At 42.3% G+C, this 288358-nt stretch overlaps 4 protein-coding genes across 19 annotated transcripts; 3 read left to right on the top strand and 1 right to left on the bottom strand.

Annotated features, from left to right (window-relative positions):
* The first annotated feature begins 6721 nt into the window (after nt 1-6721).
* On the top strand, nt 6722-17686 carry FLVCR1 (FLVCR choline and heme transporter 1). The gene is made up of 10 exons (XM_075707388.1): nt 6722-7372; nt 10528-10672; nt 11208-11348; nt 11655-11722; nt 11972-12075; nt 13248-13358; nt 14417-14522; nt 14742-14853; nt 15522-15589; nt 16993-17686. Exons 1-10 carry the CDS (start codon nt 6722-6724, stop codon nt 17053-17055), a joined length of 1569 nt encoding a protein of 522 aa, XP_075563503.1. The 3' UTR covers nt 17056-17686.
* Nucleotides 17687-29134: 11448 nt separating this feature from the next.
* Nucleotides 29135-61954, top strand: VASH2 (vasohibin 2). Of its 3 annotated transcripts, XM_075708060.1 has the most exons (8): nt 29135-29215; nt 30090-30251; nt 35312-35400; nt 37792-37848; nt 46124-46198; nt 53969-54350; nt 56259-56374; nt 61885-61954. In XM_075708060.1, exons 2-8 carry the CDS (start codon nt 30147-30149, stop codon nt 61952-61954), a joined length of 894 nt encoding a protein of 297 aa, XP_075564175.1. In that variant the 5' UTR covers nt 29135-29215; nt 30090-30146. The 3 variants fall into 3 exon arrangements, with proteins under 3 accessions (XP_075564175.1, XP_075564174.1, XP_075564176.1); XM_075708059.1 differs by lacking the exon at nt 29135-29215 and having other exon boundaries at nt 29949-30251; XM_075708061.1 differs by lacking the exons at nt 29135-29215; nt 37792-37848; nt 46124-46198 and having other exon boundaries at nt 30075-30251.
* Nucleotides 61955-66606: 4652 nt separating this feature from the next.
* On the bottom strand, nt 66607-84136 carry ANGEL2 (angel homolog 2). 3 transcript variants are annotated; one of them, XM_075707227.1, is made up of 9 exons: nt 84117-84136; nt 80927-81360; nt 78524-78777; nt 75987-76056; nt 73838-74259; nt 72719-72845; nt 72002-72062; nt 69921-70084; nt 66607-67048 (listed from the first exon to the last, which is right to left on the bottom strand). In XM_075707227.1, the coding sequence occupies exons 1-9, from the start codon at nt 84134-84136 to the stop codon at nt 66894-66896; spliced, it is 1707 nt and encodes a 568-aa protein (XP_075563342.1). In that variant the 3' UTR covers nt 66607-66893. The 3 variants fall into 3 exon arrangements, with proteins under 3 accessions (XP_075563342.1, XP_075563343.1, XP_075563344.1); XM_075707228.1 differs by lacking the exon at nt 84117-84136 and having other exon boundaries at nt 72776-72845; nt 80927-81353; XM_075707229.1 differs by lacking the exon at nt 84117-84136 and having other exon boundaries at nt 80920-81001.
* A 4650-nt stretch (nt 84137-88786) lies between these two features.
* RPS6KC1 (ribosomal protein S6 kinase C1) lies at nt 88787-180653 on the top strand. 12 transcript variants are annotated; one of them, XM_075707256.1, is made up of 16 exons: nt 88787-88891; nt 93712-93747; nt 98211-98331; nt 107664-107779; nt 109813-109906; nt 114312-114371; nt 115161-115523; nt 130622-130740; nt 138283-138375; nt 150336-150383; nt 151983-152115; nt 161013-162590; nt 162862-162951; nt 174758-174840; nt 175565-175660; nt 178855-180653. In XM_075707256.1, exons 1-16 carry the CDS (start codon nt 88787-88789, stop codon nt 178963-178965), a joined length of 3246 nt encoding a protein of 1081 aa, XP_075563371.1. In that variant the 3' UTR covers nt 178966-180653. The 12 variants fall into 12 exon arrangements, with proteins under 12 accessions (XP_075563371.1, XP_075563372.1, XP_075563375.1 ...); XM_075707259.1 differs by lacking the exon at nt 88787-88891 and adding an exon at nt 94943-95058 and having other exon boundaries at nt 93711-93747; XM_075707257.1 differs by lacking the exon at nt 114312-114371.
* Nucleotides 180654-288358: the final 107705 nt, after the last annotated feature.

Here is a 288358-nt window from a genome sequence, read left to right as displayed (position 1 = left end):
AGGGTAGACAAGCATTGGAACAGGCTGCCCAGGGAAGTGGTTGAGTCGCCATCCCTGGAGGTATTTAAAAGACATGTAGATGTGGCACTTAGGGACATAGTTTAGTGGTGGACTTGGCAGTGTTAGGTTAACAGTCGGACTCGACGATCTTAAAGGTCTTTTCCAACCTAAATGATTCTATGATTCTGTATATATGTTAGAGCCACAGGGATCTCACAAGATAGAGAAACAATTTGTAAGTCAACACTTCAGTTGCTGGGCTGACATTATATGACTGCTGCTTCTGTAAAACACACAGATGAATGTATTTGTGGACATCTCAGGGATATCAGGTGCTGGGTGAGTGCCGGAGGTGCCGAGTGCCCTCCATTCCCAGCGGTGCCGTCAGGAGCTGGGTGTAGTGTTGAGTGGGTCAGTGTGCAGGCAGGAGGTGGAAGCAGAAGGCCAGGCTCTCCCCTACTCTCTAAAGATCTGGATGAAGTAGATGTTGTCACTCACATGCAAAAAGCTCTAGGTGCTCTGGGGTTGTCCTAGCAGAGGAGCTGCCCACTGGCTGGCACCTGTGGCAGTAACAGCATGGCTGATAGGGGCACTAGGCTTGTCTCCCCTGATAATAAAAGGGAGGGAATTTTCTGTGAGAGATTCTGGGTTTGCAGCTAATCTGAAATAGTTTGTATCTTGCTAGGTGTGCTGCAAAAGACAACTGTTTGAAAGGGTCTTTGGAGGATGCTTTGAGTGCTTTCCCAACACAGGAGCTCCAAAAAGGAGAGTCCCTCTTGGTGTCTGTCTGTCTGACTTCCTCTTAAAATGATTAACTCTGCTGGAATGTTAATGCATTTTCCATAACGTACTGTCACAGCCAGGGTCTTGGGCAGGCATCTTTTATTGTTATTCAGTCTAAACAAAAAAATTCCTGTTCATTTTTAGTTAAGCTGAGGTCAGCCAGCATCTTCCCCATTGAATGGATGTGGACCTTTAAAGAACATGGCTCCTTCCTGCTGATAACCTCTTCAGAGAGAAATTGGGAACGTCAAGCTGCTACTAAATATTTGGTTTTCCTCAATAGTAAAAGCAGCAACGTTTCTCAAGCTTGGGTGAGCAAGCTGTCCCTAAAATACAAGCACGTTTCTGTACTAAGCTCTTAATGGCTCCAAATTCACACTTCCCTTCCATTTAATTTTCAAAGGATGCGTGTGCATGGACCAGGCAGGTAAGTTGCAATGAATCAGGTAGTGAAAGAGAGTTGGAAAATCTAAGTTACGTTATGGTGTTTTTTCATGAGTATAGTGCTTTAAATTGTTGTCACCCTTAAGTTATCTGAGACCTCCTAAAAGTGGAGAGGACATTTCATCCTTGTTGCTCTGGATGGTGGTTTCACCAGCTAATTGCTTCAACATTGCTGTATGTTCCTACGTAGATGAGGCAGGGAGTGGGAGCTCTCGGTCGACATTCTGCATCCACAGAAGGCTACATCTGAGTTAGTCATTTGGGATCCTGCTATAGCCAGTAGAGAAAACTCTTAGGGGGCAATTCCTCTCACGTTACTGAATTCTTATACGCTGAATTGATAAATGGGTTGTGTCAGTGGAAACCTGCAATATCTCCCCTGTGCACTATTTAGGGTAGGATGAACTGCAGCCTAGGAGTTCCTTGGGCTATAGGTGGACCAAGCTAACCCGCTCAGGTGCAGCTGGCTGCATCTGCGTGGCTTCTCTAATCACTTCTGTCCCATGGTCAGGTTGATGTCACTTGCTCTCTCTCACAAAAGAGCTTTGTTGATTACCTTTTAGGAAAGAAATGAACCTGAGATGATCAGGATTGTCTGCCAGAACATTGCTGTGGTGAAAGGCATATCAGTGGAAGGAGTTTGTGAAGTAACAACGAAAATGCCTCAAAGCTTTTCCCCAAAGTTTACCAACCTTTGAGTGAATGAGTGCTTGTCAAAAATGAGAATGTTCATCCAAGATGACCCTTCTGCAGATCATGCTTTTTATCAATTTTTGTGGGCATATACACTTTTCTTACTGTGTATAAAGGATTCAGATGGAAGTTACATTTTTTGTAATATATGAAGATCCTGTTAATCTTGGCGAATAAGACCCAATAAATTTTACCTGCTGTACTTGTTCACATGATTATTTTTTTGTACACAAAATTTATTTTCCCCACTTGCTTTGGTAAGAAACTCGGGGGTAAAATTCCATTATGTATATGAAATTTATAGCTAACTACAAAAGGAAAACCAGATGGCAGCCTGGCAGAAGTACCAGATGTACATTTCTGCATCTTTTATATGGATTGAGACACCCAGAAACACAAATTTCTATTGTTTACGGTAGCGGCGTTCATTACCCATATTTTAAACTTCAGAACCTTTCTCTGATGCTTAAGAGTATACTTCTGTATTCCTGTTAGTACACCAAAATCCTGGTCATTGGCAAACATGCCTACTGTGGGCAGTCATATTCCAAAATTGAGGTGGCCAGGCAAACACCTGGAGCTATAAACAAATTTCAGTTAAGTGCCTTGTGTTGCAAGCACTTATTCTCCAGGTGGGATTATGGCTTTATCTTGTGGGGAGAGTGGGCAAATGTTGCTGGAATGAGGACTGCATACGAGGAAGAGGATGTTTACATTTTCCCCGTATTCTCTAACAGCTTTCAATCAAGAAATTCAAACATGTGACTCTCTGACTACTTTCTTTCAAGTCCAGCTTATTGAGGTTTGTTTAATCTCCTGCTAAAATAGTTCATTTCTAGCTCGGTTGGAACTTCAGGTCTTTTGTTCTGAAATCCCTTTCTTAAGCTGCTGTAGTTTTCTTGTTTAAACAACTCATCTGGAAGACAAATACCTTGTGCACTCCTGCCATGTAGGTTTTCTCTGCATTGAGAGATCAACTTTTTCATTGAAAATCATAACCAAGACTTAAATGCATTATAAAATAACGTTTAATTTTTTTTTTTTTCCTTTAGAGACTGGAACACATGGTTTGAAACATTAAAAAAAGAAAATCTGGAAGTCTTAACTGTGTGCCTGCTGTACATAAAAATTCTAGTTTTATTTTAGAAGTGTTGATATATTGGCAACATTCTACATTGTTCATTTCAGACTCCTAACCTTGGGCTGAAGTTTTACAAAGATGGATTGACTTGTGGGTTTTTTGGGGCGTGACTTAGACATCATTTCTGATATGATGCAATAATCTAGCTAGAAGTGTCGGAAAGCTAATTGCACCCTGAGAGCAGCCCTCTGTAGCTGGGTTTCCTTTATTTTGTGAAATGCGCTGGACTGAAACACAAAGGCACCTTCTGAGCCATTTTTTGTATGAAGATGGCATTATCTGCAAGATAAAATTCAAGTTTGGAAATAGTTATGAAAATACATTGTTCTTTCAATGGAACATATGCTACCACTACAAATAAGGATACTGCATTTCTAATTCCTTTTTAACTTTCTCCAGCCTGAAAATTTGAATGCTTGGCCTCTGCCTGACTTCTGGAATTTGGGCACAAGAAAATAATTGCTGTGGAGTAAATTAGTATCAGCTACTTCCCAGTGACTGCCTGATACGTAAGACGTATTTTAGCCTTTTCACAGCATTCAGGAAAACAACTTTGTTAACGTTTGCATATACATGAGCAATTTATGGCTCTATCACTAATAGCTGGGTTCAGGAAAGCCTAAATTTTCAGTTAGAGGGTAGACTGAAAAAGGATAGCAGCAGTTTTAAGCTAAACTTGTGCTGGAAACCTTGACATCAGTGTTCTGTTTTTAGCTTAATAAATTGTCCATGAAATGTAGAAATCCAAGGACGTGCATTTTAAATGAATTCCTGCAATGGATGTTTCTCATGGGATAACTTTCTCTTTCTAGGCAGCTACGTCCTTGGCCCTGCTTCTCATGCAAATGGGTGTAAATCAGTAGTAATGGTTGTGAAGCCTATGAAATACAGCGGTGTAAAAAGTCAGGGGCTTTGCCTTGATGCTGTCAATTTGGTTTGCCTTTTTCTTTCTTGTTTATGAAGGTACTTCTGGACATAAATGTCCGCAGAGTTGGAATTGTGTTGACTATAACTCATCAAAATCAACCTAGTTTTATTTCACCAAGATCAGTGCAGCTGTAGCAAAGGTGGATTTGGCTTTGCGGTGATCTGTTGTAAACAAACTTCTTTCTGGAAAAAGTCTCCTCTCCTTATGGGAGGTAGCTTTCATCCATGTACTCCTTCCACTACGAGGCTTAGCCTCTTTTTCTCTACACTTGCCTGACGTCTAGTTATTTCTTCCACACAGGATCGCTGTGCAGGAAGCAGATGACGCTCTTGTGTGCTGAACCATCAGGCGGATAGAGGAGATGATGGGTGGCAGTGAAACCCAAAGCGTGCCGCCCATTCTAGAACAGGCTGAATTTGAACCTTTCGCTGAGGGTATTAGCTGGCAGCAGCTCTGCCTTCTGTACGGAGCCAAGGGTGTAACAGTAGGAAAAGGAAGAATGAGAGAAGAACAAAGCCTATTTTCCTCTGTCTTTAAAAAGTAAATGTTATCTTTGGATGGACTTTGAGGTCATCCAAAATTCAGTGGGAAAAAATGTAAATGAAATCAGCTGTAGATCAATGTTTACACCTTCTTCCAAAAGAACAAGTGTTGTTTAGGACGCTGAAGTGTCCTAAACCCAACCAAAGTGCCGCAGTCTTTTCCCTGGCCCCAAGGCCAACCCACAGCCTGTGCCAGGGATCACTGGCGGTGTGGATGACTGGGTCCCAGTGACCACGAACAGGCACTGCTGGAAGTACTAGTGTACACGTCGTCTCAGGTATGTTTTCAGCGTATTTCCACCAATGTGTAACACAGACGTATGTTTGTAAAGTGAAAGACAGCTATTCTGTTGCTTTGATAATGTTTGTTTCAGGTCCCACTATACTTCTTCCTCTTGAATTCCTGTTTTAAAAAATGCTTTGTTGCTACAGCACATAGCACCTGAACTGTGAAGTCAGGCAGAGTAATACAGAAGAATTTATCCAGCATCTGATCTTACACAGGAAAAGTAAAAATAAATCAGGCTTTTTCTTGCTATGAATGAAAGAGGAACGAAGGGCCTGAATCTGACATAGGTAGCTTTATTTTTAAAAAGCAGGTTTCTAACACACACTTGTGATCTGCAAATTCAGGATTCACTTCCAGTAGTCTCTAAAAATCCATGGTCCCTGCAATCATCATGACCGTTGCTCAGCTAAGTGCTCAGGGAAAGCAAACATAGCCAAATTAATATTTTGAAGCATGTGTTCATATTATTATTCATGCTGTAAATAAGATCAGGCACTGCGGCTTACATAGATCACCTGATCCTGAGCAAAATACCAGCTCATAATTAGTGAGGGAACTAAAGACTGGTGGCTAAGTGTATCTACCACGTAGACACAGATCTGATTAGGCTCTGACATACCTGCGAACAACATGCAGTGCGTTATTTGCCGAACACACGCCTAATGATTTCCCACAGAACCCAGTAAAATACTTCTAACGTTAACAGACTTGATATTTCTGTGTTTTCTTAATGCTCTTTGGAGAACAACCTTTCTTTTTATTAGGGCACGGCGTCTGCAGAATTACAAACTGTGACAGGGGCTGCCAGACACCGCTCCTGCGCAGACACGTACCGAGCAGGGTTTGAGGGAAGATCGCTTGCTGAAGTGGTATCTAGCAGCCGCCACACATGAGCCAGACGTACAGTTTTCTGGGGCATGTGCCAAATCAAATTTCAGAGGTTAAGTGGAAACAAGGAATGTTCTGCCTGGGGCTCTGGAGGCAATGAAGGGCTGGGGTGGATGCATACGCCCTCATGATGCACCCGTCCTGGCCACCCTCCGCCGCAATTTGGGCCTCTGTCTCTGCCCATCTGCCTCTTATCACCTCCGTACATTTCTGTGCGCTGCCACTGCCAAGAGATGTATCTTATTATCGCAGGGGAAGGCCGGTGATTTTCCCTGAACATGCCGGGAGCGGCACGGCCTGTGTGTTGGTGGCACAGACTGCAGGGCAGCCGAGGCAGCCGGCGCCATGCCCGGCGGGAGGTAGGCGAGGGACGAGGTGCCAAGCGCGGGTGTGCGACCGCTCAGCCTTGCCTGGGCAGGACACGCCGGCCATGAACGCGACTACAGGAATGAGATTATGCTGCTGCTTCCTCGGGGATGCCGTGGGGATTATTTACATCATTCTTGTCTCCAGGTGGGTCTCAGTCACCCGCACAGACAGTCTTTATAGGTTAAGAGACTGTAAGAAGTGTGTATGTGTATACGTGTGTGTGTATACATATACATACACATACATACATATATATATATATGCACATAGCAACACACACACTCGCCCAACAGCTTCCCAGGAACCAGGGCTGCAGCAACAGCTTTTTAAATGCACCCCCGGCCATTTCGGTGCCGCCTCGCCCGGCGAGTCCCGCCCCCGCTCCCCGGAGGCCCCCTCCCGCTCCGCCCCGCCCCGCCCCGCCCCGCCCCGCCGGGTCGGGCCGCCCGGGCCCGGCCGGGCTGGGCGAGGGCGAGGGCGGGGGCGGGGGCGGCGGCGGCGGCGTGGTCTCGGCCTCGGCGGCGGAGAGAGAGCCGGAGCCGAAGCCGGAGGAGCCGGAGCGGGAGCGGGTGACCTTGGCAGGCAGAGGCGGGCTGCGCCAGCTGCCGCTACCACCGGGGAAGCTGGGTGGGGAGAGGGCCGAGATGGTGGAGGACGGCGGCGAGGAGGAGGAGGCGGAGGAGGAGAGCGGGGAGATGCCGGCGGCCGCCGCTGTGCCCGCCGTGCAGCGCTGCAACGGCTTCCTCCCCGGCAAGGAGGCGGAGGACGGCGAGCGGGCGGCCGCGCCGGGCGGCGGCGAGCGGGCGGCGGAGGCCGAGGCCGAGGCCATGCTGTCGGCGAGGAGCGGGCGGGTGGAGACGCGCCTGTCGCGGCGGCGGCTGGCGGTGCTGGCCGTCTTCAGCTGCTACTCGCTGGTGAACGCTTTCCAGTGGATCCAGTACAGCATCCTCAGCAACGTCTTCGCCGGCTTCTACGGCGTCTCCTTCGCGCAGATAGACTGGCTCTCCATGGTCTACATGGTGGCCTACGTGCCGCTGATCCTGCCCGCCACCTGGCTGCTGGACACCCGTGGCCTGCGCCTCACCGCCCTGCTGGGCGCCGGCCTCAACGGCCTGGGCGCCTGGCTCAAGTGCGCCAGCCTGGCCCCCCACCGGTACCCCCTCACCCTGGCAGCCCAGGCCGTCTGCGCCGTCGCCCAGGTCTTCATCCTGGGGCTGCCCTCGCGCATCGCCTCCGTCTGGTTCGGCCCCACCGAGGTCTCCACCGCCTGCGCCGTGGCCGTGCTGGGCAACCAGGTAGGGGCGGTGGGCGGAGGGGTCAGGGGAGGCTTTGGGGACCCGAGCTCCCTCAGAGCCTGGCGTGGCGTTGATTTAAAAGTAAGTCGTCGAGGTGGGGAAAGCCGTACTCCAAGAGACGGTTGCGGAGCGGCACGGGAGAGAGGAAGAGTGAGGGAGCGGGGGCAAGCGCGGAGGTGATGTTGCGTCCCACCGCCCCCGTCCAGCCTTGCTGCGCGGGCCCTGCTGTGTGGCAGCGCGCGGCAGCGTGTAGCAGCTCGCGTGCTGCTGTCAGCTGCCTGGCATACGTCGGTCGAGACCCTTTTTAGAAGGTGTCCTGCACCACTTTCTCTTCCTCTTGCGTTTGGCATCTCGTCTCCTGCGTTCGGCATCGTTTATCTGACTGAATCCGCACCCAGCTGGAGGGGGGTGAAGTACGTGAACTTTCATGGAGAGCCCCAGTGCCAACGTATATTAGTTCCTGCTCCTAAAATATGGCCTCGGATCACAAAGTGCCGGTAGTCAATGCCTTGGTGACTCATGGAGTTTTCTGTAACACTGATAGTTCACCTCACTCTGGGGAGCTGATAACTGAGTCATGGATTTCCTTGAGCTCCCTGGTCCTGGCCGGGTTTAGAGAGCTGTACAGGCGTATCTGAAAGCATGGGTGAAGATACAATGCTGATGGGTTTTTTTCCCCTCCCGTAGCCTTGTTCTCACCCCCTGCCACTGTCCCTGCTTTTTTTTGTGGCAACAAAACATTAAGATTCTCTTCAACATCACTGGTGCAGGCTGAGGTCGTAGGTACGGTTTGATTAAGGTAACAGCCAATTTGTTTTTCCTCATGTGAGTCTTAATGGGTTTATGCATGTGCACTTTGGATTATTACAGTGGTAATATTAGCGTTACATATTTACAGTTAGGGTTGCTCATTATCTCATACCTGTCTGTTTACAGTTTTCCCAGTGCTTTTCCAAAGCAATTTTTGTTTTTTTTGCACTGAAGTCTTCCAGTGGACAAGTTGTCTGTCCCTTTTGGACTGAAGATTTGGGGGTGGGTTGGTTGGTTGTTTTAGCAGTTGAGCAAAAATTTTGTGTCTGCTTCCTGGAATCAGGTTAAAGGTTTCTTTGGCGGCTAAATTTTCTCTCTTCCTGACATGCAGCAGTCCTCCCAGTAGCAAGGAGTTACTGGGGTCTCAGTTCTGCAGTGCGGTGCCAAGGACTCACCTGGGAGTGTGAAACTGGTGCTTCGTTGGGATGCTGAGATGTGGGGGTTGAAGTAGGGAAGGACAGGAGCTGGGATTTTGTGGCTAGGAACTATGAGAAGGATGGACAAGGAAAGCAGAAGCAGAGGTGTGAACAAGAGAACTTAGTTATTTCTGGAGCATTCTCCCCTGCAGAAGCTAGAACTGATCTTAGCGTGCTGATGTGCTTGATGGTCCTCTGCTGCCTGGGAAATACCTGTGAAACGCACAAAGCGTGTGTCGTCTCCCTCTGGCAGTCCTGTGCAGAGGATGATGGCTTGTTCTGCAGCTACGCCGTACCCGGCTGGCTCCGAGCTGTGTGCTGCTGCCTTAGGATCCCAGTCCTGCTTGTGACCCACGAAGACGGATATGGTGTCAAACAATAGAATTTCTCTGTTCTCAATTTTTGCTTTCTTAAAAAGAAAAAAAAAAAAAAAAACCCAAACTCTCTGAAAAGCTAGACTGGAAGAGTAGTAAGATGCCAAATTAGGCACTTGGAAGTTAGAAGTAACGTGGTCTGTATATCCCAAGGCAGTTCACTTCTGCATATCCATTATGGTACAGTCTCACTGTACTTGCTTAATTGCACGAGGTGAACTGTGTGAGTGAATTGGGTTGCTATAACTAGCTGGGCTGTTGGTCATCTGATTTTGCATCAGATATTTTGCATAACTTTAGAGCTACAGCAAACAGGGCTGGGGACCGCAGGCAGGGGAGGGACAGAGTGGTTATCAAAAATCAGATCACAGCCGTTATCTCTTGAGATGCTGATCATTTGCAGTTGAAACACAAATGACTGGGAATGCAGCTATGTACCTGTCAAGGGTTGTTAGGAGTGCCAGATTTCCACAAGTATTTAGCATCTTAAACTGGGCACACCAGACTCATTGGAACTGTTGATCCTTCTGGCCTTAACCTCTGTAGATGTAAAAGGTGAAAAATGGGATCACTTGACTTGCTTGGAATCTTGTGGGTACTGTATTGGCTCACATTGTGGGAGGAAAAAACACACCTTGAGAAAAAGAGTAATTGTGTACTCAGTGCAAGTTTGTAGGGTTCATATATTGGGTGAGGATAAAAAGAAACATATTCTTCAGGTGAGCACTGGATACTGTGTAAATCTGATGGTCTCTGGGTGGAAAAGCAGGAAAACCCGCATCAGGCATATGCACATTGACACACCTTAAATTTGAGTGCTTTCTGAGTGTTGGACTGGCTACTCTAACAGTCTTTGGTGCTCTATTTTATTTTTCTACCTGAAGTAGATGCAGGGTTTTTTAGTTGGAAAAAAAGAAAATGTTCCAAGACTTTAAAATGCAGTTGAGTTTTGGAGGAGCAGCAGAGAGAAATTAGAGAGTAGTCCAAGACTGTTGTTCCTTCATGTTTTAAAATGTCTTTTTTATATATATATATACACACCCAAAACTTCAGTCCTTGTTTTTTGTCTGTTTTTAATACCAAATCAGTTGCTACATTGGAATTGACTCCAGATACAAACCCACTACTACTTTATTTTGTGATTTTTTTCTGTATTTCCTTAGCAATAAGTGCAGATATATGTTTTGGTTTTGTGTTTATTAATAAGGATGCTCCTTTTCTCTTGCCTTTCTCTGCTCTATCAGTTCTGCAATGAACCTTGCATGTCAGTCTTCGTTACTGTAGTGGCAGGATCGTTACATCACGTGGAGCGTTTTGATCAAGAAAAAGAGAGAAGAGTGTTTCTACAAGAGTAGCTGGAGTTTTCTGTCATCTCTAGGTCTTCAGTTGCAGGATGACCGAGACAAATTTATGTGCAAGCACAGTATTTTCCTGTGAAAAATTCTTCTGCAAAAAACCTTCCTTAATGCTTAATTGTTAAATGTGCTATATGCTAGGTGTAGTATTGTAGTTTAATTTAGAAATGAATTTTTGGTTTTCTCTTCTTGCTTTACAGCTTGGCACTGCAGTTGGCTTTTTGTTGCCACCCGTTTTGGTTCCAAATACACCTAATGATATTGATCTAATGGCACATAACATCAGCATCATGTTCTATGGAACAGCGATGGTGTCCACGCTTTTGTTCTTCTTGACAGGAGTTGGTAAGTGTTCCTCTCTTGTAATTGAAAGGGTGGCTATAGGGAGCGTTTACAACATCTCACTTAAAGCGTCTGACTTTGTGCAGAGTAGTTGAGGTTACGTTTTCTCCAGTTTACTTGTGTTCACTTACCTGTTATGCCAGGGTTAAGCGACAACCAGTGTACTGTATGTTGTGCTTCACATGGGGTGACCTCTCTCAGAATCTTTAGTTCACTTAGGCTTTTTGCTACAAGGGCATTATGATATAATGTGAATTCTCTCTGTGAATCTTACAATTCAGATACAAAGTTCTGGAGACATTACAGATGAAGTCTGTCTGACCATATGTTGGTAGCAATCAGATGTGACCAAAAAATTATCACATCCTTTGTGGCTGTGACTTGATTCTTCCATGAGAAAATCTAGAATATTTTTTTCATGGAAGTGTTAAAAACCACAAGTTAATCTTCTGAAATTCATCAAACTGAAACACTTCAAAAAGAAAAAGCATTAGTCTGGTAAGACAAATCAAAATTGTTCCTTCTTCTTTTTCCCCAGTGTTTGAAGAAAAGCCCAAATACCCTCCTAGTCACTCTCAAGCAGTCCTGCAAACTGTGCCTCCCGAGGATTACTCCTACAAGCAGTCCATTATTAACTTGTTCAAAAATATTCCATTTGTACTTTTGCTGATCAGTTATGGTAAGCGATGCTGTCTGGCTGTAGTCTGACAGAATAGTTCAAACGTGTGCTGAAAGCACATTGAGTTTTAGTTGTGGTGTTTTTTTCTGCGGGAGGGAGTGTGAAACTTCTACTTACTCAGCAGCCAGTGCTGTAAGATCCGGCAGGATTGAAAATACTGTTTGTAGGTCTGGTGAAGAGATTTTACCTGGCAGACAAAAGGTTTTGCCTCTGATGTGAGTCTTAAATATCAGAAGGTTAACTTCAGGGTAGCAGACCTGCCTGGCTACACCTGGACTGACTGAAGCTTTTCTTTTGGTACTGCAGGTATTATGACTGGGGCATTTTATTCTGTCTCCACATTATTAAACCAGATGATAGTAACTCACTATGAGGTAAGTTTCTGGGATCTTCTTTGTCTTATTTTTTTACTGTACATTTGCAGAGGTGATGTTTATTATTATGTAGGTGCTATGTGTGTTCAGACATTTGGTTTCCTTTATACCGCCCTACAGTTTCTTGCACCATAGAGCTGTGGGAGTCATAGGAATGTTTGTTTGCGCTTATGACTGTCAAGAGGTCTGAACTTGACTCTTGAGTGGAAGCAAGTTATTAATGAGCACCATATAAATATTTGTTGAAAGGGAGAAGAAGTGAACGCTGGGAGAATTGGCTTGACACTGGTGGTGGCAGGAATGGTGGGTTCGATTATTTGTGGTTTGTGGCTGGATTACACTAAAACATACAAGTAAGTGTGGGTAGGCACGTCTGGGGTTAGGGGTAGGAGAGCAGTGCAATCGCATTAGAAAAATACTGCAATGCAAGGGCTGAAGTGAACTGATGATAAAATGCAGTTCATGCCTGATCTTTTAGTGGCCTTGATGAAGACTGGTTTCTGAGGCTACAGCAAAAGCTTGAGACTCTTACTGGTTCTTGGCCAAAAGAAGTGAGAGAGGAGAATGCAAAGATGCGAAGGGGTTTTCCATCTACTCCTGTCTCTTCAGGAGCGTGAGGCTAACAAGGAAAGCACTGTATGGCCTGCATACAGTGGCCAGGTGGCCCAGTGGGCTCCTTCTAGGAAAGCATAAAGGCTCAAAATGCACTCTGCATTCTTTTGTAAAATGTACAGTTGATGGGTTCTCTTTTTTGTTTGTTTTTTTAATACTACCCCTGGTCCTATTAGTAAGCATAACATTTGCTTTAAATCAGGGGATGACCATGGAGCAGAACTCTGTTGTGGGGTAGGAGCTCCCAGGTCCATCACCCATGGTGTGGTGCCCCCCAGGAGAGAGCAGTGTCCTGGTGCGCTGCTTGCAGTGGAGCAGTTCTCCCCTGTGACTCTTAGTACCTTAAGTGCAAGAGCTCGAGAAACCTAATGGATGTTAATGCTGTAGATTGGCTTTGTTTCTGCATGTGTTTTGGCTTATAAATAAGTGATAGGTGCTTAAATATTTTGGATGACATCCATTATTCCAGATTTAAAATGAATAGAATGTTGTAATGAGATTTGTTTGACTTGCCTCTTAGGCTGACTTCTGTTGCTAATAGTGTTCGATTTGGCTGCTCATGTGTTGATGCATTGTATCATGGGCAGCACTGCACAATGGCTAAGAGGTACAACATAGCGGAGAGCTAAAATAGTCTTAAGGTAATAGTATCTGCTGTGATTGTCCACTCTTTGAGTAAGTCTCTTTAGCCTTGAGTGAAGCAGCCATATAAGCAAGGCAATAAAGAGTTCGGGAAGGGATACATTCTCATTGCATGATATGTTTGAGTCAGAATTACATGTAGCAAATTTTATAAGTGTAGAATATCAGTTGTTAGAGAGTAAGTAATGTTCATGTTACTTTTCCATGCTTCAGCAATGTGCTGTGACCTTATGTTAACAATGTTAATTTTATTTTTTTGGTTGGGTTGCAGGCAAACTACTTTGGTTGTTTACATCCTCTCTTTCATTGGGTTGCTGGTATTTACTTTCACCCTGGACCTCGGATACCTTTTAGTAGTGTTCGTGACTGGAGGAGTACTTGGGTGAGCAATTAAAGAGGACTAGAAGACTTCATTGCAGTTCTGTTCAGAAACAATATTTAGCTGTTTTAACAAAAAGCTTCTACTGTATATTCTGTCACCATGCTCTCAACCTATGCCTATAGCTCACAGTACAGATAGGCTTTACTTTCACCTTCTGTTACATCTGAATAAATCTAAAGTAACTCACTTTCTGGTGAATTTCATTTAATGTTTTTATGGACCTAACAGAACTCTATTTGTTTGATTCCAGTGATCAATTTGTTGGGTTCCAATGCAAAAAGCTGTCTGTAGTAAAGTTTAATCTTTCTGTTCACCAGTGGATAAGTGGTTAGGGTTTAACTGAGCAAATCTAGGAAGACCGGATTCTGTGCATTTTGATTAAGCTGTGTTTTGATAGCCCAAGCAACGTGCTGGGTGCTTTGTTTGCTCCGAAGAGCATGAGCACTTACCGTAGATACATAATCTAAAAGCCCTAAAACGTGCTGAGGGAATACTGCTGTATCCAGACACGGCAGTCAAGGTAGAGCCAGAAATGTCTCGTGAGTTTCAGTTTAAAAACCGATGGACCGACCTCAGTGTCATTAAGCCCCTGCTCTTCCTGTCACCGGTCGGTCCCCTCAGCAGCCATTCCAGTGTCCAGCCTCACTCCCTGCTGATGGTCTCTTTTTGTCCTCGAGCATGGGTGTTTGGGCTGATCAAATGGTGATGTTCGTGTATGTCTTTCATTTGAAAGTAATTGGCTTCAATAATGGAGTGGCTTGTGGACTGGTCAGAGAAGGTTGTTTCATATGTATGGAGTGGAGTGCAGGTGGTTATGAGAAACAGGGCAAGTATGTTAAAACATCTTTGTCCTAAAAGGAGAGATGTATGGCTAAAATTGTTGGATGAGGTTGGGGGAATGAAGCAGGCAAAGCAAGTGTTGAATGATGTTAGGTCTTGAAAACAGACAGTTCAGAATACCAGCTAATCTGTAATACCTTGTGTTTATGTTTGATTTTCTTAGCTGTAGTAATAGGTGAAGGCAACATCTGCCATCCTCTTACTGTCCTCTTCAACAGGTTCTTCATGACTGGCTATCTCCCACTTGGGTTTGAATTTGCTGTGGAAATTACGTACCCAGAGTCTGAAGGCACTTCTTCAGGTCTCCTTAATGCATCGGCACAGGTTATATTATTTTATTTCTTCAAGTGAAGTAATGTTCAGGAAGGCCACTCTGCTCAAATCTAAGGTGGCTTTCTTAGACTTGGCTGCTAAGTCTCTATTGTGTTGCTGTAGTGTTAATTTTTTAAATTTGGTTTCTATAAGATGTGACCTGAAACTTTGCAAGGTAAAGTGATGACTCTCTTCTATGTGATCCTGATGAAGTGACTTGTTTATTTGTAGATATTTGGAATTGTCTTTACACTTGTTCAAGGAAAACTCACAACGGACTACAGTCCTCGTGCAGGAAACCTCTTTCTTTGTGCTTGGATTTTTGTGGGCATTGTCTTAACAGGTAATTAATCAGAAAAGTAAGTAATGGTTTCTCTTTAATGTAAAAATGTGGAGGGTTTTTTTAATTGATAGTGAATTTCTGGGTAGTTTTTAGATGTCTCAGTCACCTAGGATTTAAATATGTGGCTTCCTATCTGGGCTGGCAGAAGTTGTAAGTGCAGGGTTTGGGGTTTTTTTTTTTCTTTTTCACTTTGAATCCTTGCTGTGTGCACGCCCTTTGTTTTAAGGATGATGTTGCTAATATATGGACAGCCATCTGTCACCCATTTCTTGAGTCATGTCTTGAATTTGAGGCAGATGTCTGTCTCCAGACTAGGATAGTAAATGGAAACAAATACATAAATGGAGGCAGTTTGCAGTTTTCCGAATGCAAAAAAACTGCTGATGCATTCCTGAACGGTACCAGTGCCTTCCACATGCTGATACGTACATGTACTGAAAGTGCTAAAACCATCAAGCTTTGCTAAGCTTTTATTGTATTTTTCTGTGTGTGTTTTGTGAGTAGCAAGTTCAAATTGTCAATAATTTCAAATTGCAGAAGAGTGAATACAGATATTTTGAATATGTGCTCAAAGCAGCTTCTGTGTGCTTGCACTGTACAAACATTTCCCTTGTAATGTGTGTAACTGCAAAGTTGTGAACCAGCTTTCTCTTTATTTTTTGTTTCAGCCTTAATAAAATCAGATTTGCGAAGACACAATGTGAATTCAGGGATTATGAACTTGGATGTTAAAGCTGTAAGTGGTGACTGTTTTACCGTGATTGTATTACTGTACTTGAATGCTTGGCTTCTATTGGCATAATAATATTAACAGCAAAAGAGTAGCTGACAAAAACTTATGACTGTTTCTGTGGTGTTTTGGAACAACAGGGCCGCATGGGATGCTGCTCTCAGATACCTATTTCTCCCCTTAGCTCCTGTGAGAAAAATAAAAGACTTTCTGCTCTCAGATTTTCCTGACTTTTAAGTGGCTAATATAAATCTCTGATTTTATTGCTTGAACCTTTTTCATATTTGCAGGTAGCACTGTAAATTGTGAAGCCTTTTTGTGTATTAGGTTAGGAGGCTGTGCTATAGACTGCATATTTTCTTTAAAATACATGCGGTCCCTTTAAGCGAAGTCAGTGTCTGATGGACAGAAGTCTTGGTGCAGTTTCTGTACTGTGCTGCATGAAGAGCTGGGTGCATTCCTCTGCTGAGCACCCTCTCCATTTAAATGAAGAAAAATGTTATTTAAATAGCACTTTCTGCTGTTCAGGAGGTCCCAAGACCATGTTTCAGCAGCTTTTCCAAATTATCCCAGTTGCTAGTAGAGATAAAGCTGGCATTGGAAACCTTTTTCAGTATTGTGGCTTTTTGATCACTTGGATCAAGCTAATGAAACAGCTTTTTGGAGTCAGGTCTTGCAAGATCCCCTGTCACGCCGCTTTTTACGTGTAGGTGTCTTGCATATATAGCAGCTTTTGATCATCTGTCATCAGGTGCACACTATTAGTGTCTGTGTAAGGTTCAGAAACTTCCAAGCTGGTGCTATATGAGCTAATGTGAACCTGAAACCTGTGCAGCTGTGTGTGCACAGTACGGCATCCTGTGGGTTTACCAGCCTGGGTCAGGGCTAGCTCGGGGGTATATGCTGACTATAGGCAGTGGTCCATGACTGTTCTGTTTTCTGTTATCACCTTGTTAATTAGCCTAGATTGTCGAGCAGCTTCCTTTATATTAGCCAGGATATAACAAAAGCCTGGAGTCCTTGCCCTGATATTAGCATAAATAATGGAGAGCTGCCTGTGATTAATAAGGTACAATAGGACTTTGATTCCAAACCTTGATCATCAGGATTCTACTGTATTTAAACATAATGGAGAAAAAAACCCTGAGAGTTAATCTCCATGTGATAGATATCTATATGCAGTAAATATATACTTCAGAGTTATACTAAGGAACTCAAATCTATGGTTTTTTTTGTTGTTTTTAATTACAGCAAGAAGGGAGAATAGGGCTTTCTACAATTTTCTAATTTGGGTAATTAACTAGATAGACTACTGGAGTCTAACCTCATAATTACCCAAGAATACTGAGGTTAGGAATAGCTTCTGCTGTATAAGAGCTTAATTTCTGCTTTTTTCTCCCCCTCACCAGGTACCAGTTGACAGTCCTGTAGAACCTGAAAGCAGTACAATAAAAATTCAGTCGGCTTTATAAAACTGAAAGAAGGTGACTTAGAAACGCACAAGTTTGGTTGGATACTGAACAATATTAATTAGTGTAATCACTGGATTTGCGTGTATGAGTAGTAAAATGTGTTTTGTGATGTTGGTGATAGTTGTGCGGTGGAAACGATGAAGATGCTGAGTTCACTTTGCCCAAGATGCAAACAATTCACCTTTGTACGGAATATTTATTTTAACAGTTTTCAAGTTTTGCAGTTGCATTAGTAAAGAACTGTGTGAATACTCTCCACGCTGCGGAGACATGTAGATTCAGGATGCATACTTGAAAAAAATCTGGAATCCTGAAGTACAGTCGTCATGATCAGAAGTATATAATCTTCTTTTCCCCAAAGAATGGAGAGGTAGTTAATTTCTTTCTTGTTCAGTCTTTGCTAGTGCATTTGAAAAGTCAGAGAGTAGGTAGCTGCACAGCTGGAGGATGTTCACAAGTTCCTTTTTTAAAAATGTATCTGTATTTTTAATATAAGCCATCAGTTCCTTCTGGGAAACTGTCTATAGCACAATACTGAAAACAAGAGATGACTGCAAACGTGTGTGCTTCATACTGGCATCTGACATTTCTTTTGCCTTGAAACTTGATAGATATGAGAAGGCAGATAAGAGAAAACCCTGTCTTACAGATCCATTGTAATGTTTCTGGGGAGATTTAAAGAGTTTCCCACTAGATAAATTGAAGAAAAACCATTTCTTCTGAAATAGAGTAAAAAGGAGGAGAAAGGCCTTTGGTGTCTCTACTGTGAAGTATTTATAGGCAATGGAACACCACCAGAGAGGTTGCCTCCACGGAATATTTTGAGTGCTTTCTCAGTTAAAGTGAGAGGAGTACGTGTTTACAAAGAGCTGGTGCCTTTACTTTGTAAAGAAGATCCTTGCCTCATCTTGGGTTTAATCAGTGCTGCTGCAGAAATTCCATTTTGTGTGCTAAACCTCCTCTGAATATTTGTGGAGTATCAGAAAATGTGTTCTGTCCTTTTTTGCATTTATTTCTCTGTGTTACGAATTGTATCGTTTGTCTCGTGAAATGTTTGTGCTCGTATCACTTAAATTGTGTCTTTTGCAGTTTGTTAAAAGCTGTAAGGGTGACTGAAAGGCAAGTCATGATGTTTTACCTTGAAACATTTGCTGTTTATATCATGCATCTTAGCTACAAAAGGAAAGGACTTCATTAACATTCACCTTGTGTTACTACATTTATCTAAATTTGGGGTGTGGGTTTCCCACTGCAGTGCTTCTGAAAATGTTCTCCTTTACCTTGTGCTCTATCTACGCACCTGCAGAATGGATAGCACTATGACAATACCGAGGCCCTACTATTACTGAAGAAGTCAGACCTGAGTTAGCAGACTTTTTGCAAACACTTAAACTTGAGCAGCCTTTTAGTTGAGTCTGCAGGTTCAGTACCATCAACGATGCCATCTCTTTGAGTTCCCACGGAGGTAGTGTCATCCAGAAGGTGGGATCCTACTTGAAGTATTCCACAGATTGTTACAGTTGGGTATGGGGAACTCTTTAACTCCAACTGTTGGGTCTCTCAGTATGACAAGTGTTGTTAAATGCTTTTCTTTTTCTTGTTTCACTGTAGATTTAGGGAAACCTTTTGTATAAAAAGGATTCTAAACTTAGCCTTTCTAAGCTTTCTAAAGTTAGCCTTTAAACTTGATGATCTTGATTTCACATTTTGTATGATAAATGCTTCAGAGGTGGGAAGACTGAACGGCAGTATACCTGCCAGAATAAGCTGGGCATGCTTGGAACACTCGCCTTTCCAAAAAGGGTCCATGTCTCTTTGCCAGGTGCAGTGCTAGAGCGAAAATGGGCGCATCTTGCTGCTCCTGGAGAGGTGAGCTCTACGAGAGAGTCCTCTGGTGAGGTGGCTGAATGTGGGAAAAGTAACTCATAGATACTCAAATGTCAGGCAAGAGTATAGGAGTGGAAGTAGAGATGCTTTCATTATGCCAGTTCTTTACATTGAATGACTTGCTGTGGTACAAGCTGCCCCATCAAGGGATGTACATGTTTTCAGCCTGAGTGAACAAAGTGAAAGTTCCTGCCTTTTGATGTCTGTGGGTGGCTTTTCCCTTTGGAAAAATGGTAATAGTGTGTGCCAAAATATATACGTTCTTCTGCAAGGTGCAGATTCAGTAAATAATTGTGTTCGTGGCCCATGGTTGCTTTGTACTTCTGCTGTTGCAAAATCTTAACAAGATAATATCTTTGCAGTTTTGGGGAAGTGTTTTCAAATGTCCACTAGAACGTCTTTGGCAGTACCTGGAATGCTTTCTGAAATGTCCATACACACTGATCAAATTCAAAGATTGAGCTTTTTTTTTCTTCCTTTTTAAAATTTATTTTTTTATTTGTTTCCTCACTACTGGTTTCTTTAGTTCTGTTCAGCTGATGATTGAAAAAATATTCTAGCCCTTCTGGCTCCTTGTGTTTTTTATCTTGGCTACCCTCTGAAAAGGTCCAAACAAGATTTTTGCATGCTGGAAACACTCCTGTGTCCCTGAAAAGAGAATATTCCTAATAATGAAGGCTTAATTACATCCTGGATTTAATACTCCCCCTCTAAAAGGAGCCTGAAAGTTGGAAACCTGTGAACTATTTCCAGGCAACGATAAAGTATTTCAATAAAAGGCTCAGTAGCAAAATAAAGAGCAAGTAAGGAACAAACCAGTATTTTATGCAGTAATCGTACCACCTCTCTGTCAAGAAACTGAGGTTCTAGCTCATGGCAGAAATAAGTTTGGGGTAGTTGGGGCTTTGGCCTTTTTGCTTTTAATTTTTGTTTTTTAACAAACAACACCTACCGAAGCAAACATCCACCTGGAATTGGAAATAGGGTTTCTCACTCTCTTAGCCTTGAGATTGTGGCTCAGCCTTCCAGTAAGGGTAGAGGTGGGGGCTGGAAATCGTAGCTGCTTAAAGATGTAATTGTTTAATGAATGGAATGATGTCAGCTATGAGAGGATGGAAGGGGGAAACCAAGAAACCAAGCGAGGAGAGGCATCCCAATCCCACGCATCAGCTTTTTTTTTTTTTTTTTTCCTGTAGATGGGTGCTTGTCTTTAATAACATCTCTTTCTATTGCTGAATGCTCATGTTTTAGAAGGAAGAAGGAACAAGGGAAAAAGTGGGAAGAATATGTGCGAATCATGTCAGGTTAATAGGGCTTTCCTAACTTCGTCCTCTTGGTCATCTCTTTGTTCAAGACAGTCTGTTGTTTCAGAGACAATCACTGGAGTGTCTAATTAGGGCTGCTAGCCCATGTTGCCTAATGAAAAATAGGCTTTTTGAGAAATCTTTGGACTATCTTGTGCATCTACAAGCAAGTGAAATTGGGTTAAGCTGTAAGCATTTATGGCTTTCATTTTCCATTCTGTGAACTTGTGAGTTTTACTGTGTGAATGGGAACGTGTGACCTTTTCCGTTGCTGTCTTTCAATATGTGTATGTCCCACTTTCTTAAGTGTTACAGGCTACTAATGATTCATAGACCACAAGCAAAGTTATTGTATCCCATGTGACTTCCCCGCCCCCACCACCATTTGGTCTGAAGCCTGTGAAGGGGGAGAAGTGATGTTAATGCATGAACTAGAATGAATGAAGCAAAACATATTCCTAAGAGAAAGATATTTCCATGTAAGACCCATGTTATTTTCTGCTTGTGTCTTTGTTCTTCTCATGAACATAGCAGAGATTTTTGCTGTACTATTTTGGTTTTGTTAGTGTCCCATTCTTTGTTTCAAGAGAAAATTAAAAATTCCTGTTGAATATTCTCTGATTGCAATATTGTACATATGTGTATGTGTGGGTGGCATCATTCCTTACCACTATATGTTAGTAATAAAGTGTATAACGTGTAACTTGATTGGAGCCAAGATTACCATTTTTGATAGCTGCTGATACAGCTAATGCTCTAAAAAGGATTCTTTGTTTTTTCCTTAAAAGATGCCATTTAATGTAGGAAAAATTTGTAAGTGAACGATATGCTGTGTCATTAATAAACGTGCATGCACACGTACATTCAGAGCGCACATATGCAGGATATATAAATGTATTACACATAAGAGTATTGGCTTACAGAGACATTTTCTCAGGGCATGGAATTAAAGTATTAGCGTCAGTAGTTGAGTTGCACTGCTCTAGCACTGCGATTTCTCCTCCTTTGCTTTGGAAGAGGTCTGTGAGGAAAAGCCAGTGCAGTTAACAGCTAAAGCAGAGCAATCCAGTGTCATCTCCTTAAGGGCAGTGCAAATATTCTTTTAATGAAGCACACAGCTGTAGAGAGATTATCTGGGGAGAGAGGGTAGAGTAACTTCTTGGAGAGGATAGAGTGAGACATTACATTCAGTTATGGCCCAACTTTTGTTTCTAAAACCAGAGTTGTCTTCAGTGGGAGCACAGTAGGACCCTTGTGAACACTCTGGAAGGGTTCTGTCACTTATGCTCAGGTGTTTAGTGTTGATCCCCAGCACATCAGCTGTCAGCCAGGTAAGGTTGAGGAACCTGCTTCAAAGAAAGTAGAGTCACTGTAAGAAAATGTTTTGTGTTTAGTGTGGTTTTTTTTTTTTTTAATCTCTCTTCTCCACAAAACTGGAATTACCTCAGCTCTTCTTATACAGGAGATTCTTCACGGGAGGAGGCTGCAGGTGCTGCAGAGCACAGGAAACACAAAGCCTTTTGTCGTAAAGCAATGCTAGCATCCAGTACAACAGCGGGATGAACTTTCAGATGGGCTCTCCATTTTACAGCCAGGACTGTAGGGTCGTATTCCTCTTACAGTATCTCTGAAAGCTGCAGACTACATCCCCATTTAGCATTGCAATGTAAACATTCCTACAGCTGGGAAGGAACAATCACAGCAAAATATTATTGCCTTGAAATTCATTCTTTGGCAGACACTCAGTCTTCTCTGACCATGTTCTAAATCAATATTTATATCTTCAATTAAACAACATCTTTCAGAAGACAAAACAACAATATCCTGAACTTTGTAGAAAGGACTCCAGCAGGTATGTCGCAGGGGAAAGAAAAAAAAAAAAAGCAAAAAAAAAAGCTAAGTACTGGCAGTGGTTAGGCATAGTTCCTGATCTGTGAGACTGGGCAATACCTGCTTAATATCAGGTGTGGTCAAACTTCAGCCTCTAGGATGCTGATTTCCAGTGTTTTCTCAATAAACTGCTTCTGCCTGTATCAATGCTTAGGCCATTGAAAGAGGCTGTAAATAATATGTAAGGGGAATTGTCAGATTTGTGGCCTTGCGTTACGAGGTCTAGAAATGAAGACAAGAGCCTACAGAAGCTATACAGTCCATGCAGGTAGAAAACTATCATGAAAGCAATTGGGTTTTAAAAAAACTGGTTAAAGATGCCTCTTGTGAGCCCTGAAGTGCTGTCACTGCGGCTGCAGCTGCACAGGTCGGAGTTTGTCAGCTTTGTAGATGAGGCAGTGAATGTGCATCCTAGTGAGCTGAAAAAACGGAAAGGTGTAACTAAAAGCCACCTTTTTCCATGCCTAGGTGACTTTGGTTTATGATGTCTGTTTCACCACTGTAATAGCAGTTTCTTACTGGTTTAACTCTCTCTCTGTTCTACCTGTACTTGTGTGTGCTTCAGAACTGAGGTAGCATGTACTCAACCCAGCTTCTTGGTGAGCATTATGACTTAGGGATGTCAGGGATTAACCCTGGTCCTTAGAGCATGGGGTTGCTTTGCTGGGAAGAATCCCAGGGAAGTATTCAAGGCTTTAGAAGTTTTCCCAGCCTGTGCTGGGCTGAACCAGAGGCTTCCCAATTTTTTTTTTTTTTTTTTTTCCAAATGGAGCAGTCCTAAGGTTGCTGAGATGCTGATCACTAGTTTGGCTAAGGTAGAAGAGGGAGTGCAGATGACTGCAAAGTTACTTACTCTTTCAGAAATTAAATTGTCTAGCTGCTGCCAAAGGAAAAAGAAAGTAAAATATAACGGTGCAGTTTCTAAGCCTGTACATACTGTTTTCTCCCTTAATTCCTGGAAGGTAACTCAATTTCTTCAGAATAATTCATCAGGTAATTCTGAACGGCCCTACAGGTGTTAGATAAAACGTACATCCTGTGCTGAATGAAGAGGCATTGTCCTGCTAGGGTGAGAATGACTCACCCTTGGATGATTAACTGGCTCCACAGGACTTGAATTTGTGTCTCTTCTGCTCCCAGAGAACAACCGAAATTCACCTCGGGGCCTAATGCTAAAAGCCTAAAATACACTTAGAGGCTAATGCCTAAAGCCTAGAAATCCCATGATTTCTGATCTTGTCACTGCTCCACTGAAGCTTCAAAAGGGTAAAGGAGCCCTCAGAGGCTCAGAAGCTTGACAAAGTTACCCAAACCAGACTGTTGCCAGTGGAGATGTGGAGGTCCATTGGCTTTTGGGAGCAAAGAGCCCCGTGCTCGATGTCATTTTCCTCTGACGTACTGCGCCTGCTCAGGCTTGAGCTGTGAGAATCTCACGAGGGTTGAAATGTCGTCTGCATGAAGAGGATGTAGAGTATTACGGAGCCTCCTTGAAGTCTGCAGCTTGTGTCATCGCACTTAGGATGTTCCTGGTTTTGATTCCAAAGTCAGAAAATGCTCTGTACGCTTCTTCAGTTTGCTAGTTACCTCTGAAAATTAATATCATTCATGTGATGACAAACAATGAAGATGACTGAAAACAATCATTCTGCTCCAGATGACTGTAATTCCTTTAAGAGCTTTAAGTTTTTTAATTGACCACAATATTTGAACTTTACTCTCACCTTCAGGGGCTCCTGCAGTGTTTTGACTACTGTTCGGTCATTCTCTAGAGAGAGGGAATCTTAATCTGCAGAGTGCTGCCTTCCAGGGATGCTTGAAGTGATGCTTCAGGTCAAAAACCGTTTGATGAAATCATCAGTGTCGTGATGGTATGTTGTTGTACCACGACACTGAGAAAAATGTGTTGTGCATTTGTCTCTTTGCAGGTGTCACACAGCACCTAAATTCAAGGGCTTGTGCTGTCTGGGCTTGTGACATATTCTATTGCTAAATTTAATCACTGTTTCAGTCTGCTTTCAAGTACTGCCTGGAGAGACGATGCATTTGAGGAACCTTAATACATAAGGACAATGTTTGTTCGGAATGTTTCCTAGCCAGCATCATACCATTCCCAGAGGGCACAGGGTATCCCATAATAGGACTACGTTGCTTAATCAGCGTCTAAACAGCACCAACAATCGTGCTTCTCATCTTAAGCAGGCGGGGGTTTTGTTGCGGTACACTCCTCTCTGTGCAGGCGGGGATGACTCAGGCGCTCACTTGGCAGTGGAGGTTAAGTCCTGCCTCTCACCTTGGATGCCACCACCAGCAGCTCCCCTGTGACAAGGGCTGCAGGTGCTGACGATTGCTGAAAAGAGATCTTGTTTCTGAGTAGCAGATTTTTTTTTTAGCCGCTGCCTTTCTTTACTACTGGTACTTTTATTATGCAGTTCCCCTGAAGAGATGTGATTGTGCTGGGTAGTTTACCCTCTGACTAGAAGTTAAAGAAGAAGTAATTGGCCCAAAAAAGATGGCTTGCCGAGATTTATGGAAGGTTACGTTAGTGTTTCCTTGCTTCTATAAGCAGAGCTTGCTGCGGAGACCAAATCATGTGATATGCTGGCAAGTAAGACCTTCACAGCAAACTGTATTGACGTAAGTATTTTCCCAAGCTACAGCAATATTTGGGACTGAAACCTTGGAACAAGACAGAAAGAGTAAGGCAGGCTAATAGGGATGCTGATGCTGTACCAGCAAGAACCAACAATTTCATCTGCATCTGGTGCTATCAGTCACAGATCACTCTCAGTAAAGGCTCAGGCCAAGAGAAAGCTTGCAAAACCGTTCTGGGAAGGCCTGATTTATAGGCTTGTCCTGCCACTTTGATTTTTTTTTTTTTTTTTTTTTTGTGCTGGAAATCTTGCCTGTTGGATTAGCCTGAGATCAGCTGGAGCCCAGTTAAACAAACCTATCTAAAATAAATGCTGTAATAATTTGCTTCAGTGGAATTGCTGCAGGAGGTCCTCCTCCTTGCTCAGGCAGAAATCAAAAGGTATTGCTGAGATTCTTCATTGCTAAAACCAGAGCAACTGATGGCTTTTTGTTCTGCTAGACCATTGCAAAAGAAATAGTGTGTTGAGTTTCCAGAAAGGGCTACCTTGGGGAAAGCTCCAAAGCAGCACACCCTCAAGCATTCCTTTTATAGCTTGGGGTTTTTTGGTTTTTTTTTTTTTGTCTCCTTTACATATTTATTTTCCCAATGATCACATTGATTAATACATAATCATTCTTAGGGGTTACGCAAATCACTCCTGCAAACTTGCACCGACAGCCATTCCCATATTACCGTGGTTACATCCTGATCACAGTTTAACCTTGCATTTCATTACTCACCCAATCCAATTCCAACATAACTTCCATTTTGAGAAAAAGCCCCAAACAAGCGAGTTATATTTTCCTTTTCAAGGACCAGATGAGGTCACTGTGGTCTTTTCAGGAAACGGGCTAATGTTTGCATAGCAATAATGCAATTCACTTACAGCAGGCAAGCTTTTTTGACCTGTGTTTTCCTCCTTCCCTTGTGCAAAGCTGGAGCACCTGTGTAGGATTAACCATTTTGGACTGCTGCTGCTGCTTTTCTGGACATACAGTGGTTCCTAAATTCAGAAAAGGCCATGCAGATCGCTTGGCTTGGCTTTAGCAGAAGAGCGCACCCAAGCTGGGGATATTGTAAGGTACCCAGGCTTCAGGCTTTTGCACTGGCTGCTGCCATCTGGAGGTACTGGACATATTTTCTGCTCCACCAGTAGCCCACCTGCCTCTCATATGCTCAGTGCTGGTACAGGAACCTTCACTGTGTGCGGAGCACTTAGCATCCACTTTTGCCTGCCTGGGTACCAGCACAGGTCCAGATCTAGCATGCTGCCGCTGATTTGCACCTATCTGATGGAAGGAAAGAGCACGAGACCTCACAGGTACTCATCACGCCAGTGGTCCATTCGCCAGCAAAGCCAGTGGGTCGGGCTGGAGCTGCAGGCCAGGGAAGCCTTCTCCTGCTCGCTCCCAGTGCCTGCACTGAGCCAGCAAGAAGGGCTGCTTGGAAACAATGGTTACTAGAGGAAGTATTTTCCCAAAGAAGCCCGAATAAATAAACCGCCTCTGTGCGTATGGAATGCCACAGGGCAGCGAGGGTTCGCTATGCAGCAGGGCTGAACTCGTCGCTGTGTGCAGGAAGATGCTTGCTGGGGAAGGGGCTAGTGGGACTCCTTGGCGGGGTGCGGAGGTGACACTTCTGGAGAAAAAGTCTTCTTGGAAAAATGTGCCGATGCTGTATCAACTTGCTGCCGCGGTACAATTAAGAGGCATTAATTTTCCTGCAGTCGGTTGTGTAATTGCGCTGCAGGGCCTGTTGAATACTGCATTTAAACTAGTCTGCAATTGGAAATAATGAAGGTTAAAACCCTCTTACGTGTTGTTATGATCAAATTAGTTCCTTTGACCCAGAAAGCAGCTGTGGTAGCAACAAGCTCTGTGTTAGGAACAAGGCCGTAGGTTAGGAGCTAGCTTTAGAAAGGTACCTTCATGAGAAGTGAAGGGATTTCAAAATCAAAGGGCTCTGGCACTCTGGAGCAGGGGCCGGGCAGCAGCCTGGGGGCAAGGGGAAGGGCAGCATGGGCAGGGTGGAGGAAGAGCTGCAAACAGAGTGGGGAACAAGGCAGCTCTGCTGAGAGTTACGATATTAAAATTAGGCGGTCCCGCGAGGTGAAAGCCATGGTATGCTGGGGGACACGCCGGGGGACACGCTGCACATCCTGCCCTGCTCTTACTCATCTTGAATGTCTGTTCATGACTGGTACTGGGGAGGGCTTGAGCTAAACCAAGGCAGCACTCTTCTATTTTGACTCTGATTTGTAGCTAGGAAGAGTGTAATTAAAGCTTTCCCTTAATTGTAGGGACAAGGGGACTCTGCTTTTATCCCCTCAGGTTGTTGTTTCAAAGTTGCCATTAGCTTCAGGACCTCAGTGAACTTCTGCCCTGCCTGTCCAGCCCACAGCTGGCCTTGGACACACTGCTGGCCTCCGGGCATTCAACCTTTCCCTCTTCAGCCTGAGCATCAAGGAGGAGCTGGTAAGATTTTTTTTTCTTTCCTTTCAGTCCTGATCGGAAGGGGTCTGGGTGCTGCAAAGGGCTGCTATGGACAGGGCTGTGGTGTCCCAACCTTGCCGTGCTCCTTACCTGCCTGGCCAGGGAGAGTCCTTCTCTCTGGCACAGAGCCTGCCCTGGCATGGTGGATGCAGAAGGCTTTGAACTGCAAAGCACATAGCATTGCTCTGGTCTTCACACTTTCAGGGTGGCTAAGAAGCGGGTGGGCGTAGGAAAGCGTGATCTGAGGGTTCCTGGCTGCTCTGGGCAGCGGAGCAGCACTGAGCAAGGCTGTGGCAGCCTCACCACAGTTGCCTGTTCCAACAGCAAACAAGGCTCTGGGATTTAGGTGACTGCCAGTTTGTGTATCAGCATCCTTGATGATGACTTTCTGCTGCGCAATCCCAGTGCTCCAGGCTCAGGGCACACGCGGCGTGCCCCTGGGCTGCTCACACATGGCTGCCACCACCCGCACACTCCCATTAGTCCTAAGATACAGGCCTGAGTGATTTTCAAGCTTTCCCTTGGCTCTGCTGCAGTGAACTTGCAGACTTTCTCAGCCTCCCTTTCGTCGTTCTGCCTTGCCTGAGCCTCCCTCTGCTCCTCAAGAGCCTTCTCCTCCATGGCTGCAGCCATCTGCAGCCTCTCCGGGTCTCTGTGCTTCATCAGCTCCCATCTGGAGCTCATCTTGGTGCTCTCACATCTCGCTGATGTGCAGCCTTGGCTGTGCTCCAGAAGGAGAGAGGGACTGCACTTCCCCTGGGTTCCTGCTCCAAAACCTAGTGGAGCGGTGCAGATCGCCTTTGGCAGGCACGGGAGCACATTTGCCCTCCGGTTGTGACGTTTGCCTGATCATCAGGGAAATGCAGGCCATAGCGGTGAGGGTGAAGACTTCACAGCAGCTTGAAACCCACTCTGATCATTCCTCCTCTCCCCCAAATTGCGTTGCCTTTTACACACTGAGCCCCCACGTTCAGCTAGGAGGGCTCCCTAGAGCAAAGTCTCCTGGGCTGAAACCTAACCCTGGGCAAGCTGTGTAAGCTGAAACCCTTGGTTTGCTTTAGCTGATGGAAGAGCTTGCTCCAGCCGCCCTTATGTTAAAACTCCTGGTGAGATTCAGGCATGCCGTGAGGCCAGGATGCTGGGGGGGGAAGGCAGCTGGTAGGACTCACAGAGACGTCAACTCCTGTAGAGAGCGATGAGCAGCTCAACATACACCCGTGGCTCCCGAGAGCCTTCAGGAAGCCGATTAGGGCACTGGAGAGATTTATTTTTGGCGAGAGACGAAAATCAGTAGTTGCAGCTGCCGAGGAGATGCACAGGTACGCGCCCAGCCTGGCTGGGAGCAGGGGAGATGGGAGCAGCGGCAGTGTCTGAGTGCGTGGGCAGGAGATGGGAACAACATTTTCCAAACTACTATTTATTTCTGATGGGAAGTCACCTCTAGCTTTAGGAGTTGTATCAGGCAGACATTGTTGTGCTTGATAGAAAGAGCCAAAAAACTCCCCTCGGAACATGAAAATAAGCATCAGGGAGCTGAGCCGAGCGGTGGAGATGGCAGCGGCAGCCAGGGAGTTGTCTGCCCGGGGGTGCTGCAAGGCCACCACCACAGCTGGGCGAAGCCCCGGGGGAAGAGACCGGTTCCCCGTTGCTCCGGGGCACAGCTCCATCCCACTGGGCGCGGGCAGAGGGGGATCGCTTCTGTGGTGTTGGCAGCGTGTGAGGATGCGTGAGGCAGGTACCTCTGACCGCTGCCGGGGACCAAGGCAGGACATCGGACCCCCCGAGCAATGGGCTGCGCTCTGGGTCGGGGGCCGCTCGCCCGGCCCTCCGGCAGCCCGTGTGGGAGCAAAGCACTCAGAGCGAGGCCGCGCTGTGCCCACCCTCCCTCGACTCAGGGGTCGGGCAGCCAGCGCGCCTACGCTAGAGCGGGAAAAAGGAGCAGCACCCCGGGAGCCGCCCGTGGCCAAGGGAGGCTGCGGGCTGCAGTGAGGCCACAGCCACTCGTCCCTGCTGTCACCGTAACACTCGACGCTTAACAATGAACTTTCCAGCTCCGTTAGGAAGAACGGGGCGGCCCAGCTCTCTTCAGTGACGAAGAGTGCGATTTTCGAGGGCCCCTCACGCAGCGGCCGGCACGGCACGGCACGGCACGGCACGGCACGGCACGGCACGGCACGGCACGGCACGGCACGGCGGGCCGGGAGCCGCAGCCTGAGACCGGCCAGCTGCAGGAGAAGGGGCTCCAGCTGCGCCGCCGGGCCCCGGTGAGCCGGGCCGCCCGGCAGGGGGCGCCTCCAGCCAGCGTCTCCGCCAGTCACGGCTCGTCCCGCCCCCCGGGCCCCGCCCCTCTTTGTTGCGGCCGCCAATAGGAGCGCGCCGAGGGCGGGCGGCCGGCCGGCAGTGTGGTAGCGCGGCGGCATGGATCGCGGCGCGGGGCGCGTCCCCAGCGCGGCCGGGGCCGGGGCGAGCGGGGCCGGGCCGGGGCGCCCCGGCCGAGCGGGCGTCTGCCGCTAGGGAGGGGCAGTCCCCGCGCTCAGCCTCCTCCGCACGCCCGTAATACGCACACACACACACACGTATATTTTTACATTATCTCTACAGACAGTGCCCGGGTGGCGGCGAGGCCGCGGGGCGACTCCCGGCAGCGGTCCCCGCGGCGCGCCCGGGCTCGGGCATGGCTGCGGGGCCATGACAGGCGCGGCGGCGGGCAGCGGCGGCCCCGGGAGCAGCCGCCGTGCGGCGGCCGGCAAGGCGGGGGGCCGGTCGCGGAGCGCCCAGCCGCGGGCGGCGGGCGGCGGCGGGAGCGGGAGCAGCGGCGGCGGCTCGGAGGAGGAGGAGCAGCGGGACGGCGGGTCGCTCTTCCTGGTGAACAAGAGCGGCTTCCCCATGGACGGGCAGACCTGGGAGCGGATGTGGGAGCACGTGGAGCGGGTGCACCCCGACGGCAGCGCCGTGGCGGCGGCCATCCGGAGCGCCGCCCGCCTGTCTCCGGTAAGGCGAGGCCCCCGTCCGCCCCGTCGGAGAAGAGGGGGTGCCGCGGAGCCCGACCCCAGGCGCCCCGCGGCTGCCGAGTGTCGTGGGAGTCGAGGGGCCGGGGGGGCGCGGGGGGCGCCGGGCCTCGGCCCCTGCCAGGGGCGAGCTGGAGCGTCCGGCCCTGGGCAACGCGCAAAGCGGGCACAGGGGTGCGTGCCGCGGGGTGCCGAGGAGCTGGAGTCGGTGCCTGGGGAAACGAGTAGAGCGAAAACGATTGTTCCGTCTTGGGGAGGAGAAAGCGGGAAGACAAGACTTGAAGGAATCTTCAGGGACCGAGCAAGGCGCTTTGTGCGAGCACGTTTTGCTCAGCTGTCTGGGACACAGGCGTTTCCTAAAACATAGCCTCGCTCCTGAAAACGTAATAAGGGATTTCAGACTCCGACGTTTCATTTCTAGCACACAGAAGGCTTCCAGAGGCTTTTGTCTTGCACGTTCCTCGGTAGAAGCTCCAAGCAGCTCTGCCTGACCCAAGTCTTTTTTTTTCTCCAGCCAGCAAATAAAATGTTGCTGCCTGCTGATGCTCCAAGGCTTCTCACCGCTGCGCTTGCATTACTGATCACAATGTCTTTAACGCTGTCGGCTGTGGCAGACTTCGAGCTTGATTCGCTCCTCCCTCCAGGCAGCGTTAATCTGAGCTGACCGCTGAAGCCGGCGTTGATTCATACCCCTCTGCACGCTGGGGTGAGATGGTTGGGCTGGCGTTGTTGCCGTCCTGGCTGTTGGTGATATGTACGCTTGTTCTTTACGTGCGGTGGAAAGGAAAAATTCTGCGCACGGAGAAGTTGAAAGCGTACTGAGTAGGGCTGTCTTGCGAAGGCGCTTGTCAACTAAGATGCAGGCTTTTCAGGCTTTTCATCTCTCTTCTGCAATGTTTAGTTTGGCGTAAGTGCAAAAGGGGCAATTTCTTTCTCTCCCTTCTCCTGTTTACCTCGTGCTGCTGCCAGGCTTTGTTTGGATGGGGGAGCAGATCGAGCTACAGAATAATCTGGTTATGCTGGGTTTGTCTGCGGTTCCTTGGTGTGGTTCATCTCGTACTTGCACAAGCGCTTGAGGTAGAAATGAAGGGGCAGGGAGAGGGCAGAACTTCTTGTTACAGCAGCATGACCAGCTTACATTAGTCTAAACAGCCTGCAGATCTCTTTGGTGTTAAGAGGTGGCAAAGCACACGCTGGACTTGATTTCCTTCCCTGTCTTCCCAGGTCCAAAGCATGTTACTTTTACTGGTGATACCCACAGTGAGTGACAAAGCATCGGGTGAGAGGCATGCCAGGGCTCCAGTGTGCCAGCGTGCTGCCTGTCGGAGCACCCTGGAGAGCATCACCCACAGCTTCTTCATCCGTGCCGAAGCACGAAGCTGACTTGGTGTGGCATGTGCTGAAGCTGGGTAGGAGGACAAATGCTTTGAAATCTGCTTGGCTGAATCATTTGATGTTAGTTCCTAGGTGCTGATGGGCAGAGGGTGCTGTAAGAGTTGTACCGCATTCCTCCAGCGCTGCCTGGCAGCAAACTCCCTGTCGCAGTGATTAACTTCTTCAAGGGCAGAAGGGCCTGGTGTCCCCTGTGACTGAGTATCTCTTGCTGGCTATGCCTGGGACGTCTGGGTCAGAGGGCAGTTTGAGGACCACCCTGTCCTTCTTAAGGCCAAGATAACTCAGGTGGGCAAATGAAGGTCAGGAGCAGGTTTGTTTGCTACAAAGTGGTTGTGGGTTGCTAAGGTTCTGATGGTAATTTCCGGGTCAGAGTAGGAATGTGAGGGGAGAGTTGTTCCTTAAATGATGGTACAGCTTTTTGAATTGGCTTGTGCTGTTGGGTGTGTGGCACCCTGCAAAAGACCAGGTAGTGCTGATCAGGAGTGAGGAGAGAAACTTGTGCCTGTGAGAAGATGGTTTGTAATCTGCTTGCATTGGTAGTTGGTGGAGGCTGAGCAAGTGGTGTGTGCAACTGCTCCATTTTTGCATCTGATCTGTTCTTAATGCCTAGTGATGGGAGAGAGTTTTTATCCCCTCCCCAAGAAGCTCCACTTGATTGCTTTAATCATCTTGGTATTAGTCTCAGCAATCATACATGCAGGGCGGTGAGTAGCTTCTTAATGTATTGATGAGGTTGCCCTTACTGGAACGAATGCAAACTGCAGGGGTGCCGGGCTGCACTTCTCCTGGGAGGAAGAGTCCTGATAGAAAGCTGGCTTGTCTACAAGGGGGGCAGTTTTGGAACCTGAGGGGTCCCTTGTTTGCATGCCCTGCCTCTGACTTTTGGCTTGAGCTCTGAGAAGGGTGCAGGCTCGTGGTTTGGAAGGGCTGTGCAATCCTTTTTGTGGCCTGTGATCTTGGAGATACTTGTAGATCTTAATGAATTAAGCCTCTCACCTGCTTTGAGGACCCTACCCTGCCAGCTTCATCCCTGCTAAGTAACAGTATACTTGCAGGGCGAGCTTGCAGAAAATTACTTTCTGGTCATGAAATGAGATGCAGTGGAGTCGGGCAAGCTGAGTTTCACACAGGATGTCTGCAGTGAACCGAGACTATAGTGTTTCCAGCCACAGGATGATGGTCAATGGCTCTGCCACAAGGTCTTGCACTGCAGCAGCTCTGCTGTTTCTGGAGCTGCCACTGCTTGGAAATACTGATACTGGGTCAAGGCCCTTTCATCCGCTTGGTGTCTGAATTTCACTGGCTTTATAAATTCATGGTCTGTAGTGCTGTGTCTGCATTTCCTCTCGGTGGCTCTGGCCTACTGCTACAACCCCTTGCTGGCTCCTGGCTGCTGCGCTGGGATGTGCACCGGTAGCTGGAGGGCTGCAGCCTCAACCACAACAACGTTGGTGCTTTCCTTCGTTTGTGGTATCATGCAGCCCTGGCTTCTGCTCTGTGCTGGCTGGGTGCCCCGAATCGGTGCTCCTGCAGCCGGGGCAGGAATTTGGGGGGGGAAAAAATGGGTTTTGGAGGGAGTGGCAGGTGGCTCTCTGCCACCTGGCCTGGCTGGCAGCATGGTGCCACGTACTGCCTACCCGGCACTCCAAAGAGGAGAGCAGCGCGCTGTCCTGTGCGGGGAAAGACCGACGGCCGCTTCTCCCTCGTTGCCCGAGATCTGGAGGGACTTGTGCCTCCTGGCTCAGCAGGCCTGCCTTGGGTTACAGCAAGGGCTGCGTGTCTCCGCACTGGTGCGGTCCCTATGGGATGCTGTCCTGTCCCACAGCTGGGTGAGGGCAGGGGCCTCCATTTTATGAAGGGCTGGAAAAGGGGTGTTATCCCCCCCGGCAGCTCCGCAGCAGCCAGGCCTCTTGCTGGCTGGGACTCCCATTACCTTGGCCTGTTGTGTCGTCTAGGTGCAACGCGTGCACCTAGAGTTTTTTATCCTTGAAGAAAAGGAGTGTTTGTATTGGAGCAGGAATGACTAGCCCTGGAAGTTGTTAATTCCCTCTTTCAGCCGCTTGCTGCTTCTGAAACTCGAGGCCCGTCTGGTGCGTTGAGTCCAGGCCTGCCTTAGTGTGAGAGGGACAGGTGAATAATTTGTCCAGACCGAAGGGGCCGGAAGGGACTTGTGGAACTGAAAAATTGCCTCTAATGAAGAGGTTAGGTGTGGAAATCGTGATTAAGCAGCGTTAATGAACCTTGCTCGTAATTCCTGCTTGTTCGGAGAGAAAACCCCTGTGTGCACGGTTGTCTCCTGTGTGGCGCTGGGAATGGTGGCAGCGTGCTGGAGGCCTGGCCATCTGTCTCCTTGCCACTTAAAATATGTTTCTGTGTGCCAGTAATGTAGGAGTCTCTATTTCAGGATTCTTTCCCTTCTCTGAAGTGTATTTACTATTTGACTGTAGTAACTAGCTATATGTAGTAAATGCTGGGGTTTGGTTGTCTTGGGATTATCGGTGCTCACTCTGAAAGCAAACACACAGTCTTTCCATCTTAGTGGAGGTGGGACCGGGAGAGGAAAGTCTGTGTGGCAGAGAAAGCCTCATATCACCCGAACTTGCTTTTCTTATCTGTAATTGCTGACTTGAAGTGTATTTAGAACAGTGATATATCGCTTTATGATCTTCAAACTATTGTAAGAACATCATGAGCCCACGGATGCCACACGCTTTCCTTTGCACCTTGCGTCATGGCTGCCCAAGCTGCTGGTTCCTGAATTTGGGTCTGCATTAATATTTAAATAAACTGTTTCCTCCACTACATTTGTGGGAATTGTACTAACTTCTTTTAGCCACTCTGCCCACTTTAACATCTGCTGACCCCGTATTTTGCAGTCTTGCCCCTAAAATGAGGGGACTTGGGACAAGGCCCTGCCCCTTTCCTGTGTGGTTACGGGCTCAGGAGCCACATAGCTGTGGGGATTAAATATGGATTGAGGGCCCAGCTTCTTAAAGTGCTTAGGCACAAGCAGATGTCTTATGGGATTTTTGAAAAATCCCATTACGGTGCCAGTCTATATCTTTATGTGTCTTAATATCATTAAATATCTGGGTCCCAGGTGGTCTTCTAGGTATCACGCACTCCCTGTCCAGCAAGCGTGCTGCTGACATGTGGCAGATGGGGAATTATGCAGCCTGGGATCCTTGTCTCCTTTTATCTTTCTCTCATGGAAGAGGAAACCAACAGTTAGACTTGAAATGGCTTCTGGTGGGAGGGAGGGCAGCAGAGCCAGTGCTGGGACTCTGCTCATCCAAACTGCCCTGTGCCAGAAGGGAAAAATGGGAAGTGTTTGCCTTCTGTGCGGGACTGCCTGCCCGCTTAGGGTGGTGTTTGAGGGACTTTGGTGGCTGGGACAAGCGGCCTGCCATGGTAGGGGCCTGCCCTGGCCTCTCCACTCTGGCAGGGATGGGGCTGGCCCTGGTGCGCAGGCAGTTCCCCTTGTCAGCGGGATGACTTTGCCCAATGCTTGAGTTCACGTGGGGTTCGAGCCATCTGTGCTGCCGTGTTGCGTTGTGCTAAGCGCATGCCGCTGCCTGAGTAAATCACTTATCCGCTCTGCAGGGAGCAGTAACTGTCTAACCTCTTTATCTTTTTTTGTGTGTCCAGCCCCCAATGCCACCAGTGCCAAACTACAAGCTCTCCATGTCGATCCCAGAGTGGCTCCAGGCAATACAGACCTACATGAAGATGCTGCAGTATCCTTCCCCAGTGTGCCGTCTCCAGAGAGAAGGCTGGCTTGTGCCTGGCATAAATTAACAGGGGCTTTACTGAAGCACTAGCTGGTCACGAGTGCTTGGGATCATTCAGGGGTGAAAGGATGCCTCTACAGATTTGTGATAGCACCTGCAGCACTGAGCTTGTCATAGCAATCCTCTGGGAGATGTAATTAACTTTAAATGATACTGAATAATTTAACTGATGTGACATTGGTGGGAGTAGAAATGCTTGTTTTTGAAGTTGGTTTATGAGGATACTATGATCGGATCGTGATGCCTGGAGAAATAATATGGCATCTCATCATAAAGTGACTAAGGGAGAGCCGGTGTTGTGGCAAACCCTGTCTCCCTCTGCCCTGGCAGCCCCTGCAAGCTCCCTGAGGACTGGCTACGTGCTCAGCTTGCAGGGGGTGCTTGTCGTTGGGGTGGGGGGCACAAGCAGCTGTCCTGACTCCTGGGTGGGCAGGCTTGCCCGTAGCACAGGAACTGACCACAGGAATCCTCCCTTCCCCATGTCCCACCTTGCTTGGGGGGCTCATGAGAGATGTACACATCTATCCAGCCTGCCAGTTGTTGCCCCATGCCTAATACTTGACCATTTTGATTACTGACAGATGATGTCAGAGGAGACTGTTGCTGGCCCAGATGCTGCTCTTCTCTCTGTTTTCCTTTTATCTCAACTCTCCCTTTTTGTGTGTGTGGGGGGGGAGGCAGTGGGGATGAGGAATGAATGTAAAGTCCTGGTGAGGATTAAGAAAGGATATGGGTGGCAGCTGGAAGAGCATCCAAAAATAGCAGGCGTGATTAGCCTGCTGGGGAGTGGTGGCTGGGATCAAGGTGGCAGCAGGGGTTGGAGCCGCGGCAGCTGCCTGGGGAGGGAGGCTGGGGCCAGCCTGCTCTGCGGGGGGATGGCACTTTTCTCTTCTGCATGTCGGCCACTTGAGCAGACGAGAGGCTCGCTGCTCAGTACGGTTGTGCCAGAGAGGAGACCATGTTGCACAGAGCTCCAAAAACTGTATTCTGCCCCCTACCCCCCTCCCCAGCAGTCGTGAAATCCTGTACTCTGCTATGTAGCAAGAGCAGGCCTTAAGCACGGGGTTTGGATCTGTGTTCAGAAAAGCTTCAACGTGAGCTGGGGAACAGGGTCTGGGCTTCCTTTGTGGGCTAAAAGGGGCTGTGTGCTTTGTTCAGAGCACTCTGAAAGGGCCTCATGAATTAGTTTTTGAAGGCATGAGAGAAGTAAAGCCTTGTTTCTGGAGAACTCTGAACTCTAATTGAAGTCAGTTCAGAGCATCCTGGTGCGAGCTGGAGTTTTTATTTAGACCATGGCTATACAGCCAGCAGCTGTGCCATTTATGCCTTGCAAGGTACCCTTTGCCTCCGTGGGGTCACCTGTTTCTGCCCTGGTATCATCAGCCCAGTTTTGCTGGTGTGAACGATCTCGTGGCCACATTGGGAACTAGGCGGGGAAACAGAGTCAACTGGAAAAATAACCTAGCAAAAGTATGGTGTGATTTTTTTTTTTAATTTTTTTTTTTTGTTGAGGTTTTATTTTTGTTTTTACTGGACAGATTGGTTTCCTGATCTGATTTACTGCATTGCTGCTTGAAGAGCTATGCTCAAGGAGCAGGGAAGAAGCTGCTTTTGGCGATGCTACTGCTGCATGGTAGCTTGCACTTCCTAGGCAAGTGGTGCTGAGATTTGACTGATGGGTGACTGTCTGCTGGCATCCTTTGTGATGAACTTTTCTCCTATGCTACATGCATATGCTAGTTACTACTTTTCTCTCTATGCTATGTGAACTAATGTTCCTGAGTCGCACTTAACTGGTTATTTCCATTTCAAGTGCATTGTATTTTTTAGAGACTGTTTTGTATTTCCTAGATGTAAATGGATGCACCTGCACTGCTTTTGGTTTACAGGTCATATGTGAGCTATGTGGCTGACAGTTAAAACCTTACAAAGGAAATAAGTTCTTTCAAACCATGAATGACGTTGATTGGTTTGGCTAGAGTATAAAAGCTTTTTCTTGCCCAAATGGGAGACTTTTTTCAAACTTGTAACCTAATAGTGAGTGGGACCTGGAGAAAAAGTGAATTCATAACCCTCAAATGCCAAATTTAAGTGTTGTTTTAGACAAACAACCTTTTTGCTTGGCTCTCTGCCTAATGATGGTTAAGATGTTATATAAAAAGACAAGTGAAGAAATTGCTTTATTTCACATACGAGGGTTTAATCTCTGAGAGTCAATGGCTTTTACTGCTTGTTTTATGTTTCAACAGGAAATTGGAACCGAAATTCACCTTTTGAGCATTGTTATTTTATTGTTTGACTGTTCAAGTTACTTTCCTTTTAACAGACAAAGTTCAGATACAATCACACAGGAACACAGTTCTTCGAGATTCGAAAAAACAGACCTCTAAGTGGGTAAGTGGATCTGGAAGTGGCCTACATCATGCCAGCTGATCACCTGGGGCATTTAAGCACTGTAGCACTGTGGCATGGGAGGGCTGTCTCCTCTGTGCCACGGCTCCTCTGGCAGGGGCAAAACTGTGTATGTTGCTGCCTTTGCAAGGAGGGTGCCAGCTTGCTGCCAGGTGGCAAATGGACCTATCGAGAGCCAATGAGTGGAAGGGCTGGTCTTGCTCAGCAGCTGTGTGGGAGCTGCATAGCTGCAGGCCAAAGCTGAATGCACAGGGCTGGGAAAACTCTCAGTTCTCACTTGTTGGGTTGGGAGGGCTGGGCTGATTTTATGGAAACTGTGTAAGTCCTGATATTCTGGTTGCACTGTAATGCCCTTTGCTGATGGTAGGAAGACTTCAACTGTGCAAAATGCTGCAGGAACTTTGACATTGTCACAGGTGCAGTCCTTTCCCCTGGAGGTTCACAACAGATGGCCTTGCTTCTCCCATTGTTGCTTATCTTGCCGTTCCTTCCACGTGGTGGACTCATGCACTGGTTGGCGATGAGTTGTGAAATACAAGTGTGAACATGTGCCCAGGGAGCCTGGCAACAGAGAGCTGGGATGCCTTGCGCGGAGAAACTGCGTCATACTTAGGATGGTTCTTTAATAGGACCCAGTGAATTAGCAGCTTAGGGCGGGAAGTGGTGTTGACAACATTATGCTTTTATTTAAGGGTGAAATTTAGATAAGCAGAATATATATTACTCCTGTAGACTGGCCTGTCTCTAGCTCTCCCCGGCAGTCTGTCATTAATCTAATGGTCTGTCCCTGTAAATTCCAGTTCCCATCCCAGCTGGGTGCTTCAGGTTTTCATCTTGCTGGCAGCAATCTTTCCCACTCCCTTTCTCTAGGTAATGTTCGCTGCGCTGGTGGAACTAGTTTAGAAGAAATCTTGTGCCTTGAATGATAGATGGGTTTACAGAAGCTTAAACCAATTTTCAGGCTGGTCACTCATTTTTAAATTTGTCCCATTACTTTTTTCAAAGGAAGTGGAGGATGAAAATGAATTGTGCTCAGCACTCACCACTTGAAAGGTAGGTGTCCTCCTGGGCTGAATGAAAGCCTGGCTTATGAGGATGGTACTCTTTCCTAGAAGGGAAAAAATATAGTGCTCACAGTTGGAGATGCACTGGTGGCTTTGGATCCTCTCGCAAGTGGTGCTGTTTCCTCTATTTACCTGCCTTAGTGTTTGCCTGGGGACTCGTGTCTAACTTCTCTCCTGTTGCTGTTAGGACTTCTGTGAGTGACTTGGTATGTGGTAGCAGGACTTCTGCAGAGTTAAGGAGAGTTAAGGAGAGACCTGGAAATGGTCCAAGCCCTCAGGGCAGCTGCTGCCATCTTGCCAGGCACAGTTGCCTGCACCTGGTGTACGCTGGACTTGCGCAGTGATAAGTCCTAAGACTTGTGCCGCTTTGCTCCTTGACCTGATAGACAGGAGTACTGTGAGTAGCAGAGCTGTTAGGAGCATGCTTAGCTGCCCAGATCCTGTCATACTGCAGCAGCGCTCGAGCGCCTGCCCTGTCTTGGTTTCTCCAACTTTGAGAAGGGGAATAATGCATTGATTGCCCTGTAATGTTGAGGTATCCCTAAAGGCTTTCCTTTGCTTCATCTGGGGTGCGTGGCTGTTCATACCAGTGGAGGATATCTTCTCTTGCAGTTGTCCTTGATGATTTGTTTTCCTGGTGCCAGGCCAGTTTTCATCAGAGCTGAAAAATCAGCCACACCTGTAAGTTTTTTCCTGGGAGGTGTGTTCCACTTCGCAAGAAATCTGCTTCCAGCGTGGCGACAACAGGCGTCTTGTGCTGAGGCAACAAGCGCTGCCTTGAGCGAGTTTCTGTGGTGTGAAAGGCCTCACTTGCTGCAAGACAAAGTTTGTCTTTGCAAGTTTATCGGGCAAGATGCTGAGCAACTCCTATTGCCACCGGCTCTTGGAAGTTGAGGCTGTTCCCAGAGCTGTGATTTATTGATATTAAACGTTGCTTGTTTCATAATATGAGGGCTCAAAGCTAATGAAAGTGTTATGAGATCTTTGGCAGCCTCTCTTCAAGAGAGCAGTGGCCAGACACAAAGAAGCTGAACACTAGTTGGAAATTGAATATTCATAAATTCATGTGAAAGTGTCCTAAAGCAGCTGGGGCATATTAATGAGTTTTTCTATTATGGAGGGAGGACTAGATATTATAGAGATTTACTGTCAGCATTGGTGTGATACATGAGAAAATAAAAATGCCTGGCTGCGCTTAGGAAGAAGAGCATAAATTATCTATAGGAACTCATAACATTAAGGGACACAGGCTTGCTGTGATTCAGTATTTGCAATCTCTCTTAAGAAAAAGTCACTGTTAGCTATGAACTTGCTTCTAGACTGGCAGACGCCCTGTGGATTTGTCTAGACTACAGATAACACTTCTGAAAATGTTAGATTTCTGTTGGCGTAGCTGTGTGAGTTGGGGTGGTAGAGACGTGATCCTGCAAGCTGTGTGTGGTGTTCCTGTTGTACTGGCAAACTGTGTCTGAAAATGCATCTTACCTGCCTGAGTTTGCTGTATTTGCGCAAAATGCAGATTTACAGGTGTACCTATATCCACCGCAGGAGTGCTTTGCTAGTAGAGTAGACAAGGTATCCACCAACCTGGGATGGTGTCCTTTACATAGGCTTCATGATGTACCCTTTCGTACTACGTAGGTAAAGGGCACCCAATGGAGTTCAGCTCTACTGATCCGTGGTGTGTGTGATGTGTGTATGCATGCGGTACAAGTATTTCAGACACCGATGGAGCTGGGTTTTCTTTTCCCATACAGGATTATGCTGGCAAAACCTACTTTAAAGCTTTTGTTGGTACAACCATTCTGATAAAAAATGGCGCTGTTAATTGAAATAGTCATTCTTTAAAACTTCCAAGTGTATTTCGTGTAAGAGCTTTAGGAAAAAAAATGTGTTTCTGGCTATCTAGTAATCTGCAGCTGTGCATTCAATGCCAACAAACTTTTATTACTGGCTTTACAAGGAGCAATAAGCCCTCTGCAAGCTTCTGTTCTAGGATGCAGGCACGAGCCACAATGAGGAATGAATAGCTTTATCCTCCACAGAGCATCTGGTGGGGTTGTAGGTAGGTGCGGTATTGTGCTGTTCCCTCCAGTTAAGTGCCAGCTGCTCAGTGGGACCTATGACTGAAGCGAAAAGTGATGTTTGGGTAGGTTCTGGGGACTTTGAGAAATTACAGCTCAGAAGCTGCTTTGTGAAGATGGAGAGTCATTCAGTGACTGCAGATATAATGGGTAATCAATTGCAATAAAAGAGTGTGATAGAAGCAGTCACGTGGGAACGATGCAACCAAGTAACAGTGGGGCGGGGGAAAATAATACTGTTTCAACACACCATGTTATTAAGGAACCCTGATGGGGCTGTAAAGAAAAATGGGCTCATACCATTTCCAGACAATAGAGACAATGCAGAAGGCATCTGAACATCTGCTTCTCTCTCGCACAGAGATAGAATGTTACAGATACGGTGCTATGTTCAGCATGTGGTAGAAGTGCTTTTGCTGTTGAAACAAACTGGTTTTGAGAAGATTCACGAGAGCAGTAGCTGCTCCGCTGTTTTATCTCCTTTTACTCCTGTTGGTGTCTTTCACTTGTCTCTTTACGTCTATAGGAAGAATAAAACTGTCAGAATCCTTAGAAAAACTTGGGAGAGGGAGATTTTAGGGATGGCATGTGAGTACTGAGGCCTAGGGAAGGAGAACTTAGTGGAAAATGTGCTGGAGGATCTCACTAATTCGAAGTTTACTGAAGTCTGTAGGAGTCTTTCTGGTGAAGGTTATGGGCAACCCCTCCTCCTAAGCATGGTCATCTCTGAAGTGACTCTAGTGTGATGGGTGCCAGCTGGTGAGATCCTCCAGTTTTGAGCATGCTAAAAGGTTTGAACTTTTTTCTAACCTGTAGATGAGATCGGATGCCCTAGTGAAAAATCTGGGAGCGAAAGGAATTCATGGTTCCCCTGAGATGACTGCAGGCACTGGTATTTTAAACAGAAAGCATCCAAAAGATGCAAAGCCATGTCCTCTATGGGCCTTCTCTTAAGTGCAGAAAGCAAGGGAGATAATCCAGGTGGGCTTCTGAAAACACTGAAAGACATTTGAGTCAATTTACTACAAGGAAATATCACCATCTGCCAAGGACTAGATCTCAAGGGAGGAGCGTGCAGCATGTTTGTTAGAGGCAGAAATGTTCACTGTGGTCTGGAATAGAGATTTGCCTGGCAGACTTCAGGCAGTGGTGTAAATGCTTCCACAAGAGGGAAGCTGCATGATGCTTAGTTTTGACTGTAGCAGTCTCCCCGAAGTTACTGGAAGAGATGGGCTGTCCCTGTGCTCACTGGGGTCTGTGGAGAGGGTGGCTTAGGGCTAGTTCCCAGCTAACCGTGATCTGAGATGGAAAAGTACTGTGTTAAAGTATGATATATGTGGAGTCTGTTCAGATAACTGGAAAGATTTAAAGAAAATCCCGTAAACAAACCCTGCTCAGGCAGGGAACTGAAATGCTTAATGCTGTTTTTTAATTCTTTCCTTCCTTCCTTAAATATTCGTTCACAAGCTCAATGGTGCAGCCTTTCTGGTCACGATTAACATCTGAGACAGTGTGGTAAGTACTCGGGAGTGAAAGAAAATAGGGAAAGGACAAGTCAAAGAGCACTTGTAATTAGTTGTTTTCAAGTGAGCTGGATGCTGTCTTAGAGAACTTAGAGACAACCAACCCCCAAACCACTAATACTTCTGTTAGAGGGTGTGGGGAGGATGGGTGCTTTTGTTGGAAACTAGGGAAGGCGAAGATACCAGCCTTTAAAAAAAATAAAGGAAAAGATAAGTTTAGGAAGTATTTGAGTATCTGCAGTTTCAGGAAAAATGCTAGGGCAAATAATCAAGTGTCTGGAACATAACAAGGTGGTATGTTATAGGCACCATGGATTTAGTTTGGCATGGTTTGGTTCTGATAATTTCCTTCTCTGAGAGTTTAAGAGCTTTTGTCAATCGGGGAGAAGTTGTGGTTGTGATAATTCTTTGTTTTAGTATGGCTTCTGGCAGCCTCCAGATAAGGCAGGGACCTTGAGTCTAAATGAAACTATTTTGACTAAGGACCCAACCTGGTGAAAAGCTGTACTTAACCAACAGCTTGCTCTTGCCCAGCAGAGTTTGTCAGTCGAGGTGTGCAATCCCTGTCCCAGGTCAATGTTTTTTCATTAGTGGTACGGATAAGACAAATTGTTTGCTAATAGATATGCTTTGTGGTCCAGGCTGGACAAGGTGACAAGGCTTTGCAAAGTGGAACTGGGATCGAGAGTGATCTTGAGGGGTAAGGGAGAGCGGGGCTGAAACAAACAGGAGGTATATGAGTAAGGGCAAATACAGAGAAAGGATTTGGGAATAGCCAGCTGTGGGAATAGGCAATGGAGAAGGAAAGGCTAGTTTTTGCACAGATGGAGGTGACCTTAAAAAAAACACTGGGTTGGTAGCAAAAATATACTGAAAGTTGGATTCAGAAGGAAATTGGTCTGTTTGTACTGGTGTGGTGGGCTCAGCTGAAGGGCCATGAGATGCGAGTCAGTTGAAGAGAATCCAAAAGGAAAGCAACAAACATTGCCCAAGGTCTAGAAAACATGACCTAAGGGAAGATTTGGGGTGAGAGAAAGGAGGGGATTAAAAAGAAAAGAAAATAAAAAAATGTATCTGTCTCCTTTCTCATGTTTACAGAGGAGAGGGTAGATTACAGCCTGTCGTGTAGACAAATGTCGGTTGCAAGAGGAGAGAGAATAAATGGTCTCCATGCCCACTGTGGATAGCAGAAATAGCTTCTGGTTTAAATTGCAAAAAAGGAAAGATTAGGGGACCTTCTTAGATGAGAGCTTAAGTATAGGATAGATTAACTGTTGGGTTCCCAAGCCTTTGAGAACCCAGTTAAAAGTAGGTTGGAAAATTATCTGTGAGGAGTGGTTTAGATTTGGCTTATGCTACCTTGGGCAGAGTGGTGGCTTGGGGATTCTCAGAAGGCTTTGCTTCCAACGCAAACACGGAGTTTAAGGCCATGCTTCATCTCAAGCTTGTTAAAAGCAGAAGAAAGACTCTCTCGGTGGTTATTGAACTGGGTCATCCACATAAAGCCTGTGGTCTGTGTTGCAAACGCAGAGGAAAAAGCAACTGTTTGCGGAGTATTTCCCGGGACTCGTGGGAATCCTGCCCCGTGAGTGCCGATGGATGCCCGTTTGCTGATCGTTGGTGATGCTTCTTGGCCGATGCTCCCCTTGCACAGATCCTCACCACTGTCGCAGTCCGGAGGCCGTGGCTGTCTCTGAGCTGCCAGGTCCCGGGTGGCTGCTGAGCACCTGCTGCAGCTCCTGGACCCGGGTGCTTTGAGCAGGAGGTGGGACAGGAGGGCTTCCCGGGGTCCCTTCTGAGCCCAGCTATCTGATGATGCTATGTAAAAGGAAGGGAGGGCTACTGCTAGCCTCAGAAGGGACAGCCGAGGTACCCATGCACTAGCAGGCAGCGTGTTTTTAAGCAAGCAAAATGCCTCTCCTGTTCGATTTAAATCTGTCTTAATAGCCATATAGTGTCCTGGAGAGGTGTGCTTCAGAACAAGCACATATGTGGCTTGCAAATAGAGTGCATGTTAAATACAACTTAGTGTTTAAATAGTGTGAGTGGTGCTGCGACAGATAAGTCGGTAGTAATTTGACTGCTCATTTAGGCCAATTACTTTGAAGACTCCCTCCCTGGCTGTGGAGTCATTAATGTTATCTCCATGCTTGACAATACCTTGAAATCACGACAGCAGTGAGCTTATGAAAGCAGGTGTTAGGAGACCTGATGCTGCCCATGGTGATGAGGCAGCTCCAGTGCGGTTGCTGTGTTTGCCTGCTGGCAGCGGCGTCACTGTAGGTGTGGACCTGAGGAGGAGATGCTGGCCCTGTCCCTTGGACCACATTAACCAGGCATACACCGCACTAAATGGCTTGAAGCTAAATAGCTTTACAACTTGAGCTTTTTCTTGCCTCTGATACACATTCATAATCAGCTATGACCTTCCCCCCCTACCCTGTGGAGTTAGAAGATAGGAAATTCAGTGGATTGTCATGTTCATGGGTACCTCCCATGCATCGTCTGCATGTAATGCTTCTCCGGACGGAGACAGGGCTTTGCAGCGGCAACTGCTGCAACCAGCACTGAGGAGCCACTGTGGGGGATGAAGGGGCCCCATTGTGTGCCCTTGCCAGAGCTGCTCCCTGCTTCCAGCAGTGGGGTTTCTGTGGCCGATTGTGAGAGTGTAGGAGGCAGGCTAACTCTAATTTGTCTTCTGTACTGCAGGCAGAGTGTAAAGGGCGGTTGTTTACAAATGAAAAGATAATTTCTAACTTGGATAAATGGGACAGGGAATGGCTGTGACAGGCTGTAATAGCAGTGGAAGCTGTATTGCCATTTGCAGTCAATACAAGGTTTAAAATGCGTGATGTGGGTGAATTAGAAAGTGGGACAACCAAACTCTAATGGTTTCAGACGCATATTTTCATCATCTTCTCCAATACAAATATTTTATCATTTAATGTGGTGTTTCCTTAGAGTAGGGATCTGTTTACAAAGCTCTTCTCAGGGAAAGGATAGGGATGGAGAAGACTTCAAAATAGAAGCCAACCTTTGGTTTGGTTTTTAGCTTTTTTTTTTTTCGTGTGTGTGTCACTGAATATGACTCTTCTGGCATGTTTTTATCTCCTTCCAGGTTTTTTTTTTTCTTTTGTTTTGTTTTTTAACTCTGCAGGATTTCAGGATCTGCTTGTGGAAGGGGGTGGGCTACCTATTTGGTTGATGGTGTGGTGTCAGCCTGGCATGACAGCTTTCTCAGCTGCTGTGGGAGCTTGCATGATTGCCCGCTTGTGCAGCTCAGCAGGGTTTTGTGTTACAAAGTGATGCTCATGGAGTTGCCGGAGAAGTGGAGAGAACTGCATTCCTCCAACCCATCTTCAGAGGCTGGAAGGCACTGGGATGCCAAAAGCCTTCCCTCCCCGCCCCATTCATCCTCCAGGAGTCAACAGGGCTCTGGCAAGTCGCTGAAGAGGAGAATCAAGTTCACCAGCACTTGCTGAGATAAGAACCAGAGGCGCCTGGCTCTCAGTGTATGAGAGGACCCTTTGATTCCTGTCAACTGCTCCAACTGAAGGGACTGAAAACCTTTCTGTTTCTGTCCTAGGTTAATGGAGACAGCAAAAGAAATGACCAGGGAGGCCTTGCCTATCAAATGCCTTGAAGCAGTTATCCTGGGGATGTATCCTTTCACGTGCCTGTGGCTTTTTCCACTGCAGCTCTGTTTAATATATTGCCCTTCCCGGATGGTGTTTGAGATGGTCACAGGCAAAGGTGAGTGCCAGCAGCTCGGGGAGCTGCTGTGGTACTGATCAACAAGTCTCGGAAAAAAACTGCAAGAATGTTTTCATTGAGAGGCTAACTCGCTTCTTGACCCTCTTGTGCTGTCACTGATAAATCAACCTGTGTCATCCTAAAACAGCAGAGGAGGGCAAGGCAGGGTTACAGGAATAATTGCATGCTGGGTACGTCTTACCACAACTGACCAAGTTTGATTTAAGCCTAAACAAAAACGCAACCCAAAGTAAACCCCGAAGCAAGTCAACTTCTGGCATGTCTCTGCAGCGTTTTGCTTGCTGCTGCTGCCCCCTCTCGTGGGAGAAGGCGCTGGCAGAGCCTGGCAGGTAGTGCCCACTGTTGGCTCATGACAACTATTTGGGGACCAAAGGGATGGGGACGATAATCCCCAGGTGGAGCTGATGCTGCTCTGCAGTACTGATAAGTGTCCATGTGGCTTCTAGTGCTGTATTTCTAGCACTGAACCGATTATTCCACGTACCACACAAGCAGAGGGTGATTGGTAGTGTACAGATGACCACGATAACCTGAAAGTATTCTTGCTGATCTGAAAGTTTTGACCATTTTCTTTTCATTTGGAAAGAGGGTTTTTTCTGTTTGCCTCAAATGTGACTTTTGTTCAAGTTTGGTGTGTTTTTTTTTTTTTTTTTTTTTTTGAGCGGTGGGGGAAGCAAAATAGTTGAAAGCTCTGTTTTATACTATTTGGTGTCATGTGAAGTTTCTTTGGACTTGTAAGATCTGGATGAATCTTTCTGTCTCTAGATACTACTTTAAAAAAGTTTTCCATAAACATTTTTTTAATTGAGATTACCTTGTGAGAAGGCTTAGGCAGGGGAGGGTACGGGAGAGGCCTGTCTTCCTATGACTTCTACTTGCTGTCTTGGAAGTCTCCTGTGTGAGAACAGGTGCTGTCTGCTGGGGTGTTGGTGCACTAAGAGCTGCGTTAAAGTTTAAATGATCCATGCAATATAAAACCTAAGTATTTTGCTTGAGTGGATGGGCCGTCTGAATATATGTGCCTTGAAAGTGGCCAGTACGAAGCCTGTGTCTGTGCAGAACCTCATGGTGCTGTGCTGCATGTGCACCGTGTGGGTTTTTGGGAGGCATCTTTGTAACAGCACGTGGGGAAGCTCACTGATTTTTCTCAGCCACGAGATTTTGATCTTCAGCATGACCCTCTGGATGAGGCCAGCAGCTGCGACTTGCTTTCCAAGGTTGGGCGGTTACCAGATAAGAGATGTGCTTACCCTCTCCTGAGTGTCAAACCAATGTCTTCACATATGCCTGAGCTGAGCATCCCTGCGTGTGTGTGTTAACCTCTGGTTCCCTTCTCTGTCTCTGGAAATAAGGTACTGCTTGTAATTTGTGTGCTGGCAGGCTTTGCCATGTTGCTTGGATACTGAAAAGAGCACAGGCCGCTACGGCGGACCCTCGGCGTGAGCCTTCATTCAAAGGCTGACTGACGCAGAGCAGCTTAGCAAGATGTCATTTTAATTGAGCTGCTTGCTGGCTCGTGCAATTGCCTTTTACTATGCCACTTCTTATAAAATGCTTCTGTAATCCCTCTTGGTGCAGAATTAAGTTTTGCATAATTGCCTTTGCACTAGATCTTGAAGTATTTTTATAGGGCAATGAGTTAAAAAACTGAGCTACCCCGTCTGCATGCACCAAGGGAGCAGCTGCTGAGAGATGACTGAAAGCTCATATGGATCCTTCAATATTATTTTGCAGCAATCTGCACGTTGGCTCTTCTCTGTGTAGCTGTCTGAACTGGCTTCGTACCTCTCTGCTTACACGGTCTGCTTGTCAGTGCCTTACCAGAGGCATTCCTCCTCCTGTCTCCCCCAGGGCATTTCTCAGTTCAGTTGTAAATCAGCTGAGTAATGGTGCTTCAGCCCATTCTTTCTGAGCAAGGATGGAAAGGACTTGTGCTCGGGAAAGGGACTAGTAAACCAAGAAGTGCCAAGGGACTTTTATCTGTGCTGCATTCACTTCATTAAAATAGGGAGAGCAAAATACCAGAGGGAGAGGGGAAGCAGCACAGTGCATCTATCCTCAGGGAGTCTCACAGAGTGTGTCTGTCAGGTGAACATAACTCACTGCCTTCAGTGTGCCTCTCCCACTTCATGCGAGGGGACGGTCAGACCCATGCAGTGTATTAGACCTCCCTGTGTCTATAATACCATTAAACAAGGAAGAGAAGTGCCTTAGTAGGGAGAAATGATTGAATGGCTTCTGCACTATGCATTCCGCACATTTAGTCAGCGGATGATGTTTCTCACCACTGGAGACGGGGGCCCATCTTGCTCTTTCTGCGTAGCAGGTACATCCCTGGGCTGGGAGCGAGTGTTTTCAGTGGGGGCAGAGTTTCTTCTCGCAGTCATTGCAAGATATTGATGTCCCTGCAGTGCCCCTCTTTGCTTCCTGCATGTTTGTCCACAGCTTTATCCGCTCACTAACTGAAATATGGGCAAGGAGAGTCCTGCTGAATATCTGCAGCCCCTCTGGTAGCCAGGAAGAGCTGGGAGGGAGCTTTTAATCACTACCATTGTCACGGTCTAATCTTAAGCTAGTCGCCTCAGACTGCAGCTGGGCACTGGAGAAGAAAATGAGCGATGCTGGCCTGGCAGTCCCACTTTGGGAGGCTGAGCCAGCTGCTCAAGCTGTTCCTTCATGGGCATCCCAGCTGCCAGGGGGAACCTGGGCTCTCTGTGCAAGTGATATCCAGATGTGGGCTCTGTAGTACTCTGCCTCACAGTAAGCAATCCCAAACTGGGATCTTGGCACTCCTGGGAGCCTATGGGAAATGCTGTCTGACTCCAGGCTGTGGTTGGAAACTTCTCCGAGTGTTTAGTGCTGGTGGTTGGAGGCCCTCTGACATTGCGAGCAGTTGCTTGGAAAAATAGCTCTTCTGTTTTTACTGAAGCCTCATCTGATGGTTTTGAAGTGTCAGGTTTGTTTTCCTCCTGCTCTGCCTCCTCACTCTGAGCTAGCAGCTTCAGCATTGCTAGGGTAAAGCAAGCTGCCTCCTTGCTCCTCTCAGTCTGCTCTCATCCCCTCCAGCTTGTGCCCTGTGGCACAGCCTGCCATGCTGGCTTGGGGTGCCTGCTTGCGCTTCTCCAGCCCTTGCGAGTGGCAGGAGAGGAGGGGAGCGGACACGCCGTGGCTTTCTGTGCTTGTCTCGACCAGACTTCAGCAAAGAACACCCTTGACAGGCTCTAAGACATGAAGCACTGCAATGTCATGTTGTTGGAGTTAAATAAGGGGGAATTTCAAACAAATAACAAATTGATTAGCACAAGTGGTGCAGTGGGTGCTCATTTGCTCAATCTCAGGTTCACCTGGCTTTCCCTTTTTTGTCTTTGGTTTGCAAGGCAGAGTGGGACTTGTAGTGGAGACACCAGAAGGTGTCAGGCGTGATGCTGTCTTCCTGCAGCTGGAGGAGAAGCACTTGTGAGTCTGGGCACTGGGACAGATGGGTGCTTAGACCTGCTCGGGCATCCATGTTGGTGGGCTGTGCTCATCAAACGATTGATGCTGGCACTTATCTCTGAAACCTGAGAATGTCTTGTTTTGTTTCAAGCTGCTCTGGGCTCTGCAGGCCCTGCTGCACTGACTGACTTTCAGGCTTTTTTCCTTTGGGGCTCTAAGGAGGGGAGTCTCCCTATGTCCCCTGACCCTGGGGGTGTCTGTGGGTCTGGGTCCCTGTTGGTGCTGCAGGGAGGGGGCATGGCGCAGGGATGGCAGTCGTCTCCTCACTTGTTGCTAGCAGGCCCCTTGCACACTCACTGCCTGTCAGCTTGGCAAAGGCGCCAGGTTTTTTTTCCCCCAGCTAAGCTCCTGCTGAAGCTGGTCTAGACACAGGTGGGCTGAGGTCCTTGCAGTGTGGCCCCTTGCCTTGTGTTCAGCTGGCTGCGGTTCCTAGCTGTGGTGGGAAGACTACTTGTGGCAAGTAACCAGAGCTCACGTCACCCTGGGGAGCCGCTGCTGTCTGGCAGGTCTTACCAGCTGCTAAAACCTACTTCCAGAGATATTTGAAGACCGGAGCCACAGTGCTGGCACATGGAAAGATCCTGCTCCAATTATTTATTAATAATAATAAAAAAAGGGATAAGAGAATTTTTTCTTTTCTCAAAGTGGCTGCTGGCAAATAAACAAGGTGAAGGGCTTCAAGTCTCTCTTGTGGCTGGGAACTGCTCTGTGCTCTGCAGTGGGGGCACCTGTGTCGGGAAGGGTCTGTACTGGGGGGGAAGATGCTGGGACTTCTTTGTGGGACTTTTTTGATATTAGAGTTCAGTAGGAGGTGGAAGAAAACAACCAACCAAACAAACCACAGAAGGCACTGGTTGAGTTATTGTGTGAGTGTGCACATTTAAAAAAAACCCATCCAGATGTGCCACGCCAACCCATTCTTGTGAGACCCTGGTGGAGCTCCAGGTATCATCCTTGTGCTTTTCCTGGGTGTGGGGGAAGAGGAGGGATACTGGGGCAAGAGGTGGCCAGCCAGAAGATTAGTGTCCATCTTGTGTCATCTCCAAGGAGATTAACATCCCTCAGTGCTGTTTTTCTGCTGCTTTGATTTACATGAAGACCCGGGATTGAGAGGCCACCGAGCTTTCGTTACAGCTGCTTTTGCCCTCTCCTGCTCTGCGCTGCTTCTCTATTGTGGCACATAATTTACTCCCTGACTCTCTATCCTGCAGTTACAGTCCCAGCTCAAAAGTGTGATTACAGCTGTGGCATTGCTGTGTCATTGCCTTTTGTTTGCCACAATACAGCTCTACTTGGGCAGAGCAGAAAGGAAAAGAAATAATAATGATGCATGGATGGAGGGGAAGATCTGACAGGCCTTTCCAGCCCATTTGCTGTGTATTTCATCTCGGGTGGGGACTCTCATTAACTAGTCACTTAGCAGAAGCAACCTGTACCTAAAGGTTAATTTCCACAGCGGTTGTTGCTGGGTTATTTGATGGTGGGTAATTTCTGTCATCAAAAGATTCTTTTACTCCTACCTAGTATTTAATGAGATTAAATTGCAACTTCTCTGAGACCTCGTGGCAGAAGTGTGTATGTGTGGCAGGTGGCCACCAAAGCTTTGTGTGGACTTAATAGAAAGGCACTTGGGGAGCAGAGAGAAAACCCTTTCATAATGAGGGGGAAAAATAGTGGCGATGTTTGAAAGCTTCATAGGTGTTAATAAAAGATACTGCTTTTTCAGTTACACAGAATGATAAATACAATGGGCTTCTGCAAGAATCTGTCTGTAGGACAAAAATTATTGTAACGTGACTTTGATGTACGCAGGATGCTCCTTTTAAGGCCTGGAGCAAGGTGACCTTTTAAATGAGGTGACTATGGGCTGAGTGTTCCAGTTGATAGAATATCACAGGGCCCCATTCTGACCTTGCAGTGTATTTACAATCTTTAATTCTACCGACAGTGTGGGGTTTTTCTTGGAGAAGCTAGTCCTAATGCAACAGCAATCCAGCGAGACCACCGAAGGCAACAGAGCTATTTCTGTTCTGTGACAGTGTAGTTGGTATCGGGGTGAGCTTTGACAGTTGCTGCAGGGTGCTCATGTTTGATGTAGGTGTAGGGCAGCAGTGGGTGCACGTAGCCATGGCTGGGCGAGGGGTTGTGTAGGGAGGTCTGTGCTCTGCTTTGCATGCTCGTTCAGACTTACTGTCGTGCAGATACTGAAGTGCACCAGGAGCTGAGCCCATAGTGTTGTCTGTTCCTATACCCTCTAATATGCTTTCTCTAGACTGCTAAAGCTGATGACATCTAGCACTGAACACAATTAAATATGTTTGACATTGAACCAAAAAGCTTCCCTGTGGCTGTTCTGAAAGATTTTTGTCAATGTGTTTTTCTTGCATTTTTTTGTACGAAGATTTAACTCCTTACTCTTGACCTCAGAGTCTGGGCAGTTCATGAATCTCCTACTAGTTGGTTTCTGCGTTCACCTGGAGGGCAGAAGTGTGAATATGTGAAATTCAACAAGCATCAGGTGGGTGAAATACCCCCTTGAGAAAATGCTTTAGAGACAGATGAGAGCCCCTGGCTGCTTTTCCTGCATCTCTGTAGAGAGAAGAGGTGAAATGCAGAGTGCGGGCAGGGGGTCAGTATCCCAGGGAGTTGCACTGGTGGTGAGGTGGGGTGTTGGGCTGGACAGAACCAGAATCAAGCCCCAGTTGTGTTTTACAGTATTGGTACAAAGGCTTTTCGTGTTCTCGGTTTGCCAGCAGCTGTCAGGCAGCTGTGCTATGCAGACAGGGGAGGAAGGCCGGCCTCAGTAACATCCCAGGGCATCTCAGCTGTGCAGTGGCTCTTGTTTCACTGCTGTTGAAGACTTCCTTTTTGGGCACGGGGTAGGGGGAGGAGGGGATGCTGGAGATCTCCAGAACAGGACCCTGGTCTGAGATGGTTCCCTCAGCTCTAGCGGAGACCAACCCCAGTTCTCTGTTCTTCAGGCTGCCCTGACACTATCCTGGCAATGCTGCCCCTTGGGCTGGTGTATTTTGTAGTTGCAGCACCCTGACTGACCGCCTTGACTGCACCTGCCTCTGGGGATGGCTCTGGGGTTACAGCAGGTGCCTCTGGCTGGAGTAACCCCAGGCTGGAGTGTCTTGCTGCAGCCTTTTCTGGTCATCCCTCTTCCATTCCCCAGGCGTGGGTGGGGGTCTTGGCTGCAGAGGGGAAGAGCGCCTGCTGTTCCACAGGCCGGGTGTCAGCACGTGGAGCCAGGGTGGGTGTCAGCTGTCCAGGGATTAACAGCAGGGAGCCGCGTGCCACGTAGGTGCTGACGCAAACCCGCTTGCCTGAGGGAATCTCGGTCTCTCCTCCCCCTGGCACAGGCCAGCAGCCTCCGGAGATGACCCGGGACCTGTGCGTAGTTCCCCTCTGAGATCACCTACTACGCTGTTACGAAGCTTGGCCCTGGCTTCTGCATGTGGTGTATTTGAAACTGCCAGCTGGTGATTCAGGGGACGTGTTTTGCTTTTTAAAAGTGTTTGTTCCTGACCATGTCTCTGTGCTTATCTAGTTAATTGTCTGCCTGGGAGCTTTACTTTGTTCATCTCAGCAATGTGTTACAAGGGTAACATGCAAAAACATTCTTGTATGAGGAGTGGCCATGCTGAGGGCCAGTTTACAGATGGAAAGGCAGACTGTCCCCTGGAGAGGAGTAAGTTCGATTTTTTTTTTTTTTTTGTACTGTTTGAAGATGTGGGAAAATGAGGATTGATAACCCAAGTCGTACTGAGCTCCAGCATGAAACGGAGGGAAACACTGTTCCCTTTTAGGAGCATGGGAGTTTGATGTTGGTATCAAATGGGGCAGTTCCCACAGATCTGGGGAGGGTGGTCTCTGTTTTGGCATGCTGACCCAAACACTGTTGTATTTTTTTTTCCTTCCCCCTAAGCGTGGTTAAGAGTCAGGCCCCTCCGTGCCTGAACTGTTGCATCCTATTCTCCAAGCATTGAAATGGGCTTTGGCAGCATTGACTGTTTCTGGGGCACAGCGAGAATAAATTCGCGTTTGCAAGAAAGCACTTGTCCTGGCAGTTAAAAAAACCTGCTAAAGATATCTTACAGGTGTAATTGTGCGTGCTCCCTTCCCAGTGCCATTGTTGCCTTGACACGGTGCACACCAGATACTTAACAAACGGGCAGCGCTCTGTGGAACGATTCCCCATCAGCTTTAAAACCCACTTCTCGGGGAACTATTTTCATCATGTGGTGCTCGGGATTTACTGCAACGGCCGGTATGGCTCGCTGGGCATGAGCAGACGATCAGATCTGATGGACAAACCTCTAACTTACCGAACTCTGAGCGACCTCATCTTTGAATTTGAAGACTCCTATAAAAAGTACTTGCATTCAGTCAAAAAAGTAAAAATCGGATTATACGTCCCACATGAGCCGCACAGCTTTCAGCCCATTGAGTGGAAACATCTGGTCCTCAATGTATCCAAAATGATGCGTGCAGAAGTCAGGAAGGAGCTGGAGAAGTTTTCCAGGGATATGAGGATGAAGGTAGGTCCATGCGCCTGGGTGGTGGACTTGGAGGTGAGTGTGCCTAGTCCCATCCTGCAGAGGCTGGTCTTGCTTCATGTCAGCAGACTGATCCCGGCCTGAGAAATAAGGTGGTATCAGGTGGGTTAGGGGTGTGCTTACATCTGTCTCAGTGGTTCTCCCACAGGGTTTGGTGTATTTTCAAGCACTTACAGCTATTTTTTTAGTTCAAAGTTCTCCCCTTCACCCTGGGAAATGCTTGAACCCATACTCGTCCCTGGCTATCAAGGAGCTATTGCCCAGTTTGCTTTTCTCACTGACTCTGGAAGAAGGTGGCTGGGAAGAACCAGTGTGCCTGGGACTGAGGCTGGAGCTGGTGGGGTGGGTGGCCTGGTTGCAGGTAGGGATCTCTACTCTTTGCACCCGAGCTGCCAGGGGTGCCAGTGGGACAGCTGTGGCAGTGGTTCCTTCTCCATGCAGGGCATGCCAGTGGGCTTGCCCTGCGCCACCTGATGCCCACCTCCCTCAGCTAAATCACAAAGTAGATTACATGGGAAGGGTGAGGAAAGCGAGTCCCTGACAGGCTGGTACTTCCCCGCTGGCTGGTTGGACTGAAGAGCCCGGAGGGAAACAACGGGAAGACAGGGCAGGCTGCCAGGGTGCTGGAGGCTTTGGCTGCCCTTGGGGATGAGGGGTGTCCCTGACCGTGCCTCTGGGGCAAGGCAAGGAGCTGGTCATGGTGGAAGGGGATTTGGTGCCTTTCCAGCCTGCTCCTGGCAGCAGGAGCAGAGCAGGTGTGTTGCTAAGTATGGGGCTGGCTCTTATGGAGAGGCATGCGGCATCGCGTCCAAGTTATTCTGAGCTCCCGTCCCCTGCCCTGCTGAGGAATGGCTCCTACGTAGCAGCCGTGTGCCTTTTTGGCTGAGGCACCTGCCCCCTCACCCTGACCTCGAGGTGAGTGTTGCCAGTGGCATCGTAGCCCCTATGTCCTGCTGCCACCTCTCCTGCCCTGCCAAGGAGTCTCGAGGGCCAACTTGTACCATACTGTCACCTTAAGCACATGTGCTTGATTACAGATGTAATGAAGCTTTTTTTCCCCCATCTTCTCTATTCATGCACTTTTAGTACTATCTAGAGAGCAAACAGCTGAAGCAGGCTCTCGTTGAAGAAGTCCATATGGGCAGATGACTTACTGACCTTAGTACTTGCTTTTGATGGAGGGACCAGCTCTGTGTGTGTGCTGAGCTGTGACGTTGGGTCCAGTCCTTGTGAGTGCCTCAAGGCCAGGACCACAGCCCCTGAACCCTTGAAGAAGGCCCTGCATCTGACTCTTCCCTTGAGTTTATTCAGAATTTGAGCTACTTGATTCAGAGGGCTCCTGTTGTGAGGGTGCTGACTTTGGAGGATCAGGTCTTAAAAACAGCCCGGTCTGCGAGTGTCATGCTGAGGATGGAGGGCCTGGGGGATGCAGGCAAGTGTGCGAATGGACAGGAGACCTCCTGAAAAGTCCCACTGTCACAGAGAGTTCAGCTGCTAGCCTGGGAGGTGATTGCCTCTGCACAGAGGAAAGCTGGAGAGGGCGATTTGGCTGCGTGAGTTTCCTTCAGCTGAGGCTCAAAGCCGTTTTTCTGATCCCTTGCTGTTGCCAGCTCTGAAGAAAGCTGTGGATGAGACCTTTTTTTCAGTATTTAGCTGGGAACTGAATTGGTGACACCAACTGATTTTTGCAGGGGGCCCCTGAACAGCAATCACATGGTAAAAGCTTGGGTTCCGCTTAACCTGGGCAGGGTTTGAATAAGCCGTGAGGGACTGAAGGCTCTTTGTGTGCCATCCCTGCTACTGTATGAGGCCTTTTATTTTTATTTTTTGTTTTCAGTGAATCATTGCCTTTATGGAATGCCTTTTCCTTCCCTCCCCCATCTCTCGCAGATTCTGAAACCCTCAAGTGCCCATTTTCCAATGAAGGAGAGATCACGGGGTAAGTCGTTGTCCCCTCGCCGAAGGCAAGCCAGCCCTCAGAGACGTGCGTGCGGAAGAGACAAATCGTGAGTATTCCTGCTGCCATCACTGACGGGTCAGAAGTTGAGGGTGATGATGTATTATTTTGCTGTACCGGCGTATATAGGAAAACTGTGCCAGGTATCTTGGTTGCCTGAGAGGCTCCAGAAGCCACCAGTACTGCTGATGTCCTGGCATTGCTGTGCTTACTGCTGCCCGATGGCCCCTCCATGTGGTATCCTTGGAGGCCCTGATGGCCTTTGTTTGGTTAAATTCTACAGGGTGTCAGATGACGGTGAAAGTGGAAGTGTGCGTTTTGCCTTTTCTTTTTTCAGTTTTTACACAGTCCACTTTCTGGAGAAATGACTCTAGCCTGATGTGCAGGGGACCTGTACAGGAGGGAAAGTAGTTTGATCACATTTAAGGGTGTTCAGAAGTTTGATCACATTTAAGGGTGTTCAGACATTGGTATTAAAAGCAGGAGGATGTACCTGCTAGCAGTGGTGGGGTGCCCTGCTGTCATGGTCACTGAGACAGAAATTGGATTCTCTGTGATGAGCGTTATTATGGAGCTATTCTGATGGAGTGGTTTTTCGCTGAGGACTGTCCGACTTACAGGGATGGTGAAAAGGTAAACCTTTTCTCTTCTTACCAAAGTGGAAACACCACTTGCATTGTATTCTTTGATTTTAATTGGCTTAAAAAAAACTCAGACCACTTCCCTCATGCATCATAGCTAAATGTTTTTCTTTAACTACGGGGAGGAAAGATGGACTAACTGCATGCAATACCTCTAAATGGATAAAATTGAGCTTCCAGATCATGGGCCTTTTACAGCCACTGGCAATTCAGACTCCCATACCTTAGATATGGAAGAGTTGAGTTCTAGCTGTACTGCTTCATGCCAGGAAGCTGACAACTGTGAAAGCCTATACGGAACCCAGATTAGTCACATATTTATGATCATTGCTTTTTAAATAGGCTCCCAGACTACTGTCTCAGCAGTTATTTATTTATTTTAAAGCAGCTAACAAAGACATTAGACTAACCTTCTAAAGATAACTTCAAGATACTTTAGTAGCAGATGATTTCACAGCAGGCTTTTATTTTTACGTGTGAATTCACACTCAGTCCATGATGCTGTACTTTGGGCTTCATCACCGAGAGCTCCTTGTTTAGTGCATGGATAATTATAGTTGTAATGGGCTCAGCTGCTACTCCAGGCTTCTTCACCTCTTAGATTCACTTTGAGGGGTGGTTTCATCTTTGGGTTTCTGATAGTGCTTCTGCAGTTGCTGGAGTGGATCACATATGTCTGGAGAGAAGAGTGATTCTCGCTGGGCTTACTGACTTGCCAGTTGGGCTGGTTTCCTGACAAAGCTGCTGGGCACATGGCTGCTCTGCAGTGACTGGTTCCTCCTTGGCAGCTTTGCTTTTCCAGGACAGATAGTGAAGATAAGTGAAGTACCGGTGGCCTTGCAGCGGCTTCAGCACCTGTTACCTGCTCAGTGGTTCTGCTGTGTTGCTCTGTATCTAGAGTGAATTATATGTTATTCTAAAATAAAACCTGGGTCACCACGTTACAAGATCCAGGACACAGCTATAGCGTGATGCGGCAGCAGGAGACCGAGAACAGACTCCACACGAGACCTTCATCTCTGCTTTGGCGGAAGGCATTGAAGTGTCTCAGAGTGGGTGGGAGCTCTTGTGGCTGTGTGACAGCCCTGCGGGGTCATGCACAGCCCCCTCGCAAGCCTGCCCAGTATGCTTGGAAGGAAAAGGGGAGTGAAGGAGCTTTTGGCAGGTCCAGGGCCCTTGACCAGACCCAGGAGGCTGCTCTCTGTTAGAAAAGTGATGCCAGGGAGAAGAACTGGGTTCCTGATGTTATAATGATGCTTCTGTACAGTGGCACTGGTGGCTCAAAGGCTGACTGTGCCTTTTGCCCCAAAGGGAGTGATGCTGCAGAGGAGCGTGCTGCTCTAGGGAGTTCCCTGCTGGTGATAAAACCCTTTCATTTCCAAAATTGAGATCTGCTGGTTTCCACAATGGGAGGTCTCCGAGACCTGAAAGGGGAATGGCATCCCCTCATCAGGGATGAGCTGAATGACACATACCAGCATGTACAGCGGTTGACACAGGGTGAGAAATACAAGAGAGGAAATTGGGTATTTTCTTCTGCATATTGATGGATCTCTGAGAACTTAGTTGCGGTGAGAGGCCTTTGTGTTACACACAGAAGACGACTTTCAGGCTTGCTAGGCTTTAGGCTGAAATCCTAGCTGAAGAATGGCCGTGCTTATCACCACTGTGTTTTGTTTCTTTGTGGATCTCTTACTCACATGCTGTAATTACAGCTTTTTAGAGCTTGCAGGGGAGGGGGAGAGAAGTGTTTTGCTCTAGTGTGAGCTGGCAGGGGCTGAATAACACATTCGTTTGAGAGGCTTCACCTGCTGATGACAAGCTGTTATTACAGCCTGATTTTTGTCAACTATAAAATTATATGGGCCTGCTGGGAGAAATCTCCCAGTGAAAAATACGTGAACTGGAATGGTGAACGGGAATGTCTTTGGATTGTTTCTGAAGCATAAAGGCTGAAGCAGTGCTTAAGGACAGAAGTGGATTTTACAGCCTCAACCCTTCAACTTCTCACCCTGGTTCCTTACTAGTTTGTTAGGTAAATGCTGGTGGTGGCTGCTAGCAAGCCCATGATAGCGTTTTAGCCTGGAAATACAGCTACAAGGCAGACAGAGTACATTGCAGGACACGGGTGGCAGTGCAATAAGCGGTACTAGGAGACTGGTGTGTAGTCAAACTGCAGCTCGTTAACTGAGCTGTGTAACAGGCCATGTGCTCTTAGCCCCCAGCTGGTGTGATCCTGCTAAGGGTGGCCAGCAGACAGGATGAATAAAGAGGATACAGAGTGGTCTGAATCTGTCTGGTAAGTCTGAAGCTTTACTGTGTCCGCTTGTCCATCCTCTGAAGTCCCAAACCAGGAGGGTGCAGTAAATTGCAAGCCACTGTGCTGGAACAGGCAGCGCAGTGCTTCAGCCTCAATAGAAGTGCTTGGAGCCAGAGGGGTTTGGGAGTGTTGATATGAGTTTGGAAGGGAGCATCGTGCGGCAGCCTGAAGCAATCTCTGCTCCTAAATGTCAGTTCACCAGATCTATTTCCTTTTAATTTCATACCGAGGCTTAACACATGCATGCTCTGTGAGTGTCATAGCAACACTGGCCTTGTGTGCTTCTGGCCTAATTTAGCTGTTGAAAGGAAAATTCTGTTAGTCCATTATATTAGGGTGTTCAAGGGGGCAGGATTATATTAGGATTATATTAGGATGTGCAAAATCAGGCAGATCCAATGCAGACAGCTCACAAATACTGTGTACCCAGCAGCTATGCACAGCTTATTCACATGCTCATCGTCACAGCACTTTGGACAGGAGGTGGGATCTGATGGGCCAGTGCAGCAGAGGTCCCTGGCTTCAGAGGGGATGTTTGACGTCAGGTCATTTGCCAGCCAAGGAGAATAGGGGCTGTGGTGCCTCTGCTCCAATAAATCCTTGCCTTTTCCTAAAACCCTGAAGAGAAACCTTATGGAGGACAGTCTGTTCGTAGCTACAAGCTAGAGAATTGTCATGGAGTTGAAATGGGCATGTTGCCATGGGTGTGCAGTGACTCCCCATCTCTCTTGAATAATAAGAGAAGGCAGAACCATCCAGGTGTGCTTTAATTAAAACCATATTCTGGCTTTAATTAAAGGGAGGGAGGGAAGGGGAAAAGGGTGGGAAGGGAATAGGATCCCTAAATTTGAGAGAGGGAGGAAGGAAGTACACTCTGGAACATACAGCGCATCTCTTGCTTGTCTCTGATTCCTATGCAAGCTCTGAGGGATGCAGCTTGTAACTTATTTTCTGGCCAGTCAAGCCCCATCTGCTCTGAAGGAATAAAGTGGAAAAATCCAAACTATCTTACAGTGACTTCTTCAGGTGTGATCCCTTCCTGCAAGTGACACAGACCAGTGAGGACTCCTTCACTTCTGTGAAGTACTTACAAACGGAGACAAACACAAGGCAGGGAGCAGGGCAATACTGCAGAGATGATGATGGGGTTATTAGTGGCACAAAACCAGCTTGCATTCAATGTGTGACTAGGCAGAAGAGCATTAGTTGTCCGTAGCTATGTCCCCAGCTCTCAAATCCTGTGCAAATTCTCAGCAGAGATCTGGTGTTAGCAGCTCTGCTCTTAACAAAAACAAAAAAACAAACAAACAAAAAAATGACTTACTGAATCAAAGAATTCAAAAATATTTCTGAGGCTCTGCCACACATGTGCGTGTGTGTATATATATGTAAGCTATACATCCCCACCTCTCAGGGCTGCAGCAGTACAGCTTTTAGATTGGTGCGTGCACCCAGCAGCGTGCCACAGGCTGGGCAAGGGTTTCCCCGGCCTGACAGCCCCCCTGCTGCACGCTGCCTCTCCTGTGGCCGCGCTGGCTGCCCAGAGCGGCTTTGGCAGAAACAGGCAGGCAGCGTGCAGTAAGGAGGTAAGCATCAGCCTTGTGCGTGCAAACTCACGGGTCACATCTGCTGCCCAGTGAGAAAAGAGTAAGTGCAAGAGCTGGAAACCAGGTCTGAGGAGCTGTAGGAAAGCACTGGAGCCATTACCAGCTTCACATTGTACTACTCGGGCTTTAGCTGAGTTTTTGCGGTGAAGTGGATGCGCTGTAGAGTCTACTAGGAGAAAGGTGTATTTTAGACAAAGTTTTTCTTTAGAAAAGCAGAGAGATGGCTTAGTGTGAAAATAGGTAAGAGCCTGGAATAAGCTCTCAGATTAGACACTGCCGTACACTATAAATCACCAGGATTGTTTCGGTTTGACAACTTTGTTGCAGGAGCTTTTCCATTGCTTGCTAAATAGGGAGACACTGGTTGCTGAATCTCAAGGTTTCATTTGGTTCAGGTTGTCGGTATACTTAAATGACCTAACAGCGTATGTGTATATGTGATTACTCAAGTGAATGGCTGAACTGTATCAGAACATAAGATGCCTGGAGACTGAAGGGAGTTCAGCTTGTGTTTTCTGTTTGGGGGGCTCTAGCCCTTCACACAGACCTAGCCAAGAGGAAGGGGCAGGTTCAGAGAGACAGCACGCTGTGGCCATGTGAGAGGCCTTGCCTGGTTGCTCTTAGCAGTTTCCACTTTATTCTGAAAGCTCGAGTCCTGCTCTGGGGTAGATCACGGGTGGGATGTGTCTTAGCTGCTCTTTTAGGCCCTCCCTCAAGTCAGAGGGAGAGGGGTGCTCCCAGGCTCAGATCATGGACCCCAGGATGGGACGACTTGTTCTTCGCTGGCACTTGGTTTCAGAGGCAACCCATATGAATAGCTCGACCACACTAGTTCATGTGACAAATTCAGCAGGATCGTGCTTCTGATGAGAAAATTAATCTGTCCTATTTTGAAGTACACCGTTCCTGATTTGACAACTGCTCTCTCCGCTCCCGCACGGCAGTGTGGGATCGCCGGTGAGCAGCGCCCTCTTCCCTCCTCTGCTCGCAGGCCTGCGGTGGTGGACAAGAAAGGAGACCTAGCTACGCTCAACGAGGTAGGCTACCAGCTCCGCATCTGACAAAGCCATACGCAGGACAGAGGGCTTCCCCGGTGCTTCCCGCTGCACTTTACCTGCACTCTGTTGGAAGGAAAAAGGAATGGGACTCTTATAATAAAAGTTTTACCTAGAAAATAGAAGGGGGATTTTTTTTTTTTTGTGGCAGTATTTATTTTCTTTCAATTCACAGAAAAGGCATCAGAGAAGAGAACCTTATGTCTATCAGGATATAAGACTTCCCCCCCCCCCCCCCCATCATGTAGCAGGTGACTCCAGTGGTGTGAGAGTTTCTTCAAATATAACTTCCCCGTACAAGTATTAATTGAATTTTGGCATTGTGCTGGGTAGTAGCATTGGGATAACTAAGAAATCATATTCTTAGTGTTAAGATGTGCTGGGGTGCAGTGTAGTTAAAAAAAAAAAAACATATTCATTATTAATTCAGCAATAAAAACAAGCAGTGCAGAAGTGGCATAAGTTTTTAAAGTATCAACATTACCTCACTAAACTTAACAGATATGCAAAAACTGTCAGTATTATTGTTTTGTAACTAATTTGTACTGTTTCCCAGCAGTTCTGGTAGTATTAAAACAGCACTGGATGTTTTACTGCCACCTGTATTATTATTTTGTGCATGTTGCTGAAAGATGTTAAGTAATAGTAATATGCAAGTGTATTCTTAAAAACTGGCATCTTATTAAGCAAAATACGAGGTTTTGTTTTTTTAAATGATAATTGATGAATAATGAATTTTTAAACTTTCAGAATTTTTTTATACTTTGTCACAAGCTTTTAGACTTTCTGGACTACACTGCTGAAGCACAAAACATAGAGATTGCTGTTTTGTAGAGACAAGTGTTCACCTACTAGTCAGTTTGTTTTTTTGTCTGTGTTCCTGGAGTAATGGAAACATGTCAGAATTACTAATCTGAGTCTATATAATTTTCTTTCAACATTTGTGTGTAACTTTGAACCTTGTCTTTGAAAGGCTGAGCAGTCTCAGATGGTGATGCCTTGACATTTTATATTAAGATCAGACATCGCAGGCTGAAGCCGACCTTCTGCCATGCTGCTGTAGGGAGTCTTTCCTATATGCGTTGTAGTAACAACGGCTTAGTCAGACCTGAATAAGGAAGCTTGTGTTGGAACAACTTCAGCAATAAATTAAATTGTATATCTGAAATAGCTGAAAATCAAGCTTGTCTGCTTCCTCCCTACTCAGTCCTTTTGTTCTAAGACTTAACTAAGGACCTGTGATGGATGGCAGCGTTCTCAAGTGACACAGTAAGACCTTCATTGGGGCCTGCCGTTCACATTAGTGATGTTCTCTGGAAGCATTTGAGTGCTGCATTCCTGAAAATGTTTCATTAGGTGCCTAAATAGAAACTGGATTATTGTACAAGTCCAGCCTTCTACCCTTTGTGCTGTGCTTATAGATGATACTGCCACGGGCCTTGTGTGCCTCCCTTCCTGGGCACTTGCTTTTTTGCGATCTTGATGAAGACAGGACATCGTAACACAGTGATGATAATGCTTACTCAAATTGAATTATTTAAGCTCCTAGAACACTTATATTAGCCAGCAATTGAATGGATACAGGAGGAGATGAGATGATTGCTTGTTTACAGACCTCACTGCTCAAAAAAGTCAATGAATCTCACCTACCTAGGACGGGAAGACAACATCGAGATCCAGCAACCTTCTACAAACAGTAAAAGGCTTTCTACTAATTAGACTTCAGAAGGTCTAAAAAGGAGACTTTTCAAATGTCTTACACTTTATACAAGATTACCATATCAATTACAGGGAGGCCTTTCCCATTCCTCTTTATGCAAACTTTTCCACTGCTCTGTTCACAATAGGAATTTTTTTTTGTTCAGGAGTGAAATTGAAGAGAGGGAAATACTCTTTTGGTAGAAATTCTTGTGTAATTTGACATCAGCTGCAGCGTTTCAGTTTTAAACTTTGTGCTGCTCTGTGTCTTACGAGCTAAACAATTTTTTTCATGTATCCCTTAGATTTCTCATGGGTAAAATGATGTGAAAAACTTACTTTGATCAGCTGTATCCTATAGCACAAGGTTATCTCGTATGTTGCAAGTTTTCTTCTATGAAACCATGGTTTCCTTCAGCTCAAGTAATGGTGGTTGGTGTATAGGTTTTACCATTGTCCAGCACAATTTGAGTTATTTTCTCTTAACCTCTAACTTACACTGAAACTTTTTAATGCTGTAGAGGTATGTAACAAATTGCTTTTGGTTCTTGTTTTGAAGTTCAGCTGAAATATTCTCTTGAAACTTGCTTATGATGGCATTTGTCTTAAGTGTGGTTCTAGTGACTGTTCTTCTAACTTACTGCAAAGTGTTCAAATAGTGTAGCAAACATGCATGACTCCTCTTTTTTTTTTAATCACTTGTATATTTATGCACAGCATGAAGCTTCAATAAAATATCATGGTAGCTTTTTTTTTTAAAAAAAAAATGCCTTAGGGTTATTTTTTTTGTCCTATCCAGGTTTCTGTTCCAGAAAAGATCTAAGTTGTTTCTAAAATCAAGATGGGACAAATAGGAATGAACTAAAGCAGATTTTTTTTAAGATTGTAGAATAATAAATGAGGTAGGTATTTACCAAATAAATCACTGAATATAAAGCCCTTAAACCCACCCTACAGCTAACTGTTAATGGGGTTATACAAAGACAGATGGAAACTAGTCTCTAAACCTTGAAAATACATGTTACAGAACAATAAATACCCCTAAACTATCAGTACTAATGACTGCATCATGTCAAGCAGCTTCTGCTTTTTTCTTTCCATAGTAGCTTGGCCCTTTCCCCATGTTATTGTCATCAAAATGGGGGAAAACACTGGAGGTGACAGTTTCCTCTTTTGTAAAGAAAAGCAAATTATTATAGTCCTATAATAATAACATACACTACTGAAGTAGAACAAATACATCTTACTGCCTTAATGGTTTATGTGGTTACCAGGGGAGTGGGGTATTTTTTTTCCAGACATAAAGACAGGCTGTCTTCATCACCCTGAGGAATTTGGCCATTTCAAAATGTCACAGCAACACATGATATCTGAATACAAGCCAAATATGGAAACCATTGATCAGCAAGTCTAAAGCATTTGCTTTTAAATGAGCATAAAACTTAAAGATTCAAACCAGCATTGTAAATAGCTAGGTGTTTGGCCTGGCCTTACTAAGTGCAGCTCTGTGTAAAAGAGACTGGAACTGATGCAAATCCTCTGCTTTGGAGGAGCTGAGCCTTTCGACGAGCCTGAAGAGTGATGCTCAAGTTAAGGCAGAACTTCTCTATTTCCTCCCTGCAGAGCCCACACACAGTCCTCTGGGGTAGTACACCTCATTGCTCTTAACACAGGCTACACAGGTTGCTAGAGCTGAACCATGTTTTTAGCTGTAACCACTATCTACCAGAAATTTGTTGCAGCTGGTTAAGTATGTTTGCATCTATCAGTTCCAGCTCTGAGAATGTCTGCTCTTTAAGTATCTGAATAGAGTCAAGTACTGAACAGGTAGTCATCTACAGCATTAACTTGACTGTTAAGAAGCAGAGGAAAGCTCAGTCACAATTACTTACAAGAAAAATAGCCCCCTTCCAAATTCCAAGCAATTTAAAAGCCCAATGTTTTGGTAGTTAGTCATACATTTCAATGTAACACTGAAGTACTTTTGCAGTTCAACTGGTTTTGTGATTACTACCACTGTACTCTTCCTGCATTATTCTCAAAGCATGAAGTGATCACAGTTGTAATTCTGCAGTCAGAAAAAGGAAACCCATATGAAAATTCCAGAAATTAGGTTGGAAAAAGACTACAAACAACAAGTGTTTCTCAGAGACAAATGTATCTGAATGTGATTTCAGGAACATGGGTGCAGGTTTTCCAGCACTACACAGAGACAATTCTTCAAGTGTTACTTTTAAGTCAGTTTTACATAAATATCCGTATGTAGTTTGACTCTTACAAGACTTGTTTCCAGCCCCCCTGGCTCCCTGCAAGTTTCCTGTTCAGGCAGTCTTTGTGTTTTATTTTGTGAATCATATTTTGCACAGAATGTTTATCAGTGCATTATGAGAGTAAATATAAAGTCTTGATCATTTAATACCTCAGGATCTGTCATTTCAATATATAACTTGACATTTTTAATAACTAAATGGAAAAAAAAAACCCTTCCAGTTGTTCAATATATATGAAGCCTCATGATGTCAAGGACTGGTTTCTTTTTCCTATAGTAGATCAATTAAATTTCCTATAAATTTTCATGCTCATTAAACTTGGTTTATTTCAGATACTTTTAAAAAGATTCCAGTGAATGCTGCCTGTATTTAAGCTTTTAGAAGTTAAAGAAGTAACTCTTTAGAACATAAATATTTGTCTTACTGCAAAGCTATCTTCTTCCTTTGGAAGTCCAATCTTGCAGCCTCTGCACTGACTACACTCTAGGTAACCGAGGAAATTCTTTTCTAGAAGTATTTAGATAGAAGTGGCTCCAGAGCACCTTTGTAGTAAACCAGTACTTTCAGCTCATTATAAAGTGTGGCATGCACACAAACTCAATCCCCTTTACTTGAAGAAGCACACAGTTCTCAGAGAATAATGTTTTACTACGATTTATAATAAAAACCATTTACAGCATCTCTGTGAAAAATAATGCCATTTTGAGACTGGCACAGATGTTCTCCTTTATCAAAGAGGAAGCTAATGTAAAATCTTTTCTTTTTTCCTTGAAGACTTCATAAAGCAATTTAAACATTTAAAAAAAAAGGTCTCTTTAAAAAGTCTACTTTACACAACACTGACAAATCAGCATGCATGCAAACTTATTTAAACCGGACCAGCAGTGCTTGAATTAACCTTTAAAAAAATAATAATCATCATCACATGAAGAGAGAAGGTGAAGGTAACTTTGCCTACACAAGAAGTCCTTTGGATATTACCATTCAATAAGCCTGAACTCTGCTAGCAATGGTAGGTGGTCAGAAGAGTTATTTTCATTGGGAAGACCATTAACAGTCCAAAGATCTTGCTCTGTTAGAAGCGCCAGCCTGCCAAGAAGTTTCAGACCTCCATGAAAAGAATCCTCTGCTCCTGGTTTAAAAAAAAAAAAAAAGTGGAAATGTTCATCAGTGTGGGCTAGAAATCACATATTCATACATATGCAGAAGGAAGAAAACAGTATGGCAGAAATAATCTGAAGTCATTATTGTTCCAGGCAAAATCACCAATAAGGTCGTTCAGAAATTCTTCGTGTTCACTATTACTGTCACAGTAGAACTTATAATCCGTAGAGCTCACAGTACTCAGAAAGACACTACCCCTCCATTTTGTGGAGGGATAAATTGAGGTAGAAAGGGATTTACAATATTCATTGTAACTCCCCTGAAAAACCCTCACACAATTCAGTCCTATACTACAGCACAACAGCATTGCTCAACAGAGCTGACACTTGCAAAATTAAGCATCTTTTTAGAGTTCCTGGTTCACATAACATTTTATTTCTGTATCCTCAAGCACAGCTTCTCTAGCAGGCAAGTCACACAGGAACTCTTGCTCATGAGGATGGAAGCCTTCTGGCATTTCCCTTACTAACTGTTCATCGTAAGAAAGGGATCTTCCTCCATTATTTCCCGCTACCTATTCCTATAATCGCCTAAAACAAACAAAAAAAACCCCAAGGACAAAAAAATCCCCCACAACACACACACAAGAAACACCATATTGTTCATGGAAGACAGGAAGATGACTCACAGCCTTGCTATTATTAAACCTTATTATTACACTATACTTAAAATATTTGTGTCCTCCTTAAAAAAAAAAAAAAACAACAAACCTGAGAAAACCATCAGCAGCAGAGTAACAAGTAAAGAAATTCTATTGAGAACAAGATCCTTCCATGATGTGTCAAACTTTTAGAGTTCTTGAGCTATCTACTTGAGCGAGACGACTATTCAGCAACCTTAGCTATTGCCTTCAGAGCACAGAAATTATTTTGAGCAGGTCAAGTGCTTTCAGGACCAGCACAAATGGCAGCTGTAACTTTGACAAAAATATTTTCTGTATGAAAGTGATGAGCAATTTCAGAACTTCCTGGCTGAACCTGGTACCAGCTTACCAGTAGGTATATTTTAAAGGATTATCAAGCAACTGTTGAACTCGGATAGTTCAACAGCTTCACTTCTTTGCCATCTGCCAGCTTTCCAGTTCTCTAACAATGTAGCAGCTCGTTACTGCTGCTCTGAAGAAAAGCTTTTTTACTGCAAAGATGTCTCGGTAGCTCTAGAGCACAGGTCCGCCCAGCTCTTGAGCCAAATTTATCATTTGGCACAGCACCTGCATGTCTACAAAGGAGCAGTTTGTTGTTACAGAGGGCTTGGTCTGCATGCAGTGATTAATGTCAGCTCAGAGCACTCTGGAACCAGCAAAACTGAGTCCTGCAGAACCCTGCTTTCAAAGCAAATCCTGAATACCACACCAAATACTGGGCCAAGCATGACACAGACTAAAGCACGAAAACTTTTAAGAAAACCCAAACCTTTTAAATAGAAAAAAAAAAGCAATCAGTCAGCCTAGACCACATTTAATACTCACTTGTTCAGACTTTGACAACTTTTAATACAGAGGCCCAGGTCAGCAGAAAACTGAAAATCCAGACTATTACTTAGTTTCTAAGAACTAATGAATAAAAACTACACCAGTTTAAACTACTTGCAGAATTCAAGTTTGGTCCCATTCTGTACTCTGATGTGGGGTGAAGAATCTATTTGAAAAACAAGTGCAAAAAGAAAACAGTACTACAGCTCTGCTGGGGCAATGATGGTGCAACAAAAATATATAAGCAGATGCGTTAGGATTAAATTTTGCACAAGGATGTGCTCTGAAATCACACAGCACTCTTAAATCACACAGCATTCAGAAGTCATTTAGATATTTCTCATCCTAGTTTTTTCAGTCAAAGCTTTTATGTCTGTATTGTGAAGCTTTTGTATTTTATATTTTACACTAAGATAGCATTTACTGTGCATGTTATGACAAATGAGACTTTCACTCAATGAATTTTAACAATCTAGTCTCAAGGAATGAGAGATGAAGGTGGTATTTTCATTTCACATACTGAAAACAATGTTAATTGATAAAAATCAGTTGCAATCTACAGTGGGAGCAGGAATGGAATCCAGGTTTCTTTGTTCCAGGTTCTGCAGAGCCATTTATCTGATAACACTGCACTGTGCAATGACCTTTGACGATGGCATAAAACACAGAACTACTGATGACACGGAAAGTGCACTGCTCAGAAGTATCCATGGTAAGAGCACAAATGCAGTAAAGGACAGCACTGTGCTAGCCATCAAGAAATACACCCGCAGAGGTACCATGTCTTTCTTGCACCATCTGGTGAGTTTTAGCTGCAACTGCAATCAAGAGAGTGACAACTGGGCATGTGCAAGTGACTGCTCTCAGAGCAAAAGCCACAGAGGTCATTTACTTGACAGACATTACATCAGGACTATCTGAAAAGTAACTTTCTAAGAAACAGTTCATTTATAAGTTTTAATGCACATCATAAATTGCCATTCACCATTTTGTTGATTAGATGATTACAAATACTGCTTTCTTGTCGGTCCAGCTGCTAAGGTCCTGCATGAGTTCCTGACACCAGTATTTCTCAGGTGCTACTCACATTGCTCTTTTCTGTAGCCTCAGCTCTTTTCTCCCTGCTGAGATGGCAACTACAGGAATGTTCAGTTAGGTGAAAGTTTGCCCTGTGTGGCACTACAAGTCCAACTGTGGTGAGTCGACAAGGCCAGCCACGTTTCTCAGATGACAGCTGACATTCAGAGCAGCACCACGAACCTCTGAGGTGCTTCATACGGATTAAATTATCACTACATTTCCCTTAGAACAGCATCCGAATATTCCCATTTAGCGTTTATGAAAAATAATTAAAAGTTGGTTTCTTTACCTGGCTGGGCAGCAGTATCATCATTTGCTGCAGAATAGAAAATATAATCCACAGTGACAGCACTTCGGGAGTGACAAGTTGTTACTTCTGGTATCCCAGTTTCAGAAAAGTAATGAGAATAGACTGAAGACAATTTAAAATGGTGCTGCAATTTTGAAGACAACCTAAACAGGAATCAAAGAAAATAATTTTATTTTCTTGTCTTTCCTGGAAAGAAAAAGCAATGAATAAATACCAAATAGTTCCTGGTTACAAACAAAATGAGTTATCTGGATATGCAAACTAGCATTGCTCTCATGCAATCAATCCCACAGCCTTTTGTGTTAGTGGTCTAAACCTCTGAAGGGAAAATGCAGGCAGCTTTTTCAAGTAAAAGGCAGATACCTAAAAGCCTATGAAAACTGGCTTAACTGACACTTCAAATATGCATAGCTTTCACCTCCATCTACACTTTGTAAGATTTCACATGCATCCTCATTCAGCAACCTCTCCCTGACACATCGGTAGAAGTGTCTGTGAGAGCAGCTTACATGAAAGCAACAAACTATGAACTCATCTAACCAGGCCCTTCAGCATATAGAGAAATTAAGATTTTTAGGGTTTTTTCTCCCCTAAACTAAAGCAATCAAGTGTTTTCAAGTTAGGCTATGCCTAATCTTCTTTCTTCCAGTCAGGTTCCCATTTTGTCTCTCCCCATCATCTGTCAGTCTGTTCCTCTTCAGTTCAGCCCATCTTGTCTCACCTGGTTTTTCAATCTTGAAAGCAAACTGCAAAACCGCACCTTTCAGCAAAAGAACTCTTCTCTCCCTCCCAGCCATTTGCTCCCATCAGCTCTGCAAATCATCCATCCCTCAGCTGTACCTGCCTCACGTTGCATGGTTGCATGTTAAACCTGAGCTGCAACGTGTTCTGGTTAAAAACCAAGCAATTAAAAAAAAAAATTTCAGCATGTCACCTGCCTGATTTAGAGAAGACTGACAAACATGCCAGTTGGCACAACACAGAAGGGCAGTCATTTCTGCTCTTGTTACATGACATCCTTTTTAAGATGAGACAAAAAACCCTGTAAGCCATGTTCACTATGTGGCATGCTATGGATTTACACAGTAGAATAGGGCTTCCTGTCTTGTTATCTACTACTTTTCTCAGAAACCCCATTACTTAGCTTTTTGATCACCAAGCATTTTAATGTAACTATCTGCAGTGATACCAAGATCTCATTTCTGATAAGAAATGGCTGACTTGCAGCCTGACATCACACGTACACAGTTAGGGCAATTTCCTTCTATGCCTTACTTTATATGCCTTTACCAGTTTGGTAAATGCAAGTATGTTCTTTCAAAAAGCAGCTACATTCTTCTTCTCAGCAGTCTAGTGGTGGCTTCCTCCTTCAGTTTAATAAGCAAATGTTTTGATCCGAGTAAGAGTTGTACTACCAAATCCCTAATACTCCAAGTTTCTGGGACTGAAAGAACTTAAATTCTCCCACAGAACTCTTGACAAGGAAGATTTTATGATCTTTCCAGTTCCCTTCCCTCCTTTATCCCAATTTCACATTGTATTATAGGATTTTACTAGCATCCATAAACTAGCATCTCAAAAAACAGTAGAGAGAAGTGCCAACACTTAAGCAGCTGGACAACACTGGGGTTTTTTTGTGGATCCGCCCTCCCCCCCCCCAGCATGGTTTCTGCAAGTTCACAGCTTTCCTACAATGTCACTACACAGCAGAATATTCTGTTTATGTAACAAAAAAAAAATGTGAGAAGCATTCTTTTAATATGCAGACAGAAAGTACCCTCTAAACAGTACTGACACCTTGCCTCTGCATTCTGAAATAACATCTGCAAGTTCCCACAAGAACACACATTCCTCCATTACTTCCAGTTCTAGTCTTTTGCAGTCTGATCAGCCTTTTCATGTTTAAATGGAAGATGACTTTTTGCCAGATGGGCAGACTGAGTTGGGTGAGCATCTTGTATCGATGTCTGGAATCACATACAAGTTTGGTCTAAAAACAAAACAAACCCCCAAAACTAGGAACCAGTCAAGGGCTTCCATTTTTCCCCCCCAATGCATACTTTTCAGATGCTATTACAATCTCCTGAGTGTTGTCCAGTTTTGCTGCTTCCAATTTTTCTCCTGTAAAATAAAAATGCATTCAATTTACATTTAAAAATAGGATGTAGGTGAGACCAGTATTGAAGAGCTACAGAAAAGAAAATATCTTTAAGTACACTGATTTTTTGCAGCAAGCAAGATACAATTCACAAAGCTAGATTAAATTCTGCTGTTCCATTAGTAAGAATCCTTCCAAAGACTCTTTCAAATTATGTCCCATTCATTTAAAATTGTTTTTTTCTGTCAAAGAAAAAATGGTGGATGAAAGATGTAGTAATATTCAGCAAGGAATCACTTGCTTTTCCCACTTGTTCCATAAAGTGCTTGCACTAGACTACATAAACACTGAAGCAGAATGTAGGTTCATGCTACATGTGTGCTGCATTCCTCCATCTCTCCTTTCCCAGTCACAGCACAACTGGCTTTCATGATGCACACAAAGTAGTTTAAATATTACACACCAGCTCTTGAATGGCAATTTCTAACTATTATCTTCTAAGATTCAAATTTGCAAATGCTTATGTGAACAAATAACTTTACACTCTAATGAGCCCAACAAGGAAGTTTTGCAAGCTCGACTCACTGGTTTTCCCCCACTAGAATAGATCATCTGTTTTTCAGTGCTACCTGAATGGTATTTTCAAAGGACCACAAAATTCATCAACCTAGAAACTGACCTGCATTTTCTTCTTTTCGTTGCTGTTTTATTTCATATACACAGTTTTGCGAAATACCTAATTTTTTTGGCCAAATTGGAATAGATAAGATTCTTTGTCCCCTTGGAAACTGTTCTTGTCCAGAGACCTAGAGAAGACAACATGAGCTTTTTTCAGACAGAAATATGATTAAAAAAAAAAACTGAAATGTAATTTTTGTAGTTTAACAGTTTTAAGCAAAAAACAACCCCACCCCCCTAGAATAAAGCTTTTATAATGGCTTGTCAAATGTCTGTAAAAATAATAACACCCCTTATGTACACACCCTTTGTTTACTCTTACCAAGTTTTTTGCAGCTACCCAATTTTTCAAGATAGTTCTTTTGTCACTAAGCTGAGAGACTACCAAGAACAGTTTTAGCAACATAACAGGACTGAGTATATACAGCTCCCTAGGAAACACTTGCTTTATCTTCACGATGCTTATTCTCCTGGGAGCAAGTCAAGTCAAAGCAGCGCTTGAAACAACCACCCACTAGGAACAAATACCAGTGGGGCTATTTTTTCATGTTTTCTCATTGTATGTACTCCAGTTACGTTCTATTAAATAGCATTTGACACGTCCAACAACTACATACTAGTGCTTACAACAAAAAATATCTAACCTGGAACAGTTTCGGTTCAGCATCTAATTGCATTTTTGCGTTTGCAATTATTCTAGCCACTGTAATTCAAAGTTTATCTAAAATAAAGAGTCATCTTCCCATGGAGTACACAGTAGGTATTTGATTAAGTAGTTATTTTATCCTACTTAAACACTGGGACACTTAAACACAGTGATACAATCATCCTGTGGATAACTACCTTTCAAGAACAGTTAATTTGTTTGTAAGTTTTTAATTTGAGAATGCTAGAAGCGGATACAGTATTCTGTAAGACACAGCTAACATACCCAAGCTTATTTTAGTAACTCCACAGTAACTTTCGCTTTGCAGACTGCATAAAGGACACTAAGATTGGTACTTCAATGGAAATAATCACAAGCCCAGCTATGGCATGTTAGCATCACTCAAATATTTCTCTTTAATCAGTATTAACCTTTTTTGGGTTTTTTTGGTGAGAAGTGAAAAGCATAGCCTACCTTCCCTATAGCAAGTCCTTCATAATTTAACTTTCCTTCCTTTACAAATCTGTACAACGGAGAACCAGGAACAGAATTGAAGTCACCACAGATGATAATTGGACAGAAGGTACCATCCTTCTGAGGGGCAACACTAGCAATCTCTGCCAGGAGCATTGCAAGTTGGGTCAGTTTGATGTCCCCTCGCCTTGGGTTATACAGCAGATGTGTATTGGCTATACAGATTGGAGCATTAGTTTTAGAGTCAAATCTAGGCTGCAAAAGCAACACCAGTCCAACGTTGTCCCTGTCCAAAAGGGGAATATCATGGCGAAAAAATTCCACAGGGTTTGATGAGATCAGGCTAAATTTGGAAGTTTTGAAGCAGATAGCACAGCCATCAGGTTTTCTCCCTGTCCTCATTTTATACTCACAGTGATACCCTGCAAGAAAGGCAATTAAAAACATAAAATACCATTGTATAAATAGATTTTTTTTTTTTTAATTAGAAAAGCCTCACACTACTTCTCTCACATGGCAGTCAACACCCAGTCTGAAGTACCAAAGACTATGTAAAGTTCACATAGAAAAGTGAAGACAAGAGACTTTCCATCCTGTCTAGCTTCAGTTTAGATACTACAGGAAACCTGGTCTAGTACCTTTTGTGACGTGTAAGCATCTACATAGTTTAAGATACCAGGCAAGTTCTTCTCTCCTTGTGTGGAAAGAAACCCAAACCAAAACAAACAAACCTCACAAGACACATAAAAGTGGACTTGTGTATTGAAGTTTTTCTTCTGGATGTTACCACAATGGTTTAGGAATAATACCAGTGAAGCATTCCAATCAAAAGCAATAATCACTATAAGTCATAAATCACTGTCTAAAATGATTCACAGAACAAAGGTCTCAAACATATTTACAACAGTTATGTAATTAACCAGTTAGCAGCAAGAGGCAAGCTTTCAACATGGGAAACTGAGACAGTTATCAAATGATAATATCGGAGTTCAAACAAGCCCACCCGAAAATAGTAATTTGCCAAGTTCTTCAAAATCGGCGTTTCACTCTACATAAAATAATGAGACCTCACCCATGTAAGAAAAAACTAATGATCTTGAAACAGTATCTAGTTTTTGCCATTTTAAAATGCTTCTCTGCCCAGCCCATGCCATATGAATTCAAGAAGTACAGCCCCATGAAGTGGAGCGAGTCGACCTCCGAGCTCACACCAGTGCTGGAACAGAGGATTCCCACTCCTCTCTCCCAGCTCCAGGCCATGTGTTCCTGCCACTTTTTGTGGCACTTACTCTTAACTCAGTAAACCAACAGAAAACTAATCCAGGAAAATAAAATTAGTCTGGAGAGCACTCTGCTGGACTGGTGGGTTTCAGCAGGGTAAAGGTCTAGTGAGTGCCAGAACTAGCCCAGGAGAAGGGGCAGGACATGCACCTGGGAGTAGGGAGGGGAAAAGGAAGAGCTACAGTGAGCTCCAGATCCTCATGTATAGCAGCAGGAAGCTCAGTTGCCCACATGAGCCTGGCCTTACAGTGTTGTTTCACATTTCAAGTGGAAATAAATCAGTACTGCTGTTACCCTATCTTCTTGACAAACACTCAATTCTGGGAGCTAGACTGTCACCAACTAACCAAGAAAGAAAAAAAAGTATGAGCCCACTCGTGCTCCTTGAACTGCCTCCTCCTGGCATCAGACAAGTACCAGTGCCAGGAAGAGAGCGGGGCCTTGGGACTGGCAGGAGGTGTAGGGCACAAAAGATTTAGATCAGTTTAAACCACCATGGAATCACACCCCCAGCAGCATGTTCCTTACCATAAATTCACATGGGAGAGTGATAAGACAGTGCTATTCAGGCTGACTGACAGTACTAGTATAAAAACTAACGAATACAAACTGACCATGGTTAGTGCTGATATTTGGAAGGTTTCAAGCCAGAAAAAACATACCCTAGAAAAGCTATCCAACAGAATACTGGTAGAAAACACTAACGTAGTTTCAAGAGAGCACTTGATGGATTTGCAAAAGAGGGTACACAACTTTGTTGCATGTGATGGCAGGAGACTTGATTCTATAATCTAAGAGGTTTTTTTGAGGAAAATAGCGCTGGGGCAGGGGAGAAGACAATGTATTGGTCATAAGAGTTTCATCATACCCAGGGATTCCAAACTTGACTTGATCTCTGTTCTATAGTGGTCTTCTTGGACTTCTTGTAAACAGAGTACCTAAGGCAAAAGTTTACAATTAAAAAGTATTAGTAAGTAAGTCAAAATATTACTGTATTAGGTATTAAGAAAAAAAAAATTCAGAGGCTTTTTGCCTCCATAATCCCATGAAAGGATTCACTCTCATATAAAAAATGCTCCTTAGGATTGTGAAGAAGGCCCCAATTCCTCCCACCCTTTCTCAGACAGACATACATTTTCAGATGTGAAATTAAATTTAATCAAAATAGTGACCTGCTAATACATTCTCAGCAGTTTAGGAGAGGGCTAAATGCCAGAGCAGTGGGATGAAGAGGCCAAGGGCATGCTTTTCATTGACTACAGCGTGAACAAGTTTCCGTATTATGACAACCTGAACCAAAGATCAACCTCAAAAGACTCCATTAAGAGTGTTCTGAGCATCTTGTAGCCTTCTCCCTGCACACTGCAGTAACACACAAACACCCTGGGACTCTGACAAAGGACTGAGTTCCTGAAGGGTGATGCGTTAGCACTGCATGCTGAACTGCAGCAACAGGCTTCACTTACCCAGCTGACACTAGCTTATTCAAGGTCTCAAAGGAGAGCCAAATCTCAAGCAATATTCTGAAGTCTCTGCTTCACTTTAAGGTTACAGTTCAAAACAATGAATCAGTTAAAAGCTCGTGTCCTTTAGCAAGAACTTCCTCTGCACAAGGGGCACCTGCATCTACTAGGGTCTGTGAGCAGCTGCTCGTCATGACTCGATGCACGCAATACAAGGCGTCGCCTCTTTACCCCAGTGCTGCAGTTGTGTGGCTCTGCAGACCTCAGCAAGTACCCTGAACTGAATTGCTCTTTGCTACAGGGGATGGCTTTGGCTCCAGCCCTTCCACGCTGGAGAACTGTCTGTTACCACTGGTAGCACCAGGCATACCCTCACCAGAGTCCCTCTGCCCAATTCTACTCCCAGAAAGCCCACCAATGTATCTCACTGTAAAGATACATATATACAGTATGTATAAATTTATGAGGAAGAAAGGAAGAGCTTGAAGGGGACTCTAATTTCCAGCTTCCTGGCTATGTACTAACATAACTGCATTTTTCAAATGGTACAAGGCAGTTTTTCTGTGGCTTCCCTACTACAACTACTTTGATTTTTTCAATACTGTTTTCTGACACAAACAGGTTGGATTCTATCACCAAACTTTTATTGGCCTGAACAATGACCGAAGCAAAAAGTTTACTGACTTGACTTCCTGATTAAGATTAACAATAAGTGATGTGCCCTCAGAAACAAAAAACCCAACAACCAGCCAAGAACAGTGAAGTATTTTTTCACACCCCAACATAAACAGAAGTTCAGAGTTATGTCTTAGTAAAGAACAGCACACTTGTTCACAAGCCAAATGGTGCAGAATACCAGATGAAGAGAGAAATGAACACCTCAGAGGAATACTTTTGGATCAGAGTCTCACATGAGTGCTACTAATGCCTGCATCATTCTCTCAACCTTGAACATTAATCTCAAGAAAACTGATATCCACATAGTAGTCTCATCACTCCAGTCCTCATACAATCAAAAAAATAAAACATTTGAGTCTGCCTTCCAAATAAAGGATTCAGACATAAGTTCTCCATTACCTGGTCTAACAAATGGCTCTGAAGGATTAGCAGCCAGATTTTAGAAACGGTCTTTTGATTCACCGAGTATACAGACACTTGGTGTAACTACTACTGAAAACAAATATGAAGTCAAAAGTCACACACGGGGAAGTTAGAAAGTGCCAGTCCTGGAGGTTGCCTTAATTTGACTCTCCTGTGTGCATGCATACTATTTTTCCTCCACAAAAACCTGGAGTGCAAGATTAAGTGTTTGCGAATAACGACCAAGTATTCAACCTTGCACGGCCTTTGTGCTAAGTAACTTATGCCACAATTAAAGAGAGAGCCTCCAGCTCCGGAGCTTCCTAAGCTGTACAGTCCCAGAAGCTGAGACTATCCTGGAGAAAGGTGCCCTGTTCTCCTACTCTAAGCCTTTACCATTAGCTACTGTTACAAACATGACATTAGACTAGGTAGACCTTTGGTCTATGCAAGTGTAGCTGTTCTTATGTTCAATGCCTTATTTACAGCACTCAAGTGTGCTCTAAGCACAGACTGAGAAAGATTATGTGAAGAAAGAAGATTTTGGAATGATAAAAAAAAGTTGCAGTGTATCAGCAGAACATCAAAGGCATGTCAAAAAAGACCATTCCGGGAAGTTATGGATCAAAAAAAGGCAACTAGGAGTGATACATGCTGTAGAGTTTGCCTTTGCTGTAAGTTCAGATCGCACAGAATACACTAATTGCATAAGCATAAATCAAAACTACTGTTAAGCATGACATAACTAAAAGCTCAGTTGGATTCACTAGACAGCCCACCTATCAAAATGAAGAACAGCAAGAATTTGCTATTCCAGTTTATCAGTTCTTAAGAAATATCCACACAGTCATTTTCTACTCACATCTGCATCCAGCTGTTTGATTTCTTGTAGAATGTTGGGAAATCTGTATGTCCAGATTAACAATCGTTTCCTGCAGTGTTTGTACAGGTGAGAGTTATCTTCTAACAAATTCTGTGAGAGGATATTGTAGGACATGACTGTAAAATCAAATTTTGCCTCACTTTCTGTATTGCTTTGGTCAGTTTCTTTATTTTCAAAGATTTTCATTGTTCTACTGTGCTGACAGAAATATTCCCAGTGTCTTTTGATGGTTCCTGTTCAAAGCACATGAAGCAGAGAAAGTTATGTAATACACCATGAAACTTCTTACTGCTCTTAGAAATCATTCTACTGACAATGAGTTGTCTTTCAAATGGCTTAAACAATTCTAAAAGCTCATTTGATTAGCAGTGATTTACACCCTCTGTTTCAGATGAGCTTTATATAAGCATCAGTAAAAAACCAAAACCATTATATGCCCTGGATTTCAAACTGCTTTGAAATTAGGAAACTGTTCTAAGGAGATCATTGCAGTCAGATTACATCACTCTGCTCCCTGTAGAAAGGCTGTCAAACTGGTAAGCCAAATCCAATCTGTTGACATAGACTTACACCACCTTCTGCCACTACCTCCTCAGTGAAGATGGGGTATGTCAGTCTGGGATACACCCTTCAGAGCAACATATGGGCATCCTGCTGATCTCTCTATCCCTGACTGACAAAGGGGTCTAAATCAAACAAAGGATTCACCTCTAGCCTGCGTGCAGTCTGACAAACTCAGCCATAAGCTGCAATAGGGTCCATTACAGGGGTCCCAAAACAGATAATGAACCTGATTTCCCTCAGTGAGGCTGAGAAATTAAAAAATTAATAAGCCTCAGAATTACCAAGAACTTCTGAAAAGGCTTACTTTGCCTTTCTGCCGTTCCCAGTTTCATACTTACTATTAGTATCATTATATGAAGGTTTGTAAGAATATAGCTGCCCATCATTAAGCATCCAATTATTTTTCAGATACATATTTCTCCACTTACAAAACTCATGAACAAAGATGCTTTTCAGCTATGTCCCAACTCATCTGGGAGCGTGCCGAGGTCCAGTTATCTGTGCTATCAACTAGTGGCAGACTGTACATAGCTCTTAGCATCTGCCCTATTTGGATAGTAAATTTCATCACTGTGCTTACATTATTCAGGATTTTATCTAGTATTCGTAATGAATACAGCAAGGCTTTAAGTACTGTTTCTATAGGGGCAGAGAGGCCACATTGCTCCTCAGCAGGTATCTTTAACTACTGTCACCTTACAATACGCAAACAAAAGATAACTAGGAAGGACCACAATGCTAACTACTCTCTGAGATAAAGGTATGTCAAAATGTACTTGCTAAGGGGGTTAAGAGAGGACTCGGCAACAAAGGCACACAGCAAACTCCCTTTCTTCAGCTCCTGAAGATGGATATGATGTTTCTAAGCCTTATGGATATTTGTGTCCAAAAAACCCCTTGGGATGCTGACGGCATCCATCACCCTTTTCAGCCATAATACAACTTCCAGTTTATTTTGTTAAGGAGCAATTTATGCAAGTGGGGGCCAATTTTGACTGTGCCCCTCTATCTGTTTCACAGTAGACAAAAACTGTAAATATCCACAATACTCAGTAAAACATTTGGATGCTATGTAGAAGATTACATCTGTAATAAGCTGAATCAGACACTTCCAAGTTTCATGAAAGTCTGTTACTGAGTTGGGTAGACATCTCTGCACTTCTTACTGTATTTATCTGGATAAGCACATTTGCTGTTTGCTTTGCCAGTCATGGTCTGACACAAAGCTTGCTAACATGCCAGTGGCAGAATACAGTTGTAAAAACAAAACCACACAGTCACACTGGAAGCAAACATCATTAAATCTCAGTCCATTAATTCTCAGTTATCTAGGTCACAGATAACTCAACTGCCTTGGAAAGAAGCCAGTTCAGGTCCAGTAGGGCTTATGAGCTCAGGTACAACACAGGGAACAAAGCTATACAACTGCCAGCCCAGCTCAGCCCTATAGCAAGTTGGCAAAATCTTTTTGCTTTAAAAGAGTCCTCAAGTTAACAGATCTGATCTGGCAACAGATACCCGAGAGAGAGATGTCTGAACCAAGCTCAGGACCCCCCAGCTGGGCAATCCCTTGCATAATTGACCGTGTTCTACCACCAAGCGCAGTGAACCCAATTCTGGCACACTGTTTGACAGCACAAAATACATGTTTATGGACTAAACAGCACTACACTGTAATATGTTTAAGACCGATGTTTTCTTGAGAGAGTTATCAAGAAAAAGAGTAACTCAAGAGGTACAGGCAATATTGCTTATACCTTCTTAGATGTGTTTAGCATTACAAATAAATAAGGAAAACGAGCAAAGAGCACCTTTTACCTTTCTTGCTGCTATGTTTTTCTTCATTCTGTGCTACAGAAAGACACAATGCTTCCTTCTGATTTAAGAAGTTTGTTTCTTCTTCAGGAGTTGAAGCATCATGCTGGCCACTGAGTCTTCTCTTCTTTGTCAATGGTTCTTCTCCCTCAGATTTCATACTGCGGTTAGGTAGGTGAAAGCAAGAACTTGGTGTGAAGTTATCAAGCTGCCAGTTAGAGTTCTGAAATTGCCTCCAAGGTCCAAAAAACGGAGGGAGCCTCCAGTTTGCTGAGAAGTCAACTGGAACAGGAAGTGGAAACGAGGCCCAGGGATACTGTCCAGCCCATCTCATACAGCTGGAAACTCGGCTGTTCAAGGTGAGCATCTGAGAACCATTCCAGTGGGCGATCCAGTCTCTGCCCAGCCTCTGCACATGACGGGGCAGCATGGAGTGTCTACCAAACAAAGTGCAGATTTCATTACTTACACACAACTACATCCACCTGTAGAAGACTGTAGATGCAAGTCATCCTGGTCATGACTTATACAAGATATTCTTTCTCTACAAGTTAACACATACAAGATATTCAAACCTTTTTAGATACATACAACATATTTAAACCTTTATCTAAATGATATGCAAAGTGGGACTTTACAAAGCAATCTTGTATCTTTTTTCCCCCCTCAGATTTACAAATGCCATTTAATTTCCAAACTCTATCCATCTGAATAACTACGTATAATTTATTTTCTGCCTTGTTGAATTCAACTATCAGATCTTTCAAGTGCTCAGTGGAATGACCTTTACAAAAGGCCAATTTTGCATGCTGCATTAACTTTGTAATAAGCCTATCTGAACGGGATCAGAAAACCACTTTCCTTCATGCAGTCAGAAATTTGTTTAAAAAGCCACTGACTTGGCTCAAACCGCAAAGCCATCAAGACAGGGAAACAGAAGTATTAACACTTGTGCCATCTCTGGCACCAGCTCATAGAGTAAATTTGTACTCTTATTTGTTTTCCAGTTGGGAAAACCGCATCTTAGTGATTAAAGCCATGAAAACAAAGTGTTTTTTTTTCCTTTTTTCCAGAAAAAACATCAATAAAACCCGAGTCTCAACAAAAATGCAGTAAGGAAGGCTGAGTGACATCAATCTGTCTCAGCTTCCTCATTGTTTAAATAAGAAGGCATATTTTGAGCTTACAAGCAAAAAGACATCAATGCTTGGTATGCATGAAGTTCAACTAGAGTGAGAACCTCCTAGCTGCTATACAGCCTAGCGAATAAGTCTAAATACAACTTTCAGCAAAACCAGCTTGTCCTGAAACAGCAGTTTCCACCACGACGCACCAGAAGTAGCTTGAGAGCCACACAAGCAAAACACACGCCAGGGCATCACGGTGCAGCCGAGAGGAAGGGGCGCTTCTCCTTTGCAAAGGCCTCCCGAAACACCCGCTTTACGGAGAAGCGCTGAAAAAAGGCTCCCTTCCTAAACAGCCCGCCCCAGGCGAGCGCTTCCCCACAACCACCTACAGCCGGCAATGAAAAACCCCAAGCCCGCGCTGTGTTTTGTTTACCGCGGCCCTGCTCTGGCTAATGGCGGCTACTGAAAACAAGTGACTGTCAATCACCCCCCGCCCGGGCCGGGGGCTCAGCTCCCGCGGCAGCGGCCAGGCCGCTCCCCGGCCCCCCACACCCAGCCGGGACGCGGGGCTCGCCATCAGCGGGCTCTTCCAACGCCGCCGGGGCCGCGCCAGCCGCGGGGAGCCCCCGCACAGCCCGCCTCGGCCTGCGCTGCCGCCGGGCAGCCGCCGGGACGCGGAGGGGCGCAGGGCCGGCTGCCGCCGCACAGCCCCCGGCAGCTGCCCCGCGGCTCCGCGCACGACGGCGCCCAGGCGGCTGCCGGGCCGGGCTGGGCCGACCCCGGCCGGGACCCCGCGGCCCCCCGACCCCGGCGCGGGCGTTTACCTGCCGGCGGGCCCGGGTGCGGGCCCGGCCCAGGGGGGGCCCGCTGTCGGCTCCGCGCAGCCCCGGCACCCCCAGAGGGGGTCATCCCAGGGCAGCGCCAGCTCCGCGCTCCACCCGCCGCGCCGCCGGCCCAGCCGCTTACCCCGCACGGGCGGCGGCTACGCCGCGCCCTGCGCCCGCTCGCTCCTGGGACTTGTAGTCCGAGGGGCCGGCGCCTCGCCCCCGCAGCCATATTTGATCCGGGAGGCCGCCGCCGAAGCCAGGCCGCCATCTTGGGCTAGGGCGGGGTGGCGGCCCGGGAGCCCGTTTGGCTGCGGGCGGCCTGGCGGGTGCCTCTGGCCCCGCGGAGGGGCCTGCTCCGGGGGCGCTGCGAAAGCGGGTTGTAGGCTGCTTCATTTCAGACTTTTGTTTCTTTTAAATTGACGTAACACTGTGCTAATGCAGTAGTTTCCATACGCGGCCTTCTCCCTGGCATGACTGTGTTGAAAGGGCTAAACCTCTGACAACACCTGACCCAGGTAGTTTTAGTTATTGCTGAAGCAGAGCAGATAAATAGGACCGATATTTCGAAGAATGTGACTCCTTGTCTGGCACAATTAAAACAGATCTTAAGCTCGTTAGGCTTACTAAAGCACTGATAACATAGACTCAGGACACCTGTGCCAAGATGAGCACTCAAGGAACTGGTTTCGTAACCTTCCAAGGCTGAAGGACTGATGAGCGAATTCAATGACCATATGGACAAACGAGGCCCAAAGTTCAGCCAGTGGGCAAGTGAGGAGGACTATCGGAGACCACCGGAGGACCCCCGAAGACCACCAACGAGGACAACTATGACTGCGGATCGGACATTTGCATATGTTAATGAGTTCCAGGAAATCTCATGTTTATGTATATGAATTCTCTGAAATCCTGTGAATATGTACGACTTCATAATCTTTGGACGTTTGCCAAATCATTGGAGCGCTCATGGTGGAACGATCCCCAGTGCTGCCCAGTGCTGCAATAAAGGATGCCTGCTTGATAGTAACTTTGTTGCTGTTGAGTTTTATTTTGGGAACTTTCCGATTGCTCCGTTTCCTCCTATGGAGAGGTTCGGACTTTGAAGAATAGTATCTGTGAATTTTTGTATCAGTGTGTCCCCCTCAGGGTCAAAGGGTCTCAGTGGAGAGCTGCCATGTGTCTCAAGGTGCCATTTCAGGGCAGCAGCACCATGTTTGCAGAAAGACAAACCCCACTCACCTAAGACAGTATTTTAACATTCTCAGGTTAAAATGCACCTGGAGACACTCTGAAAGTGGCTATTGCCCCTATGCCACCTGAGGAGACATGGCCTGAGGGACGGGTGGGAGACCTGCCTGCCCTGCAGGCCCTGCTGATGGACCCACCGCTACGTGCCAGCTGCATAAACAATCCTCTCTCTGTCCATGTTGCACGAATAAGCAGTTAAAATGCCTTCTTGAGGTCTTCTGAGGACAGAGTAAATGCTAGCTCCATTTACTGCAAGGAAATGTAGTACAAAGCATATGAAATATGATAGTGCTGAATAGTGCAGATGCTGTGCAGGAACTGTAATCAAGTAAAATACGGTTTCTCTGCATTCCCTTTACTTGTGTCATAAAAGTGGCTTTAAATAACAATAATTTTAAGGTTTTCCCAAGAGTGGTAGGGAAGACTGGAACTGGAGTAAGTTAGGCAATGTGTCAAATCCACTTTGGGTTTTCAACTTCTTGGGTGCAAGTTACTGACTGGCAAAAGGTAAAAATACACATCCATTTTCTGTTAGTTTCTTCGCAATGTAATAAGAGAGCAAAGCTACTAGCTCCATAATACATGGGTAGTAAAAGCTCTCCTGACTATATTTTCCAGACCTATGTTATTTTTGTAATTTGTGCTTTTCTATATTTTTGAAGTATTCTTATACAGTAGATATATTTCTAAGATAGAAGACAGTAAGCCATAGCTATAGCAACAACAACAACTGCTGTGATTTTTAGGAGCAGAGGGAATCTTCCCACGGAATGCAGTTATTTTCTGTATTGTGACCTGCATAAGACACTCAAGTTACTCCGTCACTTCAAAGGTTTTTACGTAATAGTAATCTCAGTAGTGATGCTGGAAAAAGGGAAGGGGTGAAGCTTTGGGCTTTTTTAAGACAAACCTTAATGAAAAGGAAAATATGCTGATAAGCATAAAAATTACTTGTGTAACAGACAAAATAGAAGATAAGAAAAAGATTAACCTATTAGTATGATGCAAATTGTTTCTCATCTCAATGTTGCTATTATTTCTTGCCTTGACCTAGGAAAGTCTTAATAAGCCAGTAACACTTAATTGTGGATTGTTTACTCTCCTCTAATTATTATTTTGTGTATATAGGTTGGCTATAACATGTTAAGAGATATTCTTCAAAACAGGTATCTCCAAATTCTGATTTGTACCAGAAGCCAAATTATTTTATGAGTCATTTGAGCTTTCAAAACTCGCTAGTGAATGGAGACTACTGACTCACTGAGGGATGTTTTGATTGATTATACTGCACATAAGAACAGCCACAGTGGTTCAGATCAATGGTCCAGTGAGCTCATTTTCCTGCTTTCTAAAAGCGGCTAGCAGCAGATGCCTAGAGACGTGCAGGGGCTGGGCAAACTTCAGATGAACACTCTCCCTACCTCTAGCTGTTTTCAGCTCAGTAGATTTCCTAAGCTTGATGTGTTTGTCTATTTAGTTACTCTCAGTGACTCTCTCCCCCAAGAACTTGAATTTGTGAACTTTCTGCATCAGCAACATCCTTTGACAAGAGTCATGCAGGTCTAGTAGTCATTATGTGAAGAACTATTTTATTATTATTAATTTTATGACCTCATTCATACCAGCTTCACTGGCCTCTGGGTCTTGTGTTAAGAGAGCCTGAACAATCCATCCCCATCCATCTTCTCCATGCCACTCATGATTTCATGGAACACTATCCTGTCCCCTCACGTTAGTCCTTCTTCCATGCTGAAAAATCTCAGACTACTCCATTGTTCCGCATGAAGAAGCTACTCCATATAGCTGATCATTTCTATTGTCCTCCTTGGTTCAGCCATGGAGTTATACAGTTATACAGTTGCAATATACTCTTCTCTGTCTTGTTCTCTACTCCTCCTGCTTCTTCTCCCTTCCTCCTCCCACCAAATTGCTAACTTTTGAGTTAGATGGCATTTCAAGACAGAATTTTTTCTCAGAAGATGCATCAACTGGCTATTGAAATTTAAATTAGATCTATTATATAATTTATCAGGGATTAGTCAATGATGGCTTCAGTCCCATTGATTTCTGTTTATACCATTAAAACCTCAGAACTACTACATCTTATGAGACGTTACAAGCAAGTGCTGCTTCATAAGCAAATTTATACCAGAACTGGTTGCCTAACCATGTTATTACACTAGAGGGTTATATAAGTTGCATGATGTATCAAATAATTAGTATACCATGCTAGAAAATCTTCCTTGTTTACTTGAGCAAGTGTATTTTCAGCCAGCTGTTTGTTTTTTGGATGTGATGCCACTACATCTGAGTAGCTGCAAGCTTCCTACAGCTAAAATTAGAGATGAGAATAAAAAAGTATCCTTGAGACCATTCTGTCCAACCCCTTAATTTCCTATCTAAACAAACCTCAGATTAGGGTCCCTCATTTGCACATTAAAACTACTCCAAACAGAAGATCTCTTCTTGGAAAGTCCCTTTCAATGAAACTTCAGTTGCAAACAGTCACTAACTAATGGAGTTTGATGCATATCTTTTAGCTTTGGGACTTAGAAATTTGCTTTGGAAGAATGATGATCAAGACCAAATTATCTCTGAGGTGCTCCTTTTGATAGTTACTTCCATGAAGTTAGATGCACCAACACCTTCTCAAAAGATGTAAAAGACATACTCTTCCTCTCTCAGAAGGTAAATGAGAGTGCAGGTGAGCTTCTAACAATCAATATCCTCTTTCTTCCCCATTCCTTAATGTATGGGAAATGTTCCCCATGCAAAATAGACTAGACCTATCAAGCAATTCGTAGAGATAAAAAGGATAAAGAATCTTTCTAGTAACTTGATAGCTGGGAAAGTCAAAGTAATTAAAACGAGAGACAGGATGCTATAAAACTCACATTTGGACTGTTTCTATCCTATGACATGTTAGGAAGGGTCATTGTGTTCTCCCACAGAAAATGACCTTTCTCTGGGACAGCACTATTCAAAGAAGCAGCTGTATCTGGATGCTAGAACGCTTCTATTGGAGCTCCTCTGACCTGACTTTGCTAGGCTCTCCAGGATTGTCAAATCAACTGGTTTTCGTCCGACCAGCCCTGGGAGGGGAACAGCTGGCCCACTCATGCCTGTTTCCCTGACTCTGCATGTTTGCAGGACCTACTTGCCTCTGGTATGCAGGTTGGAATTCCCATTATAATGAGATACAAATTGAGTGAGGGCAATGTCAAAATTAAAAGTAACAGTAATCTTGTAATCACCAGGAATAAGGATGAGGTGAAACTGTGGCAGTGCTTCCAAACAGTGTCACATTTAAACTGCTTAGAGAGAGTCAACAGTGAGCTTGTGCTTCCAGATCTGTAGAACTGAATCTGATCTACAACTCAGAAAACAAATGTGATTATAGAAGACGACCTTTCATTTACATAGCAATAATTGGGAATGTTGTAAAGATTCACAATGCAGTTCAGTCATCCTCAAAGGAGAGACGCTTACTATGAGCTTCAGTACAAGTCTCTCATCTTTTACAAAGAAATGCACTTATGTATTTTTCTTTATGTCAAAGACCGGCATGAGACCAGTGATATTAATAACCTGGTAATGAAAAGCTGTTTTTTTAACATCTACTATTAAATGAATGAAAACACAGTGATAAAAAAAAAGAAAATAATCTTAACAGTTTATATAATCCGAAGTGTGATCTCTATTTGTATAGACCTACGTTGGTATAGATCCCACTACAGCCAAGTAATTGAAGGTACCTGTAATCTTACAAAAGGAGAACGTCTTGCAGCACAAAGTTGCGCTCCTTCGAACTGAAGCAATGCACCTCAAACCCTGGAGAGTTTCCTCACAGCAAAACGTTTCACAGACCTGTGTGCACATGAGAGCCCATCTGCAGGGAGAAGTCCAGGTACAGCTTAAAGAACCTGGAGAAGACGCGAAAACACAAAGCATGGCGATTCAGTAACTGTCGAAATTGCCCTTCTGTTAAGATTCCTCTTTAAAATCTGTGAGTCGTTTCTGCGTTACAGGCCTTTAGATGTAGGGCAGCATATCTCAAAACAGCCCACGGGAAATGCTGGAAGCGGTGTACCATCTCTACCAGCGGAAGGTCTTGCTACAGATTTATGGATGCCATGGGACACCCGTATTGGAAAGGGGCTCGGTGGTCACTGCTGAGCGTCAATCCCTCCTCACAGCCATGCCCTACCAGAGCACCTTGAACAGGACCGGACTGCCGCCGGGCTGGATGCTGTGACCATGACACCTTGGCCTCACCTACGCCATGAAGCCTTCCAGGCTCCCGCAAAGGCGGCCGCATCCAAGCCGCCTGTTAGGAACCGGGGATCCTCAAACCCGGCAGCGGGAAGCGGTGTGGGAGGCGGGGGGAGAGGGCCCGGCCAGGCCGGGGGCCGAGGGCCGGGGGCCGCCCAGCACCGCTCGGCACCGCCGCCGCGCCCGCCTCGGCCCAGCCGCCAGACACCCACCGCAGCCCCTCACGGCGGGCGGCGGGGCGGAGGCCGCGGCCGGGCGGGGCTCCCCGCGGCGGGGCGGGCCCGGCCAGGCCCCCGGCACCGCCCGGGCGGGGCGGGGCGTTCCTGGGCGCCGCTTCCGCCTGGGTCGGGCCCCGGCGCGGCGGCGGCGGCGTTGCGGCGGGGGGCAGCATGCTGAGCCCGCGGGAGCGCGGCGGGGACCTGGCCCGCTTCTACACGGTGACGGAGCCGCGGCGGCACCCCCGCGGGCACACCGTCTACAAGGTCACGGCGCGGGTGAGTCAGCGCCCGCCGGGCCCCGGCCCCCGGCCCCGGCCTCAGCCCCCGCCCCGGCCTCGGCCTCCTCCGTGCCGGCTGCCCGGGGCGCCGCGGGCCGCCGCCCTGCCCTCACCCTGCCCTCGCCCTGCCCTCGCCGCGCCCCTCGCCTGCTGGGGTCCCCGCGGCCGGCCTGCCTGCTGTTTGGTCTTTAAAGCCGCCGGTGCGTGCGGGACAGAGCCTGCGGCTGGGTGCCGGCGGGGATCCGGGCAGCCCTGCGCGGATCGGCCCGTCGCGACGTGGAAGCCCCCAGCGGGGGCGCGGGTGGGAGGGAGGGAAGGCTGGGGCACGGCGGCCTGTCCGGAGCGGAGCCGCGGTCCCCTCCTGCAAACCCGTCACTGCACGGAACGTTGTCATTGCCTCAAACGCGCTTTCGATTAACTGCCAGTTTCTTCCCTGTTTGTTGCGGGGAGTACCAGAATAGCTTAAAATCAAACAACTGTCTTTCCCCCCCCCCCCCCCCCCCCGCCCCCCGCTCTTCTCCCCAAAACCTCTTTGAGTAGGGTGCAGCGAAATTGCTCTGTCTTCCCACCTGCCCCGTAGCGCAGTCGGCTCCGGAGGAGAAATGGGGGAGCAGAGTACGTAGGTACAGCACGCCTACGCTGGGAGCACAGGGCTGTTTGAACTGACTGTTTAGGCAGCCCCTTTCTTAAGGGCTGCGCGCGCCTTAGTCTTCAACCCCGTTTGGGCAAAGAGGGTCGGCGTGAGTAAGAGAGGCCTAGTAGGAGAAGAAGGAAAGCTGAAGCAAATAACTGGGCATTGGGAGAGCTGGCTTCGCGCTAGTTTTGTGGAAAGCTCCTTCTATTCCACTATGGAAATTTCTTGCTTGCTTTTCCCCTCCACTTTCCTATTTAAGCGGAAGAGGGAGGGGCAATAAGTAAGTACGTGGAGATAGGCCCAAGACGAGTGGGACTTCAGGTCACAGGTATGGTATATTGAGAGCATCAGAAAGTGTCACAGAGGGACAGAGTTTATTTAAATGACCTGTGGTCTTGTTGTTACTGGTGCTGTAGACGTTCTGCCCGTAGACCAACATACGTTTATATGCACCTTCCCTTAATTCAAAGAATACAGCGTTCTGTATGTGTGTGTATATATATATATAATAGCTCTCAGGTTGTTCGAGTATGATCGCTTTGCGTGACTTGTGAAATTAAAAGGGGTTTTTTTTATTATTCCTTTTTGTCAAATATATATATGCAAGTCCACCAAACACAAATGTGGGACTTGTTTAAAACATTCTTTTTAGTCCAATAAAATGTAGTATTTTTTGAGAGAAAAAAAAAAAAAGTTGGTTTTCCCTACGAGGTTTTAATCTAAAAAGCCTGTCCTGAGATAGATGCAAGGAGAACAGTACCTTCAGGTCTTTCTGCAGTAGCTCATGATGGGCTAAGTGTGTGTGGGTGTTTTAAAAAGTTGTGTCAGTGCAATGGGGAGTAATAGGAATGAGCCAAGACTTAGCTTATTTTATTCTGGTGACTTTGTTCTTACTGACCGAAGCGAGTTAAAACGCTCTGTGATATTTTGGTTTATGCAGACTTGTTCAAGAGCAAGTTGTGGCTAACTAGTGCAGAATGTCACTCTTTCTGCATGTCCCGTAAGTTGTAGATGCTCTGGTGCTTTTCCAAGCGAGTCAGTGCAGAATCAGGCAGTGTGCTGACTATGCGTGATTTAGTACAGAGCAAGGAGCTGATCAGTCTATGAACTGTCCAAAATCAGCTGAGCTAACCAGACATCATTAGTTCTTCAGTGTGTTTTGATATCTAAATTGTCAAAGTGAAAAAACATTTCTCTCTTATGCAGCAAAGGATGCTTTGGGTTCACAAATGTAGAATTATAAATAACATTTGTTTCAGTAGGGCTGTATCTGGTAATCTGTTACATAGTACTTGAAGAGATGATTTGGGGAGTTAGGTGCTGAACAAAATGATTTAAAAATAATTCAGTGTACATATCTGTTACCCTCCCTTCTTCTTTCCTCCTATTCCTCCCTCCTGTTCCTGCAGTGATCTGGCTCCACGGTTGATATCACAGCACTACAGCTGTATTTGCTGATCTGATGCTCAGCGACTTTGGGGACCCACCAAGAAAAAAGTGAGGTGGATCTTCCTGTTTTATTGAATATCCTTCTGGCTGAGATCTAGGGTTACTCAGTACCTGCTACTGGAGATTTCTGGTGCCTTTCAGTGGTGTATGAGTGAATACTTTGGGAAGTGAAGTTAAAGGAACTTTCTGTTCCAGTATAATGATAGATTAATAATCATGGATGAGAAAGCACTTGTTTAGTGTGTCCTAAACATCTGACCCAAAGGCAGGACTACCCGTGCAGTCTCTTCTGAGTGCTAAGGTGGTCTATCCTTATTGCAGATTTTTCTTAAAGGTTTTATTTGTATAGCAGAGAATATATATTTTATTTACTTGTAAACTGTGAAATAATTTAAGTGTAGACAAGATTAAGTGAATATTGGCTTTTTTAATACACGTTTCCAAAGGCTAAAGAACAGAAAGAGGTATCAGCAAGCTGAGATACTAGGAGTGTTCTTTAATGATATCTGGAAATATAGGCCACTAATAAAAGGTCAGATAATTTAGAAGATTGCAATTACTAATGATAATAAAAATTGTAATGAGTTATGTTGGATATCTGCAGGTCAGACAAGGAACAGGATAATCTGAAATAGTTTGTTTGATGGTCAGGATCCTTGCAGGATTCTCTGTTTTCAGAGCCTAATGGAGTAATCATGCATTGCTTAGCTCATTGGTGGGTATCCTAATGATATTTTAAAAAATAGGTTAAAGCTGCTTGCATTACAGATTTGCAGAAGGAGCTGACTGCATTGATCCTTGTGGGGGGATTAAAAAAGTGCACTGAAAATTTGGGGGATTGGATCATCTTTGCCAAGTCTCTAGGTTGATTATAGGTTGGATTGAAGGGGCAGACCTCTTCTGAGGTTGACCTTCAGAAAAGGATGTGAAGAACAAAGTAGGACAACACATAAATTATTGCGTACTGACTTAAAGTTGGCATGGCTGGTAGATATAGAAGGCAATGTAACGTTAGAACAAGTGTGAAACAGGGCCTCTGGGTTTTATTCCAGGTTCTTACTAACTGGCTGGGTAATTACTCATCTCTCTGGGTCTCCTTCTGTCCATCTGGTAATTTACCTAGCTGCCAAAACTGTTGCAAGGCTTTAACTAAAGGTGAACTGCAAAGCAAAACAGTTGGTGTGTGCCCTTTGGTGTTCTTCTGTGATGTGTAGCCATGCCTGTGACACCTTCTTCCCCCAGCTCTACAGGCTCCTTACATCAAGTGCGCCAGCTATTAGAAAAGAAGGTTAGAAATATTTCACAAATTGTACATACGAACTGTCTGGTAGTGAATGAAGGAGCAACAGCCGCCAAGGTTAAAATTTGGTAAAGTTGCCAAACGTTAGATTACTCGAGTGAGGAAAAGTTGAGGAAGGTTTTGTCAATGTAGACTATGCTGGAAGAAGAGGACATTGATGTGCAAGGTGAGAGGAAGAACCTAGACTTGTGAAAGAAAATGTTTTAGGTCTTTTGGGGGATTGCTAGAGAAGATAACACTTCCCTTTTCTGCCTCATCTCCTCCAAAATGTGTGAAAGATTACAGTGGCTAGTCTGTGTAGTAAACTGATGTTACGAAATCTGGGAGGCTTTGGCAAGGATTCTTGAAAAATGAAAGGGAGGAAGAGAGCTAGTTTGTGGGGAGTATGAGGTGTATGTTATTGTCACTTAGCAAGAGGAAAGTGTAGATTCAGTGACTTCCATCTTAGAGCAACAGCTGCGTGGTGCTTGCGGTACAGCGGGATGGTGTTTTTGTCTCTGGGGTGCAGGTAGTATGGACTCCTTGTGCTTGCCTGTATGCATCACCTATCACAGTATTAATTATTCTGGGGTGCGTCAGTGTGTGAATAGTCTCAGTTTGGATTGAGAATGCTGTATTTTGCTTTAGCTAACAATAGGCTAATTATTTCATTAAACAGCTTTGGCTGTGTTATAATGAAAGATGTACTGACTTGCACAAGATAATTGCAGTTATGAATTAAAGATGGCTTTATTTGATTTGTTTGTTTGTGTGGATATGCTCTTACTGCTGTTTATAAGCCCAATACAGAACTTGGATTACAAAGGCTTTTGCGATCAATATTTATTTAAAGAAAAAAAATCCTGACAAAACACAGGCTTTATGGTGTGTAGCCAAGCTTCACTTTCTCTGCAGTTTTCCTCTGGACAAAGTAATTTATAATTAATTAGGCAAAGAGTGTTTAAGGAGAAACAAACACACAAGGATAGAGTCAGGCGTGTGTGCGCATTGATGGCTGTAAGTAAAGTGGAAATACTGTCTTAGTGAATGCAAAGCTTCACATTCACAGTGAGGTTGTGTGCAGCTTATATTAAACCAAGTAGCCTTAATTAGCTCTGCTGATTGGGAGTAATATGAATTAATAGGAAGAGACTGGAAAGATGATGGGGGATGTGCTCTATGTAGCTTTGTTTTGTGAGATGCCTTCTGTGCCATTTTGCCTAGAATGTACGTCTTTATTTCTAATCACAGTGACTGACTCTGCTGCTGAAATACCTCACTGTGCTGTTATTTGGATATTAGACTTCTCTAAAACTAAACAAAAACATTTCTGAGCACAGAGGAACATGCATCTGTTGGCCTTTTTCCAGATTTTTCTCTTCAGCAACGAGACATTGTATGCTACTCTCAAACCGAAAATTCAAGCGCTTATATGGTTTTTTGTTTTGCTTTTCAGATTGTTTCAAGAAAAAATCCAGAGGATGTCCAGGAGGTAACAGTTTAAACTTGTGCAAATGTCTTTGTGTATCACACTATGTCTTTTGAAGCATCTTTGATGTAATTTAGCAATTTCTGTGTGTTTTGTCATTGTATTTGAGCAAACAGTTTTTTGTATGTTTCCATTTGTCTTTAGCTTTCATAGTTGAAAACAGTAGCTAGTGTAACATGTTGCAATTCGTCCCTCAGTGATGAATGGTGACTTGAAACAAAGTCTTAGGGAGTAAAGTGTCTTTTGATGACAAAACTGCTTTGATAACTTTGCAAGCTCTTTTCTCAGGGCTGGAATTGGCAAATTGATGGTTACTTAACTCCTACTGGTAAAATTAGAGATCAGTCCACAATCCAAGTCTTAGGTCTCAGCTGTAGGTACTCTTTTCCTCTTTAACCAACACTTCACTGAAAAGCCTACATCATTACTGTCTATTAGTGAAGAGGGAAAATGGAGGAGTGTAGGAGTAGTTGAGAGAGATTAGACTCGAAGTCCTATATTACGCCTATCTCTCTGAGGCTCCTTAATTTTTTTTCCAGTGATATATTTTGATAAAACTTTAAAATTGCTTACTCTTCACCTCTTCTGAAAAGGCTCTGAATAAGGGTCTGCTGTATTCTTGTGCCTCTGTAATACCTCAAAAGACTGTCAGGAACCATTTTATTGAGACAAAAAAATACATCACACGTGTGGGTTGTGGGTTTTTTTGTCTTTTTTTAGATTAAAAACCTTTTTTTTCCCCTCTTGATTTCTTCTGGACAAATGAGTTGACATTGATACTATTATACTATGTACATGCAAAAACTTCCTTCAAAAGCACAACGTTATGGCTTTTCAGACATTGTGTAACATATGCATATGTTCAATTTCTGGTGCAGTCTCTTACTACAGTTGAGGAGAACCTGGATAGTTGATGAAAGAAGAGCCCATAAATGAATTCATTGCATCTCTGTGTGGTCAAACATGAGTTACTGATTAGTGGCTTGGCAGAGGTGAGAATTGGCTAATACACCTAACACTCCTTTGTTGCATCCTTCTTTGAAATCTTGAGAATCGGGCAAACATGAACATTCATACTTTTTGCATTTTTTTTAATCTCTAGAAGATGAAAAATAGCCTATCAGACTCAGAGATGATCATGGATCTAGTTTTAGAACTGCATTACTGTAGTTTGTAGCTTGATGTTCACCTTTTCCAGGGAGACTCCTGAATTGAACCTATCCATGAGCACATTCTGCCATTACCTTAATCTTCATTTGTGGGAAAACCACTTTATAGCAGCTGTTGATGAACCATTCATCAGAAAAATATATTGTAAGTGTCTTTCAGCTAGAGTATTGCATGAATATATGTTAAGTAGTTTTGAAACAATAGCAAAAGCATATCTTTTAGTCATTGCTTTGGTCATTGCTCTGATCTGTGGCGGTAGGGTAGCCATGCAGGATTCCACAAACTCTGGTCCGTAAGACTTAAGTGTTCTATGAACTCGTTAATGATTGCCCTTTTCCACCCTTCACTGTATCAAATTAATTATTTTGCATGTGATAGCATGTTAGGTGTGGTATGATTCTGTTACAAGCGAGCATCTGAAAGTTTCTAGTTATTAAAAGGAATACTCTAGATGGTACTTGCTGTGAGGGTGAATTGTAGTCAGAAAACCATGTACGTTGGGAGCTTTTCTGTTATACTGGCTTCCTATGATAGAAAAAGAACTGTGGGCAGCCTTTGAAAGAAAAACAATATGGTCCTAATCTGTTCCCGCTGAAATGAAATTTACCTCAGTTTTCCAAAATGTTCAATTAGAAATTCAGTAGGCAAAATTTTGTGCACACAACCACCCTGTTGCTTTACAAAATGTCTTATGCAACCCTCTTCCTGCACCCATATAGGACCACTTAGCTGTGCCTGCCTACTCATTCAGAAGCCTCTTTTAATGCCACTGCTGTGATGTTAATACATACATTACATACGTACAACTGTACATAAGCCTGTGTACTGTGACCTCAACTCTACTTGCCAGTTTTCTGTCACTTCTTTTAAGTGCCCTTTGGGATACAAGCCTTTAATACAGCATCTCTCCCATTGTAGCCAATTACAATTCAAGATATCCTCAACTGTTGTTGCTGGGACAGGAAGGAAGATAACCTTGGAAGGGTTTTCTTCTCAAAAGGATGAGAGACGTTAATGTGAATTTGTGCATGGAGGAGTTAATAGATACCGAAAGGCTAGCGGATATAACTTTAATTTCCTTGCTTCTGGGGACTGATGGTGGCAACATGGCATGTTAGGCAATTGTAGCTAGTGTAGTCTTGTGGGTTTTTTCTTATTCATGGAGGAGAAAGGGTTGTTCACTGTGGAATGGATGAGTCGCATGAGTTAATAGAGATCTACTGGCTCTAGCCATGACAAGCACCTTATTGCATTACAGATCTAACATATGTTTTGTGATATACTTGCTGTGCTTCGTTGAGCCTCAAAGTACAGTGTGTCCTTCCTCCAAATCTGATTTCTAATGAGTATGTTAGAGTGGGAACTTCGCTAACTTTGCCGAGCCGCATGCATGCAAGCAAAGGCATGATTTCCATGAGTTTGTGAAAGGTTTTAGGATGACCTTGACTGCTTTTGCTATGCAAGCTACTTATGGATATTTATTTTTTCTTCTTGGCTATTGGGAGATCACTTGCAGCAGTAAAAAATGATACTTTTTTAGTGGAATGGAATCTCGTGCTCTTATTTTCTGGCAGCTTTTCATGTCATCTCCAAGTACTGACAATACAGTAACTTGATGTTTCAAGACTTCACCATCTTAAGCAATGTTATGTTCTATGTGCACACTGCTCAAGAAGTGCTAATCATCCACTTTCTGGATATTGGATTAGATGGAAGTACAGCATTGAAAAAATATTGTTTCTGATAGCAAAATCACTAGTTGGCCTTTTTGAGAGATTCTGATTTTTCTTCCCTTGTCTGTTGAACTCCACCAAGTACTAGTTGTAATCGAGTCCTCGAAATGTGTGCACAATAGGTGGGGCTGAATCAGGGCTGCTAGTTTCAGTATAGCTAAGTTTATAAGGTGGATAGAGTGTTGCCATATTAAAGCTTTGCATATCCACTGTTAACAGTCCTGTTACCTCATACCTGCATTATTCTGTAGGTAGGACTTGCATCTGCTGAAACTCAGAAGGCCTCTGACTTCAGTGTTAAAAAAAAAAAAAGCAGCAAACAAACCCCCTCCAAACCCCCAACAAAACTACAACAACAACAAAACACCCCTCTAAAATTAAACCTTTTACTTAGCTCTAAATCTGGTTTGCTTGAAAAAAGTAGGTTTTTGTAATTGTGATCAGTCATGAGAAGGCAACCTGTTAAATCAGTCAGAAATATTTGGAATCTTTTAAATTGTGGTTAGTTGTATTAAGCTAATTGAGATATTTGACTGATGGAACACTGGAATCAACTGCTGAATGTATTGCAGTCTCTCTTTTTCCACCCTGTTCTACTTTAATCATTCCATATTAGTGTTCAGGTTTATTATGTGGCATAGTGAGTCTGACCAGAACCAAGGCCAACGTATAAAATGTCTTTGTTCTTTTTTTTCATCCTGATAGCAAACCTGTTAGCAGTCAAGTGTAAATTTTATTGCTCAGTTCTTTCCCTGGTCTGATTCTCCTATTGAACTCTCATCCTTCCTTGAATGGAAAGAATACAAAGAATGGGATGGAAGAAGGATAAGGTAGATACCTGGCTGGGAGGAACCTGGCTGGCAGATAACTGCTTCTTTCTGGAAAGGATGGATCAGGAAAAGCTGTTGTAATGAACCAATGCTCTCTTTGCATTCCTGAAATTGGAGATTTTGTCTAGATTACAAAAGGAACATATTCAATTTTTGATCAGGGTTATTAGTAATAAACTGTTTAAAATGTGGGCTTGCATTTACACCTGATGAGCATTTTAAATAAACAAATTATGAGCTGGTTTGTAGTGTCCTGGGTGGGGTGCTTAATGTGCTGTCCTTAAGAATCCCTTACTTGTATTGATTTCTCTTCCCTCATTTTCTCTTTTGCTGTTGTTTCTCTTCCCCATACCTGCAGCTGCGCCAAGCACAGCATGCCATTGAGTGTTGGATAGTGCAACACTACTATTCGGCATTTTTTCCTCTCTTACTGGTTCCCTGTGTAGCTCTGGATTGCAGTGTGACTGAAACAGTGCTGCCTTTGCCCTCTCTGTTTCCTTCTTGCAGCTTATATTTTTTTCTATGCGCTGTAGTCTTGTTAGTCAAAATGGGGGTTGAGGACAGATGACTTTTTTTTTTTAATGGCTGTTACAGTTGGCAGTTCAGATTGTATATTTTTGTTAAACATTTGCTGAAGGTAGTGGTCTGATTTGCTTAAAAAAATGTGTTTGTGGTGTGATGCAATGTGAACAACGAACCTCACTAATACTTCTCTCCCCTTTCTTTGCTTCAGATAGTCGTTTGGAAGAGATACAGTGACTTTAAGAAACTGCACAAAGATCTCTGGCAAATTCATAAAAACCTATGCAGACATACAGAACTCTTTCCACCTTTTGCCAAAGCCATAGTATTTGGTAAGCATAATTTCTTCCTGACTTGCTGAAATTCTTTGATAACTCAATATCTATAAATACATCTCTTTTTGTGGCTGTGTGGAGCTCTCTTTCCATCTGCTTTTACTAGTCAACTTTTTGGTTTGTTGAGTCTTACTTGTAGGTGTGCTGCTATCATAACTTGATACTTTTATTTATTTTTTTAACAGGGGTAGTTATGTCCTTGCTCCATGTTAGAGATATTACTTCAGATATTTATTGATTTATATGTTCTGTATCTTACAACATACATTCCCTGTTTTCAGGAGCGTAAAGTCTGTATTAGCGTTGTGAACAACACGTGAACAATGAACAAAGATTTTCATATATGAGCTGTCTGTGATTTTTAGTGATGAGTGATTTAGTAAAGTATCAAGTGGTTGTTGCAGAAAAGAATTTTCTATTTTTAGAAATTTGATTGTAATTATCAATTTTATCTAGCTAGGCTTTTGAGATTGGTTTTATATATAGCAGTTAACTATTTCTCCAAAACAACCTATAAGAGGATTGTGACTCTGCATGAGAAATACATGGCAAAAAGTAATTAGCTCTTAAAAGTCAAAGGTCTTAACTTAATCCTGATGTATGTGTCATCATGGATGTGGACTTCCAGTGAAGTGGTATGACTCCATACAGAACTCCACCTGCCACACTGTTTATTAGCAGTGTGTTGTGTTTATTTTAGCGGTGGGGTTTTTTTTGGTTTTTTTTTTTTAGCATGTGTTCTTTGTGTTTCACACAAACTGTTGCTGTTTTTTTGGCATGCGTATATCATAGAATATCCAGTGGGTTTTTAAGCGCTTTTCAGCATTTTTTAACGTGTCCAGCATGTTTGGCATCTTTTTGGCATGTATCTACCATGTGCTTTGTGAGTGTTTCTGAGGTGCTTCTAAGGTCCAGAATGGGTTTGGTGCTTTTTGGTATGCATCTACCATGTGCTTTTGAGCTTTTTTTTCCAAGCATTTTAACGTTTTTTTTTTAGGTGTCCATCTACCATGGACTCTTGTTTTTTTTTTGGTTTTGGGTGAGCTTTTTGGTTTTGAAAGTGCTTTTGGGTTACTAATGCATTTCCATGGCATTTAGGAATTGTTCTAGTATATTATTTTTTTTAAAGCATCCAGCCTGTGTTTGTGCTTTTTTCTGCTATGTACCTAGCGTGGTCTTTGATGGTTTTTGGCATGCATCTCCCACATGCCTTTTTTTTATTTTTTGGCAAGGTTTCTGATGTGGATTTCGGGCATATTTTTGTTGTGATTTTTGGTTCCTGAGGCGTGGCTGCAGTGTTTTTTTGGGTCCAGGATTTCTTTGGTGTTTTTTTTGCGTCCATATACCACAAAATTTTCTGCGGGTTTTTAAGCATCCAGCGTGTTTAGCCTTTTTTGGGCATGTATCTACCACTTATATTTTGAGTATTTCTAAGGCATTTCTAAGGCAATGCTGACAGTCCAGGATGTGTTTGGTGCTTTTTGGTGTGCATCTACCATGTGCTCTTCTTTGGTGTGTTTTTTGGTGGGCATTTAAGTTTCTAAGGCATTTTTGGAGTTATTAAGGCATTTCCATGGGTTTACAAGTTGTTTTAGTGTGGGATTTTTTCTTTTCTTTTTAAGCATCCAGCCTGTGTTTGGTTTGGGTTTTTTTTGGGGGGGTTGGGTTTTTTTGGTATATATCTTGAGTGGTTTTGAGTCTCCAGCACGTTTGGCGTTTTTTGGCAAACATCTACCACGTGCTCTCTTTTTTGGCAAGGTTTCTGGTGTGAATTCTGTGCTTTTTTTTGCGTGGTTTTTGGTTCTTAAAGGCGTTGTCACAGCACGCTGGGTCTTTTTTATTTGGTGTGCAGCATTTCTTAGGTGTAGCTTTTCTTCATGCATCTACTGCATGATTTCTGGTGTGTGTTTAAACATTTTTCAGCATTTTTTAACATGTCTGGAACGTTCGGCATTGTTATTGGCATGCATCTACTGTGTGCTTTGTGAGTGTTTCTGAGGTGTTTCTAAGGCATTGCTAACTGTGCGGAACGGGTTTGGTGCTGCTTTTTAGTGCGCTGCTTTATTTTTTTTTAAAGTGTTCAACGTGTTTGGTGTCTCTTTGCATGCATCTACCACATGCAATTATTGGGCATTTTAATGGATTTTTAAGCATCCAACGTGTTTGGTGTGTTTTTGGCATGAATCTACCCCATACTCTTTTTTGATGTTGTTTTTGGCAAGCTTGGTTTCTAAGGTGTTTTTTGGGGTTTTTTTGGTTTGTGAGGGTTTTTTGGGGGGTTACTAAGGCATTTCCATGGAGTTTACAAGCTGGGTTTTTTTGGGGGTGGTTTTCTTTTTTTTTTTTTTTTTTTTTTTAAGTATCCAGCCTGTGTTTATGGGTTTTTGTATGCACCTTGCATGGTAGTTAGCATCCAGCATGTTTGGTGGTTTTTTTGGCATGTATCTACCATGTGCTCTCTTTTTTGGCAAGGTTTCTGGTGTGGATTTGGGCATTTTTAGGTGTGGTTTTGGTTCCTAAGGCATTGCTGCAGTGTTATTTCTGTCCAGGATGTCTTTGGTAGTGGTTTGTTTTTTGTTTTTTTTTTTTGCGTGCATATACTGCATGATTTTCAGCAGGTTTTTAAGAGTTATTCAGTGTTTTATTGTGTGTCCAGTATATCTGGTGTTTTTTTGGCATGCATCTACTGCATGCAATTATTGGGCATTTTAATGGGATTTTAAACTTCCGATGTTTGGCATTTTTTTTTGGCATGAGTCTACCACGTGCTTCTTTTTGATGTGGTTTTTGGCAGGCTTTTCAGTGTCTAAGGTGTTTTGGGGTTATTAAGGCCTTTCCATGGTGTTTATAAGTTGTTTTAGTGTGGTGTTTGGTTTTTTTGTTTGTTTGTTTTTAAGCATCCAGCCTGTGTTTATGGTTTTTGTATGCACCTTGTGTGGTGTTTAGTGTCCAGCCTGTTTGGCATTTTTTTGAATACATCTACCATGCGCTCCTTTTTTTTGGCAAGGTTTCTGGTGTGGATTTGCATGTTTTTTTCAGTGTGGGTTTTGGTTCCTCAAGCATTGCTGTAGCATGTTTGGCATTGCTGCAGTGCTGTTTTGAGCGTCCAGCGTGTTTGGCGTTTTTTGGCATGCATCTCCCATGTGCTCTATTTTTTGTCAAGGTTTTTGCACCTTGTTTTGAACATTTGTTTGGTTTCTGAGGCGTTGCTGCGGTGCTGTTTTCCATTGCCACTGTGTTTCTAAGATGTTTTGATGGGTTTTTAAACATACAACACAGAGCATTTTTTTTGGTGTGCATCTGTGACGTGCTTTTAAGTGTCTTTAGCATCTAGCATGGGTTTGGGGTGGGTTTTTTTTTTTTTTTTTTTTCATCCTGCTACTGTATGCTTTTTTGTTTTTTCCATATTTCTTGCTGAACACTAAAAATGCTAAAACATGTTTGGTGTTTTTGGTATGTGTGTAGTGCATGCTTTTTTGTGTATTTGCATGTTTTCCATGCCTTGTGCCTATTTTCCATGTTTATCATGCATGTTTTTTCCATGTGTTGTGCACATTTTAGCATCCAGCCGGTGTTTGATGTGTTTTGGCATGCATCTAGTGTCTGGGGTTTTTTTTTTGCAGGTTTTTTGTATCTAGCATATTTAGCAGTTTTAGTGGCGTTGGGCATGCATCTAGTGCATATATTTCCATGTTTTTCCTGTGTGTTGTACATTAAAGTTTTTGCATCCAGTGTTTCTTTTGAGTTTTTTGGCATACATCTATTGCATGCTTTTACATGCTTTTTTCCTTGTGTCATGGTTTTAGCATGTCTTAGCATCCAGTATGCTTTTGGTGTATTTTGGCATGCGTTGACTACATGCCACACATAGAAAATGTGCAAAAAAATTTTTAGCATTTTTGCATGCACTTAGCATAAGCTTTTTCTGTGCTTTTTTGCTACCATTTTTTTGTGTATTTTTCTGCATTTTTAGTTTTTTTTCTTTTCTTGTATGGTTTTTTTTTTTTGTATTGTGCTCTTTTGGTGTATTATACTTTTTGGCATGAGTTTATTTGGCATTTACTATTACTCTGGGATAGTCAAGCCTGTCAGTTTGGAAAGTGCCAAAATTGAGGTTGTTTAGTCAGCCTTTTTTCCACCACTTTATGTGACAGTGCTATAATACTGCCCGGGGTTATGGTACTGTAGCAGTATTTGCTGGCTGCCCTCCTTTGCCTTGAGTGCTGGAGAAACTGTATGAAACTCCCTGGGAGGCAAAACCTCAGCCTGGAAAGCACAAATTTTCCGTTTGATGTTTCGGGACCAAATACTGCCACACACTTGCACTTTTTGCTACTTAGTGCTGCTGTGTTTATTCTTGATGACTACTGCATGTGGGCATGGCACTGAGATGCTTTAAAGAATATGTTAACATAAACAGCTTTGAACAAGTTGAAGTTAGCTTATAAACCAAGTCCAAACTGCCCTTACAGCTCTGGGGGAGCCTGTGATTTAACCTCTTGTGGTGTGGACCAGCTAAGTGAGAGGCAAGGAAACTGATGCAGATTTCATGGTTCTCTGTGCAGAGCTGGCTAAAATTCCTAGTTTAAATAGTCTTTCACATCAGCTAAATTGTATCCAACTTTTATGTCTTTTTATTTTTGCTTATTTATGAAGTTGGAAGCGGGGTAGGTTTCGGTGCTATGTCAGAAATTGTGCACTAATGGTTAAATAGAGAATGTAGTATTAGTTTCATCCTGAGATGATTTTATATCTGATTTACAGAGTAGAGTGCTCACTGGACAAGTTATTTAAAAAGCTAATATTTGCAAAGGATAATTTAATTTCAGGTAGAAGATACGGTAGCTATTCATAGGGGAGGAAAGAGAGGGGTAAAAAGACAAGAAAATCAGGGTGGAGGACAGCATGGGCTTCTAATATCTTAAATAACTTTAAATTGCCAGAAATGCGAATTAGCTGTTTTTACACTAGCTCTGTAAGCAAGGAAAGAATTGAGTGAAATCCCTTCTGAAAGACATCCTTCTATTGTATTTGGTGAACAAAAGTGGCTGCAATGTACATTGTAAGAAAAGGAAATCTACAGAAATATTATATATAGTTATTTACAAAAAGCATTTTGAAATTAAACCAAACCAAAACGCACTACATTTGAATGAAGCTGAGCCACAGAATAATACAGGAAAGAGGAGGTAATGTAAAAACAAATTTTAAATGATGGGTACATAGCTGAAAGGAACAGAAATATCTGATTCTTCTCTTAAATTTAAGAATTATTTTTCTATTTAAAGCATAAAGTTTTACTGTGTATCCTTCCATCTCACTTCTACACATAATAGCTGCTCTTTGTTTTATTTTAATTTAAAGCATTTATCTTCAGATCAGTACTAGTATTTTTTGTACTATTGGGAAAATGTAATTCCAGTAGATTTTGAGTTTTTGACAAACTGGTTTTCAGGCTCATTCAGTTAATGGTGAGCTGCAAGGTCCATCTCTATTAAGATCTTCTGTTTTCAAGCTGCTTTAATGGAGCATTTCTGCAGTGTTTCTTCCCTGTGGTGATGTTCCACTTATTGCAGCTTTTAAACTAGTTACTAATTAGCAATGCCAGTAGTTGTTGGCAACTTGTGTGGGTTTTTGTTGTGTGGTGGGTGGTTTTTTTTTTTTTTTTTTGGATGCGAGTGCTTTAAGTAACATACACATATTGTTTTGTGGAGAATACGCTTTACAAAATGAGCATTGGTGGTTCTGCCTGTCGAACTTACTTGTAGTAGAAGTATTAAACCTGAGAATCTCAGAATCTCAAGTTCAGCATTCAGAGTTTCAGAAGATGGTGTGGAGAACTGAGATGTATTTAAAAACAAATGGGTCATTCTGTGCTTCCATATTTCATGCAACCAAAGGCTTGCCACATCTGCAGAACTAAACTGCATTGCATGTTTTACAGCACAGCTTTTGATAATTATAACATGCAAGTGCATGTATTTTTATGCTGTTACAATAGAGCTGCTCACATCAAAGCATGAAACTTGTTGTGGATGGGAAAAAGAAATCATTTCACTTTTTCTGCACTTGACTTGAACCTTTTCCACCCATCTTATGGAGAAAACATAGTGACCTCAAGCATGGGAATCTAAAATGTCCTAACAGATCCAGCTGTTAAAGCTTCTCTGAATTGTTATGCAGCAATTATGATAGCTGTTTCTGGGAAGTGATTACTCTCCTTCCCTAATATGCATCAACATAATTTCTTCAGTATTTTCAAACTACTTTTTTTGTTGGACTCTTTTAAGTATTCCCATATGTTGGCTATACCTGGCATTTTACCAAAATACTGGTAAATCTGTACTCAGCGTTACTTGTATCGAACAACTGCAGAATGTACTCTAGTGTAAAAAAATGCTCTCCCTCCCAACAAAAAGAAACCAAAACCCCCAGATATTGATAACTTGCTAGCAGTGAGTCAGAAAGATGATTCACATTATAAAGCTCAGATAAGGATATTTTTTTGATTTGAAAATACCAAATGAAGTAGCATATTTAAGAATTAGGTGGCATGTACAGTTGGAAGTCTTGTGAGAAACTAATTGAAACATGAACACAAACCTTGGTAGGTGTTTTGTCGTTCAGATCTGCTCCAGAAAATGAATTGTGGATTGTCTTTACAGGAATTTACATTTGGTTTCCAAGTATATAAGAAATTTTGAATGGATCATTGCTGGAGGAATAGCAGAACTGTGCTAATGCATTTGTTATATGCTAAGATTGTAGTTGACACTTCCTACAACCCTGGAAAGGCATGATGCCTATAATGAAGTTTCCATGTGTCAGAGATATAAAGAATAGTGGAAATAACATTGATTTAGATGCAGGAAGACTTCCTCATAGAAGTGTTTGAAGAATCAGCTGGGTATCTAAGCACATTTGAACATCTGATTGAGACGGGTGATAATGAAAGTGTTAAGCAATACAAGATTTCTTGAAAGTGTGAAAAAAGGGAGAGGGGGAAGGAGTTAGGTAGGGTTGGCTGCGAATGAAATTGCCAGCAAGATGCCAGATAGTCTGTGAACAAACCAGTACTGAATTATGTTCTTCCTTCCTCCAAAGTCCTCTAGTTCTGTAAGTGGTTATCCTGATAGTGTATCATGATGCTGATGAGCTGGAAAATGTGACAGTGACTAATGTTTCAGTGGCTCAGCTCTGTTCAAACACGTATTTTAACTTTTTTTTTTAATCTAAGCTTCCTAAGAAAATAAGGCTTGTGTAACTGTGCTGTCAGAAAGTCAAACCTCTTACTGATGTGGCTAATATCAGCTAAATTTGAGAGGGAAGGCAGTTGCACATGTAATTATATTTCTGCGAAGTCTGTGAAACGGCAGCCGAGTAAGAAGAGAGCGTGTGCTGTGGTGCTGCCACGGGCCAGGAAGGCTCAGCTCATACCTGTGAGGTTTGCAGCTGCCTGGACAATTGGTGAGCGCATGCTGGTCAGCCTGGCCGTGCTGGTCCTGATGCGTCTGGTGCCCAGTGAAAGTATTGAGAAGATGTGGATGAGGAAAACTAGTTTTTATTTGATTTGATTACAGAGTAGATCAGGGAGAGAAAGATCCCTGGGAAATCAGAAAAAATGTCTTGTAGAATTACTTGCTTGCAAAAGTTACCTCTTTCTTGGCCTTGTTTGGGGCTTGCTTCTTTGCGATTGACTTTGTTTCATTAGAACAGTGTTCATATTATTTTGTAGATTCATTTAACTGGCCCATGCTGCTGTGCTTAACTGAAGGAAGTTGGTTTTTTCATGATGTCCTATTTTGCGTGGAATGAAACAAAAGCCCTAATGCACCCACAGTGTTGCTCTGAAGACATAGGAAGTTTGATGAACAGTTTAATAGAGCCTACCACTCGATGTGGTAGCATTGCCTTTGCCTTCTTTCCGCTTGCTTGTTGCTTGCTCTTTTGTATGGCTGCTAATGTTTGTGCAGCTGAAAGGGCAGGGTGAACAAGTCACGGAACTGATCCAGCTGAAAATTAGCCCAACGATGTCTTTCCTTTCCTTTCATGGAAGAATAACCCCCAAAAGCTTTGTTTGTGATCTTATGAGTATGCGTGTGTCTTTCTAGTTTTATTTTCTTTTTTCTGGTACCACATGGGCAGGAGCTATTTACTTGAAGAATTTCTGGAAAGAATCCTGCTTTGATACTTTTTTCTGGGATTATGTTTTTGCTTGCTCTGAGTATAAATGAATTTTGCTTCTGTATTCAATGTTTCTTTTGTCCTCTTCAAAGGTTAATGCCACAGAGCTGTCACAGGTGGTTCTTATTTTTCTGGTCATGCTGTTATAGCAATACTGTTTCTTGAACTTGTCTTCCCAGTCCTTTTTTTCCCTCTGTATAGCTGTTCCAATATCTGTTCCATTCTCCTCCAATTATTACTGTTAACCTCTGCTCTTTTCCTTTTGTAAACTTGTAACTATTCCAACAACAAAGTGATGTTGATATGAAAAGCTAAAAGAAGTTGTGTGCAATTGTGAAGAATGTGAATTTAAGGTAGCAATCCAAGGGTTCTTCCTCCTGAGAAGCAAATCTCTCGGGTGAACTGTGGGATTGTTTTTTAAATGTGTTTTTGTTCTAATTGGAATGTCTTGGGTGCTGGGCAGGGAAAAGAGAAGGATCATACATTTTGGTAAATGAGCTGCTTCCCAGCTCTGCTTACCTCTTGAATTCAGGAGGAGATGAGACCCTGTCTGCATGGAGCTACTTCAGAGGAAAGCTTCAGTGCGCAGTAGCGGGGCTTCACCATCTCCCCTACACTCTGTCTCCTCCATAAATGGCACCTTGGAATTGATGATCTGTTTGGGGTCTTTTAGCAATACTTCGTTTACTAGCCGCTCACATTGTGCATTGTTCTTGAGAATATGTGAAGAATGCTCAGCTCCTTACAGGATTTGGGCCATAATCAAGGCTGACACTGACTGGCATGTTGTCAAATTGTGCCATGTTATCATTTATTGTTAGATAACACTGGACATCCGTTAGTGTCTCTTGGCTAATCAAGAGTGTTGCCTCACATATTCTTACGATGAGAGGGCGAAGGATTCTTGTCGTAGCTGCCAGCTTTCATCATCTGAGTGGATTGCAGAAGACGGGACTCTAGGGACAATTGAGAATAGGAAGTTTGAAGATGTGCTATGTTCTCCTGAAGCATTGGAGTGACTTTCATAGACTCAGGGCATTGTCTCCATAAGGTTGCTTTTGTCTTGTTTCTTTTCCGTGGTGGTTATTATTGCAGAATAAATGTGTAGTTACTTCTAAACCTGTCAATCTATGTGTCTGTTCCAGGGCGATTTGATGAAACTGTGATTGAAGAAAGAAGGCAGTGTGCTGAAGATCTGTTGCAGTTTTCTGCCAATATCCCTGCTCTCTATAACAGCAAACAGCTTGAAGAGTTTTTTAAGGTTTGTTAGTATTTGCAGAAGTATTTGCTTCTTACTGATATGAATAAAGTATAGTGCTGATTCTGCTTTACATTATAAACTGTGGAGTGACAGTGAGCTGATCTGACATGCTTTGTGAAGTGACTGGGAGTTTTCCATTCGCTCTAGAAATGTGGCTTTAAAAAACCACCATGCCACACCTCTACAGGGTGGAAAGTTTTAGAAGAACTTCAGGTGAAGGGGTTTGGAATTTTTGTTTATTGAATGATAAGCAAAACCCGTCATATTAAATCCAGGTGTTCAGTGGGGAAGCAATAAAAATATCGTCACTGTTTCTATATTTTATGTAAGTGTTTATAGTTTCAAACCAAAGGAACGAAGACTGTCTAGACTGTTTTCTTATGGCCTGTTATGGATTCAGGTCTGTGATCACAAGTCTGGTGTATAACTAGTCAAATGTGCTGCTTGTACAGTGTTGTGACAACCACTCTCCAAAACATAGTTTAGGGAAATATGTTGATGCGGACTTCCTCTTTATTACATCTGAAGAAGTTTGTTTTCAATAGTTCCTTCAAACCTCTTTATTTTCAGTAGCTGAGTCCAACATTCTGCAAATACATAAGCATAAATTTACATGTGAACATGATAGTAACTCCCTGGAATTAAGGAAATGCTCATCTGGCTGAGATGGGACTTAAGTGTATTGACGTGTTAAGTATATTTAAATGATACGTATGCAAAAGCGAAATTACAGCGAAGCTTAAAAGTCTTCACTTGTTTTCATGACGCAGTTATTACAGAGCCCTTTAAAATACTTAGAATAATTTTCTTTAAGTTTTGGTGGCAACAATGAATGGCGGACTGAGTTAGAATATTTTACTTTTCAGTTTATTTGCATTTGTACTCTTTCAGTTCTTTGGAAATATTTCTGTGGTTTTGGGTATTTGTTCAGAGCTCTTTTCCCCTCCTTTGCTTAACAAAATATTAGTTTTAGCCTTCCAGTGGACCTTTTCTGGCTTTGTAAGACAATGAATAAAACTAGAAAGGCATTTTATAGGAGCAAATACGTCTACAAGGGGAGTTACGCAAGTGTAATAATTTGGGCTCATTTGTTAGCTGATGTTGTGTCATGTTTTCTTGTAAGAAAGTCTTAGGTTTTGATTGGTCATCAGCTCAGCCAGTGTCCTTTAGCTCTTGTCATGGGTGGTTTTGTTCCTTTTCAGATTTTTGTGCAAATAGCCATGGAGTGATAGACTTAGACAGTGAAGTCTTAGAAACAACTGAAGGGAGTACTGTGTGTATCTATGTACTATAGACTCCAGAAAAATGGGCTGGCTATTGTGAAAATGTGCTGGGCTAGTTCAAGACAGATTAGCAATGCCCATTTGTAACATTGCCTTGGAGATGATGCAGCTTCTATTAAAGTTGCATGGAAAGCGTGCACCTGAGATGCAAAGCAGAAATTAAAAAACCACAAAGCATTTTGGTGGTTTCCAGTGCAATTAATTGTTCCTGTTGTTACTTCATTTACCTTTGGTTCCTTCCAGGCTTGGGAGGGAGTAGTGTCTTCCTTATATGCTGGCCTGGCCTTATCTTCCCTGTTTGTCCAGTCTTGACTACGACTGAACTCAGGATAATGGGTCATGGGTGGGACATTAGTCTGAGGGACAAAGCTGTGTGAGGGACCTGCTGAGCTAGGGAACACCGCTGAAGGGCACAGACTGTATATACCATGAGAGCAGGAGAGTCGCCGTTCTCTCCCTGTTAAACTCTGGGTTTTGCTGGCAGACCTGCTGCAACCTGTATGGTTCAGGACTCTGAAGCTGCAGTAGGCTAACTGTTTAGATACCTAGACAGTCTGTGGCAACCAACCATGGCCTAACCAAAAGCCTTTGTTTAATTTTGCAGGCTTATATAGATTAATTAAATGCATTAACTCTAATGTAATGGAGCATTCACTGGTTAGGAAATTTGATTTTGACTATCATGACTATATAAGGAGATTTTTCATAGAGCACAGCATCTAAATAATTCCTTTCCCTCTTTCTTTTCAGGGTGGAGAGGTGCATGATGGGTCTGAACTGATTGGTCCTGTTGAGCCGCTGTCTGACTCTCTGACGGACAACCTGTCTGACTGCAGCTCTGAAGGTTTGCTTGCTTTCTCATGTAACCTTATAGCATGATCTGTTTTGAAGCAGCACGTAAATGACAAGTGCCATATTTGTAGGAGCATTGGCATCCGGTTTCTGTTTGCTTGGTATGACAGAAATGCTGGAGCTGGGATTAAGAAAAGAGAAGTTGGGCTCAGCAGAGCTCTGTCTGCACTGCTGGAAGTTTGTTCTAACAGGAAGTTTTCTGGGAGTTGTCTAGTGCATTTGAGAAGTCCTAGTGCTCTATCGCTCAAAAAGAACAGCTTTTGGTGCCAATTGAACTGTGCTCTCTGATTTAAATGTACATGACCCTGTCTGCTTCCAAAAGGTTGGACAAACAGGGTGGTAGTGTTCACAACTAATCTTAACCGAAGTGTCAGGCTGTAAAAATTTGCCGAGAACTTTCAAACGATTTTGAGATTGATCAATAAGTACAAAGATGACTGCTTGAATTTGTCTGGAGCGTGAAAAATATGTCTAAGATTTGAAGTGCCCCATTAATTTCAGAGGGTTCTCATTCAGCTGTTCATGCTCTGGGTGTCACCATTCTTTTAGTGCTTAGCAAAATCCAGAAGAGAGTCAATATCATATTTTAAAAGTTTAAGTATGGCTTCTGGATTGACCATGTGGGAGTGGGGAATGTTAAAGCCTACTGCAGGGTTGGGGGAGATAAGCAAGTTGTTTCAATCTCTTGCAAAAACTGCCAGCATTTTTTCTTTTCCTGAAAAGAACTCCCTATTCTTGAAAGTCTGAGATGTTGCACGTTAGAGCCAGTGTGGGCTATGCTCAACTGAAAACTGGAAATCCCTCCCTTAGCTTGCTAATGTTTTCTGGTTGTGCTATGCCAATGGAGGGTGTGTCCTTTTTCCTAAAGATTGCATTTCTTTAGCACACTGTAGAGATGCACGTGCTTGCGTGGATACCAGATATAGAGTAATTTGTGGCACTTCACTTGCACTAAATAGCATAGCTGTAAGATAGGGTCAGTCAGCCCAAATAAATACTGTGCTACAGCTTCTTGCCTGCTTCTGGAGGCTGAGCCAGCTTAAGCATCTCTGCTTAAGTCATCTGCCAAGTACCGTGCAATCCTTTAGATATTTATGTATTTCTGAGTTATGTTTGGTCCTTGTGACTGCTAAGACATTCTTTTCCAACCCTTAAGATTTTCCTTTGGAACTGTTTTACACCGATGTATAAATATGCAATATTATACAAACACTTATAAAGCTTATTTTGGAGGTTTTTTTTTTTTCCTTAACTGCTTAATTTCTTCTCGTCTCTCTCTGGTGCAGAACTTGCTTTGCTAAAACTCTGATTGAATAACAAGAACTGCTTGTGTTTTCTAATAGTGGTTTGTTTATTTCTTGCTTGAGGTTGTAAGACTTGCCACTGTGATCTCTCAGTGTGAATAACTAAGCACTTAGTTATATAATACATTCTGTATGTGCAGTGCATGTTGCAATTTATTTTGTAGTACCTTCTGCAATATTAATGAACTAATGCACCCACAATACTTAGTTCTGTGAAGGTAGAGAGCTGTTTAATTACAGAGGGTAGTTATCATAAATACAGGTAACTGGTTTTAAAGGGGCACTATTTCTGTGAAATGTAATATTCCAGATTTTGACAATGCACCCAATTTACACTGTGCCTTCTAAAGAAAAAATGCTTCTAAAAATGCTTAATGTGAACGTTTCTATTCTTTATTCACAAGGGCCTCATTTTTAGAAGAAGAAAAATACTTCCTTTATGTGAGATAAAATATTGAAAAGAAAAAAAAAATTCCGTAAAGTAGAAAAATTCTTTGATACCCTTCCTCTGAATTGGCTGGAGTGCTTTTAGGGGATACTTGCAACAACTATGAGCACAGGATTTCCAGATGCTGAATGTGACTTTTGTGGAGTTATCTCTTTCTAAAAACCTATGTGTCTTCCAGCTCGTATTTTCTTATGTTCGAGACCAATTTTTTTTTCTTTTGGGGGGGAGTCTAGGAACAGAAGGAAACATCTCTCTTTAAGGCCTCTAGATGGCAGTGGCAATACTCGGCTCTGAGTCCACTCCCTGCCTCTCCTCCGGGCGTCCTGCCTGCATCTAATTTTTCCCAGCCTGATTATCGTAGTTAACTGTGACTAGTTCACTGTGTTAGTTTTTGTGAACATTCAAGGGCCTCCACGTGGGCAGTGCTTCTTCAAGCTGTTGTACTGAGAAGTATCAAACCCATTCCTTGGCAGGTGCCTCTGTTTGCTTATAAGGGCGTGTTGTGTTTTCTCACTTTTATCTGTTCTTTTCAGACAAAGTTCACTCTGCAGCAGGTGTGCACATTATTGGTAGAAGATGCAAACTGATGGTATTAGAAATGTTTTTGTACCAAAATAAGTGATAAGTTTCTTGCTTGTAAAAGCAGTTTGGCAGTTCATGCTTTCACAGGAACCTGCTTTTCAAGAGGCCAGGTTACCCAGGCTTTCAGCCAATTTTTGGAAACTGGATTTACTCCTCATATACCTGGTAAAATTACACAAGGCAGAGACAAGTACAGGAATTTATGTTCCATTTCAGCATCATTATACTCATATTCCTGACAAACAGTCACTCCGTCTTCCTCTCTGGGTACATGGGATAATGTTGATATGTCCAACTTACTCTCCAAAAGTCTTTCTACACCAATCGCCAAATTCTTTACAGAAATTCACTGGGAAGCTCATCTTTTTTCATTCTTTTTTCCCTCCCTCCTTCTGTTTTACCATGTTCACATTACCTTCCCAGAAACAGGCATATGCAGTTCAGACTCTTCCTACCCCTTGGGCTGATTGGAAGCCCCATGACTGTGGTTGTGTGGTGCCAGAGTGGGCTCTAAATCTGCCCTTAAGCAAAGTTTATTAGCTCGGGCTCTGTGCCATGCTAGCTGTGTTCATATGGCTTCTGGTCAAGTTGGCCGCAAGAGAAGAACAAACGTGGTTTTGTTTGGACTCTAGGGAGGGGAACTTAGGTCTGTCTGAAATCTGCTGTGTGGATGTGCTCTAATTCATCTAGTGTGGGTGGCCAGCACACCCTTCCCACAACCCCCCAGCTTTTTCATTCATTATCTGCACCCTTTGTCCATCAGTCAGTTCTGCTTCCATCTATACATTCCCTAGCTAGCCATTTCTCTTCACTGAGCAAAATAACTTGACTCCTTTAAATGTTGTTTCATCAATTCTCAGTCCCCTGCATCCAAATTTGACATTGCTGTCCCTACATTGGGCAGGTGAATGGCCCATTATTAATACACTAATTAATGAATCTTCTATCTTCCTCCAGCTGTTCTGTTGTGAGGTTGCCTTCTTTCTTGCAGGACTTGGGGCTACACAGGCAGCTTTCTTCTCTGTATGGACACTTTGTTTTATGTCCCTCCTCCGAAAAGATCAGGAGTATTGTCTTCTGTGCACCCTGTCCCCTCCTCTCAAGTGGTCTTGTGTTACTATCACTGTCCCTTGCTTTTTCAGACAAAGAGAGTGGCTGGTAATCTGTTCTCCTTCCTGCCTTTTTTCTTTAATTCACATTAAAGGAACTGCTAGCTTTTAGAAAAGCAGTATTTCTACAGTGCCTTCTTATTCCTTTTCCATAAATTGTAAACTTCCTCTAACTCTAGAGTTGCAAAATTGAAAAGAAAGTTTGAGTTAGTTGCCTTTGAGTCAGCTCCTTGCTACCGTCACACACTGTTTGCAGGTAAGTCAGCACACTTTACCTGATAATGTGGATAAACTCCTGACTCTGATAATACAAAAGAAAACAGACATCAGGTTTTAGCTTAGAATTTACTTTCTCTGTGTGTTCAAACAGCTAAATGTCTTGACCTTGTTGCCTGTTTTATTGCCTCAGTGGGTACATGTGCCAAGGTGATAAAACAAACTGCTACTTGATATCCAGGTGGCACTGCCAAATTCGTGGCTCGCTCCATATGTCTCATGCAGGGTACTATTCTGGAATTACATTTTTGAGACTCAAAGCTGGCTTTTTTTTTCTTTTCTTCTTGGTGTGTAGGTCCCAGCTTTGAAGGCTCTCCTGTTTTAAGTCTCCTTAGCTGTAAGTCAGCAGAGCAGTAAGAGAGAGGGATTAAAGTGCTGCTGCTATTGAAATTAAGTGAGTTGTAGTGCTGAGGTTTGAATTAGCCCCCCCTAAGCAAGCACCTGTGTTTTGTTTTTTAACCTCAGAGGCAATGAGAAACAGCAAATCTAATACCATGGTCACAATTTTAATGGTGTATTGCCAAATGGGTATCTCTGATAGCTGGTCAAAGAACAGTTTCGTATTATGTACTTTTACCTGTAGTAGGGTCATGCCCTTTCATTTTGATGGCAAGTGAACATCTAATCTGTTGTACAAAAGGATGTCAGAAACATTTTTGTCGTTCTTGTCCTTTTCAGTTCGAAAGGATTTAAGTGGGCTTGATGATGTGACACTTACAAGCCAATCAGAATGTGGAGGTGAGATCTAGAAGTTGTTTCCATTACATTTGTGGAATTTAAATTGTTAGAAAGTCATAATTATGAGTGAACACTTTTTGTGGATGATAATCCTTACAGAATGAAATGTTGTATGTGTAAAATATCTTTGTTGACATTTATTTCCAAATAACCCTGCTAAGTTGCTGTGGTTTAGTTACTGAAGGTCATCTTGCAGTAAGTATATATGCTTTTAGCTTATGGCAAATGTAAAATAAAATCTGTTAGCTCAAATTTCAGTGAGAGTTGTAAGCTAATTCATTTTACCATGTGTTAGCAATGAAAGAAGAGTATACATGGTAGATGTGAGTTAGTGCTGCATGATGTATAAGCTGACAGTAACTGTGTTAATTCAAACTCCTAATTTTTTGGGGATGCTTCATCTTACTGATTTAAAACAATATGTTGGGATTTCTTGCAACAGTAATCTGACTCCTGCTGACTGACTTTTCCAACAGCGCTCACACAGAGTAATTTTCCTGAAGCCCAATGATTTACAGGCTTTGAAAGTTTCAGTTGGGTGTTAGATGTTGGTCTCTTCATTCCCAGTATTAAAATGAAGATGAGTTGCTCTGTGGAGTTTGTAGCTAGTTTTAAAAAAATGTATTTCTAAGACAGCTTTATGTGCAGGGAATTTCTGTGCACAAAGTGTCAGGAAGCTGTATAAGTGAGAAGAAAGCTAAAATCTGTGAATGGGGTAAAGTATTTTGGGGGTTCCTAAGGTATGTGAGAAATCTAGAGTAATGAATGTCTTTCTGACTGTGCTTTCAGGCTTCTCCAGTGACAGTGACCTGATCTCTCTGACAGTTGATGTAGACTCTCTTGCCGAGTTAGATGATGGAATGGCATCCAACCAAAGTTCTCCCAGTAGAGCTGTTGGCCTTTCCCTTACTTCTGAACCCCCAGTACAAAGCACAGTGGCACCTGAGCAGGAGTGGAGCAAACCTGAAGGAGAGAGGGAAAGCCATAGTCTGTTTACTGGAGGCTTAAAACCCAAGCCTGGCAAACAAGATTACTTGGAGAAAGCAGGCGAGTTGATAAAACTGGCCTTGAAGAAGGAGGAGGAAGAAGATTATGAAACTGCCTTCAGCTTTTATAGAAAGGGGGTTGATCTGCTTCTGGAAGGTGTTCAAGGTATGGATCTTCCCACGGTGTTTGCCTTACCTTTGGTTATAGGTATTTGTTTATGGCATTTCCTTAGTTAACATCAGCTTACTGTGTTGCAAACAGGTGGTATGAAGTGCAGAATGATGTGTGTCTGGCTTTCATGTGCATGATAGCTGCTGTGCATATGAGAGAGAGAAATCTTTCTCTCTAAGACTGAATGATAATTTAGGGTCTCATCTTCCAAGTGCCAAGTATCTCCTCTTCTAAAATTGCAGCACAACCTCCGACTTGCAGGTAAGTAGCAAAGTGCTCCACTTTTGTCTCTTTCCTTTTTATTACCTAGGGATTAATTAATATGTGGCACTTGCAGCACTGTTGAAACATTATTTAATTTACATGGTTAAGTGAGGATTAATTATCCCCATTTTACGCATGGGGAGAGGCAGACTCAGGTTAACTTCCCAGTCACAACAGGATTAGAACTATTCTTGGCTCACAGCCTCTTGCTTCTTCCGCTAAACTGTTGTCCTTTTTTAGCTGAAGGATTCGTACAAACTTACATGCCTGCACTGCTGGAGGAGAACAGGTTTTTTGTTTTGTTTTGTTTGGTTTTTTTGTTTGCTTGTTCCCCCCCCCAAAAAAAAAGACTTTGGTGTGCCACTAGATGTCTGCAAAAGCTGTTGTTAAGTGACCAGATGCAACTATATGAGAATTTCTGTAGAGTCTCCTTGCAGCTCGTCAGTCAGGGAACAATTTTTTCCCCTTCCATCTCTAGTTCTTGAGAATCTAGAGTGATAACCTCATATATTTGCATTTTGTCCAACAACAGCTTAAAACTATAAAGCACAGGAAAATTTGTTCTTTCCTGGAGTGAATTCAGAGTCTGTGTATTGTGATTCTGTCCCACACAGGTCAAATGAGTAAGATTAGAATTGTGGCTTTGTTTGACGTTATACAGCACAGATGCATTATGCTGCTCCAGAGCTGAACTTAAATGCTAATGTACCAAAGCACATACAAGCAAAAGCCTTTGCTGCATCTCAGTAGGATGCACAGCAGTGGTCCAGACCCTCTGAACAGTTCTAGGAATGAAAGTTACCTGCTGAGCTGCTTTAACGGGGCCTGGCAAAAAATAATGGGTAGGTTACTGATGAAAACTAGAGGTGTGGGCCAAGATATGTGCATAGCCTTTGCTTAAAGTGTCTTTTTTTGGCAAAAGTGAATCTACCTCTTTCTTTTCAAGTCCCAGTGATGTCAGTAGGGTTACTGCTTTGCTGTTTGTTGCGGCTTTTCAATAGCATCATATCTTTCCTTGCCCATGTTATCAAAATGTTTTTTTATTCTTGATATTGAATGTGCTGGCAATCCTTGTTTTGGAGACCCCAGCTATTCTTTCTTTACTAATACACTTCTTCATAGACCTGTGTGCCATTCAGTTATGGTCTTCTGAAGAATATCCTGTTTCATCATAAGCACTTCTGTCTTCTTGCCATGATACAAAGCTGCCATGATGCAGTTTCAAACTGACAGTTCAAGTTTCAGCTTCAAAAAGCTTTCTTTATTAAACAGTTGCAAACTGTTAGGGCATGAACATAAGTCAGGCTATCGCACATCAGTTGAGCTGCGGTAACTATGCATGCGTACTTGACTTGTGGCAGTGATCAAACATGTTGGCTTTGAATCCATGGTAATCGTTATGGTAATATGTTTACCTTGAAGTTTTGAAAGGCCATTCTCGCATGTGTTGTAGGTGACTTGCTCAACTTATGTGTAATAACTTGTTAAACTAGAGTGGGTTGAGCTTTTTACTTACATTTGCTAACATTTCCTCTAAGGACTCTTTCTTCTTTGCTGTTGACTAGCTACTCTTCCAGCTACCTCAGATGACTGCTAATCCTTTTCTTTCGCCCACTGGTATCCACGCTTTTCAGGCTAGGAAAAAATTCAAGTGGTCCTAGAACCAAGTGTGATGTTCTGCCATGTTTTCCTGATGCCACTGTAGTACAGTGGAGGTTATTAATAAATTTATAGTGGTGGTACCTCTGTGTGTGTGGGGGGTAGAGGTGTTCCTGATGGATGAAGAGATGTGTAGTCAGCACCTGCAACTTTTTCTGTGCAGTCCCTGACATTGCATCTGTAAAGCACAGGGAAGGGAATAACAGGAGTGACTTGCTTTTTTAGCTTATCCCTTGGGAACATAAGGCATCTTATCCCTTGGGAACATAAATGTACACAGCTAGTTCTCAGCAGTCAGCTCTTCTTTCTCCTTTCTCTGTGTTACCCTGCATGGCTGTGGAGGTGGAAAGGAAATGAATGTTTGTCCTCTGCTAGGCACTTACACTAGATTGGCTAGATCCAGTTGATCTTGTGTCCTTTCTCTTTGGACCTTCTGCAAGCTGACAAGGAGACACTGATGTCCTTCTCTATAACAATACACCTGATTCAAACGCCTTCTTAAAAATATATGCCTCCTCAGTATCTATGAGCACAGTAAAAACAAAACAAACAAACCCAATAAAAAAACATTAATAACCATCTATATCATGCTTTATTAAAAAGCTACTAGCTGCTTTGAGGGTGATATGTTTAGTGTTGATATGTGAATATTCACTGTATGTTGCAATCAAAAAACCCAATCTTAATCACTTCAGCTATTTAAACACCTCTGGTTATGTATTTCACATGGATAATAACACGTTCCTTTCAAAGATAAGGATGGTGCAATTGTTGCAAAATGCCTGTGAACTTCTGCCATTGATTATTTTTAGACTATTTTGTGTAAATTAGCCTTTGTAATATCTGAAAGTGAAGCACAGCATTCATATATGCTTACACACATGTACAAAAGTGACATTGCCTTTCAGTGTACAGCCATTGCGGAATGTGTGGCCTCTCTTTAGAGTGGACTGGAAGTGGCTTTTGCAGGTTAAATGGTAATACATATTTTTGCCACGTGGTGGCACCAAGGAAATAGAAATTGACACCTAAGAATTGCAAGCAGAAAATGTAACCAGTGTATTGGGAGAAAAAAGAAACATCATCCATCCTCTGTGCTTGAAACTTCTCTCAGAATTACCTCAGCAACGTAGTGCCTCTGTAAGTTGGTTAGATGTATCTGAAGGATAAGGATGTCTCTGTTGCCAGCCACTCCTTTAGGCTCGGTACAAGAAGATCTACTTACTTCTTAAGGCTGCCTTGTCAAAATTGTGTATAAGTAAGTTTATTACTGCAAGTGTATAGACTTGTGTTATTTAGTTTGAAGTAGCTGGCTTCCGTAAAGGCAGTCGGAGCACACTTGAGTCTGTTACTTTCCTGACGACTTTCCAGCTCTCTGAGCTGATGGCACTAATGCTAGATGAGGCAGGTGTTGCATATGCTTACACCAGAGAAATGTACATCTTCGCTTCATTTTCAGCTGTGTGTGCGTGCTTGCACAAGTATAGTGGTGTTAATTATACCGTGCAAGGTGCCTATGTATTTTCCTCTGCTAGTCTCTTGCAGAGTTTTAGTACTAATCTTTTAATGTCCTATTCACAGTCCTGCCAAAAGGCCTGATCTGCGTGTCACTTGGGGAACGAATGCCGTCTGTGCTCTGAGAAACTGGTGTATACTTTGGTCTCTGGGCATCTGCTCTTTATACATTCTGGGCCTAGTTCTGCTCCATACACGCATTTAATATTAAACACGTTTGTCAGCGGGAAGGAGGAGAACACCTTTTTGGACTGGCAGCAGAGCTGTTGAACTACCCGTACCTCTTGTACCTCCCCACTTCATTTATACCAGAGCTCCCTTGCATGTGATGAGAGGAATGGCTGCCATCATTTCCTTTTTTCCTCTGAATACGTATTGATTCTGCTACCCCTCTTGCATTTTCTGGGTATTGTTGCGTACAGGATTTTGGAACTTTTGGAAAGCAGGTCTGTAAGGGTTGTATAGGATGGTTAAACAATTCTCCAAAAGCTGAAACCTTCTGGAATTCTAGTCTTCTGCGTTTTTAAGCATACTAGAAGATAAGGGTATTAATTGATAGAAACTTTGGCTCACAATTATAGCTGTTCCTTTGTTTTGTTAGCATGTCAGAGCACTTTGAGGTCAACGCATTGCTTCAGGCCCAGTGATGGAAAAAATGTACTAATCGATAGCAAGCCACCAACTTCTAGGCTGGAAGTTAACTGTGTTTTATGCGAAGTAGTGCTTTCCCTGGCTTTGGTGTAGGACATAGTTTATGTTAGGAAAAAATAGATCAGGAGGCTAAAATTGTGGAAAGAGTTTTTTGTAATAAAGGAGGGAGTCTTGTCTGTATAAATGGCTCCTCCTTTTCCAACTCCAGCTGTTCTCACGTTATATCCATTATGGATCTGGGCAGTCTGAGCTGCGTGATAAACAGAGTTAACACTATTGCTTATTGCTGGGTTTCAGTAACTTCAGGCATGTGATGAAGCAAGAGCACATCACAATATGGTCCTTCTAATTTGTGTAGAAAAGTACAGGATCTGTTCTATGTGGCTTAGAAAGCAAATGTGGTGATTGCTGGTCTGTTACATACAAGGCTCCACGTTACACATTAACATCTGAAGGGAGGTGATCCATTTATTCTGTCAGAGATTTGGGGTGTTTGTTTTCACGTGTGTAGCAGCTGTGGCTGGACACAATGAATATTTATTTGTTTTAGGGGGCTGGTTCAGCTAGGTAGCATGGACCTTGTTGCATGAAGTATGTGGTGCCTCTTAAGCCAGCTTAGCAGCCACAAGCTGTTTTCTAGGTATCTGTGTTTTGCATTAGGTATCTACAACTTCTAGATAAGCTGCTGGTGTCTTTGAAAGCGGGCTACGAATGTCAGTTTTGCACTACTCTGTGCTATTTTAATGTTTATCCAGTAAACAGAGCTGGAACAAAAATTACACAAATTACTGGAACCTTGCTAAAATGACTTTGACTTTTAACCCAGAAATGCATATACAATGAAATGCTGGGAATACTTTGGACAACTAGATGATATTTTTGGATATACTGAAAACAAACCAACTTGTGTCTAATTACTGGGATTATGATGGGCTATGATTTGAACTTGTGATGGAGCCAGGGATGCAAACAGGAGCATGCTTGACAGAATGCCAAGAAGACAGTGCTTTATGAAAAGGGGAAGAGGAACCATGGCTGTTCCACGAGTGCATTTCTGGCTTCCAGAATGAAAAGTACCTTTGCTTGTTTGTTGAATGGCACTTATGAAGACAATTTCTGTTACAACACAGTAGCTATTTTAAATTCCTTTTACTTGTTAAGTCCTCTGAGTAGTGTTTCTCATTGAGAGTAACAATCTCTTAGGCAGTTTCGGAGCTACCCAGCAGCTGTGGCTGATTGGAGCAACATCTTTGAGGAAACAACAGACCTGTTTTCTGAGAAGATGCATTGGGGTGTGAGCTGATGTCGGCAGGGAAACCTTACAGTTGTGCTGGGCCCCACAGGGAAAGGTTAATGACAGGGTGACTGACGGAATTGTAATTCTCCCCTGCCTGATCTCAGACCTCTGTGCTTCTATGGTGTATCATCACTCACCTTATTTGCTGTTGTAGCTTTATGCTTCCACTGAGGCTGGAACCAGTCAAGACAAAAGCTTCCTGCCCCAGTTCCTTCCAAAGGAGGTGGAAAATGTCTGTTTCCTGCTATTGGACTGTGAGGATGCTGTAGGACTGTTTGGGTTTGGCTTTCTAAGCAACCATACAAAGTGCTCCCTCTCTCCTAGTGCTTCATACAACCTTGAAATCATAGCTGCTGTTTCAGAAGGTTAGATGTTTGTGAGAGGACTTGTCCATTGACAAGCAGCTAGATTAAGAAGGGATGTTGGAAATGCTGTGGTTTGCTTAAAAAAAAAAGTAATCTAATCCCACTGTGCTGCCAGTGATGATGAAGCCCATGCTAATATGGGCTACGAGCTGTTCATAACGGAAATGTATTAGCTTTCAAGCCCATTGCAGACCATACAGAGCTTCGGAGCAGAGTAGTGCTATGGGATCCATCACGGTGCAGTAGATGCTGGATGGATCACCCTGAGTGATGTCATTCCATATACAAAAGTACTGGGTTTAGACACTTCATCGTAACATACAGCATCTGCCAGTAAGTATGGTGATGTTGGTTAATGTATAAATACAGCCAGATTCAGCTATGTAAAGCAATACTCAAGGCAAAGTTCCACTTAAACTGCAAGACTTCTCTGCACCAAGAGGCTGATAAAGGTCTGAGGTTTAGCACCTGCTGCACAGCTTAGAGCCTTACAATACATGTAAAGGTGAATTGTAGCAATACCTGTAAGCCAACATGTAGGGCATGATGCAGAGATGACTCTGAATGTGGTTGCTTAGCATGTGGCTGTTAAAGAACAAATAAATATGTGATGAGGTGGGCCTTAAAAATCTGTTCTTTCTTCCCTCTTCTGGGGGACACAGCTAGCTGCATTGGCTTGGTGTTAATCTAACCTTTCCAGGATTTCTGAGTCTGTCCTCATAGCAGCCCTTTGCCAGGTTGCTGCTTGTGCCCAGCCTCTTTGACAGACATCTCTTCCTGCCTGCACAGCCGTTTATCTCAGCTGTTGTTAGCCAGCACTTAGCTGCAGCTAAGTGCATTAATCTTTTTTTTGACTGTTGCTATGTGGGGTTTCTGCCTCCCATCAGAGGACCTAGTAGGGTTGCCACACTTCTTCCAGCATACAGTGTAGACAGAACAGACTGATCTAGGTTACAGTGCCGCTTCTGTCCTTAGGTGAGAAAGCTGCAGAATTAAATGCCTCGGGCAGTGTAGGTGAATTGAGGCAAATTACTAGCTGGAATAGAAGAATTGCACACCCCCCACTGATTCCCGCCCCCCCCGCCCCAGTTCTTGCCTATACACCTTCTCTCTTTTTGCATCCTCCTCTTTCTCTCTTTTCCCTTCTAGTATCTTAAAATAGCCTCTCTAGCTTCAGAGCTGCATAGAAGGACTGGAGTAGGTTTGACCTCTACAGGGCCTGCCGATGGCTCTTCTGTTTTAGAGATTCTAGTGATTGCTCATGGAAAGATACCATTTCCCATAGTACTATATAAACGTACATATGAATTATTTCATACACAGATATGAGTACTGTTAGACTGTCAGGATTGATGAATCTCATAATTGTTTTTTCATCTTTCTTTTTTTCTTTCTGCAATACTTTATGCTTCAAACTGCAGTAACTTGTTCTTACTTGAAGGGGTAGGTGTCTGTGTCCCTGGGTTCCCTCTGCTCTGAAACAAGGAATGTTTGTGGTTGCTAATTCTAATTTGGACTTGTCCTTTTAGTTAAGAAGGAAGAGTGCAGAGAACTTGGAAAATCTCTTCCTCTCTTCTGCATGGTGGACTGTGTAACTTCTTTCCTTGTTCTGACTGTCAGTGCTCTCCTCCCGTTCCTGTGGTGCTTGTGTTGGAGGACCTGCTGCTGCTGTCATCATTTTGTTTCCTCATCTGTGCTAGAATGCCACTGCTTGTCCTTCTGTCTTGCAATGCTCACAGGGGATTTTTTCCTTATTCTTACGTAGTTTTACAGGAAAGTGTTCAAGAATATTTCTCACATTGTGAAGTCTTACTTTGGTGAAATACCTTGCAGTTGAAGACTACAAGTTTTAGCAGATGGATGGGAAGTTAAACTTTTCCTCCCTGAAATGGTGTGTGCTGTGTGACCATTCATTTTATTTTTTTCCAGATAATCACACATGCACATGAAAAGCTACCACCACCTCGTGGATTTAACACAAGGGTTTATCTATAAACAGATGTTTGTTGATTAGTGTTTCTGGAAAGTTATGTTTCTTACTATGTTGAGCATTACTGAATCCTGCTTTACTGGTCATTCAAACACGTTTCACCCACACCATTCTTCTATGTAGTCTTAACTTTGGCACATATGCCAACATTTTTTTTTTTTTCAGAGAGGTGTTTATCTAGACATTTACACCACTGGTATGTAACCTTACATTTTCTACAGGATGCAGAATTGGTAACTTCACAGGAATTGTAGATCTGTAAGTGTCTTGAGCAACTTGGAATCAAGCTGATATATAAAATATAGACGTAATAGTGATGAGCACACTGGAAAGCTGGAAGAAGAATTCTTAGGTGTTCACTCACTGTCACGCATTTGTGCTTCAGCATGAGAGGTTTAACTTTTTAAGTGGCTTTTCTTCTTGGTTGCTAGAGTACAGTACTGTCCTGAATCTTCAAAAAGCAACAAAGAATGGTTCTGATAAATGTGGTGCATCTTAATAAATTTTGACACTCTCAAAATGTTAAAAAAAAAAAAGAGGAAAAAAGATCACTTTAAACTGTTTTACCATAATGGGCTTAACCTTGGTCTTATTTTTTAATATTTACAGGCTTTTTTCAGCTGCAGAATTTGGCCACCACCTCAAAGGAACTCATCATTAATATAATATATAGCATACTAGAGATGATGAGCTAGCGGGCTTATTTCACAATTCCAAACTGCCACCTGCTGCTAAAATCTATAGCATCTTTCCTTGATGCTGAAGTGTCCATCTACCCCAGCACCTGCCACATTTCATTTAAGTAATTGTTTGAAAATTAAAGGTTACCCACTCTCCTGTGAAAGTTGGTGGAGACTCGTTCCAAAATCAGCAGCTCTTCCCCTTCCTGAAATAAATTTTGGGGTTATAAAACTGTGTCCAAAGTGGTCACAAACCTGTTCTGGATTATGAGTCTCATTGTCACTTACGGTGTGCCTGAGCTTTTGTTTGGCTAATATGGACAAAGGAGTCTGCTTCACATGATGTAAGAAGTGTTTGCCCTAAGAAGAACAGAGGTCCTCTTGAACCAATTAGGCAAAAATAACAGCTGGGCTACCCACTAATAAGGAAGGTGCTGCTAAACCTCTTTTCATTGTGAGAAGAAATAAATCTTTTAAGGCTTACTCCCTTGCATTTTTATAGAGAGCAATTCTTTGAAAAATTCAGCAATCCAGCTGGGTGATATGTGCAGGAAGACTGTGAAGAAGATAAAGAAACTTTTAAAAATAAAAAATGGTATTATAGCTGTTAGATTTGGCAATTATAAATGTTTCATTGAAGATTTCAGTATTTAGAGAAAGTTTTACTGTTTAAATTGTTAAGAACATGGAGTTTGGGGTTAGCACAACAGGCAGTCTCCCACAAGTTCCTTGTAGCCTGTTCTGCAAGAGGACATTCCTTCCTGGAGCAAATCTCTTCTGATATCTTCTTAAATAAAGGCAGCCCATATATATTTTTAGTAACTCCGAGAGAAAAGCAGGAAGATTTGGAATATGGAGGTTACAGAGGATTGGGACAGGTAATGCTAACTTTTTAGCCTTACCTTTTCTGTGGAAATATCCACATCCTGGTCAAGCAGCTAGTTAGGTAGGGGGTACGCCGATATTGTCCTGACAGATTGGCTCTTCCTGAGCAGAATCTGTAATGCCCAGTGGGGGATGATTTGGAGGTGGTGAGATGTAAAGGAAGGAAGGAATATCTATAATTCCTGTGTGGGTGCTATATACTGTGATTTACTGAATGTAGGATATTGTATATGTTAGTGGCAAATGGTGACTAGAGCTATCTTTTGTTTGCTACCATCCAGTAAGATACACATCTTCCACATGACTTCATCCTAGATCTGTGGAGAATAGTTAAGGACCAGAGCAAGTTTGAGAGCACTTCTAAGTACCTGAGACGTGTTCTGTTGGTACCCCAGATTATTTCAGGGAAAAGGACAGATTTTTTTCATGGTCCTTACTGCCCAGGGTTTTCTTGTTTGTTTGTTTGAGTTTATTTGGTATGGCCCCCTTTCAATAGCTTTTTGCTATTAATATCCAAAACTAAGTAATTTTCTTATACAATAGAATTACAGAAGGTTTGATGCCTGAATAAACAGTTAACTAGCTGAACACTTAACACTTCAACACTGAGTTAGCTAATCTTTCAAAGGTATGTACTACTCTTCTGAGGTGCTATGAGATGTGAGTAGAAGACAAAAATATTGCTGTTTTCCCAGATGCTACTACTATGTACCTGTTCTGTGTAAATGCTGCTTCTCTGTATTTTTCATTCAAATGGTGGACTATGGGAAAACAAGCAGGCAAGTCACAGCTGAACTCAATGGCATAATTATTCTGATATTTGTGGCTTTCCTCTATCAAACCCTCAAGACCATTTGAATGTTGTTAGGAACGTCTGTTTCTGTAAATATATTGTAGCTGAGCCATCCTTAGAAATAAAAATTAAAGAACAAATTTTAAATCGTTGGCTGCTGTCCTAATGTCCTGGCTACTGTTACTTTGGTCAGCGGGTGGCCTGGTCAGCCTTTCCAAAGCCAATTTTCATTTTAAGATATTTTTATTTCTTTGAAATAGGCAAAGCCTTTGGAAAATGAGGGAGCAGCCTGCTTGTGCTTGTGTAGATGAAGGCTTATATGTGCAACAAAGTAGCTGTAGAGTTTTTATATTCTGTTTGCAGTAATAGTAAACAGAGCATCTAAAATAACCACTTGCACATTGCAACAAACACATCATCATTTGCTTAAAAAGAGTTATAATTACAGTTGACGAAGCATGGACACCATAAAAAATGCATTAGTTTGGCTTGACACATTAATTACCTGTTTTTGCAGATGTTTTTATATATTGTTGTGTGAACAGTTTACAAAATAATTACAGGAAAGTAATATGGAAAATAAACTAAGTGGGTGGTTTCTTGCCTTAATATTTTCATTCATGTGAATCTGTGTGAGGCACAGCTGCTCCGTAGCAAATGCAGAGGGAGAGAGAGGGAGAGAGACGGGGAATCTTGAGGGGTTTTTATTCTAAGGTCTCTATGATCAGCCTTGCTACACTTTTATATCTTGCTTTAGCAGTGTAGTTTTTAAACATGTAAAATGACATTGTTGATTTAATCCCAGTGATCAGGAGGGGGGAGCAGCTTTGATCCTGATCAGATGAAACGTAAATCTTCTAGTATCTAGGAAAATAAATGAAAAATCAATATTATTTTAAGCAGGATGATCTTTTATGAGCAGTTGTAAAGATTCATCAAAGGCTTTGACACAGTTTAAACATTTCCTGTTTGCTGCCGTTTAAAGAAAAATGCCTTTCAAGTTACAAATTGTAATTAGAGAGAGATACCTCTTTAGATTATTGTGGGCTAACCACAGAATGGAAGTAGGAGCTCAGTATGTTCACACAGTGTTTAAATCAAAAGGTCTTAACTAGGAATATATTAGTGGATTCTTTTAAGAGTACAAATTTTGCGTAACTAAAAACACTATCCTATAACAAGATGCAATATTGCCTTTAAAAAAAAAATGCATAAAGTCTGCATCACAGCTTTAGCATCTGTCAAATATAAGGACTTGTTCTAGTACTGTGTTTTAGTGATTTATTAGGTTTTAAGTGAAGAGTTCTATGACCTGAAATTTGGCACAAATGCTGAAGATTATTTTTAGTTTAATGGGGTCTTTATTATTACTCATCACCCTGTGTTTAAGGCTTTTTAAGTAATATTTTTTTTTAGAATTCATATCCTGTGTTTCTTTACACATTTGTGTGAGATATTTGCTGTTTAAATGGGAATTTGTATGGAAATGTAGCTTTTTACATTTTCTTGGTTAAACTGATACAAAGAATAAAAATCCAAAATCCTTCTTCCATAAATCCAATTCTCAAACATCCACCTGCTAGAGTATTTAGAGACTGAACTGTTAATGATCTCACTCACAAATAAGATGCAAGAACTTGTTGAGTAAATGTTGTTTTGTGAATCCACACCCTCTTTTATGGCTGAAGATTTTAATGAGTGAACAGTTTGCAAATGTTATTTAACAAATTACTCAGGAAGAAAAAGTAGAAGGAAAACTGAAATTAATGTCTTGTGAAAGTAGGGAGAACAAAGACACATCTAAGGGGACATCCTAGCTTGTTTGTGTTAATTACTGTAAAATTACTGAAGCATTGAAAAAAGGCAATAAACATCCCAACTAAGTACACATAACTAACAATTAAGCAGTAAGCTTGACTTTTATGATAGCCTTAGACACTAACCTAGCAGTTTTCTACCAGCCTGCTTGAAGAAAATGCTGTCTGAAGAGTTCATTGTTGCTGTGCAGATGACTTGTTTTCCCTGAGCAACTACCACTTCGTGTGTCTAAGAGAGTGTGGGTGATCACCAGTGGCTTGGCACAAGAAAGTTTTATGGTGCTGTAAGATTAAATGTAGAGATGAAAGCAAGAGCGTTAGTCATGTTTTAAGAAATTGCAACACACATTTATAAAATACTGTGTATCTATTCTCTTCTGATAAAGCCAAATACAAGTTCAAACATTTGAGTATTACTGTTTTTTTTTTTTATCCTAGATGGGAATAAGACTGGCAGTCTCATCTGGGGGAATCTCCCCAGATGAGTCTTACCAAGCGGAGGCTGATATTAGAGGAGCTGGACCTGGTACAAAGTCCCCTCTGCCTTTAGAATGAGAGAAATTACTGAGAAATTGTTACATACCCCTAACATTGTACGCTGAAAGTGCAATGAATTTCTGACTGTCCTGCTTCTTCCCAAACCAAATGTAGTCCAAGGTGTTTGCAGAGCAGGGCTGTGTGTCTCTGTCCAAGGAGGTGACAATCACTTTTCCCTCCTGCTGTGAGGTGGGTAGTAAGATTTACAATAGATCACTTAGAGCAGAGATTGGAGTAGATCGTAAGTCTCTTCTACTTACTCTTGGTGGAGTCTGTGTGATGGTTCTGTGTTTAGGTAGTTTGTAGTCATGATATGAAAAGGAGGGGGAATCTCTATTTTAACAGGGTCAAAATGACTAGTAGTAGACCATGGCAACATAAAGTGGAAAAGAGCTTCTGCCTTCTTCACTATCTAAGGATTGTTAAGAGCAAGAGCAGTGATTCATTCCCTCTTGCATGAGGTGGGGGGAAAACAGTAGCTCTGAGCCTGCAGCAGAGGAACTCTCCATGAACTTTCTGAAGAGACCTCGTACTTAGTTTTTCATCATTATCTGCCATCTTGAAAGTGTTTTGGGAAAATTGAGCAGTCGGACAACCTGCTCCTCCTCCTTTATTAAAGAGTTGGTGTTAAAGCTAGCTAGATCTGGCTAACTGAAGGATCAGAGCAATTCCTCCTGCCCTGAGCTGCTGGAGAGATATGGCTGCAGCTTACCCCTTCTTTGGGTCCTACCAATAGTGAAGCTGAGTGCAAATTTCTGAGAGGGGCTTGCATGTGCACGCACATACTCTGTATGAACATATTTGACCACAAACGGATTGCCACAGGCAGAAGGATATTGCCTTTAGAGACACCTACATAACCACAGACAGCGTGAACAGATCAACTTCTTTTGAACTTATTGCTGGTCAGGGAAAGACCTGCTGGTCAGGTCTCTCTGGTAGCTGCCCTCCAGCTCCATGATCCAGCTCTCAGACATTTTGTCTGACTTGCCTGCTTATCTGGCTTGAAGTTTGTTGGCGTACCTTATGTACAGAGAATAATGAGTGCGCTCATGCAGAAAATAGTGAGGAGTAGAGTTTAATAAGAAGGTAAGACAGACAGTGGTGGTCAGGTACCAGGGGTCAGTCAGACAAGCGTATTGACCAGCAGCCTGCTTACACACAATTGGCCCATGTAATTCCCACCTCTGTTTTCTCATGATTGTGCCCCCACCCCATTCCTCAGCTTTAATGCTGCCCCATAACAACTCATGTCTTACACATTGCCACAATCCCCCCTGAAAACCTCCCACAGTAAATTTTGCATGTGAACGTTTACAGAGGAAGTTCTCCTTCAGACATCCCATAATAAGTTTTTTCTTTTTTATGAGACTCATTCTTGATAACCCACAATAATTCCCCTTTTTTTCTTATCAGTTACCAAGTTTCTGGTTGAACTTCTTCAAGGTTACGCTCAGAGGTTCCTTTCATGGACCATTGATCAATGTCTTATGAGTTCTAGTCTTCGTTATTGTCTCTGTTATCTGCTGTTTGTTAGGGTTTGTGTATTTGCGTGTTTAATTTATTACCTCTCCTGTTCCTTGCCTTGTCTTTCATGTTAAGTAGCTGTTAGGCAGATATCCTTGCTGTTCCTTGCCCTGTTTGAGCATCGGTTTGCAAGAGGTGCTGGCTTGCACCTGTCGGTGCAGAACCCTGTCACAGCCAAGGCTGTGTTTCTGCAAGTCTTGGATGGCCTCATTTATGGCTGGAAGAGACTGTCAGGGCTGTATGAAGTCTCTGCTATTGCTTTGACTTCTTGTGGGATAGTTGTCTGTAACTATTTTTCAGCATAGTAGTCTCAATTCTCTGTTAAAACAATTGTGGCTCACAATCTTTTTATCTTTGCTTGGTGGTTGAATGGTTGGGTGTTATCACAAATTTAGTCTGTTATAACCATATACTGCTTGTGATGTGAATGCTTAAGCATAAGCTATAAGTTTTAGAGTGAATATAGAATTTGTGCAGTATCACAGTATTCTCACCTCTTGCAAGAGTTCGGATAGATTAGATATAACACAAAGGTTTAGCCATCTGGGAAGTGAAGTAGTTGGTGCAAGTACTTCTTCATTTCTTCCTGTGTCACCCCAAGCCAACTGACAAGGAGCAGGTAGTGCCAGAAAGCTATGAGCAAGAGTTCTTGGTGTGTCTCATGTTGCCTTCTGGCTATTGATAGCATTTTTGACTTTCTTTTATCCTTAGGAGAGCCTATATTAGAAACATGGGGAAAAATGCAAGTTTTGCTATTGTTTTGTTGTAAATGCCTTATCCTGTCTTCCCTAATTGAGTTTTTTTTGGGGTACAATGTTTGCATCAGTGGTTTGTTTCAGTTCTTTCTTAACGTTACCATAGGAACATATACCAGATCACAGAAAAATGAGGTAAGAATTTTTATTTACCTTAGTCTATAGCAAGGCTTAAATTGTTATTTTTGTAGAACTCTGAGATCATAGTGCTTGCTTTTTATAAGGTGCATTTCTGTAGGTTTGATTATGAATAACCCAAAGGAAATCAAAAAGGTAGAATCAAAGCAGTCATGTGCTTTGATTACTTAGTACCTCTCAATCTATAGAAAAAAAATAACTTTCTTTTTCTCTGTTGAGGTGAATCAAGTCCAACTCGTCGAGAAGCAGTGAAAAGGAAGACTGCAGAATACCTTATGCGTGCAGAAAAAATTTCTAGTTTCTGCCATAAACCCTCTGAAGATGCATCTGTTTCTATGGTAAACTTTAATTTCTTTGCTTCTGAACCAGAATTTGGTATAATTATATTGTCTTGTCTTGTAGCAAAGCATATTCGAGCTTGAGGTTCAAAAACTGTCTAGAATTTCTGTCTTTCTGGAGGCCTGAGGAATATCTTGATGTTATGTTTCTGTTAAGTTGCTGTTCTTTTCTGATTCTTGTTGGTTGCATTTCATAGCATTACAGTAGTTAATTGAGCAAACATTCTTCCTGATCCCTTCGGACATCTCTCTTGGATGTGCTTGAGTGATTAGCTGCTGCTTGATTTTTTGAGGAGTTTCTGTAGTAATTCCCACCGTCTTAAGCAGAAACATCCTTATGTGTACTTGACAAACAAAGCTTATTCCAAGGCACCCTCAATAAATTTCGACTTTGCTCTTCCCCAGCCAATTCCTTTGGGACTTATCTGTTCTTACTTTAGACTTTTACTGCAGTCATGCTAAACTGTGTGTGATTGTCGATGACTGTCCTATTGTAGTAAATATAAAAGTTACCAACTTTCTATCTCTCTACATTTGTATCAAGTGAGGACAAAAGGGGCAGAAGATTATTGCCACTTATTTTGCAGAGATCTAAAAATGCTTTAAGGAGACCACTGCTGCAAAAATAGGAAGCCTTATAAAGTCCGACTGCCTAATAAGTAAATGAAAAAAGCAAAAGCACTGATTTTGAAGGGTAGGATTTTTTATGTTGAGAGACCACAAGTACAATTTTGAGGATGTTCCAAACAGGATATATTTTGTGAGATATGGAGTCTTGCTGCTGCTATGAATTGTACTTTGAACAATTTAGTATTTTGGACTGATACGAACTCCTACTAGGTAGTCTTTCTTTGGGTCAAACACCCCTGAAAATGGGGAAGAATCTATGTGGAATGAAAACCTCAGTGTGTTTGGAAACTGCAGAACAAGAAAAAACCATTAACAGCCTATTTTTGCCTTTTTATAAGTTTAAAAACTAATTGTGGTTGGGAAGGAGGAAGAAATAGGTTGCATTTTTGTAAGTGAACTTGAGAGGTAAAGTATTTCCTCTTTTATGCTGTACTGAATAAGGCACATGCCTTCTTTGCAGATCCAAAGCAAAGCAGGATTAATCGGGATAAGACAAGGAAAAAAAAAACCAGTAGTGAGAATAGAATACTATTCTCCTTTCTGTGTTGAAACTCAAAATTGACAAGTTAGGGCAAATCTGACTTTGTACAAGCATAATGTTACACCTGGCTTATTCTCCTTTTTACAAAGAAAGCCATGTTTCCACAGTTTGGCTTTTTTTTTTTTTAACCTAAGTCTGTACGTGTATTTTAGTATCTTTTATTTGCTGCTCTCCATAATGCATAAACTTGACTTTTATCTTAGAGCTTTGGAATTTGCTGGCATCAAGGGCAAATGGAGCTGATGGGTCATGATGGTTGTGATGAGGAACAGCTTGTCTCCAAGTTGATAGCTGAAAGTTAGTTGGGAGAAGGGCTTATCTCCTAAAGTTATTGTAAGAGTATTGGTAGCAACCACTAAGAATTGGCGTGCTCTGTGCTTTGGCTTAGTGTCCTAAGGAAAGTGAGGAATGTGACTTCCTGCGCGTTGGTTGCTGAGCAGACCTGAATTCTTGCACCTTAGTTACTGCTTATCTTTTTTACTGCCCAAGATAGTTTATATTGGAGTTTGTGTGAATAATTCAACTCCATGCAGACAGTGGTAAGTGCACTGAAATGACCTGCATCTATATACAGCGTGATTCTTGGGAGATACTTGTGGAAACATGCAGATATTTTGTGTCCTTCTCCTAAAGAAATTGTCTGTAGTATACAAGGTTAGTGTGTATGCCTCCTTGCACCATCACTTCACACCAGATTGATGTTTCTCCAACTGCTATTTACATGCCTTTGGTCTGTTACCACTAGCACCTCCTACTGCTGTAGGTCATGCTGACTGATACCATCCCTTGTTCAAATGCTGGTGCTTGGACCAGATATAAATGTGAATGTTTAAATAACACTGTACAATGCCTTCTTTGCTCACATGAATCCATAAAGAGGTCTCTTGTCACTTCTTCTGTGCTGGAGGGGCACTGAAGTCTTTGAGAAGAATCACTGCATTAGTACACTTAGGAAGCCTTTCCCAGAAGCATGGCCAAGTGCTGTTACGCCTGTTAGCCCAGCCCAGTTGGAACCATTTAACTGAAATTGATTTGCAAGAAGATGATGGACAAATACTATACCCTAGCAGTACCTGTGCCTGTATTACAATGGGCAGAGTGCAGTTTGGTTATGGGAAGCATGGTTCAGTGCAGGGACCTGCAGGGAACTTTGTGGACAGGAGGGGTGCTGAGACCATTTGCACTTTGGAGGAAGAGGTCTGACTAGTAATCAAGCATTGGCATTTAAGGCAAAAAGTGTTCTTGTTCATGACCTGATGTTGCAAGGCAGCACTGCTTTGTCACCCATGTCTGGTGTAGATAGCTTTGTGTTTCTTATTGTGCCCTTACAAGGAAAAATCACAGTGATCAGCATCAAAGCTAGGCTCACCTGGCCTTCTTAGACATGACATTTTACTTCTTTCTCATCCACCAAGCCAGAAAAATGTCCAGCAAGGGAAGAGGTAAGCTCAGAAGTGCAGGTTCAATTATTGTCCTGCACCCTTCAGCCTCTCATAGCTCCCAAAAGCTCGGGCTGCCAGCTGTCTTCTGAACCATGTGCAGCAGTCTCAAAAGACTGTGCCTGCTAAATGCACCCCAAGCCACCCATTTGCCATCTGAACACCATGTGATGGTAAAGCATGGTGGTTTTTCTCTGGGGACCTGGGGCAGAAGGAAGCGAGCTATTCTTCTGTGGCCCAAAATGCCAGGCCCTTGCCTCTTCAAAGGCCAGATTTCCCTAGAGGGGAAGGGTTGCATTTCAGAGCTGAGAAGCAAAAATTATCTTTGATGCTATGGAAACCAAACAAAGAACAATAGTAGTTTGTTACTTTTCTTGCCTCAACAAAAAGCCAACAGTGTAGCCCTCAAGGATAGCATCCTTAGCCACCACCCTGCTGCTGGCAAGTCTGAGTGGTGAAGAGAGGAGCACAAGAGGAGGTGTTTGCAGAACTCTTGGCACTGTTAAAAAAAGGTTATGAGCAGAAGGCTTAAGGATGGATAGAAGATTTCTTAAGGCTGAAAGGAGGCACAGGGAAGTGACACAACTGTGACTGACCATGAACGGGGAACTCGCTTGACAGGGTCTTGTAAACATTGAGAAAAGCCTTGCTGTGACCCGTAGGAGTGGGAGATGTGGAGACAACTTCTGGAAGTTGTAAACAGGCACACAGACCTTCTGGAAAAACAAGCTGCAGCAAACGCTGTCCTTCTCCTCCTCCTCTGGCCCAGCACGGCAGCCTCAAGGGCCTTGTTGACGACAAATGCTCAAGGATGCTGTGCGATGGCAGCAGCAGGCCATTTTGCAGATTCTCAAGCTGTATTTTCTCCTCTGCCCCTTTGTAAGTAGCAGCTCTGGGGAGCCACCTCCAAACCTGAGTGAGAGCTGCAGCAACAGCCTTTGAATCACACTGGATTGACTGTCAGAAAGCTGCAGTCTTATATAGCTGTGAGGCCCAGTACAGCTACGTGTATAGGTTGTGGGTCTGTTTTAACATTTTTGGTATTTTCATAATGCATATTTTTTTCACTCTCTGAAATTATTTCTGGTTCTACTTATGCCCAATTTTTTATATTCAGAATTGTCTCTTTTTGCACTGTTATAAAAGCTTTTGTCTTTTAAAATGTCAATTATTTTTGATTTTCAAAGCAATTTAGTAACAAGAGTTACATGCAAGCCTGACACCCAAACAGGAAAAGCAGTCTTCAGTCTTTGCAGTTTTCACAGGATATCTTACTTCCTAAAATTCTCATTAAATGTGCATGAAAATTATATGAAGTGTAAAGAAAATACACTGCTGTAGTTCTGTGAGATGTAAATTTAACATAAAATAAGAAATAGTCACAAGGCTTCCAAGATTACTTTCTGCATTCCTGTCTGCTGCTGGTTCCAGATGTGCATGACCCCAGATGTGTCCCGGCTTCAGGGATGCAGTCCCAAACTGGTGATCACTGGGGACCTTCTGAAGCACACCGTAGCTCTGTCCATGTTCAGATGCATGCAGAGATGCAACCTTGTTTTCCTATGGTGCAGAGTGAGGAAGGGGCCAGGGTGTTCTGCCAGGCCAGGAGAGCTGGAAGCTCTTTCACACCAATGGTGTGGAGCCTTGCACCTCAGGCCAGCAGTATCTGCTTCAAAACAAGGCATCTCCTTGCTGCAGTTGAGGGTCTGGCCATGCTACAGGGGGATGGTTACTGAAGTCATCAGACGCAGATCTCCGAATGGTGAGGGGAGATCGCATTTTGATGTGCATCTCTGCACTGGTGCTTGTGAAAGTGCTCTTTTTTATCCTGAGGTTCTGTGGTGACTGCTGTCAAAGGTGGCAGCATCAGCAGCAGAATCATTTCCCATCAAGTAGTGTTTGTGTCACTGGGCTAGGGATAGTGCTCTTGCCTTAAATGAGGTTAACAAGAGAGGCTTTTCCTCTTGCTCGGCGCGTGGTCTACTTCTCTTTCTCCCCCTACTTTTATAACTGCTGGCAGTGATGCCAAAGCTGAGGCAAGAGCTATTGCCATATTTCAATGTGTAGCTTGCAAAACTAGAGCCTTCTGAAGGCAAATGGTGGCCACAAGCTGCTGGGTCTTTGCAGAGGCCAGCATCACAATCAGCATCATCCTTTTCCACTTGGAATTAGCATATGCTAGCCAAAAGGTGATGGTGGGAAAGGAACTGGTGACACCAATCCCAAGTCAGGTAGCTCCAGCTGTGCAGCTCAGTGTAGCCTGGAACTTGTTTCAAAACATGTAAGGCCTAGCCACAGGAGAGAAGGTCCTGGGATTACCCGAGCAGCATGCTGAGATTTTGGACAAGCTGCTGAAGGCCTTCTGCAGGCAGAGGTAGCCTGCCACTTTCTTTAGAATATATATGCCTTATTTCTGAAGGCAAATGAAGCCTTTGAGTTTTTGTTAATCTCCTTCCTGTATTTTTTTTGTTTCTCTATTTCGGTGAGAGCACTGTTTTTTAGTTGTTTTTCTTATCACTGGCTAGATGCTGAGCTTGGATTTTTACTCTATTCAGAGGAGCAGGCGGCTTCATAGAGTGCCTAATTGCTGTAGTTCTGGGAATTGGGTATTTAGAGTTTGCTTCCAGCTTGCTTCACAAGAGAACGTGATGCCTCCTCATCACTGGGCTCCATTATTAGACTTTGCAACAGTGAAACCAAAGTACTATAAAGAGCAAAAAATAACCTGAAACTGATAAAAATGGAGAAGCTACTGGGAGCTGTGGAGATGTGGATGTCATTGTTAATCGTTTTAAGGTAAAAAGTGACTGTAGAATGTGTGTATGGAAAACTGTGTGTGTACACAGTGCTACCATTGGTGATATTTTAGAGAAGGACCCAGAAATATGTACTGGGTTTTTTTGGCTTTTCAGACATGATGGGTGCAGAAGTCTGATTCTGTAGCATTATTAGACAACTATTAACTTCTGTAGAGAGGTATGAACTTAATTCATGGTTGAAATGTTATGCATAAGAGAAAATTTTAAAAGCTTAATTATGGAGGAATGGTTATAAAATGTAATAGCATGCAGATAGAAGTGGAAATCTTTTATAGTAGTCTGGAGGATTTGGAAATACTCTCTTTCATTAAATGTATTCCTTAGAATGCTTTTGAAATCTTGTCATGAATAAACTCTGTGTTAGCACAGCTCTTTGTTTCAAAGCAAATATTTTGCTATTGCAGAGAAATTGCGCACTCTTAAAATACAACCCAACAAAAGAACTCCCTTGACCTTCCAACAGCTTGCTAGAATGCGGAACCTAAATTAGGTTTGGAGAGAAAAACTTCATGGAGAGTTTTTTTTTTTTCTTCTTCATACTTAAAACCTTTAGTGATTTGTAGAATCTGGGCTGTTTTCTCTTAACTGCTGTTGGCATTCTTGCTTGGCAGTGTTTACATGACAAATAATTATAAGACCCAGATAGATAAATGAAGATAAATAATAAATTCTTTTTTTAAAATAGAACTCAGTAGGTGACCACAGAAGAAAAACACACTTTTCTCCATGCTTTTTGAACATGAGTTTTTGAATCTTTCTGTTTAATTTTGCAGGTGATGCTAAAACAGGAGTTGATTTTTTGGGAAAGAATTTTGAAGGAGAGAAGGTGGTTGACTGGCATCATGAAGGGGAACCATTTCTAGGCAGGGCTTGGAGGCTGGGAGATGCTCTGGACTTTGAGGATAGCACAGTAAAGATGTTGGAGGGGAAACACTAGGGAGGAAGCAAATGGAATTACCTAGTTCAGTATCTTCAGTTTTTCTGGGAGTTTCTGATCATAAGGGAAAATTTGTTGATTTTTCATGATACTTAAACATTTCATCCACAGCATAATTGCTTACTAGCAGTTTTCCTTTGTGACATATTTGTTAAAAATTGCCTCAGGATGCTGGCAAATTAGATAAACAGCTTTTGCCTCTTAGAACCTTAAAAATCGAGGAGTTTCACCTTCATCTTCCTTTACCTTTGTGCAATAGATGTGTACTTGGGGGGGCCAGGTTATGCTTAAAAAGAGTTTGGCATTCAACAACTCTGCAAATGAAGTTACTGTATTTTTGAGGAAGAGATCCAGGCCTGTGGTTCTATTAGAAGCTGCATGTTGAATTTTTGGAGGAGGATCTAATGAATTCTCTCAGTTGGCAACTAGAAACTTCTGAAAGTGTTTGTTAATGTGCCAGAGGTGTATGTGATGCTTAAGAGGTTGATCTTTGTCCCAGAAGACTTCCAGTTGAAACGTTGTTCCCTCCTTTGACATGCAAGCTTTGAGTTTGCCCTGAGAAAGTACAAAACATAGCACGGACAAGAAACTATGTGTATTAACTACTTGAATAGTTAGCACCTGCCAATTCTCTTGCTATGGTGTTAATTCCTAGCTTAATGATACGTGGCTAGCTACCTTTTTCTAAGGCAGTTTTAGGAATCGTTTCTGTTGTGCACCTTGTTATTAAAAGGATTTCATAAAGCTCACCAGAGAACCCTCTTTATAATTCTGTATTTTATCTTTTTCAGACTTAAAAAGCCTCTAATTTGCTTTCTCCTCCTCAGTGATGTCTGAATTATTTTGTATCCAGAATACCTGTAAGGCTTTGATTGATTATTGTGATGGGGTAAGAATTGAGTAATCGATTGCCAGGCTCCATTAAGCAGAGAAAGTATAAAAATTCATTATTTTTTCTTTTTAAAATTTTTGTTTTCAATGTTATCTCGATTTTTATTTACTTGCAAGTTGTTCCTCCCCCTCTCACTAAGGACAAACAGAAAACTTCTCCTTTCATCTTCACTCTCTCTGATTTATGATAAATTTAGTTTCCTTCGGCCTGGCATTTGCTTCAGCAGGCAGTCTTCCTTCAAGTACCACCCTGATTGATGTATAATCTTTGATATCTTCCATTAGCCTCCAGGATCACTAAGTTCAAGGCCCTCTTGGAACCCAAGGAGCCCTGCCGAGGAACTGAAGGCCTTCAGAGTCCTTGGGGTGATTGACAAGGTAATTCTTCAGTGTCTCTTCAAGAGTTCAGTCATAAATCGACTGCATGCTGACATTTTGTCTTTGAAGCTGTGGATCTTAAGGATATGAAACAAAAGGAGAAAATGACTCAAATGCATCTGCACTTTAAAATAACAAAAGTAGAAGAAAAAAGGCTTTTATCTAAGCAATTCATGTAAGGTCATGCAAAATATATTTGAGCTAAAGGATAAAGGTACATGTTTGGTGGCATTCAATAGGATGAGGCCTGTTTTTCAAAAATGAAGTTATGGTTACAGTACTAGAGTAAGGACAAGTTGATGTGTTTTCAGTTGAATAATCTGGTGGATACTTGAAATATAGAAGAGTAGAAATTCCTACTTTTGAACTGTCACTTGAAATAGGGGCTGGGGGGACACAACTGTTCTTCTTCCCTGAGAATTTGGAATTTAAATCCCCTGCCAAGGTAGAGATTCAGTAATGAAGCCAAGTTTATTTTTGACTCATGCAAATAATGTCTTCCAAAATCCCAGAGTAATACCCCTCTGTAAACAGTAAAGGACCATACGGATTTTCTGCAAGCCTAATTAAGAGACCGGAAGAATTGTTGTATTGTTTTGATAACGCTGATTAGTTATCACCTTACCAAATACTTTTAAGATGATACATTATTCAGCAATGTGGCAGTGGCTAATGCAGACTGTAAAGGCTCATTTCCTTTTTGCCGTGCCAATTCCCTTGTGCCTTTTGATAGTTCCTTATGTAGTCCCTGGTTTGTGCATAATGTACTGATGCATGGTCAATTTATGCATTTGTAACATGCATCAGAAAACCTGTAGCTGTCTCTTAAGGTCTGTATTTCTCGGTTTCTTTTTCTTGTTGGACTGAACCTAGCTATGGGGACTGATTTTTGTTTTTCTTCACCTGTTTTGTTGTAATTATGTGCATAAGTTGATAACTTCTCCTCAGAGGGCTATATACATTAGGTGTTATGGTTGTTTTTATAGCACACAAGGTTTTCTCAGCTCTGACTCCATATTCATTGTGTCTTTTTTCCTCAGTTGTAAGTACTGAGTTTAGCCTGTGTTCCACTCTGTATACGTATCAGAGAGACAGGTTGGAAAGAGCACCTATCTTGGATTAGTGGGCACTAACTAAATTAGTGGATGCAGTAGGCATGGACTTTGTGAATTAGTCTGACAATGTGAGGCTGCAGAAGTGTTGGAAATGAACCAAGAAAGACCTTTTCGGTATCTTCGTTCTTGTATAAGAATAATGAACAGCAACTGGAGAGGATGCTTGATCAGAATGAAGCTTTTGGAGTCCTTGGTGTTACCAGATCTCCCAGATCTCTCTGAGCACAGCTCTAGTAAGTGTCCCAGGTGTGAGCTGAACGTGTCCAGATCTTTGAGGCAGAGTTGGGAAGGATCAGAGTTTTGGTGATGACAAAGATACAAAAACTTAGTGTTGGAGATAAGTGTGAGGAGTAACAGGCCTGTGTGTACAGCTGGTATGCTCATGTGTAAACAATATCATAGGAGTCAGAGTTAATGTTTAATTATTGTATGAAAAAGGGAGCAATATTCTTTCAGGTGTCTTTGTACTCTGTGTACTTGCTTCCAGATTCTCCTTATTACGAACTTAATCCTATTCTGAGTATGCTGTCTTTTTTCATATAATTTTAAGTGTTCATAAAGTTGTGAGGCAAATGAAAAGCTCTTCTAAGCCCAAATGTTCAGAGCATGTTTTATTTGGTTTTATAATGCATACACAAAATGCATGTGACTATGAAGCAAAAGTGTGCATGTGTATCTGTGTGCTGGAGACGATGCCCCTGCCTTTGATTTAAAGCATCATATCACTTCCTTCCTCACCATCACTGTTCTTTGCCTCCTTCTCTGCTTGCATATGCTCTAAAGCTCACATCATGGAGAAATCCAAATAGATGTGTCAGTATCCTCGCTGGAGCCAAGCAGATGACGTAGCATGTTTGTTCTTGAAAATGGATTCTGATTTTCAGGGCTAGCATTGAAGATGCCCTGCTTTTGGGCACAACTCTGTAACCCATTCAGCATCACGCAGAGTTTTGCCTGAAAATACTCTTCTCCTGTTCTAAACCTGAGGCAGCTGCTTCAGTTTCAGCAGAAAATGGCTGTGTGAATAGTAATGAGCCACTGGCATTTTTACTGCAGTCTTGCCTAATCCTGTGCAAGACTGGCTTAAACACACTGACTTAAAAATGGTGGTGGTCGGTTTGCAGACTCGTTCTTCCACTGCTGCTTGAAGCCCAGAGTGGTGTCTGCCTGCTGCAGTGCTGCCTCCAGAAAACCAGCTGTTAACCTGCACTCCATCAAATGCTGAAAGGTTCAGTGCCTTCCCTTAGAGTAATGTCAGTCTTTGTTCTTCTTTTGAAGCCTCTTGAAGTGTTTTGAATTGGCTTCATTTTCACAGGCAAAATGCTTGTTGCTACCTGAAACTCTGGGTTTTTCAAACTATTTTAGGCTAGGCAGAATGATTAGACGTTAAATTTTAGCCTAGTTTATTCTCAATGTGCCATCTTTCCCTCTCTGTCTGCCTTTCCACCTTCCTTGTCACCTGAATAATTTTTGCTGTGTTGACCCTTTTCTGCTGAATCTGAGTTAGAGATCTTAGCATTATTAAACTCCTTAAAATATTGTGAAAATTCACAGAAGAATGACCATATCTGTGCCTTGCCTCCCATCCGTCTGCTTCTCTCATGCAAAGGCTGTCGTATAAATCCAACTATTTTAACAGACCCAAGATGACCTACACTTTGCTTGAGGAAACCAGGTTTCTTGACTTCTGCTGCTGCTGTGTTTGCTCACTTCATGGCATCGAAGGTTAACTAGGTGGTGTTTGCAGGTATTTTATGTGTTTATTATGGGAAGAGTCTACCTGTGAGTAGTTTCTGAAAATAGAGGTTTAATCTAATTATAAAGGTGGCTTTTGTCCTGCAAATGTTGTGGACTCTGAGGTGCTGCTGATGGGGCAACAAAGCTCTTGTTAGTGTTACCAGAGGTACCGCGTTGAAAACAGGCTAATATCTAAATATTTTAGCTACTGTTATCACCAACCAAGAATGATCTATTATTTTATCAGTTCATGTACCTTAAAGTAGAAAACTTCTTTTTGGAATAGTAAAGATTTTTGCTTTCAAAATTTGCCTAATTAAAAATCAACGTTGCAAATTCTGTTCTGAGTTTCTGTCCTAGGCAGATCTTTCCTTTGAAGCTACAACTGGCCCCTAAAGAAATGACTTTGTTATGATGCTGCTGGATACTTTCACAATGCTGTTTCAGACCCAATTTCTTATTCTTTAGAACCCTCTGTTATTTAGATTCATTCAATTTAAAGATTCTTCTTGAAAGCAGAGTGCATTAAGTAATAACTATGCCTCTGTAACCAATGACTATCTTTTATGTCTTTTCTATCCCCTCCCCTGGTCCCCCATCAAGCCACATAGTCTGTATTGGCACGGGTGTGACTGTGATCAGTTCTTCTGCAGATGCCTGTACATTTGAGCTTGTTGTTCAGTATGCTGTTTGTTAAGCTTTATTATACAACCCAAAACCTTGTAAAATAAAATGCTCCTATCAGGGGCATGCTGAAATTATATTGGGAGTTTCTGAAGAGGATTCTAGAAGTAGATAACTTCTTTTCTGAAGAACTGGAGGCAATTCTGTTAATCTTGAGTATAGGTTATTTTTTGTGGCTGTCGTGCTGTTGTGAGAACTCATGACTCTGGTAGTACCTTTTGCTGAATTCACCTTAGAAACATACAGAAGAACCAAATCAGTATTGTTAATTATTTAGAAAGTGTGACTGCTGCTTGTCTACTTGATGAGTGAAAGTGCGAAAAAGCAGAAGTATATAGAATATATGTAGAGTTCGCATGCATAATCTGCAGGCCCATAGTTGAATTCATAGAGGTTATGGTTAGTTTTAATGGAATTTAATCAGAGGATAGGAAAAATGGGCTCTTTTTATGGCAGTGTGTGTGCTGTGCATGAATAACAAGACATAGATACCTATGTCCTGTTAGTGTTTGTTAGAAACTTAAATATTTGGCATTTTATTTTGAGGTGAGGTTAAAGACTGTTGCAGTTGTGAAATTGAGTTGACCATAGCAGATTTTTTCTCTCACCTGGCTCTCAGGTGCACACTGCCAAGTGTCTTTAGATCTTCTTATGGGTTTGAATGTGTGGCTGTGTGTACATAAGAGGTGTGGGGAAAAGGGAGCTGTAGTAAACAGCACGATTGAGTACAGAAATTCATTCTTGTTTCATTATGATTCTTAGAAAGAGAAACTGGCTGAAAACATGTTATAATGAATTCAACCAACTAGTAAGTTTTCCTCGCCCAAGCATGGCATAATGGACAATAGCAGTGGCAAAAATGGTTAAAAACCTGAAACTGAGTAATAACAGTAACTATTACAAATAAAGAAACTTTTAAGAGCTTGTTTTATGTTTTGATAACCCTTTAGTTTCTTACGTGACTTGCCAGTCCTACAAAATCAAATCAACTAGAGTCGTCAAAACTGATTTTTCTTGGCTCACTACCTTCCTTTCCCTACTGCCGCGGGATTATTCCTAAGCAACAGTCAGGTTTCAAACCACAAATAACAGAGCTTGCTCAACTTTAAAATGCAATCTCTCTCCCAGCTAGAAAGAGTCCTGTCCCTTCTTCTCTGCCCTCAAACACCTGCCACTTGTTTTCCTGAAGTCTTTCCATTTATAGCAGTCTGAACATTTCTGAGTGTTTTGTTGTTATAACCCTTAGTCTCTCTCTAGCTTCTTTCTTGTTTATCTCACTAAAATTTCTTTTGACTTCAGTGAATGTTTTGTTTCATCTGACATAAAACAGTCCTAAGATTGGGTAAAGTAATGCAGGTTTTGCCCTTCCCTTTATAAAATATAAATTAAATTATTGAATATTCCAGTGCAGGCTGAACTATATGTATCTTCTGGCCTCCAGAAAGAAATAATTTTGTTTTAAACAAGAATTATTTAAGTTTGTCTTCCTAACTATTACTAAATTGCTTAGTACATAATTGGTGCCAGGCAATTACTCTGTGATGCTGAGTGGCATTTCATATTGTAAACTGTATTCTCTAGTAAAACCTGCCAGACACATTTTTCTAAGTTAATATTTCACCATTTGTCATTTATTGGCAAGTTTTTAGTTTGTTCTAAGAAGGTGGACTTTCCTCTCTGTTACCAACCAGCTAAAAGAATTTAAAAATTGGAATTTGAATATATGCTGCTTTCTTAGCATTTGCATTATTTAAAGCTGCACCGTTTGTCTTTTAAGTATGCTATTATTGCAAGTCATAGAATATACGAGCTGTAAGTTCCTTAGAATAATGGTTTGAAAGGAGGAATAATTGCAAACTGAAGATAATTCATATCGTACAGGTACAAGGATAAGCAATAATCGCATTTTTCATACATATTAGCCAAATGTAATCTCTTTTTATAACGACAGAGGGAGACGAGCGAGAGTCCGGGTGGTGTAATCTGAAAAGTGACAAGAATAAATCTGTGTTAAGTAGATCTTTTAATCCTGGTAGCCTTGACAGCCGGCACAGCTGAGGAGAGTGGGGGGAATTGCACGCCTGCTTCTGCCTCATCACTGCAACTGTGCCTTGAGTGCAGCACCCAGCCATGTGCCAGCCCCTGCTAAAGTTTTCTTGCAGTCCCAAGTACTCATGCTAGGATTGGGTGACCAACTTGTCTTGTTTCTGGTTGTCTGTCACTAGCTGTAATGGGATTTTCCAATTAGTGAGGTAAATGCAAGGAGAAAGATCCTAGGTGATCATCTGATACATCTTTGTGTTTGTAGGACTTCTGCTAGAGAATGTATCCTATGGTAAGAGTGCATTTGTTTAGGAGATAAGGACCAGAATTAATAGATGGCCCACTGGTGATGTTATTACATGTGTTTTCAATGTAGAATGGCAGTTTAATAACAAAATGAATCTGGTTTTAAAGTAATCCCTTAGCTCTGCTGTGTCTTCAAAACATTTCTGGTATCTGGTACTGCAGTAAGTGATCCTATTCCGTTTTCTTTGATCAGGAGCTAGCTATTTTTCAGCCCGTGTTAGTGAACTTAAAGCCATGTTTTTGTAAGCAAACGTGTTTTGAGGCGTTTATTTTCATCAGTGTTAAAACCTGCTGAAGTAAATAAAAAGCACAGGTATGTCTGTGTCATGTCCTGAAAGTGTGGTGTCCTGGTTTCAGCTGGGATAGAGTTAATTTTCTTCCTAGTAGCTGGCATAGTGCTGTGTTTTGGATTTAGTATGAGAATAATGTTGATAACACACTGATGTTTTCGTTGTTGCTAAGTACTGCTTATACTAAATCAAGGACTTTTCAGCTTCCCATGCTCTGCCAGGTGCACAAGAGGCTGGGAGGGAGCACAGCCAGGACAGCTGACCCAAACTGGCCAAAGGGCTATTCCATACCATATGATGTCATGCTCGGTATATAAGCTGGGGGGAGTTGGCCGGGGGGCAGTGGTCGCTGCTGGGGAACGGGCTGGGCATCGGTTTGCGGGTGGTGAGTGGTTGCATCACTTGTTTTTCCTGGGTTTTGTTCATCTCTCTCTCTTTTGTTGTTTTCCTCTTCACTATAATTTTTTTATTATTATTTTATTTTATTTCAATTATTAAGCTGTTCCTATCTCAACCCATGAGTTTTCTTACTTTTGCTTTTCCAATTCTCTCTCCTGTCCCACAGGGTAGGGGAGAGTGAGTGAGCGGCTGTGTGGTGCTTGGTTGCCGGCTGGGATTGAACCACGACATGTGGAGACTGGAAAAAAAATCGGTATTAGATGCTGGGCCAGGAGGGAAGGGAGGGGAAAAAAAAGAACAGAAAAGAAAGGGGGACTGGGGAAGCAAACGTCTGCAGTGCGATCGAGGACTGCATTTATGTTAAAGCCACCCACAGGAGAGCAGTGCATTTAGAGCAGTCCTTAGTTCTTCCAGTGTTGTCCCCCATGACCTTGTTTGGGTGCTCAGTAGGGTGACTAATGGTTCACCACGTTCTTTTTTCCTGGTGACTTGCCTGTTGCCTGCCTCTGGGTTTGCGATTCCCCTTATGCTGACTTCTGCAGTATTCCTTCAGTCTCTTATCTCAGGGCTTTGATGCATATGTTCTGAAGGTGGCCACCGTGACTTTGGGTGGCAGCAGATGGTAAACCTTCAGGCTGCCACCGGCTATGCTGGTGTTAAGTTGGAAACTTAACGTTTGATGAAGAATCAGTAGTGCATATGAAAGAGCTTTTACTGCAGAAATATCTTTTAATTAAAAAAAATTAGCATACTGAAACATTTGCTAATTTCTGTGCATTTAAAGGATCCTAAAATTAACTGTTTTCTTAAACCTAGACTATGGTTATTTACCAGGCAGGTTTTATTTTATTTTTCTCCAATTAATTGTACCTACTATATTGAATTGAATTTAATTTATTTTCCACTAAGCTGTTGGATACCCTGTAAATCAAATCTAAGAAGCTAATTTTTTTAAGTAGCTGCTGTCGGCATCAGAATTAACCCTTGACTTAGGGGAAAAAAAAAATCACAAGTAGCAAATCCTATTTGGCATCACGGAGGGGTATTGCTATCTGCCACTTTACTGAGATGCTGCCATGTAGTGCTGCTATGTTCACTTGGTTTTTTGGGTTGTGCCTGAGAGCTCAAGTGCTTGTGCAAAATAGGGATGTCTGTGCTGCTGAAGACACTTATTTACATTACATATTTATTTGTGGCAATTGCTATTTGTCTGTCAGTGTTTTTGGCCACGTTGAGGTTGTCATCAACACAGAAAAATAGGGAAAGAACGAGTAAGCAACAGTGCCGTAGAAGCCAGCGTGATGTGTAGACCTTGAATCTGTTCGTACAAAAGTATAACAAATAGGATTTTGCCTTGTCTCCTATTGTGTCACAGCCTAGTTGCTCAGTGCCCAGGAATGCCCTGCTGTGCATTCTTCTCCCTCCCCTCTGAGATAGGATGCTGAATGTTACAGCCGGCAGCTCATTGTTAGGAGGTATTAAATATTACAAGTTACACAGTAGTCATCATCAGTGAAGTAGGTTTCATCAGCTTATGCGAGCTAGGAGCAGCCTAGTCTAACATGAGCATCTCTGTGTGATCTGCTCTGGAGAAGAACAGAGTTATGCTGTAGGGAATGCTATGTGGAATCCTGTTTTGTTCCATCGTGCCATTAGGGTGGAGACTTGTCCCTTTGCATTTTAAAAAGAAATCTTAGAAAAAGAATTACTGAAGCACTCCCTTTTCCAATGGGAGAGAAGCGTGAAGGAATGCAGATGGGAAGGACTCATTGAGATAGCACTACTATCTAGAAATTGTCTGTGAAGCATGAGGTGAGGAGAATAAGCTGGCATTTGGCAGGCTTACCATTAGGCACTTCTGCAGCAGCCTGGTAATGCATCCAAGAGTTGCTCACCTTTCTGTGCTCTGGATGTGTGATAAAAAGTCAAGCAAATATACTTGTGACCGTCTCTTTCCTGGTCTTATCCCTTTCTGAAATGCCAGTTTTCTGATAGTGATTTATTCATTCATGTAGTCCTTTATTTGGGTGAATCTGGTTAAACCACCTTTTTGTAATATGCATGCAGGCAGGTTTTTGATTTGGTGGGCCCATGAAAAGTCTGCAGTCTTCCAGGGCAAAATGGAACATCACTAGGTGAATTTCTAAAGTTACTTTTATGACTCTTTCCTGGGCTTCTTAGAGTCCCTTCTGAGGTAAACAGTCTTGCAGAAAGGTGAGTATTGAATCGGCAAAGAAATGATTTTCCGTGAAATGAAGTGGAGCTGTAGATGATCATCACTGGGGGAAGGTATGGTGCTTGATGGGAAGGAAAAAGAAAAGCTGGTTAGTCCATCTAGGTGGTTAACCTCAAAGGCACACAAATACTATTTGTTGTTATTACAGTTATAAAACTGTAGCTGCTACTTTCATTTTGATGTTGTAATATAACAACAGATGAAGCTAGCCCTGAAGGGACCCGTTGTCTGCTTTATTCGCGTTAGTGGTAGTCATTCTATATGTTGTCTTATAGGGTGAGGGCTCAGTAATCTGTTCTGTTACACCATATGCTAATACAGTGCTGATAAGCAAGTGTGAAAAATGAAAGGGAGGAATACATTAATTGTATTTGTACAATAAGGTATGCTATCAAAGGTAATTATTTCATGACAGTTTTAGTTATAGCAGTTGTTTTATCATGGAATAAAAGATGGCTTTAGGAGCCTTTTATTGGAAAGACAATTGTATCAAATTAGTACCAAATTAGATTTTTGTCTTTATAAAGGTGAGCAAACCCATGAGCAGTTTTTAAATTGGTGTCTTCTACTCTACAAATGAACAAATCCTGTTTGAGGGTTAAAGAAGCTATTATTCTGTCCTTTATGCTGACAGCTTCATTACTGATTGGCCTACTGTTGGTATTAAAAAAATGTTTGGCTCCTTATGATCTTTGTGCATGCAACTATAATATTAATACAGACCACGGAACTGTTCATTAAGAAATGACTTTAAATGAGGTTGATGCTTGTAAATCTGGAGAGATACAGATGTTAAATGCTGCCATTCCTTTTCATATACAGCCGTATGGCTAATAATTTCCAAGTGGCTAAAGCTCTTGTTAGCAAGAGTGCTGGTGTGTTAAGAATGGCCCTATAAATAACTTTAAGAACTGAAGTTGAAGGTGCTTCTTTTAAAGACTATTGTTAACTAAACATTATTGCCAAACAGATGGAAAGCATTCACCAGCCTGATGTTTTTAGGTCTAATTATATTATCGCCAGTCCTGTACGGCTCAGTTGAAGAGGTGTATCCAGAGGCCAATTTATAATCATTTAGCCAACACCTGTTTGGGAGATATTGACAGTCAAAGGGCACATTTAAAAAAAAATCACATATGTTCTTGTATTTATTGCCTCAATGTGAACAGTGTCTAGTTACAAACAAACTTGGGAGAAGAAGGAGGAAAGTGACTGTAAACATGTAGTTGTTTCCGAAGCATTTTTAATCTTCTTTTGGCACCTTTTGTATAGTGGCTTTTGTTTTTTCTCTTGTTCTTTTGATTTTCTTTATTGGTTTTTGCGGTTTGTTTGCTTTGGGTTGGGTTTCGTGGGATTTTTTTGTTGGGTTTTTGTTTTTTTTTTTTTCCATTTTAATTTTACACCTTTTGGTCAAGCAAGGATAACAAAACCAGTTTTACAGTTGTTATTTATTCAGCTGGTTTCCACTGTTTCTGGAAGCCCCAGGTAAGAAACCTGAAATGTTGTTCGGCAAACAGTAACCTGGGGAAATTTGCCTTTCCTTACTGTGCCCTTGACATGGAAACTGTGTGTCATTCCTTTGTCAAAAAATCTCAGTAACACCAACCTCTGCTGATATTTTTTTTTTTTTCCCCCAGAAGATACAGAACAGCTTTTGAAATTGGGTGCAACCCTAGTAAAAGAAGGAGGTCTTTGAGATGGAGAGGAGTCTGTCACTTTATTTCTTTTTGTGAAATTTGGTGAGAGAGAAATGATTAGAAAAGACTGCAATTCTTCTCCTCTTGCTTGAGATGCTCAGGGGTGTGATGGGGAGAGATGGAGGGCAATGTTTTGAATGCGGCCATTCCAAAGAGCAAAGGTTGCTTTGCTGCAGCCGGTGCTTGGGGGAAGCCAGCACAACCCTGCCCTGGGATGTCCCCTCCTGGCCCAGCCGCCTGGGCCTTTTGCATGTCTCCACCTCACCTCGCTGTGGGCGCTGCACAGGACGGCTGTTTCTGCGGTTCCCTTGGAGCGGGGAAAGTCAGCATGTCACCCTTTGCGAGATGGCAGGGCATGACTGCATCACTGCCCCACACAGCAGGGAGATAAGGGAGACTGCGCGCTGCGTTGTCCTTCTCCTGCCACCTGATGAATCCAACACCATGTTACTCTTGACACATCTTTCCTCTTCAAGAAGTCTTTTTTTGATGTGAGCTGACTTGGCTTCCCTGCATCTTGTCTATTGACTTGGTGTTGCTGCATCTTGTCTATTGAACTCAAAGTTTGGTAACCCCAGTGCTGGCATTTGCAGCCCTTTAGGTGTTTGATTTTTGTGGTCTAAATATTTTGGTATAACTGTATGTGAATATTTGTACTGGAAGTTTACAATGTCTATGGTAAATAAACAGTGAGTGCACACTCTTGTTCTTGTTCCAAGAGGAGGGTTGGGCTTGTGCTTGTGCTGCTCGTATGGCTGTCTTGCAGCTGGTGCTTTTCAAGTACATCGGTGTTCTTGGAGTTTGAAAGCAATTAATTCCTGAGCAGGGTGATTTGAAGACAGATGCGGAAGCTTCCAGCTCCCTAAAGATGCAGTTTCCCAAATATATATACACACGTATGTATTTTTGTTTGGTTTGTTTTCAACATGCAAATAAATGGAGCTTGTGAAGAGAGCAGTCATGGTTTAGTACTTCTCTCATTGCTGTGTTTAAAGTGCTTTCAGTAGAGGTGATGCACTCCTAACAGAGATGCTCTCTGTTGCTGTAGGTGTTCTCCTCTCTGCAGTGAACCCATCCACTCTCTTCTCCCTAAATAAATCCTCTTTTTTTGTTGTAGTTACCTTAATAGTAGTTTACAGTAGCACAAAGGGACTTCTTTGCAGCTGTTTCTGTTGTGGCTTATGAGTGCTGCAAAACAAAAATGGCAGTGGAGGAATGAGACAGCAGTAACTATACGGTTGATAAAACATGTTTTTGTGGCCTGGGCATTTTTTTCCTAAAGAAAGACTGGTTATCAAATGTATGCTGCATGACTTCAATTTTTTTTTTTTTTTTTTAAATCATTACTTGTATTACTTCCTTTGTAAGAATATTCAACATTAGATTTAAGAACTGTGTTTTGTTAACTTACTCGTGTGAATCTTAAATATTTCTCTGAATACTTTTTGCTTAGGTTTTGCTTGTAATGGACACTAGAACACAGCAAACTTTTGTACTGAAGGTGAGTAAAGTCTTCTATTACTCCTCTAAACAGTTTGGCGTCCTAAATTATGCCACCACACAAAGATCAGTTTGCATCGAATGTATTGAGTTATCTCTGCGATATATTGTTACGTTAATATGTATATCCCTATTAAGTGCACTGGAATTCTTTTTGTTGGTGTTCAGTTGCTTTCCCTTCCTTTCTCTGTAACGTCTCTAGTGCTTGGATGTGCTGGTTTACTCACATGAGTTGTCACTGGTTATTGAGGCCAACACCTTTAGCAGGATTTGGTAAAGAATCACAGTTTCAATGTGCTGCTTAAAACATCTGTAAAGCCCTGGTGGCTCAGGACATGCATAGGCTGCTGATGAAGGTGAAAATTCTCCTTAGCCCAATACATCCACAACACTTTGTGTTTGTTCTTCCTTCCTTTAGCTGAAGAATATATCGGCCAAAGTGAATTCTGGATGAACTGGATGACTGGTCTTATTCAAAGTTGCTTTCCTATGTTTTACATCAGCAGGCTGTGAAAACTGAGTTTAATGTTACTAAACAATTGAATTAACAAACAGTTAATTGGTCAGAATAAAATTTTTCACATTATTCTTTTGTGTTTCAGAAAGTGCTCAGATCAAGATCCCAATATGCTCGGAGCATCTGTGATGCTGAGAATTAGTTTAGTATGAGTATTGCTATTGTGGCCATTATTTCAGGCTCCCCTTGACATGAATTCCACTGCTGATAGGAGGAAGGACTGGAAAACTGTGTCCTGAGCATGGAGCTCTAATTAGTTGTTAACATTTTGTAACTTCACTTCAGGTCTGGCTTACAATCCTGCCTTAACTTTGTGCATCTGGCCCTTGAAATTGTTTGTCTTGAGTATGTGCAGGGTACAGAAAACCTGTTTATTCCTCAGAAAGGATTATTTGTGAATATTATATATTAGAACCTCACTTGATCTACCAGTGGATAGGGTAACATTGAATTTCCCATTTAACTGCTTATGTTTATCAATATTGTAATAGGTCACACTATTGACATAATTTTTTTTCTCTTTCTCTCTCCCCTCCCTTTCTCCCTCCCACATCAATTTTTTCACTTCTGGCAACTTCATCTCTGTGCTACCTCCCAAAAATCATTACCTCTCAAGGAGACTAATCCTTTCCTTTCCTTTTTGTTGCGGTGGTGGTTGTCTTTACTAAAGTACAGTGGAAACGTGAGGATTACCTGTAAGGCTAAGGCATTCTTTTGTCTTTAGAACTTGAATTGAATTTTTTTAATAGTGTCTTTTGGTCACACACAAAAATAAAATTTTAAAAAAAGGTCACAGGGAAATAACTGAGTGTCATCCTGATGACTTAGTTTGAGAGAGATTCTAATAAAAACATTGACCCATGTAATTGATTTTAATGGCAGCTTTGTGCCATCTTCTGTTCTCTGGAAATGCGCCAGATGCCATCAGCGCAGCCTCGGGGGACCGAGGGGCATAGAGCAGCAGATGAGTGGTTTCTCTGAAGCCCAGAGTAACTCGGATAGATTAGTTTGGTTGATAAACACAGAGCACAGCAGGCTCCAAAGGCAACTGAGGGTACAACTGACCTTTTTGTTCTCTGTCAGGGTCTAAGGAAAAGTAGTGAGTACAGCAGGAGCAGAACGACCATCATCCCCCGCTGTGTGCCCAACATGGTGTGTCTGCACAAGTACATCATCTCCGAGGAGTCTGTCTTTCTTGTGTTACAGCATGCAGAAGGTTTGTCTCTCATTTAAGTATATTGCTGAAAAGTCAAAGGTTTAAGTTTTAATCAATGGTACATTTCATTGTCAAATTAATCTTTCATACATCTAATTAAAATATTTTTAGTGTGCCTAAGAGATGTCATGTAAGACACCCCGCTCCCATCCTCCATCCCTCTCCCTTTTTCCCCCTCATTCTGCGGTGGATCTGATTCCTGTTTCAAATGGCCTCAAATCCTGATGGGTTACTTGAATTGTAACAATATTGAAAGCTTCCAACTGTTTATTTTCTACGGGAGAGTGAGTGCTTTGACTGCAACAACTATCTGCAGTATTTAAAGACATCTCTCAGAGATAAAGTCTTTGGCTACTTTTGTAAACTTTGGCAAGTAAATCTTATCGTTAAAATGACAAGTATTCACACAAGAATTTAGTAACTTTCTGCTAAAAACATGAACATTTGCCTGTTGTTTAATTTTGCATAGTTATTCTGATCTGGATTTTTAAGAAAATAGCTAGTGGCATCACACAGGAGTTCAAAGCAGAACCACACAGTTGTGCCTTCAAACTATTTATAAAATTCCTGTTAAATGTACAGGGAACAGGTGGCACAAAATAATTACATTTTGATTTTTTTGGTCTAACACCTGGATTTAAATATTCCCTAAATGTAATTATCCATATTTGTTTAGATTGAGTGCAGAATATAAATTTTGGGATTGCTAATAGTTCCTTTTTTAGGAAATGTTAATAATTCAGTCAGAATGGATGATGTGAAGGAACTAAGCTAACTGATAGAGAAGATAATTTCATTACATTATTTCTTTTTTTCCTAATAACTTAAGATTTTGGCTTTTTCATGAACAATATGTCACATGAGGCCAGTTAAAGTTAACTTTACAGCATGAATGACTGTTTCTGCTATGTGTGACTTAATTTTGCCATGAGCAGTGATGCATGAAGAAAGGCCTCACATTACAGAGCTGCCTGATGGTGATCTCGAGGGTTTACAGTGCTGCTCTGTACAATGCTACTTTTCTTGAGGTGTGTGTAATTCAGCTGAATGGAGACTCAGAATCTTCATGTAAGCTAGTATGCTTTGTTTGGAGAAATAATATTTTAAAAAAATCCCAAAACAAACAAAAAAAAACCCCAACCTTGTCAGATACCAACTGCCCTTAAGGCTATCATAATCAAAGGATTAGAGACAGGACAAATAATAATTTAAAAAAACCTGTTCCTAATATTTCTGCAACTTCTGAAGACCTACAGTTTTGCTCTTCTCTTCAGGAACAATGTTCCTTCTCAAGACATGTAGGAAACTGGGTGAAGAAGTAGTGGAATCTGGGGGGAGTAGTGGTCAGATGGAGAGAACAAAAATTTTAAGGAAGGCTTAATGTGACCAGTTGACAAAGATGATCTGGAATTCATAATTTTATTGTGACAACAGTGAGAAAAAATGGAGACATTGCATGATCAGAGCTCTTTCAGTTAAGAACAGCAACCTCAGCTTAACATTTGGGATGGATGGGGTGTTGTCCTTAGAAAGGAATGACTCTCTCCTGGTCATCTTTGACATAGTCACAAATGCAGTGAAAGGTACTTAGCCTGAATGTCTTGCTCTTACCAACAGTGGCTGTAACATGTTTTAAGCTCTATGGGGGAAGGATTTTAAATTTACTAAGTGCCTTCTAAATCAGGTTTGTGCAGCACCTCACACCATTTGTTTGATCTGCCAGCAGTGAAGGTGGTGTGTGTCAAGCATCCTCATTTTGGCTGGCCAGGCAGCGAACACATACTTGGAGGCAGCCACAGCTCATGTTGCCTTTCTCCCAGCTGTCGGTCTAACATGTGCACGTAGGAGACATGGGAGGGAGATGGGTTATTTTGAGGTGGATTTTGGAGAGGAGGTACAGATGAGATCAGTGCTTTCTACAGGGAGAGCTCGGAAGAGGAACAGTGGGTAGGGAGCATGGGAAGAACTGGGGAGCATTACAGGGAGGATCGAGGAGTGGCAGGCTGTGCTGGGGAAGAAGGGGAGAGTTGTGGGGACCAGAAGGGATTTCGATGTGGGTGAGGGCTGCTGTTGGCTATACATGATACATGGGTTCACTTGACTTGGACACTTGTGGGTATAAGTTATAAACTGCATAGGGTTTTCCCTCATTTTCTGATAAAGCAGCAAGTAGTTTGGAAATGGATTCACCTCTATCCTACTTCACAAACCATTCAAAAATTGTGATGTGCTATAAGGATATAAGGACTTTTCCCTGATTTTCAGGGAATTAACAAGATTAATTTCTTTAAGGATAGTCTCCTGCTTTCGTGAACTTACTGACTGGTCTCAGAACAGGCAAAGGGAGAGGAAAAGGAGTGATATATTCTGTTCTAAAGAGGAGTAGCTGGGGTACAAAGTCATGAGTAAATTGCCTGAGAATGCATACAAAAAAGCATATTGCAGGTGTAGAGCCTGCTCCCAAATACCTAACTGCGACAACAATTTTTTGTTGCCTCTAGAACTGCATGGCGTCTGCGCATCACCCTGTCCCAGGAGACTGATGCTGCAAAGTGATTTGGGAGAAAGACTTCATTTTCAAGCTTTGGAATCCCTATAGATAAAACTGTCTTAAACTTTCATCTATCTCAGACCAAATATAAATAGAGAAGGTACTTGTAGTTTATTTTGGGAAAGGATAGAAATTTCTAGGACAATGCTTTTTAAGTGATAGTCTCTGAAATTTTATTCTGTAATTTTATGAATGCTCTTACCATACATACTCCAAGTAGTTCTGTTCCAATAGGAAAGAAGATACTGCTGGTCAAATTTGTAAGTATATTACTTTGTGGGGATTTATTATGTTATGTATGTTAGCTGCACCACTGGAAAGTTCAAGAGTAAAATATTAATTAAAGTGGGCAATGGCTTGAATTATAGCAAACTCAGGGGAGGTTTTAATGTTATGTACAGACGTTATGTGTTTGCTAAGCAGCTTGCTATTTCCTGTTCATAGTAAATTTTAGCTGTATTAAGTGCAGCACTATTGGGTTTTGTATGGGGTTCTGAAAGCTTGGCTGCAGACTGTTGCTCTAGATGAAGACTCTTTTGCTGCCTCTTTTTCTGCCTCTTTTTCTGCTTTATCATGATGCCATTGCATGCTCAGAATTGGTGAGTGAGGTCTTGGGTTCTCTTACAGGCTTTTCTCATGGCCACAGTAGGAGGCTTCAAGGGTGTCTCAGAAGCACGAAAGTCCATAAAGTTATCTTGTAGCTTTGTTGGAAAGCACTTGGCAAATTCTAGTGTGGTAGAGAGCCAATCTGATGTTAATAAGGCCTCGCTTCTTCTTGGCAGTACTAACTCCAGAAATTTTAGAAACAGATGCTTCAAAAATAGGCTGGGGGGCTTCCATGGGACATCAAAGTTTAAGTGGCTGTTAGAAGCTGTCAAATCTCTTTAAGCATAAACAAGCAGGAGTTCCTATCAATCTGGAGAGCACTCAAGAAACTTCACGCTGAAGAGGCTTGCTGTACACAGGAATTGATAGACAGCAAGGCGGTAGCATTCTGGCTTGCAAAGCTGAGGATTTGTCATTAGGAAAGGAGATAGTACTAGCTGTAAAGATTTGACAGCAATCAGAAAATGTAGGAAAGGTGATACGGTCCTTGGCAAGTGACTTTTTCAGGAGGCTGCTTTGAAATAACAGCTTTTGCTCAAAGAGCATTGGGAAGTGGGAGCTTTGCCTAAACTAGCAAACTTTGTAGCAGAGATTCACCAGCAGCAGTGGAAGTAGCTGTGTATATAAGACTGGTGTTTGTAACTACTGTCGTATTAGAGATTAGGATGGAGATCCGCTTCCAATTCACATGTACGCTGCAACCCCACTGTGGCTGCCATTGGGATGCTGTGAAACATTATTGTTGTATCATGGTAGTGCCTATGTGTCTGGTTCCTTTTTGGCCTAGAAACGGTACCAGCATAATTTTATGTAGTCATTGTATATTAACATGATGAAGTTTGCCAGTAGACGTGTCCTTACTGAAAAGGAGGACAGTGATTCTAAGAAAACCATACCATTGTTCTTTTTCCAGCAAGGAAGAATATTAATTTGCACGAGGTGTATGACTTAGGATTGGTACTCCTGGCCATAACCAAATTCTTAGGCAATGGTGTAGAGAGTTGCGCCCGGTTTTGGAGAATAATTCAAGCAGATGTCTTTCAGTACTCTGTTTTTCTTCAATCACAATTTTTTGGAAGCCTGGATTGTTCACTTTGACTTTGGGATTTCCTAAAAACAGTGATTACTGCATTCGTAGCTGCATTCCAGTTCTGCAGGAATTGGAGTATATTGTCCTTCAGAGTAAACTCATGGGCCATGCTAGCAAGAGCCATTGATTTATTTTGGAATATGTCTCCTTGGTCAGCCAGTCTTTCAGGATGTGAAGCTGAAATGGTAAGTGTCTGAGCACCAAGTGAGGAAAAATCCAAGAGGTCATGAATTTTTCTTGTCTGCTAGAACAAAAACGTGTTTAGGAGACTAAATTTGCTGATCTGTTAGGTTTCATTTTATCCTATGATATGCACTATGTAGTCTCTGCATCTTCTTCTCTTTGATATTCCTGAGTCAAGTGCTATTAATAACCAAAAAAACTGCAGAAATGTTTGAAAGAATATAAAAATATTATGGAACTAACAAGATTCCTAGCCAGCTTCATCACTTGGTCACTTTATGCTGAAATTTCCTGTTGATTATTTTGGACACTAACTTTTTAGATTCTGCCTCTCGAAGCAGAGGTATAACCTCCAGAGTGCTGGAAATGTGGTTAAAGAAGGCAATTCTAATACCTAATTTTACATTGAATAACTGCAGAAGAATGTAGAGCTTGGTGATTTTCATGTGCTAATAAAACCAGAAACAGTGAGCTAGACTGGTTGTAGAGTCAGTTCATGGTAGAAGTAAATAATCTTAATAATTAGTTATGTTAATACTGTACTTCTGGAATTGTATTAAACACTAATTAACTTTAGCTTAAAACGCTAGCTTTTATAGTTATTTAGTATGTTAGACTATTTGACAATGACTGAAGCTTACTTGTTTGGATTGATTTCTGTAATTTTAGTTTTTATAGATTCCTGATACTGTATTAGCATGGCTTGCTAATGGGTTTTCTTGATCTTACACAACACATGGGGAGAGGGGGAAAGATTATTAGTATGTCATTCATAAAGACGTAATTATATACCCAGATACAAATATCACTCTTGTTTGACCCTGGATTGGACATTTTCAGAAAGGAATAAAATTGTTGTTTTTCACTATAGAACACAATTATTGAATAGCATTTATTTACGTATTTCCACTTGACCAGGAGGCCAGTCTTGAAATATTTGAATGTAAACATATTTGGACATAATAATTTTTTTTTTGTATTTACTTGCATTTAACGCTAAATTGGAGTTGCAGTAAGTAGTCATTTCCACTGTGATTTCTAAGTGCAAGTGATCATTAATGAGTAACTTTTTTTTTTAAAAAGGTAAGATAATACATTTACAAATAGAAGATGAGTCATTGTTGCAGTTCTGTCTGTTTTCACAGGTGGACAGTGGTGAATTCCTGAATACTGTAAGGATAAAGAGACATTTTTTTGTCTTTGCAAATTTTAGGTTTGCTGAAAGTGTTTGAAATTGAGCATTTTTAAAAGCATAGCCTGAACCTCTTGACTTTTCCAGTGATTTTCTGTGGGGTTTTGAAGGATTGATCTCAACATGTCTGTTTTCCTTCCTTAATCTTTCTTGGGTCTCCTCCTTTCTTAAGCTGCACTAAGACTTCAAGTAGAGGCCGAAATCTAGTGGAGGCTGCATGAAATCTTGCATGAAGTGAGGCGGAGGGAGCAGAAGACAGCAATTGTCCTGAGAGCAGCTTGACCTGTCTATAGGTGAAAAACTAAGTTGTGTGAGGATAATTCTTGCACTCTTCATACTGCTGGGCAGCCCAGCCCCTTCCTACCTTAGCAGAGGGATACAAAACATATAGGTCAGTGAGGGCTGTTCAGGTGTCACACGTAAAAGCACACCTGGTGTCCAGTAACGACACAGGAAAAAACGTGACGATGGATCACAGAAATAAGGTTTTGAGCTTTCTGCATCCCTGGGTCAAAGCTCAACCCAGGCCTCCATTAGAAAGACCTTTTCTTACTACTTGCATCTGAGCAAGGACTGACGTTGCTAATATTTGCATTAAAGCTGGGTGTGGAGGCTGAGGTGCCGTTGTGCCAGGCACTGTCCAAAGCTGCAAAAATGTAATGTGGGTCCTTGTGGGTCATGTTCTGTGAACACCCTTTAAAACCTACGATTTGTGTTTTCATAAGAAACTTGTGAAGCACAAATAATAAAACACTAGTAAGATAAAGATGGAAATATTTAGCATTTACTTGTACTAATTAATATAATGCAGGTGGGATGGGGAGACTTTATGTTTTATTAAATGCAGCAGGGGTGTGGTTGTCAAATGAGATTTTATTGTTTGGTATGAAACGACCCTAAATAATTCCGTGCCTAGTTAATAAACTGGGCAAAGTTATTTTGCAAGCACTGTTTACTTAATTTAATTGAAAATTTTAAGAAAATTAGTTGTTATAAAAATATTGTTCCATCAGAATCTTGGGGTAAAATTAAACTTTTGTGTTGCTTCTTTTGTCATGGATGAAAGCATGGAAAAGAGGAGAAAGTCTTTCACACATATATAAAAATATGTATGTTCTTGCTCTTTCTCGCTCTCTTTTCTGTTGTTTTCTCTCCCTGCCATTCCATAGCAAAAGCATGAATAAATGTAAAAATGTAATATTAGAAAAAGAATGATTGGTGATTATGGGATGAACAACTTTTATTTATTTTTACCAAATCAGTTCAAAACCAGTAATTCTGAAGTCCTGTGCAAGCTGCAGGGCTCAGAAGGCACGGCAGTGCCCTGGCTCTGCCTTTGCCCTGCTGAACAGCTGTGTAACACGTTGTATTTAAGGCAAGTGGCTTCATCTTAAGAGTCTGCATGGACTCACTGCCTCTCATGGAGGCAAGGTCCTGCTTGTCAGGCACTTCTGGCAGGACCAGGGCTCTTGGTCTCACCGATGCAGGGTGGCAGGTTGCTTGTATCCAGGCAAGCTCAAGAGTCCAGGGAGGCAGCCTGCCTCGCTGGGCTGAGGGCTGCTGCTCTGCTGGGAGGGACTGATGAGCCATGTCTTGCTACTGTGGCATGGCACGCTTGTTGGTATTTTGAATGCATCTTTGGGTAAGTATTTAAAGTGCTTGTGCAATACAGCGGTCAGTATAGCAGTACTTGTTCCCTTCTCTATGAGCACGGCTTCCATTTGCTCCTTTTCGCTTACCTAGCATCCTTTCTCATCATCTTCTAGAAGGTGGCAAGGGTCATTCTGACCTACTAAGTCCGTTTGTAGCTTATGGCAGAAACCATGTGGATTAATAGATCTAAATTGTCATTTTTACCATTGGACTCAAGCTGTTAGAATTCCCTCCTAATATTTTTAGTATACTTAGTTTCACCACAACCAGCGAGATTTCCCCTCCTCCCCTCTTCAAAAGCAAGTCTTGTCTTAGCCAGGGGGATGGAGGGCAAGAAAACTCCACATTATATTATTCAAATTCATTTTTAAAGTATCAAGGCTTTTCTGCCTTTGATAAGTGATTTTTTGAAATACCTAGGAATATAGAAAACCTGTTCCTAGGCAATGAAAAATAATTCCTTCTTTTATTGTACTTTCTAAAGGAATTTTGCCTGGTATGGAGAGTGCTTAAAATTAACTATTAAAGACTGTATTTTGGAAAAATATAAAACTCTGTTTTATCCAAATAAGTTTAAAAAAAAGAAGAGAGAAAACAAAACAAAAAATCAAAACTTTGCAGATGCCCAGTGGGCTAGATACTTATTTTTTTCTTCTACAAAGATTTTGTTAGAACTCCTGCATTTTCCAGAATTTCTGTACAGTCTTTTAAATTGAAATGTCTTGACTTTGCATTTTTCCATAAGCTATCAAAGGTGGCTTTCTAGCTTTAAGCCAAATTCTTTGGCACGTGTGAGAGATGCAGTAACTTCTTAATTTGTTTTGTGCAAATTATGTTTTGTAATCTTACAGATTTTTTTCTTACATGTACAATATATGGAAACATAGAGAGCCCTATTTTATATTTTTTTAAATGTAACTGTTACTTTTGGAGCTGTAACTTTCTTAGAGTCTTTGATGTGAAGGAACTGGTGTGCCAGTGTAACTTAGAGTATTGATAAATCCTTGTGTAATGCAGCAAGGCGTAAAAAACTTTCTTGAATTCTGAAGTTAAAGGGAGAAATACATCCATATTTAACTAACAAAACCCACTTCTTCAAAGAGAGAAACAGATCCTTAAAATATCCTGCTAATATGAGGTAATTCCCTTCCCTTTACTGAACTTGCTAATTAGTTTTTAGTCCATCTCCCCTAATGTTGCTCACGAGCTTGGAGCTGTGATACAGAAGTGTTCAGTACAGGCAGAACTGGTGATGGGCACTAAACCATTTGATCTTCCCTAGTTTTTGCTTTCTTTTGAGACAGCAGATGGAGAGTAGTCACCACCATGCAACTTGAGACAGACTCTGAAATGAGACTTTACTGAAGTTTAAAAAAAAAAAGCAAGCAGCTTAATCTCAGATGCAGCTCTTTAAATATTTATGTATTAATACAAATCTGCTTGAAAAGCAAGTTGTGGTCCCTGTAATTATTTCGTCCTGAGGCAGCAGATCCAAGTTGCTCTGTGGGCATAAGGATATAGTGTATTGTGACAATGAGGGTATTTTCCTGTTTTATAATGAAACTGATTCTGTTTTGGGTGATATTAAGAGTTTTCCCCCCCACCCGCCTCTTTTCTTGCAGGAGGAAAACTGTGGTCTTATGTCAGTAAGTTCTTAAACAGAAGTCCTGAGGAGAGCTTTGAAATTCCTGAACCCAGAACATCCAGTTCAACTAAAATTTACCTGGAGCAGCCAACGCCTAGTCCTAAAGAAATCGGTAGCAGCACTGATTCCAGAGAAAGCTATGGGGAGAGCACGCTGAAGGTGGTTCCACTGAAGAGCAGCCTAACACCGAGCTCTCAGGATGACAGCAGCAACCAGGAAGATGGCCAAGAGAGTTCGAAGTGGATGGACTCGGGATCCAGCTCGGAAGAAGAGTGCACTACTAGTTATTTAACTTTATGCAATGAATATGGGCAAGAAAAAATTGATTCTGGCTCTCTAAATGAGGAACCAGTGGTTAAACTGGAGAGCGAAGGTCTAAATACCAAAGAGGGAAGTTGCTTGCAGAAATGCAGTGTCATTGGCAGTGATGGCTTCACCTCTCAGATTGCATCTCAGGAACGAAAGCTTTTCATTGACGATGCTGAGTCGGAAATAGCTAGCCCTACTAGGATATTGGACTCATTAACTAAATCAAAGAACAGCCCCATGGAACTCTTCAGGATAGACAGCAAAGATAGCACTAGTGAGCTCCTGGGGCTTGATTTTGGAGAAAAATTATATAATCTGAAATCAGAGCCTTTGAAGCCATTGTTTTCTGTCCCAGATCAGGACAGAAGCTTGGATGCCCTAGAGAGCAAAATGGGTGTGAGAGCTCATGACACCATAAGCAGGGGTTCAAATGACTCTGTGCCAGTTATCTCCTTTAAGGATGCTGCTTTTGATGATGTAAATAGCATCGATGAAGGAAGGCCTGATCTCCTAATAAACTTACCTGGTATGTCAGATGAAACAGAAGAGGCAGCAGTGTCAAGGACAACAAAGTTTACAAAAACTGATAGGGACATGTTGGAAGTAAAGTTATTAGAAACACCTGATGTCTTACAATTAAATAATTCTGCAGAGCCATGTAAAGCATTTGATCAAGAGCCAAATCTTGTGGCACCAGAAGTGGGTGATCCTTCCCGCAAGGAAGCAAATGGACAAAGCGGTGTCACTCAGGGAGCTCTTGGGACCCTCTTTACATCTGACCAAGAGGTAGGTAGTTCAGAAGACGGGGCTCTGTTTCGAGGGCTTGGAGCCTGCTCCTTAAACATGACAAGCAAAGAAGAAAATTTGTTTGTTTCCAACCTGCTCTCAGGTGCTCAAGATGTTAGCTTGGATGGAGACATGTTAAGAAATGAAGCAGTGTTGCTGTTTTCCGATCAAACTGAAGACTTTGGGAAAGAGGAAACAGACGTGGCTTTGTTACCAGCAGCTGAAAGTAAAAAGACAGCACCAAAGAGGGAAGACACAATAGCAGTAGCAGGGGAGAAGGAAATACATAAAATTTTTCAGGACCTCGACGAAAGATTAGCGATAACCTCCAGGTTTTATATCCCAGAGGATTGCATTCAAAGATGGGCAGCTGAAATGGTTGTAGCCCTTGATGCTTTACATAGAGAAGGAATTGTGTGCCGCGATTTGAACCCAAACAACATCTTATTGAATGATAGAGGTCAGGAACTTTTGCAAATGCATTTCTTTTTATTCGCTGTTGCTTCCAATTAACTGAGTAGGCGTTTTATCTTGTAATTAGTATCTTCATTTCCTGTCTAGAGCTTCATTATCAGTGCAGCAAATTCACCCCCAGTAATAGCTTCTAGTACTTAATGATGCCATTATTCTTAATGATACTGTTTTTAGCTACAAAAGGAGTAATTACAGTTCACTTCTGCAGAAAATGGAAGGGAAAAATGTTTTGATTTCTCCTGTCGTTTTGTTTTTAGGACACATTCAGCTAACGTATTTTAGCAGGTGGAGGGAGGTTGAAGATTCCTGTGACAACGATGCCATAGAGAGAATGTACTGTGCCCCAGGTTAGAGCAATCACCTACAATGTTTCACTTGGAAAGTAGATGAGCAGCTTTCATTTCCTCATGGAGCCTCTATAGCGTAGAGCTCGAGATCATGCAATATCTGAATTTTCTTTGCTTTTTCCTGAATGTCTTAAAAAGCTAGAGGGCTCATAACTGCTTTATTCTTGAACTGTGGTGGTGTTTGTTAGATCATTTCCATAAAGTGTAATTGTATTGAATGTCTTGTTTAAGCAAATTTAAGGAATGTTTTGTTTTCTTGCAGTTATTTGCTATGGGTGAGTACATCTTGATAACTGAAAAGAGCAAATAAGGGAAAGGGCAGACTGAAAAGATGACACTAACAGCCTTAAAAATACAAGAATTTATACATGCAAAGAACTGGGGGGAAAAAAACCCATAGCAGTTTGAAAAATATGACCCTAATAGGCTCAGAGATGCCTCTGACATTTTTGATGAGCTACAGTGGGCTTTGAAATAGTTTAGAGAGCTCTTTTCTTAGAACTGCTTTCATCAATCATGAGGGTGATAAAATCAATATCTCTTGGGTTTTTATAGCAAGGATGGCACTTGAAACTGAGCCCTCCCTGTTTTCCTTTTCCCAATTTATTTTCTGCTAATATAGTGGTCAAATGGGAGTGACAGCCAAAAAACAGGTGTTTTACTTACAACTTCGTATTTTAAAAATTTCATAGCTAGCTTAAACTACTTTTAGAGTTGAAATGACTACTGAGAGGCTATTCAGATTTTCAGTTTCTCTTTTTTTTTTTTATTCTGAATTTGAAATGCCAACATACTCTTTCTGCTGAGCACATGGTCTCACTAGGCACTGCAACTTGTCACACAGGTAGTCCTCAAGCTCAGAGTCTGCAAATGTGCTAAGAAAAATATAGAGTAGGAGTTATCAGCAGTGGAAGTTCTGAACTTAGTTTGGCATCAGAGGTGTTTATTCTGTGACTTTGTCCTGCAACTGAAATACAGTAAGGAACTGCTGTCTGTGAATAAACGTCGTAGGATCTCAACAAAAATTTGAATGCCAGCCCCTTGAGATAAATAGTAAATAAAATCTTTTCTATCCAGGTGCAAGTCCAAAGGGCAGGTATTACAGAAAAGAATTCTCTTTACCTATCAAAGCAAACCTGACACCTTTGTTCTACCCTCACCCTACTTTAATTCAAGAACAAGAAAACTGGGGAATCCCAGCAATTCTTGTGGTTGTTAAATAGAAACGTGTCCTGATCGCCAATGTGCATGACGTCCTGTTAGACAGAGGCGTTTTCTTGCCTCCCTAACGCAGCCTCGTACAAGGCGCTCCCCAGTTGAGTAGTAGCAAAGATGGAAGTGCAGCCTTTTCCCACCCTGTCATCATTAATGAGCTGTGAAAGTCAAAGCTTAATTTTTCTGTATTTTAATGAGGATCCAAAGAGAGGCTTTTTTTGCCCCCTAAGCCCCAACCAGCCAACTCGTGCAGTAATTAAGTGTTTAGGGAGCAGTTGAAATAATATTTAGAAGTCCCCAAATGCAAGAATAAAGTTTTCTGCACCATCGTTATTTCCACCTCACAGCACAGGTGTGGTATCCATCCGGGTTTTTCTTGGTTATGTTACCTTCTCCTCTCCGCCCTCTCTGCCCTACCCCAAGCTGCAGTTTGCTTTGTGTGTCTGTAACTGGCGAGCTATAAGATGAAGATTTGCAAATGCAAATACTAGACATGTGCAAGATGGCTGAATTGATACTGCTCTATGATTCTTACCTTTTATATTTCTTGATCTTAATGTTACCTCTGTAAAGTGTACTTTCATTTTAGTGTAGCTATTTTGTGCTAATTTTTACATAGGAGAGTAATACTTGGTGTAACTTAGCAGTTCAAAATCTATTTTGGAGCCAAGTGCCATTCTATTCTAAGCAATGATTTAATACCTGTACCTTCAATAATGGTATATAGCTGAGTCCAAAGCAGCTTTCTTAGGGCTACTGCTGCTGGTAAATCTTGCTCTAGAACTTCTGGTCAGTATTAAAAAGATAATCATCTTAGTGGGCTTTCTCTAGGCTCCGATGTTACAGGGAAAAAACCCCCTTGTTTGGATGATCATTTTTCATTTTAAGGAGCGTACCATGTTGCTGGAACCCATGTCTCCCCTTTATCATGATAACATTGCTCCTCAAGCTGCTTCTTGGAATAAAGATTTTGAAATTATACTTGTGCTTCAGTTCAGTACACTAATAGAAATTGGCAAGGTTTTTTTTAATTCTTTTTAAGTTGCTTCTTAAAATTGGTTGTAAATGTTTCTCACAGCTTGCTTTTTTCCTGCTGAAGGAATTGCTGCAGTTTTGTAGAGGCGAGCAAGTGAACTTCACAAAATTTCATCAGATCTTATTTCTTATCGTAATACAAGACAGTGACTAAATAAAGTGACTCAAAGTGAGCTTTTATCTTGTTTTGAATTTTCCTGGTGTTTCCACCAGGAATGTTGTATGCTGTGTTGCCCTACCTCTGGGTACTCAGCCTCCCCTCTTTTTCTTTCCTGACTGAAGGATGCAGTGAAACTTGGCTTATAAAATTTTGTCTCCATGCATTTGGCTTAGTGTGTGTTTTCATCAGAGTTTGGGATGGAACAGGATTTGGATATGGTAACTTGTGTGTTATATGATTTCAACGTTCTGTTATTTAAATGCACTCATTAAAAGTATGCAAGAAAGGGAAGATGTCTTTATCAAAACACTTGTCTTTTAGGGTCTGGTGTTGGAGACTGAGAACAGATGATGAGTCTTGGGATGCAGTTCTTTTTATGCATTGATTTTTGAGGAGCAAATTTTGGAGGCAGAAAAAGAGGAGGAATGTGAAATTTAAACAGATTGCAGGCTCTCTTCAATTTAAAATAGGTAGGAAATTGAATTGCGGAGTTATGTGAAAGATGTAGAAATGTACTTGAAACAATTTTATCTTTTTAATTGATAAGGTTTCAGGTGTTACTTTTTTACAGCACAAGTTATAAAGTGCTTAGCAGTGAAGTGCCTGAGGACATACTTAAATTTTAAGTTGCTTTATTGGTTGAAGGAAAACATGGAGTCTAAATTCTACAATTTATGTATCAGAATCTAATTCATGGAGGGGATAGGGATAATAATGTGTTAATGCTGAAGCTTTTCAGACCCAGGGGAGAACAGAGGTCCAACTATGTGGCGCTTGCTTGCAGGATTTTGTATTTGAGGCTTTCAGTACCCCACGTTGTAACCTTGTATTAAAGCAAAGCAAGGTAGTAGTGGTGCAGAAACAGTGATCAGATCCTTGGCATGGTAAATAGCAAGGACTTGCTCAGCTCTTGTTATCCTACGAAAAGCAGAGAGGCAGCGTGACTGCATACGTAAAGAGATCATGCAGTGTATATATAAAATAATAGAACAAATGCAAACATTATAAATGGAGAAGTGTCAAAAAGATGAGGGAAGAGATAGTTTAAAAAGCTGCATACCATTCCCTGCTAGCAATATAATTAATTTTGTATGAAATAGCAATTGTCATTTTATATCGTGCATAAATTAAAAGCAGGGCTAAATCTGTTTCAAGAAGTGGCACTTCTCCACTATTGACGGCAGGTGGCATTGTACCATTAATGGATTTTGCTGTTGCACTTGCTGGCTCTAATTTGCTTAACTTCATCTAAGAACTGGAGACGGAAGATGCGGTTTATTTGTAATGATTTGCATATCAGGAATTGTACTCGCAAACTCAGAGTCGTGGTGTGTTACAGTGCTGTTAAATCTGTTGGTAAAGCTGGATAACTCTCTTTACTCCTGCATAGCTCTACTCAATAAAAAAAAAGTTCATGCTGAAACAACTACTCCAACAACAAAGCTATCTGCACATGCTTAAAAGTAGCGCCTGTGCTATACTTTGATTAATGGCCAAACTAAATCTTTGCTGTTCACCTATGATAAGTCAAATGTTGTTTCTCTAACCCACAAGGGAAATGATGGATTATAAATCATCCACTATAAACTCAACACCACTTCAAGTAAAACTGTGGGGGTTTTGGCCAAGAATAACGTATTTGCTTTTAAAGAAGAAATTAAGCACTTGTAACTGAGATTTTCTGCTGTGTTAATACGGTTAAGGTGACTAATGTGAGGTTTGTGTGGTGGTGGTTTTTTTTCTTTTTAACTTTCCTTCTCTTTATAGAAACTTTGTTTTCTGAATGTTTTAAAGTACCCTAAGCAGCTGATGTCTGAATACAAAGTTATTAGCAGATCAGATGAGAATGATTCACTTCTGTTTAAACAGCCCTTTGCTCTCCATGCCTCCTGAGAACTCTTATCACATATTTGTCCAAAAAACCCCACAAAAACCAACAAAAAAATCTCTCGCATTATCCACCTGCCTGGTGGCTGATAGTATCAGCAATGTATCTCTTTATCTCTTGGTTAATGTGCCTTGGTATTCTGAAGGGGGGAAAATTCCAGTAACAGATTCAATTTACACAGACAGAAACTTGAGCAAATGCCAGCCTAGCAGGGGGGCCATTATTCTGCTCTATAAATAAGTTTAAAAAAGAAACAAACACACACACAAACCTGTGAATCAACATGTTTTGGTCTAATTGAGGGAAAAGCAAGATAGATGAATTTTGAAATGCAAATGATCACCTTCTGTTATTTAAGTATCGGTTTTGCCAACTTTGTGATCTTAAATATAAAGAATTGTTACCTTGTAAATGGAGTAATAATTATATTCCATTCTTGGTAGTCATGATTTTTAAAATCAAATTGGTAACTTTTTAAAAAAAGCCCTTTCATAGTATGCTTAATACCTGTGAGAAAGACAAAACTGTCTACAGCCACAGCCTAGTCAAGACTGTCTTCAACTGAAATGGATTAAGTTGAGGATTTACCCAGAAAGAGAAATCTTTTAGGTACTTTTTCGCTATAACCTGTGAAGTGTCATGTTGTAGAAGAGGCTTGCTGGTCTAATGTCTGGTGTAAATATGATGTGTGAATGAGATGTTTTATTTATGCTGAGTTCTTGTTCCAGCAGCAGGGATGCATTCTGTTGCATCCTTGTAGTGCTTTCGGAGGATGAGATTTCAGAACTGGGCTGCCTTTGGAGTCTTTTTTCTTTCTTGCCCAAACAATGAGTTTTCACCAGACTGTGTTTACTAAAAACTAGGGATTTGCTTGTTGAAATCATAAAGCCAAAGGGAGCTTAGCTTCGTAGAAAATATAAGTAGGAAACTGGCCATCAGTAATGTATCATATTATTCTGATGCTTTCATAAGCTGTGTGCTATAATCAAGCCTTATTTACTCAAACTAGCCTTCACAGAAGCCCGCACATAAATATATGGTATATTTGGTTTTATCTAACCTGCTACTAATTGTACACAATGCAAAATCTAAGCAAAAAGAAGGTTGCGTGGGTAAAGGATTTTGTTCCAAAAAAGACCAAAATGTTTCAATGTGCAACCTGATTTTCATACTCCCAAATGAAGATGTCACTTCTGCTCTTAGACAATTGAAAATACAGATGCAAAGTGCAGCTGATAACCTAAAACATATGGCATGAAAATAAAAATTGCTAGGTTGCTATTATTAGCCTGTATGCTGTAATTTTTATTTACTGAATAAGGAAAAAATGCTTTGCCTGTGTTTACCAAATAGATATTTAATGCTGGAAAACCTGCATATTATTTGTGTATGTGTTTTTCAGTAGGAGTTTGCAGGCACTCATTAAATCTGCTATTCTGTATTATAGTAATTTAATTTGAGTAGATTGTTTAAGAAGCAAAATAATTGTCGTAGATTAAAGTGCCGTTGACCCTGAGAGGTGTCGAGGGGTGGGCTGGTCTTGTGGTTATAGTGTAAGACTGGACTTCCTAGATTTTATCTCCAACTCTGTCCTAGCTTTTTGTGTGACATTAATGTCTCGGGATAATTCTGAAAAGGAAAGAAAAAAACCCAGGGCAGGTGAATGAGCTTGGAGCAGCAAAGACAGAAGGATAGGCTAGCTTGATTTGAAAAGCCCTGGCAATAAGAAACAGGACTAAACACTACTTAAAAATATATATGGCTGGTGTGAATAACGAGGAAAGGCCTGGAGCTGCAGAAAAAGTACTGATTATTGTGAAGCTGGGAGTAACAACTTTAAAACAACCATTTGGAGTGGTACAGCTCTCCAAAGACACCTGAGTGTCCCACAGAAAGCAATGACAACTGACTGCTCCCAAAATAGCAAGATGTCATGAACCTAGAGTAGGTAATTGAAAGCATAGGTTTGGGGAGAGAATCGGGTATTTTCTGAGAATAATCCAATGTGGTTTGGCACTCAGGCTTGTTGTACACTACATGTTTCAGGTGAAGTGCATATTCTTGTGGTTTTTCGCAGACTCTGCAACTAGAATAAGTAGTAAGGTGTACCAAAGCTCTTGTAAAAATCTGTTATTTTAGTCTGGCTGACGTAAAAAACAGTTAATAACTCTGGAAGAAACTGTAATTTACCTCTGTGGTGTGGTTGGGTTTGTTTTTTATGTATTTTCTTTTTTTATTTTTTTAATTATTATTATTATTATTACAGATGGGGCTAAAACTTGAAGATAGTATAGATGATGCCTTTTGAAAATAAATGGAGCTAGCTGAAAGGCTAATTAGTGTTTGCTTTATTCTGGTAACAGAGCAATAAAAAGTTTTTGTCTCTTTTGCCACCTGATTATTTTAGGGGAAGTTTTAATTCCATCTTGGGCTGCTAAAAGGAAGAAAGAACACAGTTCCCTCTATTTTTTTTTTTTTTTTTTTTTCTTTTAGTGACATGAGGAAATTTCTTCCAAAGAGGAACATAGATGCTCATATGTTTTTGAATACCTTTAAGATGAAACTTCCTATTTTCATACTCCATTTGATCTTAGCAGATGTTCATTGGGCTTGCCTCACTACTTTATTGTTTAAAGACCATGATAAACTTCTTATACTTAACTATAGATGGTTCAATACTATGTTTTATAAATCGCTAAAGCGTTTTAGGCAAAGCATTATGGCCAGATTGCTTGTGTGATGTGTTATTTAGTGACTGTATCTTACAATATCTTGGCTGACTGAGTCTGCCTAGAGTAAATTAGCTTGGACTCATTTTACTTGGTTCCCTGCAAATGCTTCTTTACATATATAGATATTAAAATATGATAAAATAGTAAGCTTTTAAAATTAAATGAGTGCAAGGTAAATAGAATTTCTGAAGCGACTCTAATGGTTTTTCGTGCAATACTGTTTATCTTAATGGCCAGCGAAGGGGAAAACATTGTTTTCAGGATGTTGGACAAGTCCATTTCCTCCTGAACAGTTTCAGATACCTGATGGTAGTTCAGATGGGTCTCCCTGTTTTCTTTTCAGTGCAGAAACGATGCTTGAAGGTATGCTGTTTATGGTTGAAACACAGGGTAAGGGAACGGGCCTCCTCAAGTTTTGAAATTCTTATCAATCCACCAAGAGTCAAATGGTTCCCTTTTTAATTCCAGGAAAACCACCTCAGTGCAAAGCCCTTCCTGACTCTTAGGTGTTTGGAGAAGCAGTATTTCTACCTAGAGACTATTTTCTTGTGAGCTGACTTCAGATGTGTTTTGTTGGATGTTACAGTTTATCCTGCAAAATTTTTGACTGAGTTTTTGTTCTTGGTGATTCACAAACCATCTGGCCTGAGATGCCCAGTGAATGTCTAAATCCACCTTTAAGCCTGGCTTCTTTCATGGTAACTAGTGTTTGTGTGTGCTGGTTGGGAGGTCTTATTGTCAGCCTTGGAGGAAACTGTATTTGAGAGAAAATGTTTGAGGTGTGGTAGTAAAAGCCTTTGAAATCCTTCAGCATGAAAGGTGTATTTCAGGTTAAGGTGCTGTAGAAAGAATGAGAAAATCAGCCTTGGTGTTACGGTTAATAACTTTATCGAGGATGTGTATTCAAGAGAGGTGAAGTTCTGCTTTTTTACTTTAGACCTGGCACTTCTGTTTAAAAATACAGAGCGTTGTCAGCTACGTACCCCTTATCAGGAAGTAAGGTATTACTGTGTATAATGCAAATATTGAGATAAGTATGGAAACCATAAAGAAATGGCCTTTCAGTTGAGACCAGCTGCTCTGGAAGGAGGACAGTGCTGGGTAGTGAAGGTGTTTACCTGCACCATCTGTCTCTATCTGAACCTGATAGCATTTTACAAATCTGTTTCCCTTCAGTTGCCCCAGCGGTTGCTGTTGAAATTGCTTCTGTGCAGGAATTTAGCATTGCTGTTGACATGTGCTGCTTGGTGCTAGATGTCGTATGGGCATGCATCAGGAAAGGAGAAAGAAGGAAGCTCTCCCTTTTAATGAAGTTGCAGTAAAGTTGGAAGACCTACTGATTTTTTTTTCACCCTACTTTTTTTAATTCTCCTATTTAAAAGGATTTTGTATTTGAGAATAATATGAGTATTTTTTTTCTGCAAATTTTGTACTGCTAGTCCTAGAAATGCCCAACACCATGCACATGTGCGCACACGTTTATGTTTGTACAAATGTGGATAAGGTCCTTGATTTCAAGGTTCATGAAGTAAAGAATTGGCACAAATATCCCCATGTTATTCACTTAAGCTTATGGGTCGCTACCATTTATTGTCTAAATTACTTTGCTGATGGATTGAGATGAAAATGTTTTCTTAGTGAAGGCAGATGTTGTAGTTCAGATTTATTGCAATATTAAAGCTTTAAAAAAGGCATATGCCCTGTGTGGTATATTACATTAGCTAGCTACTCTGTATCACTTGAAAGCACTTCATAATCTATAGTTTCTAAATTTTCCCATGATGTGTAGTCAAGATAAAATGCAGTAATATTGATGTGATATCCTGAACTTATTATGATCAGCGTATTGCATCAGAAGTAATGTGACCTGTTTGAAGTAAGGGAATGTAAACAAGACATGTTTATTTGTAGTATTCACAATGATTTTTTTTTTTTTTTTTAAAGGAAAACATTTATTTTAATCTGAAGTAAGGAAACTTTGGGACCTAGGTAAATCAGCAGGAAAGCAGACATTGGGTAATAGGAGAAAAGTTGAGCTAAATTTTAGTTTTTATAAAAACGGATACTCAGATGTTCCCCTCAGCTGAGTTTTCCATTTTCTGTTCTGTGTTGGCTCAGATGACTTGTCACACGGTTTCTGCTGTGTGCATCAGAGCCCAGCCAGAACCCTTCAGCCCAGGGAGAAATCTGTGTTAGTTGACTGTTCCCAGTTTATCCCACTTGTGTCATTTTGGTCACAGTCAAAAGTGGATGGAAGAGTTCAGTGCTTCTCTCGAGATCTGCAGTGACATTTGTTTTCACTTGGCATATATTGAAAGTGTTCTTACAGTTGAAAATATGAGCTTGGATTTTGGAGAAGTGGACTCTAGCTTACTTTTTGATTCTTACTCTGCATCCATTTTCTTCATCAGTGAAGTAAGTGAGGTTGCATCAACTTCCCATAATGAACAGTGTGTGATTCTGTGAAAGAAGGCAGTGTAACTTTGATGCTTCAGAGAACTTGATCAGCACCTGTGATTGCCAACATAAAAGGCAATAATACCAAAACTCAGAAATAAATTTTTTGTATTATTTCTTTTCCCTGTGCTCAGGATGATCCCCCCCGCCCCTGCTTTAGAATATTTTTTTTTTATATTGGGCTGTAACTCAAGAAGCCCATTCCCACTGAATGCCTTTGGGGGAGAATGGGTTACCTCTTTTTGTGGCATTATTCTAAAATTTAAGATGTGTCAATATGAGGAAGTTAATGGTAGTATAGAAATCGAGAATGTAGTAATCAGTTGTAATTAACTCTTGGCTTTACTGTCCTTATTCTGGAATGAGGGTGGAACTTAATTTAAAAATAAAAATCGTCACTTGTTTGGAAGAAAGCTCTTTTAGTCTAGAATATCCACAGGATTAGAGCCATATGAGAAAGAAAACTCTGCTCTGAAGAAGCCTAAAATATTTGGGTTTAGATTTTACTTTCCATTCATGTTATCTTGTTTTTGAATGCACATTATTAGAACATACAGCACTAGGAAATCGCAATCAGACTGGAAAGGCATTGCCATTCAGTAGGTTTCACTGAGAGATGCTATGAAAACCTTTCACCAGCTGGTTCATGTGGAAAGGCCTGAGTCTGGTTTTTTTATTTTTCTTTTTGAAAGGACAGTTACCTACAAGGTCTGCTTTTCTGAAGGGACATAAAATTAAATTGCAAGAACAGATTTTGATTGTTACACAATTTTTTTCAATTTACCATAAATTCAACTTCATCTGGATGCCTGCCTGGGATCTTAAAACAGTTTAAAAATGCCTGTAATTATGCTGATACAGCTCCTCATGTAGCTGCCATTATATCTTTGAAAAAGTTCCTCAATCCTGATAGAAGTATTAATCTGTAAGGAATGTAAGGAGTAAATTCTAATGTGTGGCACCCTTATAGTGATGTATTGGGCATTCAAACGCCATTAACTGTAACAAACTTTTCAGTGTGAGGGATGTCCTACCTAAAGAAGCAATGTCTGAGCCATCCTTCCTTGTTGCTCTTGCAACAGCAACCGCAGCCTAGTCCTATAAAGTGCTGAGCATCTTCCAGCTTGTGTGGCAGCTGTCCGAGGGACAGCCCTCTGCGCATCCCCTGCTCAGCGTGCGTGTGCATCTCTGCGTCTGGGGGTGTCTGGGGCTACCGCCTTCCTTTCCCTGACCCTGGAGTGTGACTCATCTGTAGTTCTCCTTGGCCATGCTCATGCTAAGCTCCATAAAATGATGAGCAAGATTTTTTCAAACGTGCCACAATGCTTTTCACAGCAACGACTATGTAACTATATGCTAATTGTTGTCCTCTGCTGGGAAGCTGGTGTGGCTTTTGCCACCAAAGCTATTTTAGTGCAGCTTCTGCATTTTTTTGACAGTCAAAATGAAGATTTCATCTTCATTGCAATCTGTTTTTCTGCCCGTTTTAGAGCAGACAGCGTGGTGTATTTGTATTTAATAATTTTTGTAGTTTAAAGCCTGAGTCAGTGAAGGCTAAATTTTCTGCATGCATCATGCTATTGAATACGTAAATGTGTATGGCAGGGGACTCTGTAACTCCCATTTCACCTCTCCAATGGCTCTTGTGCATGAACAGCAATAAGAGACTGTTGGCTGCTGGCTGGATGCTGGGGAAAACAACTTTCTGTACCTAGGTACAATTTGGGCTGAGCTGTAGCAATACACAGTTGCTGGCTGTGGTGAGGCTGTGTGAAGTAGATTTAACATCTCTATCTGGTTCCCAACAGCAAAGAGAGACTATTGTGAAAAGCCTCCCATGGTGATCCCAGCAAAGGGTGTGAGTTAGCCATGAGACAAATCCTGCCCTCTAAGACAAAATTAAGGCATGCAGTAGACTATTATAATCTCCCTTGTGCTGCCTTTTATGGATGCTTCAGGCCATTCTAGTCAGTCCAGCTCTTCTGACCAGGGTAAATTCTCTAAATATGTTTTGCTCTACTGTCTGTCGCTGTCCAGTATTAGTCCAGTATAGAAGAATGCTAACTGTAACGCCTACAAGTCTTGAAAATGCCTGTGTATGCACGGAAAAGGCAAATTATGGATGAAATGTATAAGTTGCTGTGTTTGAACAATACAATCTGTAGGTGGCCAAAGGGCTAACTAAATTGCAGGCATAATGAAAGCTCTGTGGTATTTAGTATATGTTCTGTCAGCATTAAACAGTCACCTTGTAAATATATGTTAATTCTGAAGGTGTAACTGACCTTTTTAATATTAATTGAAATGTCTCGTGTTTAGAGGTTGGCGCTATCCTGGAAGAGACAGAAGCTTGTGACTGGTGGAGCCTGGGTGCCATTCTTTTTGAACTCCTCACTGGGAAGGTAGGGCTGGGGGCAAGTTACTCGATAAAGCTGACCTCTTGGCCAGTAGTTTCTCACAAGTGGTGTGCGCAGTTGTGATTTCCGTGCTTGTCTTTCTCAGATGTGCTTTGCCAACCTGAGTACCCTCAATTTACTTGGTCTGCATGGGACCAGAGAAACGAAACGTGCTCAAGCTTCAGCAGAACAACTTGATAAAGCCGTACCAAACTCAGGACTGAAAAAATAACCAAAACCCATGCTGCCCTCTTAACCACAGTGAGATCAAAGTTCTCTAACATTCCTTCTGTACATCTACAAAATTTTTGCCCTAATAGTTTCAGTATTATTTCCTGGGACAGTGTAGAAGCCATACCTTGCTGTTACACATTAATTTGGTATTTTGAGACAAAGTGTGCTCAGCCAAATCAAACTGGTGATCAGTTGACAGTTCTGCATGAAGAAATCAAAGTCCACCAAACTCCCAGACTCTTCAAGTTTGAGCAATAGAACACAAGCACTAAAACGTAAATGTTCTAAAACCGTATCTCCAGAGGGACATCAGTGCCTGTAGACATTCCTCCCAGAATCAGTACTTTATACTAGGAATCACTGAAATTTTAGCTCTGTGTGTTAATTTGTATGTATACTAGGAGATAATCCTACACTACAATTTATTTTAATTAATAAATGTATCTGCCTACTTTGATTTTTTTTTTTTTTAATATTTTCTTTTATTCTTCTCCAGACTCTGGTTGAGTGCCATCCATCAGGAATAAACACTCACACTTCTTTGAGTATACCAGATCATGTATCAAAGGAGGCCAGATCACTGATTCAGCAGGTAATTGAGGGGAAAATTTGTTTTTTATTGGTATGCTGTAGACTGGGCAAACGCTTATCTACCTAAGTTGTTCTGGTGAAGTAAGTGTAAAAACAGCAAACCGCTGATAGGAATGTGGATGGGTCATTGTCAGCACTGATGAATTTTGTCCAGCCGTCTTGTTGCTTGTGGGTACTTTGACTTTGGCTGACAGGTTTCTCTGTAGAAAACCGGAGTGCTTTGCCATTTCTTCAAAGAGCAAATTTGGTCAATGCTGAGTGCTTTAGAAACACCTGCTGGTGATGCATGAACATTTTAGGAATTCTGCCCTAAACGTTCATGGAACCATTTGTAATGAATTGAATTAAACTAAAAAATGTTGATGCCAGTCTACCAAGATAGCTCTAAGTACTATGACACCTGTAACACACTGAGTAGAAGTTTTGACCTTGCTGTGGTTGAAAATCTGTAGCTGTCCTCCAGGAAACCTTCTGGATGCCATTTGTTAAGGAAAGTACTTTAAATTGTGAGTAAAATGGCTTTTGTAATAAGAAGATAACTGGTAGGTTGGACAAAAGGCAGAGTAGGAAACTTTAAAATATAGACAACCTTCCAGACTGATACAACATTTTCAAACTAATGGGAATATTGACTGCTGGTTTTAGTTTACTCTTAGCTTTAGGTTATGACTGAGAGAATAAACTTGTAGTACAGGGTCTTGAATTTCAGGTAATGCTATCTTCCTTCTAGTTAATTTTGACCTAACTGAGGAAGCGGAGCCTGGATCTGACCTATTCCACTTGAACAGAATAAGTCATATATGTGAACTGTGGTGTTCGGCTTTGAAGGGTATCTTGCTAGTGGATGCACAAATAATGACATCACTTTAGATGTAGATTTGAACAGAGCAGAGTGGAAAAAGTAGTTCTTGAAGAAAATGAAGGAAAGAGATTTTGAAAATTCAGTGAGTCAAAAGACCAATGACTGATTTCTGTGCCATTACTGTGAAGCGATTAATGGAAATGGAACTAGACGTTTGGAACTCCTCTTTTGACTAGGTGACATGAAGTCACTGAAGGTGAGAACATGTGTCTCTGTTTCTGGCAAAGGTAGAAAGGGAAGTGACTAAAGAAACATCCCATTTTTTTTTATAATCTACATTTGTATTGTTAGTTGGTAGCAAATTGTTACCCTCACCCGCAGGTGCTACAGGACTCAAATGGCTAAGGGAAAGCAGAACCACACTTGATGAAGGGAGTTCCTGCCATTAAGACTAGAAGTGAAGACAAATGAAGTAATCCAGTCCACTTCTCCCTGCCAACGTAGGATTGTTCTTCGCTGCAGACTAACGTATTGCCTGTTTTCAAATATGCCAAAGAGTGGCTTTTTTGCCACTTGCGGTTTAAGTGGCAAATATATTTCTGCCACTCACAGGTCTATTACAAGGCCATATCTGTTCAGAGAACAGTCACTCCAGTGCCTGTTAGGTTAAGCCTTCTAGTGTAGGGTGGTGACTTTATCTGGTGGAAGTTTGGCTATATGAGCTAGTAAATCACATTTTTGTTGTGTGACTATCCAAGGAAGCTGCCATTCATTGTTGAGGAAGCCTTGTCAGGAAAAGGAAGAAATCTCTCTTGGCATGGATAGCAATTTGTCATTGCGACTTTCCTTCCCCCCACTGCTGAGGGTAAACAGGTCAAAGCATCGCAGAATAACTCTCTGGGATCAGTGTTCAGCTATACAGAAAACTGTGTCAGATGTTTTCTCCTACTGTGGCTTCCAGTGCAGGTGACTTCATTGTAAACACCTCCTTCATTTAGCCAGCTTCTAAGAAAACAGAGATCTCTATTTCTGGTGAAAGATGAAGTTGTTTTTTTTAAGTTGGTTTGGTGTTTTGTACCCAGTATTCTTTTCAGGCACCTCCGGGCTTTACTACCAACAAAATATGCAACATGACTTTTCAATATGTCTCTATTGCAGTTTGTGTTGCATCTGCTTTCTAAGATTAAAGTTCTTCTGGAAGGGCAAGCTCCAGAAAATAAGTGTCCGTCCTTACTTTCCCCCTGCTGGTGCTGGTTGTATTTCAGCAGAAGGCAGAGAGACCCTGGCTGCATCTGTTTTTGCTGGCTTGTGGAAGATATCAGAACAGCCAGCACTGTTCACTGTCACTGAGCTACCTTTACTATGTGACATTATGACTGCAAATAGCAGAGCCATCTTAAAATGTGTAAATTCCTATGTTTATGGATGTAGACTCACTTAGATGTTGAGTGCATTAAGATATGAATACACATTGTTCTAAGTGACAACTGGGAGAAGTTATCCTATTAGCTGTTGCAGAAAAAGCAAGAAAGAAATCATGCCTTTGTACTGGCTGTAATTGAATAGAGTATAAACAGTTCTCTAAAACTGCAAAATATTTTTGTGTGTCTTTATTAGTCTCTTTGGAGTATTACCTTTGCATTCCCTTTTATATGGATTGGTATCTTTAAACAGATGTTAACTATTGTGATTTCCTTTTCACATGAATTCAGCATGTGATGTACAACTAAAAAGCAAACGAGGTGCTGAATTTTAGGAAATTTCCATGAAGCCATTGCACTGTTTTGTTTCTTTCACTGAGGTTTTGATTTTTCAGTTTTAGTCCATTTGTAGGACTCTTTAAAACTGTTAGGTGTTTCTTTTTGGGTTTGTTTTTTGTGGGTTTTTTTTTTTTTTTTTTTGGAAATAGAGAACTGGCTATAATATCCTGGTATTTTAGGACCGATTTACAATTTATGAAATGGAAAGTTACAGACCACTGTCCCCAGTGTAGCCGTAATGCAGTGGTGTGAGCAAAGGTTAACATGAAGCAAATGCAGTGTCCGGAGTTCTACCAATGCAGGCTCTGGCTGCTGCTCTCTCTTTTTTTTTTTTTTCTTCCCCCTAAATGAGGTTACACTTAAAATGAAGTCCCAGTGTGCAGTGCTTGAGGGAATTACATGCTGTGATCAGTAGTCTCTGAAGACTGTAACACTGAGACTCAAGGAAAGGAGAGTCTTCTTCCATTTACTGGATTTTAGGAATTTCAAGTATGCTTTCGCACTCTTGAAAGTAATTCATAGAGCAGGAAAACGGTAGGATGTCCCTTACCTTAGACCTTTCTGGAACTTTTAAGCAGTTGTTTTTGTTCTTACTCACTGAATCATATATATTTTTTTTCTTTTTATATTAAGCTTTTGCAGTTTAATCCTGCGGAGCGTCTTGGTGCTGGCGTTGCTGGTGTTGAAGACATCAAATCTCATCCATTTTTTGCCCCTGTAGAATGGGCAGATCTGCTGCAATGAGAGATGGGTGTCCTCTGAACAAACTCAGGTCAAGTGGACAAGTTTCTCTGGCACAGAAGCACCCTGACTTGCTTCCTTTGGATTTCCCAAACCATTTGGACGCAATGACTAAAGGACACTGGAGCAATCAGGCCAAAAATGAACACTTTTAACAGGAATGGTTACACTGGTTGTACAGGGTGCTAGCTTATTTTTACGGCAACTGGTTGCTATGTGTGTGTAAGGCTTTTCACCAAAGGGTGGTTTGTGATGAAATTCCTGGGCAGCATGTTTAGCACTGCCAGCTTGTCAACTAAGTAGAAACAGGAATGTGCTCCTGGTGCTTTGTCTGATGATGGAAGTGTCTATAGACTCTGCCAGCTGAAAGTATCTTTTATGGTGTCAATAGACCATTTCCCTATGCTAAATGCAGCTCTGGAGGGATGGGGGGAGGAAGGAGTAAATAATTTATTAATGGTATATGCTGAATAAAATACTAAAATGCTTTATGCAAAAGTTGACACGTTAAAAATAATATATCCATTAAAAATTAAGAAAGCTGTTGCATAATACTGTGGAATGTATCTTGAAAATGGCATATCATTTCCCACTGTGGAAAGAGCATATAAAAGGCAGATAATGCTGTCAAATGTTGTACTTTGTTGGCTGGCAATGTCTGTTTAAAACTCTTGACTCTGTTGTATTTGATGAGCTACATGTTAAAGTCACTACAGAAAGGGAAATCTTTTCCTCAGCCAGATGAACACTGCTTTAGTATTCTAATAAGGAGCAAGAAAACATAATGCTAAATAAATGTATAGATTAAAAAAGGAAAAACTCTTCTCTCATCACTGCAGCCACCACTTTATCACTTAATGAACTTTACTTCCTCTAAGTGTCCTATTTTTAGCTGCTACTTCAGGAAAAAGCCTTTCTGCTCACGCTCTTCTGCTTGAGGAAGCTTCTGAACTCTCCTGTTTGTTTGTTAACAGTCTTAATAAATCAAAGAAAACCTTCACCCACTTCACTCTGCTGCTCGAACAGGAAGAAGTCTGGGATTTGCTCATGCCAAATGACTAAGTGACATCTCTGAGCAAACCCTAGTGGGTAAGACTTGGGCGTGAGCCAATTAGCTGACCTGTTTGTTTGTTAGAAAGGTCTGGAGAATGGGAGAAGAATATAAGACATGCAGAATATTTTGCTGTGCGCTGCTGTTGCTGCTAAGCAGCCGTGCTTGTATGGGTTCCTGACGTACAAATGCTGTACGCTGCCATGCTTGTACAGATTATGGATCTGTGGGTTTTTTCCTAAATGTTCCCTTCGCTCTCACTTTTTTTTTTCCCCTTTTTCTTCTTCTCCCCAGCTTTATCCGGAGAACAAAGGGCAAATTCCTCTGGGAAAGTGAGGTGACAGCAATGATTATTGAATTTACAACTCAAAAAAAAAAAAAAAAGTACCCCTCCATTTGTATTTTAGCAGTGTATTTTATGGGCACTCCCAAAAGTGCATCTGCACAGTCTCCATCTGTTAGACACCAGGTCGGTGTATTCAAATAAAGTGGAAAAGGAAAATGCTTCACTTAAACAAAGGAAATCTGGAAACTTTTTTTTTCCTTTTTAAATTATTCCACTCCCCTCTTTTTTTCTTTCTTCCCTTTCTTGTGATCACCAGGCCAGCAGAGGGGCTGTAACAACACCGCAGGTTGTAACCAGGTCACTAGTATCACTGCCTACGGAGTGCTGTCCAAGATTACATCACTCGCAGAAACTGTGTTTCAACCTACCACCCTCTGGCTTCATAACAGGAACTCCCTCAGGTGAGCCACAGGAACAACTTCCTGCACCGAGCGGGTCGGAAATCTCTAATGCGGAGACCAAGCTGATCCAGAGCTTCCTTCCAGCACTGCCCTGGCTGTGACTTTGGAGAGGGCTCGTTGCTCAAGGGAAGACTCCCTTCCCTTGGCCACCTGACTCCATCCCTGGGGCTCTCTAGCCCAGCCACCAGATAATGTCGTTGCCCGTGTTGATCTGTCCCATTGCATTTGCCTGGCGATAACTGTAAAATATTTTCCATGTTACTTTAAAATTCTCTCTTGTTCAGGTTGAACCCGTGTGCCAGTTGCAAGTAAAGGCAGGATAAGATAGCACAGGAGCACAGGCTGATTTCTGTGAGCAGGAGGAGGAAAACGCCATTCTAGCAGAAACCAGGTGTCCAGCCACTCTCACTGCAAAGCATTTGGTTTAGTTAATGACACAGAAATATTTTTTTCAAGTATGTTAGTAGTGAGGAAATCTAGATCACGGAGACTAGAAGGAATGGGGCACTTGGTAAGACGTCTTGCCAGAAACAAGCTTTTGAAATGCTACAGGTTTTTGTAACCTCACCACTCACTCAGATAATGGTTTTCCTAAAGGAAGCACAGTCTGGAGTTAATGGCACAAAAAAATCCTGCTTCTATCTTTTTTTTTTTTTTCCTTTTAATATGTATTATGTTGTATTGGTGTTTACATGTATTCCTTTAATAAACAAAACCTTTCAAGCCTAATTCAGACCTTGGGTTTCTGAACTTTATATTTAGTTCGTGAAGACAATCCTTCCTACCTAAATCAATGCTTTTTGTCCTTGGCTTTTATGACTTGAAATGTTCTAGATATCTTTTTTGGTGCCTCTTATGAAGCCCTGTGGTGCACCTCTATATTTTGCTGACTGTTAAGTAGTGCAAAGTCCATTCTGCCTGCCTTCTGTTACACCTAATGGTTGATAGCAAAACAAATCAGTGCCATTTTGTTCGCAGAAATTAGTGAGAGTCTATGTAAAACACAGTAAAATAAGCCTATAGATTTTCCTATTCTCCTGCGGGTGTTCAGGTAAGGCAGATAACACACTTAGGACATCTCGAAGTGGTAATATGTTGCACCCTGTTGAACCACTCTGTAATGTTTTTTGTGTTCTACTAAGAAAAACTGGGAGACAAAAATGTTTGAAGGCTCGCACTGGGTGGAATTGCTGTGAGGTGAGCCAGGACCCCTGTCCAGACCTGTGGAAGAGATTGCATCTCATGAAATACAAGGGGCATAACTTTGTTCGCTTTTAATGGCTGTATTCACAGCTTCTGTGCTTGTAGCGCAGCTCCTATATCTCCTCTGAAATTCACCTCTCAGACAGCAGTCACTGTCACGCTGACTCTCTGCGCACCTTTGGGATGCTGAGTCGGCAGGGTTACCTGCGCCAGAACATCCACCCGGCTCCTCTCTCCAGTGCTAAACCTGTTCCTTGGTGTGTCCCCGCAGCGAAGGGCACTGGGATGAAGAAGGCTGGGGAGGTCAGTCTTCTCTAAATGAAGCACTCAGCATAACAAGGTACAGGGAAGTGCGAAGTAAACCACTACGGAATTTTTTTTTTTTTGAGTGTGGTGTCATTTGTCTTCTCAAGGGCACTGAGTAGGAAGCTGGAGAAACAGAAACTTCCTCTCTGGTGAGATTTATGGTAAGGATTTTAGCAATAAAATGAAGTACATTTGTTGATTTCTTTGGGTTTGCGCTTTCTGCGTGGGCTTTGCTGTGAGCTGAACTGTGTGGCTCCTGGCTGCTGCCCGGCCCCGCGCTCTGCGTGCGGGGGCCTTTACCTGGGCCCCAGCGCCTGCGGGTGAGCCTGCGGCCCCCTCTGTCCGTGGCTGGTCACCCCAAAGTCCTCTTCCAGTCAGCAGCATCTGCGGCTGAAGAGCAGCTCTCGCAGCTGGCCCTCAGCCCCACGTGTCTCCTGAGCCGCACGCAGCTTTCAAATCAGAGCCCCGCACAGCTTTTTGCAGGGTCTGAGAAGTTGCGTGGATGGGATTTCTTCGCCTCTCAGCAGCAGTGGCTTGTTAAATGCTGCCCCTTCCCTCGACTCAGCGGCTCGTCACCTCCGGTCTGCCTCTCCTCGCTGCACGGTGTCCTCGGGGTACAGCTGGAGATGGAGGCCCTTCGCGTGACCAGTGCCTCTTGTTTCCTTCTGCTGTGCTTCTGCCTAGCAGCCTCCCGTGCGGCGTGCTGGGCCGGGCCTGCCGCGGGCTCTCGCTCCGCGGCGCTACGCGGCACCGTCTACGTTAATGGTCGTTGTTTAGCGTGTACCCGCCAGCAAATGGCAGGCTGGGGCATAGCGAGGACCAGACCAGGCCTGGGGCTTTGGCCACCCTGAGTGCCTAAGGACTTTCACTGTCATCTCTTGGCAAGGTCACGAAGCTGGGGCGCGGCTCCTGCTGATGCGAATGCCTGTGGGGGCGAGACGGGGGAGTGAGGGACTTGGCCAAACAGCGGCGGGGATGCTGGCAGCTGTGGCGGGGGCATGGGGCGTGCGTGAGGGGCTCGGGCAGCCCCCAGGACAGGGTGCCTTGTGCGGCTCCAGCTGCAGTTTGGGAAGGGGTGGCAGAGCCAACTCCCAGAGGGGGAATGGGACTTGCTTAAAAGGTGCCGAGCAGCTGCTGCTGGCAGCAGTGGTTTAGACTGGTGGCACGCGGCCATCTCCAGCGCCGCGGGGCCTGGCGGAGGGCTGATTGCTGCCTGGGCCATCTGCAGGAGCAGAGCCGGGGAGCCCTGGCCCAAAGGTGAGGTGTCCTCAAGAAAATCCCAACTTCTGGGTGGCAAAGCGGTGGAAGTGGTCCCACCTCCTGCTAGTGCCGTGCGGTGAAATCTCCTGTGCCCCTGCTGCCGGGCAGAGGATGCTCAAGACTCCCGGCAGTGAAATCTCCTGTGCCCCTGCTGCCGGGCAGAGGAGGCTAATCAGGGCGCAGCAGAGGATGCTCAAGACTCCCGGCAGCGGGTGACAGCTTAACGTGCTGGCCCAACAGGACCTCGCTGCCTCTTGGCAGACCAGAGGCTCTCCTTCTCCAAAGGCAGCTCTGTCTCCATCTTCTTGGCCCAGGGACCCATCAGGAGGGATTAGAGCTGCTGCCAGAGGGCTGCAGTGGCGCCGTGACGGGCAGGAGGGCTGGGGAAGCGTGCAACACCAGGCAGCGGGGAATTAGCGTCCTCTTGGGAAGGCTGTGGGCGGTCGCCTCGATGCTTCGCTGCTGAGATCCTAAGGTTGGCAAGTTTAGGAAAAGTCCTTCTGGGGGCAATAAGCTAGGTGAGCCAACTGGCAAGTGGTGGAGCTGGATAAAGACAGGCCAGTCAGGGAAAGAGCAGATGTTGTGGGGGTCAGTGGTCCTCCTCAGCGAAGCCTTGCTAACCTCATTTTGCTGTGCCTTGGAGACAGAGACCGCTGTTTTGCCTGAGTACAACCTCACCTCTACCAGTTTCTCCCATCCCCTTCCATGAGGTGAGCCATTTATCCCCAGGGTATTTTCTAGGTTTGCCCAGCTGCCTCCATCTATGTCCTGTGTTACATCCTTCAGCCCCAGTCACAGATTTTCTTGCCCTTTCTGTGCCTTTAGTTCTGCAATGTCGCCCCAAAGTGCTGGGACCCAGGAGTGGATTATTAGATGCAGCTGTTATCCCCGTGTACTGATGAAAACAAAGAGAGAGGATTATTCCTGCAAAATGAAAGCACGGGGGTTGTAAAAGCGTTAGGAAATTGCTTACCCCAGCAGCGTGCGAGTAACGAGAGTTTTACGGTACCTCGCGCAGTGGTGGGATAACAAGGAAGGAGCCTCCATGAGAGGGGCTGGTGCTGCGCCATGATTTAGAGCACGGCGCTGGCTAGCTCTGCTCTGCTTGCAGTCTTGCTTGTGCACTGTGGTCTGACATTTGCCAGCTCATAATCTTCCTTTACGAACCAGGCATGGAGAAAAGAGCTTCTTCAACAGCATGGACCTTAAGCCAAGTGGCATTTATCCTTTCTCCACATTTTTAATTTTTTTTTTTTTTTTTTTTTTTTTTTTACATCCTTCCTCACTACTCTGCCTCCTTGGGCTCCTTCCTTTCCAGCCTCATGCCTGCTTTGACCTCAGAGAAGTCCCCTGCTGGTCTCTCATGGTGTCCTGCCAGGCCCAGCACAGCTGAGAATCCAGTGAGGCGAAGTGAGAGGTGAGTTCCCATGAGAAGGACCTTGGCGGCTCGGGCTCCTTGCAGGCACCTCGGCAGGTGCTCTGTGATACTGCAGAGAGTCCTGAGCTAATCGGCTTTCTAGGGTAAAGCGCGCTCACAGTGTGAAGTCCCAGCCCCATTAACATCACTGGGAGTTTTCCCATTGACTTTGCTGGGGTCAGGAGCTTACTCTTCAATTACAGAGAGAAGCCAATTTCATGAAAATAGGTATAAAGACCTCATTTGCTTTCCTACTTCAAGCATACCCATGTAGTTTCAGCCTCAGTGTTAGAGAAATAAGCTTTTTTTTTTTTTTTCTTTAATTTATTTGCTTTTCTGGTGGGTGCAGTTAATATGGCTATCCAGTTACTGTCCCTGGCTGGGGCGAGGTCTGCAACTCTTCTCCCTCAGCCTTTGCTGTGCTGCTGATTGACTGCATGAGTCTCCCTGTAAAACAGGGAGGGCATTTTGCTGAGTGGCAGAGATGGGAAGAGTTAGTTAGCACCTGCCCTGCGTTTTAAGGCTGAGAAGTCTTTGATGAGCAGCGCTGCACATGCCCCGTTAGGGTGACTGGAGCGCAGAGGGCTGAGAAAGGCAGGCATCTGGTTTCCTCATTATTTCTTTTTATAAATAATCCCTTGTCCTTGCACCCTGGACTACTCTGACAGCATTTGGAAGATGCCGGGTGTGTTCTTTTTTTCCCCCCCCTCTGAAACTTATTCATTTGGAGAGCGGTTAAACAATAGTTTTTTGTCTAAATCTTTACCAGTGAAATTGTCAGGAGAGATTTCTGCCCCCCTCTCCCATCTATCCTCCTTTTGTCTCCTTCAGTCATCGGGGTCAGGATCCGCCGCCAAACGGAGAGCGCGGTTGCTTTTCCAGGCCCCAGATGCCAATATGTGGCAGCATCTGGCTGGTTGGCAGGCGCCGGGGCAGTGGTGCTGGCTGCGCCGCAGCCTGTCATGCGGTGGCGGCGTTTGATGGGCGCCCTGCTTCTTTGAGAATATGGTCCCAACCAAGGAAATAGATAATAATTAAATCTACTAAGGGAGGTGAATTATCGGGTAGGGCGGCTGCTGTCAGAAGCTGCACCGACTCCCAGCCCTGATTTTTTTTGTCCTCTTCGGCAGCATCTCGTGTAACCTTACCTTCTTGTGCTGTGAGCATTTTGGGTGCCTTAAGGCATGGAGCTCCTTGAAAGAGAAATACAAATCACTAAAAATGTAGAGATAAAACCCTCTCCTTAGAGGCCATGTGTTTGGCATGGGAAACACATGATAACAGCTTGCTTTAGAAAGGTGACATTTCCACTGAAGGCTGAATAATAAAAAATGCATTCTAAAAGCCGAGCTTTTCTCTCTCTTCTGATATATTAGACTTTTGTAATGAAGACAGCTTCTGGGACCGGGGAATCTACTGCTTCCTTGAAATATATGCGTGGGAGCTCTCCCTGGCCCTAATGGGTGTCACATGTGGCTCCAGCTACATTAATGTTGCAAGCTCTATTAAAAGGGATTGTCAGTAGCCCTTCACGTGCCATGAATCAAAGCTGTCTTTCCCTAACTTTGCTTCAGCTCAGGCTCGCCCATGTAGGCAGACTTGCCCAGGGTTAAGTCACTTTTAATATTAAGATGGATAGAAAAGATTCTAATACATGCTGTGTTCTGCCCCCCCCCCCCCCCCCCCCCCCCCCCCGCCTTTTAATTCAGAGCTTGCTGGTGAAGGACTCTGGAGGGATGGGGAAGGAGGAGACAGCCAGGCAGCTTAAAGAGGCCTCTGAGGGTCATGTTGAGTCTGTGCTATTATGTTCCAGCGAGGAGAATAGCTTTATTGACAGACAGCTGTTTGACTCCTGCAGCCGTACAGTATTTGCTGCAGATCCGCATAAATACTGAGCTCATGTTGACAAATTCCTCGTCAGTGCAAGATAGTTAAACCTGCTTGTTTAATCATTCGTGTGCTCTTACCTCTGCAGCTCTGAAAAGAACGAGCTGCTGTTTTACAATATGATGCATGAGAAATCTGTAAATGCTCAGAGCTGTTTTCACGTGAGGTTTCCAGGGTGTCTTTTTATTCAGACCATCTTAGAAATATAGTACTCTATTTTTTTTTTTATTATTATTATGGTTAATTCCATTTTCTTCTCTTCCCCCCTCCACCCCCTAAAAAAGGTGTATTTTTTGTTTTTCAAATAAAAAATCTGGCAAGCTGGCTTTACAATACAGGTAGCAGATCTTTTGGCAGAATGTAGGTCCTGCCTGTGATATGCCACCAGCACCGTCACAGCCCCTGTAGGAGTCCTGCACCTTGGTTTGCAGCACGTGCGTGGAGGCACGTGAGGTTGTGTGTTTTGGTTTGGCTTTTCTGGCACAGGGGTATGGAACCTGAGCTACTGGTCGCGTCCTGTTCATAGCTCAGGGGCTGGCTTTTTGACCTCCCTCCCATTTCACAATAATATCCACCTTCATACCAGCATACTATCTTGTCACATTGTTGGCCTCATCTCTGGAAATATAGTATCTAAAATTAAAGATTTGTTTCCGTTTTGGAAATTTCGAGTTGACCTTTGTCACTTAAATAGGGAGAGAGTGGTGTTAAGTCAGGGCTCCTGCCACACAGTCGGTAGGGGAAAAGAAAGAAATGTATTTTGAGACTTTCTTCAGACCCTCTTTATAGTGTGGTGTCTCTGTGGTCCTTTCAAAATGTTTCTGGTGTGTGAGTAATTTTCTGATCAGAAGGTATATTATTGAGGGTTGACCAAAAGAGAAGGCCTCACTGAAATGGGAACCTATTGTTTAGTCAGACAAAAACTTAAAACTAAAATGTCAAATTGGCATTTAGAGAGATCGGTCACCGTATGTTTATGTGGCAGTGAAGGAGACAGATATTTCTTTCAGGATCACGTTTAAGGCTGTGGATGCTTGAAGTCGCTGGCAACTGACAAGCTGTCTATCCTATGGCTCTAACTACTGATGGAGCTGAACCTGATGGTGCTGCTGGTTTTTGAGACTTTTTATCAGTTTCCTAAGTGCAGGAAAAGCCAGTGTTGTCTGATATTTTTATTTTTCAAGTAATAATGTCAGTGCAAGACATTAGTTATATGAAGATTTACACTTGTGTGATGCACACTTGTGAAAAATCCTGTGTGTCCTGTAGAAGGACGCTTAGCCTGGTCAGCTCTCTCTGATGAGGCTGCAGAGATCAGAATGCAGAAGAAATCAGGTTCCCATTGATTTCAGAGCACACAGGTACTTTTTTGCATTGATTTAATTAAAAATCCGCAGCCTAAGTATACAGTCTTACGAGTATGACACAGCTTTGCCTATTGACCAGGTCAGGCAGCCTCACTCAAAGCCTTAGGAGCCTGGACAGCTCCTACATTACTTCCAAGGGAATTACCTCCTCCTCCTCTCTCCGTACGTATGCTTCTTGGGGGTTTTCCAGTTATTAACCAAGTAATTTATTGAATGTTGTTTTTATCATTCATGCGATGGCAATTTTGACTCTTGGTTATTTTTCAGTCTTTTTCCAAGGGGATTTGGTTCTGACTTGCCTCCTAGCCACTGAAAGGGTGGTTTGCTGCAGAAATGTTGGCTTTCATTCTATTCAAGCATTTTAAAAGCATGTTCACTTCTTCTTAGTACATCCCTGTAGCTTATCTGTTGAGGCCCAAGAGCCGTACAGGTTTATGTGGCTAGTGAAAATATTTCCAGATGAATGAGAAATAATAAAAAAACCCAACACCCTGAACATAATTAGGAGTCATACAAATTCTTTTGGCTCAGGGCATAAGCCAACCTTCAGCTAGAGGTCTTTTTAAACAAAAACTTTCCTTTTGTCCTTATCTTTCATCATTATAAGAGGAATAACAACCTATCTTTACATATAATTAATAAAATAGCTCAACTGGCCACTTGCATAATTTTTAAGCGCGTGACAGCCACAAAGACCAACAGACAAGTTAGCCTTTTTGGGGGACTGAGGAAAAGTAGCCACAGAAATCTGGCATAGTTTGTTAATTTGGAGTCCACCTTCAGAGCAGAGTCAGCAGAGCTTGCAGAAGAAAGCAGGTCAGGTTTCTTCAGGTTTCCACCTTTCAACTCTGCTCTTGGTAATATGGCTGTTGTCCCCACTGTTTTTTTAAACAGGATTTTTGGCTGTAGGCTGACCTTTTTTTGGTATAAAAACCGAAGCACCAATGATTCCTGCTGGCAGTGGGGCTGGTATGATCCCCATCCCAATCAAGAATGAAATGGACCTGCTGGAGAAGGACACCAAGCCAAAAGGCTGGTAGATGAGAGAAAGAATCCTGTTCTGTGTTCAGAGAGATACCACTATTTTGTCTTTATGTTGCAGTCTCGTACAACCCCATGTGCAAGCCTGAAGGAAGGAGCATCCCCAGCCTCAGAGTACTGACAGTTCAAATAGCCTCATGCCAGAGGGCCTGAAAAAAATGGGGCTGAAGCCACAGCATTTGGTTCTATTCATCATGCCAGGATTGGGCACTTCAATCTCTCCCTTAGGTGCTTGATATTTACCAGATGCTTCCCAGCCCAGTGCCACGGTCACCATAATAAGAAAGGTGTAGATGATTTATATCCACCACAATTTTCTCACTTGTTTTCCTTGTTCCTGAATGATGAAAAACCTGAATGTGCTGATGTCCAGGTGTCTCTGTGGTTGGAGTCTTGGAGGACGATGTACAGCAGATCGACCCTGAGCAGTGGGTGACCGCAACCACAAGCACCCCGGGAAGGCCACCGAGATTGCCGCCACGTGCACCTCTGCTGTCAGGAAGTCGGAGAGGTTTTCTAGCGTGGGATGCGACGGGGCTCTTCTGCAGTCATTGGGGAGCGAGCATTTTCCTTGGATGTATGCAGCTCATTTGTTACGAAGCAAGCTGTGTTCCTGCTGCGTGTCTGTATGCACAACGCTTATTTATTACAGCCCTTAATCAGAGCTGGGTCAAATCCACCTAAGGAAAACATAAATGTGTTACAATGGACTTTTTGGTAATTAAAATTGTAACTCCTTCTCTGAAGTCTTGATTAAACAGCATTAAATGTCACAATGCTGTGAGAAATAGCCATTATCAACAAAAAACTAACCAGGTATAAACCACTAAAGGAATTTTGCCTGGAGTGGTCAAATTTCAGTGCAAACACAAAGGGTCAACTTGTGACACTTGGCTCCTGTATTCTGCTCGTAAGCATCCCAGCGTATTTGCTTTGCTCTCTCTGTCTTTTTCCTCCTCTGTTCCCCTCTCCATACATCAGTGTCGGGGAGTTCAGACATCACAAGGGCCGGTGGGTTTTTTATTATTATTGTAGTGCCTAATGTGGAATTTCGCATGAGCAACACTCCTTCCTGTCGGTACTTGGAAACTCTTTTGTGTTACGTCCGTCCTTTCTCTGAAGTAATCGCTCAACTATTTCTAGCAATAAAATATTCCTCTCTAGCCCCCATCGGATATGTTAGAAAGATTAGCGCAAGATCTGAAGGCCCTGTCCAGCTAAATTCAACAAAACCTCCCTGGGCTTTAATGTTCTCCTTTTATTTCACTGCAGATATTGCCTGGGGATATGGTATAGGAAAAAGGCACCCAGATACTCCCCAATAGACACAAGCAATATGCTCTATAGCGAGGCTGCGCGTTGTCTGAGTGATGCAACTCGCAGGAGCGACCTGCCAAGGGACAGGGACATGAAGACCAGGAGTCTGTGCGTATCTACATCCTTCTTCTTTATGTTTTTAAATTAACTTTAAAAACACCACACAGAAGATTTGTCTAAAACTTGTTAGGGTACTGGGAATGGGACCTGCCTCTCCTGTGGTCTGAAAAGGCAGTGCGGTTCTTGTCGCTCCACAGCTGGAGAACTGAGGAGAGAAACTGTTTCCAGTAAGGCAGTGTAAAAACCTTATTTGGTACCTAAGGTGCACTTTGGGGGAGGGAAGGTTTTCCTAAGATATTTAAACATGTACCTGACTAACAATGGGAGAATTTGTTTCCTTTGCTTCCCGCGCAGGGACTGATAATAGTTGCAGTAGAGCTGGAATTCCTGACAATTGTTAAGAAAATTTTAAAGAATGGAGAAGTGATGCCCATACCACTTTCCGTGTCACCAGTTGCACCAGCTGGAGGTACACATGCAAACTGAACTTATTTTCAGTGGTTGCTTTGACCTGACTTTGGGAAGCAGGGAACGAGTCTCTTGGCACTTGCTTGTGGAAAAAACAACTCCTCGGGCTTTTACAGGGGAACCAGCTCCTCCATGAAGCGAAACACTAGGGATGAAACTGCTTGTTCCTTGGCCTTTCTTTGGTCTTTCTTCAGCCAGATGGAGGCCGTAACTCCAGTTTGGGGAGGCTTCCTGCTGTGCAGCAAAGTCTCTGCTCCCCGGGAAGGGCCTATGCGTGGGCAGCTGCCCACAGCGCAGCCGCCCGACTGCCCCACTCGCTGCCGTGCTCCACGCTGCCGTCTCCTGTGGCTTCGGCTCTAAAAAAAAGTTTACTTCAGTTTGAGGGTATTTTTGTGCACTACCTTTTTTTTTTTGTTTTGTTTTTGTTTGACAGCCATGACAGCCTCTCCTCATTATTATGGAAAATATAGGGTTGGTGGTAATTACTATCTGAGTATGAATGGGAGCAGAAGTGGGCATAGCCTGCACTGGCCTTTCTTTGACAAGGTATAACTTTCTTCTGAATTTCTGTGTTAATTAATGCTTATTTAAAAACCACTTTAATTGGCAGTAAACACCTCAACTTTTTGTACTCATTAAAATGCACCCATTGATGTGTGATGGATTTTTTTAAAGCTTAATTAACTTTCTTCCTGTATATATAACCTATAATAATGACAAATACTGGAAACTGCCTTTTTCCGCTGCCCCCCTCCATGTTCCCCCCCCACTCCCCGATATTGCTATCACTTGAAGAAAGGCTATAAAAATGTATCCTGACTTAGCCAGGATGGGGAAGCGCTCTGGGGACAGTAATTCAGAGCCCCTGTAGAGTCTGGGACAGCGGCCGGGAGCTATGGGCAGCTGCCCTGTCTGCCCATGCCCAGTCCCACGCCTGTGGTTGCAGCCTGAGACACCCACCCTGCCCTCACCCTTCTCTCTTGTGGGCAGAAATTGGATCCTTCTCCCATTTTCGCTGTGTGCTGTTGATGACCTTTTCTGGGTTTTGAAATAAAAAATGCCATGCAAAACCTTTTTTCAGGTAAGCTTGCAGGCCTGTTCTTCCCTGAAAAACCCCAAATCTTTCAATGAAAGTTGACATGAAAATTGGTTTTCTGGTTCTTTTGTTGCTTTTTTTAAAAAAAAAAAAAAAAAAAAAAGATTCAGGTGGGTTTATGCACATGCATATCTGTAAGTGCCAAGTCAAACGAACAAAGAAACCTCTAAGAGTGCTTTTCTCTCTCTCCAATTTTCAGCCCACATCTAAGCCATGGAGCCGGATTTAGTGTAAAACTTTCTAGCACGATGAAGTGAATGATGATCTCAAGCTGTATTATTTTTAAGTGTCTCAGCATTTTGGACTATGAAATTAGACTCCCGAATCACTTTTGAATGCGGGATGTTGGTACTTTTTGCAACTGTGATCCTTTGTATACAATGGAAATTACCAACAAGCAGAGCACATTATAGTAATTCATGCAAAATATGCAATTTGCTCGGTTCAGCATATCATTTCCCAGTTTCCTTTGCAATTTCTGGAATACTCTTGTTTAAGGTGGGTAAATCAGAAGTTATAAAATGAGGAATCTGGGTTGTGAAAGCACCTATACTGAGTACATTTTAAATGCATGAAGCAATGATTTAATTTCCAAAACTGCTTCATTTCCAAAAACTTTTACTATCTTCGGCGAAATGTAAACTCACTTAAAATACCTTGTAAAATGCTCTTCACTGTCCTTTACTCTGCGTGCTTTCTCTAACCCAGCCGATAACCGTACTGCTGCCCAGTTCCTTTCCCTTTACCTGTCTCAAGAAGCGATTAGGCTAACCGTCTAAATTCCCCACTGCAATAATAAATACACCGTGATATTCCCTTCCGCTTTGTAAACTGCTGCGTGGCTGAGCTAGCACCAATATTTAGCGGCCACTGCATCTTGTCTGCTTTACAGGAATCTGCCACTCTGTGGTGACGGACACAAATCTTCATAGCTGCAGCTTATCATTCAGTAAAGCACCTGCTTTTTGGAAGTATATAAGTAAGTACACTATTCCTCTGGGGGCAACCGATCTTGTTCACCAACTTGTGGGCACTTTTCAGATCCCCCCTGGCTGGCGGTGTTCAGATAAAGACTGTTTATTCCTGGCACTCTCACTCCCAGTTGCCTGAATTTGCTCCTTCCAGCAGGCAGGGATTAAGCCTATGGCTGTGCACACTTAGAACTATGAAGCTTGCTGAGTTTCTGCTGCTGGGTAGCCTGGGAATAGAACAAATAGGATGTGCATTGACTAAGAACTTGGTTTCTCCCACCTGCTCAAGGTAACTTAATTAGGGTGACAATATTTAGTTAGTATTTTAAAATATACATTCATGTGGCTAAATGGGGATGGCATGCAGTATCTGAACATTAATGCTAACTTTCTTCCTGGGCTGATTTCAAGGCTATCATTAAAATAAAATGCTGCTGCCTGTTAATTTGACCATGTCAATAAATAAAAATGTCCATAACAAGTGTATGAGGCTAATTAGGTTTTTATGGCTGTGTTGTTCTGGTTGATAGCTGTGCTGCCGGCTTGCTGGGTCTTTATGTTTCAGTGATGTACACCTCATTGATGCATAACATGTAACACCTGTTGATGCGTTAAATGTTTAGTCCTGGCAATTGGCCCTCACATCATTTCTGGGTACAAGAGCTCTGTGTAGCAGACTGCAGGTTTCGTAATTAGGCTTCCTCGGTTTAGAACAGTTTTTCCTAAAGAAAAACTTTAAAGCTTCTGTAGTCCTGGTAAAGTTTCCTGAAGTTTGTGAAGGAGGCCAGCCTTATTTTCTGTCGCAAAGGGGCAAGTTTATAGCCGTGGACTGGTTTGGTCCTTGCCTGTGAGGCAGGGCCACCCCCTGCAATAGGACGCTGAAGGCTCCAAGCACAGCTGCTCTTTCTCTCCCAGCAAGCATGCAGCACTAGCGATGCTGCCGCTTCCTTAGCTTGAGGTGCCATAGAGAAACATAGGTATTCTGAAATAAAATCAGTATTCACTGAATTGGGCATCTGTTCTTCACTGTTTTTCAGCACCAGACCTGCCTGAGAATTGCATGTGTGTAACAAAGAACCATGAAATAATTTTCTTGTAGGTGGAGTTTCCTGCAAAGGTGCAATTAGTTTCAGACTTTGCTTTGAAATGTAAAAGATTATACCAGTCTTACCTTTGTTTAGTTGAAGCGCTTTAACTAGATCTGCTTGAACTGTTGTTAAAATTTATTGGGTTTAAAATATTTATTTATTGTTTTTAAAATCCTGTTAATGTCTTGGTTTTAACAGGATTTTGTGACTGTGGATTGCACAAGCCCATTTGACACTGTGCTTAGCTAGGAATATCATCTTTTGCCTGGAGTGCTGGCTCCCAGGCTAAGCTCCGCAGCAGTTTGTGTACATTAGGGGAGCCAACCTGTGCTAATGAAGGGCGCAGAGGCACCTCCAGTACAGCTAAGTGAGGCTACCCAGAGCTGCACGGCAATTGCAGCCATGCACCTTGGGGTTTCTGTTTGGTGGAGGTTCAGCGTGAGTGAGCAGGTGCCTCTGCTTCCTATTAAAAGAACATTAGAAATATAGTCTACTACTTCTATTATTCTATACTTTAAAGCTATTAATCATAGTTTAAAAATAACTGGTAATTAACAGGACAAGTGTTACTCATCAGAAAGAAAAATCCAATAAGCAACCCAGCTTGGTATCAAATTCAATAAATTAACACAGTAAATAATTTCAGCAGTTTATTCTCCCCACCTCAATCTTGTCATTCTGTAAGATTTTGAAACTTCATTTTTCAGAAAAGAGCATGCTTGCCAAATGAAAATAAAGCTGCTACAGACGACTGTCCCACTATATTTCTGTGGGATACAACAGCAGAAATGTATATGAGAGCAAAGAGTAAAGCAGAGGGAGAAAGACTTCAATAATCAATTTCAACGAAAGATAGGTGTATTCTGATGGGGAATTAAGATTTTTCTTCCTTGCTTTTTGGCAAAAGTTCTCTCCTAAAGGAAAGACCACATTTTTGACTGCAAAACAATTTGAAGGGGAAAAAAAAAAGGGGTTCTAGTTTTGACAGTGGCTCCTGAAATAGTGGAAAGCGTAGTCCTGGGCGAGCTTGTCCCTGACCTGTCCCTTGTGCTTGCTGTGGGTCACTCAGCGCCTGTCAGAGGAACCTGCCATTGGCCCTGGGGGCAGTTTGTTGATAAGGCTCTTCTGCCAGTGTCATCTCGCTTCTTAAAATGGGGTGTCTTCCCATCTTCATGTTTGTCTGTACAGGTTACATAAAGTAAGTTTGTGCTTGCCTGTGACTTACTTGTTACTAAGATATTAATGACTCGAATTCCGAGATTAGCTGTGTTGATTGCCACGATGGTATCGCAGCTCCAACTGGCACCGGATGTGCAAGCAACCAACCCAAACCAAGTGCCTGGTTTTACGGTTCAAAATGTGAAACTCGTATCACTCCCTCTGCAAACTGACTTGTGAATGTATGATGAGAAGAACTGCTGGATTGAACAGGTCAGAATTGTTCAGGAACCCCATTTGGAAATCTTGGGGTCATCAATGTCACTAATTTTTCAGATTTTTGCCAAAGAAAACTGGTAAAAATTTTCATTTTTGAAAACGGGAAGATAGTGGTTTCCAGATTCTTTAAATAATCTCTCCCCCATGCTAGGAAGACAGAAGCATAAAACTAGAGGAGTGAAATTTAAAAGCAAAAAGTAACTTTTACCAAAATGAAAATTTTCTATTAAAAATTATTTTGTTTAACAAGCCATTTTGATTTGATTATTGTTTTTATTTTTCAATGGCAAGTTATTTACTGTTTTCTTTTCTCCTCATTGTGTGGCCCCAGGCCTTACTACGTGTGTTCTATTCAAACCCTGCTCTGAAGACAGAAATATTAATTTCCACATGGGCTTTTCTATAGAACTCATCACTATGGTAACTGAATGTTTCATAAACATTAATGAACTTATTTTCACTGCACTGCAGTGAGGCATTGGGTGGTAGTATTATCCCCATTTCATGATGAAGAACTGAGGCAGAAAGAGATTAAGTACAAAAGTATTCACTAATTTTAAGTTCCCAATCTGAGATGCATGGTCTGATTTTTCAGAGGACTTCGCTTGTTATCTGTTCAAAGCACAGCTCCCATTGCCTTCGGTTGCAGCTGTGAGTTCAAATTTCTTTGTGCTTTCTTTACTCGGATAGAGACTGCTTTAATCCCGTTCATACATGGCCTTTTTAATTTCTTTCCCCGAAGATAATCAGAAGGAACTGAAACTTATTAGGCACTGGCCCCATATTCTTTCTACGTAGTAACTGAAATTACAATAGTTTACGTAATTTTATCCAAACACCAATTTGTAGCTTCCGTGTTATAACTAAAATAAGAAATGACATTATCCTAACTTCTCAAAGATTAGAAAAATCTTTGAATTAAAAGAAATAAACTCTGGTAGAGTTTATTTTTAGTTTTCATGAAAGAGAGCAAAACTCCTGGGAGCCACTTGTTTTGAGGATAACCTGGAGGCTGCTGATGTAACTACAAAAAGTTAAAATTGGTGTTTGGAATCACTTTATCCAGAGTCACTCATTTAAAAAATGAATCCTGCCCTCCCTGAAAGCCAAGATATCAAACAAACTAAATGTATTTAGATAAATTTTGTCATATGGGATTTTTCAAGCAGGTGAATCAAGTATCTTGTTTCAAACACACCTGGGCTTTGGTGAAGTTCAGATTCACAGTTGTTGACCTGCAGATGTCCCCCTGCATAGGCGGGGGTCTATTAAGATTGTCTTCTGTCTTTAGGTAGCGGGGCTTTATGGTGGCTTAGGATATCTTGAAGAGCCAGGCCTTAATTTGCATCAACGTATGTCACTTGGACTCACGGCTCCCCTCATTTAGAATAATTTTGCAGGCTCCTGTCCTATTCTTTCCTTTAGACCTACAAGTTGCAAAAGTTTACAAATGCAAAGTTTACTCTCAGATCTTTCCTGAGAGATTTACTTCTGGAGCAAATTTTTGTAGATGTTTTTCTGAAGCAGTGGTTTAGAAAGCAAGCACTGACCCCATCTTAACCACAGAGGTGCAAACAGGCTGCTGTAATATTGTGTTGTTGAATTTTCCTTCCAGTGCCAAATGAAAGAGAGCTTGCCCTTTTCCTCAAATCTCTCCCTGATCGGGAGATGAGTGAGCCGGTAACTACAATGTCCAACGGCTTCACCAAGTCGAGAATGTGATGTCTGTGTAATAACTCTCAATTTTGCACACTTCAAATCCATTAGTAGCAATTACCTTACCTGAGGTGTTTTCAGTTAGTTTTAGCACAGCATTCTTGCAGTTGGTAGATAATGAGCATAATAATGTATACAGCATTTTCAAGTCTCTGTTTTTAGCTACAATAATGCCATTAGGATTCTATTTAGCAAATGTGTGCTTCATGCAAAAGGTTAAGACTTTTTTGTTCATATTGTGTGTCCCCCCTTTTTTTCTATTGCACCTCACATCCTATTCTATGCAGTGCTGGCTTTCCTGAAAGAGCAAGAAAGTGTTTTAACCACTGCACTTGTACGAAGGCAGTGGGACCTAGTACCACGAGTACAAAACCAGGATGCAGGAAAGCAGGGGTTTGCTTTAGTCCTGCCGCAGCCTGCTGGGCACCCCTGGGCAAGCTGCGTGTCCGTGCTCTGCTGTGTCCTGTTTGCCCAAGAGATGGGCAAACACCCCACCGCAGCAGCCGCCCCGCTCGCACCAGGATCAGCTACAAAAGCTGCTGGTGGACTGCATGGTGGGGAGAGATGCAGGCATTGCAGCACCTTTTGCTAGAGATGCTGGGTCAGTCATCTGCACTGGGGGTCCTTGGGCACCGCAGATGTGCTGTGGCCCTCCTTCCCCACTGGGCTTTTTCTTCCTTTAGAAAAAGAATTTATAGCCCATATAGGGAGTTGCAGCTGAGAGAAGCCTAGCTTGGGCCTGGGGGATAAAAAAGGGGTGGATAGTAATGTAAAGGTGGCTGCAGTGCATGTTGTCCCATGCCTGCTTGTTTCCAGATGTCAATGGGTCCAGCAGCTCTGGTTTGGGTGGGATAACCCTGCCCTTGCTCTGGGCTGAGGAGCATCCCCAGTACACCACAAGATCCCTCTTTGTCAGGTAGGGCCTGCAGTCCTTGTAGCGATATAACAATTTCAGGAAAGCTTTGGGCTGGGAGAACCAGTACTCCACCAGGTTTTCCTTCCCTCTGCCCAGTGAATGGGAAAAAAGAAGGATTCTGATTGTTGGCTATCATCTGAACCAAATGATACTGCTAAGCTACACCCTGCCCCCCCCCCTCCCTCCAGTTTTCTAAGAAACAAGATTTCTTTGGTTTTATCTTTCCAAAGAATTCCTTACCAGAGAATGAGAAAAGGCATGGGGAGATATAATTGATGCCTTTGTAGATGTCACTGCTAAGGTCTCTGGCACAGATCTTATTAGCATGTTAAAAATAGCTCTAAAATGTTACAATGTTCCTTTCATATTAAAATAACCAAACTCAAGAAGCAAAGAGTTTTTGGGCAGCCACACAAAATGTTTTGGGAAACTGACTTGTATTTGCAGTTGATGTGTTTAGAAACACAGGGTAAGAGCTTGGAGAGGCTTCTTTGTTTTAAAAGGGGACACGTGAATCTGTCTTTGGCAGATGTGCACCTTCTCTCCAGCTCTTTTGCACTTAGATGCTCTTTTGAAAAAGCAAACTGATTCTTCTGGCATTGAATTGATCTTTCTCACCTTTTAGTTGCTCTGGCAGGCTGACTGCGTGCCCATCCAATGCCTCCTCCTGCCCTGTGAGCACATGCTCACAACATGCGGGATACGCTGGGTATCCCATGGCTGATGGAGAGTGGTGGAGGGCTGTCCTGGTAATGCTCAGCAGGGAGAGCTAAGCTGAATTTTAGCACCCCATGGACAAGGACGAAATGATGGAGAAGCACTCGGCTGCATGAAGATAACAAAGAGCCGGGTTAGCTCAGTTGGTTAGAGCATGGTGCTAATAACGCCAAGTTCACAGGTTCAATCCCTGCTCACTGCAGGGGGGTTGGGCTCGATGATCTCTCAAGGTCCCTTCCAACCCAAAGCATTCTATGATTCTACGCCTCTGGCTGTGTGGGGTAGACAGGATGAAGGGGAGCAGAGCCTGTCCCCCCGCTCCTGCTGCTGCCCCTTCTCCCTGCCCGCAGGGCTGCCACGTGGCCGGTCGGGCCGTGACTGCCTGTTCCTGGGGCTGAGGTGTTTGCTCACCACCTCCTGGCCCCTTCAGCTGCAAGAGTGACTGTCACCTCCATCCCTCCGCTGCCCCGGTGTCTGCTAACTTGACAGCGGAGCCCAAAAGCTGACCCCATCCGCAGCCCGCAAACTGAAGGCGAACGGAGGGAGGCAGCTATCACCTCTCAGTCACATCGTGCCCAGGCTGCTCCGGGGGCAGCACAGCAAAGCGCTGGCCCTGATCTCCTTGCATTGCCATCACCTACCCTGAAATTAGTAACAGCATGTCCAAGGTTAGTGGCAAATTCGGATACCCAAGCTACGGAGGAGGAGGGTGAATAAAGGACAGTGGTCGCGTACAGTATAAAGCAGTTGCCTTAGACAATGCGTGACCTCTGAATTAAAAAGACGAGGATTAGCGAAGGGCTTTTTGCATTATTGGGCCCATTTACAAAAAGCTTTAGTCCTAATTGTATGGTACCACAGAGCTTTAACTCAAGCACGTATTGGTTTTGTAACCTGATCCCCACATAAATCATAGTCGGTGAGAGTGGAACAATTAGTGCCTTAATCTACTGGAACTACACAGTATCTTTAAATCTGAATTTTCCTGATCATTACGGGTATTACAAGAGTCAATTAATTTATATTTCGCACAAAATGTAATTAAATCCCACGATAACCTGACTGTGAAATGAATGGGGGTGGGCGGTGAGGAGCAGGGGGGAAAGGCCTTTCCTCGTGGAGCCGTCATCAAATGTCGCAGCGTGCCATCGACGGAGGGGAACTGCCTCCTCTTCAACTTTACGGAAGTCTTGGGGTGAGGGGGTGCCGTTTGCTAATTTCGTCCAGAGCAGCCGTGTGGCCACAAAAAGGGTTTGCTGCCGTGTACTTCCGACGCAGCCTCTGAGAAAAGCGTACCGTGTTTGCTAACCCATTTAAGTGCTCGGAAAAGAGGAAGGCCTCGATGTTCCAAAGAGCCCAATGCCTGTAGTTGGTCACCTAAGGGAATCCACTTATGACTCTATTACCCAGTAAATTAGCAGAGTGGTTCAGTCAGGTATATTTATCATGAAGAGAACTGAAGATAATTAATACACTGCATTGAATGCAAATTGCACCCACAGCACTTATCTCATTTTCAATTAGCACAAATGTTACAGCACTGCAGGCTTGTTATGGTTTTACCATGGGCTGGGTAATTAATTTCTGTGAGCTACATATCAGACACCTGATAATGCCATTTATTAATAAATGTCACCCCAGGTATCTGTTAGGAGAGGTAAATAAATTAAATGTTCAGTTGTCTGCCCTGTGCAAATCTATTCTTACACCTCATTGCATCTTTTCACTTGTTTGTTTATCAAGGAGAATGACTACGGAGATTACAATGGCAAACAAAGGAATATGAGGAACAATAATCCATGCCCAAAAGCGGCGTTTGTCTCGGAGACAGCCCCACTGACGACAGCAGGAGCCGTGCCGCTGCCCCGCGTCTCCCTCCTGCCCTGGGGGCATGGCTGCGGCCTGCTGCAATAACCCTCCTGCCAGGACCCACCAGAGGAGAAAAGCTGAAGTGCCCCCCAAATCCTCCACTTTCAAGGAATTTGCCACCCATTTATCGGTATATATTCTGCCTGTAACTCCGTCCCTCAGAGTGTTTTAGCTGCCCCCTGCCAGAGTCCATACTTAAAGCTGTAATGGCCGGCATCCACACAGCTCCCTGCAGCATTTATGCTCATTGGCTCCTAAGGTAATTTCAGGTTTGTGTTTTTCCCTTTCCTCCCCAAAGTTCAGAAGAGGAAGGTGGATGTGGGTGAACCCGCTGGCATGTCTCCACCCCGCGGGGTCCACGGGCCCTGGCAGAGGTGAGGGCCCCTCCGGCCACTTCAGGGCCGGGGGCGGCAGGGCATGGCCTACACCAGCCATTTTCAGAGGTCTCTCCTTGCCTCAGGAACAAAACAGTAATGATTATAGAGAGAATGAAGCAGCTGCATATTCTCTGATCTGTTCCAGGTTTTGGGAAAAGAGAGAAGGGGGAGGTGGCACAATTTCGACAGGCTGATGGAGGATAAAGCTGGGTAAGGTCCTTATGCAGGAGTACGAGAAGGTCAAGAAATGCCATTTCCCCCAGACCCTGCGCTTTCTTCTTTTGAGTGGGTAGATCATATCTGGCAAACTTTATGGCTAACTCCTGCTTTCAAAAGTTTCACCATGAGTCTCGTCACCTTTGTGAGGAAAGGTCCTATTTTTTTTTTTTCCCCTCTCACTTGATTTTGAAATTTCATCGAGTCACACTAACAAAAATAGTTGAAAATGCTCCAGCTAACCTGAACTTAAAAAAAAAAAATCAGTTCACCAAAATCTTAGAAAGGCTGTTAGGGTTGGAAAATGTGCATGGTTGAACACAACCTGTTGTGACTTTTATCTTCTCTGCTAACTTCTTTTGCTGGGTCTATTCAAAGAGTATCTGCTTCTCCTTCGGTTTCACAGCAGGGACCTGTGCCGCAGGTGCTGGTGGTGGCTTTGGTGATCCCTCTTCCTAAGGAAGATCACAAGCAGGTAGCTGCAGTCACTTTAAGCAAGCTTTGTTTAATCTGTCTTAGACTGACTTAATCAGCATGCCTGATTAAATTAACACAACCTCCACTGTGTGGGTGCAATTCAGCTGATAGAAAGATGCTTTATGTTAGTGATTTCTTGCTGCAGGTACCAAATCAAGGCAAGTAGAACCATACTGTATTCTGGCGTACATTAGGGGTTGTACTAGTTTGAATACACTGGAAAAATAAATACCTCTAACTGACCATTATAGTGGTAGAGATCTGGGTATGGAAAAAGCATCAATCTTTCCTGAAGATAAAGAATACTTACAGAAAAAAATCAGGTGCAATACAACACCAAATTCCCCAGATATAGGCATATTTAGGAACAGCTGTGTTATGAGTGACTTATAGGTTAGCTATGGGTAAGGAAGCCTCTAACAAGTGACTCTTGTCACAGTAATTTAATCAGTGTGAATTTCAGCAAACACTGTTCTTAAGCAAAATGTTTTCATCCCTTATGCAGATCTTCATTATATTTCCTAGTTTTTATATGGTAAATAACTTCCATGTGCTTCCTGGTAGCATGACCTACCTACCATCTTACCATCATCTGCTGTGATCTTTTCAGATTGCAATACTCAAAGGTAGCTTACTGTTTGAAGATGGGATTTACAATAATGCGTTAAAAATACTGCAGCACTTGAAAAATCAATTAAAAAAAGTCTTATTCGGATTAAGGTTCATACTCCAGAGAAGAACATGTGATTTTAAAGGCCAAACAACATGCCAACATCCTTTAAAACCACATTTACTATGCTGAGAAGAATGTATAAACTCTCAGTTTAAACAATTATAATAATGTCCATACTGAGGAGCTGGCATGGTATAGAATTAATGCAAATTGCTTATTTGAACAGGGACAATATATATAATAAAAACAGAGATGGTGAATACTCTTTAGTATCTGAGTGAGACAGATTTAGTTTCTTTCTGGTCAGATCCAGGTTAATTCCCAGGCTTGACAGGTCTGACGTGGACTGCTGACCTGAGTGTGTGCCCTGCATGCCGGCCCTGCCCTGGGTAGCCACCTTGCCCCAGGAGGCAGAGTGCACCCGGTGCCAGGGCCAGGCCAAGCCAACCGTACCATGCCGCCTAGGCTTTGGCTTTGCTGGTGGGACTGGTGCTAGCTGCAGAGTGAGGGTCTGTCACAGGGAACAGGTGTTGTGGAAAAAGCCCTCCAGGAAGGGACCCTGCACCGTTTGTCGGAGCCTTCTGATGGGATCATGCAGCAAAACAAGGAGATTTTTACAGGGAGAGAGGTGTAGGAGAGGGTTGTTGGTGGCTGAGGACAGTAGTGAGCTGGTGGGGAGTGAGGTCACATGGCTCATCCCCATAATAGCCAGCTCCCCACACCCTATGATGAGCCTTGTACCCGTGCATCAGTCACGCATTGATTCCCTCTCCCACCTTCCTGCCAAGGGAGAAGTGGATGTAATGGAGCATCTTGGTTTTGTGTTTCTGATGTTATTATTTATGCAAGTCAGGGAAATATGGTTTATGATAGAGGGGAAGTTTGGTGAAGGTTTGCGTTCCCTGAAGACGTTCAATCCACAGGCTGAGGGCTCTGGACAGATGTGTATGATTCTTTCTGCAGAGAGCTCATAGGGCTAGTGGAGCGAATCTGTCAAACATTTCCTTTGCTGCAGCTTTATACAAAGTGTTAGATGTGATGAGGATGATAAGAATGAAGACCATGAACTCAATTAGGAATTCCATGGGAAGCTGGTGCCAGGCCCAATGCCAGGTTTGATATGCCTTTGTCACTGAAGAGATGCATTGCAGCAGTAAATGAAGTTTTCTAAGCATGAATGCTGCGTGCTTGCATATTTCAAATGACTATCGTCCAGCTGAGAAGTGACACAGCCATGAATAACGGAGACAAGGTCATCACCTGCCAGGGTGGCAGAGAGCCTCCTAGCCAATGGAAGAGAATAGAAGTGTTACTTGCAGAGGCTGCTATGGGAAAACTTAACATCAGTAGCAAATCTAAGAGCACTCCTAAATTATGAAATAAACACACCAATTGTGGAAATGCACCCTCATGCCAGGCATAGTGCACTCAAGTGACAAGCTCTTAAAGATGCTTTCCTGTCTCCCATCTGTCTTACCTCTGTTTTGCTTGGATTTAACTAGCTGCTTTTCTTCCACTGTCATGTTGGCGGTAGCAGTGTCTGCATATACACAGAAATTTAGGTATAGCTGTATTTCATCTGACTGTTTCTGGCAATTCAGTCCATGCCATATCACCTAGCAGCTCTGTGTAGACACAGGGAAGCACCACAAAGAATACAGATCAGGAGTCCACAGGAGAGAGGAGTGTCGTGCTGGAGATAACATTTTTTCACAAGTCACGGGGTGTGTCCCAGCAGGAATGACTCAAAATAATTTTAGTGCTTTACTCTGGACTTCTGCCACCCATCAGGCGAGACAGCAATATCTCATGGTTAATGCTGAAGTCAAGGAGGATGAGGATGGATGCCTACCCTCTCCCCACTGACAGGAGGGCGCCATCCATCAATGCCACTTGAACAGCTCCAGTTCCACTTCCTGGCTTGAATCCAGACTGTGCCATATCTAAAAGATTCACTTCTAACAGGTTTAGTCCAAGCTGCCCTTTGGCTAGCAGCTGTAGGAGCTTTCTTGGGAACTGGGAAACCTCTTGGATGTTAGTTAGGAAGAACTCATGTCTACAGGGTAGATTTCCTCAAGGCTGAGCGACAGTCAGTTCCCAACATGTTGGTAATTCTTGGTTGGTGTCCCCCTAACTCCCCTCTTTCAAGACTTCAGCCTTCTGAGTTGGGCTCTGGAGCAATCCTGGACAGATGGCAGCATGAGGAAGCCAGACAGTGTCGCCAGGTTAAATCCAGGACAAACAGATACTGAAACAGAGGGAGTTCTGAGGTGCAGCCGCTGCAGCTAGAAGCCCTGTCCTGTCAACACATTGGTAAATGCCTGGTCCTCTGATCAGCTGGGTGAGAACGCTTTCTAGGATTTTAAGAAGACGATAAGTTTGGCCAGATGTAAAAGAATGACCTTGCTTTTTCACAGGCTGGGGAGGAGGGAATGGAAAGCATTTACAGAAGATATAACCATTTGGTCTTTGGATCCCATAATGAAGATGAGTTGAGTTCCACTTATGAGGAACTGCCAGGTCCCTCCTGTTAAATAAGTTGTAGGGAAGGACCATGGGAGGGGATGGCATTGCATCCCTTCATCGGTGTGATCTCTCTTGCAATGAGTTAAAACCAGGTGTCTGCTATGATACTCGCAGTAGATGTACGTACCGATACTGGCGATGGCAGTGCGCAGCGGTGGTCCCGGCCCCGGGGTGGTGCTGGTAACTGTGTGGGCGTGCCATCCTCAGGCCAGTGCTGCAGGGCAGAGGTGAGGAGCGCTGGCTTGCACCACATCACCCGTACCAGCGGGACCCACTTGTCCATTGCGCTTTGCTCCGACTTGCAGCACACTCAGCCGACTCCGGCTGTGCTCGGCTGCTGCGGAGGCTGGGTGGACCCAGAGCCATCGTGCCTCTGTGCAGATCAGCGTGTGCTGAAGTGCCTTGGGAAGAGAATTACAGAAAAGAGAAAGTCTATTACCTGCCTCGATTTAGCTCCCTATGATTACGTCCATGTGTGAGATCCCTTTTGGCTCCTTGGTTACTTCTGGATGTCAATACTGTAATGGAGGTCCAGGGTGGTGGTCACTATTTACTGCTAGGTTGGGTCCAAATGCTCTTGGCACTGAAGGAAAAAAACCCATCAATAGCCTGAATATGCAACAAATTTTTCCTTCCTGCCTTGTGGGTTTATGTCAACGCCTTTAAGTCTATGTTCCAGTACTTTTTCTGTAGCTACGTGTTAATTACGTGTTTATATTCTTACAAATACGGATTTGCGTTTACCTGTGTTTCAAGATGATTAGTGGGTACCAAGCAACTGATTACACTTGCAGCCAATCATGTGCCATTAACAGTGAAAAACGGCAGGCATTGTTGTTTCAAATCTCGTTTGGTTTGGCAAGGGTACAATGGTTAAAAAAATAACAGCTGAATCAATTGCTTGAATATACAGGGTTTTTCACCCTTGGGCATCTTTATCAGCAGAGTTTTGATTAATATCTGTACACTGACCGGCATGTTCCTATTGCCATTAGAGAAAACTTAATAGGCTGTTTAGTACTTTTCTCAAAGGAGTAGATTTTAGAAAAAAAAAATTACCTAATTTTTATGTTTAGAGGAAGTCAGTCAAAGTCGGTGATCCTCATATTTGACCCACAACCTGAAGAATTATTGGCAAAGTTCTGTGAGCTATTTAGTTTTCCAAATTACAGCACTGACTGTGTTTATTTTTATTTAACAAACAAAAATGCCAGCGAGGTATTGTTTGCTGCACTACAAACAGGTCAGAGTTGATAATAAGCATACGTGTAATGAAGGTAAACTAATATTAGCAGGCAGAGGAGAGGGTCAAATGTTTAATTTGAGATTGAGTTCTTGGTTAAAACATACAGTTTTCTGTCAAACAAAATGAGTCATGAATTTGTGCTGCTTTTAGTGAAGTGTTTCAATTTGTGGAAAAAGGTAAAAGAATGCGAAACTCCCCTGTTCCATTTCAGTATTTCTAAACACTCCAACATGTTCTACAATGAAATACTTCAATTTCTCAACTTAAAATATTGTTAATTTTCAAAATTACTTCCATTTTATTTAAAAAATAAAATAAAAGAGATAAAATATAAATTAAACTATGTTGGTTTGGAGTGAACAAAATGTTTTGCTGAAATGGTATCATAATTTGCCAATTTTTTTTTTTCTAAAGCTTTTTTTTTACAAAGAAAACCTTCTGGAAACTTGTTTTAGGTCAAAGCAATAAATGATTACATGTTATTTTTTGATTTGGCTTTGATTTTATGTGGCTGCTTATAGCCACTCGAGCAAATCTTGTAGGAAGAAATGTCAATTTCAAGTTTCCCAGTTCCCAGAAACAGATAAAATGTCCTGATTGTTGGAACCAGGTAGGACAGTCAATGGGATGGTGGGGACTTCACTTCCTCTGGGGTCGGGAACTTTGGAGTTTAATCTTGCTACTGTGAAAGTCAATGGCAAAATGTGTGGGCACGATCTGGCCCATTGTAACTAATCCTGTGAATCAGAAGGTCTGTGTATCCAGGTGCTTTACTGGTCTTACTGCTAATGAATCTATGGTATAAGAAAATTACCTTGACCCTGTAGTACCTGCACTTCTTTGCTATCGTTAACATTGTTAAGGTCCTTGCAATCCTGCTCAGTGCTGTAGATATCACGCTTCACCACTCATTTGTTACCTAAGGACTTTTTTTTTGGTAATCTTTGCTCTAACAAGGAAGCAAAGGTTGTTGTGAGTGAAGACGAGGATGGGGGTGGGGAGGATTTTAATCAGCAAGTGATCTGAGAATAAAGAAAGGTTACCTGTTTGTTTGTCAACAGCATGAAGTAAATAAGAGTTAAAAAAATCTGAGACACCAGTCAAAGGCAATCAAATATGTATTTAATTAAAGCAAACATAAAAATTAAAGTTACATGTTGAATCAATAAACAGCACTTTTTTCTACATGCATTTTGAACAAGACAGATCAGAATCTTGCATGATGAAGACATAATGTGTCATAATAATTAGGAACACAGACAAAAGAACAGCTAATCAACATGCAAATTTATGCAGTTCTGGCGATTCAGATGAGGCAGATTTCTACCTCTTTTTTTGCTTGATTCATCTTCATTGCTAATCATCTGAAGGCTGCCAAATGTTCACTGACACTAATGTATTATAGGTCAAGAGAGGCAGGTCTTCACCTATTACCCCCACAAACAATATGCTTTCCTTCCCTGTTTCCTCTTCAGGATTTTCAGCAATTACTGCCAGATGCAATCAGACTCCTTGAATAGGAGCAACTGGGGCTTGTTTGTGGCTTGGATTCATTAGAATCAGGAGGATGAAGAAAGGAATAAATTACTTAATTGCACAAAAAAGTTGCAGCCAAAGTGATGGTGAGAGAAGCTGATTGTGTAGTTGCGTATTAGGCCACTCTTGGAATGGAGGATCTTAGAATAGCTGGTAGTTTGGCCTTCCTGATTCAGACAGATTTGGGTGTCCTCCAAAACAGATGGCTCCACACACCATCTATTCTTCTCTTTGTCAGGTTTTACCATTTATTTGATCTTGTTCATCTATGATGCTAGTTGTATTAGATGTAACACAAATATGCATTCAGATCATATCCATTTAGTCTTGCATCCCAACTTTTATTCTTTTAGCCTTGTTTGATGAGATGATCAAGTTGAACAAAGCCCTTGTTGTCCTATTCCCGCACAACATCCATACATAAAACACCAAAAACCGTGACTAAAGCCTTGCACAGACAAATAATCCTCCTGTGTCACAGGTTTTAAAGGTTTATTTCTCCCTGTTTTATCAAGCAGCCCCCAGATCTGACAAATGATAACCAGACACAACAAATAGTTAATTTTTATTTGATCCCATAGAAACAAACATTTGCATATGCCCAAGCAAAACTGCCTGCCTCCCATCCTTATGCTGAGACCCCTGTTCAGATATTCTCTTCAGGTTCCAGGCCATGTGTTATGCTTGTGGGTGGTCTTAAGATCTTAAAGAAAAGCTTTGCTCTGTGAAGTCATGCAGCACTGTATGTAATTAAGTGGCGCTCCCCCCCCCCCCCCCCCCCCCCCAAACCCCTCTATGTTTCCTAATTTTGTTGTTGTTGCGAATGATCAACACTTTGTGGAAGAGCTGCCTTTCAGGTAATGGTTAACATTAACTTTTTTAAAAATGTGATGTGTGGTTAGGGATTGACTTTCCAGGTGTCCTGCTGAGCACAGTGCTGCTCCACAGTACCGCTCACTCGCGGGTGCTGGAGCAAGGGTCACACGTACTTTCTGATCGCTGGGTCTGAAGTGCGTGTTGCTCTATATGTATTTATAGGAGAGCCTTGGCAGCTGCTATAGGTCTTTCAGCTGGGGGAGTTGGGATGTTCCTTGTTTGACTGATTATTGTGGGGATCTGTGGTCAGAGAGGGGCAGGTCTTTATGTACTACGATGTGGTTCTGGATTACAATGAACTTTTAGGATCTGTATTCATTTCTCTTTTGGCCCAACATCTGTTGCAACCTGACAGATGCCCAGGAATGCTGCTTTACTCTGTGATCATGTTTAGGTCTTGAGTGCACAATGCAGGTTTTTTGGGTACCTTTGAAGCCAAAACTGGAGTTTGTAAAAGGTGTTAACATTTTTTTCCAAAGTAAACTGAAATACCCATGGGTATGGCAGTGCAGTTGCAACACTGGAGGGAGAGCTCAAGCTCACAATTTCCAGCATCAGAGCTCCAAACCCCTGAATGTCCTATCTTCTTGGAGACTTGTGAGACAAAGAGATGTGCTGGAGACCCCCTTCTTGCTGAGGCTGGTGTTTAATAACTGTTCACATTGCCCCTTGGGAGCAGCCATCCCAAGGAGCCTGAGATATCTCCCGTAGTCCTTTTAGAGGCCACTTGTTGATACAGGTTCATGAAGGGTGTGCCATTTGGATGGCAACTTTACTTTTGGGACTAAAGCTGATGGAAATTTTTGGCCAGAACCCCTGTTTTGCAGCCTCTGGTGGCTGTCTTGTCCTCCTTGTCCTCTCCTCAACCCCTCCATGGTGCCCATGGCACACTGTGGCTTTGGACCCAAGGTTTCCCTGCTCGTCTCCCTGGGAGGGAGTGGAAGGAACATCATGCCCCTGGGGGCAGTGGGGCCCATGTGATGGCTCCCCTTGCCCTGGGGGGGCAAATCCTGTACTAGGAGTGTCTCCCTCTTCTTGTCAGTGAAGACAGAGGAGGGCTGGGCCTGCAGAAAAAGCAGAAGTAATGCCCTGCTCCGTGCACTGCTTTTATTCCCATCAGCAAGTGTGATTTTTATTTGGGGTGTTTCATAGGGCACTAGTGAATGCATTTTATTGCAAGTCTTGGAGGCTTAATTTTACTACTGTGTCACTAGGGGGAGATTTTTGAAGGCACAAATGCATTTAAGTGCTTACCTCTCTTTTGAAAGTCAACAGGAGTTATGCATCTAAATGGCTTTTGTGTCTGAGGAAAATATTCACTGTGAAATGGGGAGAGTCCGCATATCTGCTGCAAGTGATAAAGAAAGCCAATGGGTGAGGCTACACTGAACTGTTGTGGGTTTTTTTGTAGGCTTTTTTTTTTTTTCTTTAAATTGCCCTCACATCCTTCATTTCTCACAGGCTGGTGTTTGGTTTGTTACACAGCACTGTGATACCTCATCTCCTCAGTCGAAATCTTCCTAGATTGTTTTATGATAAGACAACTGAGAAAATCCACACAAGGAACTTGTCTTTGTGTAGATGATACCTGACTGCTTTTCTGTCTAAAGTTAGAGATTCAAGAGCTGATGATGTCTTACAAAAGTTCCCTCTATCTGAGGGTCCCCTCAGAAAGGCGGGGGGAGCTTTGCTTTGGCAGCCCTTAAAGTCTGTGTAATCTCTTGCAGAATGGCCTTTGCTTTCACAGCTCCTCATATTGCACCATGTCCTGATTTCTACACTTGTATTTGTCAGTGAAATGTTGCCCGAGCAGCTTGGGTGAATAGGAATCAGTCTGAGGGCTGCTCACTTTGGGTATTTACCATTTTTTATTCTGTTGTGTAACTATCCCAGTGCACAGAATATTATTGATAGTATCTGAATGAGCGACTAAACTGTTCTGAATGGAAACACAAGAGAAGGTGAAGGATGTCAATGAACACTCTTGTCTGTCTGGAAATACAGGAGCACTGGCAAAGCTTTGGGCAAATAAAAAGCTATTTGTGCAAACATTGGTGAAAAGGCTATGGACACAGTTGGAGCAAAAAGTTCTCTGCAATGTGCATGTTTGCGAATGGTGCTTTAACTAGGTCTAAGCACCTATGCTGGGCAACTGTGTCCATAAGCATCTGCATTTGCTACTAGCAGTGTTCTTTAAATGCTGGCATATCCTATCAGAGTAAGGCATAGGCTTGGAAAATGGAGATAGTCATTCTCTGTGGAACTAGCATATCTATGGGCAGACCACCGTACTTCATGTGTGTGCAAAATGGAGGTTAAAAAGGTTGCTGTCCTTTTGTGTCAGGAGTGGCATACGTCACCTTGCTGGTCTCTGAAGGCTCTTGAGGAACTTCTGCCGATTGGTGAACTCATTCGTCCTGACAGTCTATTACCTCCTTTGTTTTGACATATTTTCACTCTCCTCTTAATGTTTCCTGTTTTCATGAATCTTCCCCTTCTGCTGTATTTTCCTGTGTGTGTTTTTTGTCTCCCAGATGTATGGCCAGCTATTTCAGTAACTCTTTGCGTACTACAAAATTGAAAAAAAATGCAAGTGGAAAAAACCCACGTTGGAATGATAGTGTGTTTTCCATGCACATGTCACACATTGGCTGAAACATGTTTAACTGATACGTTAAACACCTACCTAAAATATTGCAGTAAAACCTGCTTAATTAGTGTATGCATTCAGTATATGAGTTGGTATCTGTTATTTCAAAAACAAGAGGCTCTTTTAAAATAGCAATGATTTGCTAGCAGTGACGGATTTGATATTTGTTCAGTGCTTGAACCTGTTTAAGCACAGATTTGTTTAGGTCATTTAGGACTATGGACTTCTATGGAAAAACATGATGTACTTACTAAATGGCCAAAATATATGGACGTAGGGCAGGATATTTGAAGATGCATGCAGTAGCTCTTATTCTGACATCCTGATATTCAGTCAGCACTTCTGAAAGTCAGGCTATTTATTTAGGTGCCTAACTGCACATTTCTACACTTGAGAATGTCAGCCTGCATTGTAAAGCTAGGCTATGTCAACTCCTTGCTTACCCAAGTAATTCTGTCTACATCCATGCAGAGTTATCAGGGTTAGGTTCTTTTCCTGTATGGCATAGTTTATATGTAATGTACCCTTGTACTAGTATGTGGTGATTCCTGTGGGAGCTGAAATGGGATGATCTCCTTAGTTTTACATGTCTTTGTGTTGCCTGTCTTTGACAGCTGGTTGCTGAAAACTTTGCAATGGTAAATACAGATAAACCTGGGTCCATTTACCTCTGAGATTTAGTTGCCATGCATAAGTGTCAAGCAAAATTTCACACTGGAAATGGATAACTAATGTAAAAAACAGGCTATGTGGAACAGACAGTAACTATCTTTATCATAGCTCTGTTGGTAGCCTTCACCTCAGTTCTCCAAGTGAATGTCTGCTAAGTAAATGTGCTTGGAGCATGTTTCTTCCCTCACTTCACTTGCCTTGTAGATGGATGTCAGTAGCTGAAAGGGTTGTAGAGTCTACAAATACACTTGGCAAGTTTTTCTCCAAATCCTAACTGTTGGGGTAACCAGTACATAAATCCTCAGAAAATGTGGTGCATACCCAACTGTTTCAAAAAACCCAGGGTGTGAAAAACATACTGCCTTTGAACAAGCTGACCACATGTAAATGGTGAATTCAGTGCTTCTGGAATGCACTATTAAGCTTGTCATGCCCATACAGCCAACAGGATTCACTGAGTGGATCCAGTGTAGGGGAAATTTGACCTATGAAACCAGCAGAATCAAATTCCTTGTTGGCACCTGGCCTGGCTGCAGTCTGATAAATCTTGTTCTTACCTTTCAGTGAATTCAGATTTAATTCCGTTATGTAAGAGCTCTGCTGAGTTTTCCTTAGCTCTGCTACTTTTCAGTGCACCTCCTGCTATTTTGAGAAACTGCCTCTGGCCTAACCTCTCTGCCACTTTAGTAGCTTCGTAATGTCCTCACTGGCAGGTGAAGATGGGCATAAATGACCCCTGAGAAAAACTTTGCCACAAGACAGGATCCCAGAGTTTCTTCTTACTCCCTTTCTTCTCAGGTCACTACCTGAGCAGTCCAGGATGTTGAGGATCAGAAGAATTCAGTCTACAAATGCAATTAAATTCTTTAGAGCTGAAACTTTCCCTTCACACATGTTGCTGACCGATGGTGGCATTCAGTCCTTTGCCAATGGAGCTAGGAACTGCATGTTAGAGCAAGAGCTCCCGAGTTGTGATACACTGGTAACTCATGACATGCAAGGCACTTCAGAGTGGCAGGTAGTGTGGCAAGTGTAGAGGTGGAACCCTTAGCAAAAAGGGTTTCAAAGCTCTTGATTTAAAACCATGGCCCACATGAATTTGGAGGATAGTCTCACCAATGACAGTCTTCCTAAATCCCTTGTTACTTTTAGTATTTTGAAAATGCCACCTGGTGCTGTCAAGTGATTGGGGTGCTATCACGCAGTCACCTGATTCCTTTGCCAGAGGGGCTTGTTGGCAGATGAGTTAGGAAGTCCAGGAGTTTGGACCCTTGATGGCAGCAAAGTCTTCTCCTCTTTAAATGTATAACATATTTTCTATGCCCTCTTAAAAGACAATGGTACCTGGGATTTCTTTCAGATCCAGATGGAAAGCTTTTGTTAAAAGGAGTGGTAATGAGGCTTAGTAAGATTTAGTTTTTGTTAAGAAAAGATCATCTGGCGCTTGCTTTTGGAGCTGGTTGCTCATGAAGGTTTCTAATTCAGGGTCTTAATTTTTGTAAAGCGTGAATTACAAGAAGTCAGAAGAATGATGCGAAGAGCATTTAATAATGCACATTCACAAAGAAGTGGTGTAACTACATTAATTAGGCAAGTCTTGCGTAAAGATGCAATGTAATTATATATTTGAGACAGTTAATTAGGGAGCTACTTGGAAATTTCAGTGAATATTAAGGTAATTATACATAAATACTATAACCATTAAGACTGCACCCATAATGAAAGCAATAACTAATTACATAAATAACAGCATACTTATGTTTTTACATTACCAATACCTAACAATACTTCCTCTCTTTCCCTGCTCTCTTTGCCATGCAAATGACAAAACTTCCATTTTTAATTTAGATTTTCTTGCAAATTGTCAGGGAAACAATGAACTTTCCTCTTGTTCTCTTTCTCTAGAGAAGACTGGACAACTGGAGTTATGCACACCTAGCACGAAGACAGTCAAGCATACTGCAGATGTCTGCAAGCTACATGTGGAGTTTTTGGTGGCTGCCCTTGGATTTCATACAAGCCCAGGTCTGAGAAGCTTAATAAAGAAATTGTATAACTGTAAAGATAATGATTTAGACTGTTTAGGCAGCTTTGAGTGAATCAATACTGAGGGTTGGATGAGAGGCTCTCGTAGAAACTGGGCCCTGCACTTCATAGTGTTGGGCCTATGGGCAAACGCCTGATCCTTGCTAAAACATTTCTTACCATTTATTTCTGTCAGGGTTTGGGGTATCCGTCTGCTATCAGCTTCATGTTCACCCAAATCTACCAGCTGCCAGTGACAAGTGAGTGTGGCAACATTTCATGTGCTGTGTACATTGCTATCCTTTCCTCATGCAACCTCAACAAGACTGAAACTCAGGATCTCTAACCCCATAAGAACTTCTAAACTAAGAGCTTTGTATGAGGAGCAGCCTTACTGACTCAGCTGAAATAGAGAAGTGTTGTTTCCAAACATACTTACTGAACCAATGATAGTTTCTAGCAACCCTCCTCTAAGGATCTAAAAGTGTCTCAAAAGCTCTAATAGGTAAGGTCTCAAAATGACTCTGATTTTGTGAGCTATCACGATGGAGACTTTACAGGTGGGGAAACCGAGGCACAAAGAGCTCAAGTGACTTGTCCAATGTCATAAAGAACAACTAGAGTCCCACTGTAAGTCTCTCTGCTCTGTTTTAGTCACAAAGTCATGCTGTCTCCTGCAAGAGGGACGGGGCACGTGGTTTGGGGTCTAGCGATGGTACTCTTTTCTCTGAATCTTCTAATCTTGCTAATCTTCTCTGAATAATTAAATTGACCTAGTGAGACAGTGGAGTTCACAAAGGAATGTAATTTTCAGCTGGTTGTCCATGTTATTATGTTTCCATCAGACATCATGACTAGCTGTCTGAAAGGGCCTACAGCAGCATGGGCTCCATGCATGTTTATAATATTTAAGTCACTGTCCTGCAGAACAAGGTCGTAATTAGAGCTGGGCTGGGAATTCTGCAGGCTTGCATGTCCTGCCATGCTAAACAATCAATGAAGGCAATTCTTTCCTTGCTAAGTCCCATTTCCATTAGGATATCTACACCAAGGCATAAATGCTTGAGGTGAAGCTAAGGATGGTTTAGGACAACACAGCAAATTTTGCTATACTCTCATTGCAGAGTGCAGGCCAAGTAGCTGTTTGCAACTGAACCATATTTTCTTGGCTCAACAACAACAACCAATGATGCTTCCTGCCATAAACTTCAAAACCTGTCAAAGGCTGGTGGGGCCTTTCAAATTATTTTGATTCTGGATATAGTGTCATAATTTTGAGATGGCTAATCCTTTGCATCTCTATAAATGATCTTCGTCTTCTGAGTCCACACTGTGGCTCACGTTTCAAGGCAGACCAGGTCTTGTATCTTTTTTTTGTACTGAAGTAATTCCACTAACTTTTTAAGCTCTTCATTTCTAGCAGAGTGAGATGGGGGAGCTGACCTTTGTTGTCATTTTAATACATGGACGCTGAACTTTGCATACATTTGTTGGAAGAAAGATTAATTAGCAAATACTGTAGTAGTAGATAGGCTACCAAAGATAAATTGTGTCAGATTGCTGTGATATCTTCATCTGAGTTTGTGACCAAGAGAAATATAGTACCTCTAATTCGTCAAGATTTCTGTAAAATGTTTAATGCAGTGCTACATGAAAGAAAATAAATTGGGCTGTAAGAAGGGCACAAGAAATGTAAAGAAATGGCTATAGGAGGACTGCTGAGAACTGAGCTGAAGGAACTGTCAAGGGACAAGAACAGTAACTAGCAGAGTTTATTAATGATCAGTCTTGTGACCTATCTGAATGTTTTTATTAGTGGCCACAGCAGAAAATATGTGCAAATACAAAGTCTGTAAGAGACAGAAAGCTGAGAGGCCTTGACAATTCAGAGGAGGACTGACCCTGACAACAGGAGAAATGGAAAACGGATAAAATTAAGTACTAATAAACCACAAGGTCATGCAGATGTTTTTTTGCTCTGAGCAGGAGGCTCATCAGCTGGAAGTAACAGAGAAGTGTTTTGCTGAATCTCACAATGACTGACAACTGCTGGAGCTCTGCAACAGCAGGGAAGGGAAATATTCCCTGAGATGTTCCCCTGGATGTTGCATCAGGGGAAGCGTATCCAGGAAACATGTGGGATTCCTGACTACTTTTGAACAAGACACTGGGGAGATCCAGAAAAAGACAGAGTCCAGAAAAAGGGCTATTAAATTGAGATAGGAAATGGAGAATAAAAGACTGAGCCTTTAGTGTAGCAAAACCAAAACTGTGTAGGGGTAATATTGCTCCCTTTAAATAAGTAAGCGGTGAGAGAGAACTGATTAAATTAGGGGTGTACTGAATGCCATAGGAACACTTGATAGGAGCCAACTGAATAAATGTTTTTTGGAAAGGGACGAAGATTTTTAGTAACATGAAGTTTTGGAGCAGCTTTCTGACAGGAGTCACAGGGGCAAGAAAACTACCTGGTTTCAAGAAAAACCGAGAAATTTATCAATGAGATTGTGATGTTGTGATATCAATGAGATATGATGTGTCAGACATAGCAGGGGATGACCTGGGAGGACTCTTCCAGTCCTATTTCCTATGTAAAACAATTCAATAGCGCCCCTGGTCTCCAGAGTTTTTTTCTGTAAAAAGACTTCAATAGCAAGCTAGGGAAAATGGCCTTTCCTTTGGATTCTTTGTTTGCCCCTACCTATACAGGAGACATAGATCCGATCAAAGGGCCAATGAATCTCATGGTAGGTAGGATGCAGATCTCTATTATCTGTATGACAATACCTCTCAGAGGTCCTGCTCATTACTGGGGCCCAGCTACTTTCCATGACCTGACTTTTATGATCCCAGTTCATCTCTTAGCTAAATCCATCTGAAGCTGTGTTTCCTTGATAACCCCTTTAATATTTTATAGATTTCTTACAGTTGTTGTATTCTTGTAATCTTCTGAGGTCCTCCACAGCAAGCCAAACAATCTTCCACCTTTCATGGTGCCATCAGCTAGCCAACGCCATGAGTAGATCACTAATTCTCTGAGATAAGATCAATAGCAAATTGCACTCCACTTCTGAAAAGATCCGACAACTCGGTCTAGTTGTAGCAACTGAAAGAATGGTTAATAATGGATGATGACTGACAAAATTCATAGGTGTGAAAGGAGGTTTACCAGGAACATGGTATTTGTGCATACTGCTTGTTGATTGACAGCCTCAACAGGTTAGAGGTTACCCATGGAATACAGCCTTGATGGCCTAGGATGAAATATTCCTTCTGACCCTTCTGTAAGTTAGTGATATAAAGCACTGGCTAACATATCATTAACTTGCAACACCATGATGATGGGATTAAGACCCAGAGGGCCTTATCTCTACCTTATTAATGGCAATTAAAAGCTGTGTGACAGTTTTAAAACTTGTTGATGTAAAGGAAGTTAGTACCTGTCTTATAGTAGCACAGTAAATAATTGTTTGATTGCTTTGCTTTTCGTAATCTGTCCATGCAGCTGTATATTATCACTATTTTGCTGCAAATACAGCTTTTCGATTTATCAACAAAAGAGCAGGTAAGGCTCTATGTAAATAATAATGAAGGACACTTCCAGGTTGGATTTTTTCCCATTTAGACTGCTGAGCATAAAAGAAGCAGAGGATTTTCAAAACTAATGACAATATCTGTGAAAGCTGTTTTTCAAAGCCTAATTACCCCAAAAAGTTTTAAACCCGATTTTAGTTACTGCAAAATTTGCCTGGCTAATTCATAGGGTGGGTATGAAAAACCTCTCCCCACCCCTCTTTATATGGAAGTGGATATTTATTCCTTCTTAGGTGTTAACCATTGCTGGAGCTATACCGGTTTCACGGCAAGAAGTTTCATACCTCTTGTCCTTCTGCATATTCAAGGAAAGGCAGCTACTGACAGAGCAACACTGTGAGTGCTGTGAACTAGAACTAGCTCTTGTACATGCTCCTTCTGTTCAAATCTCAATCTACATTGGAAAGAAATGATCAAACTCAAATGTGCGCACTGTCTGGAAAGTCCCCCCTCCCTCAAATATTTAGTGGCTGTTCTGGTTATAGAGGCTGGAGAACCTTTATGTATTTGGTATTGCTCTATTGCTTTCTGACTAGAGAAAAGGAGTCTTAGCTCTTGCTGTTGCTGTTATTTCAGAGGTGTCGGCAGCTGTGGCATCCTGCAGTGGCCTGTGCCTGGCTGTGCAGCTCTGGCTGTGCAGAGCCGGCTTCAGGACTCCTGCTGGGTGCTTTCTGCTCCTGGCTCCCCAGAAGCTGCGGGACTGGGAGATGGCACTTGTCATTTTAGCCTCTTGCCACTCCAAGGCAGAGATTGCCTTACGCTTGTAGTTTATACAGCCCCAAGCACAATGTCAGCATTACACATTAATTAATAATAGTGGCTTATATTGCTAATCACTTAATTATAAATTATGTGTGCTGGTTATGCCTGCCATCACATATTACTTTGTAGTTACATAGATATACACATAGTGTATCTGGGCTTTTGTAAATCAGCTTGTAGTTGTTCAGTGATACAAAGGCTATGCCAGCACATAAATCCGATGTAAACTGCTAATCATTTTTAAATGAAGACAAAGCAATCTGAGTTTTAAATCCATAATGCAGGAGAATTACAGTGCATGTGCTTGAAATTTAGGAAGAGAACTTGCTTTGCAGACATTTCAATTGTAAGCAAAATTCTGACGTTATGCGCATTACATGGTATTTTACTGAAATCGCACTCAGTGGCAGATTTGCATAAATGAATGTATTGTATTTTTTATAACTGTGAAAGCTTTAATTACCTAAACTCTAATTAGGCTTGCATTTTTCAGAAAACACAAGATATTAGCTTGTTTTGTAGTTGGCTCAACTTTAATGTTTTCACACATTTGTAACTCATACGCAACAATATACTATAAAAACACAGGGAAAACACAGAGATGAAGGCATTCCTGGAATTTCTGAAGCTGATTGGTTGCTTCTGCTCTTGGTGTATTTAAGCCTCAGTGCATTGAAATTTTCTTGAATGCTGCCCTGGGGCCAAAATCACACCTGATGTAAATTTGTCACAGCCAAATCTGGTAGCGTTGCATCAAGGATGAATCTAAACAAGTATATTTTAATAATTGCTAGGAATAAAGTTGTTGTGTGAAAGGGAGTTATTGATGGTATTGTTTTGTAGTGGAATTTGTTCGGTGTTCTTGGGACTTTTGCAGTTCTACAGGTATTTTTGGACAGTGAGATAATGGTACTGGCTGGGTACTTGGCCTGCTGGTGTTGCAACAAAGATTTAGGCACACAACACAGATTTTGAAAAGACTCTTGCAATAGGACTCTCACTTGGCACCTAGTGAGTCACTGTGGTGCCTTTCATAAAGGGAGAAAAATAAACCAGATAAATAAAACTACCATTGATCATTACTCCCCCTTTTACCAAACCTATGAAGGAAGAAGTGCTAATGCATCTTGTGTTAATTCTGCTGAATTTTCTCATTTGCTTCCATATCAACACACCTGTTGTGTCTGTGTTGTTGTCTAGATTTTGCCCTTTCCTCTAATGCAAAGCTGTGACAATTATCTGTGTGTTTGTCACTGTGTAGCTAGGCTGCTCTAACATGCTCAAACAAGGCATGTTTTACTTTTTAAGGCAATTCAGAAGCCTGTGCTGGAGCAGAGCATCCTGCCCAGTGTTCACTGAGGGCATGCTGCTGAGAGCATGCTGCACCTGTGTTTTGCACTGGCTGTGAATGCAGGTCTACATGCTGTTGGCGTGCTAGTTGTGGTGTGTAGCCTTCCAGATGTTCAGGAGTTCTGCTTTTCTAAGTCAAAGGGAGGTGAGGATGCCTCGTCTCTTGAAGGCCTGTCTTGAAAGAAATTGTATAAATCTTCCGCTTTTATTCTAGGTGCTGCTTGCAATGTTTCTGTTAGGTGGAGCCAAACGGCACTGCAGCCCTAGCATTGCCTGAACTGAAAAGAAAAGCTGTCAATATTTCACTCATTCTTATTACTGAGGGTTTCTACTATATTTTGCCAGGAGGAATGAAAAAAGGTAAAGGAGCATCATATGTATTTCCATATTTTCTCCTCCCTTACTGTTTTTAATCCTTGCATGACTTGCAGCAGAAAGATTTGAGGAATTCCAAGTGTTTAAAAGCAAAGTAGGAGATGTAAACAGTTAGCATCTACAGGTTACATTTCTTGTTTTCTTCTCTAACTGCAAGGCTCCCCTCTTATAATGCTGACTGTGCCTTTCATTTAATTAATCCTAGTGCTCTGTGAGGCATTCTCCTTTTCTGTGCAGGACTGGTAGAAATATATTACTGTTTGTGGTATGTTCCTGTATTTGTGCTAAGTAACACCAACTGGAGTGATGGATGGCATGTTTTTAAAAGTGCCTTTCTGCTTTTCTTACACATCACAATATTGTCCTAAACATGTTATTTTGAACTCATGCAGATACCTGGGTTTGCAAGGTATCGCTCAAGCTTCTGTACCAGGGCAGACCTGTGGGTGGATTCAGTGATTGTCGGCCCTGCTAAGAGCAAACAGTCTTTAGAGTGACTATAAATCCACAAACCTCTGTGTCTTGCTCCCAGCCACCTGCATCGTACCTCTGGATATTCTGCAGGCTCTGTGTGTGTGCCTACCAGCTGGCTGAAGCTCCTGACATGTTCCTGTGTAGAACCACATGTGTCCATGCTTGAGCTCTGAAAAGTCTGGCCTTCAGATGGTGTAGATACAGCTATTAGGAAAGATGATCTTGGATGGCATGGAGTGCGCAGGCATATCCATGTCCTGTTATTTCATGAGGGCTGTGTTCTTCTAAACTCCTCCTAAGGGACTGTGAATGTAGGCTTGGATCCACAAGAGGTGGTGTACCCGATTGCTATGAACCTGAACAGGACTAGTTCTTCTCTTCCACAAGGGGCAAAACATCAGCAAAGTCAGATGAGGGGTGGTAAGTAGCTGTCTATGAGGTTCTTAGTCCCTCTCAGCAAATGAGTCTCTTTGTGGGATGTCTTCCTGGAATAAAGTACTAAACAGCATTGATAAAGGTGGGGGAAGGGAATCAGGCCTTATGGTATGTTATTTGGCATTGATACTGCATATGTTACTGTTTTCAGACATTTTCAGATAGACATAAGGGAATGAGGAGCCCTTTTACTTCAGAATACATCAAACACGTATGTTCTAAAGAAGTAATATTGGCATTTTGTGCTTAAGTGGAATCTTTATTTTCTTAAACCCAGAAATGACTGCCAAATGGCACCATCAGCTTGAAATCTGGTCAGTATAAACAAGTGGATAAAACAGGTTCAGTTCCTAGACCTGCTTCTTAGGCCTCTCAGTAACCCTTGGGTATTATGGTTGCCAACTCTTCTTGTCTTTAAGTAGTTTTCTTTTCCTTGTTGTGTGAAAAGCACCTGGAAAAAGTAGTTATATAATGAGAAAGTGTTAAGTGAACCAGGAACTAGTCCATCAAATGCAGGAAGTAGGCACATATTTAGAGAATAATGAGTTAGTCACTTCCCACTCTTACAAGCAAAAGTTTATTTGCAACAGTGTACAAGAAAAAGCAACAAGCTCCAGGAAGGAAAGACTGATCCATTATTTAAGTCTCAGCCACGGCACTGGGAAGTTTGGGTTCAGATCCCTCACCCCATAGGCACATTTTCTGTACTAGTTTTGGCAAGGTCTTTTGGCCCCACTGCACAGATATGACAACACTGAGTGCCACAACACCAAACATCACAACACCTATCTTCAGTGAAATTAGCAGCCTGGAGGTAGATACATATATTTGTTACGAAATCTGTATGGAGTTTGGAAGCTGGCCAGCCAGAGACCCTTGAAAGGTACTTCCCTCCAGGCATAGACTCTTTAATCAGCACTATTTGTCACCTCTGTACTTGGGCTTTGCAGCCTTGAAGTCTCTCCTGAATCTCAGTGCCCAATTTTTCTCTCAAGAACCAACAAGGAGGCAGCTGTACTTTTGTCTGATACTTTACTAGTTAACACATTCATCCAAGACACCTGAGCTCACTTTCCTTTTCTCCTACCTTAATTCCTGCATCTTTTTCTGACAGGATTAGATCCTACACATCAAGCTATCAGCTAGTCTTAGGCAGGATGAGGGGAGAAGACACTCTTCATGCTTCTTAAAACAATTCTTGTTGTAAAATTCAGGATTAATGGGGATGGAGAAAGGATGTAAGAATAGCCTGACTGTAGCACAGTAGTTAGCACACCCATTTGGGAAAGGAAGGTTGTGTGGTAAAGACTGTGAAGCAGGCAATAGAAATCAAATGCTGCCATTACTGCTAGGCATGCCTTCCTCCTGTAGCCGTGGTGTATAGGAAATGGAGAGCAATGACGGTTTTGTATGGAGCCCCTTCCAGTAGACATATTCAAAAGGTACCTATAAGACCAGGCTGTTCTGAGACAGGTGGAGGTGAGTGGATGCCTGCTGGGGTGTAAGTACTTGATCACCACTGAGTGACTGAGCCTTTTCAAGACAGCATTTTCTAGGCATGCACAGAAACAAAATTGTGGAAACTAGGGAAAATGTAATGCAATCAGTTGATGTGCCAAAAGACTCCTGGGTGTTCTGAGGATTATATCTTTTCGATGCAGGCTGGATGTAGCTGCCCAAGCTCTGCTGTGGGTCTGGTCCAGAACCTCTCTGGATTGGAGTTTTCCACCAGAAAAATGCAGATAGTGTCCTTGTCTGCCCAAGGAGTTCAGATATTATGCCCCCTTATCAGATAAATATCTAGCATAAAAAAGACAAAGAAAGGTTAACAGTGTCCCTTTCAGTCTGCAAGCTGGTAGGTAAATACCGTTCCAACTTGATGAGGGATGTTTTGAAGGGCAGAGAGGTAAAAGGCCAACATTTCAAAATTGCAGGTAATTTGTGGGGAGACTAACTTGTGATTTTCCAAACTTGGTTCCAAGTGGTCCTGAGAAACCAATAGGAGCTACTGATTCCCAGGCTTTCTGAGACCAGACCCTAGGAGCTGCACCTGAGTCCCCTAAAAATGGAAGCATCCAAGATCAGTGTGAGAAAAATTTTGGCTGAGTACCCTATGTCACACAGTAGGCTTGTGCCGAAGCCAGGGCCCAGCATCCTTTCTCCAAGTTCTCGTAACAATAAGAACAACCTCCTCAGCAATTGCCTTACAAAGGGTTTGAACATCAGGTTACCCAGAGACATGAGCAGATAGTAGAGCAGTGATGTACAAATGAAAGTCCTACACTTTGACCTCCAACCACATGAAGCCCCATTACAATAAATATCCAACAACACATCCCTTTCCACACCACATGGATGCTGCCTTAGGTACAAAGGTACTAAAATGACTGTTCCATGTAATAAAACATGGTGGGAGAAATTATGAAGTATAAAGTGAGGTTATTGCCTTCACTGCTAATTAAAGTTTACTGTATCTTCTTGCAGCTTTGTTTAATGGGCTCCAACATATCATGGGGTGTTTCTTTAAAGAATTAAAAGAAAGCTCTTTTTAAGGTCACTCACTTGACCTCAATTCATTGTGTTGTGAATACGGTATTGTAGTAGCACATATTGTGTGGGGTACAACACCATGTGCTGCTCCAAGACTCCCGTGGTAGCTAAGCACAAAGGGCTGCGTTAACGATGGTGTGTCAGGCTTAGCTTTGAATTTCCTTGCTTGAGTGCTAGTTTTCATTACTGACATATAATATATGGTGTTAACCATTTCAGCACCAAACTGTGCACGAGGGACACACCAGCGCTTGTGCTTGGAAATATGGCCATTTCTGAAGCGCCAATGATCTGAGGTACTATTATTATTTTATTACTTAATGACACCAATTAGGGCAAGCATTGTCAACTAGCACACGATGATCTCAGTGCCACAGTGTGATATAACTATTACAGTGAGCATCATAGCCTGATACTGATGCCATATAAGGAATAAGAAGCTTTCAGGCTTTTTTTTTCCCCTGATTTGGCCAAAAATTCTGTGTTCTGAGGTTTTCACTTTGTTTCTTTGTGCTTTCATTTCCTCATCAGATAAATTCTGCAAAGCTCTCTGAATATTACTAGTACTTTATGTAACATGTTTCCTCCCACAAAAAATTTCTTAGTAGTAACTCGTGGCACTGTCCTTGGGGCATTTTGAATGGCTAAATCCTTGCTTATTTTCAGTTTTCCCTTGCATCCTTTTCCCAGTCTGCTAGCTGAGTGTAGGTCCGTGTTTACATCATACATCTCAGGCTGCAGCTGCTGTGGACCCTCTTGTTTGGTGGAACTCTGTTACTTTGGTATCTTGGCTCTTTATCTGGCTCGGGTTGCTTCCTCCTCAATACATGTTCCACTCATGAGGCGGGTGATCCAAAGCCCATTGAAGTAAATGGAAAAATTGCTGTTGATTAAATTATTTCACATCTGCACTCCCTGGCTCTACCAGCTTCTTCCATTGTCCACACATCCTGATTCACAAATGTTTTAAATGACAGCTTTAGGAACATGAAAGCCTTTGGGGCAATGGCCTAAAGAGACAGCAGAGGGTAAAATTTGTGAGCATTATAGTGCTATAGCTGTAGTACTTCCATTAATCAGTACTGAGCATCTAACTGAAAAGCCTGCCTCAGTCAGGCAAGGAAGGCTTGTATTTCACACACTCAGACACACAGGCAGCCCCCATCTCAGAGTGTACTTCATCAGGAGGATTATTTCCTTCCAAATGCAAACTGAACATCGACTATGTTTTGCTGGAGGACTTAGCTTGCTTTGCTGTTTCCATTTCCATTCCTCTTTCATGTGAACAGAGGGCAGCAATAACACCAACTGCCCAAGAACCTGATTAAGGGTGTTGCAGAGTAGGAATATACAATAAACGCCTGATTTTGGGGGATATCAGACTGAAGGAGTGTGGAGAAGCAATGCTAAAGCAGCTCTGTCACCCTCCTGAGCTCCTGCAGGGATCATTGCTGCTGAGGCCCAGCCCAGGTGCTAGCAGATATGTCTAAACTGTGGGACCCAGGGGTGTTGCCCAGCTGCACCCTGATGGCAAGCCTGGATGAAACCCAGAGGGCTTCATCCCCCGCTCCATCCCCAAATTCTAGTATTCACTGGGGGAAAATATGGGAACATGGGGAGGGAGGAAAGCCGGATCCTGCACATGTCCTGCTCTCAGGACCAGAGATTTGTGACAACAGGGTGTACACGCTCTTCATTTAGGTGCTGCCCCTATTTGCTTCTTTAAAGTGACTCCTTGGGGGGACCCTTTATGGGATGGAGTGTAATTTATACCTGGATTTCAATGGACTCCCCAAAACAGTTGAAAAGGCAGTGAGAGGTATCAGTAGACCTCGTTTTTGGGTGTCAGTAGTGGAAATTCACGTGAATTTTCAAAAAGAAGGTGCTGTTTGCCAACATAATTTTTGGAAGCAGTCAGGATGCAGTGTACAATTATGGCAACTGTGCACATGCATTTGGTAAAAGTCACATGCATTTACGTGCTCAACAACTCAAATATCATCCCCAAGATTTTCTCATTTGATTTTTTTTCTTTCTCTCCTTTGCTTGTATGCCCACTGTCTCTCCGAGCTGGAGTGTTATTCCAGGCACAAAGACTATGAGGTAATTACATACAGCCAAGCACAGACGTAGAGGGTAGAAATTCAGCACTATGAGCTCACCTGTCCTTAGGAAGAAGTTTACAAACATTTAGAAGCTATTTAAAAGCATTTACAAATCTTTTGAGGTTTGTCATCTTCCATTAAGACATGGACTCAGCTTTACCAGTAGAACAGATGTTGGTTTGTATACCAGAATTATATAACTTTGTATCAAACCTTTCTGTTTGTTACTAAAAGAATAGCAACGTCATTACAGTTATAAATATAGTTACCAAGGAAACCAGTTTATCATAATTGACTCTTTATCCTTGTTTCATTCTTTATCCCAGTTTTTTTCTGTTCTCTATCCCACTGCACCCGAACTTTGTTTTTTCCCAGTTAAAAGATATGGTAAGCTGCTGTCAGGCAGGCTAACTTGTTGACCCACATTTTAATAGAGATGGATATATCTAGCCTGCAAAGTTTAAATCTAGATTTTCTTTATTTTCCCTCTTTAGTTTTTGGGGCTAGCAGAGGAGTCTGTCAGTTTATTGTGCCCATACTATTGAAAAGTGACTTGGATTTATAGTATTTCCAAATTTGTATGCTGCCACTAAAAGCATAATGAAGGAAAGAGGAAATAATTCTTGGCTAACAGTTGGAATTAGCTCCCCTGAAATGTTTAAAAGAATCAAGGAAAAGAAGATGTCATATCCTGTGGTAGAGGAAAGGAAGGACTTGGCTTTCTTTGCCAGGACCTTGAAGCATTTCTTTTCTACAGCAATTGTCTGGAGGTGATTTTGTTGGGTGTCTTTGGTCCTGATTTCCTACCTGTGTGGCAGTTGTAAGCCATGCCATTGATGGTTGAGATCAATGACGTTACTTGCACAAACTGAAACACTTTGTTGTGCGAGTGAGGATGGGAACAGTCCCTTTCCTTGAGTTCCCCTGCATTGTCATTTTAAGATAGGTGAAAGCTTTAGCTTTAACTGAATGTCACATCAATTTTATTATGTCTGTAGGCATCTTTGGTTTTAAAATTCATGACAGGTTCCTTGCAATACATTTTTACTACATTGCAGCCACCTGTTCTACCTTGGTGGGTGGCTGTAAATCTGGGACTGTGCTTTGGTGTGCATGTACATGAATGATTGCTTCTTTATACAGCGTATTAGGAGCTTCCAAAATGTATTCATAGCCTGGACCATCCTGGGAGGACACATGCATGTTTTGTGGATCAGCTTTCCTTTTCTGCTACAGCAAAAGGGTCACCTGTTGTCTCAAAGCAAAAAGTTCTTCTCCTTCCTATGAGGCACCTTTTATCTAGGCCCAACATATGCCTTTTATCCATTCCTAGCCACAGTGAGTTCCCTTGTACTGCACGCTGCCATTAAAAACACTTTGCTCCTAGATCAGCTTCAAATAAATAATTCAGATTCATGTGAATCTTGACATACCTTTACATTTATTTGTCAATATCTGACCTACATAAAGAATGTCAATTATAGATCCTGTGTGTTAGGAAAACATGCAGGCACCTCCCTAGTGTCCCTTTGGTGTTTCTGGAGTTGGATTCAGCCAACCACATTCAGCTTGAGCCCTCAGCTCCTGTGGAGCCACAGGCAGGTTGGGTCAGGAAGCCATTTCTGCTCCCTGGAGGGGAGCCCACTTCACCCTGTGGTTCAGTGGTGCAGTTGGCCTGTGGGGTGAGGTGTTGAATGTGAACCCAGGGTCATCGACATTCAGTTCCTGGCCCTGTCCCCATTGTCTGGGTCAGGCTTGGAGCAACCATCTCACCTCCATGTGCCTGAATTTCCTATTTTTAAAATGAAGACAATGATATTTGCTGTCTCCTTTCTTTGTCCTGTCAGTTTAATTGCTACTCTTCCTGGTGGTGTTACACCTGAAAAACCTTGTAAAGCTGTTTGTCTCAATCCTGTAGCTTTTTGACGCCTGTTAAAGTGCCAGAGGTCTAAGAGATAAGTGCATTTGTTTTATGGGATGAATTATAAATAACCTAACTCAAGACATTATTAAAACCCTGGGCTGACTTCAAGTAGAGGTTTACGGGCTTGCTTTGTTCATAGCCAATGGAAGCTCCTGGGGGCAGAGTCTTCTCTTTCTGTATATTTGCTTTTAAGAGCTGTAAAAGAATATCATTATGCAAAGGCTGCCCAGTTCCTTGTACAATATTGTAACCCAAATTCGTGGGCCACATAGAAGGCTCATGATGTGCATAGAAAGCTCGTGATGATAGAAAGTGGTCTCAAGAGTCAACGCTGCAGGCTAGTCTTTTATTAATCTCCTGCAAAATGAGGTCCCACAGCAGCAAATCACACAGCGCTGACACATTTAGTGCTCGTCTTCCCTAGTTCACATAAGGGGAAGAGCTCTGCATCCCCATTTCTGAGAGAATGAGGTGCAGCATGCGCTGTGTCTAAGGAAGAGGTTGGGTTTGCCAAGAGCACCAGATGAGACATTGATGAAATCCTGGGAGCGCCTGTGTACTTCTGGTGGTGTGGATTGTAAATCACAGTAAGGGATGTCGATGCTTTAATTATGTGTATGTGATGGTCTATGTGTTTGTGCTTGTGGGTTTTTTATAAGTACGGTAAATGGAGAAGAGAATCTGGCCTGGCTCTGAGGCTGCTGCTGCTACTGGCGAGGCGGGAGAACATTTTGGCAAAGCAGTATATTTATTTTTTTAAACCTCCCTCCATAGCCCCTCCTGCCATAGTATATTTTTCTTTTTTTTAGGATTTTTTTTTTGTGTTCCTTATCTGAGGTGCTGCTGGGACTGGCCATGTGCTTCAGCTTACTGAGCTCTTTCCCATTTATCTGGTGTGTTTCCCAACCTATGATTTAACAGTGGTGTGTGCAACAGAAAGGGAAAAACAATGTTTGATCTGCTAAAACGTACCTTAAGAGCAAACACATACACATTGATGAAGGTATCAGCTGGGTTCTGCCTACAGTTATGTCAAACAAAGTATGCTAGGAAGTGCCAACTTTCCTTTTGTGCTGTGACACCAAGCGCTGCCAAAAGATATTAAAAAGCTTGCGTGAACTAGGTGATGGCAGCTGTAACTATCTAAGTTATTGCCTGGCAGCTGTAATGCTTCTTCAGTGCTGCTGGCTGCTTTTTATATTTGGTTCCCCATTTGTTTGCCCTTATTCTAGCAACCGATACCACCAAAGCAGGCAATCAGTGTGTTACAGCACATGGCCACTTGCTACTGCAAAATAGGCAGCTTAGTAGTGGCAATTGAGAGACTCTCATATAGCAGCTGATATAAGTCATATTTCTTTTGGAAGAGAACCAACCTACTGTTTTTTTTGTTATGTGTCAGTGTGAATCCAAGAAACCTTAGATGAGTCGATGGCAAAAGGCAAACACACACACACGCACGTACACATACACACTCTCATGCACACACACACAAAAATGCAGCTTTCCGTGTTCTTTCCGTGTTGGCTCTAAATGTGCTAGAACAATATAGCCAGCTCCCAGCCCCTGCCAATCCTACATCTGCTCTCTAAAACCTCCAGCAAATAAGAATTACTGTGGGGTTGTTTAACCAACGCTTACAATATACACACTTTTCATTTTTCTGTCGCTTCTATCTGTACGCTGGTGGCAAAGGTTTGAGAGATAATGGAGAATGATACCCACCGGGCACTTGCTTTTTCAGTGCTGTGAGGTGGGCAATAGCCACCTAGATCTCTCTGCTGGCAAGTTTTGGGGCAATATAAAATGTTTTTCATTGCCATGGGCTTTTGGGAAATTGTCTGCACTGTGGGGGGTAGGTTTCTGCTGGTTTTAGGGTGGGTTTTTTTATGAGGGGAAGGCTTTATATTTTGTGGTCTTCTTTTGAGTTTCCTCTTTTCAGTCATCTCTTAAATAATTCCTACAGTTCATGAATGTAATATTTCTGGGAGATATGTTTCTTCTTTTCTCTTTTCTCTTCCTCATTTGTAACCCAGCCTAGTTTTGAAAGTACTGTAACATGATAATATTTTTGCAGTGTGATCAGCCTCAGAATGATTTCCCCAGCATGGAAAATGGACTGAAGTAGTAGCTGCATCTTGCAGAGGATATGGCAGAAGATCTCAGTTGAGCTTTTAGATTTTTTTTTTTTCCTTTACCATTTAGGCTCAGCTGTTACAGAGACCTGAGACAATTGCATGTTGTCTCACAGTAATAAGACACCATAATAATTCTTTCCACCAAAGAGTCCCAAAGCATTCATGAGTGTTTAATTACCTATTCCATTTCACAGATGAGGATGCTGAAATGCAGAGCAGTTAAGTGATGTGACAAAGGACACCTAGGTATTTGATAATGTAACTTGAAAAAGAAACAGCATGTTATTAATCTGTTTCCCACCACCGTGACTGGACTGTGCTTACCATCAATGTGACTAAAGAAATTTGCATGGCTTCGGAGCCTTGCCTCCAAGTTTATTGCTTAACTGTTTTTTTTTTTTCCTAGTATGCTGTGAGTTTGAAAATCCCCAGCTACCTCTGAATCTCCTTTTTTGTGTATTTTTCAAGATGACAAATACTTCATTATTATTTCAGAGTGTTGAAAAATGTTGAAGAGATTTACAGGAAGTGCTGTAAATGGTAGGGTGTTGGTAGGACTGGAGGCATATTTTAATTCATCCACAGAAGGCTCACATCTGGCATTACAGATTATGTCAGTCCTACAGTGAGTACTCTGGTGCTAGGAAAGGCCCGTGCTGGTCCTCTAAATTGTCCATGAATTTCTGTCCATAAGAAGAGATTTCTGGAAAAGTGTAATTCCTTCCTTCTGTTGCAGAAGTCATACCTCTCTGCAGTAGTGAAGCACACAGAGCAAGAGGGGGTTTATTTTGAGAATTCAGATGAGTTATGCCAGTTCAAAGTTCTCTTGAACAGGTAGAAACCTGCACATGCACAAGAATTTCATGTGGAAAGTCTGGCATAGCTTGAGGAGAGAAAACACCTGTGAGGTCTGTGAAGCAGCCCTGTATTGGTTAACCTGATACCTGTCATCTTCCAGAGGGTTTTCATTGCTGGAATAAGCTGACCTGTTCTCTGATTGCCCCAGCACTTTCTTTTTTTATCCGCTTTTGTGGATAGAAAGCAATGCTCATGAGTCAGACGTGCTTGTGGGAAACAGCTCCCACAAAGCCACAGTGGGATGAACCCACATCTTGCAGAGTGCAGTGAGCGTTACTGTTTATATCCCACACATATCAGTGGGGCTGGGAGCACCCACCTGTAGGCTCCCACACCACTGCTGGTAGTGGAGATGTTCTTTACCTCTTGGTATGCTTGACTGCCTGCAGAAAACTATGTTCCTCTCCTCATGATCACTCTCAACTTAGGCATCTGGGGCTCCTGTTAGGTATTTAGAGTTGGTCGCCTACAATCAATGGCTTGTTCATCAAATCTTTAAATGCTTTTAAAGTAATATCCTATCATCTAAATTAGTTACCTAGAAACTAATAAAAGAAGGTGTTTGGTAGGGAAAAATTACCTGTTTTGTTTTTTTCCCCTCTGTATTCTTTCTGGCATGGTTGCTTTCTCTAAGGTCATAGAACAATCCAAATCAACTTTCACCATTATTTTCCATCAACAAATGCAAAATAGGTTACTTGGAACCTCTTGTATCTCCATTTTTTTCTCTCAAATAATACCATAAAATCAAATATATAAATGCTTTCTTCTAAGACTCTCATAGCATTTTCAGCCCAAAAGCATTAATTCTTTCTTTTTTTTTTTTTCACGAGGTTGATTTGAGCTGTCCCTTCCCTCAAGAAATGTGTGTGTGTGCGTGTGTGTGTAATGGAAATGCTGACAGACCCTTAACTATAACAGCGCGAAAGGCGCCGCTAAAATAACAGTGGAACAGATGCTGTCACCACTGCCCCTGGTGGGGAAAGAAGATGAAACAGAAGGGCATTAGAGTTGGTAGATGGCAAATTAATCCTATTGTACTAGCAGCTGCAACCACCGAGATGCTAGCATTCATGCTTAGACACTTCCAGTACTCCAAGCTCTAGTAGGGGTGGTTGGAAAGGATGAGGCAATGAAAGGTCACTGGAGCCGTTTTCATCTGAATAGTAATAATAAAAAATGTTGGTGTATGTTCTCTACTATGACTAGGCTCTTTTTACCGTGGCAACCAAATCGAGGATCTTTCTGGTATTTTGAGACTCTTAGTATTTCTCAAATGCTGAAATATAATCCTAATGTAATTTTGTTTTGTTTTTTCCCCAGGATTTCGATGCCAAAACTGATTTTAGAATGTGGTAATGAAAGCTCAGATCTCTTTCTTATTCTTGTATTAGCAGCAAAAAAATCACTGTTATTTTTAAACAGTGAGTAAGGAAGTTATAATTGTCATTCCTAAGACAATCTGGGTGATTTTGTGGGGGTGTTGTGGAAATTGAAACCCAGAAAGACCTGTGACCTGAAATGGTTGGATTAAAAAAGGAATCTTGTTTCCAATGAAGGCTGAGTAGATGGTATAAATCAGAATTTTAGGGGCTCAATTTATCCCTACAGGATTTTTTTTTTTTTGAAAACTTGTTGAAGAGAGCTGTGCAAACAATAGCTTGTGTAAGCCAAAGCTGGCATCCAGCAATTCTTAATGTCTGAATGAAAGTGCTGGGTTTTTTTTTTTCCCTTCACAGTACGTGTTGCCAAGAAAACAAGGAGTAGTTGCTTTAAGCATTTACAAATGGTAATGCACCAACAGCTGGTCTCAATCCAACTGAGCTATTGTAGGGGTATTAAAAAGACAGGCCAGAGTTTGAGATCTACTGCCAACCTCCCTTGCAGAGTTAGGGAACATTTTACTTGGAAAAAAAAGGTCTTCTCTTCCTGCAGAGATCCACGGCTGTATTCTCCTGCAGAGCCTGAGCCCTGCCTGGCAGAGTAGGCAAAAATACATCGGTAGGCCAAATGCTTCATTGACATGAAAGTGTAGAATCCAATAGGTCTCCAGCTAGATTATTTATCTCAGTCTAATATTATAGTCTTCATCTGTGTTTTTCACATTCTGTTCGTTAGATGAATAGTTGTTTCATGTGACTATATTTTTATAAATTTTCTTGTTTTCCTAGAAAAATCTTACAACTAAGTGAATATAATACTAATATTAAAGAAATTAAATTAATTCTTCTGAATTGAAGGATTATTCTGAAGGGGATTTAATCTGAAAGACTTTTCTGCTTTCTGCAAAAAGCGCTCATGCTCTTTTCCCCATCCAGCAGGAACTGTAAAATATTTTTTTGGGCTTCTAGGTTTGTAGGTAACTATAATACCAAATAATACTTATTTTTGAATATAATTACAGATGAACCATGTTTACAGCAATGTCCTAGAGAGAGCGATAAAAATTATTATTTTTCATTCTAAAGGCCTCTGTTATTAGCAGTATATTTTATATATGCTGCCTTTTCTGAATAGAAATGCAGTGTTTGGCTTTTCTCTGAAAGATAAATGAACCTATTTGTTGATGTGCCACACTTGAGCTGGACATTTATGTGAAATAAAAAGGGCCAAATTAATTGTAAAACAACCCCCTCCCCCCAACAAAAAAACCCAAACAAACCATCACACAGGCAAATGTAAAAAATATACCTTTTTCTTCCTTGCTAGACCTATTTGTATTTTTAGGGTGTTCACAGATAGAGGCACAATGGCCACTTGTTTAGGTTTGTGTATGTGTGTGTGTGTAAATTTTTTTTTTTTTTTTTTTTTTTTTTTTTTTTTTTTACAATCATATGGCTTGGTTCTGTTTTCCAGACCTTGTCCGAGAGCTGCTATTTGAAATAAAAATGTTTGTATCCATTTCCTCATTAATCATTGTAATACAACCTGCTGCAACTAAATGACAAAACAGATGCAACGATGAAAATTAAAAGTGATGGATACTTATCTTTGGCTATAAAAGCTGCTAACAATTTAGAGAACTAGAGTGCCTTTTGGAGCTAGAATGTGGCAAATGAGAGAAACAATAATAGGGCTAAAGAGTTTGCTGTTTGTAAACCAGATAACTATGGGGAGGCTGCATCGCTGTCTAGCACCTGTTTTATGTGGTTTGCCTTTTCTATTGAGTAAGATCAAGTGAGGGATCATTTTAATGTCTGATATGCCTTGTATAGCATTGTTGGAACTGGATGTAACCCAACCCCAACAAAACTGCTGGAAACAAGACCTTGCTTTTGTATGATGTTTTGCACTTGAAAATAGGCCTCTTCCTTTTTCTCTACCGCATGCACTGGCATGGCTTGTGAGCTTTTCTCTGTAAAATGGGTTCCTTTTCCCTAATGAAAGGAGACCTATCCTGATATGAAATGTCGTTTTGAAACATAAACACTCTAAATCTGACTTCCTTATGTTTTCTTTGCCAAAATGTCATTTTTTTTTTTAATGCATTTTGTGGGGATGCTGACCCTGAAGGGTGAAAAAATACAAGGGCCAAAATCTTATGGAGGAAATATTTATGGCAGCTCCCTTGGGAACTCTATCCCTGTGTGCACTAAGAAGTATTCTCTCATCCATCTTTAGATGCTCTCCTGCTGCAGCTGGGACTCTCTAGCATGTTCTGTGCTGTGATATGTCTGTGATTTGGCTGTATGCTTCTAAAATGCTAATATACAACTCTGAAATTGCCAACCAAAACCTTCAGGTGTTTGCAGTGATTGTCCAGATGAAGTTATTGAAAAATGCATGATAATACCTATACCCATACTTCAGATCTATATTGTGAATATTCCTAGATCGGTCCTGCATAAATATTTTTTTGAAATGTTCTGTTTATGCACAAGAAAGATGTATGGGTACTTCTCATTCACCCATATTTGAGAGAGTTGGAAAGGGGGTCTCTAGTATGGGGAATCTGAGGTAAATGAGGAAGCAGAGTGAAAGAGGGAGCTGCAGTGCAGCTACAGAGGTTTTTAGGGGTGCCAGCTGAATCATGGAGTGGGAGGTAATGCAGGACTGCTGGACACAGCTTCCTCCCATTGGAGGAAACTCAACTTCTTTGGTTTCTCTTCTCACAGCACACCTTGGATTTTTCTTTTGGTAAGAGTCAAGGTGCTGTCTGTGGTTATTACAGACCCTGTGGCATTTTTGATGGATGTCAGGTATGTTTCAGGCCAAGTCAAGGTAGAGTAATTGCAATTTGAGCTGAATGGATGCTCCTCACAGTTTGTACCAAAACCATTCTCTAGTGCTCTTGCAGGCAACTGTGAGGCCCCTATGTGGTCTACCCCAGAAGCAATGGCACATCAGTGGAAGGGAAATTGATATTTTACTTATGAGACAGTCTGTGCTAACAAGGGATGAAGGGCAGCATGGCAATACAAGTTCTCCTGCTCATTGCTCATGCTGTGTATCAGATGCAATTTCTCTCAATACATTGCTTTTATCCATGTGACCTCAAGGTTCTCTTGAAAATGAAAATGGTCCTGAGACTGAAGAAAGATTTTGATTTCTCCTTTGTCTTCTATCATGATTTATTTGTTTGTTGCCTTTAATGATTTCCATGTTTGGGAATAGAACAAGTATTGCCCTGCAGTGGAGACAAATTAAATAGAGGAAGGGCAAAGTAGCTTAGGGCATTTTTAACAGGCTTAGAAACCTTTTTCTCCAGGTCACTAGTTGGAATCCACCCTGGGGAATCTAAGGTGGTGGGTGTTCACCTGTCAGTAAGGGAGAAGTGATATCAGATACTGAGCAAGGAAGTAAGAGGATGATGTGCATGGAAACTGATTAATAGGGGAGGGCAAGAGGTGACAGAAGATGTGCCATAAAGCAGGAGTTTCCTTCTTTTACTTCCCCATCTGTTGCTAGGTAGCTTACACTGGTCCTACAGCCTGGGGGTGCACTCAAGCTTGGCTCCAGTATCTCTCTGGGAAAAGAGTGCCTGCTCCTATCCTTAGCAGCACTGCCTTCACTCAGGTGTAGTCGCTGAGAGAAAATCCCTGTGCTCAATGAAGCCTGTCCAGTGTTAGCTGATGGTGGGTGGAAGTGTCACTGCTGGAAGCTGCTCAGCTCAGATCCTGCTCTCTGAACTGATAGCTTTTGGCTTTGCATGGTTTTCGTATGCATAACAGAAGTAGCATATAAGGCATTTCATAGTGTCCTTACTGTGGTATTACCACAGTTTGGTCCACTTGTCCACTATGTACTAAAACACAGGTCACTCAGCATCAACCAGTCCTGACCTGAGCTGATTCCTTCCTTCACACTGTTGAACTACAAATTTGCTGCTTCAGATTTTATTGCAATGTGAAGCATTCCATGGGTTGATCTTTTCTCTTTTTTCTTAAAATAAATCCAAGCTAAATGTGTTGTCTTGACACTCTTGGGAGTCATCCCCTTTACAGGATCTTGCTATCCTTTATCCAATCCCACTATTTCTGATTACCTAGTACAAGCAACCACACTGACAATTATTAACCTATGTAATATATCAGTATTGTTTAACCTGTCTCTGGCCCATACAGGTGAATGTTTAGAATATTTTAACTAAAGTTGCCATTTAGAGTTAAGGCTGATGATGTTGGACTATCTTAGGAGGCATGGGAAGTTTCCAATGAGTAGTGCTTTATTTACATTTTAAAGGCAGACCTTAAGAAATGTTGCCAAACTGTAAGCCCCTCCCCTTTTTAGTCTGCTCATTTTAACCTTGCAACTGATTTGGAGTTTGTATTCAGTCATTGTACCTCCATCAGCGTAAATGGAGAAATTCAGTGTACAAAGTGTATGCAAATCCGGAGTTGTGTTTTCTCAGATTCAGCAGCAAGTTGGAGCTGAGTATCCTGACTTTTAGAACTTTGGTCCCAGTAATTAGCACGCAGAGCATATGTTTTTGAGGGCAGAGAATGTCTCTTTGTTATGTGAGTACATGCTTAGCATAATAGATTCCCCTCATCTACTTGTGACCTTCGAGGAGCAACCATAATATAAAGCAATAACAGCATCACCTTCTGAAATCTCAAAGAGGCACCCCAAAGATTCTCCAATCTTTCAGCAATTGGGACTTTAGAAACTTTCTGAACTGCTGGCTGCATTGTATTCAATAGTCCGAGAGACTTATTTCTCCGTTAATTTGTCTAATCCCTTTTTGAACCCATTTATACTTCTGGATTTCACAACATCCTGTGACAGCAAATATCACAATTTAATTGTGTTGCAGGAAGAATTATTTCCTTTTGTTTATTTTAATTTTTCTACCTGATAATTTCATTGAGTGCCTCCAACTCTGTGTATTAACATAATCATTCCTTGTTCACGTTCTTAATACCATTCATGCTTTTGTAAACTCTATCACGTCCCTCTTTCGCTGTCTTTTTTCCAGTCTGACGAGTTACAGTCTTGTTCCTCACTGCAAAAAAGCTCTTCTGTGCCTATGGTCAGCTTTTCCACCCCTCTTTATAACATTTCTATGCATTCTGTGCTCTGAGATAGAGACTAGGAGTATTTAAGATGAAGATACATTTTGGATTATCCTGCAAGATGATAATTTTTTTTTTTTCATTCTGTTTTTCTCTCATCTTCTTTCCTAGCAGTTCTTAAAAGCCCCTCTGGGCATTTCTGACAGCAGCTGAACACCGAGGTGACCTTTTCTAATTATTCAAAGTGACTCCAAGATTTCTCTTCTGAGCAGTGCTGATCATCGTGTACCTATAGCTAGTGTTATTTTTCCCCACAAGTATTAGCTGGCGTTCACCACCGCTGAGTTTCATCTTAGTTCACGACATCCTGCAGCTCTTCACAATTATCTTCAGTTTTGATTGTTCTGAGCAAAGCTGTATTATCAGCAAACTTTGTCACCTCACTTGTACTGCTTTCCCAGGTTGTTTATGAATATAGTGAACAACATATTTGAAACCTTTTTCCATTGGGAAAACTAATTTTACAGTTTGTTTCCTGCTACTAATTTCTTCTTATTCTGGGAATGCTTAGCTTCATTGCAAGCAGAGATGTTCACATTGTATTGACCAGGTAGCATCCCAGGCCATATGCTCATAGAATACTTTAATAAATTTACAAGACATAATGTCTTTTTGCAGAAACTGTTGGATCCTTCCCCAGCATATTGTATTTATATGTGTATAATAATTTTATTCTTTATTTTGGTTTCTAGCAATTTATCCGCTGCAGAGGTCAGGTTTACTGATCCATCATTCCCTCAGTATTCTATGCAGCCATTGTGAAAACATTGGGGTTTCTCCTATTTTTTACCTTTTCTTTCTCAAGATGCTAAAGCAGAATTGAGGACTTGGTTACAGGCCTCTATCAGTAACTCAGTAATGTCTTTGTTTTAGAGCTCTTGGATATGTACTTTCTAATCCCAGTGACTGGTTACTATTCATTTATTGATTTGTTCTAAAGCCTCTTCAACTCACCCTTCATTTTCAGTTTAATAATTTTTTCACAGTCTTTAATAATTTTATATAAGTTTGGCTGAGGTAGCAGCTACTGGGGGTCCTCTGAAGGCCTAGAAAACAAGAGGTGTTATCCCCAATAAATTTGGAATGTTTTGGACTCTTTCTGGACATCTACACTTAAAGAGTAGTGGTTACTGCAAATATTTTATTATGCTCAGCAACGTCTCCTGTTAGCCTTTCTATATTTCTAGGGGGATTTCATAACCGCATATTCTGCTTGTGCTTTTCGGGAGTGATTACGTGTATCACAAAGTGCTATTTTGTCTGTTATCTAAACACTTCATCTCTGGCTAGAACATAATCTCTTCCTTTTTGCTTACATTTTTCATCGCATTGAATATTGCTTTTTATTTTAATGCCCATGTCTTTTTCCAGCACTGCTGGAGAAACCAGACTTTTGTTTTCAACAACCATTTCTCCAATAAGTGATGAGTATATCTTGTTTTGTAGTTTCTGTTGCTTCTCTAGGCTGTCTTTACAGAATTATTAACTACTACTCTGTGGTTTGGAATACAGCTTATTTAAATAAGCAAGAAAACTGCACTGTTACATGCTTTATATTTGTTTACATTGCATTGATGTAAGATGGATCCCTCTCCAAATATGCGAGGGGTATTTTTACACCCCACTAGTTTTTCACATCCGGACTGTATCTTTACAAAGTTAACATTACATGATGAAAAGTAAATTTTTGAAACAAACTCTCCATTAGTTTCAAATTGGCTTCTACAGTTATTTTCACTCCTAAGCAAATGCTACTATGATTTAAATCAGCTGTACACAATTTCCAGCATCATCATCTTGATCTTCCCACTTCATTTAGGGATCTTAATGAAAATGCAGCTGGCTGCTCCTCTTGTGTATGGACAGCACCTAATCATTCTGAATTTTGAAGACACATCTTTTGGCAGTGCAACTGATTTAAGTAAATTATGATGTCTCTGATGCTGGTGGATTGATGATCCATGTTTTTACATTGTTCAAATATCTGCTTGTAACTGTACCTTACAAGTCACTTTGTAACAGATCCTTAAAAAAGGGATGAATCTTGCCAAATAATTTTATGTTGTTATGAAATTCTATAGATTTGCCCTACTTCTTATTTTGGTTACCAGTTCAGACATTCTGCACTGAGTACATCAGGTAAAGTTCACATCTCTTGGGCCAGTCTTTGACTAGGTAAAAATGGATGGTAGTTGACAAGCTTTCTTTTCTCCTCTCTTTTCTCCTCTCTTTTCTCCTCTCTTTTCTCCTCTCTTTTCTCCTCTCTTTTGTTTTGTTTTATTCTGCAAATTTTCGATCTCAAATTAAGCTTGCACAGCCTGTAATATCACATCCCATGCATTAACTGTTTGTAATACCCCATGAGAGTTAAAAAATAAGAGTGTATTGTCCAATATTGAGCGTCATTTAGTTTTTCTGGTCAGAAATAAAGCCCTATGTAAAGAGGTGAAATATTTCTGTTTCTTAGGACTTTTTCACTAAACATTTCTTATGTTTCTCAGGGCTAAAAAATGTTTTGACTGTTGGGTGAACAATTTTCCATGAAACTTTTTTTGCATGTCTAAATGGCAGAAAGGAAAAGCTTCCAGTTTTGGTCCAGTGATACATATAAGAACATAAATCTTGAGCTGGTAAGAGAAGGACTTCCCTGCTCTGAAACATCTTCAGAGCCTGAGGACAGGTCTCCTTTTGCCTGAAATTCCTCTTTCTAATCTCAGTACTTTACATATTGAACTCATGACAAGTGCTCAAGGATCAAATTTGCACTTTGGCATAAGGATTTCTCTGCCAGTAACTTGGAGACTTATTTAAGAGTAGGCAAGTCTGTCTGTCTTCCTACAGACAGAGGAATGAGGAGGCATTGAAATTAAGTGATTTACAAGGGAAAGTTATGGTGATAATATTGATGTTCATGCTTTCCTGGCTCTCAGTCTTGTAATCGAACCCTTAGGCAATTCTTCTGTCCTGTAGTTGTGCTATCCTGGCTAAAACTGAGGCCAAACCATGAGTCTGAATCTCGGCATCCCCAGAAGTTGGGAATTAGCCTGTAGGTTCTCTCTTAAATACCTTCAGTGTGAAGAAGAATGTGTTCAGATCCCTGAAGAGTAGCTTGAGTTTCTATTTCCTCTACTAGTTTTTAGTTACACTATTTTTTCTGACCAATGTCTGAACTCTTTGATGATTGCAAGTCTGGGGAGGGGCTAGAAGAAGTGAATAGTAGGTTGATACCAACTAGTGACATTAGCAATTGTGATGAGAAAAATTCTGATGACAACTCTTCAGCTGGGCAGCCTTGGAGGAAAAACAGATGAAATCACTTTGGCTAAAATGGATGTCTGCAGCTTCGTTAAATCTCTCACAAAGAAACAAACCCTTGCCTGATAGTTTTTACAAAGGCAGGAGCAGCCAGAATGCCAAGAGAAAACACAGTTCAGACAAACACTTCAATGGTATTTCAGTGCAGAAACCCTGCTTTCCTTCTTGTGCTGCAAGAATCAAGAGCAATGCAAAGTCTCAGGCTTAGAATTCTGTCTTAGTATGCTTTTTCCCTGTAACAGTCAGCTTAAACTCAGACATGAGGCAAATGCTGGATTTGAAAATGCAGCTTTCAGTGAGCAATGAATCTGGCATCAGCACACTGCATTGTGCTGCCAGTCCTTTTTTATATACCAACTCGTGTGCTTCCTACCGCCTTATGAGCTGGGGCTGTCTGTGCCATGATGTTGCTATTATGACAATGATATCGCCAGTTGCCTGCACCATCCCATCCCTTTAGATTTGGAGTTCTAAGAAACAGCAGATTGGGAAAAATCAAGTAAATGTCAGCTCTCTGGACTTAAAATTAATCCTTTCTTCTGAGGATCTCATTGCACTTTATATACCGAGGCCAATATTCCTGGGAATTACGGAATTAGATATTCTCATCTCACATGTATGAGGCACCACACAGTTGAGCAGCTTGCCTGGGAGAATACCTGAAACATCCTACCTCCAAAAACAGATTCACATCTCCTTACACCCATACTGTGTACTAGCCAAATAGCTGTTCTTGTCCGGCAGTCTTCCGAGCTGAGGCATGATGCATCCAATGATGGGTGAAAGTCCAGCAAAATAACTTTCAGATGCAGTGTTGCAGGACAGCTTTTCAGGGGAAAGCAGCCGTCTTTGATAGCTGTGCGACTTATGATGGGGAGCTCAGGACCTCTGAAAATCAGAATGTCTGCTAATATATAACATCCTGTGCTGTCTTGGGATCCCCAACTCAGCTGTGGAATGATTCTTGCGTGTTATCATCTGTCTGCTCTAACAGTCATAAATGCTCTAACAGGGAGAAAGAAAAATACATTTACTACATATCCTTTGCTGTTGCCTTTCTGAACTTGGACAGCTCATTCTACTCTCCTTTTCCTCACAGGCTCAACTATTCCTCGGGGCCATCTCTTCCTCCTGTTATTTGCAGACTTTGTTCTTCCCTAACCTGCTGGTTATCCACAGTTACATCTGACTTACCTGTCAGGCTTTGGTTTTCTGTTTCCCTTCTTCTCTGCTAGTTCCTCTCCCTCCATCTTTCTCTCTGCACAGTTTCCTTGTCTCCTCCTTCCTTTGCTTTTATATCTTTTCACCTCTTCTGTGTGCTGTGCATCTCTTCAATCCTCCCTGCCTTCACCCTGGGTATCTCCTCATATCCTGTGCCTTCAGTCTGTCTCCTGAGGAGGGCTGAACTGTGGTGATGGGATGTCCCATACACAACCTCCCAGTCACTCAAATGCCTGTCAGGGTCTCAGCAAGTGCCCCTGGGAAAGCTGAGGAAGTAACTGGAGCAGGGGGAGATCTCTATGAGCAGGTAGTCGGAGGTCAACTAACTAACATCTGTAGTCATGTGGTAACGGAGTGCTGCAAGCATGGTAAATTGTGAGAACACCCACTGACCCCTAGCCAAACTGGTTTGTATTTGCATACTTTCAATATGCATCAGCCGGAAGTGGGTTATGCAGAGTATTTTGCAAAATGCTCTGAATAAATGAACTTGTGTAATTAGCAAATAAACTTTTCCACCAACTTTCCAATAACCCACTTCATTTCCCTCCAGTGGTTTCTGAAGGTAGCTGCAAAAGTAGTCATTTCACTTGAACCAGCTCCTGATAAGCTCTTTTCTTTGATTCGTAATACGATCTGCCTATTCACATTGTGGTGTTCTCACCTTTTCCGCCGTCTTTTCTCTGGTCCCTGGTCATTGTCTTTTCTGGGTACAGGTTGTTGGCTCAGGTGTTATTTGCAGGGCTGCATGAAGACACCTGAGTTAGCCTGTTAACTCAGGTAGTGAAAGCAGTTTTTACAGATCAGTATGTTGCCTTTCCTGGGCTAACAAATTCTCCCCCCGGCAAAGTGTGTTAACCTGGGAAGACTGTTTCTTGTACCTGTGCTTAATCATTGAGAGTTATCTCAGGTATTTCTCTGTGCAGAACTGCTGTGCCCCAGCCTTGTCTCCACATCCATCTCTGCACCTTCTTTCAGGCTATCCCAATGGTTGGCTTCATCTTCCTCTTCCTTCAAAACTCTTCTGAGACTTCACTTCAAAGATCCTTATAAGTGACAGCTTCAGTGACAGGTAAAGTCATTAACCTGCTAATAAAAGTAACTTAAAAAACCCCAAAACATTTTTTGTATCCTGGAAAAAGGTCCATAACCAGACTAACCATTTGCTGATTTTCTTCCTGTATTTCTACGTTGTCCATTCTTATCTCATCTAATTCACATCATGGCTGAATCCATGCTTATTTCTGTGTATTTTTGTGTATTATTAATGTGCATGGGAGTCCTGATAATACAGCATGTAGATGTGATTTGGAGAATATATGCATGTGAATATTGCCTTCCAACTGAACTATATCCAGAGAGAGAGACTGGAAGGCAGATCTTCTGCTCCCCCAGCTAGTGTGTATATGCAAAGCACCAGACTGAAGGAGCATCTATATTATTGCTTGCTCAAAGCAGCAGAGACTCTGTCATACATAATACAGAGACATCATTACTAATATAAAACACTGCTGGGGAGAAGGGACACATGGGCGGGCCAAGATGGCAGATGGCTTTTAGTGGCATGCTGCTTTCAGTTCTTCTACCTTTGTAATTTGTGCAATTTAAAGCCTTTGGTTACTGTTTTTAGTCTGCTGTCCATTGGCCCTAGTGGGAGCTTTTGTTGTTGTGCAAGAATGCAGTGTATTTTTAGTGAGGGCCACAGCCAATAGTATGTGCTGTGTTCTCCTGGCGACTGGTGTTACAAAGGCAGGCTAGTCAAGAATAGCTTTTACGATCAGCTGGTTTGCTGAAGAATTGATGAAAATAGCAGTTGTCTTGGCCATATAACCTCTGCTCTGCTGTACTGCGAGACTTTGTGGTTGCTCTGTAAGGTGCTAATACTGAGGTAGAAAGCTCTTTGGCAGCTAAAGAGGGAGGATGGAAATAAAATATATTTTGAAGAGAGGCAGTTTGTAAGTGGGGATAGGGATGTATGAAAGTATCTTCCCTGATTTGTGTAGTGATGGAAAAATTATTTGTGGGGGTGAGGAAACTGAAGGAGCCAAGTGGCCCTTCCTGTGCTTTAGGAATGGTGTTCAGGAAATCTGAGGTTACTTTTGGCCCTGTTGTGTGGGCCAAAGTCGCTTAGGCTCCTTTAGTCTCAGCCTCACATCTGTAAAATGAAAATAACATTTTGTCATTTGAAAAGGCATTGAGTCATTCTCCATTCCTTCATTCTCTGGGAATTCTAATGCTCTCTGAGACCCACTGAAGGTTGATGCTAGAGAAGCGTGAGATGCTGGTACAGTTGGTGCCAATGATAGCTCCACTGGGCAAGACTGACTGGCCTGTGTGTAGCTGCGTGAAAGTTTCCCTTTCTTTTTGCACAAACTGCAGAGGGGCAGCCACAGCCATAAATTCTGCCCTTCAGATCGGTGCCTGCAGGTAGATGAAGCAATGAAGGTTGACTCATTTTCTATCCCCAAAGTCCTTTTTGACTCACTTCAGAACCATAAAATTTAGCATCTACTACATCTTATGCGGAGAGGGCTGCTCACCTCTAGCTGCTACAATAGATTTAAATTTTTAGATGGCTGAACCATCTTGTTGTGGGCTGGCCCAAAAGTGGAAGCACAGAAGTGCTCTGAAGGAGCACACTGCAGATGGGAGAAGCAGGAAATGGTGAAAATTTTGAGGCACCCTTTCTCCTGCTTTAACTTCTATACTGAAGAAACTGAAAGAAGCAACCCACCTTGTGGAAGCCATTGTGGATGCTTCTGAACTGGAAAGAAGCCCAAGATGCAAACCCTGAAATTTGGATATCTCTGTCTTTCCTCCGTTTTTACAACCCTTCTGCATTTTCTGATGCTTTACTTCCATCTCTGATTTTTATTTTTTATTTTTGTGACGCCCTCTCTAATTAGAGCAGGTAAAAACAGCTCAGCTAAGCACAAGGTTTATTGTACTGCAATGTGGTTTTTAACTTTATACAGTATGCATTTTCATGGCAGTTTTAATACCAAACCAAATCTGCATATGTACAAATTTATATGCATCTGTTACCAAGTGTGGGACTCCTTATACTGAAAAGCCAGTGCACAAGCACTCTTGCCAAGGAGTTTTGTCACATTTCTGTAATAACAAGAACTTTGGTTCAGACTTGCAGCTCAGAGATGCATTTTTGAAATACCTTTGCATATGTATGTTGGTTCTTTTGAGCTCAGAAAAGTATTCAGCCTGGAGCCTAAGTATGAGATGAATTCCTGAAATTAGTTTAGGAATTTCCTACGCATGCTTTTGGAGCCTTTTTTAGCTTCCTGCTTCCTATATTTTTATCTATTTCCCTATGCTCTGAACATACATTATATACATATTTTTAATCAAAATTTGAGTGAACATGAAGCATGAATGTAATAGCCTATTTTCAACTCTATTTTCAGGAGTTGTTTTCATTCACAATGCATACAGTAGCTATAAAAAGACATATTATATTTTCAAGGTCTGTCACATTATTTACAATGTGAGAACATAAAACCTCTCTGATGTTTCCTGATAAACAGTGGCACAGCTGAACAACAGGCTAGGTACATCAGGTGCATAACCAGCTTCAGGTGGAGTAAAGAAGCCAAGGGTATAGGAACATACTCTTTCTAGAGGACAAGAGTGTACTCTGATATCTGCAGTTTCAAATGCTGGAGTATGTGGGTTAATATAAACATTCCTGGTATTTTGTGGCCTAGCACTGCTACCTTCCAGGCAGTCAGTCATCTAAGTAAAATTTCCACATGGGTGGCTGCTGAAAAACACAATGCCCCTTACCCTAGGGTGAATCCTAGTTTTATTAAAGTCAATGACAAAACTGCCTTTGACTTCAATGGGGTCAGGACTGGTGATGTCTGATTTCCATTCGAGCTTAGAGTTGGAGATATCTTGCAGGAAAACAACTCAGACTTCTGCTCAGGGAATGGAAGAGCTCCATGGATTTGCAGATCTTTCACCTTTATGGCCAAGAGGGTTTATCACCCTCTGAATCCAGATGTGCCAATAGAAGAAATTACTGCCCTCCTCCCCAGAGGTTACTGCTTCCTGACTCTTTAAATTGTTTAAAGGAAAATTAACCAGGTTAGTTTATACAACTGGAAATTGTGGTTTCAGCTGGGATATTTGACCTGGAGTGAACTGGGGAGTGCTCACACCTGCTGCATAGCCTGCAGATCAAGATAAAGCAAAAACCAGGAGGTGTAGAGTTGGCTGTGAGTGTTAAACTCTGGGTCAGGAAAAGGACACATGTCCATAGTTTAGGTCATCACAACAGTGCCACCGCCTCATGGCTCCTCTGTGTGCTTGATATGGCTGAAGGGCACTACCTACCAGAGCTGTGTGCACATGGAGGTACAATGGTCTAATTGTTCTCAGGAAGAACCTTACAAGGACAGAGGGCCATATGGGGTTTGACAGCTTATCTGAACCAAATCTTCTTCCAGAGGCTAAGTGAAGAACTTTGCTCTCCAGGTCTTACACTCATGTTGGAAAAGCTTTTCCTTGTGTCCCTTTTCTGCTGGTCCTGATGTTCCTACAGAGTTGCTGCCACCAGCTGAGGCTCTCAGGCTGTTGCTGTGAGGTCTGCTGGTGGGGTGGGTGGTCAGCCAGTGATATGTTCTTGTGCTGCGGGCTCAGCACACCTTCAGAGGGTAGGAGGTACCTCACAACAGCTATGTTGCAACAGCCACATCGGGCTCTTTCTACCTTAATGTAGTTTCTGTTTTCTGCTTGTTTTTGTTAGTGCTCCAAAAGGACATTTCAAATAGCAACCTGCAATACAGCTTTCTGCATTTACATTGAAGAGCCATCCTCAGGCCTACGAGGTGCTCACAGAAAAATGTGTGTGTGTGGTTACGGACACACAATGAAAATGGAAACTGCACTTACAATGAGGTGTTTTCCACGTGTAAGTGCGGGGCCCTAGCGGGCATAGCTGGGTTCAGGTGCTGAATGTTCTGGTGCATGTAACTGAACTGATGGGTTGGTATCTGGTGTCTGCCATTTTGCTCCCCCTGCCATATTTTGGTTTTCTGTAAAATGGATGCTGCTGGGCTAAATGATTGGAGAACTGTACAAATCAGACAAAATCAAAACAAATAGAAAATATAAAGAAGTCACTGGAACAACACAAAAGGAGTCTTTCAGCAGTGATCAGAGCTTTAATTTATTTCACAAGAAAATGACTGACTCATTGGAGCAATACACACTCTGGATCTCTTACATGTGCAAATGGCTGACAAAGGCAGGCTTCTTGATTTGCAAGTGACAAAGTAGTTTTGTTATATAGTATGAGTTGCAGGACTTTGGGGCTCAGCTGTGTTTTACAAAAAAAGAAGGTTTCCCCTCATTTTTATTATATAGTTCTTCAACACTAGAATGTCCTCTTTTGTTGTGGGCTGCGTACCTATGTACAAACTGAACAGTCCTTGATGGCTGACCATAAACAGCATTTGGTACCTCTGATCTGTGTCTCCCTGTCTGTGGAAGAAATCTAATCTTGTTTCTAGAAGAATTTTATGAACATTTATTTATCATACAATTTACTTGCAAAATGATTCCATAACTCCATAATTCACAGACTGCGCCACTCTGGTGCCAGCATTTCTTTTGCATCTTGTTTGTTTGCAAGAAGGTTCTTCTGGCATTTTTTGAATTATAAGTTGGCAAACAAGAATTTTTTTCCTCTCTACTTCAAAGCAAACACAACAGTAAATACTTAACAGCTGGATCCTTGTGGGAAGCCTGCTGACACCTTATTTAGTGTCTGATTTTAAATTATGTTAAGAAATGAGAAGAAGAGTGAACTTGTTCAAAGTACTTTGTGCCATTCAAATTCTGACTGTGATGTCCCATATTCTATTAGAGCAATGAAACTGTGTCCCTTGTGCAATGCAAGGCAGCTGGGATATTAGGGTCAGGACAGTGGTAAGTGGGCCACAGCCCTACAGTGTAAAGCTGCTGACCCCTGTGCACCCAGGGAGGTTTTAGGGCTTAGATGGAGCAGTATACTGAGGCCAGAAGATGGCAGAGAGGGCAGAAGTGATGCTACACTTAATTTTGTTGTAGCTTTTGTGCTGAGTGGGTAGATCTGCAGGCTAATTTCCAGGACAAACAATTGAAACAGCAAACTCACAGGGGATGTTTTGGACTCTTCTGGGAAGGTTTTTAAGTCCAAGTTGAACAGCTGTCCATCAGAGAAGGTCTAGGTGTAGTTGATCCTGCCTGGCTGCAATGAGCTGGGCCAGCAGATCTCTTGAGGTTCTTTTTAGATCTAAACTTGTCTAATTTTATTATTATAATGATGAAATTCTGGGCAAGAACAACTGAAAGGGAGACAAGAACTTCTGTTAGCTGGGCAGTAACAGAAAAGGAAAATGCTTCTCATTTTTTCTTTTTCTATCAGGTGGTCACTCTTAAAATGAGCAGTTGCTGTAATACTTGTAATCCTTTCCATTATAACTTCCTTTGTCACTTACTGATGTTGGGTCAAAAGGTGACCCAAAAGACTAGTGAAAATCAGTGACTTGCAGTTGGCTTCACTGGGGACTCAACTTCTCAGCCTCAGGAAATTCAAGGGGGCTTTGTATTACTTTTTACATTTGTGCAGCTATGATCAGAAGTGCAGCAGAGGGCTGGGCACCATATCCTTGAAGTGATCAGCTTTTGGGCTGGTCTGTGTTACCATACTAGGTTGCTGCACATTTTTGGTAGAGAAAGTTTTATTGTTGTCCCTTTCCTGCCCCATTTTAAGTTTGATTGTCAGGTGCAGGTCAAGGCAGTTGGATCATCTTGAAGGTTGCGGATGGAGATGCCATAGGTAAAGTGTCTGGATCCAGCTCGTTTGTTGGCACAACAGGACCTGACAAGAGGAGGTGGACTTGAAGGTTGCAATGCATTGTTGCTAATATGGGGGCTCAACTTTGCCTGGGGAGTGCCCTTAAATTCTTAAGGTGCAGCAGGCACAAGACACACCAGCATCCCATCTCACTCACTGTCTGCTGGCTCTGGGATGAATGCTTCATATGGAAGGGAAAAAAAACAACTAATAGAAGGAGGTGTTTCCACCCCAATATGGATGCAAGGTCAGCCTGACCTATTATCTGTTTCTGTTTGAGCTAAACAAAATCACTTATTACCAAATGGCAGCATCCATACGGGTGATCACTATGGGGACCTCTGTGGCTTGTTCCTTTCATGAATGTAATAGTGTCTTCTGTTTTCTCTCCTTTGATATTTTTATCAGAATAATTCAGTCTGACAATGTTTTTAAGTTAGTGAGAACAACTAAGGGATAAACAGTTCAGTCACCTTGGCCTCTTTCTTCTCCTAGTATTAAAAGTGAGGCTAGCTGTTATTATGATATAGTATTTTACTCATTGACTTTCTTTTGAAGGTTCATAATGTGGAAGCTGTTTAAAAAAATCAATTTGCATAAATGCTTTTTAATAACAAAAATGTGTTTACTCTTCCTTGACTTGTTAATAATTTTTTGCATAGCAGTTATATACAAAAACTTGTGTGTATGTGTAGATATATACATATATATTCACACACATATGTATGCACAAAACTTGTCTCCTGTAGCTGGAAACAGTTCAACTGAGAAAAATAATGTGCCCACCAAAACAATTGTAATTTTTCAACAAGATCCCAGTGTTTTCTTTGTAAAAAACTAGGATTGGAAAAACATGAGGTTTTCCTGCCAGATTCCATTCATTTTCAGCAGGAACAATCTGCTCCTCTCAGCTGAACGTTTTACAGCAAGAATGGCTGGAACTGAGGAACCAGCTCCTGTTTGGAAATAGTAATTGTTTTTAATGAAAATGCCTGCCTACCATTTGGAGCTAATACTAGAACCATGATTCCACTAGGACAAAGCATCAGCTGGACAAAAATATATAATGCAAGAGGGCAAGATGTCACGTTACCGGGAAAGCAAAGGAGAAGCTCTTTCTTTTTTCCTGCTTTTTCTTTTTTTCTCCTTTTCTATTGGTTTCATCTGTGGTTCCCTAAGAGATACCAGATAATAAAAAGGGCAAGGGCCAAAAATCACCTGGTGGTGACTGGAGTCATGCCAAACCATTGTATGTTTGAAAACAAAGCTGATGGTAAAGGAACAGTGTGTTAGACCTCCCTGATAGTTAGGGTTTGCTTGGAAAAAAAATATAACCAGCTTGGCAGAAATAATCTGATGTATGGGGAGATAGATGTGATAGAGAGAACCTGGGAGTTCAGCCTTGTACAACCCTGTCCCTTCACTGCAGAAACAAATGTCTTAAGATACAGTAAAGATTTTTAGGCAGAGGTAGAGATTCAATGATTTCTTAAATATGTCTATTTAGAGCCAGGTTTTGCTGCAATTCTTATGACTGGATGCAGGTTGGGAAATGAGAGAAGCAGAATATGTCTGGCTCATTGAAAGCCAGATGAATATTTACAAGAAAAATGACTCCCAAACTCAAAAATCTATGGTGGTGCAAACCCATTAATGGAAGTACCTGGCTTTTACATAACACACTTTGCTTGTCAATCTCAGCTTTCCACCCTCTAAAGCAATAGACTCTGGTGGGATATCTAATGCACCGCACCTCTTCCCATCACTTTAATGGTGTGAGGTGCCATCACTAAACGTGAAAGACATCTCCCAATTAACACCAGAAAGTTAAAGTTGACCCTTTCACTTACCCTTGCTGTTTATAAGATTTTCAGCATTTACTGGCTTTGCTGGCTCAAGCCTGGTTGAGAACGCTAGATTCCCTTCTTTTACTCTGACATAACTTTTCTACAATTCAATTTATACCAAATTGTTAACAAGCTCAGAATGTGGTCTATTAGCACAACAAGAGTGTAGTATATGCTCTATTATGTATTTAAGTTTTATTTGAAACGGGAGGAGTGTATTAGTTGAAAAGACATGAAGTATAGAGTTATATCTGTGATAGCCTAAGAATATTAGAGAGGACTGAGAGATGTGTAGGGAGAGGTCTTACCTTTATTAGCTGAGCTGATATAATAGAAAATAATAGATAAAGTTTCAGACACGGAGAACTTGCTATTTGACCTAATCGGTGAAATGGACTGTCTAGAATTTAGGCTTTGATTCCATCTATTAGGGAAAATATCTATTTAGATACCTTAAAAATGCCTAATACAATGATGACACTATTTATTTTCACAGCAGATGCAGGATGGCTTTTGATATCAATGACCATTGGAAACAAAGGCAACCAGAAGTGTGAAAAGTGTGAACTCACTCTCACCCCAATAATTCCACTGTGATAACACAGGTTAATGCTGAAAATAATTCAGGTCACTGTGTGGATCTACTAGACCATAGCAAGTTCTTTACAGGCATTTCAGTTTATCATGCTGTATTTTAAGTAGTCAAAAAAATGCCCCTTAATCTGTAGCTGTGACAGAAAGCTGTCCCACTGACAAATTTGAGTTTCACTTACAAATCTTCCGCTTGTCTTCCTGTATGTTCAGTGTGGCTTGGTATAGCAGAGAAGGAAATAAAGCTTGCAGCCAGCTTTGCAAATGCCCAAATTTCATACTGCAACGTATCAGTCTTGTCTTGTAGAGGAACTGTGTGTATTCTTGGGATGTTGCAGGGGCAACAGGATAGCCAGTCTGGATGGTTTGCAACCCAGGCTTCAGCTGCATGATGGAGGTCTGAATGGGTACATGTACTGCAGTATTAGAAATATATTCTAAGTTGCCCAATTTGCTTACTAGTTTACCATCTTTTAGCCATTGCAGTTAAAAATCTGTTGGCAAAGTAGTTACTAATAGCTATTTTTTAAAGCTTGCTGCTTGTTAATAAAGCCTTACTGATACTCAGAGGGAAATCCTGAAGCTAGTAAGACAAAGTGATGCCTTGGCACTGTAGAAATAAGCCAGAAACCCTTTGAAGAATCATCTTATCTTTTTCTGAGTTTACTAGCAACACAGAATAGAATTGTGGGGGTAACAACTGATACACTGAAGTATTTGTGACTGCATTTTCAGAGGGACTTACAGAACAGATGTCATTACCATTTGATGCTTACATTCGCTTACAAAGCTAACCTGTTGATTGAGAATCCAGATTTTACAGTTTAAGCCCATATCTACAAAAAGCTGCTCCCAGAAATCTTTAGTTGAAGCTACTGATGGGCCAGACATACTGTCTAGGCAGGAAGGGCTCAGATGAACAGCACACTATCTTGGAGAGAACTGCTGTGTCTTGGATTCAGAAGGAAGACTTTTCAGCCAAGATTGCATCTTCAGCCCTGTACAAATGTCAGCCAACGGATTTTTGCTGTAAAACCTGGATCCTGTATTCAAATAGGATCTGGTATTATGGAGCATAATTTTGGTTCAGATGCTTGAGGTAGATCCTTGAGTTTGAACACTGAACACTACAAGACTGCAAACTTGCAGGTCATCTCATGGGCAAGCAGTAGATAATTTTCTTTCTGTTTTGGTGAACACTGTTCATCTGGGAAGAAGTTGTTCTGCTGCTCATACACAGGTTTGCTATTCAAGGAGGATGAAGAACATGAATTACATCCTTTCTAACGTATTCCTGTATGTTTTGTTAAAAAATCCCAGTTTATTAGTCATTTCATGTTTTGCTCTAGAAAAAGCCAAAAAGAATCTATTAAAGCCTCTCCATTCATTTCTAAGTGGGAATTGGAAAAGATGGTGAACTGTGCAATTTCTTCTTTTAGTTGGAGGAATTAGATCTGACACCATTTTCTTGTTTGTGGGGCTTATTGGAAATGGGTATTTCTCCACTGAGTGCTTAGAGATCGGACATAGCTTAGCATGTTTAGATCCATTAATAATAATAGCTTTGAGTATGGAGCAGTTTTATTATGTTAAATGGAGTAATCTTATGTTTCAAAAGCTTGTAGTAGATTTTGAGGGAAATAATGGTGCAAAATGACAAGGTTTTATGCATAATTTTCATGTATGTTCTTTGAGTTGTATTTGCTTCTGACATTCTCACACCAGTTTTGAACATTTACTGCTGCATCGGTTACGTCTGCTTTGATTCTTCTCTTCCATGAACCCTCTGCAAGGTCCAAGCAGCAGAGCTTTAATTAGGGCAGCCCAAGAAGACTTTCCAGGTCCCAGCTATTTCTTTGAAACATAATAGAGTAAGGCAGCATCTTTGTGTCCCTTTCTGTGCTAACCTAAGAAGTGGAAGAATGTTGAAAATGTGGGTCACAATCTTGAAAATGTGGGTCACAATCTTTCAGTCAGACTCTGCTAGGCCTGTCATACCTGGACGAGTTACAAGTGCAACAAGTGTGTTGGCACCGATTTATCCTTCCAAAGCTGACCACACTGAAGTAAAAGAGGGAGCTGCTTATTGAGGAATAATGTATGATATTGTATTGTAGGATATAGTACAGTAGCCAAGCTTTCTCTTACTGGGCCTGGTGCTACTTTCCTCATGATGTGAAGCTTTGACTACATCCTGACTCTACGCTGGGGCCAGCCCTTGGGGCATTGCATCTTCCTCCCTGTCCTGGTTTCCATGGAGAGACAAGCAGCGTGTGTAGCTTGTGTGGGTGTACACCGCTAACCCTCCCACCCAGCTCATTGGGACCAGCGTCTGCCTGTGCTTCAGCAGATAGGTGACATTGTATCCCTGGAGAGAGTCAATATCTGCACTGTATCTGAATACAGGTCTCTGCTTTTGTTAATAAAGTTTTTGTGGGCTGTGCATATAAAGGGTTTTCAAAATAAGATTGGCTTAGATAAAATGCTACTTTCCCAGTTCTTTCCTTTCTTCTCTGCTTTCTCCCTTCCCTCCATAGTTCAGTCTGTGCTGTCTGTACTGTCTTGCACGGTATGTGCTCTAGACATTATGCTGGCAGGTTTATTTCTATCTTGGGCAATGACAGAGTGTGTTTCGGTGATTCGTGTTTGACTGTAACAGTGGGGTCCAACAGTATGCTTAGAGTTTATGCAGACAGTTCCTCCACCTCCTGTCTGAGGCAATGTCCTGAAGCTTGCTGTTGTCTTGGGTATTCTGAGGTCAATGAAGGTCCACTTATTTTCTCTTTCTTCTCTGACAGCAGAATTTATTCTGTCTCTAGTGACTTATATCCCCTTGTTCAGATCAGGCTGTGGTTTTATTTAAACAGAGTATTAGGAAGAGATAAAACAAATTAGCACATTGAACTCATCCTTATCTAATGATGCTATCACACTACACCAAAATAGTTCCATGCTAGGTCATTTAGCTTGAAAGAGATGACATGGACTTTGTATGAGATAATATGAAAGTGCAAGTGTGAATCAGGGAGCCTAAGAATGCTATTCTGAAAACATGAGCTCTGAAGTATCAATCCAAATCTTACCCATATGGGCTGATAGCTATTAGATGTTACATATTGGAGAGCATGTATTGGGCTCTATGCTTTCATGTCTAGACAACTTAGTAGGATTTGTGGGAGGAGTGGCTTTTTTACAACTTCAGAAATCAGGTACCAATGTAATTTCTGTTGTCAGATATGACTTTTGCTTTGTTGCATAGTTATAATGAACTTTTCCTTTCTACCTTTTTTAACATTCCAGGACCACAGGATTTGTGATTTTCCATTATTCTTCTGTTTAGCTGGCTGAAAAATCTGTCTTATTTCACTGCTTTTTATTGACACTTCTACATTTTGGGGTATGAGACCAGTTGTTCTGATTGTTTCATGTGATAGTTAGGACTTAACTGTATTTCAATCAGTTCCTTGAAGTTCTTCAGTATTACTTGAAGCTGTAATACAAAGTTCCAGCCATATATGTGTGTGTGTGTGTGTGTGTGTGTTTATATATTTAGTGATGACCAACATTTTTCATAGAAAAATTCTTCTAATTAATTACTAGTCAGTATTAATAGTTATTTTCCTTTTGACTTCATTGGAATTGAAAATTTGATTTCAATTTAAAAGGTACATTTTTCATAGCTTGCCATTTTTTTTATATCTTTTCTCTTGTTTTTAATTTTTTATTTTTTAAATGCAGTTAAATGAATTATTCCAGGGATCATTTGATCCATTTTTCCACATTTCTAAACTTCTCAGCTTTTAAAAATGTTTCAAATGGCAAAAGGAAAAATAGAACCAAAACTTCTAAAAAATTAGAGGTAATTGTGGAACATTAGAGTTCACTCCTTTGAATGGCCTTCTGGAAGAGCCTCTTTCACCTCTCTCTCTCTCAGTTATGTAGGGTCTTAGTGTGGGCACCTGAAGTTAGATTTTTAAGTTAGACAGTGTAAGTCCCTCCCTTACTGTTTCACATTTACGGTGAATTCATTTGTGGACCAAAGTTTATGGCCATGGCCCTTAGCCAACTTTACAACAGTTTATATAGAACAACAGGCAAAATAGAGGGTATTGTGCTTTTAGAAATATGGTTGTGAAGTCTTGGACATCATGGGAAGGCTAAAATACAAAATCCTGTACACAGTCCATTATGCTGGCATTAAATTATGAGACCATTTTCTCAAGTTGGAGTTGATATGGATATTTCTACATTTTTACATTAGGCATTATGAGCTCAAGGCTGCTTTCACTACTGAATTTGCTGTCTGTGGACTAAGTCTCAGTTCATGCTGAGGGTTAGGATGATGAAGCCCTTTGTTTTCCAAATGGCTCTTTGTGGACGCTACAACTGTTTTGCAGATTTGCTCTTTGTGTTGTAATTGAGCCTTCCTACTGACACTGTCTCTGTACACTTATCTCAAGCACTATGGGTCAAGGTATGCTTCTCAAGTTTACTTAATTAAAAAATGTACGCAGCCAAGAAACAATTAAGACAATGTAGACAAATTTTCCCATACCTTTAATATTATGATAAAGCAATAAACATAATTACAAAATAGTTGGGAGAACATGGAATATAGTCTGTTATTCAGTTGAGCAGCTGAATAGGAGTATTATCCTTCAAATCAGCTGAAACTGCTGGAATACTCAGTGCCATCATCACAAATGTCCTACAAAAGGACACACATACATGGGTGCTCTTTGCTGTACACTGTATGTCCTGCAGCTTTCTTACCCCCACGCTCTGAAGTCAGTCAACCCTTCTTTAAAGTATTTGGCCCTGGGCAAGTACAAAGTTGTGTGGCAGGTGAGGGGTTAATGACATGCATGCAGCTGCTAATACTTAACTTCTCAGGCAATATGGTCTTCAGGGGTAATTTATCCAGGCAGGCTCTGACATGAGATGTGACATTTACCATCAAACACAGCTAGGGCCATTGCACATATTCTTAGGGCTATCAAGAGCTCCTGTTGGCCGCCTTCCTTTTTGCCTGCTGTATAGATTTTCATTAACCAGTTGGAGTCTCTTTATTTCTGCATCTACGTCTGCTAGGCATTTGTATATATACTGGTGAATCTGAGCTTCCCTGACTAACTAGAGAAGGCTGTTGTTACTTGATGACTTACTAAAGACTATTGAGTCATATTTCCACATAATGAGGTTGGCTGAAGAGAAGTAACTGTGAAAGAAGATGTCAGCAATCAAATATGTAGAGGCCAGACAGCACTTCTTGTAAGAGGAGCTCAGGAAACATTTGCAGGTTTAAATATATACCTGAAAAATACCTGAGAAAGTTTTTGAAGTAAATTAGAAGGTACAAAGAGATATTGACTGTAAATGGTGAAACTGAGGCTCAAGGACAGGGTGATAAGAACACTTAAGTCTGATACAGGTTTATTTGTCCAGATCTCCAGATCCATTAGTCAGTCACAGGGCAAGCCTACCATACCGGTAGTAGAAAAAAGGTGGCCTGTGGTATGACTCTTGTGATGCTGAGCGTAGGTGGCTTCATCTTTATAACTGGTGTAGGCCACATTGGCTCTATGGAGCACTAGATGACAGTACGCTTGTTTGCTTGCAAGTGTTACCTCCACAGGGCCAGCGAAGGGACGTCAGACCAAAAGCACCCCAAGGCCATGCCTGCGCTGTGCGTTGAGGTGGGCCGATACACTTCAGTTAGCCTTAGGTGTCACTGGTTTGGATGAAAGTGCCAGGAAGGCAGGGGGCTCATTTGCAGGTACCAGAACCCTGGCAGACTTATTAGGCATAAGCTGAAGCCCGGACAGTATATAGAACTACAGCTCTTTCACTAAGAGGAAGGCAGGAAGGTTCTGCAGTCACACCCCTGACCGCAATGCAGATATATCTTTCCTTGTGCCATTATCTGGCCTATCAGTTCTGCTCTCTGTTACTGTGAGTACAAATCCACAAGCACTGTGACATTCACTTTATCACACAGATGAAGAATTAAAAAAAATAAAAATGAATTAGAATAAAGGGAAGCAAGGTAATTACACTCATCTTCACAATATTCAATTCAGCTCCATCCAGATCTCTAATTTAAGGTCAGCCCAATAATTCAGTGAACAAAATAGAAGTGGATGCCATTAAAAACTGAATATTTACCAGGCTTCAGAGCTCACTGAACATAGCTGTTCTTTACCTTGGTAATTTTTTATTTTTTTATTTGCCAGGCTTAAAACTGAAAAATTCTCCAAATACTCTACAAAATATAACTACAATCTGGATCTGAATGGCACCAGTGCTAGTTCTTGATGATTATCACACACAAGCTTACCATTTCTGCTTAATTCTTAAATGGAATATTCCCACCTATGCAAAGAATTTCTGTTTACTTTTCTCAGGACCTGGATAGTTAGGGATGGATTGTGGAACCATAGCTGGTTTAGCCTTCTTGAGAGCCTGAAATTGGTTACACTGTATGAAGGTTATCCATCAAGGCAGGTGAATGAATGGGTGGTCTCTGTTCAATTTTTAATCTGCACATTACTTTAGCTACCGTCTTTGATGATACTCTCACCAGAGAAGCCAAGGGCTAAGCAGATATTGCAGCAGAGGAGCCTTTTTCTACATTAAAATTTCCTGCTGTTACTAAATAGGTCCAAGCACAGCTCCTATAAGTAAAAGTGATGAATAAGCAAAGCGATGTCATCCAACCTGGAAAACAGAAAGACTAGAAGACATAATCATAAAAATGTTGGCAGTGACGAATGTCTTGTCTACACTAGAGCTCTCGTCAGCAGTAACAGCAATGGGAAATTTTTAGGAAAATCTCAGTGATATGGAGGCATTAAAGTTGGTTCCTGTAGCTCAGGACTGAGGTGTATTTCTGCAGGGCAATTTCAGACATGATTGCCTTGTTCCTGAAGTGCCTACTCTCTGGATAAATCAGATTTTGATTTCCTTTGGTCTGAGTCCATTTATGAGTACAGCATTCATTTATAAACAGTATAAAGCTGTTTATTAACTGATGCAGGCCCCCTCTCCTCTTTCTACTGATGTGTCAATGAACTTCCAGCGCTCTCTGGCTGTGGTGTTTGAGGTGCTTCTTTGCCAATAGGCTATACTGCGGTATGGGCAGGACTCTGGCTTTCACTGTGAGATCTAAAAGAGGGAAAGGGAGCTGAAGGGAAGAAAGCACATACTCTGATATTAGCAGCTTCAATAATTAACAAACAATAAAGAGAAAGCAATATAAAACAATAGGTCATATGAGGGGTCTTTTATTTCAGAACTCCCTGTGTTTCAGGATTTGTTGCAATGTAGAAGTTGAGCCTTTGAACGGCCTGGCTAAGGAGCTTTCCAGCTAAAAGATGGTGTGTAAGATAAACAGGATATAGGAGCCTGGGTAGTCTCAGATGCTGCTGAGCAGATGATGCCAGCAGGTTTGGGGACTTTTACCTGTAGCAGGGAAGCTCCTTGCCCATGCAGCTGCAGGTGCTGATCCCACTCCTCCCTGTGTTACAGAGGGCTGTGCTCAAGGGTGGTCTCCAAGTGCTGTTTTACTGAAGTCTGTGGGAAAAGTGTGAGGCAGCCTGATTCAGGTAAATGGTATCGCCTGTCGTAAATATAGACATTTGGATTTTAGAGGGATGCAGTAACCTGTTTTCTGGCTCAGCTGACAGCAAACAGTCCCCTGAATCCCTGGAAACAAGGGAAGTAAAAAATTCTTTCCCACTGGGGCAAATTCATGGCATTCTGAGTCTGAGTGAATGGTACATATCTGTTCCTCTGAAAACCAGAAACACATTCCTCTTTCCTTGCATTTCAGGGCTAAGCAGAGGTGAGGAGTATTTTTTGTGGGATGGAAGGCTGGGGGAATTCTCTTCCCTATGGGGGGTGTGTGTGTGTGTATGTACGTACGTACGTATGTATGTAACAGAAACAGGGTGTTTCTGCTAGCTCCTGAACCTTATAAGTCTATAGAAAGACCCTTATAAGTCCTAAGGGACTTCTAATAGTCACTAGATCTGCAACACTAGACAGTGGAATGGCTTAAATGGTTTGAAACTAAGAACGTGGCAAGACCACCGAAGTATGTAAGTTATTCCAAATTTTCTGGGACTGATACTTCCTGATGCTTTTATTAGCATCAAAGATAAAGTAGTGTAAACAGGCAAATGAGTGTTCCTTAGGCTATGCTTGCTGATGAGACTTTTGCATTTCTCTCTCTCTCTTTCAAAATGCTGAGGCTTTGCTCAGTAGTGGTTATTAATGTAGGTAAAGTTGGCCATATGGCAAGCAGAAAACAGTGCTGGAAGAACTTTCACACATAGCTATTGAAGCACTTTCTTTGCTAAATGAGGATTTTCTTCCTTAAGTCCAGATTTCACATTCAGATCTCTGGAGTAATGTGTTAAACCACAAACAAGACTGAAGTGTTTGCATCAGCCTGTTTTAATGCCTAGGAGAAATCCACCTTCTCCTTCTCTTTCATGCTATGGGGCTGTTATTTTTTGAAACCTCTCTGTTCCGATTGATATGGAAGCTGGGGGAGGGAAGTATTCTGTTAGATTTGCTGTTAAATCTATGGCACGTTCATCAACAACTTCTTCACCAGTATCTTCTCTTAGCATTGTCCCTGAGGCGTTTCTCTGAATCCTCCTTCAGTTTTGCTTGCAAAGGTGCATTATGCTACTGTAAGTTTCAGATTAATTTTTCCATTTCTCAGATCTACAATGTGTTCCTCTAAATCACCTATTTCAGCCAAAGCATCTGTTCGAGTGTGATTGTGTATACATGTTTTTCTTTGTATGACTTAGTTTGTCATATTTATTTCAATCTCTCTGTGGTATCTATCCATCCATATGTCAAGCTGCAAACCAATATTGATTTCAGAGGCCATATGCTATCCTGATGTCTACAAGCATTTCTCCTGGTAGTATCAATGGGAGCCCTCCCTGCGGAGACTGAGGGCTTTCCAAGCTTGGGCAGTGCTGTTGATACTTCCTGTGTTGGCTGATCAGCTTTTCTTCATGACAGACAGAAATTTAGGAACAACTCGAAGTAGAACTTGCTTAGCCAAATAACTACTTATTCATTGAGAATCACAGTTTTTCTTTTAGCAAGATTTAACTAAAAACTTCATGAACAAAACATTGTACTATTAATATATAATAGTAGTTAATGTAAATAACATCAATACATGTCTTTTGGCCTGTCTGTATGTGGTGCCTGATTTAAACCTGCTGAAGTCAACAGAAGGATTCATGTGTGTTTTAAGAAGTCAGGCTTATAGTTATCTAAAACCTCTAGTTAGAGGAGCGGGGTATATGGAAGCTGTGTTTCTTCACCATGCTGCCCTGGGACAATTTGGTCACCCTGTGGTGCCTCACTCTAAAATGAATCTGGTTTTACCTCCATGGGGCCACTAGATGTATGTCTGTCTGCCGGCTTTTGGGCAGTCCTCAGGCACCACTAACAGGGATGGAGCCTACGAGGTGGTGTGAGACACAGCCCAGTCACCTCTATGAAGTTCAGGGACTATTCAGTGGGACTGACTCTCCAACAGTTTTTGTTTTATAAGTGGCTCAGCCATATGGGCTTCCCTCATTATTCAGTCATGAAGTGCAAATGGGCAGTTAGGAACTAATTTTCTTGAAGGTCACAAATTAATCGGGCTCTTTTATGTAGCGCCCTCCCCAGTTAAAGACTATATCAGCGTGCTGCCATCTCCTGTGGGTGTCTTTGTGCTAAAGGCCAAGTGGTACCCTTCCAGTCCTGTCAGGAAGGTCCTTCAGTGACCCCTTTTCCTCCCCACCCCCGAAATGCTGGGGTCTTCGGCAGTGCATTTCTGCAGCATGAACACTTGCCTAATTTTAATGTGTTTTTATCCAATAAATGTTAAGAAATTAAGAAAAGATGTATTTCTCCTGACACAGACCTTTAATGTACTGTCCTTTAGAGGCAGTGCTTTCTCAGAAGAGGTTCTGGAACCCAGGCAAAAATATACCACCTGCACAGCAAGTGCTGGGTGGTGTGGAACCCAGGCAAAAATATACCACCTGCACAGCAAGTGCTGGGTGGTGGATGGCAGGCCATATCATAGAATCATAGAATATCTCAAGTCAGAAGGGACCCATAAGGATCATATGTTTAATAACCAAATACATACCCAAGCACAGACACAGGACCCCAGTCAAAAACTTTATGGGAGAGGATAATGCTCCCCTTAGCCCAGAACAGGACAATGTTGGGAGAAATACATAGATTCCAGCCTATCTTTCCATCAAGGCAAAAAATCTAGTGCTGAATGGTTGTACCTATCCCCGCTCATGTTCATAGCTACTGTGGTGGATATTGGAGTTGTAAAAAATACAGTGGCTAGAAACACTAGAATGCATACATCTTTATTCATAAAAGTTTGTTCAGTCTTGATTTATTGGGCTGTTTGGGGAAAATTCCTCCCAGATGGTTGCAGAAAATTAAACTGATACTTCATAGGGCACAAATGTTCACCTATATGGTATCAGTCATTAGCTTCAGGTGTATGCACAGGCCTGTATGTGAAAGACTTCACAACCTTAAAACATAGATCTCAGAGACCTAATGTTTCAATAATGCCATATGTATAAGCTGCAACTTTCTTCAGCCATAAAAGTAGTGGCCTTTCTATAATATCATCCATTCTAAGTTTACAATATATTATGTCCTTCAGACAGTGGTGGCCTCTTACCAAGGGTGCAGGCATGTTTTTACAAGTGTTACTACAGAGACGTTTTTCTCTGTATAAATTAAGTCTGTCAAGAAAATGAAGCCGCCTTCTGCACAGTGTATGAAAAAAACCCATTGTTTTTTAATTTGTATTATGTTGCTGTTAGCAAAGACAGCTTTGTGTTTGTTGCACAGCAAATGGAAATAAATTTTACCTGAAAAATAAAACTTCCAAAGAGAAGAAATCCTAAGATGCTTCCTTCTGGGTTTCTTCATCTGATCATTCATAAGATGCTAACACTTGAAGTCTTTTATTTATTGCATTTATACCGTTCACATTGCTGTGGTAGTCAAGTACTCTGTACAATAATGTAATAATGTTATATGAGAGCTAGTTAGAAACAAATGCAGTCTGCTTAGTTTATTTTAAACCGTCTCAGGTTTACCAGCTGTATCTGTGGAGATGAACTGAAACCAGGATGAAAGGAAATCTCTGTAAAAGGTAGCACAAGTTGTGTTTGCCTCTGCATGAAATATGATGAAAATATTGTCCTGGGTTTGCTTGTCTTTGCTTACATTTTCATTTCTTTATCTAGTTAAAGAAAGAGAGTGCTGGTGGTGGAGGAGGGTGGGATGGGTCTGGGAGGTGGGGGACAGGGAGCAGACCTACTGAATAACATGCTCAAGAGCTCTCCTGCACAATGAGATTAGCACGATGTGATCATTTTGGTGCCAAGGTGCTAACACAATAATACAAGAGAGTTTGCCAACTTTTCAAATTGAATGTATTTGATTATTTGCTTTTAATTAGTGTGAGTTTTGGAGTATGTACAGGATTGTTAGAGATACACGAAAAGCCTCCTATGGCAGGAGAGTGTATTCTCAGTAAAGACAGTACAGCATTGTTCTTTTTTAGCTGTGGAGAATGAGATTTAACAGCTATGTTAAATGTTTTAGCCCATTTCTATTGTGCCTCTGTTTCAACCTATTGGCAAGCCCAAGTGATGCGAGAAAATAAACCTCTCATTTGATCTGAATGTTGAGCACTTTGTTATAAGAAGAATTTGCAGCCCAACTTCAGGATACGGAAAATACCACTGGTTTATTTACAGGAGGCTCTTACTCCCTCTTCTCCCTTAACAAGATCTTGAGTAAACTCATGCTGTCATTTTTTTTTTTTTTTTTCCATTCAGTACTCTCCTTTGTGTTCATTTATCTTGAATGCCTTCATCAAAACTGTAGATTTTTAAAAATCCTTTTAAATGGCAGAAACAGATTGCAACTCTGGAGGAAATGTAACAAGACAGAAGCTGTTTATTTTGACCTCTTCCCTTTTTATTCTGAAATAAGAAGGCAGACTGCAGGTGTCTTGGGGATTGTTTGGATGATTTACTACTGGCTCACTTTATGACTTGCCAGTCACTGGGAGTAACTCACCTCCCTGGACCAGGGGACGCATCAGCCAAAGGAAAAGTAACTCTCATTGTTTGGCACAGATTGTAAGTCAACGTCCATTTCTCAGTTTTGGGCGTTACCTGCCTTTACAGAGTTCAGGCTCTTGGTTCGCCGCCATCCAAAGAACAGGAATAAGAAAGACTTCATACATTCTCTGTGTGTTAACACAACCTTCTACCTATGCTGTTCTTCAGTCATTTATACACAGTTATATATGCACACACATATATATATTTTAAATACTCTCCCCTTAAACAATAGAGAAAAACAAATGGTTGACAATAACAATGGCAGCAGCTCTCCAACAAAAGCATGCAATTATTACAATTATACTATCCTTGATTAGGCTCCCATGCATTGCATTTCAATGTAATTGATGTTGTAGGTTGACACATTGGACACCAAATATTCTCGCCTGTCCCTTCACTCTTTTGTTTCAGAGGCTGATTTGCATTTTCTATGCTTTTAGTAATGAAGACTTAGCACTTTCCCTCCATTAGAAAAAAAAAGAGAGACACAATAATCTGCAACTCGGCACTTGTTTAAGGATTCTGACCCTCAAAAATACCACTTTGCTTCACACATTAGCTGCTTACAAAGAAGGAAGCTAATGTATCATCTAATTGGGCAAACCACTGCATCTGATTTCTCTCAATCAGACTATTAGCTTCGTAATTACCCATCTGCCTCATGTGGAAAAACGGCAAGGCGAACACCCAGCTAATAACATTCTCAAGAGCTCTCTACCACAATGAGATGAGCATGATGTTGTGGGATATAGTCCCTAACCATTTAAGTGCCAAGGTGGTCTCACAATACAGTGGGAGTCTGCCAACCTTCCCAGTCTGAATGTGCTTAATTATTTGTCTTTAATTAGTCTGAGTTTTGGGGTCTGTTCAGGATTGGTGATGAAAAACGAGCGGCAGGAAAGCAAGCCCCTCGAGCTCCCTGGCAGTCTGCTTTACATCCTCTTGTCTGCTAAAACAGTAGTATGGAAAGTGAGATTTATCTCCTGAGCAGCTCAAAGTTTCCCCTCACTTCTTTTTATGGATTAGAAAAAGTTTTCTGGGTACCTAAGATGGGGAGCAGCATTGTCAGAATTCAGATGGAGGATGTTCGAACAAACCTCGTGCTTGAATCTTCTATTTCCTGCAGTTTTACACTCTTGACCTTTATGGAGCTATTGCAAAGCTACACTCATTTAAGTGAGGACACGCTCAAATCTGAGATTTCCTCTTCAGCAGAGAGAGGTGCCATTCTCTACTTCCAGCCCTGGTTCTGCCCCTCCTGGCTAGTTCACAGTATCTCTGAGCATGTCTCCCACTCGGTCAGCTCACAGATTGCAAAAGGCTGGAATGCCCTTGCTACCTGACTCCAAGGTTGAAACCATATGGTCAAGTGGCAGGTGATTCTCTGAGAAGGGCCCTTGGCTCTGTTTTCACTCCCACATGTGGTTTAGTAAAGCCCACATCTGGTTGCAGGTAGAGCACAGAGCAAGATGCATCTGCCTAATCTGTTTTCTTTTAATTGATTTGGAAACTTAGCGGAGATTTATTGAAGATAAATCCAGTATTGATCTATATTGACTAATTGCAAATAATCAAGTCTCCTTCATGTGTCCTACCGAAGAGCATAAAGCATTCCTCATTTTATTGTAATCTATTCTTTCGTCCTGGTACCTGGAATGCCAGTTATGGGCTTGTCCATCCAAGTGCTAATGATCTCAGCAAGGGAATTGAGAACTCTTAAAGAAAACCTGAGAGGATAAGGAAAAACACCCACCCATGAAATAATGCTTAAAAATTCTTGTAACAAATTTGTCACATGTACCAAACTATTTTGCGTATTGATATATTTCCAGTCAGAAATGTTCATGCTTTGGCCTTCCTCAGAAACCAGTATCTGAAATGCTGTCACAGCTATTGATATCAATAATGGTATATAAGACAGAAATGCAACTATTCATTAGTAACTCGGTAGTCCAACAAGCCTCTCCGTCTTTGTAGCGGCAGGACTAGCAAGATGTGTACACAGCAAATGGAAACAACCAGATGGTCTTGCAGTTATGACCCTCACTCTCTTCTCTCCCATTGTTTACTGTTATCGCTCATTGTACTATGTCCAAACCCCTTTACAGGTCTGCCAGCATGGATTGCTGGATAGAGGCCCTAAATTGCAAATTCTTCTCATGCCTGTTTCTGATACCACATAAACACTAACTGTTTAGGCTATCATAAATGATCTGTGAACCTGATCCTACAAGGCTTACTCAAGGTAGTAGTTCTTTGTCATGTGAATCATAGTATTTACTTTCATGGGTGGCTTGTGTGAGTAACGTTTACATAAGAAACGATTATGTGCAGGTTTGGTTCAAGGTTTCTCAGCAGCGTAGGCACCACTGAATTTGAATGCCCATAGTGTGAGCAGTCAGAAGAGGCCACCCCTGTCCCCAGAGGGAGAGAGGTAGGAGAAATGGCCATGAAGAGTTGATTCCAGTGATGCTGCCCCTCACAGTGTGTTTGGGAGGAGTGGTGGCTCTTCCTGGGGGGAACCCTCTTCCTCAGCAGTAGCAAACGCCCTGGGCACTGAGATATTTCTCTTGGAGACAGAAACAGCTGGTCTGGCTTTCTGGGGAACTGATGTAGCCAAGTCTATGCTACCCTTGTTTGCCTGTTTTGCTGACCCTGGCAGTCTGTTGCCACATACAGTTGCCTGTATTGCCTTTGCACAGAAACAGCCCTGGTAATTTCATGAGGTCCTGTATTTTTTGCTGCTTGCTAGTTGTGTCATATTAAATATTTTGCAGCTGAAAGGCACCTAGCATTTTAGCACCCCAAAACCTTCACCAAATGTCATCAGGGGATTCCCAGCTGCACCTCTGTGAAATAGTGTCCCCATTTTATCATCTGCAAAACTGAGGCAAGGCCTTGGACAATGCTATGTAGTAATGTAGCTCTGTCAACTGCCTGAGACTTTATCTGTTTGCCACAATGAGTACAGGGCCTTAAATAACTCAGGCTCACTTACTTATGCATGTTGTCCTTGCTCAGATGGCATTCTGCTCTTCAGGATATGGGTTGCATGAATAAGCACCGTGAGACTGTTATTTCAAATGCCTGTGTTCTCTGTGTATTATCTTCACCTTCTCTCTAGTGACCTCTTTGGGGGAAAGGCTGTGCAATCTTTGGTGAGACACATCACTTCAGCGGAGGTGTCAACTCACTTACGGCCTCAGATTAAACTGGTATGGCTGAAGTGTCGTTGCTCCCAACCACCCGCCCTGCACTATGCCTCCTTCTGCTGAGACTGCTGGCTCCAGAGCAGGGATGGCCAAGCAGCTCTTGAACTGTTACCATTTATAGCCCAGCATATTACAGTAAACTGGCGTTGGCTACGGTTTTCTTTCATATATTGGCCTGTAAGTTGCAGCAGTTCAAGAGCTGATCCTTCTCTGCTCTGAGGTTATTATTCCCAGTCATAGACTGGGTAATCTCAGGATGTGGGACAGGCAGGTGTCCTAGGGCAGGAATCACTGCACCATCCCTGCTGAAGGCATCAGCAAGTGCGGTTCAAGCTTTGCTCTGTTTGTTGCTGCAGGGCAGTGTTAAGCCCCTACCAGTGACAGTGGGGATTTACACTGGCCATGCATGGGCCTGTTGTTTGGAAAGATCGAAGACTGAGTTGAGAATAACATCATAGGCAACAAAACCATGCTGCTGGACCAACAAAAATTTTCTCCTGAGTCACTCTCCAGACGTTTCTGCTGAGTATGACTCCCCTTTTCAGGCATGCATGCACATTAACTGGCACTAATTCAGTAGGAAAGCTGATGATGGGAACTGTCTCAGGTGTCTTGAACTGCATGAATGATGTGTGTTATGGCTGAGCAGATACTCTACCTTATAGCCCCTGTGCTGACAGGGAAGTGCACTTTGTACATGAATGAGGAGCTGACATTTCAGGAGTGGACATGCCATGTCTTTTAATGTTGTCTGTCAGATTGGAGGATTCTGAACAGGATAGTGTGAGGTGGTCAAAACATATAGTGACCTAGTGGTTACTGAAGACTGCAAAAGCTGCACTGAATCAGGTTAGGGAAAACACCTCTTAGTTTATACTGAGAACCTGATGGGAATGCTCCCTCTTTGGTTCCCCTCTGGCTTAGAGGATATATTGCAGAAGAATTGTCTTGCTAAACCAGCCTCTGTACTCACCTGGGAGTTGTATGTTTGTCAGACACAAAAAGGAAAAGAATTAGTTTTAAATGACTGCTGACTTTGGATTCTGACTGACCTCGAGTTGACAAGTTACACTGGGTTAAAATGTTACAACTGTCATTCTTCAACCCCATGCCTGTCTCATACCTCACCTGAAATGTACGTCCATGTTTCATCTGCCACACTGAGCGTATTGTTGCCTATTTCCATTAGAGGTACCACATCAAATTTCAGCAGCTAAGGGGTGGTGCTCCTCTTGTTCTGAATGTCTTGTGTGAGATCAGTAGCTTTGGTAGGGGCAGTCTGTCGGGGACAATGACATTTTTTGCATGTAAGGGGGGAATGGCTGATGAGGTAGAAAGGAAAATATTCCAGGGATTTAATCTTTAAAAGGATTACTGAAAGACCTTCAGCACACATTTTTTCTCTCCTTCTTAAGCAGGAAGATGCTTAAGGTTTTTAGAAAAATTCTCTAAGAAGTTAAGATTTCAGTTTCATGTCTAAATTTTTTTCTCAGACATATGTCTGCTATCAGTGGGACTTTCTTGCTGGACTAGGATTGAATCATTGCACTCCTATGTAAGAGTTTACTGTTCCCTAAAAAATAAGTGATTTCTTTCTCCTGCTTTCCTGCCTCCAGGAAATTAATTTTGCTCTCCTTTTATGAATGAATGCGTGATGGGCTGGCCTTTATAATTGTCTCTTAGCAAGGCAAGGCAGTGCTTCATCCTCCTCTCTTCTGCATCTGAGTTCCTTATTAGTTCTGCTTGCTATTGGCTATCAGTATTTCAGCTATGTATGACCTGTTCCTTACTGCTCTGCAAAGTTACACCACTGGTGGTATGGCTCAGTTCCCTGTTTGACCACAGTGTTTCAGTGTTGTCTTGGGGTCCTCACTTAACTTCTGATGCATCACTTGTACTTTCTTGGGATGGTATGTGTTTCATGTAGTTGTGAGATTTTCAGATGCTGAGGTAAGAGGGACCCTACATATGCCTGGGACAGGTGAAATGGCCTCCCTTCAGAGGCAAGAAATGTAAAGGACATAATCTGAAAGGGATGGGGGTATGGTGTGTGTATTGCTGGAGTCCCTTGTCTCTGCTGTATTCTGAGCGGTTCTGCAGGATTTGAGCATGTTTTGTAAATATGGACCATTGCCATAGTCTAGTTTAGATGATCAAGCACCCTTATCAGCCCCAAATTTTCAGGGAACAACCCATCAGCAGATCCAGTGATGTTTGTGATTAATTTGACTCGCACAGTACACAAGTGCAATAAGGAACTTGGACAAATGAAAGTCTTTTTCATTATTCCTTTTTCCTCTTGCAACAAAGCTGGCAGGGCAACTGCCCAGTACATGTGAATCAATGTATTCATAGTTCTGGGAAGTAATTTCTTTCTTTTATTATTTTTATCATTAGAAACTGTTGGTTAATTAGGCTGAAATACCGAGTGGACAAAAGAACTAGAAGGGTGTGTTGTGACTTTAGGCAGAGCAATCTGGGTGCTGTTCCCAGGGAGAGATTAGCAGCTCTCTTGCTGAGAGATTCTGGTGTGTAGCCAGATCTGAATAGCCAGTACCACATGCAGCCACCTCTGGAGTAGAGAGAAAGTGAATTTAGGAGAAGAGGCCAGGATGAGTCTCTATTCTTATAAGTCACATGAACTGTAATGCCAGACACAATTTATCTGTGGGGTCTTATCTACTTCAAGAAACTATTACAGGATTTAAAAAAAAAAAGAAATCTTCGCTAAGATCTGAACCTTACTAAAAGTATTAGAAGTATCAGACTTAAAACAACAGAAGAACCCTGCTCTGCATAATTTGACAGCACTTCTTCCTTCCATGATTTAGTTTTTCTAAAAACAGCTAACAACCAACCGGTTTTGTTTGAATACACAGGATCCAGTGTATTCCACCAAACTTGTGTTCGGTGACAGGCTACAAGGTCACTTCATAAAAATAGGGCACTGTCTCTATCATAACCTAGACCTATTTGCAATTTGCCCCTTTCACCTTGGCTGCAAAGCTGTTTGTTCTCATCATGACATAAACTGAATATTTATAATAATGAGCCTTTATTGAACGGTGGTGTCCAAACTCATGGTATTACTTGCAGCAACACTTGGGGTAATGAAGAGTTCAATATTATCAGTCACAGACTTGGTTTTGATAGCAGTGTACTGACTTCTGCTATGTTGAGAGACTAATATAGCCGGACTGAAAAGGACTTTATAAACAGCAGTTTTGCTTAGGGCATCAGCTGTCAATCATTTACTGTGAGAGCTTGCAAATGAGGTTAGTATGCTGGGTACACATGTTATCTGTTGTTTAATCAAGTCCTTGATGCAATCTTCATGGTCCTTCTAGATTCCTGGAGGAGACTCTGGACAGGAATCTAAAAAAATTGTCAAGAAGTGCACCTGGAATGACAAAGAGTGATAGAAAACTAGTCAGATGACATCCTTAGAGAGGTTAGCAAGCCTGACTTGGTGACAGATGAACTGAAGGGTGATGTCTGGTTTCAAAGAGAATGACTTTTACTTTTTTTTTTGTCTGACAAAATGAAGCTTGAATGAACTGGAATTTATGAAAGATAATTTTTATAAAATGATTTTAATCCATAATGAAGTTTCCCATTCCATTAAGTAATATTTCAACAGTTTACACTGCAAATGGGCTCCTATTCAAACTGCACTGCTAGGTCATGAATTAAAGTGTGATGACTTTTACAGTGTCTAAGTTGAAGAGACCTATGTCTACCCATATTACAGTGGCAACTACTCCCTTCTTGGCCACTAGGCCAATTGATCGCTTTATGATACAATCTCATATTTTGTACCAGCTTGCTCAAGCCTGTCCATCTCCTGGCGAGGGGACAGCCTTTCTGTAACACTTTCTTTTCTATGAACAGATAAGGCAGCTGCTGTTGTGCTGAAGGGCAAGGAAGCACCCAAGAAATTTGCCAATTAGATCTTATGAGGAGGGAAAGAGCCCAGCAGGAAAGTGGCATTTTATTTCTGTTTAATAAAAGGGGCTGAAGCTCTCTCTCTTCATCTCCTTCTACCCTGGTACAATTTTTTGATGGGATTTTTACTTGGCTGCACAGCAAAACTGGCCTTTTGATCTTCAGTGAGGCCCCAGGACCTTGAATAGTGAGAATCACTTTTAAAATTCAATCTTTAACACAATGCTGCCATTTTAAATCAGAAACGACTATTTGTTGGGAAAGGAAAATGCATTTGGTCCCACTTGGACAACAGCTCAGACTCGCTGCATGCCTGGTGCAAGGGGAGTAACCAGGAGCGATAACCTGTGCAGTGGCTGTGCAGTCGCTGGCAGCCAGGGAATTGGTGGGTCTCTGCCCAGTTTCGGTGGACAGGTGTCAGTTCCACACGGTGAAAAAAATGATCCTCCGAAGCAGGCACTAATTGGCCCCCTTGTTGGCAATCTCAGCAGAGATGCCAGAGTGAATGGGCATGAAATCCCACTCAAACCCTTCGTGGCTTTCTCCTCAGGTCAAGGTTGAGGTGCTTTGGCAGAGAAGCGTGAGGAAGGCTGACACTGCTGCTGTCAGTCTCCAGGTCTGTCAAGCTGCCACTTTTTTTAAGCGCTGAAACACAGGGGTTTGGGCTTTTAAGATGTGTTTTTATTGCCCTGTTAAACTTTGTGCTTTCAGAAGTGTTGTCCTTTGGGGGGGTTGTAAAAGCCAGTGAACAAGGGAAATTTCTAACCTGCTCCTAAGGCAATACATACAGCAATTCATTACTTACCCAGAGTCTGCCTTCCCTAATGTCTCAAACACACACCATCATAGCCCACCACCATCTTCTATGCAGTGTAAATGAGGTCCCACTCCCTTATATGTGGCCTGTGTGACCCAGAATAGTTCAGGCCTACAAGTTATGCTTTTTTAACAGATGCCATATAGGACCTGAGAATTTATCATCTAAATAGAAATTTCATCAAATACATTACTTCAGCATCAAATATATCAAGTGTAGGAGCTTTTTAAGGCAGTATGATGATTTTAAGGGAACCTAATTCAAGATACTTGAAAGTTTGTGAATGACAGCATTGAGCTATACAAGGACATTTATGTAAAAAGACTCACTGGTTCTTTAATACACACAAATGGTTTGGAAGGGATGTAGATTTTTAAAACTCCCCCAGAAGATTGTCTTGCAGCATCCCCTGGCACTGCACGAAGGCTTTGGTTCAGTTCTGCGTTTACACACAAGCTAACAAGGGAGTCTGTGGGGACAGCACACAGAGCAGTCAGCCAGCAAGACCTATGACACCGGCTTTTGCAGGGCTTGCTTTCATCCCTGCAAGTTATTTCTTAGAAAAGACAAACAATCCATTAAAAATTGTAAGCATCTTGACTACTGTTCTCTTTTCTGAAAGCTTCTATAGAGAGACTTATAGTCACTGCTAATGCTGTTATAGTATGAATTTCAGGCCCAGACCCTGAGGGTTCTTTACTTGCTGTTGGATTTTTTTCTTTTTTTTTTCACTAATGCTTTGCAAAACCACCGAGGGTATTAGCTCAGCTGAGAGCAGGTAATGTTGCAGAGGGAACTGTTTTCATTGCCATTTTCCTCCTTAATGTTCTTTAAAGCTTTTGTGCTGCAACTAGCTCAAATAAGCACTCTGCTCTAGAATTTGTGCTAGATAACAGGTTTTCCTAAACTTAGTGCTCTCTTTACAAGAGCCGTACACTATCTGTATCAAATGTTTCCTGCAGATTTTGATCATGTGTTTTTATACTCTTTATCTAAAATAGGTTATGGGGAACAATTGAGATGGGGACCTACCTAAGGAGATGCTGCATATGCTCAGATTTTGGTGCTTACAGGTCTGCTGTGACTCCTTCCACTGTAACATTAGCGATACAAATGAAATAAGCCTGAAAGCTGCAGAAAGCTGCTTATAAGCTGCACCTGTGCACAGCTGAGTTCAGGACAGCAGTGGAAACAAACCAAGCGCACAGACTTGCCTTTCTTTCCAACTTTCCTTCTGTTTCTTTTTACCTGGCTCTTCTAGCAGTCAAAATCATGTTACGTGATACTGGGAATCTGCTGAAGCCCTGGCAAAGAAATTCTGGATTACAGGTGGGCAAATAGCTGAATGTGGCCGGAAGAACAAATCCCTGGACTTGGAGAGAGGGAAAGGCTTTAAGGGGGAGCAGCTGCTACTGTGTCCGCTCTAAGGGGCCGCACTCCACAAGGAAGTTAAAAAGGTTAGAGTTCAGGGAAGAGTGACAGAAGGAATTAACTGAATGGAAACCTGGTTTGGAATGCGGGAGTCAAGGCTCTTAATACATTTTGTTCTTCAAAGAGAAGGTTAAACAGTGATAAAAATATCTACAGGGGGAAAAAAATACAAGTAGTAACATGAGCAAAAAGTTATAAAAGAGTCCAGGGCTGGAAGGTGAGGCTTGACTAATTCAGACTAGATATAAGGCACATTTTTATCGGGGAGGATAACTAACTGTTGGAACAAGTTAAGGGCTGAAGTGATTTCTCTGTCACAGGAAAATATTGCATGCTGTGCTGTAAGATGTGCTCCAGTTTAATCATGGCTTTTCGATACAAAACGGGAGATAATAGAGATTCAGATAGTATGTAAGAGATAAAAATAAGTGATAACACAAGGTGCTTGTCTACTGTTAAAAATCTATGAAGTTTATCACGTCTAATTTGCACAACATATATTTTTTCTTTTAGAATTATTGTCAGAAGCAAAAATTTCCTTTTTTGTTATAACTTTACGTTTTTTATTTTTATGACATACACAGTGTTTCTAGTAATCTGAAATAACATAACTTTTTAAAAAAATATTAGTAAAGAGCTGACCTGTTTTAGTGCCAAACAGTTTTAAGGCACCCAAACTGGAGAGAAGATTCTATTCTGGGAGGTTTAAGTAGCAACTGTCTCAATCTTTTTACAGTGAAGTAAAAAATGCATCAGATATAATTCTATATTTGTATGTGTAATGCACTATAAATATTGACATGCTAGAGAAAATACCAATATATTAAGGTAACATAAAAAGAACTCAAAATACAATTCTGAAAATAAGCAATTCCTAAATATAAAGTATTCCGTATTGTGCTGCTTTTTTCCCTGATGAAATTTTCACCAAAATCCACATATTTTTTCTATTTGCATCAAGATGGGTATGTTTGTAGGAGTACCTGTGTAACTGTAATTTGGAACAGCTGTAAATGTGACTTCTTTTGTTGCATTTGGAAGGGTGAGATCTGCATTCCAAGGATTCAAATGTCTTTGTTTCCCACTTGAAATCACTTGTACTGTAGGTATAATCCCACTTGGATGTCTTATATTCTTGTTTAGGTTTGTCAATTGTTAAATTTAACTAACAGCAGTTTTGATAAAGAAGAAAAAAGAAGTGAAAAGATATAACGCTAGATGAAACAAGACAAAGGCTGGAAACTGTGACTGCAGGGCTATAACCAGGTAAATTTAAAGAAAGGCCAATTAGGCAGGCCCAGGGGAGGGGTTTAAAGGAATAGTTATCATCCTGCTTGGTCAGAAGACAAGCAATAGATGGTTCAAGGGCTCCAGGCTCTGATCCATTAAATGAATGCCCACGTAGTGGTATAACTACCAATACACATCCTCAAAGTAGTATTTCCTCTGAGCTTCATTTTGTAAGTATTTATGTAACTTCCAGGGGTGTTCATACTTGCTGTATATACAGCCTCTCTCTGCTCTTCTCTTTGGGCTCAGATGTGTGATCAATTTACCATGTATTAGACGGGCTGTGGCCATTGCCTTCACTTTGGTTTTAGTTGATGTGTTTTTACCTTATTTATCATAGCAGAGGTACCTATCTGGTCAGGCACCACAGAGTAGTAACACTAAGGATCATTTACTTCTGTTCTAAGTTGAGTGGCAGAATGGTGCATTGTAAAACTTCCGTAATCTGTGCTTTAGTCAGAAGCATCTGAGGATGCTGTCTAGAAGGTCAGTGAATGTGATTTAAAAGTAGGTGTGACTGCCAGTTACTTGAACTGTGAAACAATGTGAGTACACCTTTGTATTAGCTCTGATAAAACAAGTAATTCAGGTTAAAAAAAAAAAAAAAGGCAAATATTTTATTGGTGATCAGTAAGCATTTAAGTAAAATTAAATTTCTATTGATTTAAACAGAAAGAAGATAGGAATATTATGAATTACATAAGGAAGTATAATAGGAATTACACAGCTGCATTAATTTTATGTACTGGTAAATGTACAAAATATAATTTTATTATACAATGCTGCTGGGTATAGCACCATGAATAAACTCTCTTCTGCTACAATGCCTACAAGACTATGCCAGTTGATATATATTTTGGGTTTGTTTTGTTTGTTTGCCTTTTATTGACACCTCATTCTCTCATCTTTCCCCTCCCCTCATGTTTGCTTTGCCCCTGTTGCATCTGGTTGTAACCTGGATTGTGAATTATCCGAGGTAAGAGGCCATCCGTTTAGTAAGTGTGTCTGTGTAGTGGCTAATACAGTGGAGTACCACAATAATTGTCTCAGTCATGCTGGAGTCCAAGGGACTGCTAATGGAGCTCTGCCCAGAGAGGAAGGTTTGTAGGATTAGGTTGTTAAGGGAAGGAGCAGCAGAAATATAGTAAATATTGCCCAGAGCATACAGCTTTGGCTGAAAGGGTCAAGGTGGGGAAAGGTAACCAAGCAGGTCTTCTCATAAAGGTCCTGACTTTTGCAATTCCATTTGGGGAAGGAGGTGGCTTTGCTTGAGGCAGAGGATGGATTTGGAAACAGATGCAGCTGAGAGTAAGATGAGCTGTGCTTCTAACCCTATACCACTGAAGTCAGTGGAATATTTACTACTAATATCCACTGATGACCTTATAGATCGGGTCCCATGGAAGGGATGCCACCTCCCTGCTTCTCACTGTATGGCTCGTGACAGATGGTCTGAGCTCCTGTGCACCTAGGTCATGTGGGGCCATTCCTTTGGATAGTAAAAGTGTCAGAGAGGTAGCCTTGAATGGTGACGTATAACTGAACTGCTGCACAACTGTGAATTAAGTTGGAACTTGGAACTTTTCCTCATTTAAGGAACTGTGAGAGAGAACAGGGCAGGGACTGAGCAAAGTCACTGGCCTAAGTGTTCAGAGATAATTTCTGAGGCATGGGAAAATCGGAAGATAAAAATATCCTTGGGAAGCAACATTTACAGCACTGGGTGGTGCAAGAAAATAAAGGTGGAGGAAGTTTCTAGAGAATGCATCCTTTAAAAGTACTACAGTTTTTGGTGCGATAAACTTCATTCAAAGCAAACAGAACAGCTGCAAAATATGATAAAAATCACTTGAAAGTTCATTGATTTTGCAGTAAAACTGTAAGTACTTCACTTTATAATAATTGTTCCTCTCATGCTCTCAAATCTTGTACTTGAGCTACAAGAGTATTCAGGTCAGGGTTGCATTCAGAAAATAGGCACAAAAAGACAATGAAGCTCAACTAGAGAGATACTTTAATCATGAGCTAATTTACAAACCAAAGCAAAACAAAATCATTTTTTGTCTAAGATTATTAGAAGATGCTAATTCTCTGCCTAAAATTATCTTTTTCTGTAACCTAAAAAAAAAAATAAAACCCCAACTCTTATCTTCCTAATTAAATTTCGTGACTTGGCTTACATGGTTGGTTGGACTTTTTTTTTTCCCTTGTTTGAGGACAATGTGCATGTGTTATTCAAATATGAGCTCCGCTGTAGTATAAACTCATATAAACATTGTCCTGATGGTACTAAACTAATGATAGTGCTCTTTGTAATCATCTTCTCTTGGCTTGTAGCTATATTTAAAATAAGTGAGCAGCTTCTATGGAAAAGAGACACATGTGAAAACGGAGCCCTGCTAAGCATATGCAGCCTTGTAAAATTTGTAAGAGACTTAAAAAACCAAATCAAAACCAACGAAAAAATCCCCCAAACCTAGCAATTTAAACAATCACGATGGTGACTCTTTGTATGTGCATGCGCAAATACTTAACAGTCGCTTGCAAACATTTTATACGAATAAATTGAAGTATTTTGATGTACATTTGTAAGTTTGCATTAGCATTTTCTTCAGATATCATTGTGTAGCCATCTTAAAGGCTCTCTAGACCCTTTACGCACATCTTGTAGCCTATTAGTAATTTGTCTAATAAATGATTCTTTGGCTCAAGGGGCTATTCATGTACTTACTTTAGATATGGGCTTAAGAACTTGACTGAATTTGGTCTTTTGGGGTGGACATCATCCAATGTGGGACAGCAATGACATCACCTAGTTTAGGAGACCCTTATGCACTATGAGCAATGGGGTATGGAAAGTTAGTAGGCCAGCTGAATGCACTGTGCACTGGAAGAAATATTTTGCATGAACTATTAGCCAAATCTGCAACACTTCACCCCTCCCAATTCATGAACACCTGAGTGTGCTGGCAAGCAGAGGAAAATATGGGTGAAATGACTGCCAGAAGTGGTTTAGTTTCTGAGCACTTTCAAGTTTTTTTTAAATCATACAGCCCAATAGCCACATGGTTCTTTTATGACTTAAAATGCTTGATGGTGTTCCATTCTGTCCTAAGTATGTAGCTATACTAAGCAATAATACATATTTTAAGTCTTTCATATTAGCAAAGTTCAAATGTTAATAATATAGCTCTTCATTTCAAAAGACCATGCTTGCACCAAGGCAAATGTCAGCAAAGGTACAAGCCCATTATTTTTTTTTTTTTTGGCACCTTTTGTGCAGCAGCTTATCTTGTTTTGTCCTGCTCTTTGTTTACAGACTATGCAGTCTGTGCCTGCTGTAGCACTGGTGCTCTCGGTGCGATGTCTCCTTCTTTCCATCACCCAAGGCAAAGATGGACCTAGACCTTGTACCAGCTGCCTGAGCTGTGGTTCCTGGGGAGTCCTCCAGCTTTGTCTTCTCCAATTCGTTCTGACTGCTGTGCTGCCAGCCAAGCCTGCTGGTGCACCGAACTGATGCCCCACCTTGAAGACTCTCTTTTGCCTGCTCCCCTTTAGTTTGCTTATTAATTGGAGCTCCCTAGATGCTCTTGTTTAAGCAAGCACTCCCTAGGTTGCTGATTCTGTCCTCTTTCCACATTTCTGGTCAGTTTTTCTAACCGTGTGAGTCTGATCATGCTGGTGTACTCAGTAAAATACATCTCTCATTGCTGCTGTCAGCAGTCTGCAATCCTATCACTGCTAATTTGTCAGGTTTCCCAGGAGCCAGGGCAGTCAAGAATTTCCAGTATTTTTTTAATGTTCCTGTGTCCACATCAGACAGAGCAACAGTGCAAGTGAGAGTACCAGGTGTTGAAGTGTTACTATTGATTGTTGGAAAACTCAAACCCTCTGTTCTGCTTCTTGCCATTTTGACCTCATGGTGATGTGATGTGCACCAAGTTTCAGAAGTGAAAGGTTGCAATAGACTGAATGTTTGCAAAACTGTATGTAATATAATACTGTTAAATCTGTGTGAGCCTGTGTTTTTATGCAGAGAAGCAAGAGCAATGGGACTATTATACAAGGTCATGTGTTTATACGTCCTTTTTTTCAAGGTCTATCTGAAAACATTTGAGGACAAGTTTAAATTATGCTGCTGAGCCAATCTTCCCATCTCTTTTATGAAGCAAGGGGTTTGACTGCTCTCAACTAGCATAAAACGAGTCTGCATTGGGAACAGCAAAATACTGCCTGGTCTGCAATGAAATCAGAGCAGCAGATTTTTGAGTAAGAGTGTGCAGTCACTTTTGACTCTGGAAGCTCTCTAATTTCTCCTCCATCTTATCCACATATTTGAGTTCCTCTCAACAAGAGTATTTGTACTTTAAGGGTTTTCTCCTTTTTACTTTGGTCTTAGAATGTGAAATACTGAGTAATGCCAGTGGAAGAACATCTCTCAATGCACTCCTGATTCTGCTGACAGCCAGTGCATCATACAGATGACATAACTAACTATATTACACTGAAGTTCTTCCACTAGACATATGGCCTATATCTACTTTGTTCCTGAGCTTTGTCTTGGCACTAAAGAAATTAGTTGTACCAAACCCTGGTATTGTGCTCGCATTGCCCTTGTAGACTTCCTGCTGCAAGAGGAAGATGGGATTTGTAGGCAATGCCAAGGCCTGGGCTGATTTTGTAATGATGTCCCTCAAAGGGCAGATGAAATGTAGAGGAGTTTCTGGAGCCTTCTCCCTGCAGGGTTGGTGTTCTTAGGTGCCTCTGAAAGCACAGGACCATCCCAGAACTTTCTCCAGCTATTCCAGTGCAGCTGTGAAAGAACCAGCTCCAGATTAACAGCCTGGGCAGTGAGTAAATCTGGCCTCAAAGCCATTGATAAAACACAAGTGGCCACTAAATTCTTACATTGTAATGGCATAGCAGGACACCAAGCTGATTGACGAAGAGATTAAAACACCTACCATGTGACATTTCCATGTTAATCTCATACTTTTCTTCCAATAGGCCTTCAGCTATTGTTTCATGAAGTGTATGTACTAGTCACTGTAGATGGGTCTGTCCAGAAGATAGTTCTGGAAGTTAGTTACGTCTCACTTCAGGGCTGAGATCTGGTTACAGTTTGCTCAGTATTTGTGTTGTACGCCATATCATGAGACTATCAGCAGAATTATTCCTCTCCAGTTTGAGCAAATGTTGGCTCTCCTTTGTCTTAATTTAAAGGGATAATGAAGCTGCTTATTTTGTCTTCTGGAACATAACTAGTCTTCCAAGGTTTGAGAAAACTTGATGAAGCCAACACATGAAATCAAAAGCTCTGTGTTGTAGTATCTCTCATGAGAAGTTATTAAGATTCAGTGATTAACCATTTTGTAACTTTTTGACTTAACCGTCACTGGACTGTTTTCTGCCGGATTTATTTTTGGATCATTTGTAATTCACAACTGGGTAGGGTTTGGTTCATTAAATTGCAAAAGTTTTCAAGCCAATGCTTACATTGTCCATCAATATCTTGGCAGAATTATCCATGATTCTTCTTAATTGAGGGAAGCGGTGAGAATGGGCATCCAATTAGGGCATTCATTGTCTCAAACATCCATTCCTGTTTACGCTTCTTGGAAGCTTTCTCAATGTGCCGTGTTGTACTGGCCTGAGAATCATGCTGGTCCTGACCTACTTGGCCTGTTAATCTCGCTCATCCTCTGTCTGTCCCTTTGTCAGACTTTTGTAGTCCAGGATTCTGGGACAAAATATGGAGATGTCTTTGTCCTTTGGATATTCCTTGAAATGCCAAGTTTCTGGGCGCTCTAAAACCAGTGAGCTTAATAGGTGAGTGAAAAACAGAGCCTCTTACAATTATTTCTCATGAGAGAAAATTGTGCTTCATGAGGTATTTCTGGAGCACCCTGACAGCGTGCCCTAAAGCACAATGCAGTGCCCTGTACAGATTACCTTACTGCTTGTGGTGTGGGGGCCAATTTGCCTTTTTTTTTCCCCTAAAGATTGAATCATGTTTCAGGTAGGATGGCTTTGCGCTGAGCCGCACATGGCAGTGCTGCTGTGTGCTGCAGGGAACCCCAAGGACCCTTCGGAACAGTCAGTCATTGATCACCCACAGCAGCCATTAAACAGGCTGGTGGCCAGAACAGCACCTCACACCACGTGTTTACCAGGACGTAGGGATGGGCATAGACCTGCCCTCCATGTGGTTGCCCATGTGAAGGAGGGAGTGCAGTGGGCTGGGCCTGTCCCTGTCCCTCCCCAGGAGTGACCTTTTCTATACTAGAATTAACGTAATGGCACTGATATGCCCGTTTTTAACAATTACATTGCTGTCATGGCATCTTGGCTCCTGTGAGGATGGGGCTGGGGAGCTCCTTCTGCCTTGGCCATGTTTGCCATTGCTAGAATCAGCATTATGTCCTTTACAACAGGTATCTAGTCTGCCTTTTTCTCAAGATTCACAGGTTAACAAGATTCAAGATTATTTATTCCTTCAATAATAATAATGACCCCCATGTGCTAATTTCTGGGCAGCTAATGAAATCACAGCAGCGTGGCATTGCATGGGTGAGGAGCGCTGCTAAATTGCATGAGCCGAGGCCCCTCGCTGGAGACAGCCTGAATGACCGTGGCAGGAGCACTGCCTGGGCAGAGCCCCATGGCAGATCAACACATTGAAAAAGTAGTTTTGACACCACCTTTGCTTTGCATCCTGTGATCTGGGGTATTTTGCCGGTGCAAAACAGCCAACCTACATCAGACCACATCCTAGCCCTGTACAAGTGAAGCCAGATTTGGCCTAATGATGAAAACCCAAGTACTTACCTATAACCTCGTGTTTGAAAATGTGACCGCAGCATTTCTGTGTGTAGCTATGTAAGTGTATTTTAAAAACACATCCATTTGAAATCTCTCTCTTAAGTATAGTGAGAGTCCTATAGTTAAGGGGTCTTGGTTTAGGGGAGGAGGGTTGATTAGAAATAATAATAAATTCTGTAGAATATGTGGCCATGCCACGTTCAATCTGGTAAACCTCTTATGTCTCACAACCAGATCACGAATTTTCTGTGTCAGTGGGTGTGTAATCACTCTTAATACAATGATTTACAGTTTGTGTGCAGACAACAGATAGATACACTCAAATTAGGAATGACTATCCAGAAAATGTTATATTTATAATTAAAAAAAACATTCCAACATTGTACATACAGTGCGACTAAAATCTGTTAGAAGTCAGGAAAATGTAGCAGTAATTTTCATTTGAAAATCTGTATCATCAAGGAATTGTCCAAGATTAGACCCCTACAAGCATTAGCTGGAGAACACTGGGGGGAAAAAAAAGAGCAACAGCTTTAAGCATTAATGTGGTTAATCTCACAGCGTAGCACTTGGTTAGAGTCAGGATTTGGAATTATAGCTCAAATGGTGATATTTCAAGGGGAAGGTCAGTTTGAATCAGTGATAATACTTTGCGTTTTTACAGTGCCTTCCAAATAAGAACCTCAGAGGGGTTTATAGACATTAGTGAATTAAGGTTCTCAGATCTCTGCCAAGACTGCAGTTTTATCCCTCTTTTACAGAGGGGGAAAACCAAGTCACGAAGAATTTAAGTGGCCCCGCTATAACAGCAAAGGGTGGTGCTGTGCTGGGTGCTCCCAGATCAGTACAGCTCTGTAGGGAAGCATGGGCATGACTGCAGGGAGTGGGACATGCCACTGGCAGCAGCAGGGATACAGTGAAGGGGAACCTCAGGAGGATGAGTTAGGCGCTGGCGTTTTGTGGCCAAGAGCAGTTTCTTTCATCTTGTTATCTTGTGATGTGTTTTACTGCAGTTCCTCAACATGGGCTTCTTATGGCACTTCCCATTCATGGTGGCTGAGCTGTTCCATGGCTGCTGTCTGTCCTGGGGGAGTGCGCTTAACTTCTACTTGCCAATACTTTCTAAAAGAGATCTTTAACTATTGGAATTTGGTGGGAGATGGGTTTTCCTGTCTTTTTTTGGAGGGGGGAAAATGGAATTCTGTGCTGGACAGGAGTGCTGTTCTTACACAGTGGGAAGCCGGGGTAGGAGTTGAGGGTACCGACAAGCATCCTGCCTCAGAGTTCCATATTTCATTTTGGATATTGCTTCCAGTACATGGCTTACAACACAACTTATTGTTTAGAGTGAGACTCGATGGAAATCAATTACTAATTAAATTTATGTCTAAATTAATAAATCACAACTATTCAGATCATGTTCATATGAATAATTTCTATTATGGTGAACATAATTATTAGATTCAGCATTTAATGAACCATATTGTTCGATGAAATTCTTGTGACAATTGGGACTAATAGAATATGTTAACCTTTATTCGCCTCAGCTTGACACCACATTAGACCATGAATTAATACATAAGTGCCTAGAAGAGTTTCATAATTAAGTAGCCATTGTGACTCCTTTGGCCTGTCGGATGAGTTACTTATCCCATGTCCTTTCTTTAGAAAGCAGCATTCAAAGCAATCCAATAAAGGTCTGTGAAATGCGAACAGGGTGTTCTGTTCTTTGTTGTCCGTATGCCTGTGCAAGTAGCGTCCTGGACAGTTTGTGTGCATGCTAGTGAGATTCAATTACATGCGTTACCTCCCATAAACACTTCAGCTCAGCCTCCTTCCTCCCCTCCCCCAGCCACAACCATGAAAGAAGAACTGGGAGCTTCCAGTCTCCGTGGCTCTTAAATATGTGCAAGTCCTAAAAATTACTGTGTGCTAACAAAATATTGTCCAGAAGCGCATGTATGCAGATGAGCTGTCACAAGTAAATTCCCGTGTTTAACTACCTTTGCCTATTTTGCCACTTACATTGCAGAGGAGAAAGCCTGGAAACAGTTTCTCTTCGGCAGGCTAGAAGGCAAAAAAAGGAACGGGTAAGAGGGAACCCAGGGGATTCAAGTCCTCTAAATGCTTTGCAAATAGGTTTACAGGGAAGGGAAAAGCTGGTACGCTGGAAGCCAGGTCCCTGTGATACGCAGCTCTATGGTATCCCATGCGCCTAATGAGTAGAGTTTAAGCCCATGCAGCTCCATGGAAGGATTTTAAACCCCACACACCATGTACCAAGGGACTTTGATAAGGACTTTAATGTGTCTTGTTCCACTCTGAGGAATGTAATCCCTGGCACTGAAGAACTAAAAGACATTTGGTACCTACAAAGATATTTCCAAGTGAAAATCTTTATGTTCTGGAAACAACCAAAATGGCAACAACAACAAACTGCTGAAGAAAATGAAGCACAAGCACTGAGCTTTGCATCCTAGAAAATGAAAGCTAGGAGTCCACTTAACCTGATCAACTTAAATTATATCTCTGTAGTATGCTCCGGTTTCCATCTTGCATGTTAGGCTCCTACACGTGAGTTTATCTGCTGGGACCTGCCTTTCTCAAAATTTAAAGAAGTTTCCATAAGACTTTCCATCAAATGCTATTGCTCCTTTTATTTTAAACAACAACAACGTGGGACAGGATTATTATCACAGGCCCGTTTTTATAGCTGGAGGGTTAAAACATTAAGGGATTGCTCAAGTGTAATAGAAGTTTAACTGAGATGGAAACAACTCAGGATTTGGGGAAATGTTCTGCATTGTTCTCCTTTGCACAGAGTGTCAAAAAATTAGGAAGAAAACAAGATATTATTTATTTCTAGATTCTTTTTGCTAGTCCAGACATGCATGAGCAGCAATATTTTGTGGCAGTTGGTTGTATTCTATAACAGCAAGTAATAAGGCCCCAAGAAAATGATTTGCTAAGTAGAAGGAAGAAAGGCCAAACTTGTTAAGGAAATAATGTTACTTTCAAGGTTCTCAGGGGATATTAGAAACAATGGAGAGTAAAACAATATTAAAATTGCATATAAAAGGTACTTGACATTTTCTTTCTCTAACGGCCCGAACAGCATTACTGCAAAATGCTGTGATGTTATTCTACAGGCAAGAATACAAAGGGAGCAAGCCTAGGAGATGCCAGCTATTCATTTTATTAAGGACTCGAAGAACAGAAAAATGAATAGGTAAATTAAATCGTAATAAGAGCTGAAGAAATAGCAATGCATTTAGTTATTAAAGCCCATTTAATAGTGGCACTTTCATAATTAAAGTGACTCACCCTGCAGCTAGCAAGAATGCAGCACCCCTACATGTAGTTTGTGTAAAAGTCTTCATGGACATGCCATGCTCTTTACTCAGACTTGTCCACATAGAAGATGGAAGCTTCCTACTCGTATCTGTTTAGTTTCTTCTTTTCCTCCTTTTCTGCAGGTTCTCTGCTTTTGTGCCACAGCTTCTGATTCTGATCAGTAATGCTTCATTCATGAGTTTCTACAAGGTCGGCAGCAGGTGAGCAAACACCATTTAAAACTCATTCTGGTAATGGGTGGGAACAGAGAGCAATATGGTGGTGTCCTTTCTTAGACAAGTTTAAACAAAGATTGTGAAAATAATGGCTCGATTGCGTGTACTAATGCAAGCAGCTGTGCTTATTTAAGGAATGCTGTCCCACCCTCTGGTGAAACAGAGGATTTCACCCCATCCTGCTCTGTTCAGAAATTAACACTGGTGTCTTCATAGCAAGTCTGTCTTTACATGTAATTTCAGGCCTTGCAGTAAGGTGGGCAGGCAGCGGTGGTGAGACTGTGCGCTGCAGGGTGGTTTTTTTGTTTTTTTTTGGGGGGGGGAGGTTTTTTGGTCTTTTTTTTTTTTTTTAACCTTTAGTTATCAGTATCTTTCCTTTGGAGTCCAGAGCTGGTAAGTGAAGTAAGACAGGTGTCAGTTAATTCCTTTGGTCAGACTCCATTTGATGCAGATGATGTATTTTCGGTGCGAAGAGCAAGGGTTTACCCCAGAGCAATCAAGGTAGTAGTGAGGCAGGAGTGAGGAGGACATACAAAGCAAGCTGCCCGCATCCCCATACACCTTCCATTGGCCAGAGGTGTCAGGCTGGGCCTGTGGCAGGGGCAACTGCATGCCGTGAGAAGTAGTGAAATAACTTCCCAAAGTCAGGGAGAGCAAGGTAGAAAACTGACTTGCTGAGTCGCAATCTGCTTTTGGCAGAAAAGAGATACGCAGCACCCCTTGCTCAGAGCAGATTGTACAGTTACCTTTCAGCCCTTTGCAAGATGTTGACAGAGTTTGTTCTGTTCACGCTGCAATACAGGGACATTAGCTCGCAACTTCCTTTAAATGTTAAATCCAGAAGTTTAAAAATAGAAGGCAGATGCAAGGATTCCATAAATATATTATTATTATTATTTATTAATTATATCAAATATATCTATTATATAATACAATATGAAAGGTTTTTATAATACACATTTGTCTGCACAGTCCTGGAGACTTGCATTTCCATCTTTTCCACAGGAGGTGGCCCGACTTTCAGGACAAATATTAGTCATAAATGCTGAGTTTCCACTGTAGTTTTAGCATGGGTCTTGTGGAATGGAGGACCGATGCATATTTAGACCTATAGCAAAACTGTTTACTTAACATATATAGTCCCACAGTTTCTTTCTTTGAAATTTGATTCTCTTCCTACTTGAACTATTTTGTTGTTGTTAATTGCTGGCCTTTATTAGTTAATATATAAGCTTCTCTGTTGATATACCTGCAAGTGGCTTGGTAATTCATTTTGGATGTAGTGTTATTTTTGCATTACACTTTGGGCCAAATACTGCTTGATGATGAACTGCTTACACTGTTGGAATGAAGCTGACTTACCCCAGCTGTGGGGTTGCTTGGCGTTATTTCTTTTTCTGACCAGTGTGCATCAAGGAGAAGTGATGGCAGTGGTGCACTGGATTTTGTCAGCTTCTGGCCGATGGCCCTATTCAGGCTGTGACAGAGGGACAGTTACATAGGAAATAACAGTGTAAACCCAGTTCTATTTTTCAACACTGAATGCTTTTCTTATCTTTCTTACTCTTTTTTTGTATCAGCTGAAAGGAGAAATAGGTTATTTTCTGTGCTCTAAATCAATATCTCCCTGCTATTAAACAGCTATAGTGTCGCTTCAGAATTGAAGAAATCTGTTGCCATATTTAAATTAGAGATCTTACATTCTGAGGAAAAAATGGAACATCCATTTTATGAAACTCTCTTTCCGTTCTCTTTCTCCTTGCACTTCAATATATGTTCAACATGTATTCATTTCAAGCCGTGAGATGGAAGAGGAAAGGATGGCCATAAATGTTTTTGGTAGCTGGGACAAGGGGCTGCAGGGGTGGGTGGCGGGGAAGACCTTCTTGGAGCAAAGACAACTTATGCAAACCTAGAGCCTGCAGTGTCATCCATAGTTGATGTGGTCATCACAGGTCTGGTTTTGTTATGGAGGTTGTCTAACCTTCGGGATTATCTTCATTTCTGTATGGAAAAGCAAGAAAAATTGCATGTGTGTGTGACAAGCTAATACAGCTGATGGTGTTACTTTGTTTGGGTTTGTGGCTGGACATTAGAAAGGCTCAAATTCTTGTTGCGATTTGGTCTCTACGTTATTCTGTGGCCTTGAATCAGGCCTCATCCACTCTACCTCAGTATCCCACCAGTAGCCCTGATGTTAATTTAATACATCAGCAAATGTTTCAAAAATGTTTTGAAAAAGTCCAGCTATACTTAGGCATTAGATACTAATCTCATGCTGAGTCCCTCAGCCCTTAGTTTAGAACATGTTAGGAGCTGGGATAGAATATAAATATTTGTTTCACCCTGAAGGTCCGTGACATATTTGGAGGCATGAAAAGCCGACACCTCTGCCAGGACAGCTACCTCCTGCACTCTCAGGAAGGAACTGCAAGACAGTCTTACCAAATCGAGGGCATGCTCTACTTGAACCGCAGCAGGTTGCCCCACACACTGTGGATCTCTAACCTGTGGCTTAGCCAAGATCCCACCTAGTAGCCAGTTTACTGCCACTCTGGACCAAGGCTGAAAAAGGAGAATTCTTTGGCCTCTCTGTTGTCAAATGGGTGCTGGTGTGCTGTACCCCAAATCTCAACACCTCTGAAGCTCACGTGTATAGAGCTGCCCCTAAGCCCGGCCATGTGCTGAGCTATACACCCAGCTGCTTCCTCTAGCTTGTGATAATGAATTTTCATCACAGTGGAATTTAGAAGGGAATTGCTCTGATTCTAAAGCTTATTGGTCGCTAATAATAATAACAATAAAAAGAGCCATTTCTTAAGGACTAAAAACTAATCAGTGAATGTGTAGTTTCTGTGTCTCCTGCAGGTTCTTGTCTTGTGGGGCTGCCAGACCGCCCGAGTCACGTGACTGCCTGTCTGATTTCCGACTCAAGCTTTTCATTTCCTAAATGATAACGGATAAAAGATAAAATCTGGCACACACAGGTAATCTTCGCCATCTTAATATTTGTTAAGCTTTTTGATTTACTGAGAAGTTAAAGTCACTGCAGGTCACAAAACCTGCACATTAGTTCTGCTTCATAAAACACTGTGAGTGAATGCTTTAGTCATTCATTTCACCATCTTTAAACCAATGTAGCTGAAGAATTGCACCTCCAATTTATAAATCTTTCAATTTATTTCTGATTCCAGTTTGTAGGATGGGACTATATCCAGCTTTTCCCAGCCATTTGTGCATAGCTAGAGAAGAAACCTAACATATTTCTTCCATAATGGAGACTTGATCCAGCTTACATTTGTTAAATCATCCAAAAGGAAATATTCTCACTAGGAAACTTTTGCACACCGTTAACATATCCAATCTGACCTGTGTTTTAAATTCCTGCCATTCTTCTGCATATAATCTCTCTTTCTCCCTCCCCACCCCAGTACACACACTCACCCCTCCCATCTGTGAAAGAGAAGTATGATTATCACAGTCTCTCTGTCTCTCTCTTTTGCACATCTGCTCCCCACCCTTTTTCTGAAGGAGACATATGATCCACAGAGAAATTAGAGATGATCTGAACCATTTTGGTTACCTACTGCTATGGGATGTGTGGAGGCCCATGGGTAGCTCAGGTTTCACATCTGCCAGCTTTTCAGAGGATGTGATCAAGGGCAGAAATAAGCGGATGATGATGATGATGACTCGGAAACTGGTGTGAAGGAAATGGGATCCCTCCTCCCGGAAACACGTGTGCCCCGTAGCCCAAGACAAGATCATTTGGACATAGTAATAAGGTTAACACAAAGGAAAGTGTATTTTAAATAATGCATTATTAAAAAAAGGGAGGCTATGTCTTTAAAATACAGCATCTGAGTTATGATCTGCTTTAGATTTGGGCACGGTCTTTGACCTTGGAACGCTGACAGAGTAAAAAAGAGTGAAATGGGTCAAAGAGTCTGTCAGACAAGGTGAGAGATACTGAGCTTGCCTCTGATCTCACA

This window comes from Pelecanus crispus, chromosome 3 (assembly GCF_030463565.1).
Source record: "Pelecanus crispus isolate bPelCri1 chromosome 3, bPelCri1.pri, whole genome shotgun sequence".
In the NCBI taxonomy this organism is placed as follows: Eukaryota; Metazoa; Chordata; class Aves; order Pelecaniformes; family Pelecanidae; genus Pelecanus; species Pelecanus crispus.
Note: the sequence above shows the minus strand (reverse complement) of the source record. Positions and strands in the feature narration are given on the sequence as shown.

Coding starts and splice junctions, on each gene's coding strand:
- VASH2 (XM_075708059.1), top strand. CDS start 29,949: ATGACAGGCGCGGCGGCGGGCAGCGGCGGCCCCGGGAGCAGCCGCCGT. Junction 30,252..35,311: donor GCGCCGCCCGCCTGTCTCCG/GTAAGGCGAGGC, acceptor TTGTGTGTCCAG/CCCCCAATGCCACCAGTGCC. Junction 56,375..61,884: donor GCGTGCGGAAGAGACAAATC/GTGAGTATTCCT, acceptor CTCTGCTCGCAG/GCCTGCGGTGGTGGACAAGA.
- FLVCR1 (XM_075707388.1), top strand. CDS start 6,722: ATGGTGGAGGACGGCGGCGAGGAGGAGGAGGCGGAGGAGGAGAGCGGG. Junction 7,373..10,527: donor TGGCCGTGCTGGGCAACCAG/GTAGGGGCGGTG, acceptor CTTGCTTTACAG/CTTGGCACTGCAGTTGGCTT. Junction 13,359..14,416: donor GTGACTGGAGGAGTACTTGG/GTGAGCAATTAA, acceptor CCTCTTCAACAG/GTTCTTCATGACTGGCTATC.
- ANGEL2 (XM_075707227.1), bottom strand. CDS start 84,136: ATGTTAAAATACTGTCTTAG. Junction 72,846..73,837: donor AAGGACTTGCTATAGGGAAG/GTAGGCTATGCT, acceptor TGTCTTCTCTAG/GTCTCTGGACAAGAACAGTT. Junction 67,049..69,920: donor TGATACTGCTGCCCAGCCAG/GTAAAGAAACCA, acceptor TTTTTAAACCAG/GAGCAGAGGATTCTTTTCAT.
- RPS6KC1 (XM_075707256.1), top strand. CDS start 88,787: ATGCTGAGCCCGCGGGAGCGCGGCGGGGACCTGGCCCGCTTCTACACG. Junction 98,332..107,663: donor TGCCAAAGCCATAGTATTTG/GTAAGCATAATT, acceptor TGTCTGTTCCAG/GGCGATTTGATGAAACTGTG. Junction 107,780..109,812: donor AGCTTGAAGAGTTTTTTAAG/GTTTGTTAGTAT, acceptor CTTTCTTTTCAG/GGTGGAGAGGTGCATGATGG.